At 39.3% G+C, this 246,976-nt stretch overlaps 3 protein-coding genes across 5 annotated transcripts; all 3 read left to right on the top strand.

Annotated features, from left to right (window-relative positions):
* The first annotated feature begins 4,208 nt into the window (after positions 1-4,208).
* sh3bgrl3 (SH3 domain binding glutamate-rich protein like 3) lies at positions 4,209-11,266 on the top strand. Its single transcript, XM_054605968.1, has 3 exons — positions 4,209-4,324; positions 7,441-7,608; positions 8,248-11,266. Exons 1-3 carry the CDS (start codon positions 4,280-4,282, stop codon positions 8,311-8,313), a joined length of 279 nt encoding a protein of 92 aa, XP_054461943.1. The 5' UTR covers positions 4,209-4,279; the 3' UTR covers positions 8,314-11,266.
* A 1,181-nt stretch (positions 11,267-12,447) lies between these two features.
* Positions 12,448-191,855, top strand: trappc9 (trafficking protein particle complex subunit 9). 3 transcript variants are annotated; one of them, XM_054605756.1, is made up of 24 exons: positions 12,458-12,496; positions 14,167-14,217; positions 14,326-14,921; positions 16,766-16,911; positions 17,689-17,814; positions 18,780-18,806; positions 20,120-20,241; positions 22,987-23,112; positions 24,332-24,548; positions 31,934-32,077; positions 40,544-40,670; positions 42,708-42,853; positions 50,562-50,647; positions 55,331-55,457; positions 55,630-55,762; positions 59,513-59,676; positions 70,681-70,833; positions 80,099-80,217; positions 101,711-101,853; positions 110,821-110,931; positions 127,365-127,518; positions 133,749-133,839; positions 189,027-189,250; positions 190,398-191,855. In XM_054605756.1, the coding sequence occupies exons 2-24, from the start codon at positions 14,212-14,214 to the stop codon at positions 190,575-190,577; spliced, it is 3,468 nt and encodes a 1,155-aa protein (XP_054461731.1). In that variant the 5' UTR covers positions 12,458-12,496; positions 14,167-14,211; the 3' UTR covers positions 190,578-191,855. The 3 variants fall into 3 exon arrangements, with proteins under 3 accessions (XP_054461732.1, XP_054461731.1, XP_054461733.1); XM_054605757.1 differs by lacking the exon at positions 14,167-14,217 and having other exon boundaries at positions 12,448-12,496; XM_054605758.1 differs by lacking the exon at positions 18,780-18,806.
* Positions 191,856-200,283: 8,428 nt separating this feature from the next.
* On the top strand, positions 200,284-235,051 carry LOC129097617 (potassium channel subfamily K member 9-like). The gene is given in 3 exon segments (XM_054606518.1): positions 200,284-200,490; positions 200,493-200,910; positions 234,168-235,051. Coding segments are annotated over 3 exon segments (1,509 nt in total).
* The last annotated feature ends 11,925 nt before the right edge of the window (positions 235,052-246,976 follow it).

Genomic DNA, 246,976 nt, shown 5'->3' with positions numbered 1-246,976 from the left:
CCAGAACACTACACACGCTGGTGTTATTACTATGCAAGTGGATTATTGTAATTATTGTGTCAACTCTCCTCTTTTTTTTTTTTTTTTTTTTTCTTTCTTCAAAAATGACAAACACTGCTTGTTGGACCGGAGTAACGTTACTGACTGTCAAGACTTCCAAGCCAACTCATGTGAACTACAAGTCCATCCACTGACCCCCTTGTGTTTGTATGAAGGTCATGTTATGATTCAAAGTCTAGTTTTCTACGTCTGTCAGTCAAATGTAAGGAACGTGGGAGGAGATGTTAATGTCAGTGGTTTGGGTCTGGGTCTGTGTAGTGTGTGACATTGGTGAAACGTGTGTGAGAAAGTATCGAGACTCATGACTCCCCACTACAGGTTTTTAATCAGACGCCCCGGCGGTTCAGGAGACAGTGCACCCAAGAGAGCGACTTGCACTCTGCAGGGTGAACTTGAGAAAGGCGGGCCAGAGGGTCCACCAACCATTCTTTTAAGTTTTACAGAGCCTCTGTTCAGTACTGTTACACTATTTGTGTTTTCCTTTTAAACCATGGCAACTCTGATCCCACAGTCAAAACTGCACCTGGCATCAATTCATTCTCAGATGAACGGTTTTCTGTTTTTGACCGACGGCTCGGAAGCAGATCATGAGCCAATCATTCATGTCCAGCTACAGAATTTCTTTTAAAGTTTCATGATTTGACTGAAGTAAAAAAAAAAAAAAAAAAAAAAAACCATTATGCACCCATAAACCCCACGTCTGTGCATGAAATGCTCAGTTACATGCGATCCTAGCCTGATTCATAAATTGGATAACAAGAATGTAGTTTCATGCTGCATCCCTGACAGCCACGTCTGCTTTTAGCGATAAGAACCAGCATTGATCAGACGCTGGAAAAAAAATAAAATGGAATGGACAGTTGTTGACTGGGTTAGAGTTGCAAAAAAAAAAAAAAAAAAAAAAAAAAAAGACTTGACATGCAGTATCCTACGAAGTCTGTATGGATTCAAATCTCAGCGGTTCACTGTGCTCACTCTCTGTGTTCACATTGCGTTCACTTCTCCAGATGTGGTGTAAATGGTGGAGAATAAGGAAAGAGACAGAGAGCGGCCATGACCGCTGAGATTCTGTTGACACATGTACATGTAGATGCAATGTAATCCCCCCCCCCCCCCTCCCATTGCGATACAATGAGGGATTTTAAACTGGCGGCTGCTGTTCAGAGAGAAGCAGCAGCAGCAGCCCCTCTCTTTGTCCTGGCTGATTCATGTGAGCAGTGGCTCTCTAAATGGACACGGAGCTACCGGTATCCAGAGGGAACCACTGCCCAGCTTGTGGTTGTTGTTGTTTTTTTTGACATTTTTATGTAAATATATTTTTTTCTATTTTATTTTTTAATAAACATTTTAAAACTGCCAGTCAGAGTGTGTTTTTTTTTTTTTTTTTTTTTCTTGGTGTTGACAGATCACATGGGCATTTAATGCTGCATTAATACATTTTTGAACACACAGACGTATTATCATCGCACAAAGTTCTTATGGTGAAAATATTAGCAAACAGTTGTTTAATATATGCACTTAAAGCATTATTAACATTATTTTGGAGACATGATTTGTCCACTTGGCAGACATAAGCTCTGTATTGGTCTCCACTATGTTGTCCAGCTGCAGCCCTTATCTTTTTCTCTCTGTTATTTGGTGCCTTGCAGGTATAATAGAGTGGGTTTACCAGAGCAAAACAGTAAAGGGGCGGGACATAAAACCAAACGTAATGAGCGAAACAAATGTCTTAACCACTATAGAGCTCAATCAAATTGATACTTTCTGTAGGTTTGTTATTTCTAGTGACCTCTTCACATTATCATAGTAATTTGACCAATTTTTCCTATAAATATGTATCAATTAGAGCAGCTTTAACTCCTTGAAAGTAACCTTTTTGTCTCAAACAGGTCTGAACTGTTCTGGTTTAGTTCCCACTGTGTCTATGAGGCTCTGATATCCTGCTCAGTCAACATGTGGTTCTTCTCATCAACACTGGGTGGTGCTCATGGACTGCTGTTGGTGTCTCAATTAGAACAACCTCTTAAACACAAGGTTGCTGAGCTCTCTGGTTTCTTCACTACCCTTACATCCCCTAAACCAAACATAGAGACTTGGTCCACAAGCTTCACATTCAGTCACAGCCGCCTTTCAGTGAATGTCAGTGTTTGCATGTGTATAGAAAAAGAAACGGTACAGCCAACTCTGCACAGGCATGTTCATGATCATCCTGGTCCACTAGTATTAACCTTGCTGGTATGACAGATTTGGCCTGAAGCTTTGGTTGAAGATGAAGATGAAAAGTGAGCATTGAATTATGAGCCATATGGATTAGTGTTCAGAACAAGTGACGTTGAAGAAAATAGAGAGGGACAACAGGAAAGATATAAGAATCAAAGGTTTCCCAGAGGAGACAAACTTCAATAAAACAGAGTGTCTCTTTAATGCTGTCAACTTATTGAATCTATCTGTAAGTCAAGAATCATAAATATAAAGCAGAAACGCTAGAAAATATGTGAAATATATCTTTCGAACAAAATTGTACAGTGTTTATGCAAATGTGATGAAATGGACAAAATGGTTTTCTTTTAAATATTTAACCCAACATTTGGGTTGTATAGGAGCAGAAACAACAAAATGAGATGCAAAAAGGGGGCTCATGTCTAACGAGGAGAAGTGTGAGTGGAAGAAAGAGGAGATGAAGGACAAGAGGCATAATAAGTATAAGTGAATGCACCCTATGAACCCTAACCCTAACAGTAATTACTATAAATATAAAGGATTATCTTATTACAGTTTAATCTAGGATTATAGTTAAGTATGATTTAAAAAACAGGCAAACAAAAATATGAATAAAGTTCGGCACTGTCTCTTTAAAGTGAGCAGCCAGTAGTAATCCTCAGTCTGAAGGGAGAGGAGAGTCAAGTTTACCAGAACACAACAAATCATTTCCTGTCAATGTTTCCAATAATAAAACACATCAGGAGAGGATGAGTGAAGTCTAAACTGATAAACTGATGAGATAAATTATTTTCCTTATAGATTAACCTTCCATTTGAATTCTTTTTTTGGTATATAAAATGTCAGAAAAATGTGTCTGACAACATTTCCAAAACCCCCAAAATATTTGATTGGCTGTCTCATATTACAAGATATACAGTACCAGTCAAAAGTTTGGACACACCTTCTCATTCAACTACTTTGAAGAATGTAAAATATAAAACATATTCTGGTTTGTTGAGCATTTGTTTGTTTACCACATAATTCCATATGTGTTCCTTCATAGTTTGGATGTCTTCAATATTAATCTACAATGTAGAAAAAAATAAAAATAAAGAAAAAACATTGAATGAGAAGGTGTGTCCAAACTTTTGACTGGTACTGTATAAAATAGTATTAATTAAAAGATGTTTGCAAAATATTTTGTATGACAACAGGACATATTTTAGATGCAGTATACAAATGGGGCAATAACAAAAGAGCCAGGTTTATATCACATTAGTCACAATAGTATTACATTTACATTCAAGCCTTTTTGTTTGTAGAATAAGAATAGTATATATATTAGTATTATATATCATATATATATATATCAATAAATTACACTATATGTATGACAACATATGGAATTATGTGGAATGAGAATGTGTCCAAACTTTTGACTGGTACTGTATATATATATATATATAAATTCTTCAAAGTATTGAATGAGAAGGTGTGTAAACGTTTACTGACTATATATATATATATATAAAATAAAAATATATATAAAATAAAAATAAAAATAAAGAAAAAACATTGAATGAGAAGGTGTGTCCAAACTTTTGACTGGTACTGTACATATATAAAATAAAAATAAAATAAAATAAAAATAAAAATAAAGAAAAAACATTGAATGAGAAGGTGTGTCCAAACTTTTGACTGGTACTGTATATATATATATATATATATATATATAAATATATATATATAATATATAATAATAAATATATAAAATAAAAACAAAAATAAAGAAAAAACATTGAATGAGAAGGTGTGTCCAAACTTTTGACTGGTACTGTACATGTAGGCATGTGATTGTATTTAAACACACTTGAAACCCCCTTATTGTGAAAATCCACGTCTTTTATTTTGAAATCAAGCTTCCACAGCCTGTAATAGATAACTGTGCAACTTGACTCAGGCGAGAGAGACGGAGAGAGACATCTACTCACACCAGGAGAGCTCTGTACCTGCAGCCATGGGCATCAAACTCTACTACACCACCGTGACTGCCTCCCGCACGGTGAGTCCAGTGGCCGGGGATTGTGTGTGGAGGTCCGGGTGCAGCAGCTCTGAATCCTCGGTCCTGCAGACACACCTATCAGCTGGTCTGCTTCCTCCTCACTGAGTGTGCAGAGGGCCTGTGCAAGTCAGCCTCCATTTCTATCATTACTGTCACGTCAGCATTATGTGCATGCATGCTTCATTATGATAAAAAAGTTATCACCTGTTAAAAGACTTGCACAGGTGAGCAGGTTTGGTTCTTTTGCAGAAATATGAACTTTAATGCATGTTAAATAATAACACCATCATGATGTCATTTTGGTACATAAGGCTACAAGTGTAGACTGCATGTAAAAAATCTGTCAATTTAAGGTTTTCTTGATTATTGCAAATTAAATGATAAAGGTAAGTAATTTTACCACCAATATGTGGCAGAATACATTAAATTCACTTGCTTTTGAGAATTTAATATTCTATATATTCTAAGTTTGGACATATCTTCTCATTCAATGTTTTTTCTTTATTTTTATTTTTATTTTATTTTTTTTATTTTATATATATTTATTATATTTATATATATACAGTACCAGTCAAAAGTTTGGACACACCTTCACATTCAATGTTTTTTTATTTTATTTTTATTTTTATTTTTATATATATATATATATTTATATATTTATATATATATATATATATATATATATATATATATACAGTACCAGTCAAAAGTTTGGACACACCTTCACATTAAATGGTTTTTCTTTATTTTTATTTTTATTTTTTTTTCTACATTGTAGATTAATATTGACGACATCCAAACTATGAAGGAACACATATGGAATTATGTGGTAAACAAACAAATGCTCAACAAACCAGAATATGTTTTATATTTTACATTCTTCAAAGTAGTTGAATGAGAAGGTGTGTCCAAACTTTTGACTGGTACTGTATATATATTTTTTATATATATTTTACTTTACAACAACAGTGGTAAAAAAAATGATTTACTTAAGGAAGTTAAAAAAATTGCAAGTAAAAGTCCTGCATTCCAGATTAAAAAATAATATCAGAAGTATTTGCTACAAATCTTAGTAAAAGTAGCCTATCAAAAGTAATAAATAATCATAATGCAGAGTGGCTATTGTCAGTGTTATACCATTGGATCATTGTTAATCGTGTATTTATACAGTAGCAGTCCAAAGTTTGGACACACCTTCTCATTCAATGTTTTTCTTTTTATTTTTATTGTTTTCTACATTGTAGATTAATATTGAAGACATCCAAACTATGAAGGAACACATATGGAATTATGTGGTAAACAAACAAATGCTCAACAAACCAGAATATGTTTTATATTTTACATTCTTCAAAGTAGTTGAATGAGAAGGTGTGTCCAAACTTTGACTGGTACTGAAGGTATATCCAAAATATTATATAAAATAAAAATATATATAAAATAAAAATAAAAATAAAGAAGAAACATTGAATGAGAAGGTGTGTCCAAACTTTTGACTGGTACTGTATGTAGGTCATTTTCTTAATTTCTTTGTTCTAGTTACTGTAGTTTATTGGTAAGTGATCATTAAAACCATGACTCAAATGTGAAAAGTAACTCAAGTAAGAGCTGCATGGTAGTTTATGTGTGAGCCGAATTGATCAGTGGACCCTTTTAAATTAGGAAGAGTCAATAATTGTTTGTATTTGTTAGTTTTAAGCAGGATATTCTTAAATAGTTTGACTTTGTAATGAAGTTTTGTTACAGTATTCCATAGAATACATCAGGAGGAATCGATTCTAACCGGTTGACATCCAGAACAGTCTGCGGACTTTGATAAACTGACAACATCTTGTAGGAATAATTTGTTGCAACAGTATGAACAGTGTATGGCAAAGCACAGGGCTGAACATCTGGAACCTATTAGACGTGAGGAATTCATCATGTTGTGGAAAAAGTCCAGTGACGTGCACTAAGTGTTTAACCTCTCGTGTGCTGCTGGGTAACCTGCTGATTTTCTGGTTTGCTGTTGAAGCCAGAGGAAGATTGTGTTTTTGGTTACAAAGCCAATGACAACAAGTATCTCTGATGGCTTCATCACCAGCTGCACGGCCACATTATTCTGTCTATTTATTTTATTTTATCCTATCAAAGCATTCTGTCTCTTTTTTCCTATGTTTAAAAAAAACAAAAAAAACAGAGCCAGAGCAGATTCACGAAGGAAAATCTATTTAATTTGTTTATTTAGACTAATGGAAGACCATCCCTCCTCCTCCAAAAAGAAAAACATTCTCATGTACAAATCCCTTTTTATACTCACTCACTTTTTAAATAGTTTAATTAAGTTTAAAATGTGTTCCCTCTCTTTATGCATCTTACGGATTGTTCTGCAACAGTATCACATATCAGAAAGTTAAATAAATAATATACATGCAGCACTGCAAGAAGGTTTTCCACTCACTTGGCTCAGACATATCTTACCTGGATGTCATATAACAAATGTAATTGCTCGCTTTTAAACATGTTGTGTTCAGTTTAAGATACTTTCTTAACTGCTATAACTTTGTACTTCACACGATACAGAGAAGCTTTCTACAAATAATTCCCCTTTTTAGTTTCAGGAAATGGCCAACTAAACGCCAGCTTGTCTGTTTTCAGTTCTTTAGGTGTGGTCACTTTACAAAACCCCCTCCCAACTTCCTCATTCGCCCACACAGATAGCATCGTGTTCCCCCGAGGTCTATTAATCATCACCCAGGATCCAGATAAAGCCACTGTTTTTTAAAGGCACAGCCTCAAAAATGATTATCATTATATGTTTTTTACAGCACTGTGCTTTGAAAGTTTTTTGTAAATGTCCCTGCCTTTGAGGAAGCATGATATTTCAACAGTTTGAACAGTTTGAAGGCCTCCGTCTGCTCTTGACTAACCCCATGACATAACAGATAATAAATACACATATTATACAATAAAATAAAAAATATTAGTCGTTTGCTGCACTCAGTTTACAGAAATGCACTAAATGAAAGTAGGATTTGAGTTGTAAGGGCAGCTGTCACCATATGAAATGCTCAGGGTTGTTGACTGGTTCTGATTGGTTATGCTGAGCTTGAGTACATTCTTTTTTTTTATTTCTTTAGGTAAAGTCCCAACAGGCAGAAGTGATGCGAATCCTTGACAGTAAAAGCATCCAGTACGAGCTCATCGACATCTCTGTGGGCAGGGATGTGTGTGACGAAATGAGAAGCAAAGCAGGAAACCCCGCCGCCGTTCCTCCACAGCTTTTCAACGAGGACCAGTACTGTGGGGTGAGGGAAGCACGCGTACACATACTCTGCAGCAGTCTAGTCAGAAAAGTCGCCGGTACTGTATCGGAATCAGAATCAGCAGAAATAATGGCAGATAACCATCGAGAAATTGAGTATTGAAATGCCAAAGATATGAAATGAGAGTACAGAAGCTCTTAAAACCTGTGTACACTATCAGTCCGCAGATGGAAAAGGTTAGCTGCTGAATACAGAGCATTTATCGGCCAAACAGGAGCTGGTTGAGACCAAAATCAGAGCTAAACGAGAGTGAACACTGAATTGAAAATCATCAGATGGTCAGAAACGCAACTCTAAATGATAAATAATGTTGCTCCAGATGTGTAAATAAGCAGCTGTTTTCCAACAAGTTCACATTTCCTAATAAAAAAGTGATAATTTCTGTGTTTTGTGCCCCCAACTAGCCAAAAACTGTACTTACAGGTTTAGATCATAATAATAATAATAGTCATCTTGTGCCCAGAAATGTTATTAACACTGTAAATTGATTTACATACATGAACTCTTATGTTTTCAGTGAAGAAATTGTCCTTCTGGAACACTGACTGACCCTTTGCAACCCCATGCAGCTGTCATATCAGAGTATCTCTGTTTGCTGATTGAGCCTCTTCCTCTCCACAGGACTACGAGATGTTTTCCGATGCGGTGGAGGCGGATACAGTGGACCAATTTCTGAAGCAGGCGTGAGGAAAGGCATGAGTGTGATTTTCGGTCTTAACCCCATTTCCCCCCCCCAACCACACCCTGTGCCCTAAAGGAGGCCCTGTATCCAGTCTCTCTCTGCACCACCGGCAGTATCCACTCACTTTCAATGCCATAAAGAAGAATGCCAAATATCTAACTAATCAGAAGACACACATTCCCCTTACTGCACCATTAGACTAACTCTTAATCTGTTTCTTTTTCTTGTTTGATTTCTTTCTGACCTTTTTTCCGCCTGTTCTGGCAGACTAGTGTTACTAAGTGCTCCTAGTCCACTAGGAATCAGCGGGGCGTCTAAATGTGCGGTAATTAGGTTGACTAATTTTGGCCGCGGCCACATGATCGCTGGAGATTAAACTAATCCACTGGATGACAACGTTCAACCCAGAAACTTTCTGATCCTCTGCAGACCAAACGCACACAATCATCACTCAGTCTTAAACTACTTTTCTCGTCTTTTTTTGGTTCGGTAGCCTTCGAGTTCCCATGTTTGTACATGACCGCACACATTATTTTTTACTTCACGTGGATGCAAATGCACTGGGAAGTAGCAAGGACTGTAACGTCCTTAAACCTAATTAATCGTGAGACTTATGGCTGCTGAAAAAAAACTGTTTTTGCGTAGACAGCTTTTTGTAATTTTGGTCCATTGGTCACTTCATGCAATATTTGAGAAAAGGTTTGGTTCTGAAGTGGGAACCCTTGACGTTTTTGTACCCATCTGATCTGTTTCGAGGGGCGTAAATGCCAACACAACTCAAAACATTTTTTGACAAATATTAAAAGTACAAATTACTTAAATTGAGCCACAAGCTAGTGCTGTTACACATTAAAGGTATGCTCTATTTTTTTTGTTGTAAACACACATTCAAGCATCTTGGGTACATTTTCCTTCCTTACATTTGCAAAGCTGATTTAAAAAATACATTTAAAAAACGTGTATTGTTTACATCCATTTTTCTTCTTCCTCTCTGACTTTTTGAACACACTGTTACTCTCACTGTTACTCTTCTTTGCTCGTTACCGCCATCAACTGTCACTCTGTGTAGGCTGGCAGGACTGTGTATCGCCTGTGTGAACAAAATGAACAAAGCGAACAAAGCAAGGACCTATTTGTAAAACCTTCTGTCAGTAGCGCTACTAGTGATCAAAAAATCCAAAGGGTGCCTTTAAGCTAAGTGGTGTTAATGTCTAACAAAGAAAAATCAAAAAAAGGCACATAATCTACAAACTTCTTAAGAATATATTGGCAATATTCACCTGTAAACAGTAGTTTAGTAAGGTATCAGTGTACTTTACCATCAGCCAATAATATATTCCCTAATAATATACATAAAATATCAGATTGCAGCCAACTGAAACTTCTCCCTTGTGTTAAACATTTAGGTGGCTGATACGAAAAACGCAAATGGCGATCTCTAGAGTCAGTGTTTGGTTTGTCCGCTCTAGGCTACTGTAGAAACACGGCGTCTGGCTCTGTGAAGAGGACCTGTTAGATACAAACAGCTTATTCTATGGTAATGAAACCACAAAGTGATTATACACTCTAGAAAACCTACCTATTAATAATATATTCCATTTCCGCCAATATATTCCCCTAAATGGTACACAGTTTCTTTAAGTAATCATTTGTGAACGGTTGTAGTACAATAAGGTTGTTCCCCATGTATTGTATGAGGTATTATTAACATACTGCAGTTGAAATAAACACATTCCATTCATCTATTTATGTACATTTTACTGCATAGGCAACAAAAAACGGATTCAGTATTCCCCAAGCAGCATATTGTTCAGTGTGGAAACATTATATCTTAATGAGAGGAAATCTGATTTACAGGAAACATAATTGAACAGGTCAAATAATAGTTATATGAATAGAATATGAAAAATCCAAATAAGGAGACAGTTGTCTCTCTTTAGATTTGTGACGATGGTCACCAATGGACCAAAGTTATTAAACGCTTGGTATTCAGTGGTTGAACATTTCAGTAGTTAGCTGCTTAATTTCAGCACCCAGTGGAGCAGGACGGACACATTCCTTTCACGTTCGGTGCCAACATATATATCTGTAATGGTGGATTTTCACTGTGGTATTAGCACTTACCTGCCATCTTCTACGTTTTCCATAATCTGCATAATTTAGAAGCTTTGTTTGAGGACTGACTGACGGCAAACACTTCATTCCACATGGATTGTAACTGATAAGACTGAAGCTATGTGAGTCTTCTAGCGTTCCACCTCGTAGCCTGTCATTCCTCCTGTTTATTCAATGTTTCCGTTTGGCTGACTGTCCTTGGGCATGAAGATGCAGTAATGTGACTATGCACTGAAAACCTGCCTCATTCTGAACACGGACATAAAGGTTGAAGCTGTTGTGTTTAAAAGTAACCCTAACCACATGGGAAAAATGAAGGCTTCACTTATTTGCAGTCACTTATATGTATGTGTATTCGTTCAGTTATATATAATGTTCATGTTTTGGGTTACTTTTGTTTTTTTTAATCGAGAACAACATGGTTTCCTTCTCTTACTCGTTACTTCTGTCAACCCCCCTGCTTTAAAAATGTGTTGCAGTTTGGGTAAAGCCTTCGCACACAATGTTTGTGCACTGTTTTTTGTAAGGTGATGGTTGTAGATGTTTGCCTGTTATTGATGTTTATTCATTATGAATCATGTTTTAGACATTCCATGTCTCTCTCTTGAGCTCCTGCTTTGCTTTTGGACCAATTACCTTTGGCCAAAAAAAAAAAAGAACAAAAAAAATAAAATAGGGAATAAAATGCTGTTGTCTTCCAAGAAGATTGTGAAAAAATGATTTATGGGTGAACAAAAATGAATAAAATGGAGTTGAATCTACATGTCTGGATGTTTATTTATTTTTTTATTCATCCATGGGACCTAACCAGAAAAAAAAGTATGTTTAAATCAACTCTGGCATCTTGAATGTATAATCCAATATAAAATAAAAAAATTGCTTAGTTAAAATGTATTATTTTTTCTATGTTCATCGTCGCTGTTTTAATGGAGAATTTACCAACATAGTGCGGGGACATTTGCACACCCAAAAGAGAGTCATTTCTAATTTGCAAGTCACATTAGGACATATTCCACACTCTGGATCTGCAGTGTCAGTACATTTATAGCAATGCTGCATGTATGCCTCACGTTTTTCTTTAACTAAAGGACACAGACTTTATCATTAATGTGTTCTGTATATGATAAAATATGACAGCAGGTTTGTACAAACAGATCTAAGTTGTAGGTTTAAACTTAAATGCATAAAAAGTACTACCCTGAGCCTTCCACTTAGCACTTATTGTATTCATATTAGTCTGTTGCACTTATTGTATTCGTATTAGTCTGTTTCACTTATTGTATTCTTTTGCTGTTTCTGTACTTTTGCTCTGGTTTATGCTCTTAGATGCTTGTTTAAGAAAAGGAGATGCACTTATGACTTCTGGTGACTAGTAGTATTTATTCAAATTCACATTAATCAGTAATTCATTAATCAGTACATTTGAAGAGCAAAGTGTATCAATGTTTGCTCAGTTGCAGTACCTCATTTGTCATGCACAGACTTTATCATTAATGTATTCTGTATATGATAAAATATGACAGCAGGTTTGTACAAACAGATCTAAATTGTAGGTTTAAACTTAAATGCATAAAAACTAGTTTAATAAGATTGTCTAATATGAGGACATTCATATTCAATATTTATTCAAATTCACATTAATCAGTAATTAATTAATCAGTACATTTGAAGAGCAAAGTGTATCAATGTTTGCTCAGTTGCAGTACCACATTTGTCCTGTAGGTGGCGCGAATGTAACACATTAGACTACTTCTTTTGCAGAAGAAGAAGAAGAACGTCGAGTTACCGAGCTACAACCGGAAACAACGATCCTGATTTCAAACTAAAAGCAAAACATCGGGCTTTATTTGAATATTGTGTGCTTCTATGAACAATATACAAAAAAAATATATTGTAGTGACTCAGACAGAGGTATTCATTCAGTTAAACAAACAAAATATCTCATAACCTCAATTGTTCTTCTGCGCTGTAGCATCACACACTTTTACTTTGAAAACAGCCACCGGATGTGACGTCGTGGTGTTGCAGGACTAAGGAAGTTGTTCTTTCTGACAGCTTTACTGCCAAGAGAAGGTGAGTAAATGATGCATATTAAAGACTGTGGAGTGAAAGACAGAAGCAAACGACCTGATCTGATATTTGCAATCATTACTTTATTATTTAATTCTGCTTTGTGGCTGTGTGGCTGTCATTAGCATCCAATACATGGGCCAGCTAGCTAAGCTAAGCTAGCTGACTGATGTTTTCAGACGACATTATGTCTTAACATGTTTCTGTTTGATATATTATGATCACAGGGGTTTATGTTGTCATGGTGGTGTTTATGCAGCAGAGGCAGCAGCAGGAGGTGTTTGTTATGAAGGAGGAGCTGGGCTCCAAGAAGCACTTCTTCATTCACACGTCAGAGGATGTTTTGAAGACAAACACAAACACACTGCACACAAACACTACACACTACACACTGCACACACACATAAAAACACACTGCACACAAACATAAACACAAACACTACACACTACACACTGCACACACACATAAAAACACACTGCACACAAACATAAACACACTGCACACAAACATAAACACAAACATAAACACACTGCACACAAACATAAACACACTGCACACAAACATAAACACAAACACTACACACTGCAAACAAACATAAACACACTGCACACAAACATAAACACACTGCACACAAACACTGCACACAAACATAACCACACTGCACACACACATAAACACACTGCACACTAAACACTGCACACACACACACACACACACACATAAACACACTGCACACAAACATAAACACACTGCACACAAACATAAACACACTGCACACAAACACTGCACACAAACATAAACACTAAACACTAAACACAAACACTGCACACAAACATAAACACACTGCACACAAACATAAACACTGCACACAAACACAGCACACTGCACACAAACACTGCACACAAACATAAACACACTGCACACAAACATAAACACAAACACTACACACTGCACACTGCACACTGCACACAAACCCTAAACACTGCACACAAACATAAACACACTGTACACAAACATAAACACACTGCACACTAAACACTGCACACAAACATAAACACACTGCACACAAACACTACACACAAACACAAACACTGCACACAAACACTGCACACTGCACACAAACACTGCACACAAACACTACACACACAAAACACTGCACACTGCACACAGCTAATGTTTGTTAGTGTGGATTCAGAGGGAGTATATATGAACTAAACATGGTTTGTGGTTTAATTATAAATATAATCTGAGGACAAGGTGCACTTTTGTTTTACTGTTCTATCTACGAGGACATAAGTGATATATTCTTTAGTAAAATGACTTCCATTCATGTTGATTTATTTTGGCTTGATGACTATGAAAAACTTGAGTTGTGCTTCAGGAAAGGATTTATTTGCCAGGCCTTTAAGAGAAGCCAGAATGTCTTGTTTAATATTGAGTGGTGAGGTAACCTGTCATTTTGTAATTGAAGGAACATGATTGAAATGTTTGTCCACTGCAGCTGCATTTTTGGTGTCTTTATAAAACCATGAGGGTCTGTCTGTCTGTCTGTCTGTCTGTCTGTTAAATAAGTATATTATTTTGAATCGTATGTGCCACAAAGAAAACATTTTTTTTCTCAGCCACTCTCATTAGACTCCATGCTGATAGTTTTATTATTTCATGTGCCTAGGTTTTAAAATATTTACCCCTAAACGTCTTCCTACAACACCACACAATGGAGGTGAGAGAAATGTACATTTGAATACAGCAGTATCTGTATCAGTTTGCTCTGGAGAATTTGCCAATATGATCAGTTCTGTTCATGTTTCTGTTTTTCTGCCCCATGAAGCCACATGTGAAGATGAGCGTGCCAGACTACATGCAGTGTGCCGAGGACCACCAGACGGTTCTAGTGGTGGTCCAGCCGGTGGGCATCGTCCCCGAGGACCAGTTCTTCAAGATCTACAAACGCATCGCCAGCGTGAGCCAGGTGAGCATCAGGGACTCGCAGCGCCTCCTCTACATCCGCTACCGCCACCACTACCTGCCGGAAAACAACGAGTGGGGAGACTTCCAGACGCACCGCAAGGTGGTGGGCCTCATCTCCATCACCACCTGCGCCTCGGCCAAAGAGTGGCCCCAGACCTCGGAGCGCTTCCACGGCCAGAAGGAGGTGTACAGCTCCACGCTGTACGATTCCCGTTTGCTGGTGTTCGGGCTGCAGGGAGACATTGCAGAGCAGCAGCGGACGGACGTGGCCTTCTACCCGAGCTTCGAAGACTGCCCTGATGTGGAGAAGAGAGTGGACGACTTTGTGGAGTCCATATTTATTGTTCTGGAGTCCAAGAGGCTTGACCGGGCCACAGACAAGTCAGGCGACAAGATACCGCTGCTCTGTGTGCCCTTTGAGAAGAAGGACTTTGTGGGTTTGGACACGGATAGCAGGTGAGTTGTTGTGTTCTCTCCACCAAAATCCACACATGCTTGAATGATCTCTGCAGCCAGTTAATGTGATGTGATGCATTATTGTGTGTGTTTGTTTCTGAGTCAAATTGCTCGTTACATATCAGCCTTGCCTGCTCAAAAATTCTCCTCTCAAAAATCTGTCTTTTTGATTTTTGCTGCGTTCATTTCCGTTTGTTCACCTTGGTTTATGTGTCTTTATTCTGTTTTCTTTTTTTTTTTCTTCTCTCATACTGTCCTGTGAGTTTATTGTTGGGTGTGAAAAGGTGAGATGTTAGACTCATAAGTTTAGTTAACCCATACCTTTCCCACCAGCTTCAGCTGTGCCCCTGACAGATAAATGCCAGACCTCTGTGCTGTTGTGCATTTGCTCATGACTCCAAGCCAAACTCATCGCTCCTCCGCAGGTTTCAATATACACACAGAATGAATGCTTGAATTGCATAAAATGAATATAGACTCATCACAACCATCCATTTCATAAGAGGCTTGAAGTTAAACAATATACATTCAAATGTAATTATATGATTTTAAATATATAATATAAAATAAATAATGAAGATAAAACAAGAAGAGTGTTTCGCAATAAAAGGAAACATGCAAACCAGTATTTGTTTGTGTTTTGATAGAGGGAACGGTAAACTTGTAACGCATTGTTTCATTGGTCCTTAATTTCGCAATCATTTCCTTGGAAGTTTCCTGGAAAGAAGTACGGAATTTTGTACCAATTATAGGGGAAAATATGAATTTACTTAAAAGAAAAGCTCCAATTTAAAAACCTACATTTATTTATAATTAATAAGGGGAAAAACTTTTTTCCAGGAATCTTCTTGGAAATAATTGTGAGATTACGAACTGTAAAATAAAGTTAAATAAAGTGTTGACGATAATCGATACATTATAAAATCCACAGTATTTGCATTTCAAATTAACTCATATTTATGTGCTGAAACATTAAAACACACTGTTATGGTCCTTTTTTAACGGAGGAGCTGATAGTTTGGACACACTGAACACAGCAGCTTCAGGAGAACATTTGGATTGAGACGGTGCAGATTTTGGCTGCAGATGCTGGAGCGACACGGCAGCCATGGGTCATGGATCTTTATTCATGAGACGATACGTTACCTTCCAGCTTGGCACAGCACTGCAGCCACTTATAAAAAACATGAATTTGATAGTGGCATCCATGTCCAAAGATCCAGTTTAATTGCTGTGGTTATTTTTTCATGACTCCCTTAAGAGCAGCCTCCTTTTCGTTTTCGTTTTACTCCTGTAAGTAGCCTTTATTATTTATCTGCCAAATGTATTTTATAGATTTCCCAGATTAGAGTTTTTTTTTTTCTCTGCTTCTGCACAGCTGAGAAAAATGTTGTCCATGTCTTACTGTCTTCACAAGACCTTCCCAGTCTCTTAGAATTCGCAAATATCTTGCAAAATAGAGTTTGCAATTTCCCCTGAAACCGTTACATTTCCTCTGTATCCTGGTGAAGTTGTTCCTTTCCTAGTCCCCGTGTCATTGTGCAGAGTTGTAGGTCGACTCGTGCTCTCTCCTTGTTTGGTTGCTTCCCCTTTGCTTGTGCTTTCCCACTCCATACATCCCCTTCTGTAGCTGACTGATAAGATTCACTCTAGTTTGCTCTCCTGGCTCCCTGCTGACATAAGAAATGACAATAGCAGCAAGTCAGAGCTGTTTTTGTACAAAAAAAATAGACGAAAAAGGAAAGTCGCCAATATGAATCAACCAAAATCAATTTAAAATCCTAAAATCACCCTGCTGTTATCTTAACATGTTCTGCTCCCCTTTCCCCGCTGCTCTCTCTCAGGCATTATAAAAAGCGTTGCCAGGGGCGGATGAGGAAGCATGTCGGGGACTTGTGTCTCCAGGCAGGCATGCTGCAGGACGCCCTGGTCCACTACCACATGTCCGTGGAGCTGCTCAGGGGCGTCAATGACTTCCTCTGGCTGGGTGGTAAGTCGGGAAAATATTGGTTTATTTCTGTAAAATAGGACTTGCAAGGCTAGAATTAGTTTAGTGTTGTTCTTTCACATAATGTATCAGCGTCTGGCCGATACTGGACTTTTATGGTCAACAATACCAGTATCAATGTTTCATAGTTTGTTTTTTCCAAACACATACAGTACCAGTCAAAAGTTTGGACACACCTTCTCATTCAACTACTTTGAAGAATGTAAAATATAAAACATATTCTGGTTTGTTGAGCATTTGTTTGTTTACCACATAATTCCATATGTGTTCCTTCATAGTTTGGATGTCTTCAATATTAATCTACAATGTAGAAAAAAATAAAAATAAAAATAAAGAAAAACCATTGAATGAGAAGGTGTGTCCAAACTTTTGACTGGTACTGTACAACACAAAAACATCCCAAAAAATGTGGATATTCAAGACTTTTGACAAACGTGTACCAAGAATTTATAGATGAAAAATAAACTTGTCAGTGCTCTCAGGTTTAATAACTATGTAATTACATCAAACATATCTTTGGTATTTCAATGCTGCAATTTCTTGTTATTTATTGGTGGATATATACACTACTTTATATCTTTGATAAGCCAATAATATTCACCTTGTCAAATATATAGTTTATTAGAAGTGTCAGGCTTTAGAACTTTTATGATCCAGCGAGCTTCAGAGGCTTTTACAAAGATCTATAAAAGAACAACAAATAAGCGCTACGTAGAGATAGAATGAATACAATGTCTTCTTTCATGTGTTCCCTTCTAGCTGCGTTGGAGGGTTTGTGTTCAGCCTCCGTTATATTCCACTACCCCGGAGGCACAGCGGGGAAGAAGGCAGGACGAAAGCCGAGCATCTCCCAGCCGGCAGACGCAGGGAAACGCCACAGACCAGGTGAGCACATCGGCCTGTTAGCGGACTGATTGACACAGTTGTTGTTGGATGAGATAACAACCACCGACGGTCTGTGGTCTGTGAGTGAGCTGTGACGGAGTGAGAGTGTCGCTGCTGACTGGCGACTCAAACACCGCTAAGCTTCGCTCAGCTAAACGGCTTCCTCTGTGTGCAGAGTGCAAGATGTCGGCTTCCTGATTGTGTTTAAACTAAACATAAATGAATCTTTCCTCTCTGTTATTAACATGCTTTTAACACGGTGTTATATTAACAATGCCTTGTATGCAACTACACAACGCTGTACCGCTTTCAATATAATCAATGATAAAGAGCTGCTTTTAGGATTCTTGGATGTTATCTGAGGGCCGCATACTTTAGGGTTGCAAGTGATGATTTATAAACTGATTGATTTATGTGCTAGAGATCATTATTGTTTAATTGTAAAGCTTCTACATCTGGCTAATTAATCGTGGCAGCGGTAGTACAGCAAATCCCGTGTTCTGCTTTGTAAAATTCCTGTTTTTGACAATGGAGTCTGGTGGCTTTAGAGCAAAAAATAAATGAATACAACTGCTTCAGTTGCAAGAAAGGGCTCTCTGATGGTAAGGTAAAATGGTGAAAATGTTCTAACATTTAAACTGATATTTATTTTGTTCTTTTAGATAAAATCGATTTTGCTTTGGCCCCGTTCACAGACGTATACGGCTTTGCTCCTGTTCCCGTTCACTAGCTAACACTCTTCTTCTTTGCTTTTGTGTGCATTTAAAACTGGATCCACTAGATGTCAAATACTTTCCATTTATTTTGGTGAAGTCAATTGCATGCCAAACGTTTATCCTGACTCTTGATTAGTATATGTTGTAGGAGAACTGCTGCAGCCATGAAGCACTTTGTTGGGGACTAACACTGCTAACATTGCGCCTTGCGTCATGGAGTGAATCTGCATTCTTTCTCTCTGTCTATAGGAGCTCAGGAGGTTCTCATTGACCCAGGTATAGTATGTCTAACCAACATAGCTTCTTGTAGAACAGTCTGCCCGTTTGCTTGTGGTCCAGTCTGTGTTTGATGTTATTTTTTCATCCTACATTATCAGCCTCCTGATTGTTCTGGTTTATTTTATCCTTTGAGAAGTGATTGATGTTTTTTCCCCCTCTTATGGCAGGTAGTGTTCTCTCCTCTGTTGGTTTACAGTCACCTTTTGTTTTTATTGTTTTTTTCCCCTAACGTACCTGCTCTGTCTCACAGCCACACTTTTGCTGATCAGTATCACATGCCTTTTAAATGGTCACCCTTAAGAGCTTCTATTCCTTATTTATCGAAGCCCCCATGATGTTCTAACAACTCACATTTTACTCTTGATTTTTTTACATACAAATTAACCGGATTAAAAGTATTAAAAATGTTTTCCTAGCATATTTGGAAAAATTGAACACAACGTTGCATTTCTGTCGGTGCACCAGCAGGTGGCAGCTCATCACTAGTGGTGCATACTTTAAATTCCTGCTTAGTTGAACGCTCACTATTCCTTAACCTCTCACTTTCATAACCAAAGAAAAGAAAGTGTATTTTTCTGTACTTTAATCACCTCAGTAATTGGACTTTATTTACCTCTTTGTCATGTCGCGTGTGTAAATTAGCCTAAGAAACTAGTGCAATGCAGCATCTCGTTTGTCACATGTTTGTCATAGTGACGGCACCACAGTGTTGCTATGGACACAGCCCCGTTGCTAGGCGATGCGCTCTCAATTTGTATTGGTATTCTAATCAGATTTGGCCCAGAGATGCACCTTTCGCAATTGCTTTTGAAACATTTCAGGTGCGAGATTAACTCTAAGCCTGGGACGTTTGCCATGAACACCGTCTTAATCACATTTTAGAGGACTCAGAATGATCATTATAACACTTACTACTGGTGTTAGGGAGAGCGGGACCATTTGGTGTAGCGGTGTTTAAGATTTACATTTAGTTTTTAGTGGGATCATCAGGAGAGCTAGGATTAAAACGCATATTTCACAGAGTTTCATTCAACATCATCTGTATTTTTTAACAGTCTTGTTCTGTGAACATCTTGAACACTGTAAATCTGTGTCTTATTTCATACTTGTATATACATATATATTAAGTGCATGTGGCGGTGGTAGCCAGGGCGGTACCTTTTTAAAGAGTTTTTGGTGGATTTAAGTTTCCCCTCCTTCCTGTTGTCACTCCTGTTGTTTCCTTTCCTTTTTGTGCTGGAACAGACTGAAGGACGCTCACCCTGCTGTCTTTCTCAAACTAATCCTAAACCGTCTTCTCTTGAGTGTAGGAGCCCTCACAGCCAACGGCATTAGTGCAGACACCAGCACTGAGATCGGAAGAGCAAAGAACTGCCTGAGTCCTGAGGACATCATCGAGAAATACAAAGAGGCCATCTCCTACTATGGAAAGGTAACCGCAAACTACACAACTCCTTCATCAAAAGTCAACCAATATTGTTTTTGGATTAAAGGTACTAATGGGTAATATTAGGGTTCCCTCCAGATCTTAAATATAAAAGCAATTTTTCGAACCATCATTCAGTACATGAGACAATAAAACTCACAACAATTATGCATTTGTGCATACTATCAGCCAAAATGTAGAATAATGATACATACACAATAAGGGATTGCAACATGTCCATCTTATCAAACTAGCAAATATTATATATGTGTAATAGAAGGCTAGTATTGGCTTTATGTATCAGTCAAACTCTAAATGACTGTTAATAATATATATATCACATAATGAAGAAAAAAATTCTTTATATGAAAGTTAGAGGCTCACAAACAACATAAAACATACACTCACGAAAAATCACATTAGAACATAAACAATTCCATCAGGAAAAAGAGCTAGTGTGTAAAGATGCATTCAAAAGAAGTCTTCAAAATGGATATTATAGTGGGAATAACAGATTTTACAAGTTATTTTATTAGTCTGTATTAAGTAAATTCATGGAGCATTTTTCAGTAAGTATTTCACAATAAATGACAAAAGCACAATTTTAGAGCAGTAAATAAACTAAAACAAAGAAAGCAATTAGTTTGTCTTGAGCTGCCTTTTTAAAGTTAAATGTCTTTTATCTTCAAAGGTAAGTCTGATTTATATTCTTTTTCTTTTTCTTATTGTCAACAAGACTTAATCCAACAATGAATTCTCTCCTGATATGTTTTACTCCTTTGTATCATAGAGCTCCTTTGTTGTCCTAAAACTCTTATAAGCACATCACTGAGACGGGGTATTAGAGAGTATTAGAAGTTAATTTGCAAAAGTCAGACTTTTTTTATTTAATTCTTGCCTGCCATAGGCAATAATTTAAGTTATATAATGGAGTTTAAAAGTTTTTTGTGGATTTGCAGGAGGCAACATCAGACTTCTCGTTATATTAGCACTGGAAACGTGTTGTCTCTCTCTGGGCTTGTGCCAATTTTAGCTAAAAAAACTCAATTAAATTAAATTATTTAATAACTTTAAGTGATTGATTAACCTATTCATTTATCCTGCTGTCATTTTTCATCCTACATTATCAGCTTCCTGATTGCTATGATTTATTTTATCCTTTGAGAATTGATTGATGTTTTCTTCCCCCTTATGGCAGGTAGTGTTCTCTCCTCTCGGTTTACCGTCACCATCCAAGTCCCATTAATTGATTTAATTAGAATTTATTGTTATATACTGCTCGGGATCTCTGAAAGAAAAAAAAAAATATATATAAAAATAACAATATTAAGATAATAATTAATTATTGTCTATAAGTTCCCGTTTGATCTTGAATCATACTTTCACATTTTGGCCAGTACGACTCTGAAACAAGTATTAAATTGCATTAAATGTTGAATTAAACTGGTCATAAAAAGTCTTACATTTAACTTTATGAACCCAGCAGAACATTTTATTATAGAAAATTGTTGAGCCTTTAAAATATTTATATAATTGGTTTATATTCATGACCTGTTTTGAGTTATTTACATCTTCATTAGAAATAAATGGGCTGTGATGCCACAGACGGTGTAGAGAAGTCAGAAGCTCCTGACTGGACAAAAAGTGTTTTAAGGCATTTTTCTCTTTATTTTAGTTAAGATAAACATAAGAGATAAAGACACCATAGTGCCTGACACTCCAGAACTTTTAAAGTGAATAAATAAATGATCATACTGCACATGATGATAGAGTTTGCATTCAGATTGCTCTCTAAACAAAACCACCACTGGTTGGCAGAGATGGAGCTACAGGTGATGTGTGTAATATGTATCCATGTCACCAGGGGGCAGTGTTTGATTAGGTTTGAGTGACAAACACTATGTTTGAGTAGTATCAGACCACTACATGCTGACAGCAGCTGTTTATTTCCTGAACGCTACATGGAGACTTACGAACAAGCATAAGAGCTTGTGTAATCTCTGGAAATAAAATAACCTTACTAGTCAGTGAAAACCTTCATAAAAAGCAGTATTTGACAGACAAAACCATATGAATAATGTATCAGTGTGTGGCATGGTATATTTGTACTCTCCCTTTGACCACTGTACTTGTACAAAGTCACAAAGAATAGTATTAAAGTATCCTTAATGCTTAAGGAAAGCTGAATGGGCTCATTATGCTACAAAAACTCTTCTGAAGCAACCCCGTGCTTTATCTTCATTATTATAATTGCCTTTTTTGCTCTGACCTCCCTCAGCCCTTTTACCTGTAACCAGCTCATTCAGAATTAAATTACATCTCAACACATAGCCATTCAGATATTAATTGAATTTTAATAAGGACACAATGAGGGGTGGAAGTGGAGGGAGGTTGAGGGACGGCAAGATTATTATTTTTTTTTTATATAAAATACGAATGCACACACTTGCTCGCAGCGTGAAGCCCCGGCAGAAGAAGATCAGGTTTTTTTTTTTAATGGAAGCATAAATGGAGTTGAGGCCTGAAATCCCTGAAAAAGGAGCAACAGGGGATCGGAGTTATCACACTTGTCTGTCATCCCACATTGGCAGTGACTGATGAAGGTGCTCACATGTTAATGAAAACGCATCCCCTCTGATTATGAGGTGGTTTGCAGAAGTCAAGGCGACCCTCATCGACTGTTCGTTTTTCATTAACCAAGGTGTTCTCCCCCCCCTCGCCTCCCCTTGCTCCTCCTCTTATCTCCCGCAGTATAAGAACGCTGGCGTGATCGAGCTGGAGGCCTGTGTGAAAGCGGTCCGAGTGCTGGCCATTCAGAAGAGGGCCAGGGAGGCCTCCGAGTTCCTGCAGAACGCTGTTTACATCAACCTGGGACAGGTACGCTCTCTGAACATCCTCCATAAACACAGGGGGATTCATATGAGTAGTAGAGAATGTAGGAAAAAAGCTTAATAAAACATAATTCACCTTACATCCTAGTTCAATGATGAACTTGTTATCATTAAAACATTACCTTTCTCCTTTAGCACAAGAGCTTTGTCCTCTTAAGTCTTCTCGTTTCCTCATGTGACCTCTGCAGCCAGTGACATTTCCTCCAGGCTTCCCCGCTGAGTTCAGTGATTCAGACTCTCTCTGTGTCTGCTTTTAAATCTGGATACACCTGAAATAACATTATCATTTAATAATTAGTGCCTTAGGGCTCATGCCAGTTTTTTTTTTTTTTTTTTTTTTTTTTTTTTACCTGTGCAACTGTAAGTGTAGAGCAATCAAGTGAAAGAGTTCTTTATAGTCCTTCAAGCACTTCGCATGATGTCACAATCAAATGTGAGAACTAATATTTAGTATTGAATGGTTAAAGATCGCCTCCAGATATGTTTGGATATCAATGAAAATACTCTGCTTTGAATAATAATTTGTGTCTGATGTGTTTTTTTTCCACAAAAAAAGTTCAAACAAGTTAAAAATTACTTCTCTTTCTCACTAAGTTCCAGAATCTATGAATATGCAGATATTGTTTAAGACATGGGATAATAATAACAATAATAATAATAATTGCAATGCTGATACTACTACTACTACTACTACTACTACTAATTACTACTATACTATAATAATACTACTACTACTACTACTACTACTACTACTACTAATAACAATAATAATAATAATTGCAATGCTGATACTACTACTACTACTACTACTACTACTATTATTACTACTACTAATAATAATACTACTACTACTACTACTACTACTACTACTACTACTAATAATAATAATTGTTATTGTATATTTATATAGCACCCCTAAACACACTGAAAAGGCCTTTGGTATTCCTTTTCATTATCCAATTTAATCTGTAGTCCAACATGTATCACATTTTAAATTGGCTTTATTGTAGCATATATGCAGTGTATGAATTGTGATTTAAGGTGAGCGCGGAGAAACTTTCCCCCTTCAGCACATAAATGTAAACACAAGCTCAGCTCTTCACATCTGTCTGCCCAGTGAAGCTCAAATATCCAAGTGAAGCAACTGTAAACAAAACCCATTTTTTCAGTGGAAGTTGACTTTAATGTTGTCTCCATAACTGCAGCTGTCAGAGGAGGAGAAGATCCAACGCTACAGCATCCTGTCCGAGCTCTACGAACTGATCGGCTTCCATCGCAAGTCTGCATTTTTCAAGCGCGTGGCAGCCATGCAGTGTGTGGCCCCCACCATCCCGGAGCCCGGCTGGAGGGCCTGCTACAAGCTGCTGCTGGAGACGTTGCCTGGATACAGCCTGTCGCTTGATCCCAAGGACTTCAGCAAAGGTAAACTCGCACACTTGGAGGTAGAAGATGTTTTGGGCTGAGGGAAAATTATCTTTTTTTCTCAACACTACAGGCCTTTTTCACATCAGCCAGTTTGACATGTAATTTCAGGGTACATACCGGTATAATTAATAACATAATTATGGCCCTGTTCCATTTAGGTTGGCCAGTGCCCTGGTATTGTGCATGCTGGCTCACTGTGACACACTAAATAGAATGGGACCATAATTGATTTTTATGACATGGCAAAATGGCTGCTGTGAAAAGAGCCTATTCATCTCACATTTTGTTTCAGGCCTGCAACTAACAATTACTTTCATTAATCAATTCCTATTTTTTTCGATTAACAGATGTATTCTTTCATTTATAAAACTTAATAAAATGGTGAAAAACAGCCGTCACAATTTCCCTCTGACTATAGTGATGTCTTTATTTTGCTCGTTTTAACCGACCAGCAGTCTGAAACCCAAAGATATCCAATTAACAACAATCCTATTCAAATTTGAGAAGCTGGACCCAGATGAATATTTGGTATTCTTGCTTGACAATTGACTAAAACAAGGAATTAATTAACAACATTTCTTCCAAATAATTTTTTTGTCTGTCAACTAATTGAATTAACAACGAATTGATTTAGCTCTAGTGTGATTTAAGGTACAGTATTAAGCACGTGGTGAACAATATATGCACCATTAATAGATATATAAAAGAGAAGATTGTGAACCTGAAAATATCCTGTCAGGAAAGTTTCAACCTGACAAGATCAATATATTAGACGAGAATAAGGAGAAGACGCCGACAGAACCTTGCAGTTCAATTACTGAAGTCATTTGCATGTTCATTTGTTATTTCTTATTCAAACTTTATCATTCATTTTACATCAAAAGTCATTCAACAAAGAACATCATTGTCCATGATAAAAGTAAAGACTTTAAAATGAACAACAAACAAAGCATGTCGTTTTTTTTTTATCCCTCCTGCAGGTTTGGATTGGAGGCGTTAATCGTTAATCTGCCGTCATTTTGTCTTCAGTTATGATGCTTTTGGGAAACACCTCTAGAGCTCCTACAAAAATAATAATCATATATGACCCACTAGAAGTGTGTGGCAGTGTCCTCTCTGCCTGTATTTACTCCTTTCCTATTCATTTGTTAGTTTAGGTTTTTTCATTTTGCTGTGTTGGGGACCTTTCTGGGCGTTTCTCTGCCCCTCTCCAGCTGTCACACCTCAGCCTCGTCTCTCTCGGGGCTCTGCTCTTCTCTGGCTGATGCTGTAATCTGTGTCGTCAGAGCTGGAAGCTCCGCTAAATTCTCCTGTCTGTACACAAATACTACACCTGTTAGGTCACTGGTTCACAACCTGGATGGTCCGACCCCCACTAGTGGTCCCCAAAGCTTACTGGAGGTTGTAAGGCCTTGGGTGTAAACTTTAAAAAGAAAACTGTGAAAAAACTAGATGAAATTGTTTATTTTAAAAGTTTGGATTATTAATTAGGATATAAACTTTAACAGATCAATCTCCCAGGGAAAGGACACAGCCTTGCTAAACAGCCTTGTCCTGCATTAGAACAATATGCAGTTTACCCAATTCAAGAGCTAATAGAACAATGGACAAGGGAGAAGAAAATACTTAATTTTAAAAAGCCTATTAACTTTACTAAAGGTTCCTAAAAATAACAGGAAACTGCTGAAAATCTGCTCAAAATGTATCCAAATTGCAAAAAAGTCCTGCAGTTATTGCATTCCTACTTGTGCAGTTCATCAGTTATATTCCACTGGTATTGATATGCATTCAATACCATTCTATTGGACATGAAATCAGGCTTCTCAATGATAGAAAATGCTTCCCTTAAATAAAAAGATTAGGAACCATAACATTAGCTAGCATGCAGGAGAAACGGCACGTCGACCAAATTACAGCCTTTACCGTAAAACAATTCAACATCAAGTTATTGTTAATCAAAATCAAAAGACATGACATGAGCATAAACATACAACATGATGTTTTCTCCCAACAGGTGTGTCGCGCTCATACTCACTGTATAATTCGTACGTTGTGTTAAGCAGCAAATGGACCATGCTAGCATGTTTTGGGAATTGGATCTTTTATAAAACGATGGCAGTATGTGGAATAGAAATCATTGCTGTAATAAGAGCTAGACTTATCTATTTATTTTAAGGGTCACGAGTCAAGCATGGCTGATTTTATATCCGTGAAAAGGAGTAAATGTCACTAAATTAATCTTTTTTTCAAACACTTAAAGCAGCACGCTCTTGCATGCTCCAGATTATGTGAGTGGCGGCAGAGTAAAGGCATATTTAATAGATATGGAATGAATCACATTGCTTCATTCCAACTCAAGCTCTGCTGTCTTTTTCAAGTGTTTCTCTTCCACTGTGTGTTCTGCATTCAAGCCAGCACTTTTCTCAAAGAGAGCCACAGTTTAGACGTGACCCGGGTTTTTTATACACTCTTTGGTAAGGTCCTCATGATAAGCCCTTTTTGGTTCTTCAGACTGTTGAACCTTTTACTTGTTGCAGTGCTTCTCAATGGCAACACAAAAGACAGAGCTCACAGTGAACAGCTCAGGGACGTTATGTCTTCTGACCCTTATTCAAGAGATACTCGTTGGAGGATTTTTCTCAGATGGGCTTTTAATGTCTCGCTTAGTTTCTTTTATAAACTGTGAATAAAAAAAAAAACAAGCTGCAGATTGTTTGAGGTTAAATGTTTGCACTTCAAATATGAAAGGGTTGTTTTGTATGATACTTCCCACCAATGCTATTAATACCCTGGGCCTTGACCAGGGTTTACTACTCCTTTATACATATTTCTCTCCATCTATTTCATAACATTTATTTTCTCAGTTTCCAAATGGCTGATGCGTTTCTGTCTGTTTCTCTCTGCACAGTTACATCTCAACTTCTACCATCAATAGATTACTCCTCATGATATGGCATCATTACATGGGTCATTTTTTTATCATATGTAAATATAAAACTTCCAAATATTGTGTCTGATCTGCAGAAAATGCTTTCAGTCTGTGCTTTGGTGCTGAATTTCTTAGTTGTGGAATTATGGCAGACCTAAATTGATTAGTTTGATTGATTCCACAGCACTTTGTTCATTTAAGGGACATTGAATGAACTAAATCATTTATTTCTCTAGCAGCCCTGCGTTTGTCATCTTTCAATACAAATGACTCTACTACACTCGAAAATGATAAAATAACTAGTAATAAAATGATGTCTTATGATCTCAACTGAAAAAAAAGAAGAGAAGAATATGTATAAAGAACAGCATTCTTTTTTATGATCGAATGTATGTATGCTTTCTTACTAGAAAGCAAACTGAAGAACTTTGGGATTATTAGACATCAGTCCTGTAGACTAAGAGATATTACTCAGTATTTATTTTGTCATTAAAATGTTTTGCTTCTCAAACATCCTGCACATTACACTACAAAACAGCTTTCTATTACTTATTGCTATCTAATAATCCCCTCCATTAATAAAGCTACCCCACATTCAGTGAATTTCGACTTTTTCAGTTTTTGCAAACATGAGCCTGTAATCGTCATGAATTGGATCCAGTCCTTTATAACAAGGTGTGCATCTATTTTCCGGTCCCTTTAGTATGATCCTGGTTGCCTTGAGGAAGCTTGTAAGAGCCAACCATGGAAACTGTGCCTTTGTAACTCCAGATGGTTCAACAGAAGGCAAAACTGTGGCGTGCTTGGCAGAGGGCTGATCAGACCACCCCTTAATTTCCCCAACCTCTCGGACAGAGCTCTAAATTGAGGACATCCCGTTATCCCGTCGGGGTCAACAAAAACTAGCACCTGGCACTCAAGGATACAGTGTCTGGAACAGCAGAAAAACTTAGCAAATGAAATTATTAAATTGTCAGGTGGGACCAACTGGTTTGACCCTCTTGCTCATATATTCGCTGCACAGAGGATTGTTGGTCATAATAATCACACGGGAGAAGTTTTCCTTGAGGGCTTTCTGCCAGAAAAGCTTTATTTGAACCCAAAACATGATCTTTTCTTAAGGCAAACCTCTCTCTTGTTCTCAGAGTAGCCAGAAAAGCATTCTGCAAAATGTTACCAGATGCAGTAGGACATCCTGGTATTTTTCCGCACAATGCCTTTTTGTAAATGTAAAAAAGAAATGTATATATTTTCTGGCATACAAGATAGTATGGTAGTATTATCATTGGAACGCACAAGTAGGAAGTCAGACGCAAATCGTGATAAGCGCCTTAGCACGCTAGCAATATTAGCACCAATTTCAATGTAGTAGCAGCTAATACTGCGTGTTTCTAGAATGTGGTAACGTTTTAATGTTTAATGCAAACTTTGCATTAGAAGTAGAGGAACTTTTGGAGAAAACTGACAACTGTCATGCACACTAGAGAGGGAGAAACAGGAAACACTCCTGGGTCTCTGTAGAAGAGTAGAAGAAGAGCTGATGTTAGCGCGACCATTACACACGATATGATTCTCCCAGAGCTTTTGTTCTAGCTCAGTGTAATATTACTGAGTATTAAGTATTTGGTCCATCCATCCATCCTCCCATCCCCTCCCATCCATGTATAATGGATATGCTCTCTGATATGTCCATGAACAGTAATTCAATTCCCTAAAAGATTACTTGTTTGATTCTACAGGTTCATTCTTTTTGCAGTTGGCAGACCTTAAAAGTATTAATCTTTTTTTGGGCTTCTTAGCAAATCATCATTCAAAAGTAAAACATAAGAGAAAAAGGAGTTGAGGTTCCAGATAAATTGGATAACACAAAGAAAAAGATCTATGAATGCAAGTTCACACTTTGTTATAACACGGGACAGGAACTGGAAACGTTTCCTTTGAGTCAAATAATTCCATACTCAATTTTTGCCAGTTCTTTAAATTGATATTCCAGACCATGGACCCTTCTTTAGACACTCTTTATAGATGAAAAGGGAAAGCATTAATCCAGGGAGCTTGTGAGCTCGAATAACTCTTGAAGGTGCTGAATCATAAGTGATCCATACTGATTTATCAGCTCAAGTTCCAGCTGAGGTTCTCGGCATATCCACTCTTGAGTCCCCACAGGGACGGGGATGGCAGAAGATATCAGATGGGAGTTTATCAATAAGCTGGAGAGGCGCGTTCAAGTGAGAAAGAAAATGGGCATCAATGGTGCTCTCCAATAAGGATGCTGCTCCCTGATGTACAATGGAACAAATGGCTTTATTAAGTGGCTTGCAGGCCCTTTTTCTTCCACATCCACCCTCTGCTACATCTTCTTCTCCATGGTGTCCTGCCGCCATAGACATTTTGCAAGTTTCTTTTAATAATTTACTTGTTTATTATGGAGGAGAATAATAGTACAGTATGTGGCATCTCATCACCCTGCACTTTAGGAAAAACACTCCCCTAGTTTCATCAGAGGCGGCCCAGATGTAAAGAGCCTTCTTGAGCCTGGTTTTGCATGACAGTGCGACTTGCTCGTCCGCGGCTCCACGCTCATTATCTCGCCGCTGTTGTTAAATAGATTGCCAGACACCTCCAGTTCAGGCCTGAAAATACCCCAAATGAAAATATATATATATATATATATATATATTTTTTTTTTTTTTTTCGTGTGCGAGAGACATTCTCTGAGAATCCAGAGTGCCCTTTTGGATTACTGTTCTCCAGATAAGCGCTGGTTTTTGGCAGACAGGTGGAAGTCAGCTATTTTTAGACTGCTTAGTGGGTGCAGTTTCACGACGTGGGGGAAAAAAAAAAATAGCTTATGAAGGAATTGCATTTACAGTTTTGTTCACATGGCAGAAGAAGTCAGGATGAACAATGACCATTGTAAGAAAAAAATGCTGATTAGACAAAAGCAGGCCTGGTTTGACGTTATTGGAAGTGGTATTTAAGCTGAGGTAACATCAGAGTGTTTACCAAATATCCTCCCGTCCTCCCTCTGGCCCCCGCGGCCTCCTCAGCGCATCTTTCCTCTAGTTTTCTTTCCCACTTAGTGAGTCAACAGTCGACAGCTGGGAGTGGAGCAGGGGATCTGGTTCGGGGCTGAGGGTCTTATGTAACAGTTGGTGTCAGGCTAGAATGCTATTAAGATGTCTTGTGGAGCTCCGCAGAGCAAAAAAAAAAAAACACTGGCCAAGTTTGCAGCACGCTGGAAAACATGTGACAGGCAACGGGAGGGTGCTTCAGTTTTTTCAGAGATGGCTGCAATGAAAAGACTCGAATTAGATCTAATTACGTGTGGCCTTTTGGGTGTGAAGCGTGCCAAATACAGACTTAGGAAAGTTTGTCACGCACTTGTTGCTGCTTCTCAAGCGTTAATGTTCACCGTCGCTGAACACATTCGAGAGTAATTATCAGGAGCCAGTGTGCAGGTGTGCTGACATTAAGGCAGGGAAATAAAATGATTATCACTTAATTATTTATAATGTTTTTTTACAATATCAGTATAATAAATATGCAAATTTGGTCAAATTTATGTTGAGTGAATTTATTTGTTTCCCTTTATTATTCACAGCATCAGATAAAATGTTAAACCCTAACTTCGATAACCTCATTTGTTTTTTCGAATACAGGAGTAAAACGAGGATGATTTTGCTAAAAGTTCACAGTTTATTCTGTCAATTTTTAATAAGTAAAGTGCATGCAAAGCTGCTTTTGAAAATGAGAGGATGACAGAAAACCTCATGAGGTAAATACTGTTGAATAATGTCATCAAATTGCTCGTTTTGTCAACATCCTACACATATTTCATTTACGTTCATATAAGACAAAGAAAAGCAGAAAATCCTCTCAATTGAGCAGCTATATTTATCCTGAACTGAACTTTACTTGTTTGAAAAATGATGACTAAAAATGTATGAAAATAATTGCAGATTGTGCTCTGACAGACAAATTATTAACTTGAATAATCACTTCAGCTCTAATAAGTTTTAACAAAGCTTTATTGATAAAAAAAGGTAAATCATGACTTTTGTATGATTAAATACAAATAATGTTCAACAATGAAACTTAAAGTTTTGTTTAAAAGTGTCGACCAAAGATCTCAAACAGCTTATTTTGTTAGTTATTTCAGAAAACCTTTGCAGACAAAAACAGCTTTTCTAGAAAGAGTTGAAAGTATGTTAAAGGATTTGGATTGTCATTGTAAAACAACAATACTGAACTGGTGGAGCAACATAGATTGCTTTCTCACACATATCAGAAAACATTTACTATGGGGATACAACGTCTTTGTATGATCGGTATCACACATGTAGAATATTCTCCTACAGATGCATCTCTACTGATCTGATGTGGAACTTTAGATGTCAACAATGAGCCTCCTCATCTAATTCTGAGTTCCTCCCTGTCTCCTCTCCCTCAGGAACCCACCGCGGCTGGGCTGCTGTTCAGATGCGCCTCCTTCATGAGCTGGTGTACGCCTCCCGTCGAATGGGCAACCCGGGCCTGTCTGTGCGCCACCTGTCCTTCCTGCTGCAGACCATGCTGGACTTCCTGTCTGATCAAGGTCAGCTCACAATAACGCTTGAAAGAATAAGCAATATCACACTTTTCTTTTTTCATCGTAGAATTTAAACCGTGTGAGGTGCTACCAGACTTCAGGAAAAAAATAATCTAGAAACAGCCACCCTGTCCCCTTGGTGATTGCGGCATTACACCTTGTGCTTAATAGTATGCGATGCACAACAAAGCCAGCCTTTTCTTGGCAGGAGTGCAACATGTGCTCTGACCAGAAATCCTGTGCAGCCAGGAGATAGGATTTTTACTGAAGCCGTGTGAGCCAGACGGTCCACTGGCCACACAATAGAGGCCAGCGTAATCCTTGGTTGGCTACGAAGCATGAGGAGGGAGGGAGGGAGGGAGAAGAAGGGGACGAGGTATGAACAAGATGAAGCAAGCTTTCCTTTTAAATATTAAAGTGGCCCTATTATGCTTTTCCACTTTTTCCCTCTTCTTTAGTGTGTTATATATATTTTTGTACATGTAAAAGGTCCGTAGAGTGTAAAACCTGAAGTCCACGCCTAAAAGGAGTTACCCTCCCCCTCAGAAGCTCCTGAGCTCCTGAAACGGCTCCATTGAATTCTCTCCTTCACTTCTGTAACTTTATGAGGTCACAATGTTACAGATGTGACGTAAAACTCCTTCTGGCTAGTTTGGCCCTCAAACAACAAAAGAGAGAGACTGAGCTGAAGCTCTGGAGGAAGAGTTTTTTGAAATGTGAAACATTGACCAATCACAACAGAGCGGGCTAGCTGACCAATCAGAGCAGACTTTGCTTTCTGGAGGGAGGAGCAAGCGCTACAACGGAGCGTTTCAGAGAGAGGGTGAGAAGAGGTGCTGCAGGACAGCCAGGATGAGAAAAACAAGGAGGATTATGGGCATTAACGCATGTAAACATGTTGTAACTGTAACTTGAGATAAAAATATGCACCCGGAAAATAGCATAATAGGGCCTGTTTAACATCAGCAGACTGAGTGTTTAGCGTGCTGCTTATACATGTGTCATTAGAAACAGTCCTGCTGGAATGATATTCCTCTCTACATCCTAACATACATCAGGGGCTAGAAAAAACGCTGACAAACGAGTGTTTTCTCACTGTAACTGAAACTGACCTTGCAAGTCGAGTTCTAAAGATTTTTTTTTTTGCTAGAATAAAAATACTCTTCATATTTACTCAGTGTAACTTTTGGAGCTTAGGAGGCTGTTCACTGTAGTTTGGGTGCCCTCCTTTGATTGCCTCTACTCCCGTCTGCAATTTTGATATTATTTGATATGATACAAATGTCAGAAAGGTTATTGTAGGTTGCTCAAGTGGAATAGTTCTCTTTTGATGTGTCTGTATATGTCAAGCATAGAATAGAGTTGGGCAGGAAAGGACATTTATGACTCTGCTGTAAAAGTCTCACAGCTATTGAAGTAAAGGAAAAAAAACACTTTTAGACATTTTCATAGTTTAAGTGGTCAAATGTTTACCATCAAATAACACATACAACACATTACAAAGAAAAGGTAAATAGGATTAAAGGAACACTTTACACACAATATGACCATTTGTATATCAGTCACTCACCCTGTGTTTGAATTCTTGAAGAAAAAAAAATCTGCAAAGATGCACGAATGTGAGAAAAACAACGTTTTTCTTCAAAAATTGGAAAAATGGAAAATGAAAATAAAGAAACCATTACCAATAGCAGATTATTTTGGCCAATGGGGTATTTGCACTCGAGATATTGTCTCTCTGATAACATCACTTTAGTGTTGGTTGCTAAAGTCTTGTTCATTTTGGCAAATCGTGATCACACCCCCTTAGTTTGTATTGAAAATATTGATATGTTGATATATGCCATTCTTCTCTGTTTTTTTATGAACTATTTACGTCTACTTACAACCTCTCTTGTTTCCTCCTCTCAGACAGTCTGTAGTTTAATTCATTTATGGCTTATCAGTTGCGTCAAGGAGCACAGAATACATTTCTTTTTTTTTACAGGAGATTTAAATGAAAAATCACTATTTCAAGCTTAGATTTTTTTTTTTTTCCTGACTGAAGCTTTCATCAAACAAGATTCATCCACAAATTTTAAAATCTGACCTTAAGATCTGTATTTACAGTTTCTGGTTATGATTAAATATGTATTTTGTGCGATTAAAGAAAAAGAAAACATGCCCTTTAAACCCAGCGGCATGTTCGGGGGTTCAGACGGTTAACTGCTTTCCCTCTGGGTCATGACAAGGTGGCAGAGTTAATTACAGCTGATTCTAGGACTGCATGAAAAAGGGTGGCATCATCATGTGATAAGGCAGAGTGAGATTAAAAACACAACAATGAGGGGGAAAAGAAAAGAGCAGCAGAGTGAATGAGGAGAAGTCACGTTTCCACTGGACATGACTGACCCTCACCATCTATAGAAACACAACTCTTTACATTTTAAATCGAGATTCTGGCTGTAAAGTGTGAGGGAAGTCAAATATACTTTTGGTTCATTAAGAGTAAGTGCTCTTCATTTAATGCTTTAGAATGTGCAACTTGAATAGAAACAGTATGGACTGATGTCTTTAGTTATAGATAAACATTCTGGGCTGGGAACTAAGATAACAAATCTTGATAAATTGAAACTTTTTTTTGCGAGTGGGACATTTTTCACTCAGAAAAAATAACTTTTATAACTACAGCAAGGCATCATATTCTATAAGATCATCATAGTTTGTGATGTTCTCTCTCTTTGAGAAACACATTTAATCAAAAAGTCAACTTTTAATGATCTCAGAAAAACTGCCCTGTTTTCAGCTTTGTGAGGATGCATTTTCCAGCTGATCCAAGAAGAGTTTTAAATGTGTTTTTTTTAGCTTAAGATGAAGAGGATTTTCTCAACACATAAAGGAACATCTCATCTTTCAGTTCATCACAAACATTATGAAATCAACACATCCAAAAATATGTGATTTTCACTGGACAGGAAAAGTTTGAAGAGTTGTAATCCGAAAAGAAACTTAAGGTGACAAATGTAGTGATGTAAAAAGGTATAATATTCACCTCTGAGATGTAGTGGCGTAAAAATATAAAGTAAGATAAAAAGGGAATACTCAAGTAAAGTAAAAGTACCTTGAATTACTACTTGCATACACTATTTGAGTAAATGTGCGTAGTTACATTCCTCCACTGAACGTAACCAAAGTCAGTTTCAAACTGGATGACCACAAAGGAAGTTACACAATCAAATTCATACTAATACAACTTTGAAACCTGAATGAAAAAACCTCGAAAACGACCTAAAACCAAACATCACGTATTTTCTGAGAAAACGAGTGATGTTTTCACTGAGCAGTTGCAATAAACACTGAAATTGTTGCATCATTCGGCGAAAATGACTCCCTTCACCTCTTCAAGTAGTAAAGACGTATGTTTGTTTGGGAGTTTGCAGAAATCCAATAATAATACCAAATGCTGATGTCTGTTATGTTTTTTTAAATTGACATTTTATGAGATATGAATGTCTGATCCTCATGTTTTTCCTGGGTAATGATAGACATTGTTATACTTTTTATTTAAAAAGACAGGTATACCTCCAGTAATCACATGTGCAGTAACAGTTACCATAGTAGTTTAGCAGTTTTCAGACGTAGTGTTTGAAATGTTTTTATTTTTATAAGGAAAATAGTTTACTTCAGTTCCCAGCACCACTGGGCGTATAATCTTTGTCACCTTTTTCACCCCTGATGAGTTTGCAGGTCTGAATTTTAGCAGATTTGGAATGTAAAAAAACAAAACAACATTTTGCTGCTTTTATTTAATTGGAGTAGTTCAGATGCCTAATTAATGCCAGTCTTGCCAAAGTTGTAAGTGGAGGTTGTTTACATGGCCGCACACACTTTCAAATAATAATTCTGTTTACACAACTCTCTATATAGTTTTATGAAAATATGCTCTCCCAAGACAAATTGTTTTTTTTAACTCACCACTGTCACATTAACCAAAACAACTACTGTTATGATTCTACTGTTGTTCACTGCAGCCAGGGACAAATCTCTGTTGCAGTTCAAAAGGCGCTGGGTGTGCAGATAAATTGGCAATAATTAAAAAATGGAGTCATGTAGTTTGAAATACACAAACATTTACCAGGCAGTCTGGGTCAAACAAAAATAGAATATGGAAATGCATCATGAGAAGTGTAGGATCCAGCCTTTTGGCAACTTAGAATTCAATAACGTCATTAAACTAAACTGCAGTAATGACAGTCTTAAAATAATAATAATAATAATAATAATCAATCCTTTATTAGTCCCAAATGGGGAAATTATTTCTCTGCATTTAACCCATCCCGGAGGAGCAGTGGGCTGCAATGAAAGCAACTTGGGGTTAGTGTTCAAAAGGTGCATTGTATTAAAAACTCCACACATGTTTACAAAGAATAAATAAGGGAGAAGCACAAAGCTGCTGTGTCTGTTCACGCCGCCATCAGGGACTAAAAGATAGTGACCTCTGAACTCCTGTGAACACCCAAGCTTTATAGAAACACTAAAGTACATTATTGCCATAAATCCCATAATACATGCTGTAGATTTGCTGCATTCATTTCATTGCAGTAGATAGTTAAATCAGTAAATCAACACTTTATTTGCATTGTGCCTCGGATGTGTACTTTCACAACAATGGTAACTACTTCATTTTTAAACTTTTAAACTCACAAAAACAGCGATGGATATGATTGATGCTGCTTACTTCTTGATGGCGAAATTCATACCAGAATGATTATTGCCACTCTTTCAGTTGCTCAGCTTCTACTCTACAAGCAGTACTTTTATTATTATTATTTATTATTTTTGCTGCCGGCTCTTTCCTTTTAAAAGCCAGAGAAATCTAAATTATTCATAAAAGTATTGAAATGTTTTGTGGTTTGTCGGTAGTTTTCATTTCACAATATAACGTGATAAATGTCTTTTTAAAAATGTTCCCCAGGTCTCGGGACTCACCTCCTCCTAGTTGTGTCTATAAAATAGTGTCTAAGAATGATAAGTCTCCAAGCAGAGCAAATATAGAAGTCTCTGGGGGGGCCTTAACTGTAGTGCTGAGGTTTTATTAATATCATCAAATTGTGAGAAGCATCAGGAGAATGATAGAGGAGTCACTTCACGATCCGCTCATAACATTTCAGTGATTAATGCCTGATTTGCCATTTGGTTACTACGCCATTCTTCAGTCTGCCATCAGCTTCTTGTTTGCCATTTTCTACCAAACCTAAAATGGCCCATTATTATTATGCCTGATTTATTTGACTGATTCATTCAGGTAACTTTCTGTTTATCATGTCAATTTAAGCAAGATGTAATTTGTAACTTATTGATCTTATCATTAGTTAAAATAGTTTTTTTCTGTCTGTAAATATTATATTTCAGTTATTGTGTTTTTCTACTGTTTTTATTGCTTATTTATAATACTTTTTTATTTTTTTTTTTTTAATTTTAAATTTTAAATTTTTTATCTTGTCTTTCTTTACTATGTCTCTTGTGTGCACTTTACTCTATGCTGCTGTAAGCCTGAAATTTCCCCGCTGACTAATAAAGGATTATCTTATCTTATCTTATCTTATCTTATCTTGATTTTGAAAAAAAACTAAATAAAAATAATGGAATTAATACTCATCAAAGAGGAAACAAAACAAAGAACACTAAACACAAAGAATAACTGCATACACAAAACACATCAGCAAGCAGTAAAAGTAAAAAAATAAATAAATGAATAAGTAGATATGTACAATCAACAGAAGCATCTTGCCATAAGGTTCAAGATGAAATGAGAAATGTCTTTAACTGTGTCACAAAGCTGGTAAGGGCGATGGTGATTTCAGCATCACATTCAGTGAATTCCATAACTGTGGTCCCCTAAATATATATATTTTTTGTAATAACTATAATTAATGGCAAGGTGTCCGACAACATTTTTTTTGAATCACCGTGCCAAAAAATAATACCAACCGCGTTCAAATCAATGTAAACTGTCAGTGTAAAAAAAAAACTAAATGTTATCCTATCCTTTGTTTTTTTTTGTCATCTATAGTAGTTATTTGCAAAAAAAAACATTCAATTCAAATTATTAGGATCTGAAAGATTGTATTTCTGTTTAAATACTTGCTTTGATAAAAAAAAAATCAAAAAACATCCTTCTTGTTTGATGCCAACAACGAAACAACTCATCATGATTGCGTTATAACTTACCTTTGTCCATTGCTTATATTTAATGAATAGAGCTTGAATGCATCATAATACACTGCGTTAACTCTGAGCAGCATGATGGTTAGGAAATACAGCGTAATAAGTGTCTGATTAAGTTAGTTGTTTGTATTGTTTTTAATGTTGTTCCTCTGATTTGTCATCCTTCGAGTACGATTTGTTTTTGTTGAAAGTGACCTTGATGCTACTTTTTTAAATATTAAGAGTAAGCCTTTTCAGCTGAAACCATTTTGAAGTTTCATTTCATGGAGCTTAAGCTTGCGAAAATAGTTTCCAAACAACCTCAATTGACACCTGCTGCTTTTCAAATCATGCTCCATACCGACACATTGGGCGGCATTAATGTGTCTAAGTAAAAAAAAAAAAAAAAAAAAAAAAGACGTCTGCCAGAATATACCTGAGCCCTCTCATTACTGTCACACTCATTTCTATGGCACGAGCATTATTTCACAATTGTTTTGAGAAGTGAATATTCGGACAGGTGGAGTTGTTGAAAGTCCACGAATAATGGCGTGGTTGCTGACAAAGATAAGCAGTAAACAAACTTGTTAGACAGATGGCTGATTTTAACCCCCCCCCCCCTTCTGTCATTCAACAAGGTGACAACTCAGTTTTCAGAGAACCCTTGTTGCCTTTCATCCTGCCTTCAATTGTTACCCATCCCCTTGACGGTTGACACTTTGAGATGAGATCCTTTCATTTTTGGGGAGCCATATGAAGTGTTAAGAGCTGCACCTTCTCTCCCCTCTTTTCATTAAGTGTAAAAATATAAATATATATATAATATGATATATAATATTTCTTTCCTTATCTGGACAGTGTGTTCCAGCTGTCAGCCTAATAATGTGCTGTGTTTCTTGTTTGTCTGGGCGGCGAGCTCGGTGGAAAGCAGAGTAGGAACAAATCAGAAAATAGTTTTTTTTCCCTCTAGTGGGTCTGATTATCTAAGAGCCCTGACATATGAAGCCACTACTGGCAAAGAACAACTAAACAAACAACTTTTGGTTGAAACATTGCAATGGAACACACCACAAACACTATAGCCAATACCAAGCTCACCACGGACATGCATGTATCATCTGCATAAGGGGAAACAACCAGTCAGTAGTCACAGTTTTGTCATCCTTAAAGTATTGCAAAAAGACAAACCAAACAAACTACCCTTCCACTTTTAAACCGCTGTGAATCTATTTCGATGGTGCTCTGGTTTCATTGGTCCCTGAAGTTTTGCGGTTATATAGAAAAGAGATCACACTATACAGTTCACAGAAACAACCACCGTTCTCAGCTTCCTGTTGGGTTGTTGGGACCACTCAGACATGTCAAACAAGGAAACAATGGATGAATACGCCATAAATCATGAAAGCTTTGAGCCAGGAATACAACTGAGCTATCACACATTCATCTCTTGCTATTTTATTCATTCTTCCCTTCCCTTTACCCTTTTCCTCTTTCTAGCCAGTCCTTCACACCACACTCCTCTAACCGTATTTCTGATCTACTGGTCTCTGGCTCCCAGTCTGTATTAACAAGGTTGTAGTTTGTTCAGATATTTCATGTGGACAGTTTTTCTCGGAATGTATTTACTGTTGCTAGGAGACATGAACACCCTTGGACTCAAACTTTTGACTTCTTAGTACAAGCATCTCCTCTCACATAGACAGCATATATCTTTTGAGTTTCGACTATGCAATAAGGATTTAATCTATATCCCAGCATTTTTAGTTTAATGCTCAATGCCGTGGAGAAACACACAAAATGTTATATATATATATACATAAGTGTCGCAATCATAAGGCAATCCCATGGAGGATTATATATCTGTACAAAATCATTGCAGCCTTTCTAAATGTCCTTCTCCCCTTTTGATCAACACTCCTGGAAAAACTTGCAAAGCCAAAGCAAATTCTTTGGCTGGGTGAGCAGTAATTGGTCCCTCAAAAGGTATTGATGGTACAATAAAACTTACGATTTCACTTGACGGCTGGGACTGTTATTGCAGAGAGGAGACCGAGACACCTCACAGGTCATTAATGTCTGGTAAATTATATCACAGTCACAAAGATGAACTCTCTACAGTGGAGACAGTCCTCAGATTATTCGAGTGTGGGGGACTTTAAAGGGAATTGTGTCATAGTTGTTGCTGCCTGATCTTTGGATAATTGTGTATATACATATACGTCTTAATGGAGTACTTTGCCATGTGCTCATTTATTTTCCTACTGTTATGTACTCCTATCTTTATAGAGAAGAAAGAGGTGACCCAGAGTCTGGAGAACTACACGTCCAAGTGTCCGGGTGGAATGGAGGTCATCACGCTTCCTGATGGCCTGAAGCTCCCTCCGGTGCCGTTTACGAAGCTCCCCATCGTCCGGTAAGACGGGAGTGTGACTGGTTGTTACTTTCATTTTAAATGTTAGCTCAATTTTTGACGTGTTAATATATCATCCAAATGATGGAGTAATTATACCATTGGCACATACAAATTTGTCAGTAGTTAGTCATTACTTCTAAATGATTGGATGGAAAAAGTAAGAATTCATAATTGGTGCTTTTTATGTCATTTTGGAAATAAGGCTTTTTCATGGAGTTGAAAAACATCCAATTATTTGAATTAATTCAAAGTTAATTAGATTTTGTCAACAAATCCCATTACAAGACCAAAACAAACAATGTTGGTCTCACAATACAATATATTCAAATTCTCTACCTGGTATGAGGCGGTCATAAATATGTTCTTTGAATTCCATAAACACTAAATAATTTTCTACAACAGCTGGTCAGTGTAGTTTCTGGAGAACTTACTTCAAACAGGGTTAAATACTTTGTCTGTTGGGTACTATTTTTAGCTGTGGATGTGGTGCTTTTTTTATCTTTTACACCAGCAGGATGGTGCATGTGTTTTATTGACTGAAAATAAACTGCAGTGTTAATGAAGGAACATGTAAACCAGTGTGGCTCATTAATGGGTTTTAAAAGAGATGTTCCAATGAAGTTTTTAGGATATTGGGTGCAATATTTGTCCGATCGGATACTTATATTCACCTAAATGTCGATTAAATATGTATCTGACTCACTGAAATAAAGGCTGTAGCTACGAAATCTAAAACACTATATTTTTCACAAGCTATATTATCCTAATATTGCATATCCTAATTTAAAACTACGTAAGAGTAGTCACCCTTTCTGACGGGGAACTGATCTGAAAGTGAATTTTATCAATGTTCTTTAAAGACATGAGACTCAAAACAAATGTTTTTTATTGATACAGTACTGATATAGATTTTTTTTAGGTTGGCCTTACTTTTAGGTGTCTGAAATACATTTTGCTGCTGCCCACGTACACAGCAGTAAATTGCTTGTTGAGTATGGATAAGAAGCTCCTTCAACCCTCTCACAGAACACCTGAACAACCCTTATAAGAGATATTCATAGTTAATACTGAATTATTATATAATCATTATTTTATTTCAAAGTTAACTCGCACCGATTCAAATGGCGTCATTTAATTAAACACATAAAAAAGTAGTTTGAAAGGTGAGGATGCTTGTTTCATGATTTAAACTTTCAGAACTTATCTAACAGAAAAGTTCACCACGAAGCAAAACAATTAGACCCCACAGACAACAGCTTTGGAATTGTCTGCATTGAAAACCTGTGTTTCAAATACATTTTTGTAATTTCTAAAATAATGTCTAATTTTCTTCCACCAGAGCTTTTTTTTAGACTGCTCATAGCTTTCTGAGATGAAAATAATTAAGTATTTATGTTGTTGTTTTTTTTTTTGCACATACTGCAGTTAGTAGGTTACTGCAGATTCAGATGTGCTGGAGAGCTGGAAACAGACCAAGAGAAACCAGGCACTGCCAATTAGGTTGTTAAAAGAATTATAACTTCCTCTCAAGTTCTCATTTAACCTTCGAACTTTTGATCGTAGAAGTCATTGTCGCCTAAACATAAAGACTTTGGCGTATTAATGTGCAAAAGTAACTTTCCTACAGAACTGAGGGGTTCCTAGCAGGAGGCTTTATCTGCTAGATTACATTGACGATATGTCTGTGAATGAATTCATAGCTCTTGGTCCCTGAATTTGAGGAGCACTCACTTTCTTCAAGTGTCTGTATATCTGCTTTTATTGGTTTGCTGTCCTTGTAACGGTGTTATAAGCCTCTTGCAGTTTACTGTGATATTCATCGCAAACGCATGGATTATACTGCACAAGATGATGCAACTCTAAAGATGCACCAACTAATTTACCATGCAAAGTACACAAACAGCAGTTTTCTCTTGAAATGAGGATGAGAGGATTGTTTTTGCTGTGAAATGGTCCTTAAAGGTGTGTGGGGATATTAGACTTACTCATGTCCTTGTTGTGTTTTTTTTTTTCCCTGTGATGCCGACACCACACCAGATCAGTGAAGCTCCTCAATCTGCCCGTCAGTCTGCGTCCTCACAAAGTGAAAGGCCTGCTGGGACAGAATATGTCCACCGCCAGCCCTTTCATCTACTCGCCAATCATCATGCACAACAGAGGAGAGGAGCGTTGTAAGAAGATCGGTAAGCCCGTCGTCCTCTCTGTTGTGTCCATGCACATGTCGACCTGCTGCACTGAACGTTCTCACACACAAACAAGAACCAGACATTTGGGTTTGTTGGTTAAAGGTGTATCCTGACAGCCATACGTTTCTACAAAACCCATGTGTAAGTTCATTAGAAACACACTTATGTTATGTTCTATTCTGATTAAAGCACTTTATGAGTAAAGTTATAAGGGCTCATACATATTCAAATTTCTTTATCAAATTCTTAAGACATTATTAAGCATTGTATTATGACTTATAAGTTCAAGTATCGTAATGCTTCATAATTGCTGGATGCTCACTGCCATAGTTGTAATGCCCTTTTATAATGCATTAGACTTCATAATAAGTTACTCTTATTGGTCACGGTTCACTGTAAGAAAAGTCCAAAAATAATTTGACAACGTTCTTCATAGATTTATTGCTATTTTCTTTTCACTTTACTTAAAGCTTATAGTCACATTATAATGCATTATAACAGTGATACAATTCATTATAAAAAAGGATTATAATAATACAAAAAAATCAGTTAGTGACCAGCAATTATGAAGCATTATGATACTTGACCTTATAAGTTGTTATAAAACTCTTTATAATGTGTCATGAATGTTATAAAGCATTATGGCTAGTTATGAGTGCTTATAATAGTTATTATACATTTCTATAAGCAGACTTAAACCTATTATAAGAATGTATATAATGCATTACAGACATGCTTCATAAAAAAATGATACCCTGACTTTAAACTTTAATTTGAGTATGTTTACATCTAAGTCAGATAAAACATTCAGTAGTTATTTCACATTTAGTTGAAAAACGGTCATGTATATAATTAGTAAAAAACAATATTTAGGCTTTGTAATAATGGGGTACTAAGAGAAAAACAGTGAAGAGGATTCAATACTTTTTGAATGCTTTGTGTGAAATAGTAATCCCAGTCTTCGTTGTGAATCATGTGGAGGTTTCCAGCGCCGATCTATAAGTGTTTGAGTCATCATCAAGCAACAGTGTGGTCCGCTGGGTGTGTTGTCAGTTGTAAGATATCGCAGACCCCTTTCATCTAGATTGCATTCATGCATTCATCCTGGGCGTTCCTAAACAGAAGGCAGAAAGCAGCCTAATGTTTCCTGCTGGACAGTGCAACTTGAATGTAGTCAATAGTTCATTGTGTAGCTTGAAAGGAGGCCAAAAGCAGGAGCACTTCTTGGGGACTTCGTGAAGAAGCTTTTGGCAACACTGTGCCTTCTTCAGAACTTCTTTATCAAACTCTGACAAAGGCCAAGAGTCGCAGAGCCATTAGCTAATGGAAAACACAGTCAATCTTAAAGGGGAATTCCACCAATTTACACAAATTGGATTCTTTTTTCAGGTGTGTGGGAGGACCTGCATGCTGCGATCAATAAATACTAGCTGTTAGTGTCACGTGTGAAACTAAAAGTAAACTTTGCCTTACTTCGTTACGTGATATGTCAGTTCTCAGTCAGTCAAGTTAATGTCTGCCACTAAGTTGTCCTAACCCTAGATCTCCTTTAGAGACTAAAAAGTTTACCTTTTTTTTTTGCTACTGTCACATTTTACTCACTTTGGCCTCGTTTTTCAGCCTGCAACTCTGTGGAGTAGAGAACTCAGAAAAAAGTAAAGAAAAAACAGACAAAATGCAGTTCAGTCGAAGTTTCAATCAATGTTTGTCATGTGACTGGTCATTTCAGCTGGGCCAATCATGGGGTCCCATTTGCCAGGATCTGGTTAGTGCAAATGGTTTATTTTTGAGGAAAATTTAAATGAAGCATATAGAATAAATACATTTTTTTTTTTTCATTAGTTGTAATTTTATTAAATTTTTGTCCATGCTGAATGAATCATTTCCAATATTTCCAACATTTCTGGTAAACGAGATTAACAGGTGCTCTTGTTTGATCCTTTGTGGAGAAACTCAGTTTTACAGATCTGTCAATCAAATCTGCTTATGGGTTTTAGGGTTCAGTATTTATTTGTTCTATTTCGGGACTGTACATTTTGAAAGAACTGGACTTTATTTCTGAAGTAACCCTGCTAATGCACCTGACTATAACTTGATACTTTGCCATTATTTGAATACTAGCTTTAATTTCAAAATTTTCACTAATCATAACTTCAACACTGCTCTAGCATGGGTTTCATAATCATTTCTTGCAAGCTGCTGGACCAATAATATAGACCACGAGAAGCAGAAGAAAATCCGCATTAGGAACCTGAATATCTGTTCTGTTTAACTGCCTTACAATCACTTTACATACATACATAAACGTCTAATACCCATACTCTTGAGCCTCGGTATTCCTCTAGTGCAGAATGGTGTTACGAGGCTTTGGAGATTAATTCAAACATTCCTTTTCCTCTTAGTCCATCTGCCTCTGGAGAGCTAATTGCCAGCTAAGATAAAATTCTCTTTTAACTCCTTCAAGGTATCTCCCAGCACGCAGGAACTATAGAAAAAATGAATGAAGGGTTTTAACTGTGAATATGCACATCTTGGCCACAGGTAGGCAAGTCCTCTCATACAGAACTCAGTACGAAATTATCTCTTTTTAATGTCCTAACACAGCTGGGAACTTTCAGCCTGAAAAATACATTTTTGTTCTTTGGTCTGGTGTTTACTGCCATCAGTGAAATGCTCACTATGGGGATATTCTAGAGGACTTCATTATGCCCTTATGTGTGCCACAGCTGTAAACGTTTACAGCTGTAGAGTGACGAGTTCCCACTCATTCATTTTACAGACGGTCAACCAAAGTCTCGTATTCTTTGCAATTCTCTAGCAATTAAGGTGTGTGGACACTGAGAGAGTGTGTGTGTGTGTGTGTGTGTGTGTGTGTGTGTGTGTGTGTGTGTGTGTGTGTGTGCTCTTCAAACCACACGCTATGAATCAGGTTGACGTTCAGCCATAAAAGAGGGGGGTCCTCTAATGGGAGATTGTTTTCCCCTATAATTGCTCTGAGACACGTTTTAAGAACTGTGTAGTCCACAGCTATCCATTCACTTTGACACGGGCTATTTATTACAGTGGTATAAGGGCATACAGGGAGGAGAACTTTACTCCATCCAGTCCTCGTAGGGGAGGCAGGGACTCACTGCGGTCAGTAAGTGTTTGGACAGAGACGCGTTTTTCTATTCTGTCACATTGGATTTGAAATAAAACAATAAACTTCCAGCTTTAAAGGTGCATGAGAGATCTGGCCAGAATTTTAATTAAACAATGAACCAACATGATCAACACAATGCAAAGAGGTTATAGTGTAGACATTCAGAAGACCCGGGGGCTTGTCAAGTTTAAGTATAGGGTTGGTGTGCTTTGCTTATTTGATGAAATCCAAAGTGGCAAAAAGGGAGAACAACTGGTATCATTGTTTCATCCTCGACACCAACAGGAGACCACTTTTCTGGGAGGAACACGGGCAGCAGCTCTGAGAGATGGGCTTTTATTTTTTAGCCTTAGCATTTAGCATTCTACCAGCACCGGGTGTCATAGCGGGTTGTAGCCAGTGATGGCGTTGGGTCTAACCTGTGGAGAGGGTGCAACAGAAAGTTTGCTGATCGGGCTGTGGAGTCGGGGCCGTTCCCCTTGGATCAGACCAACTGGATTAGATCAGATAAACAAAATATCAAAACATACAGAGGTTTTACAGCCTCCGGGTGGTGGCAGAGTTAAGACATTATAGGCTGACGTTGGACGTGAAGATCAGAAGGTAGCAGTGCCGTTTTGACGGACTCTCAGAGTTTCAGCAGTTTGGTTGAATTTTGAGTATTCATGCTATGCTGTTAGAGATGCTGCACCATGTTTCTTTGGAGCATGAGGCTACATCTTAAATATTGATATTTTTTTTTAAGGGTGCTCCGAGGGCGTTAACATCCACAGTAAGTGAGCCGTGTAGGAACCATTGCCCCTTTTTATACTCCTGACCTCAGTCCAGCAGAGCATGTTATACCTGCTGAAAACCAGACTGAAGGCAAAAAGATAAATCAATGTCTTCTTCCGGACAGCACTCTGAAAAATCATTTTTCTTGCAGACCACCATTATGAAAGAAACCTCTATAAAACCGTAGACATGACATCTCCAACGGCAAAGAAGATGAATTATTAAGCTCGATATTATACGTTTTTTTTTCATTTTTGAGTTTTGGGCGGCTTTGGCTCAGGGTAAAGAGCGGGTTGTGCTTTCATCGCAAGGTTGGCAGTTCGATCCCAGGCTGCTACTGTCTGCATATCGAAGTGTCCTTCAGCGAGACACCGAACCCCAAGTTGCTCCTCAGCCCACTGCTCCTAAATGCTTAAGATGGGTTAAGTACCGAGGTCATGTGTGTTTACTATGTATGTGAAAATTAGAATAAAGTTAAAGTTTTAAGTTTAAGATTTCCCAGAGCCTAAAAGTTTTTGGGGGCCAAGGGAAACTGAGCAGGCAGTAAAAACTAATGGGCATGTCCAGTGGGCCGCACTACGTGGAAGAAAACCAGAGAGCGAGAAAAAGTTTTGGGGTATGTGTTCGCCATCTTGGAGTCTTGTATAGTGGTACCCAGCTCTTGCAATACATCCATGGTTGGCAAGAAGGTCAGTGAAAACATATATGGCCATTTAGTTTGCTGCATTCCAGCCCAGTATCATGGAAGCTCATTAAAAAGTCAGGAAATTCTATTGGTTTTGATTTCTTCTTTTCCTGTTTGAATGGTTCACAATTTGACCACAAGTTCCTATTTCCGACAGTTGTTCTATTTAAAGTAATAACTAAATGTTCCCTGGTCACTATCTGAGCTGCTAAAGATTCGTTATTTGAAAACAAACTTAAAAACTCTGCTTTAGTTACGTTGGATTGCATTCCCTCCTGCTTTGGGTTCGCTTCATTTGACATGCATGACTTTTACTCCAATGCCCAGCAGTAGTTCGTATGTATTATTCAGTATGAAAGATTGACGTTGCTGATAGTTTAACAGAATGTCTGTTGCAGTAACATGAGTAAATATCTTCAGCCTTTTGCTCTGATCAATAAATGATCACTTTTACAGCCCATGAGAGAAACTGTGACAAAATGATTCACTCTTTAAAGTACCAATGTGTTTGGCCAGAATTAGAAAAGATTAGAGCTTGTAAATCACGTTGAAGATACAGAGTCTGTGTACGTGTTGATCGCTTCTTTATTGGATTAAATCCAAAGAAAGCAACTTGTATTTTCGTTCCGTCCGCCCAACTACAAAAATCAGTAAACACACAGATGGCATAAACCAAAGGCCGACACGACTCGTGAAGATTCTAAGAAAACGGTGTTATTTTTACATTCGCTCAGAGTTTTAGCAATTAGTTTGAGTTTTCCGCACTCTTGCCCTATTTACTCGTTTAAATGATTAAATAACTGATGACTGTACATTTGTATTGTATGGACTCAGTAGGAGAGGTGAAATGCTGACCCCTATTAGTTTGCAGCATGTGTTCAAATCTTGCACATTGTACCTTTTTTTTTTTTATAAGGAACCAAACACAGGCCAAGTTTAACCAGCCATGCGTCGGCTCAAAACATTCATTATTGCTGTGCACGGTGAGGTTTCAACTTGCTGAAGCCTTTTGGAGATCCCTGCAGAATCTCAACGGCCACTTGAGGAGTTAGGACTGAGGCAACACAAATAAGAAAGCAGCAATCCACTCTCTATTTTCTGAGGTGTATTTCACACTTAATTGGCTGGCATGCCTATGAGCCAGACCTGAGGTTATGTAGGGGGTTTTCAGACATTTATATCATAGATATCTTATTTTTGACCGACTTAATTTCCCAAGGTGCATAGCTTGATCTTGCCCTCCAGAAATATATTTTCCTCCCAGGGTCGAGGTAGGATTTGGAGGCCCTCTTTTGCAGGTCTATATACAACAATGCACTCTCCGGTTGAACCGTAGAATATGTTACGTTTCAAAATGGAGATGGGTACAGCTACAGTGGGAATAAAGTAGCTTCTCAATCTAATGGACTTTTTCAACATCTCATTCAGGAATGATGGGCACTGCAGTTCAGGGCTGTAATCTCTTATCTTTTCGAAAAGTAAGCCGTTTCCTAAATCAAAGTTTTTCCTCTAAGGCTGTTTAAACCTGATAAAAATCTGCTTGAATACAGCCCCCATAATGCAGTGCTCACCTACCTGTTACAGTTCACATTCTCTGGAGTCCCTTTAATTAGCTCCAAACCTAATTTGATCTCATTACCCCTTCTGTTAGCTCATCACAACAACAGCTCAATAACTGTCATCTCTGAACTAACAATGACCCAATTGAAAAGCTCCTATCACTTTATCATATTATAAATATATTCTAAATATGATTTTTTTTTCAGTATATAAACTGTATATACACTACATTGCCTAAAGTATGTGTACATCAGTACATTGGACCCATATGTGATTACTGATATTCATTAATATGCCCTTATAAAGGCCTCCTCTCTTCTCAGAAGGCTGTTTGCTTGGTTTGGAACTTGGCTGCAGGGATTTGTTGTCTTTCTGCCACAAGAGCATTAGCCCTGTGAGACAAAAACAACCAACTTGGCTAAACATTTGTTGTTGTATTGCAACGTCATCCATATGTTGGTGCACATAGCACACATACTCCATTAGGAAACTGTAAAAATGGCAATGATTGCCATGGTGATAACTGTAGTATAGTATCCCAAACCACTGTGCAGTGTTCTGGCACTGTGCAATCTGTACAGAAGTGTTAAAACAACAGGTTGTGGTTCTACGTGAAGTTATTTGCCAGCTTGCTTCTTGGCAGTGCGTGGTCATTTCCTGGAGTCTCAGCTGGTTGGCGGAGAGCAACGGCAGGACTCCAGGAAGTTACTGCTCTGGGCCAAGAAATAGTCTTGTTTAGGGATTAAGACGCTGACCATCAACCGCAATGTCATTGATTCCAATCTGTCATAAAATGCCTTCAAAAATAAAAACAAGTAGTCTCCCACACAACCCTCTGAAAAAAATAAATTGCGGATTAAACAAAGGAGATAAAGAATGTTTAATACTTAGCATTCGAGTTTCTGGTAGGTTGGATTTTTCTTAACCAGTGTTTCCAGTCTCATGAGTTCCCAGTAAGACATTTTTTAAATATGACATTTGGGAAATCTGCTTAATCGCTTTCTTGCTGAGAGTCTAGCGAGGGAAAATAAATACTGCTGTTATGTCTAATGTCTGTACCGTAATTATGAAGCTGGAATCAGCAGGTTATTTACTTGGCAACCTGAACAATTGTTCATTTAATATTTTGGTTTGCGTATGAATGAAACAAACAAGATATAACCTTTTTCGTTAAATTTAGGGTTGATAGTAGGCAGGTTATTTTCTTTTTCTTACTTTGAACAGAGCTTGGTTAGCTGCTCATCCCTGCCTCCGGTCTTTATGCTAAGCTAAGCTAAGCTAAGCTAACGGGCAACTGGCTGTAGCTTTCTATTGAATGGACAGAAGTGAAAGTGGTATAGATCTTCACATCTAAAACAACACATCTAAAAATGTATCATGAAAATAGTGATAATAATAATGAATGTCATCATCTATCACTGACTGTTGCTTTTGATCTGTTATAGCTATGTCACCTAATGGTGTATTTTCTTCAGCTCATTAATTACGAATAGGTTTTATACCACCAACATCTAATGAATTCATGTCTTTTCTTCTTTTTCTAGACTTCCAGTGGGTTCAAGGAGATGTTTGTGAAGTGCAGCTCATGGTCTACAACCCAATGCCTTACGAACTTCGTGTGGAGAACATGGTCAGTGGAATCCATTACACCTAACCTTGAAATATACTGTAATAACTTGCTTTAAAGGAGAATTTCAATAATTGATAACTTAGAATCTGGGAATTTCAAACCACAGCTTTGTGAAAACAGGAGGTTGCTGACCTTGTGTTCATAATACAAACAGTCCCTCTGCACACACCTAAGAATTGCAACAAGGCAGGTGATAATGCTTTGTGGTCATCCTTGATTGCCTAATTAAGTTCCCTTAAAAGCTTTTTTGACAGTTTAATACCGTAATGATTGTACAAGATGGTGAGAACAAACTCTTCTCGCTCCTGACAATAAGAAAACATCACTCGGGATGAGGAACAACCCCTTTGGTGCTATTACGTTTATGGTTTCACACACCATCCTGTCAGACCAGATAGGTTCTATATTGAGGTGAGCATGAGGCCATTCGCTCTCCTTTTCTGAGCAAAATATAGTTTGAAGAGAGCCATCAGACATCAGGCAGTTCAATTTAATTGTATCGTCTAAAAGCTGCTTGGTGAATTCACTTTTTGAGAACAGAACATTTCCTTCCACTGTAGTACAGACATTCATACTGCAACACCCATTTCTAATTTATTGACTTAGTCACTCCTTAACCGCTCCTTTCTAAACACACACCAGTTGAGCCACTTTATCAAGTCCAGCTGTTGTTCCCGCTCACTGCCCAGTCTCTTTATGAATGCAGCGATGTGGGACATCCTTGAAATGCAAAGCAATCATCAGGCTCAATAATAGTCCAGCAGGAAGAGGCCTCCTTTCAGATAGCAGCGGCCCACGCACAGCATCTCGCGCACTGTGCTACCTGTCAAAAGGGATGTTGCCTTTAATTATTTGGAAAGTCGAGAACAAATTGCCGTGAAAGTTTAATTGCAGAGTGTAAACGGAGACAGGGGCCTCTTAATTGTGGCGGCTGTCTCGGAGTTGATGCCAAATAGACTTGGACAGGTCTTGCTTGTTGGTTTCGCCGCCCTGCATCGTCGGATAACGGCACATGCTGTTACAGTCGCGGTAAACTCAGGTGACCTCCAGTTTGGAACATCTGGAAAGTGTTTGAACTGGACGAGTAAATGCTGACCGATTGTCTTTGTGCATGCATTTATGTTGATTAGCTTAAATGGATTTATCCCTTCAAATATATAATAGTTGACCTTTACAATTGAAAAATAGTGAAATTTAGGAATATTTTTTGGGCTCTAAAGTGTTTTTTGGGAGTAGTTGCCCATAGTGGTCAGAAATGCATGTCATGTGACACACTCCAAAAAGACTCCCCACATTACAAAAGACACTAAAACTTAGTTTCACAAAAACAAATCAAATGACTTTGTATTACCAAAATGAGCATTACAAATATTTCAAAGAGCCTTGTCTAGTTTCCATGGCCTTCATGTGTTTTGAGGAACTCAGCGGGAATTCATCCGGCTCAGCAAGAGAAAGACTCTAATGAGAATTCTCCATCCGGCCAAAATTTCAAAAAGCCTGAAGAACCTTCTTGCCGTATTCACTACAATACAGTGCCACCTGAAGTTCACCCTGTTACAGTACTTCCCACAATGTATGAGCTAGAGAGTTACTGCAAGGTGAAACAATCAAACAGACAAGGTCAAACAGCGACAAGGATGTCATTAACTCCTCCCACCTACAGGTCAATTGATCAGGTCGCAGATGGAGGTTGAAGCTCCATGGCAGCTGGTCACCTCGGGTGGTGTTGTAGAGTCACGCAGGTAGAGACAGACCGGGTGACGCAAGCTGCCAAGAGCTCCTCTGTAACCCAGACAAAGTGACTGCCATTAGACTGGAGCAACCATCTATCCGCCGTACATGAACCAGCTCTCTGAAACACACACACACACACACACACACACACACACACACACACACACACACACACACACACACACACACACACACACACACACACACACACACACACACACACACACACACACAAAAGGTCACTTTTCCTTCTTCCGTCACCAAGGTGACCCTGTAGTTTGGCAAGACAGGCGCTCTTTCTCAGTCACCACTCAACTTCAGCACTAATACCCAGCTTTGTTTTGTGCTTTATTGATTTTCTATTAAAGCGGTGCTTTTTTATCACAATCCCCATCCCCACCCTTTTTTATTCTCAGAGGGGTCACCGTCCAATACTTCTGTCTCCCCACAAACAAGTGTGGAATATTTATTTGCTTTTTCTCAAAATGACAAATCACACTTTTAGTTTTGTCCCTCGTTTACAAATCTTACATCGGCTGAATTTTTTTTCAGTAAAGATAAAGCAAGAACATACTATATATCAATATATTGTATGATTGAGAAACTGCAAGAAATTGGTGTTTTTCTTTATTGTGTAGTGATGCAATTTGAGCCAAATTAATACTAAGAGAAATTTCCGTCTTGAGAATCTGTGTTTTCTTATTTTGTCTGGCTTTCTCAGCACAACTTTTTTTTAATTGCTATCAGATGTGCAGTAATGTGCCATAACAAATAAATAATGGTAATCATGAATAATAATCATACCATTATCATAGCATTCGTTAAAGCCAAATTAAAGGTTAACTGCACACTGTCAGTGTGGTACAATGAAGCCAACGATACAGTGCACATGCTCCAATCGTTATTGTTAGTGAAACAGGCTAATTAACCTTTTCAAAGCTGAATGCAAATTAACTTTTTTTTCCAATAGGTTAATATGGGTACTTCTGCGATCCAATAAAGGCAAATAATGTCCCGAAGTGATCGCAAGGAGAGTTTAAATCACAGCTGCGGCACCTAAGGCACAGCTCCTCGGCAGCCTTCCCTCTAGTGAGGTAGTGTCTGCTGTTAGGGATTGATGCAGTCATTACGTCACCTCAGTCTGCCTCGTGCAACCAGGCAGTGCGTACTGGGAATGTAAATAAAGGTAATCTGAGGGGGTGCATGGGGGCACATTCAAAGACAATTTTAAAGCCACACAGAGGGCTTTTCTGACTACAAATGAGGCTTAGGTGACACGGCCTGTTTTTTTGTCACTGCAACCAATTTAACTTAACTATACACTGTCTTTCAGTTGTATCGCATGAATAAAATATTTTTGATCATAGTCTATTGAGATCCTGCTTTTGAAGTCACAGCCTGTAAGAACCCACCACACTATTGTCGGATTGCTGATGTAGCTAGTTTCACATGTCTTATCAAATGTAATTTCCATGTAAAAAGAACTCCACAAATGGGAGAAGTACAAAGGTGAGAAGTTAAATGTTTCACTCCTTCCAAATAACAGAGAAGTGAATGGCTATGGGCAAGTAAAACTGATGTGTTGGGGGAGAAAACTATAGTAGTAGAGACCATTGATGTGGTTTGGATTGGAGCTGAGAGTTCACAGGACTTGGCAGTGATTGTTCTAAATGGTGCATCGATACCAGCGTGGCTCGAGGGAAGACCATGTTGCTAGGTCACATGGTTGAGCCACCAGTTTGGTATTGACGGAAATATCTCAAGCACTGGATGTATTTCAGTGAACTTTTCAACAAATATTCAGAACCCTAGGTGATAAATGAAATGTCTTCATCTAGTACCATTTATATGGTCTTTTTTTTTTTACCAGGTCTATGATTCCCATCCAGTGCAGCGTGACATTGGGTTGTGTTTCTCCAAAAGTGGGTTTTCTTTCCACTTTTTGTCGGACCGAAAACCAATCTATCGGTTTATAAGAAGCCAAAATACGGCAAAGTGGTTCATGATACTCAAACAGAATTTTACAACTCTGGAAAGTTATTGCAGCAACAATTTCTTTAGCATTTTTCCGTGACAAGTAGAGTTAAACAGTAGATATACGCTATTCACATTACAAAGTGATCCTCCCGGGATATGGGCTTCAAGGAATTATAACACCGCTTGATGACATTATTTTTGTGCTTAAATCTTTTTTGGCAGACGACCCTGCTTTTTTTTGGTGCCAGTACCCTCTTTATGGCACCCCTGCTGTGTCATTGGACTTTAAATTAATAAATGAGCAAGCTGCGTTTTGGCTTTGAAGCCAATTTTTGGAATAACAACTTTGGGGTATGTCAAGTAAAAGGTCCAAAAATACTTTTTCCCATTGACTGACATTGATAAAGAGATGTCTGTAAATCATCTTTTTAGAGTATATGTAGGTCTTAAAAGTTGTAAACTACAATAATACTTGAATCAAGCATTATTTTCGGGGTGCTTTTCATGTGAAATTTATATTTTCGAAATATTGGAAAAAGATTTGGGTCATTTTCTCACTCGGCAGTCCATCTATTTTTGCTTCATGCCCCACTAACTTCCATGGATATGAACCTCCAACAGTCCATCCAGTGCTCTATATACAGTGATGCTTTCTTACGTAGAATGGTTTGAAAGTTGGTTTACATGAGGTTTCAGTCCTTTTAAGTGATTTTTTTTTTTTTCAGAAACGGCATTTGGATTTGTTTAACAAAGCACAAACAGTCTAATAAGAACTGACTAACTTTTTTATTGGTTTTGAAACAGTGTTTTATTTCTGGCTTTTTGAAAATATCGGATATTGGTACATACATTGTTGAAACACATTGTTGTTCTTTGTGATATAGTCTTTTTTCCCCCACTTTTCTCATCATTGTATTTATATTCATGGCACTTATGATAATCATACCCCATTTTATCTAATCTTGTTTCCAGGGTTTGCTGACATCTGGTGTGGAGTTTGAATCCCTGCCTGCTGCGCTGTCCCTGCCTGCGGAGTCTGGCCTGTACCCCGTCACTCTGGTTGGCGCCCCACGAACAGCTGGCAACATCACTGTCAACGGTGAGTCCGACTGAAAAGTTACTCCAATGCTCTGATGTTGCACATAAAAAATATGCTGGTTAACTATGACTTCTGTTGCTCATACTGCTGTATCATAATCTTAATGCCTTTCTTTTCTTAAAAACATCATCCAGTCACGCTTAACATTTCTTTATCCTACATTTGAACCCAGGTTACCACACGTCAGTGTTTGGGGTGACCAGTGATTGCCTGTTGGAGGGCCTGTCTAGTGTGAAGACTAGTGGCACTTTGGTGGAGGTCATTCCGTCCCTACCTCGTCTCCAGCTCAGCACATCAGTACCACGGTCAGGAACTCTCTCAATCTGTGTATTTTCACGGTTATAATTACTCACTAAAGCTATTAGTATGAGTTAGGGCTGCCCCTTCTTCGTCGATTAGTTGACTAATTGGTCATTTTGGTCTTAGTTGAAGATTGTCTTTAATCAATGACTTGCTTTTTGATGCTTTTTCATGCTGAATTACTTTTTATCTGGTAAATAATCACTTTAAAGTGGTGCTATTATGTGTTTCTTTGTGTAGAAACTCAGTTTTACTGTATATTAAATCAACAAATTAATATGCCAACAAAATTGTAAGAGCATTTAGTTTACTAGGAATTTCTTTTGTCGAGGAGAAACCTAGTATGAGTTTAACTAAATACTAACACAATAGATGACAGTCAGATGATATTGCAAGCTCTCTACTGATTGCACATTAGTTATACAAATTAGACAAATAAGATAAAAGATTCTCAAAACTCAACAGCATTATCTCTTTCCAGAAATAATGACCCTGTCACTCAAGATAATCCACACACGGGGAACTGTTTGGCAAATGTTGATTGGTAAAAGAAAATAGTTCCTTCATGAAACTGCCCACAACAAAGTCTGTCGATCTTCTTGAGTAACCGGAACATGATTTATGGAAACAAGCATTGCTTTTGAGTCTTTCAAATGTATTTTGTTGGTTCTTTGAGCACCGCAAGTAGTTAGAAGTAGCTCCATTTTATTCAAGAGAACCCAGACATCTCTGCAGTCGATATCTCCAACACTCAGCAACTCACACCAATACTCCAATCAATGTAGATTGATAAATAGCCCTACAGGTAAGAGGAAAATACAGTATGTACTTTTTTACTTCAGGATGAACAGTCCCTTTGAAATATTAGAAATATTAAATTTAGTTTTTCAATGCAAAACCTTTGCAGCCACTGGCTCCTGATGGGACCTTTTGGCCTCATTTTGGTCTTCAGTAAGTGAAACAAAAGCTCAATTGTAAAGGGGTCAGGTGACTGGCAGTGCAGACAAGAACATTGCACCGTTTGGCCGTAAAAATATAAAAGGACAACGAGTCCTACACTGTTCACACACAATTGATGTGAAAACCCCTCAGACCCTGTTATAGCTGAAAGTCAGCCCTTTACCCTCACAGTTATTGTTTCATTTCACATCCATTGTGCTGGAGTGCAGAGCCAAAACAATGAAAAGGGTGTCACTGTCCTACTCCTCACAGATTTGGATAGTGTTGATACTCAGTTTTATAACAGGTAACAAAAGATAAACGTTCAGCAGTGTTACTGGCCTATTGAACCTGTTTTCACACAGAAAAGGAAACGGAAAAAGGATAATCAACAGACTTAAAACCCTCATTTGCTCAAATAAAGACCAGGTATTAACCCTTGACCAAAAGTCTGTTTCATTTCAAACTATACAGACTTGTATTTGTTACAAGGATCTGTGTGTGCAACTATAGTTGTGCTCCTGGATTGTAAGTTTCAATGCCATCAACATGGTTAGTGCAGTGTTTGTCATGTTTCTTGTAAATGATTTGGTCACCTTGAATGGAATTTTGATGCATTGACTCACATTCAAATATCGTTTTGATCATAAAGAGATGCCTATATGGGTTATATCTGAGTTAAAATGAGAAGGCTATAGCTTAAAAGTCAAAAGTTATTTTTCTATAGAATCCTAGTTGTAATCGTATAGCAGTATTGAAACTCATTTCTTCATTCCAAGAATGCATTCATACAAGCTAGCAGTGTCACAGTTAAAGGTCAAGTGTGTAGGATTTAGGGGGATCTATTACCAGAAATGGTATACAGCATTCTTACCTATGCTTTTTGGAGTCCGCCATTTTGCCCCGCCATGTTTCTACACTAGCCCATAACGGACAAACCAAACACTGGCTCTAGAGAGCGCCTTTTGTGGTTTTGCGTTACCTCGAGGCCACCATAGTTCTCTGACACACTGGAAAGGGGGCAGTGAGCGTAGGGGTGTTCGATTTGTTTCAATCCAGAACCACACTGCTAAATGCCACTAGATCCTACAGACTGGACCTTTAAAACTCAGGTCAGGACCAGGTTCAGACCAGATCCTAACCTTGCAAGCTTTCTTAAAATTTAGTTTAGCATTACTGTTCTACACATAATTAGAGTTTAAATGGTGGTTTAAGAATACATATTGCACATTCAACTCAAACACTGCCCAGGCTCTCGTGCATTGAAACACTTAAAATACATGATGAACCAAACCTGGGCTGGATGAATTGTAACAAAACTGATGCCATTGGTAACAGAGCATTTTTCCTATGGCAGAAATAACTGCAGTCGTTTTTCAAATCAAACATCAGAGTAGCAGGTTAATTTGTTTTCATGTACATCCTGTCAGGTGAAATGACATTTTCAATGCGGCAAAAGTAGGAAACATAAGAGGAGAAAGCATGGGTTAAATTACTACCAGTAAAGCGCCCCGTTGGAGTGTTGTAAATCATTCTGACAGCCGAGCTGCAGAAAAATCCACTATTTAGGTCATGCCTGTAAGTACAGCACTTCAGCAGCTTTTGATGTGGAAAATCTTTTTATTCTCGAGTGTTGGAAGAGTATACATGGATACATGAAGCAAATAGAATATAAATGTGAAACATTATGCGGTCTCTCCGGCACTCTCACTTGCTCCACAAGTAGACCTTTAGCTCAGACCTCAGTTGAAGAGGTGCCTCATTGACTTTTCCGATATCTTTTTCCCTGCAGCACAAAGCTGTTTCTCTTTTTTCACTTTACTAACATCAGCGTTAAAATATGAGGTTTTAATTATTTCTAACATTTTTAAAGAGCATAGGTCTTCCGTAATATAACTGTATTATAATTTCCAAAATGCATTGGAAATGTCAGTAACATTCTGTGGAGTTATTTATGTGTTGACCCTACTGTCAAGGTCAGAAAAAACTCATAAGCAGTAGCCGATGACTCACATGGTTATTCTAGCCTCAGGCAGGGTTTTTGTTGGATTTAAAGTTATGCACATGTGCTTGTATAATGAAGTATGCTGAAGTTGTAGGAATTACCTGCATTGATCTTTCATAATCTTGCACATCCCCTTGTGCTCTAGTATTTGCATTGCTTTTCAAAACCGGATCCCAACAGCTTTTTCAAACGTGAAGCATCAGCTTTTGCTTTTGACAGCTGATGGAAATACTTTGCTATGATGTCACTGACTGTAATTCAGCCAGTAATACACAAATCACACATTTATGAAAAGTGGATGAGCAGCTTTATGTGATTCAGTGTGGATTTGCTTTTTTAAGTTATTAAATTAGGCTTATGAGGGACATCTTTTCATACATCTCCGATAAGAACTGGTTATCCATTAATTGCCATATACATGTTAAATATTTTAACTATAACCCAAATGGGGTTTAATGCCAAAACCCACAAATCACATGACTCCCCACTGCTAAAAAAAATAAAAAGCCAGGGAGCATTTATCATTTTCATTAAAATGTGAGAGAGAGCATGTAAAGCAGGATCAGTCTTCACACATCTGTAGTTGATTTATGTCTTAAGAATTGTTCTACAAAATATGATAGAAGTATAATGGAACTGTTTGCACCATGTCAAGCCACATCAAAATTGCCTGTTCCATTTTAGGACTAATATCTCTTGAGTTGTTTTCTTAATTCATATTGACTCCTTAAGGTAATAAGACGAAGAAAATGAGCATATTTTACATTGAATCATCACTGAAAAGTTCTCTCTCCTCCACAAACCTAAACAGGTCAGCCCACTCGTCTCAGCCAACGTCTAAAGAGGAACTGTCCAGCACTGTGTCTGTCCAGCTTTTTAATGGAGAGACCCAGCTGCTGACCATCACCTTGGAGAACATTGGCTCTGAGGACATCGAGACTCTGGAGCTCACCTCTAAGATTGTCAGCACCAAAGGTTAGTGCACTATCTCATAACTAGAGCCTTATCTGTCAACCCTAGAAGCTTTGGATCCAGTCTGTTTATGAAGCTAGCACTGATGCCTGTGAGAAGCGAGTTGCAATAATCAAGACATTAGGAAATGGTGGTGTGGATCACTGTTTCAGCACCAGTAGGTGTGAGAGAGGACTTGATCTTAACAATATTGCAAAAGTGATAGAAGGAATATATGACAATTTGGCAGGTATGGGGGTAAGGAAGAGGTTGATGATCACAACAAGGATCACAACATGGTTGCGTGGCTGGGAGGAAGGGCAAACAAGTGGGAGAGTGCTTAGGTATATCTGGGTGTCGTCTGCATAGCAGTGGAAGTCCAGGCTGAAACGGTGGATAATCTGACCAAGAGGGCGTATTTAGATGTTTAAGAGGGCCGAGTACGGAGCCTTGGGGCACACCTTGTGTGACTGTGGATGTGACAGAATAGTATTTGCGTAGGGAGATGAAGTAAGATCTGTTGATGAGGTGGGACGAGAGCCAGCTGAGTGCAGTGCCTTTGAGACAGAGGCCTTCAAGTCTGGCGAGCAGGATAAAGGCTGCAATGGTCACGGAAGTTGAGGATGTTGATGGCTACCGTGTCAACAGAAATCAGGACGTCATTGAAAACATGCAAAACAAAGGATGTTTTGAAATCATTGATATGGGTACATGTAGTATGTGTTATCAGTTCTGCTTTGGTCAAGACAGTTTTTGATGTACTTCACCCGCTGAGTTTTTGCTCGATCCTTTTGCAGTCCCCACATTGCTCGTGCCCCTGTGGCTTTTCACTCTGTGTTCCATCTCTTTGTTCAGCACCTGCTCAGGTCCTCAGATCTCTCCACCCCCACTCACTCTGACGGGCTGTCTCTGTCTCGCTCTCTTCCTTTTTTGTCTTTGTCACACTCTGAAAAAAGCAGCTGTGCTACTAAAATAGGCAGCAACATTTCCAAAACATTGCACTGTATTATATTTTATTGATAATGACATAAATGAGAAATCATGCTTTGAAAGTTCCTGGCCCAGTGCTACCTTTGGTCAGCAGTCCAGCCAGGTGATAAACAGTAATTACAAAATCAGATCTAAAATTTATACAATGATTTTTAAAACCTCTGTGACTGAATTCCAATAGATGTCATGTCGTTCAGCATTATAATAGTGTTGACGTTGTATACTACCTCTTTACTTTGCGCTTAGTGATTCATTTGTTCAGTAATATGTATACTTGTATGTATATGTATACTTCCTTTGGTCCAAAGACAGTTCTAAACACTGAGATTTTATTCATTTTTATACTTTGTTTCCATATTTGTGAATCTAAAGATTTATGAAAAACCCAACTCTGCATATGGTTGATCTCTGCTACCAACTGTTATCACTATGGAGAGAAGAGCATGAATCATACTAAGTTATTAACATCAGATAACAATCCGATAACAAGCAATCAGCATTTTAAATTGTATTTTGTTTTAACTTATTTCTAAGGTTGACCAATATATGTACAAATTTACAGTTAAAAAAAAAATCAACTTCTCAGTGTGTTCTGGCCTCTGTACATATCAGGTGGTAAAGGGAAAGATTGCAGAGTAGTTCAGCTAGTTTGAAAAAAACAAACATATATATACATTATGTTATAATATTAAGTGTCACAATATTAAACAACTAATTTACTTTCAAATAAATACATTTGAAACACGATGGGTGGTGTCAATTAAGGGGTACTTGGGATTATGTAATCGTGCTGTTGGGGGAAGTCAGAGGTAAAGATGTTGGGAGCCACTGGCTTACTGTATCGGAGGATACATACGCCAATACCATGCAGTGAAAAGCTAAAAGCAGCTGATAATATGTCCCATACTGATGTAAAGTATTGGTAAGGCACCATTTGAGGGTTACGTTATTGGAATGTAATACTATTTTCAAAAGGTTTTTTTTTTAATCTAATTGAGAATCAACGAGTTTGGACATTCCACTTAAATTGTCCACTTCAGTCAGTATTTCTAATTTATGTTATTACATGGTAAATACAACAGAATCAAAAAAGATGTTTGACTATAAAAGTACACCTGTCTTTAAACACAGTTATTTTTATACATACCCTACCCATGAAGCCTGTATATGTATCATTGTATGCACTTTGTCAGAAATCATTTTACCAGAGGTTTTTGACCTGCTAATCTGTATTTCCACCTTTTGAACGCAGTACATTCAGAATAACCAAGATAAATCATTTTGTTTTTTTCAACCACTTTCTAACCATACCTTTGCTCTCAGCGGCAGTTCGATCACACAGAGATGAGCAGAGGAGGAGTGGCTGGAGGCCAGTATGGAATTGATCTGACATTTCCAAAATAGCCCAAGGGTTCTGTGTTTAATTGAAGACAGGCTACACTAACATATCCTCCGTCCAAGGGTTATCATAGATCCTGTCTTACGTGGCAGCTTCTGTCAGGCTTACACTCCTCTGTTGTGTATGTTTTTCTCACATTTCATGCATTTCTCTCACAAGCATGTCAAGAACTCTCTCTATCATGTAGAGATCGGGGAAATCTTTGCTGATTTAATGACCCAATGACAGCATTGTTATAGAATTACTGTGTCTTGCCTGTGTTGCCTTGAAACTTCTGTACAAAAGCCCCATCAAGTCCTCGCTCAAAGTGAATAAGAATGAGCCTGTCAGTGCTAACTAATACAGAAGTCTATTTCCAATAGCCTTGGATTTGACACTCATCCAGTGACTAACTGTCTACCTCTCAGAGCCACCCTGCCTCTAGCACCCCCCCGCTCCCTGCTGGCCGGACAAGGTACATTTTCTAGTCTCTCCAGTTAACAACAGTTCTCTTTGAAATGGAACATTTGTTGTGGTGGTTGGAAATGATTCAGGCCCCAAACACAGCTTTGGCAAGGCAATGCTATTTTTTTGGAGTTGGATGAACAAGCGAAAATAACTGACTTCTCTAGACCTGAAATCGAAACACACACCATCTCTACTTTCCCTCAAAGACATTTTGCAAACACCTTAACATTGAATGAATGTCCTTCAATCATTTACTTCAGAAAATATAATAGATAATATTAGACATAACTCTACTTTTACTATATACTTTAATTAATTACTACGAACACAGGCAGGCATGAAGCCAATTCAATTGAAGGTACAACATTTATAAAACAAAGTAAATAAGTAAATGCTCAGTAAATGCTCCAAATCAGTGGCTCAGGGATTTCAGAAATGTAGATATGTTAATACAGTTCAAAAGGTTGGTTGGATACGTTAAAATTCAACAACCAAAATGTGTTCACTAAAAGTAATTCATTGTTAAAACCCAATAATAAATGGATATTTTTTTATTTTTCGTCTGCTCTTAATTTTTTTCTCGTTGCCGCAGTTTAAGTCACACTATTCATGTATACCACGACTTACTCGCCAAGCCTGTTTTGTTCGTCCCATTATCTTATTTACATATTTCAGAGCAGATATCAATTAACCAAATGATGTTGTCTTTTATTACCAAGGTACACATGCCAAAACAGTGCTTATTAATACCTAACTTTGAGAAATAAAAACAGGTCCTTCTACAAAACGCTTTTTTCCTTTTCCAGTCTCAGATAAAGGTTTAGCCAAATATTATTCAATCAAACAAATACCAGCTTTTTGTACTTTGCAGTCTTGAATTCTCACTGCTATGGGACATTTTACTTAGAAATGGATATGATACCCTGCTCTAATTAATAAACAACTTGGACAGCTTCATCCTATCCTATAACTTAATAGTACAGGTACAAAGTGAAAGAACTGACTCTTATGTATAAAGACTCAGGTGCAATACAATTCAGTGACCCCATTAAAATGATCACCATTAGACTATGACATTAGCAGTTTAGTATATTAATTATATATATGTATTGATACAACAAAATAGCCCCAAAAACTTAAACAAAAAAGTGGTATTTTATCTCTTGTTTCTCTTTGCCGATGTCCTTGAGGAAACTTAGCAGCAGTGTCTGGAAGCTACGATAATGTTATCATCAGTATTGGAGCTATCTCTACCTTTGCGGTCAGTATTGTTCTGGATGTGTTGGATCTCTGATACACATACAGTCTGAAAAGTAGTAAAATGCAATTGTTATGAATGTATACCTAGCTTCATTATTATAATTTTACAAATTAGAATATGAAGAGGATACATCAGTGATTGTTATAAAGTATAAACATCATCATTCATAATGCCTACATCTTGTATTGTAATGTTGGATGCATTCAGCAACTTTTAAGCACATACTGTACCCAACAAAATGTGGTATTTCATTTAATTGTTGCATAGTGACCACAGTCCAGACTCCCTCCTTAGCAACACTGCCATTTCCTTAGTCGTGCGCTTTGCAGTAGGCTTCATTACGTTACAAAGAAAGAATCCCTGTAAGCAATTAAGTACACCACATCTGAGCTGGGAGACCTTTGAAGGCCATTTTAATGTCAGACCAGCTTCCGTCTGGAGTGTGTCACAGGAGTCATGTTTTAAATTTAATCTGGGTTTCACATTGTTCCTAAAGGATGTCTGTGATAGTGTTTGATGCTTAAGTGGTTGTATTTAGTGACAACATATCCAGGATGCACTCTAACCACAAAGGTTATTTAAGAAATTAAGAAATGTCTCCACCCTACCATGGGGCCCCCGCTGTCACTAACTGCACTCCCTGATTAGATATAATCATATTTTTGGAGGAACAAAAAATTGGTTTCAGAGAGAAGCAGATAGAAGGGTCTACATTTTGTGTTTGAAGGATATTTTCCAGGTTGTCAAACATAGAAGCTAAAGCTACAGATCACAGTGTAAAAGTGAACCACCACAACACCTGGCAGGATGTGTATGCATTCATTATACCTTCAGTAGCTAGCGTAGCATAGAAATGCTAGTTTTAGTTAATGAGGCGCTAACCTACTCTGCTAATGTTAGCCCCAAGGTTTTTATGTAAAAGAAACATAACATTTTGGAAACGTATATCCGCTTCCAACCTCTCCTGGGTAACAAGTATCACTATGACACAGCGTTGAACAATGACTAGCTTCAAATCCACATTACCAGCCTGAAAATAAAATAAATCTGAATTGATTGCACAAGATTCTCCGGAGCCTGAATCTTGTGTCGGAGCCTGGTCGGAGCTGGCCGACGCTACGCTACGATTGGCCAGTCTGTGTTCCGCGGCGGGACTTAACGAAGGGTCAATTGAGAATTGCATTTGTTTGAACAGATGGCTTAGCTAGTGTTGACTTTGGGGTGGCTGTAGCTCAGTGGGTCAATATAACTCAATATATTGCAACCAGTTTTAAAGTCTCACTTCTACCCTCAGTTATTTTCACTTTTCCCAAAGTTTTACTCCTGTTATTTATACCAGACTGGAGCAGTCCAAAATTAATATCCAGCGCAAGCATGTGTAGTGGAGCTCAACCTGCCAGCTCCTGTCATACAAACACAGACAAAGCCCTCCAGCTACTGAGATGTATAGGAGCATTGTTGATATTTCCCCAAAGACCTTTTTTTTTCTTCTTTCAATTCAATTTATTTTGTGTAGCACAAATCTGCATCAGAGGGCTTTACAATCTGTACATCCTCCGTCTGGGGTCTCTCGCATCGGAAAAGGAAAAACTCCCCCCAGAAAACCCTTTGATGGTGGGAAAAAAGGAAGAAACCATAGTAATAAATTAAAAAAGATGTTGATATTATTTTTAACTGCAGAAAGGAATGGCTAAATGTGATTTCAGTAGTAAACGGTTGGTAATCTAGAAGGTTACATCCACTATGTACCACCCAAAGGCAAGACAACAATGAGGAGGAAGAATGTGTGTATTTGGGAAGATTTTGAATTGGGTAGGAGGATAAGAGAAAGAAAAGCTTGTTAAAAGCTTTGCTATTTTACTTGTAGTCAGCATAGAAACAGTGTTGATGGCAGAGTGCCTCCTGTTAAAGCTAACCACAGTGACCTGTAGAAAGCTGCTGTAGATGAGCTTCCTTTTGAAATAACCAGTATTTGCATGGTGTTGTTCCCAGTTTCCTCTGGAGGCTGATCTTATTATCATATTGGACTGTACTTTCTTCTGCACTGCAGCCATATCGCAGCTTATGTTTCTGTTACGCAGAGCAAAACAATTGCTGTGTTTTAGGTTTTTCCATCATGGTGAATAACAAGAACTGTTAGTGTCTCAATGTTACTTGATGGAATCTTTTGTAAATGCTTTTAAGTGTGAACAAAAGTTCTGCCAAAGCTCACTTATTGCCTCAGAGGAAGAGCAGTGTGGTTGGCTCCGTTATGCAACACAACCTGCTAATTGCATTGCAGTACAATTGATCATACACTTTTTTTTGCCGTAACTTCTGAAACAATTCCGGTTTCAAGAAATGTGCCTTAAATATGCCCAGTCCTTGAAGAAATGCCCACATTTTAACGAACATGTATTTTTAATCTGGTCGATCTAATTTTGACTGGTGTTTTGCCACCTTATTCCATTAATGATGAGGAATCATCCACTTCAAATTGTACTATTTAAAGGTGGTTTCCGGGTGGATACAGCTCTGTGAATGTTGGCAGATAGAACTGAGTTAACTCCAGTTATCTTTTTTACTTTTATCTGTGTGCCATTCTTAAGATATTAACACCTAAACCTTTAACTGTTTATTAATAATAATCTCAATCAATGTGAAACTGGGTCTATATCCACAAGCTTGAGTCAACTCTCATATTTAGCCACACATAGACAAAGTCATGCCCTTCATGGTCCGTTTCCATATCCATACTGGTGCCTGCTGGCAAAGTACCTTGATTTTACAAATTTCTATTCATTTCTTCTACAGTTCCAGAGCAGCCGCCATTATGTGCACCATCATAAACCATCGTAAACCATCATCATTGGTGGTTTCTCTAATGGTTTAACCTCAGAAATATAATAAATAACCCTTTTCCCATATCCATAGTCCCACCCAGAGATCACTCTAGAAAACAATGTCTACACCTAGTCTGTGTAGTATTTTTAGTTAAGTTAAGGTCAGTTTGAATAAGGGGAAGGACATCAAACCACACACAACTAAAATGTCAAGTCCTCGATGTAAAGATAGCAAAAGTGTAGGATTCCAGGTGACTTGGTGTTATCATACGACTAACAACACAACTAATACCTATATTATCATCAAATTAAATGGAAAAAAAGGAAAGGAAAACAAAATACATAATATATTTGATATACGATACAATATTGTAATCATATAAAAACTATATAACGAGCGGAAATTGACAAGTGTAACTGTCTTTCTAAGGAAAAAGACATCATGCCAACCGTTGTATGAGGAGACCTTAGGAACTAAAATGCTAAGGTACAGCAGTTCATTCCAATTTCTGGCACCACAGGACCTAAAAGAACAGATACCTATGTTGGTTCAAATCGAGTCAACAACAGTGATTTATCCATCCATCCATTTTCCGTAACCTGCTTATCCAGTTAAGGGTCGCAGGGGTGCTGGAGCCGATCTCAGCTGTCAATGGGCGAAGGCAGGGTTCACCCTGGACAGGTCGCCAGCCTATCACAGGGCTCACATCCACACCTACGGGCAATTAAGAGTCTTCAATGCACCTAAGCTGCATGTCTTTGGACTGTGGGAGGAAGCCGGAGAACCCGGAGAGAACCCACGCTGACACGGGGAGAACATGCAAACTCCACACAGAAGGTTGTCCAGCCCGGGAATGTGCAAATTCACTTCAAGCATTCTGATACTAGTTACTAATACCAGTTTGTAAGTAGGAAATGAAACAGTTAACAGATCAACTATGATCCGACCATATATATATATATATATATATATATATATATATATATATATATATATATATATCTCAAGTCTATAGCCTGCAGTCTTTTTCACATGGATTTTCTTCCAAACATTATTCATGATGCATTTGTTTCATTCTCCCTTCTTGTAATTGTCTCCACATGGTAGCATTCATACCACAGGTGCCTCGGTCATGTATATAGTGTTTGTTGTGATTCTGTGCTTTCTCTGAGTTCCTAAGCAGTAGGTCATTGGTGCAGTAGGCCTAATGACCGAGTCTGTGGTGTCAAACTGCAGCCCCGTGGTGACAGGAGGAACCGTCCCTGGTCATCATATTACCTCGTTCCCACCTGCCTGAGACTGCTGAGTTGGTGGCTTTAGACAGGCCACAGTTGAGAGGGCCTCTCTGAAGCCCTCATGCATTTTCTGTGGGAAGAGAATGAATAAAAGATGAAGAGTCACAATAGGATGACATCTGCGGCAAAACAAACAATCATTAATCTTTCTGGTACAGCACAGCCCCAGCCATCATGGCATGAGATAGGAGATCAGTTTCTCAAAAACAAAAACAAAAATATTCATAAAAAACTGTATAGATGACAAAACACACTGTTAATACAGTAATCCATTGTATAGTATTTACATAAGTGGAGATGTCTCTGAATAGCAGAAAATAAGCTGCCATCAGACCTTTTGTTCATCACTGCCTACCGCATTGCTCCTCTGTGGATATAAACATCAACTCGGCTCAATTGTTCTCCTCAACACTTATGTGCATTCATATGAAATGTCTGGGTAAGGACAAAACACGTTCCACTGTGCAGCCCATCCAAAACAGGAAGAGAGGGGATTAATGCTGCTTCACTGATTTTGTTACCATGAGCAGATCTGGCTGTCGGCTGCCTCTTCGGCCCGTCTTTCTCATTTGACAACATTCGTTTTTCTTGTTATTTGGGATGTTAACAATCAAATGTTTAACCGTTAACCAACAGAACACATTTTGACATAATAATTCTACAAGTTAAAAGAAATAGCCACAATGTATTCAGAGGAGCAGCTTGTCATTTCACCCATCTTAAAGACGAGCTTGGGTTGTTGTTTTTCGATAGCTTTTGGGGCTATCACCCTTCATTTTAATCAGAAGGTGGCCAGCAAGACATGGGAACACACACATGCACACACACTGCACTGCTACAATCACAGCTGAAATATTACTGCTAATGTCTTACTCATTTTCACATATGTTCTCTCGTTTGACCGGAGAGAGATTTAGAATTCCTCTTGATCGAGACTATTCAACCCAGCAACCCTCAGGTTTTGGTGGTGAATAACGGTGTCGTCTGACTTTCATGCAAATCATGAGACCAGTGTCTGTGTCCCATCATGGACCCTGCAATTAACATTTAATCTCTTTATTAACTATAACCACAGTCAATCCTTCACTGTACCTTGGTTCCAATGTGCAGATGTTGAAGACAGCAAGGGTTTTGGGTACATTGGCATTTCATATAAAAATAGAATTGAGTAAACTGTTTGATCAGTAGTGTTAAAGACATTTCTCAATGCCAAATGTTTTCTCCAGAGATTCTCTTTTTTCTTTTTTGTATTCGGGAACATCAACCCAACGCCTGGTGATAACCTCAGAGTCCGCAGCCGGCTTGTCATCGGACTGTTGTCTGGTCTCCCCACCTCTGATGATTAGATCATCCGTGTTTGACAGTGAAGTTATTGGATGTTTCTCTTTTATTTTGAGTCTGCTTTTAACTGTTAACACTATTGATTGCTTTAATTGGACACACACAGAACCCTTTGTACCCTAATTAGTTTTTGGCTTGATGAGAAATTGGATTTTTTTTTTCGGTGTCTACCAGATCTTCAAACTGAGTATTTATTTGTACAATTGTGGTGATTCCAAGTTAAACCCTACTGAAATGTCTCTGATTGGTCCTGATTTATCCTGACTGATGCCTGTTATTTATTTACTACATACCTTATAGCTCTCCTGCAAAGCCTCTGCTCTTTATTCCCCAACAGGTGGATTATGGTGATAGAAAGAAAAGCAGACTAGTCACGCCCTGAAAGGATGAACATCTTAAAAACCCAACCTAAGTGCTCCCGACAGACAGTGTTTGAAACAGAGGTTGTTTTTTATCTGCCCTGAATAAGCACCGACGTGATCCCCATATTGTATTTTCAAGAGTAAGAATGTCTCTGGCTAATGTTTTAAATAATGCATGAAAGATATCTCCACCGTCATTTATTGTGACTCATAGTTTAGTCGTGTGATGATAATTATGTGTCATCCACAATCCCCGCCGTCTACCTGTTGAACTACAAGGCCTGGTGTTGCATTTTTAAGTGAATGTTTTTATTTTTTCTTCCCAATCCTATTTCTTTTAAAGCATTTCCCCAATGCCTCACTCTCCTTTCTCTCTCTCTCTTAATTCACTGCATGGAGCTGTGGAGTTTATGAATATTTAAAGCCCAGCGTTATTCACAAAATCTTTATTTAATGCTGCCTACATTCACATCCTCTAAGAGGATTTTAGAGGCTTTGGTTATGAATCAAGCGGGGACGTGTAAACTGTTGTTCCTACTGTGAACCTGCATCTCCCCTTCTGTTGAAACCAGCCCGCTCGCTGTTCCTGCAATCCCTGAGAGCAGGGAATGGCTCACCTGCATAGGCAGAACACATGCTTTATTCAGGTGATGTATCATTCATTTCATGCTGCCGGCTGAAGTGGATGCAGCTGAGTCATTTGTCTCAGGTAGAAAGGTGTTGGAGGCATACATTTGCCAGGCAGGTTCTATAGTGACAAGCCAAAGGACTCGCAGCCAATCAGCAGCTTTGTTGCTCTGGGAAGCGTATTGCAAAGGAAACATCATAGTGGTACGGCTTCCTTAGTGATGTGTAACCCGCAGCAAGCTAACTGTTCATGTGTGCAAATTGCCTTTAGGTGGCTACAAGCACAGTAGTGTTGTTTTGTTTTCCTTGTCCAAAACTATTCACATCCAGAAATGTTAACACAAGCTTGGCAAGTCTTGGTCTTTTTTTTTAACCCAGCAGGTATCATCACACCCAGACAATGCTTTGTCATTTATTTTTCAAAATCTGTTTAATTTCATTTGTTTGTTTTTAATTTGCCGTTATCTCCCTTTGTGTGTGCAGAGAAAGTCTTTGGGGAGTTTCTGAGCTGGGAGCTGGAGGACGCTTTGTCTCACCTGCCTCTAAAGTCTGGCCAGTCCGTGACACTGACTGTCAGCATCAAAGTCAATCTGGACTTCTCCGGTCAGGAGAACCTGCTGCAGGACCTCAATGATGGTGAGTGGACGCAGACGGCCATTTGTAAGTGTGGTGAGGGTATTCAATGTAGCAATTATACATCTAAATAGATCCAAATTACAACTCGAGTGTGAAAAGCTCACAGTTTACTTTAGAGGTGAAAGATCATTTCAGCTATGCTAGCAGTGTGGTGTCAGTTGGTCCACCACTTTGTACCACACTGAATTATCTTAGCAACTATTGGATAGATTGCCATTATATGTGTTTAGCACCTCCTGCAGTTTGACATTGCTGGAACAGAGTGAAATGTTTTCTCAATTAGTTCATCCATTTTGGTTCAGAAGGATAGACATGTCCCCATCAGGATGATCTAGAAACTATTTTTGTCCACATCTTCCGACCAAATATCTGCTTAATAAAAACATCCCCATCAGCTTTAGCTGTACATTGTGTTTTGTGCTAATTAGCAAATATTAGAGCACTACTCTGCAGTAGAACAGTCTCACACAGTCACTGGAGAATAATCTCTTGTTGACTGATGATGTAATAGTCTGAGTTTACATATAAGTCGATTTTAGTTTAAAATTATTTATTCAAAAGTTTCACCTTTTACTGAGTCGTACGTTTAGTTTTTTCAGCTGCATTACGTCAAAACTGATAACCTTCTCACATCTCTCTCATATTGAAAAAAATATCAATTATCATTTGCTACAAAGCCAAACAGAAATATCATAAAACACCATAAATACATCCACATCGATATATGTTTACCTCTATGGCAATTTGTATAAATAATAATGTATTGGAATTGTATTGCAATAGAATTTACCTGCACCACAAACTATAGTCTTCAAAAAGACTACCAAGCTGAGTCAATACTCTGAAACACAAATGACGATGCCTTCATGCAGGTATGATTAATTGCAGGGCTGTTGTATTAGACTTCATTGATTTAGTAAGTTGTTTCTATTGAACTGGCATTTAAGTGTGTCGTCCCAATGAAGGCGAATGTTTTTCCTTCTTTTGTCTCAGAGTGAAGTGCAGTAGAATTGTTATGCCATCATTATTTTTCCACTGTGCAGCTGTAACTATGCACATTTTGGATGTAGATATATACGTGTTAATGCGCCGCTGCACATGGAGCACTCTACATTACGGGGATTTGAGCTTCCTTTTTTTTTTTACGATTCAGCAGTAATAGGAGAGAGGTCTCAAGGTCTCTACACCTCCATTTCTCTCCTAGCTCCCGGCTTCCTCACTTCAACTAACGGATTTCGTCTCTTCTAATTCTTCTGCCTCGCTCCCAGCTTCTATACCTCCTTCTTCAAACTGTGGAACCTCTCCACCACCGAGTGTATGGGCTGATAAATATTAATGATTTTGGAACTGCTCCTGTGCCACAGAGGCTTTACTTTGTGTGTGTTTGTGTATGTGGATTCAGATGACTGAGAGAGTAAATACATACAATGCTGCGTGTTTATCTCTCCTCATGAGGTCATTTAAGCGATACTGTTTCAATGTTTTAATTAGCCGAGCAATAATGTGGGGGGGGGCTGAATTAAGGAGATAAGCCATGGTCCAAACAGCGGCTCTGAATTCAGTTGTTATGGTGACACTATGGGATGCAGTTTTTGCTTAGCACATTTGATGTTATCTACCACTCTAATACATTAAGAAAATTACAATAATAATGTTGTGTTAATGTGCTCATGAACCTTTTTGCATAAAGACAGTTGCTGTGTTGGAAGATTACCAAGTTCTGCCATCTTTGATAATCAAAACGTCTTGATTAGGCTCAACTGATGCTGTTCAATTGTATTGCATAGTCATCACACATAGTCACATGTACATTTAATGTTGCCGTATATTACCATTAGTAAATCACATTGTTAGAGGCAACAACATAACATTGTTTGTTTACTTTGTACGTATCAGAAATGTAAAAAAGACTGATATGGTTTCCAAAACCCGAAATTAAACGGCTTAATTATCGACCATATTATCGATGAGCTCCGATGTTTTGGGTTCTTTTCAAATCCGTTCTTTTTAACATTTTGATCTTATTCATTATCACCCTGAAGCATCTCCTCTGTTCTCTGTGTCTGGGCTGAGCTCCTCTAACTAAGTTCATCACTGTAAGTGCAGTAAAACCTTCCACAATAAAAAGCCAATATTTAAACAGCACAACTGTTCAACAAGTATAAAAGCATAGAAAAGTACATTTTCAATCTGCTCGGACCTACCGGTGCAATGTTTTACACAAGCACAGTGCGCTAGCTTGTTTAATAGTGAATTGTTACAAAAAAAAGAAAAAAGATGTCTGCAGACAAAAAAAAAGCCTATTTCGAACTGTTCTTTAACTTTTTTTTACGATACAGAATATTTTTGCAACCTTAAGTATTCTAAAACATTTTGAGACCTCTACAGTCACACAAAATAAACATTAATGTTTTTGCAGGAATTCAGAATTATGCAGACATATATGCAGTCTTTTATCAGTGTAGATATGAAAAAGTAATTAATTCAGCACAGGCCAAGTTATACCGAAAATTAATTAAACTGTAACCAGATTTTTGTTTGTCGTTTAAACATTGTTCCATTTTAGGGGTAAATTAGTGAACATAGTGTCTGAGTACTGACTCTACTTCCAATGCAGTGATATCAGGGGTGGGACTATTGATTGTACCAGTTTTGTTTTTGAATACCCATGATAATATTTTGATGAACCTTGGTAGAAGGATGTACCTTGCTGCTCTGTTGTGCAGCTGAAGCTATGCATAATTAGTGTATTTAAAGAAAAGAAAATACTAATTGGTTGTCTTCATAAAAGGCAAAGCACTGATCTTAAATGCACAAAAACAAATATTGAAGTATGTTGTTAATTTATGCCATTTTCTGCACTGAAAATGGCAACACAATATGTTTGTATGGCAGTCTTCATTCTTAACGGATTAATGCATTATTTTCATGTGTACCCACCTTCTGGAGACGGTTAATGAACTAAACCGTCACCAACAAATTGGTTGTCTCTTCTAAATTTTGCATTTCGTGCCACTTGGTTCAATTTGATGGATTTCTTCACAGTCCCAAGGAATGGGTTAACTGAATTAATATAGTGCTTTTATTAGAATTACTTTACAATCCGTCTCTCATTCAACCGTTCACACACACCAGACCTCGTAGCAATGGCACTGAGCTGTGAAGCATTCACCGGGTCTGTCCATTGGGAGACATTTTTGGGTTTCTTTATCTTGCCCAAGAACACTTTAACACAGGAGGTGCTGCCAACCCAGCTATTAGTGAAACAACTCTCACAACCTCCTGAGCCACAGGCACCTGTAGAAAATGTATTTCTAATTCAGCAATTATTTTCCCTAAATGTTAAGAATGGAAGCTGTGAAACAAAAAAAAAACAAGCAAACTTCATCTTAAGGGAAAAGGGCCAGGGAAAGGGACAAATAGAATCAATCTTTTTGCAAAATATGAATTATAAAAAGTACATTTTTAGAAATTTGCTAATTTGCTTTCTTGTGAAAAGTTAGATCAGGTGTTTATACGCTAAATATGAAGCTAGAACAAGCAGGTGTTTAGCTTGGTTTAGAACATAACTCTAGGTAAAACTACTAATGGTAATTATTACATTTCTGTTTATGTATGAATAAAAAAAGTGTTGATATGTGATAAATCAACACATTATCACTCCTAAATTGTCAAATACCGCCACTTGGTCAGTGACCCTACGATTTAATATTTGACGCTCTTTTCCCCCAGTTGGAAGTGTCATGGACAGTTTCCATTCGTAACATGCATAACGTCTTTTCAAAATAAACTACCAACCTAGGTTTACTTAGCTTTTTAGTTTACTTGTGCAACAAAACTAAGCAACACTTGCAATAAGTACTACATTTGTTATGTAACTGACTTTAATACGGTGGTCGACGTTGATTTGCTTTCGTACGGGACACAAACACCGATCTCCTGGGTGAAAGTCATGTTTGTTTGACCTGTCCACTGTCTGATCCCGCCCGCCCTTCATGGACTGTCTTGCTCTTCATACGTCAGTTGCTCATGCGTCATGGAGTGACAATGATTGTGATATGAATATGAATTTGAATGCATGTGAAATGAAGTTTGCCTTCGGTTTGCCTAGGTGAAAAGATGTACATACACAATTTGTTTTTTTTCCCCCCTTCTCTCTGTTCCTCTTTCACACCTTCTATTTTTCCAGCTCCACAGCCTGAGGATGGATGATGGCTCACAGCTTGTGTAGTGTGTGCCGGAGTTTCTCTGATGTGTTTGCTGCGGGTACATTGTGTTACATCAGCGCCTCTCTATATTTAATACAACTGTAAGCACAGATGTCTAGCAGCCATCATATGACCAAGGTTCAGATATGACTGTTGTGCTGCACTGAAGGTGGGAATTAGAGTGTGCCTGATTCATACATGTCATAAGGTTGAGTGATATTGCATATAACTAATGGAATTTCACTAATTATACGCTATGTTTCGATCAACCTGTATTTATATGCACGTTGTGGAGCAGGTCAATCCATCGGCCTTAACTGTAATGCTGCCTGGCAGTTCTGCACTCGATGTCCTTTGTGTTCCAGCTGAGGCAGAAGGGGCAAAGCAGACAAAGCCACAGGAAACAGTGCATTCAAAACAGGCCGAGCCTCATTGATTTATCCTCAGAAGAGTTTGTCCCTCACTTTGGGTCCGGCTCGAGAGCGCGACACCATAACTTTGGATCCCATGGGAGTGATGTCATCACTCAAGACTAATGAGCCTTGACTTGGAGAGCTTTATCGTATTAAATGGTGTGAGCATTGTACCCTAATGACAGCGCTACCGCCTACTTTAATGTTGTCTTTAAAGACAATGCCTTGTACCACAGTAAATGTCTGCATCTAAAACGAAGTAAAGAGAACACAAGCTACACACTGTGCCAACTAACAACATGATTAAAGGACTCGGACAGAGAAGGAGATGCATTCAAGACCCTTTTAATTTAAGCAGACAGGGAGGTGCTTTTTTTTAATTTTCTCATTGTTTGTCCTCAGTCAACATTTGTGAGACGATCCACTGCTGTGCTACTTGTGAATATTGTTTTAAATGACTTAACTTGCTACACCAAAACCACCATTTAGCCCCCAAGAACACTTTTTTAAAAGTAATAACTCTCCGTTGTATTTCAACCTGTAGTCGCTTCATGGAGGGTAAAAGGCCGCCTATCGAACCCCAGTAGTTTACTGGTACTGACCAAAATGTGTCCATGGTACTTGGTATTAAAAACTTCCAAGAAATGAAAGCCGACATTGATGGTTTGGTTCGATTTGTAGTTTTTTTTTTTTTTTTTTTAAATCAAAGACCCTATTCACACTCCCCTTGTTATATAGATAGATGGAAAGATTAACATTATTGTCATTCATACTATTCAAAGCAAAAGTGCACAGCAGGATGAAATCACGTCGCATCTGGCTGATAAGTGTAATAAAAAAAAAAAAAAAAGTAATGAGTTAATTATGTAAACATTATGCGTTTTTGGCGGACTGAAAAGCTATGTTCATATGAGACCAAGAGGCTTTCAATACAGATTTAAAAAGGTCCAACCACCTCGTAGGGTGATCAACTTGCAAGCCACCTGACTTGAGGGGCTTGAATGATAGATGATGAAGATGAGAAAACCTTTGTTTTGCTCGTGGTCCATCCATTGGAGTCATCCATGAGTTTGTGCTATGGATAGTTGTTATCTGGTTAGCCAAACTGTTATTGTTTTAACTAAACTATTAAAGTGCACAAATTATTATTCTGGTTTTTTTCGGGTGTTACCGAGCAGCTCCAGCTCTATTTTACAACCCCCCTCTGGTGCAACTGGATTTTATCTATTCATCTGTTCATTTTATTATTTCTTCACGCTAGATATCACAACATATACTGCATTGTTTGCAATAGTTATTTTAAAAACACTCCCTGCTTTATTTGCAAAGTATGTGGTGTTTTTCCACTTCCGGGTTTCCAGTTTGTTGGAAATAGATAGAAGGATAACAGATCAGTTATCATGAGCGCCGATAGCCACCATGGCTGCACAGACAAAGATAAGAGTGCAACCTACAGAAACCTAATTAACAGAAAATCAAAGGAGAAAAAAAGAAACACAGTACCGGACACACCGTTTGACAGGTGATCTCTCAGCAGGACAGCTCACAAACAGCACAACAGTGACCAATTATCACAATAATAGCTTTTGTATCGTTGTCTCAAGTCAAATTCCACGTGAAGCTCTGCATGCCAGCCATTCGTTAGTGATGAACGAAGCAGCTGTTTGTAGATGACTTTAATGGAGCGTCCAGACAGACTGGAATGGCTTTCTGGAATGGCGGTAATCATTTGTTCAGATCTTTGTATATTAGCTACCAGATTCCTGCTCATCACGTAGACCCATTCCTCTCCCTCGCTTTGTGAGACTGATAGAAGCGTAATGATGCTCTCAGTCTCTGCATAACAGTCTGGTTGTCGAAAGAGACGCTGTACGTTTTGCGCTGTAATATCTTGATTTTTAAAAAATTGGATTAATGTTGTATTTTGTGTACAGAAATAACCCAAAGCTACAGTATGTGTCAAAGTGGTTTTACTCACATTGTAAAACACGTAATTGTCCATCTTTAGTGGATATATTACATGTTCCATTCAGCTCAGGACAAGCAGTGAATGGTATTTTATATGTATGTTCAAGCCTCATGATTGTCTTCCTTTAACAGGATATTGAACAGGGTGTTAATGTTTACACTGTAACAGGTCATAATTCCATATCTACTATATTTGTCTACTATATTTATATTATATCTTCCAGGAAAAAGACTCGTAAATATGACGGAACTGACACATATGAACCTACAGACCTGTGATAATCAGTGTTTGGGGGTAAATAACATCATGTAATTAAACTTGTAGTGTTACTGCATTTTGCAGTAGCTTGCTGGTAGTTCACCTACCATAACTGCACAGTGATTTAAGTCATTTAATTACTTTTTTTGCAATTTTTTTCTGTAGCTAACTTCTTTGATTAGAAAGCAATTTACGCCGTGAAAGGAAAGTAATTATTCTTTATTTTTTTTATTTTACCATTGCTTCCCTACTGCAGTTGAAGCCCTTGACCTTTCACCTTTGTGTGGTGCCTGCATTTGTAGAGAGGGGGCGTGGCTACAGCACCGCTACAGCGTCATCATGGGTACAACTACTTAAATCTCAGCCTGAGGAAGAATCCTCTTGGCCATACCATCAGGTTCTTTATTATCATCGGGTTTAAATGCCCCAAATTGAGTATTTTTATGACATGAAGGGGGGCACTGATTGGCAAAAATTAACAAAATTGGTTTCATTTCTATGTTTAAGAAATAAAGATGAAGCAAGAATTGCAGCGAGGTGGCCCCTGATAGAAACCTTGACTCCACCTTTATTCTCCCCGAGACGGTTGGACAGAGAACTAGACAGACACTGATTGGAAGGAGGGCATGAAGGAGGGGGATGATTGTGACTTGTGAGCGATGCCATCGTTAATCCCAGCACCCATTACTCACACGGCCTCTGGTGCCACAGGACACAACAAGTCATGTGTACCTTTCTGAAACAGGCTGCGTACCATAATGAAGGATTCAGTTCATAAAGTCTGAAAGCGTGGTGTGGGTTTTTGGGGGGGATCTCTCCCTTTCTGCCACTCTGAGTCTATGTCTAGATGCATATCTAATCCGTTTAGCAGCAGGATATAGAGAATGAGGCAATAACAAGAGAGGAGCGTTGTCACCGGGGCAGTGACGGCGAAGTTCTCACACAGTCAAACCTTTACAATGTTCGGGTTTTTTTTTTGGGCTGTCCCAACAGACGAAAACTGACAATCGTGAGTGAAACATTGTGAAATCCAATCAAACACAGTGGCTCTAGATCATACTGTGAGAAATGTTTTCCAAGGCAGGTTTAAAGCTGTGCGGACCGAAGATGGGCCATATTAAATCAGACTGCTGTTATTCATCAAATAGAATACAAAAAGATGGAGAAATTCTGTGTACGCTCTATTTACATATGACTTCCTGTGGCTTTGTTCCTGGCTGATAACACCCTAAAGAAATAGCTTGGACCGTATATAAGGGAACAAATAGAGCCTATACCTTTCTTTATTGTGCCTATTATCGGAGACACCTCCTTTATTTCCAATCTCCACTCTTTTATGTTTTTAATATTTCACTTACAAGTCTCCCTGTGTTCTGATCTGCTCTGCAGTTTGCTGTATTCATTTGCTGTCACGGCTGTTTGCTGTTAAGACAATCTCAACACTTCCTCTTCCTTGTTTACCTGATGTCAGGGTACATTTAGCATAATCCACATTTTGACAGCATTAATTCCATCAGTACAACAACACACACACACACACACACACACACACACACACACACACACACACACACACACACACACACACACACACACACACACACACACACACACACACCAGTCTGTTGCTCTGTCTTTTTTTTCCTTTTTCACATAAATGCTCCTCCAGTTGGTGTTCTATTTTACCAATCTGGCATGCGGTTGTTAGAGTTTGATAGTCTGTGTCTACGTCTGTCTGTCTTCTGTGAAGCCAATCGCCTGAGCTGCTACATGGGCCAGTAAGGGCTCTCGCATTCCACTGACGTCAGGGAGCGATATGATTCCTTTGACGTCAGAGTGTGGGCTCTGGGTGTCATTTTTGAGTATTGTCTGAGTGGGTTGAAAGCAGCAGCCCCTGTGGTGGTGCCTTATGCAGCTGCTGATAGTGCAGCTGCTACTGTGTCCGCACTGCTTCTCTCAAGGTCACGAATATATCAAATCATTTGGGTTTTTTTTCTTCACATGCTGATAGTAGCAACTTGAACCACAGAAATATTTGAAAAACTAAACTTTATGGAGTCAAGTATGCTATTAGCAATCTTACAAGACAAAGTGACTACAACATATTGAGATAATAATAACAGTACTATTGATAATACTAATAATGAAAATAATATTCCTTGGGGTTCTTGAAGTAATTGCGAGGAAGATGGCACTTCTGGGAAATGCAGTTAAATCACCAACTAATAAGAGATAGATGAGGGAAAGTGAGCACATTAAAAAGAAGTAATTAAAATAATGCATCACAATAAACTAGCTCCTGTTGATGTCTAACACTGTGAAACCCTTTCGCGCTCTGCTGGCTGCTGTTTAGCGATACCCTCGTCTCTTTGCTCTTTACCAACTGTGTGACGCCATTACGTCTTTTTTTTTTTCAGATGGGATCAGTGTGACAGGCCTGCCAATCTCCAGTCCGCTGCGACAAGTCCTCAAACCCAGAGCCGAGACAAAGGCTGTCAGCAGCGAGTCCGGCAAGGCTGAGTACAGCCATATCAAGGTGAATGAAAAATAACCTTTAAAGTGCATGTAGTCCCTTTTGTTTTGCAGAATCTTTTTTCTCAAGATGCAAGCAGTTGTTTTCTTTTTTTTTTCTAGCTTGTAGCATAGGGATAATTCATTTTCACCCTGGTGCAGTCTCTCTGCACCGAGTCTGCAGATAATGAATATCTCAGTTTGGGATTTTTAACCCCCTTGCTCTCGCTGCTGTGCTCCCTCTTCATCCCAAGAACGCTCTGTACAGTGTGTGTGCAAGTCTTTTGCAAAAAGTTTAGGTGAAACTGCAGCATTATTTTCAACAAATTGCTGCTTTTGCTATAAAAGGTACACAGAGTTTTTTTGGGCTGCTGTCTCACCTCTTTGAATGAGGACTGAGAGCTCCAACTTAGGCATAGAATTGAAAAAAAGAAAACAGTTTACAGGCTTTTTGTGTGGATCTGCAAAAGGTGCAGAGGGAAAGAATAGATAGTGGGACAGGGAAGGAAACAAAGGCGAGATGAAGACAGGTGCAGTAGATCGAGATGATCAGCGGGGAGGAAGGTTTTCTGGAGGACTTTTGGATGTCGGAAGGGTAGAAATGGGCGGACTGAGAGTCTGCCTGCTGTGGGTCATCTGTGGCTCAACAGTCACAAAACCCGCCAGTGAGGTGGCTGCATTGTCTTTCCTCCTTTCTCTCCTCTGTGAATCATCCAGAGAGGAAAAAAAACCAACATTGTTGGCTAATGTTAAGGTGTGCTTCCAAACAAAGTAAACTTTTCTGACTTTTTAAAGAAAAGGTTGACAGGATGATGACTAATGGTGTAGAGAATACAGGAGGATGCTACTTGCTCATAGTAAAAGAAGAGCAAACATTTGTTAGAATAATCATATATTTTCACTAAACATATATAGTTGTACTGTACATACAGTGGTTAGTCGTGTGCATCGCAAGTGATAAATGGGCAAGGATGTGCAAACACACAGATTTTTCATTGCAAAACATAGGCACACACAGATATGACTACTATCTGTAACAGTTTATGTCACAAAAATATCTGTATTTGGATTTAAGCCTGGAGCGAGCAGCGCTTGTACAGGACATTTTTTAGGAATCTAGATTTGAAGAAGGCCTGTATTAAAATACAACTTATCTTTGAAAAAAAAAAAAACTATTAAAGCTTTTGCTCACTGGTTCATACTGGAAGGAGGCCTTTATGAAAATAAAGTTGATTTAAGTTCTCAAGTTCACTACACTACATCTACTGTAAAAGCTTGTAAGGTGCCAAACTTTAGTTCAAGTTTCAAGGTAGGATTTTTGTGCACTGTACGGACGAAATTCATCTGGATTTATGTTGATACAGAAGAGAAACTGATCTGGGGTTTTGCCTTCTTTTCTGTAAGATTTATGTACGTTAATCCTTGATGGATATCAGAGATTCTGACCATTCGAAGAGCAAATTCAGCTTCTGGTATTAGTGTGTGATGTATGTATGGGATAAAGTATTATTTTACATTCCTACTGTACCGACAAATCCTCCTCATGCTGAACAGCAGCACGGCAGGTAGAGAAAAGCACAATCCTCTCCCCTTTGGATTATTTGCATAACCTGTTATACATCCACTACCTTTGCAGCAAGGCTGAGAAAAAAAAGAAGCAGCCATTGTTAAAGGCAAGCTCTGCATTTTAATCAGTGGTTAGGCTTATTAGAGCCTAACTCTGACTTTCATAGGAGAATTCAGGTGTTGGAACCACGGTTAAAGCAAAGCCAATTACACAAAGACTCTCGTCCAGCGAGCGCTCTGCTTAAAGGCAGGTTTCGATGACGTGCGCTCTTTCTCCTTTTCATTTTGTTGATGTGCTGTTGGACATGGAGTCGACACCAGGGGTGATTCATCTCACTGTGTGCTCAACAAAAGCCTCTGCTCCCATTTGTCTGCATACTGCTGTAAAGGTATTCGTGGTTTCCAGGTGTATGACTCATAGTTGTTATGGGCTGTATTTGTTTTCAGCAGTTTGACTACAAACCCGCGGGGTGCAACACTGTCCGATGCTCATTCAAGCAACGTTTTGCAATGCAATAAGTTTGATCTTTGGGTTCTCTGGAATACATGAAAACATTTGAATTGATATCAGACAGATTCGCCAGTCGATTTCCTGTTTCGGTGAGAGTTTGTCGTGGAATTTGAGTCCTTCAAGCTAAAGACCAAATCTGCATCCCTCCATAGACTTTCAATTAGCAACCGATGCTAATTCAAGCAAAGTTTTCCAATGCAATACGTTTGTGGCCTCTAGAATAAATGAAAACATTTTAATTGATATCAAAAAGATTCGCCAGTCAGTTGCCATAAAATGATACATCTTTAAACCCAGACTAAAACTATGAGGCAACAATGTATCATCTGTTTTTTGATGTCTGTGAAAGCCCCCTAAAGGCATGAATGTTGGGAGTTTGGTAGGGACATTTTGTTTGGGGCATTTGAGATGGTCACGCCTTTTTTTATTTACCCTAACCATTACTCGGTCCACCTTAAACAATCAGTGCACCTGGAAGTTTTCGCTACCTTTCCGGGCTAACCCCGATCAATTTTTATCAGCAGGTGGCAAGCAAAACACAGAAAATGAGTTTGCAACTTATCTAACACCTTTTTTCACATATGTTTCTTGTACAAAACATCTTAAAAATACATTGAAAAAAATTCCCCCTGATGCTTTGGCCCGGCGGGGGAGTCAACTTAGGCCAGACGGGTCGCCGGTCTTGCAATACATTGGCGAGAAAAACCATGCCATACCAGCTGTCATGCACCGATGTTGAAAGCAGTAATTCCCCAAAAAACTCTGGCACTGGATGTAAACCATGTTGTCGCTGAACGCAATCTGTGTTTTTTTTTTTGCACAATCGTCCAATATCAACACTCTTGTCTCCCGGCCGGTTGTTCCTGGAAGGCTGATTAGTCAGTGCCAGCAAAGCTTTTCTTCAATATTTCTTCGTTATCTCACCTGTCTGTGTCTTCTCCTCCTGTGTTGAGGGATCCACATTTACGGGCAAAAAAAAACCAGTTTTCTAACAAGCTGATCTTCCTGATTCAATTTGCGGGAGGAAGAGCTGATAGGTGGCTTGAAGACATCGGCAGTGAACTGCTCCAGCCCTCTTATTGCTGCATTTTGGAGCTGTGTCGCTGCATATGTTAGAGTCCTTCTTTTTTTTTTCATAGGCATACTACTAGTGTTATGTGGGTCTTGATTTGTTAGTGTGTGTGTGTGTGTGTGCATGATGGGATGAGAGAGAATGTATATTAGCTGCTAATAACAGATTCTGGCCAGAAGGATAGATGGACAGATGCATAGGAAATTGAAAACCTTCTTGCCAAACTGGCTGGCAGTAAAAACAAGGTGTTCCCTGCATATCTAAATCGCGGTCCATTAAAATGTGAATCTGGCCATTTTTTTTTTTTTTTTTTAGCACCTAAACCAAATTTGTTCATTATTAATGATCTGGCTTCAATTTTGACTTTCTTTATATATTCCCCCATATGTTGTGATCTGTGAGTATCTACGCTCTATTTTGGCACTTGCATTCATTGGGATGAGTACTTGAGTAAGTGCAATCAATCACGACCGATCTGTAATCAGCACAGGAGGAGTCAACGTGTTTATCTCACTGACCTTTCATCGCTCAATCTTAGCACCCGTTTTTCAGTCCTCCCACCAAAATCGTGAACCGCCTGCGGCCTCGACAAATGCGTATGCTGTCGGGGTAGGATGGATCCACCGCAGGTGAGGAAAGGTCCGGTCGCTCAGACGTGTTGCTTTTGCCGATTATTTACACACTTTCCAATGACTCATCCCCTTGGAGAGTGAGGGCACTTTCACAACTTGGTTTCTTTGACACTGTGAATTGCTCCTCTCACCTCATCACTGAGGCTTTATGTCTCATTCCACCGGCCTGTCCTCAGAAGGGAGCACATCACCTCTTCAAGCTCAGTTATGGTTTGATTGTGTCGGGGAAGAGTTCTGCTCGCGATCCGCCCCCCCATTGGAGTATCTGTTCACGTGGCTGAACCAGCCGATGGGGGGGATTTGTGTGAGGGGTGACATGAGGTACAGGCTGGGAGTAAGAGAAAAGAAGGGGATACAGTAATCCCGAAGTTGTCATTACCCACAAGTCACTGTGATGCCGGATGACGTGCAGTCCTGCTTACTCATTTAGCCTGTCTCCACTGGACAGAAGTCATTGAGGGCATTTCAATACTGGAATATGGAATAGATTCCGATTTACTCAGTCTGAACTACAACTACGAATCTGATTTTTTTGCCGATTCCTATTTCCTATAATTATATGACTAAAATTGACTGCAAGATTTGTTTTGATTACCCTCTTGGAAGCACCCCGAAAACTATTTCAACTGTCCTGAAGGTTGTGTAAACCGTCAACAATTCTCATTGTTATCCTTGTACTTTATTATTGTCATCTATAGTGGCAATTTACATACAAACACACAATTCAAATCTTTAGGACATTTGATTGATTGTGTTTTTATTCAGATACTTGCTTTGATTAGAAAGAATCATGGCTTTAGTAGTTTTAATCATATATAATATACGCTGCTTAGAGCTAACGTTAGTGTTAGGATGTTTATCAGGTCAGTATTACCTCATTCATTTTTATTTTTTGCTGCTGTGAAAACATCTCCTTCAAACAACAGTATTTACTCAAGTGTCTCGCTAAAAACTTAATTTTCCAAGATTAAATTTGAACACCTCATGATAACGTAATAATTCACCTTCGCCCAAAACCCATTTTTACAAAAGAGAGCATGAACGCATCATAATGCAAATTGAGGTAACATTTGTCACTGCGATTACTGTGACCAGCATGAGAATGAGAATTACCATATAATACGTTTTTTATTTTATTTTTAAGGCTGTTTTTAAGATAAGACAAATGTTATGCTTTGTGTCTCACTAACACATGTTGTGCGTGTGCGGCTGTGACATTACTGTCTGTGTGCCAACTTGAAACTATGATGCATTGGCGGCACATGTGTGTAAATTTGACTTGCAAAAAATAATAAAATATAATGATAAATATAATATGAGCTGCCGACCAGCTGAAAACCGACTGGCCGATCAAACATCTATAATAGAGAGGCACCTCAGACACACACAGAGCGATTATCTTCAAAACTCCAAATGTCTAGAGTGCTGCAAAGCTCCATCCAGGGTTATTTTACTTCCCTCCTCATAATGCCGTGTTATTGCGATATAGAGATTGGTGTTAGGATGTAGATGAATTTGTTCCTCTGAGCCTGGAGAGCAAAATGAGAAAGATGAGGCTGTTACTGGGTTTCCTCCGTCCAGCATCAGTCTCTTTTTAGAGTGCACACTTTTCTATATGACGTGCACCTCTTAACCCAGCCAAATGTGAAATGAAATTGTCCCATTTCAGGTGGTCATTGGTGAGATATGACCGGAGTGGACACACTGCAGTAATATCTTTGACAGTGGCTCTCTAAATGGGTTTCAGAGACATCCAGTGGTCTTTCACTTGGTCATTTTCCCCTGGAAAATTGAGGGATGGGTACAAAGATCTTCTGCTTTTATGTGGCTTTATATAATTGTATTTTGAATATCTTTGGATTGAAGACTGTTGGCCGAACAAACCAAGCAATGTGAAAAGGTCACCTTAAAAGGGAAAGCGGCTCCGGTAAATTTGGACGAACATTTTTTTTTACTATTTAATGACATTTAATAGACTAAAGCCCCAGATAGACTAATTTGAGATTTGCAATATTGCACCTCCACATACATTTGCCAGCTCGTGTTACAGTATAAATTGATAAGTGACTTTTTAAACCATTTCACACATAATAAGGATCTGATGCCTTATGATTGCAAAAGTACACAAAAACTATTGATGGACAAAGAAGCAATCATTCATTTCTTTTTTTGGCATCTTCAGGCAGTGGAACAAACTCGTATGGGGCATTTTCACCTCATAATATTATAATGGTGACCTTTTTAGCCAGCGCTGGACCTGATTTTGAGTTTGATTTTGGATATGTCTTCGTCTTGATAAATGAAAGTCCAATATTCACTCTCTTTTTAGCTCTGTTTTGGTCTCCACCACCTTGTGAGAAATATGTTAAGGTAGCAGATAGAAATTCCCCTTTGTTTGTGCGGTTCTGTTGCTGGGCAGGTACAGGCACAGTTGGTTAACAGTATTAGAGCTTTTAATTAAAAACAGAAACTTAGTTTGATGATAAAACATTGTGAGTTTACATTGATCCACCGTTAATATGAAAAGTATTAAATAATCAATAATGAATCTTAAAAATGACTGACTTGAACAGTTCTTTGTTGGGAAAAACTCCCTAGGAATTATTCTGCTTTAATATTTAGTTTAAGTCAAAATTTGATTTTTTATTTTTTTTACCTTTTGTGTTTGATAAGACAACCCAAAGTTGCTGTGACTTCATTTGAACAAAATGTTATATGTTTTTAAGTTGACGCTAAACAACTCGGCGTATACGTGTCGGGATATTAACCTCAGACACGCTGGCGAGAAGATTAGATCACACTTCAGAGAAAGCCGATGTAAGCATTTTCTTAACAATGAAGAGTGGTCGTGTGCGGTGACAAAGAAACCTGGCCTGCAGACCAGACACACACACACACACACACACACACACACACACACACACACACACACACACACACACACGGAGTGTCAGGGTGGTGGGGGGGTTGTTGGGTTGTTGGGGGGGCATAGAGTTTCTTCAGGGCTAATCAAATCCAGTGGAGACAGAGACAGAGTCGGCTGCCTGCCAGCCTGCTTTCTATTTTTAGAAGCCCAGCCTCCCGATGGCGGTTCAGCGCTCTTCACAGATACAGATCCCGGCTCGTGATACGGATATTTATAACTGCCACAGCTGTCTGCCCAAGTGTGAAACTCCAGCTTAACATCCAAATGATTTTCTTTTTCCTGCCTCCAGATGAAAACCGCTCCTTCTTTTCACCCTCCTTTGGCTCGTTCACCTCCAGCTCTATGTCCAGTTTCATGTAGATTTCAATGATTATTGTTTTTTTTGAAAGCCGATCTTTAGAGATAAGCTGCTCATACATTGCCTATAGAAGCTCAAACTCGATTCTGGAAGATTCACGTACATTTCTCTTATAGTCTTTAGTTATTAAGGCTTGTGTTTTTGACACAATGGAACACACAGATTAACACATTTTCCCTCAGTTTTAGCAATTCCTGAGGGGAATATTTGGCTCTTTAGCTGCTAAATGCACCGCTATGTTCACCAGCTAGTCTCGTCTGTCTGCTGTTTGGTGCTGAACAGATGGTGTGCAGCGAGTTTTTAAAGCATTCTTGCTGAAAATGACACTTTGTGAGTGATGAGAAAGAACCAAAACTGTAAGGTTGTTGGCCGGACTGCTAAACAATGAGCTGAAACTACGCTGAGAGGAGCCGCATATTCAGGTGATAATTATTCTCTGTAGCTTCATCACCATAAGTGACCCCTTTCAAATTGTATTCACATCGTCATTTGATATATTCCTATAATAAAAATATAAATTACAGCCAGAATAAGGTTCCCTCACTCTATCACTATATTCTTCACCCTGTGTCTTGCAGTTTTCTGTCAATAATGTGAAAAATGCGGCTCTCTCAAAATGTCGACATCTGTGCAGATACTTAAAAAAAATGTGTTTTATATATACAGGTACAAGCACAACATTTGACTTCTGCATTTAAATCTAAACATTTTAGGAGCAGTGGGCAGCTGTAAAGCACCAAGGGAGCAACTCTGGGCTCAGACTCTAATTCAAGGTCACTCTAACATGCAGACAGTAGGAGCCGGGGATCGAACCGACAGCTTTGTGGATAAAGGACCACTCGCTCCACCCACAAAAAAAACAAAACAGATAAACCTTGTAGCATCTTTATTGAATGCTCCATTCAGCTTTATTGAACGGAGCATTCTTCTTGATTTGAATCATGACCCCAGAAATCAAATTTGAATTCATTTTTCTTCCCAAAGACTTCCCTTAAATACATAAAAATCTGATATTCCTTTTTTGGAATCTCATCTGCAAATATAAAGCTGCTAGTGATCTTAAAATCAAATTTAGCTACTCTTCATGTGCTTTTACAGTAAATGAATCACCTAGAAAATTCTAGCAATTAGTCTTTTGTTTCATCCAATGATCAGATAGTGGGTGAAAAACATGGAACAGCAACCTAGACGGTGTAGTTTTTGATTGTGAAAAGAAAACATGCTTGTCCATCCAGGTTTTGGTGTTCAGAGGGTTAAAGTGTTCCCAGACACTGGTGTATCCTGATGGGTGGTATCAGACACTTTGGGCTGAACTTCACTTCAATGCAACAGAGACATTACAGAAAATCTAACCCATTGAGCAGAAAACATTTCACCAAGGTCTTTGTGGACGGGCTGAAGCTCCATGAGTCCCCATCATTTCACGACACCATGCTGAAGGATCCAACTGTGTGGTAGGACCTTTTTCTACCACCTGTTGGGCTTTTACCCCAGACCTTACATAAAGGAAGAAAAACCTACCAAAAGTTTCAAAGCCTCACCAGGTCCATCACAGAACACTTCTCTGTCTCAGAGCTGCTTCTCTTCTCTGAAACCTCCTCCTTCTGGGAGTTTTGACAAGCAGCTCCCTGTGTGAAAGATTTGGCCTTATTTAAGATAACTGTCTCCACTGACACTGTAGTTGGTGGGTGGGGGGGGGACGACGACGACGACAAATGGACTTAATATTCCATCCGTCCTCTCGGGATGGAGAGCTCGGGGTATAGCATGCCACTATCCGTCAATGTCTATTTTAATATTTTGGCGTCAGATCTTGTGAAAGTTTTTCTAGCTCCGAGTCTTGCCTGGAGGTGGCTGTGTGGAGGAGGGATGGGGAATGGGAGATAATTAAGACTAATCAAAAGGCATAATCATCATCAGGAACACACACACACACACACACACACACACAAAATCAACACAACCCCGCGCTGCCACAGTCGCCGGCTGTTTGCCAACATTTTTTATTCCTACAAGCCGTTTTAGTCTCTGAGTGCTTAATTTACCTGGCCGCGATACACGACCCTCGCTGATTGGAGTTTGAAGCTACAGCTGCAAACCACAGCTGTGCACCGCCCGCCTTCACTTTACACTTCAGGCCAAGACAACACAAAGCGTATCCCTTGTGTCTCGGTGATAGATGACGGGGGGGGGGGAACATGAGTGACGAGAAATAAGAAGACGGATGGGTTGTGGGGGATGTGTTGCTGAGCAGTTGATTCTGGTATGGAAATCCACAGGGAGTTTTTTTTTTTTTTCCTTCTTTCTTTTTGCTGCTCATGTGTGAGTCACATGTGAGAAGATACTGGTTGCGACTCCGTCTCCACGGACACCGCATCTGCCTCCATCCCTCGTCCTATCAGAGATGCAGCAAGGCCAGCTGCTGGGCTTTTTCATGCCCGAGCTAGAAGTTCGATAAACCCCAGATGTAATTATGTGCTTCATTTTATTTTTTCTCAAGCACAGTTGTCATTACAATCAAGATAATACAGTGCATTATTCAGCTCACTGCCATCTGCAAAAAAAAAACTCATGCAAGTACCGATGTGATTTGCATGTGAGGCTTTTATTTTGCTTTTTTATTATTGGCCTTGCGATTTGCATTTCCTGGGGGGAAACTGGCTGCGTGATGAACATAAGCTACTCAAATCAAACCATCGCATGGCGATTGTTAATATTTGAGTAAATTGTGAAAGGGCGTGCTTGATTTCCTGTGAGAGTCGGCGAACCTGCAGGCCCGCCTTGCAGTTAACGTGTTGGCAGCAACTCAGCGTGCGGCTTTATAGCTAATTTTAGAATGTCGTTACAACAGGCAGGGGAGACCCATCCTGGCAGCCACACCATGCGTCCCCTTATTTAGCTTTTAGCTCTTGTATGTACGCATATTAAAGAGACGGAGAAGAAAAGCCAGCGCTGTATATCTTCTCCCTGATGACCTGTCGCTGCTCCGTCAGCGCTAACGCTTCGATGTGGCACCGCAGGCCTCCCGTCTCTAACTGATGGCCAAATGATCCGGTCCATTAGGACCCCTCACCCCAGGGATAACAGAGTTTTTTTGTATTTCGTCTTCCTAATTACTGTTCATGTAAAATATACAGCTCTGCCTCGGCTGCAAGGCAGATTTTTATGAGCTTTGGCGAGACAGGCCGATCGGGAGCGCTACAGTTGGTTTGGCTCGTGGCTCTTTAGACTTCAGTCAGATCTCTTCAGAGGGCCGGGCTGGTTCAAAGAAAGTACTGAGATATAAACTTGGGCTTTTTGAATTATCGTGAATAGAAAGTCATGACTATCCTGCCAGGAGATTATGTATTCGGTTGTGTGTGTGTGTTCGTTAGTGTGTGCATGCACGTTTGTGTGTGTGTGCATCTCTGTGTCTGTCCACAGCTAAACTCACATACAGATGGACCACTCAGCATAATATCTTTTGGGCTCATGTGAAATTATATACACTTTTTGAAAACACACTACTACACACTCTGAGTGCACCTTTCTAGTTGTATGTATTTTATCATCTCACACTAAAATGTATGATGAGGCTGATCTTTACAAAGAAATAAGTTATTCTAGTATGAGGAGGGTGAAACATTTCATCAAAAATACTGTACAAAATATGTAGAAATCAAAGTAGCCTCTGGCATGTTTCAGCCCTGTAGCTTTAATGTATATACGTTAAATTGAAAGTTCAGCAAATTTGGTAAACTACCTACATTATAAAAATAAGGAGCATTCCAAACACTTATGGATTACAATGTAGGGACACGGACAAACACTTTTACCAAAAGGCAACAGGCTATAAAACTGAAAAACTCTTGTGCTATGAAATTAAAATGACAAATTATAGGTTCCTTTTTCAAAGGTATTGTTTTTTTTGTGTTTTTTTTTCTTCTGAAACATGAAAACCCTGTTCTTTGAGGCTTAGGTCACAAGTCAAAATGCACTCTATAAATGGAAAGGATTTACTCTTGCACTGAATAAAGTTAGTTTGTACTCTCTCTGCTAAAAGACTAAACGTTCCAAAAATATCAAGAAACATTGACCTACAAAGATCGAAATAAATGAACTGTAGTCTGAAATTCAGTTCCGCCCCCAGAAGGTCGGGGGTAAAGTTCCGTTTGTTGGCTTCTGTATGTTTGTATGTATGTGTTTGTATATCTGGAATTGCTGGTGTATGCAAGCCCAGTGGGTGAAATTAATAGAGAATCAAGCATTTCATCATGCTTACTGGACTTGAATCCATGTGTGAAATCCAGCGAGCCGGGTGAAGTGTGGCTCCATATGCTGCCGCGCTCGATGGCTGAACCGCTGTCGATCAGATCACCTTCAGCCGCCACACAGTCACCCCGAGCAGGATGTTCATACGCCAGCACGCTTCACCATCCAGCACGCCTTCTTTTTCATTGGACAGGTCACTGTTTGTCTAGGTGCGTGTGTGTATATATAGTAAAACCAACGGTGTGATGGTTAGAAAAAAGTACATATTTATTTAAACCACAGTATAATTTTGGGGAAATATACAATTAATGCATTGCTTTTATTTTAGAAAAACTGTTAAAATTACATTTAAACTTAATGACATGTAACACGTCTGAAGTGGTGGAACGTGTTAAAGTGCCTTTGCGAACACGGGGCTTTTAAGATATTCTTACTTGTAAAATACACAGTTTATGTTTATATTTTTAATACATTTCTGTGTACACAAAGTTGGTACTGGGTTCCTTACTATAATTGTGCTATGGAACTCCTTATCCATGTTTTAGGGAGATAATGAGAGAACATTTTTTTTTATTTTTTATATATATATATATATATATATAATAAAGGGTGGTTTGTTTGCGTGAGTGTCTGCTCATGCATTGTCATGCAATTTTTCATTTTTTTCCAGGCTTCAGAGCTTCCAGCTCTCAGCTCTGCTAGTCCCATCTTTGACTCCATGGTTGACTGGCCGTTGATATACTTTTAAGAACAGCAGTGTGGGCCAAAGGGTGGTGTGTGCGGCTAGTCCCTGTTGTCGCTCCAGCTGGTAAATGGTGTGACACCTGCACAGGACCACAGGGTTACATAAAGGAGCAGCAGTTTTTCATGTGTGAGGCACCTGCAGGTCCTCTGTTTGCCTCCGATCGTGAACATGAACGGAGAAACCCACTTGTGTGTGTGTGTGTGTGTGTGTGTGTGTGTGTGTGTGTGTGTGTCTTCATCTCGGACAGATGCCACTCTCCTTTATGATAAAATGTAGTGCCTGTGTTCATCCACTTGCCTTCCCCTTCATGACTCACAACGTGTAATCAGATTTAACCACGTGTAAGTGAATTAGTTAACACTCAGAAAAGAAATCAAATCACTGTGGATGAAATGGTTCTTTTATTATGAGAGTTCGCAGGCACCTGGGTTTCCATTCTGTGTTACCGTCTCAACAACCAAACACTTTGAACACATTCACTGTATTTGCACATTTGGATTTGATGAATTTGAATCTCTGACAAGCTTTTCATTAAAACAAAACTCAGCTAGTCTACGGCAGGTGATGCTTTTTTACTAGTTTTTGTTAAGAGAAACGCTACGGCGAATACATTTCATTCGGAAACGATTAGTCACAATTAAGATTGTTGTCTTTTCGCTACAGTGCCATTGAGTGGTGCCATCTTTCTATCTTATATTTCCCCAGTCAGACATTGTGATCAGACCTGGTGGAAGTATTCTTGCTTAGTGACAGATGTGCTTATTGGGAAAAAAAGACTATGAAAAATGACCCATATTGAAGGTATCCTTAAATGCGTTTGTTTGATTTTTATTTTATTTTAGTCTGAGTAATGTTTCTGTGAGTATCCTTGAAGGATATGTTATTTTTTAGATAAAGTTTGGTTTGCTAAATTACCTTATTCAGTTTGATGCGACCGCGAATATTGTTTTATCGCATTTGAATTTCTTTTGCATTGATAACATCAGAATGATAAAGTTCTGCTTTGTCAAAACTAAAAAAAGAGGTGAGACAATAATTTAAGCTTCACCATATTTTCCCTTTTGTTGTACGGAGCTTTACTTAAGGGCAGTTGTTTTTATGTGCTTCTTAACTGATTGCTGCCATTACAATGCAGAATACGTAAAAGAAAGACTAAAGACTCCTTTTGCTGTGTTTGTTTGCCAAATAACCTACACACTCTTAAGGTAGTCTGTTGAGTTATGTTTAATACCATTAGATAGAGAAAGTATGGATCTGTTGTGGCAGGAATGCTTGGACATGATTTTGAAAGAATATCTCTTTATCTGCGTGTTGTTTTCCTTTTTTTTAACTCCGAACAGCACTAACCTAAAGTAGAGGTGATGAGCCCAAAATGTCTCTGTTCACTTTGCTCCTTCATGTCTGCTGTTAATGTGGTTGTATTCATTGAAATGTATGTTTTAGTGCTGCTCTGCTTCTTTGTGCAATAATACGCAGCAATAAAGGGGCACTTCAGCACATGGTTTTTAGTATTTTGTGGCTCTGGAGGAGCCATCCTAAGTCTGTAAAACGAATGAGATGTGGATCTTATAAAGTCAAGACATCTCAGTCTCTGTTGCTTTGATGTTGACCATTCATTTTATACCAATTTTTATTATTGCCCCTACTTTATAGAAGTGCATTACTACGTTTATCGCGTACCCCTTTAAGAATAGGCAGTGTTTGATCAACTGGTGTACGTATTTGAATTGGATCAGGCTGTTATCTATCTCTGTATAACTAATGTTATGTCTGTGGATACTCAAATAATGTGAATTTTGCTGCATATTGTTGTTTAAGATATTTTTGATCTATCAAATTGTTATTTTGAATTCATTAAGTGAGTATTCTTCATTACCATTTCTAGTTGAAAGTGTATGCAGAGGTTGCACATGGAGGCCATGATGTTGAGGGCTTTGTTGACCCTGGTGTTGTAACCAACCAGGGAGCTTTGGCTTTAAATATTTGCACAAGCCGAACGCAGCTGTTTCCCTGGTAACCTGATGTTGTTGGATGAGGATTGAGAATGGATTTGTGGGAACAGCAGTCCTGAAGGGTTTCAGGGAGAGAAAATTCTAATTGGCTTTTGATTTTTCATGAAACGGTGTGTCCCATTTGTTTACTAATAAGCAATCAAGTGAAACTGAAAAAAAGCAGGAGAAATAATAGGAAAATAAGGATTTATAACAGTCCTCCTTAGAAAATGTGTTTGTCTTTTGATTATATCAGTGGAGGGAGTGCTACATGTTATATTTGTAGGTCAATCATCAGGAATTACTCTCTTCAAGGAATTTCTTCTATCTCGCAGTCAAATTAGATTTTAATCTCCTGTCACACATGGAACAATGAATGCCATATTTTACGTCTGTAAGATGTGAAATGGCACAGATTGCACGCTGCAATTCACACACTGCTCATTTGACTCACTGCTTTGAGATGTTTCAAATTAAAAACACGTGTCCCTGTTGGCAAAATCTGTGACTGGCACTAATTTCTGCCTCTTTAGATTTCATTCTCTAATAGTTTATACCTTGTGCCATTTTGTCATCTTTTCAAATGCTATTTTAATGCCTGAAACTAAAAAAAAAATTAAAAAAAAAATGATTGGCTTTCTGCCAAAATAAGACTGGAAACTGAAAACTACAAAGATGGTGAAACATGTCCCGCTTGCATTTGTGGAATTGAAATGAGACACCATGGACGTTTAAATGCAGTATAAATATATATATAAACAATCAGCCTGTACCATTTCATCATTTCAGGAACAGGTGAAGCTGACTTTAAGATATTTTAATTCAAGCTTAATATTTCTTCCCCCTTTGGATACACCATTAGTAACATCACTGCGGCCTCACATTGCGTTCCACACTGACAGTCAGATTACCTGCCTGCTGCTGCTGCTGGAGGGAGTTTCTGCCGTGCGGCGCTCTTCACATTTCTTGGGAATATTCTCACTACCCTCCACCTCCTGTAATAATTTGAGCTTGACATCCCATATCCCCTGTTCGTCACAGTGTCCTCATAGCCGGGCAGGTCTGCTCACCCACTCTTTAAAATGTCTCCCATTCTAATTGCCACATCATAGGCAGACCCTAACTGTGAGTGGGTGCAGAGCGTGACATTCTAAACGCTGTGGGCAGAAATGTCAGGACCATCATTAAGAGGACCTGCTCGGGGCTCCCACAGATAGGCTTTTGGTTTTGGGGTGATTTTATACCATACTATGCAAACGTGTACGCTTCACTGGGTCCTCTCCCTTAAAATAATAATAATAATAATAATAATAATAATAATAATAATAAAATCCCTTTTCCCTGTCAGAAGTGTCAGCTATTTTGGTCTGCATGCAGCCTGGTTGTTACCGAGCAGTTTTTAGATGCTCTCAGCCGCATCAGCTGTCACATCAACACACAGCGCCCCTCGCTCCTCATCATCCAGCGATTATTGCTAACTCATTACGCCGTGGGACGGATACAGAACATATTCGCTCTCATCAGCCCTCCTGCCCTCTTCGCTCATCAATCATCAATCGGCAATGAGCACATAGCAGAAAGTTGATGCCAAGCTTTCACAAGGCAACAAACATTATGGGAGTGCCGCTCAGACGCTACAGACAGACGGAGCTTAAAGAAGGTTTATCTCAGACTTCGAGAAACTTCGTATAAAAAGGCATTGCAGTGGACTCGTTTTCTTCATTTTGTTGCAGGCGTGTTGCAACAGATTCAAACCATTTCATAACCAGACTCCAGTAATGAACAGGTGTACAGAAATAAGCGTTGTATTGCAGTTTCTGCCATTTATCTGTGGAGACGGAAGACAGATCTACTCCCACTCAATACTTCATTCGTATTTCACTTCCTCAGCGAGATGTAAAGCTATCTTCAGGATGCTGTTTAACTTCCCAACGTGTGCGGACCCTTGGGTTGCCCAATTGATTGGACTCAGTGATTGACAGCCGGTCGTACACACTAGAATCAGTCCCAGCAGCACTCCTAATGGACATGCTGCATCCGAATGCCCTCGAGTCACTCCTCAGTTTCCCCCGCGGAAGCCGAGGCCGCCTTAGCAGCTCCCCTGGCTGATGGCTCACTTTGCTGCCACTAGGCAGATGCAACCTAAGCAGGGGTCAAGCTTCATGTTAAGGACAATTAGGTACACAGACTTCCATTCCAGCACATCATCAGAGTACACTGGGACCTTCTGTCTACCCACCGATCAACCACCTGTCCCAGATATATGAGGGAAAACCTCTTGAAAATACAATTAAAAAACACACCTGGGATCCATGGCTGGATAATAAAAAAAAAAAAGAGAGAATGTGTTGCTAGTTGAACCTGTAATTCACCACATTTCTTTCCGAATTAAGGTGGAAAAAAAAAAAATGTTTTCTTAAAACAGACAGATGAATTTATGTTGTAAGTGTTGTCACCCATAAACGGCGGCTTTACTCCATTTCCAATTTGGCTGTCTGCAGGAAGATAATAGTGTTTCACACCAGTGCCTTTTACTGTGGCTTTTGCTGAGTCTGTGGAAGTGGCGTGGGGAATTTTATTTTTTATTTTTTTTGTGTGTGTCTTTGCAATTATTATTATTTCCATTAGCTGTGTGTTAGCTTCCTGACTCAATAGAAGCATTTGTTTGTCTTCATTAAAAGCTACATTAACCACTAAGTATTTGTATAGGGATATCCAGGTGTGTGTCCTAGGAGATTAAATAATAAAATGGGGCTAAAAAATACAGTGCTTTGGACAAAATTTATCAAAAACATGAAGTACGGACTGTCTCAGGAAGCATTAACTATGCTTATCGCGATGAGTCCCCTTCTGAGCGCCCTTGGAGAGGTCAATACACCCACCATCCAGTCAGGATGTAGTATCCCTACACTGGGAATAAGTAGTACATAAAGATCACTATTTGGGGTAGAATGAAGACAATAGTTGCTCTGTGGTGTTTTCCAAATGCGCCAATGGCCCTGATTTGAATCTAAGACGTGGTTTTATCCCAATCCCTCCTGGGTAGCTTTCAATGCACACTAAAAAAAGACTCTGCAGATGCTTCATGGGGTAGATAACGCATAATTGGGTATTCCTGTCCCTCAGGTGGACGTTACCTAAATCCTCCCAGTCGTTGTGCTTAGCTTATCTTTCAAGGAGCTGCCTCTCTATTATGCACTGATTTAAATTGATATGTATCTCATATAATTCTCAGTATGACAGCTTTAAAGTGATACGCCAAATAGTTTGGAAACACCTTAGCAAGTCATCGCCCCAAGTGAAGACAAAGGATAGTTACTAAACCCCCCCGTCAATGGGATGCTTTCAGGAGGCGTTTGTGTCCACGCCATAATCTCCTCAGCGAGACGTGTCAGGATCTTTATCTCAGCGCCAAAGCATTTAAAAAAAAAAAAAAGCTCAATCTTCCCTCTTCTCTTTCTCTCTGTGCTTATTGTTCGCCCGTCATGTGCGAGAGAGAGAAAAACTGCGTGTTTGACGTTCTGAAATCACCTCTATTGTCAAAACAAATGCTGCATCATTTGTATGGATGGGTATGATGGATAGTCCTCGGAGGCTTTGTTGTGACACCGCAAAGAAATATCGAGTGAAGGCATTTAAGGTAAAAGCCGGTCTAACGCTGCGAGTCTGCTATCCGTGTCGAGTCTGTGATTGTTAGCTCTGAGCGCAGATTGCATAAGAAGAGTCTTTAAAAGATGGAGCAAAGGCCAGTGGAGACTCCAGCAGATGCCGATAATACGCTCTGGGAGCCGTACAGTAGAGTCATATTCATACTGTGGTTACATCGCACCTTCAATACATGGCAATAATGTGAAATGTGAAACTGTTCAAGTGGAAACGACAAAGTGTGTGATCCAAGTCCAGTTTTAACCGGACATCCTGTAGCGATTCAAGTTTCCACATCTTTAGATATTTTTCAGCGAGACTATTCAACCTTTGAAGAAAATAAAATTCTCCCTCCTATAAATGAATAGTTGAATCCAAAAGTAAAACGCAATATTGCACAATTCAATAGACTTTATTGTGGTTGTAAAGCAGACATTACTGAGTCAACTTGCGAACTTTCTCAATATGCTACTTAACGGTATTGTTAGCTAATTGCTAAACAGCAGCATTGCGCGTTAACCTGTAAACGTCACTTGTAGCCAAAAGGTTACATAGTGTAGCTTAAAGGGAAACCAGCTGTCATGTTTCAACAATAGTACGTCATTTATCCAAATGACAGAATAAACTCCAATGCCACGTCCTTCAATTTTCTATTTTAATCTAGTTCCTGTTTGCTTGTTAGCTAGGCGCTAAGCATCAACTCAAACAGCTCATGCAGTCGGGTTACTGGTGGTGAACGGCTTAATCAAACCTTAATCTTGGCATTCTCACCGATCACGTCATTTCTCGTGCATGTGGAGGTAATGCACGTGCACGCTCAGGCTGTGTGTTGCTGCTGGCCCCGCTCCCAACTCTGTCAGCTCATTACAGCGGGGCCTATTTTTAGCCCGGTGTGATTGAAATAGGGTCCCGAGGGGGGCCGAGAGCAGAGCGGGAGGATTGTACAGAGGTGGGGGCTCCGGGTCGGCCTCGGACTGGAAAAAGGGAATTCGGGTGCACGGCCGCTGTTTGCTGGTGTCACTGACACAATCGCTGCTCCTCAAGAGGGTCATGTTGTGGCTGCTAGTACCACACATGCAGCTACGGGACCACAAAGCACTCGACTCGACTGCTGGAAAAGAAAATTGAGTTTTCATATTTCTTTCAAAAAATGCCCTCAGTATTGGAAATCCTCACCATTCATAAAATATTTAAATCAGAATAAATACATATACACACACTGGATGCGTTAATTGTCTCTTGTTTGCACTATCCTCTCTGCTGCTGTAATCCTGTAAATTTCCCCGCTGCGGGACTAATAAGGGATTATCTTATTTATATCTTATCTTATCTACAATGTTTTTTTAAATAATGTTTCGGACAAAAAAGTTCTGTGGCAATATCGAGTTTGGCAAAACAGATAATATTGTTAAAAGGATACACTCGTTGTTTTTTGTCTTTTCATGGGCTTTTGTTGATAATAATTAAAAGATAAAACACCAGCATATCCTTCAACAAACATGAGCAAGTGAAACAAACATTGTTAGAGGAAAAAAAACAAAACAGACTTTAATGGAAACGGCCTCCAACCCGTTTGATTGCTCAAGGAATCTGAGAGAGTTCAGTCAATCAATTCAAATGAGATTCATATCAACCTGCTGTTCCTTTCATTGTGTTGCCAGCGCAGCATGTGTCTGTCTCTTGGCTGCGTTGTGGAACTGCTGCTCTTCCTTCACTTCTAAAGCCGGCTGGCTCCACTGGGATGACGGATAGTTGGGGAAAATGGTGTTCAGGGAGGATATCAGGATTTTAATTAGCAGCCTTTGCATCAAGTGTGCTTTATGAAGTTCTCCATCAGACTTCCCCTTTTATAAATAAGCATGGTCTTTATACCATCAGATGACTTTCTGTCAACTGTGTTTACTGTAGAAAGCACTTTGTTAGTAACCTGTAGTACCTCTACTATACTATACAGTCAGCTTCAACATAACAGGCAAAGAGAAGTGTTCATGAGGGACATTTACTGTGTCTACAGCCATGCTAGTGGCTCTGGAAGGTTGTACTCACCCACAATAGTGCTTTGAGCTAAATGCTAACTTGATAACATGCTGATGTTTAGCAGGCATGTGTTTACCAGGTTCACCAACCTTATTTATCACGTAAACCTACTCACTTTTGTAGAATAAGTATGGCTGGGGATGGTGTGAATGTCTTTAGTTTTGCAAGTTTTCACTCACAAACCAGAGAATTGGGAAAAATACGACCTGATGAAGATATTTTAGATGGGTTTTAGGCATTTTCATGACTTTTTGAATAGCTAACTAGAGATAAAGAGTGACATGGACTCGGCCAGATGTGAACCGAGGACATGGAGTTTCGTTGTTCGTACCCTTATCCCTCCGCAAGGTGAAATGTCAGGCGATCACCTAAGTTATAGCACTTCAACCTTAGTGTTACATGGATGTCTGTACAAAATGTATTTGCAAAACCGCCAATTTAAACCTCACGGTGGCACAAGAGGGAAAGCCAGGGGATCACAAAAGTCAGTAAGATTCAGCGTCTGGATGTATTGTACAAAACTTTGTTACAATACATCCAGTAGATGTTGATATATTTGACAGCATAAATTAACATTTTGTCACACTGACAAGTCAGGATGATCACTAAAGTCATAAGGATTCATCCACTGGGAACCATGAATGTCTTTACCAAATTCCATTGCAATCCACCCAAAAGTTGTGCTGACATTTCACTAAAAGAACAGCTTGAGAATGATAATGTGTGGAGCCGGACCTTTCTTAAGGTTGACACAGCGCTGTTGAGAGATGTATGGCTATGTGAGACAAAGACAAAATAGATGACCAACCAACAGTGTCACCCATAGAGCCATGCTGCTAGAAAGAGTATCATTATCAAATATACTAGGAAAGGAACAATAACACCTTCATTTAGTTTGACATGAAAATATACCAAGCCTGTGGAAAAAAATATCCCATCCAGTCCCAAGATAAGTGACATTTTAGAATTAAAGTGGTTGGTCTACAATAACAATAATCCTCTCTAATGTTTCCATCTCTTCGCTCAGTGTTGCTGTGCTTCTGTCATTAGGGTTGTAATAGGCCAGACGTCTAGCCAGCAGGCTCCGAATCCTTCCACTTGGCACTCTGCACCCCCCCCCCCACAAGAGGGGATAAAGAGTGAAAATAATCAAAGGATCAGTGAAATTTGTTCTGGAAAGGCACAGCCAGCACCTCCATCAGCAATATATGTAGAGAGATGATATAGGCCGCATAGGAGGAGCAGCGGGACCTTGGATGCTCCCTCCGCCCGGCTTCAGCCCCGTCTCCTGAGTCAGCTTGTGCTCTCTCACCATAAACTGCCACTTTTAATTTCCCCCCATCCTTTGCCCACTTGGCTGCTGGTCCTGTGAGTTATTCTACGTGTCCACTTTCTTTCAGTCACCGTGGAACACCGCCAGCAAACCCCACCTCCTCCTCCTCCAACCACCGGCCCGCTCCTCTCTTCCCATTCTGTTTTTTAAGGATGAGAAACGTTGATTCAAAATTGTCTGTTTGGAGCCACCAATCATATCCCCCCTACACTTTCATTTCATTAAAGGGCACAATGGCTCTGCTGATGTGTGTTCATTATCTCGCCGTAATGACTTTTGATGCATCGATCTCAAAATCACACCAGTTTGGCTGATGGTTTTTTTGCAGGAAACAACATACTGGCCGTGACCTCTGACCCTAATCACACTCAAGGCTGAATCAGCCCTTTATTGTATAACACTGTCAAACCAGCTGGATCTACATTTCTAACCTTCTCTTGTCCTTTTGCAGACTTTGGAAGCAGTTCTGAACTTCAAGTACTCGGGGGGAGCGGGCAAAGTGGAGGGATACCACAGGGAGCTGTCTTTGGGAGTCCATGTGGACGTGGAGCCGTCTGTGTTCTTCACCAGAGTCAACACCCTCCCTGCAACCAGGTAACATACAAGTAACCCTTATTGTCTATGGAACAATGAAATTATTAGGGAAGTCTGTTTATTACTCATTGTGGCCTCATAACACATTCATGGCTGGAAGTAGAGAGAACTCAAACATGTCTTTTTTGCAGTAACAAAATTAGGGATGCACCGATCAGCAGTATCTGTCAAATGGTCAGTAGTTCTCCCTCAGTGTAAATGATCTGATGAGCATTTACACACGTCATTTTTGTGTGTATGGGCTTTTTATTTTTTAATTTTAAACCCAGCCGTTGTTAGATTACATAGAAATAATACTTAACCCTAATTGGAGTCCCATAAAAGTCAAGAAACATCTACCTCAGAGCCGCTCTTGTCCAGGTAATTAGGTGATACATCTCGATTCCAAAGTCTCCTTTTATCTCACACATCATACAAATGTCAGTATTTTTTTCTCTCTTTTGATTTGGTGAATACATATCGCCCTTTAACCACTGCGACAGTACTCATTATGACATCATTTCTATCAAAGCCAGGGGACTCAGAAATTTTGTATTCTGGCCAGATCGTGGCCGACATGAATGGATATTCAGTCTTTTTATTCATGTTCTCACATTCTTTCACTACATGCACATACGTAACTGCAGACACCGCCACACACACACACACACACACACACACACACACACACACACACACACACACACACACACACACACACACACACACACACACACACACACACACACACACATTTCCGGTGTCTCACTTCACTTCACAGCTCCCCAACTCCACTGAAAAAAAATTCCAAGCGAGGGAGACGGATTGTAGCCGAGTAATGACCACTTGAGGTGAATCATTAGCTGTGATAATATCTACAGTTTAAGCCATCCATCTTGGCTCAGAGCTGATATGTATGCATGGTTAGAGATGCTGCACGGGCTGCAATACCATCATCCCAACACTGCAACCTTACCTCTACCACACTCATAATACTTCCTGGCTCATCTCGATGACTCTAAGGGAAATCACATTTGAAATGTGTTGAATTTGAAGGTTTTGGGAAGGTTGAAGGAGATTATCTGTCTAATCAATATACAGGATTATGGGATAAATGTAAAGCTCAATATATATGTATAGATTTTTTTACATGCCCACATCAAGATAACTTGTCTAAAAACATTGAGAAGGCAAATACTCAGCACATAAGCGAAATTGAAGAAACCTCAAGAACATTTTTACACAATTATTCTCATTTGTCCGTACCAAATATGTGAATGCTTTGGTCAAATTTATCAAAAGAAATCTCTTAAACCCTGATAAATCTTACATTATTTCTCCACATCTTAATCATGATGATATTATGATAGATATTGTATTATTATTTATTTATTATTTATTATTTTGTACTATTTATATTTAATATTTTTGTTATTATTATTATTATTATTATTATTATAATATTATTATTATTATTATTACTACAAATAAATAACAATTGTAACAATAACATCAATACAAATAATAATAATAATAATATATTTTATTTTATAAATCACTTCTCTTGACCTAAAGGAATGTTTTAGAATTGAACCACAACCATCCGGTTTGTATTACTTCAGGCTTCGTACACACACATTCATACATTATTATAAGAATGTTTCCTCTGGATGCACATTAAAGTCCTGTAACACACTTTACTGGTTGAGATAGGTAATATTGAATTTCTCTCTGGCTACAAGTTAAAGGAGAATTTGAAAATGGTTATATGATATTGCTCAGTAATACAGCAACTCTTTTCTCTGTCAGTCAGTCCTTCCTTCTCTACCTATCCATCCTCCCATTCCTCTCTCTGTCTGTGTCTCTCTATTAAAAAACAAACACTTTCTTATTAACAGTCCTTTTAGTGTGCTTAAGCTGCTGTGTCCTCCTGCCTAAAACAGTAAAAACAACAGTAAAAGAGAGGAAGAAGAAAATTCTCTCTGTGATCCATGAGCATGTTTTCTCTTCCTCATCCATTCTTTTTCTTTTCCTTGCCTCATTATCTCGCTCCACATAGCATACATTTTCTGTGTCCTCCTCACCCTTTTTACTCGCTCTCTGTCTCTTTCATCCTGACTCTCTTTCTCTATTTCTGCTGATCTTTTCATTTGGTCTTCACCTCTCTTTCTCTCTATCCTCCATCCTCCACTCTTCTTGTTTCTCTCTGCTGCACCATTCTTTCAATATTTATGCCTTCCTTTCTCCAACTTTCCTACACTCTTATTTCCTTGCATAAACTTATAGTACTCTGTACACCACTCTGAATTATGTATTGCTACGTACAAAGCAGTTTCCTAATCCAAATAAGAATTATTTTGAGACATATTTGACTTTTTACATATCTGTTGATCAAACTAATTAAATGAACAGCTTGGGGCAAAGTCTATTTTAAAACCCACAAAGATAGTCACATAGCTTGTACCACAGTCAACACAACATTGCATGTTGACATCTACTGCAGTTGGAAATGAAACCGTTCATAAACATAAATATGAATATTGGAACAGGTGGTTTAAGTTTAGTTTGTTAGCCTTCGAGTCACTCTCTCAAACACTGTTGCTGATTTGTTTCCCCCCTTATATTGCATGGCTGTACAGAATATTCAAATATAAGCACCCAGTGTGATTTTCACAACAACACAGAAGTGAGTGTCGTCATTTAGCATTTGCCTGGTGCTGGTTATGTAAGATTTAATCAAAGTAACCGATGGATTTCATGTCTATAATTAAGGCTTTGACAATGTGCATCACTCCAATTAGCGAGTGTAGATGCAACACATACCAGACAAAAGGAGAGGCCTTCATCCATGCCAGCTGTTGTGGATGACAGATGTTGGTAGGATCTGATATTTATCTTGATTCTGCCCTCCTGGCATCGCCGCTATAATCAGAATAAAACAGTGCAGTTGGACGTGTCGTCTGGTTGAAGAATGTGTGGTGAAGCTGAAACAGTCAATAAAACATGAATCAAGTTTTCTGGGGGGTTTGGGGTGTGTGTGTGTGTGTGTGTGTGTGTGTGTGTGTGTGTGTGTGTGTGTGTGTGTGTGTGTGTGTGTGTGTGTGTGTGTGTGTGTGTGTGTGTGTGTGTGTGTGTGTGTGTGTGTGTGTGTGTGTGTGTGTGTTGTGTGTGTGTTTTGGCCTTCATAAATTAAAAAAAGACAAAAATAGGGGATAACTCGCATGCTGCTCTGAGAACACCGTCGACCGGCTCTGAGCTGGCAGCAGGCATAAAATGGGGTGAATCCTGGCACCAGAATTGCAGTGCACGGCTGGATTACAGATGACACTTCCTTTACCGTGCTTCTCCTCCAACTGTAGGGCATGACAAGACACTAAAATATCCAACAGTTGCAGGGAAAGAAAAATCCCACTGCAGAGAATACAGCTTCCTCGGCCCTGACCTCGGCCCTGACCTTACTTACCTTTACAACTGGGGAGCTAACCACAAACATGCTAGCTAGCTGGTAATATGTTAGCTTCAACCAGCCACAATAGCCCAACAAGCTAGCTGGCTTTCTAACTGCCAGCTAGCTTGCTCATAGCTAGTTGGCTCTTTTGGGGTGTCTTTCCTTCCCTCTTTCTCCTTTTTATTGCTTACATACATATATATTTTTTTAACTCCCTTGTATCCTTCTCCTTTACTTCCCTTTCTTATGTTCCATGTTCACCTCAATCTTACCGTCTCTACCTTCACATTAGCTCTTTACCTGACTCTGTTTTTACTTCTATAGCTCTCAACATCATGTCACCACCTTGTGTGTACAGTTTAGTATAGCTAAATATTAATTAAATCTATGCCTGGGCAACATTACAATTGTTTTAGTCTTTTATTGAAAGTTATATCTGCAGTACATATTTGAGCCACATGAGGAGGCCTTAATGTTTGTATTGTTCTGATAATGTGTAGCCTACTTATACCATTGATTCTAATATGAAAGGCTAGCTAACAGTCTATTTGTTATACTGATGAGAGTAAAAAAACGAGAGCCCGTTGACTTTGACTAAATGTAATTATTTGGTCTCATTTCTTTTTTGAATAAAACATGCATGAAACAAAGTTGTGATTTATCAAACGTGTATCTCAAACCACTTGTTTACTCAAGATAATATAAGGTGAATTGGAAATAGCTGTAAAAATGGTCAGGAACGTCCATTAACGCACACATTTGCTCTTCTCACGATTTATAGATAAGGCCTATTGTGAATTGGGTCGCGATGATTTGTCATTTTGAAAAAGTGAGTCCGAAGAAAAAGTTTGTACACAGAGGCTTCATTAGCTGCAAATATCCTGCAAGCATCAAACTGAATGACTCAACTGTCTTGCACCTGAAGTCTTATAAAATATGACGTTCCATTATTTAGTCTCCCTTTAGTGTAATGAAGGAAATATTTATTAAAAATGGGAATTGCCCGCAAAAAAATCCTTCAAAGATTCACGATTTTATTGTTTTGGCGATTCCGCCCAGCCCTAAAATCACCTTGCTGTATAATGCATCAGTACAATCCACTGCAACACCTCCAACCAAGGCCTTATAAAAGAAACGGATAGGATAGATTTCTTACAGCACTACTGGGATTGTATTAAATTATCATTAACCTCTCTCCCCCTGCACTCTCTCTCTCTCTCTCTCTGACTCTCGTGAAACATTTACTCTCTATTTTATTCCGATGCTCTCTCCTTTCTCTGTCTCGGTGTCTCTCAGGTCCGCTGTCCATTCTTTATCATCTCAATCTGTTTGTTCTCTTCCTCCTTTCCTTCTCACTGGGTCTCTGGCGACGTCTTTCATTACTTCCCCTCTCTTTTCCTCTCCCATTCCCCCGTTAGCTGCTCCCTTTACCTCGGTATACGTTTTAATGCCTCCTCTTGCCTTTGCTATCGCTTTCCCTGCCATATTCAGTGCAGACCTTCTACTACTCTCTCTCCTCTCCAGCCTTTTTCACGTTGAGCTATATGTAAGGTGACAGATCTGTTAGAGAAAGTGACAGAGAGCCGGGATGTGTGAAATACTCAGTGATCCATACTATACGGGGGACCTGTTAAAATCCCATTCGTTCAACATGGTGTTGCCCTGGAAAGAAATGCATTGCTCTGCAGGGGGAAGTGAACTGATGTGTTTTCATTAAAGGTCATCCTGTGTATCATCTTTGGCAGCGTGCAATTCTAAACACTTTGCAGCTGGTATATGAAGGAAACCCTCTGCGGTTCTGTGGCTTTTAGCTAACAGATGTCGCTGAAAACATTTTGGTATTGGAACTACTTTCTCTAGAAGAAAGATTATCTACAGCAGTCATTCCCCAAAGAGTAGGTCGTGACCCGCCAGTTGGTTGTAGGGAATTTTTATTTGGGTCGCCAAATAAATTTGCAGAATTTCCTACATAGTTTTTTATTTAATATTTATATCTGCAGTACATCTTTGGGCCACATGAGTGAGCCTGAATGTTCTTATTGCTTATAAGAAAGGCTAGTGTTTATTCTGTTTGATTAACTGATGAAAGACCATGAAACAATATATCTGTTGACTCCACCTAAATGCATTGGTTTGGTCTCATTTATAAAGTATTTGACATAAGGTATGTTTTCAATAACACATGGATAAAACAAAGTTGTGATTTATCAGAATATATATATATTTTTAAATGCATGGTATATTTATTCAAGATAACCCAAGCTGATGCGGAAATGATTCAGGAACGTTTAATTTGGCACAAATGTCTCTGATTTATACAACAGGCCTGTTCATTTTCAAAAAGTGGATCCCTAGAAAAATGCTTTAAGCAAAATAAATATAATTGAATTCACTTCTATTGTTTTGGGCCGACATCTCAGAAACAACTATCTTAAAACGGAAACAGATCTGAAGATATCAGCGTGGCTAAATGCTGTTTAATGAGAAACCAGGTTTTAGTTTTTCGCCTAACCCTGACCCTTTAGTTGCTGACTATTTCTGATTTGATTTCGTTTTTAGCTACCTCTCACTGGTTATTAAATCTTTAAAACGGGGACATTTAGCTCAGTCATCTGTCACTTATTGGCTCCTTTGGCTAAAGATAGCCCGTCATTGACAGAACTCTAAATCAGACCAGACTAATTAACACCGTTACATTTGGCGTCACGTTTGTTTTGTGCTGGAGGAAAATTCAGCACTTATTGATCACAGATTTGGCAGAATTGACTGAGGCGTTGGGCCCAGCTCCATTGATCTATTAGCTGCTCCTTCCCCCCCCACCGTTTGTGGCCATGTTTACCTCCCACTGCCTCGCAATAACAATGTCCCCAGTCCAAGTCAGTGCCGATTTGCTCTGTATTGTTGACCCAGGGACTAAGAAGATGGGACTCTGGTATTTGTCGGTTCTGTATTGACGTCTGCTTGTGTTCTCGGCGCTGGGATTAGGGACTAACTCTGCTGCAATGGGGCCCTTTTTTTCAAATCAATAATAGCCGAATGCTGACCTCATGGTTCATTTGTTAGTGTGCTAGTGTTCCCACAAATAGACAGTGGCATTCATTAACTGGCTATTTCTCCCTCTTTGTTACTCCACCAGCTGTACCTGAAATGATCCCCAGTAAAGGTCTTACTCTGTGTCCATGAGCGTCTCCTCATTTGCACTTCGTAATTTGCACGTCCTGGTCACAATAAATAATCCCTTCACTTTACAAACACACGCCGAACAGGAGCCAATGTTGTTTTGTGCTTCATTAAAATGCACATTGGGGCAGAGGTATTGATATTCCGTCGATGGATGATTTGTTTGTACATAGGAGCAGAGAAGCAGGTTTGATTTGTCCTCACTTTGGATATCTTTGCTCCCTCGCCATCTCCTGTCTTAAAGAGGAATTTTAAAAATTCACAGCCTGAAATGGAGACAAGTAGTTTGAAACCCTATTGGCGGTTTTTGAATTATTTATTTAGCCTCGATCCCCCCGCCCTGCGTAGTAGCTCAGCAGAATACTTATCAAAAATGATTCAGTGTTGTGATTCAGCTCCCTCTCGTTCAGAAGCATCAACTTCAGTGTTTTTGTAGCAGGTTCAGCGAAAGCTCTTGAACAAAGTTGACCACCTCTGTTCTTTTATAACTCGTATCAAAAGGTGTAACTCCACCTCGTCCGTGCCTTGTTCCCTCGGCTCTTTTCCTTCAGTTTATCTCAGGTACTTAGTGCATGAGCAATGAGCCTGTGTTTCTTAACTGGGTAGTCTGATTGATCACCTCGGCTAAACGGCCCGGCCCATAAATCAGTACCTCGCCCCACTCAGCACGTTAATCACGTCTGCCAACGAAGACAATTAAAGAAACACGGGTAGGCCCTAAAAAATATGCTCCTTTAATTGCCACAGCAGTTTATTAGGGACTCGGGCAAGCTCGACTTAAGCCTCCATTAACCCCGTGATTAAAGAGGCAAGACGCTGGCTGGAAGGATGGGGAGATAGGCAGAAGTTTTATTTATATCTGTTCTTTGCTTTTGCATTTTGATTCCAATTATTGTTAATGATGGCATTCTAAAAGTAACATATTAGCTCAAATATGAAATTATATTTTCTGGAATTTCCTTTTTTCAGGGTCGTATTATACTGAAGGACCAGGGCTGTCCTCGACAAGTTTCTTTCGACCGACATTCATATTATTTTGTGGACTAATCGATTTAATTTAATCGACAGTTTGGCTGCCCCATCGAAGTCGTTTTGGTCTGACTCGACTAAGATTTCTTTAGTTGATTAGTCATTTTTTTATGCTTTTTCATGCTGAATTACTTATTTTCAAGAAAATAATTTGCTGAACAGAGGCTTTAAAGTGGTGCTTGTGTGTGATTTGTTTGTGGAGAACTACATTTTACAGCTCTACCTATTAAATAAACTAATCAATTAGGAGTTGAGAGGTCATTGTCAATCGAAGCTGGTGACATGTATTCAGAAAATGAAGCCCAACACTTGTCACAGCATGTTAACGTTAGGATATACATAAGCTTTAAGTTTATTTACACTTTCCTTCATTTCCTTTTATTTATATGTATGTATCTATATATGTATTATTCATTATTCATTATTTATCATGTATCGCTCTTCGAATGTGTTAACTACACACAGATTGCTTAATTTATGCATGTATCCATGTTTGTGTTTTTGATATACGATCATTCAATATTTATTAATTGCCAACAAAATACACATAACACCAACAACACCACATCAATAGATGTAAATGAAGAGGAGATACTGTATCTGGTCTGTAGTGCTGGATTATGTTCTATTTTATCGCTGTGCATGGATGTACAGTATATCCTAACCCTGAAAAACTGTGTATATTATGTGTAAATTATATAATGTAGTTTAATACATATTATTATTGCCTCATTCCTCCTGTACACCTTCAGAAACTATTAATATAAAATCACACAGGCTGCATTGGACAGCCTGTTCTCTGTCTTGAGATATTAATTCTTTTCATCCATCATTAACGGGCGGAAAAAAAAGAAAAGACACCTACTTGGGGGGTTAAAATTAACTCTTTTGATAATCCAGTATCATGTCTCCTGTCTTGATCTAAATCACAAATTGGCCCTCTTATGATCTGCATGAGAAAGGCAGGCCTGGGATGATGTGGAGATGGTCTGCATCAGCCGGGCCTGTGGGCCTGATGAAAGCACCGCCACCTTTGATGTTATGACAAGGACCGATGAGCACTTCACACCGAGTCTTCTCTTGATCTCATGCATTTGCCGCGTGGGTGTATGTGGCCGCGTATTTTTAGAAAGTAATCATAACCTCATGCATAAAGTATCAACACACATACACATAAACAAGCCGTTATGCATAGGTTATATAGACAACAGAGTCGACCTACACCCGATTTGTGTACGATGTACAAAGAAGTCTTTGTCAGAAATGGTGCACAAACGCTGAAATGTAGTTTTTTTTTTCACCTCAATTCTTGTTTCTGCGTCTGTCCGCAGCACACGCCAGTGTCATCTCCTGCTCGACATCTTCAACCCAACAGAGCATGAGCTCACTGTCAGCGCCAAGAACAACCAGGACCTGGTTCTCCATGCCAGCGAGTGCCAGAGGTGAGTGGAAGGTTTCTCTTTCTAGAAACACATCAAAATAGCCTTGAAGATAAAGTCCCGTGTGGCTGTGACTCAGAGCAAAATGATGTCCAGGTTTCAAGTTCGTTGAGTTTATTCTCTCCTAGAATTATTAATTCTGTATTCTTAAAGCAAAAAGGATACTCCAAATAAATAAAGAAATTGTCAGACATTAAAGCAACAAACGGGTTATTAAATGTGTTCACCCATGACCTAGCAGATACTTATTACTACCAGTTATTTCTCGAAGTAAAGCTTAAAGTCTAGATAAAAATGAAAAATGCCCTTTAAACCATTTAAGATCTAATCCCCGGTCACATGCCTACACATCCTGGAAAACCTGGAAAACCTGGAAAACTGTCATAGAAAACACATGGAAAATTAGTCAAATATGCTGGGAAATTTCTTCAAGTTTTACTTCAACATTCTCCTTTTTTTCCTTTAGCTTAGACTGAACTACAAGGCTTCATATCAGAGCTCCCCAAAACAGATAACATTCCCACAATAAACAAAAGCATTTTGAATTGGCTGCTCTTGGTTATGATGTCAAGTCACATGGTTGCACTTGCAGGTTGGATGACCTTACAATTTAACCGGCTTAAACTCCCAATATTGTACGTTATATTATCCTTAAAATGAGATTATAGATATAATAAATAATACTAAGTGACACAATGCAACATATTATATGAAACCAGTAAAGCAAAGCTGTGATTATATATATATTTGCATCATATTTAAAGTTCTTTTTAATTTTAAGTTAGCCCTTCTTTAAGCCAAGAATGCAATGTGCAGCTCGATCATGTTATGAAATCTAAATATCACATCGGCCTGCGTATCATCTGATAATATTGAATATTAAATCTCTAAAATCAGGATGTGGGGCAAAAAAAAACATGATTATGACATCCCTAGAGTTTAGTACTATTTATATAAATCATCCCAGCACTGAAATATCAGATTTATAAGCATCATATTTAATACAAATTGAAGGCAAACTGATATGTTGGTTTAGCTATATGCAGCAAGTTGCAGATTGGATTAATTCCACCCCTACATCTTTCATGGTGTAGGGGTGTTTTCTACTTATTTTCCATCTTTAGGGGTTCCTTACTAATCTGTAAAGAGCTGCTAATTCACCTAACATGTTTTATTTAGGCTGGGTTTCGGTTTTAGTCTCTAAGAACTGAGGGTGAAAAAGGACAATGCAAGTTTTTAGCCCCCAAATTAGTTCATCCCTTCTGTGTCTCCCCTTTTTTGCATTTACCCCTTACACACAGATTATTCAACATTCACACACGTACAATTACAACATCAAACTTTGCGTGTCACTGGAAAATGGCAAATTAAGATTCCTGTCAGCACCGTCTCTCCAGTGCATCCTTCGCCATGAGTGGAGGTACACTGTTGGTGACTCACAGGCCTTTCTCCACAGGGGAGGAATGCTATTATTTGAGGGGAATTAGGGGGTGGGAAGGCAATCTTTTCAGACCGAGCCAAACATCACATCACTCGGCTCACTCCGAGTAATCGTCCCTGTGCAGAAGTGAGCTGTTAAGATAAGCTAACTAGCATTTTTTTTTAACCACAAAAAAAGGATCACTTCAGAACTCGGGGGAAAAAAGTTTCATTTATTTGTGAAATTTAAATCATAAACAATGAAAAAACACTTCATAACATCTTGCAAGAATTAGATGGAACCACGTTATATTTACTCAAAGTAAATATTAATTTAAAGTTCTTTCGATTTAGAATTTCTAGTTTTTACGCTCAGAATGTATGAGTTCAATACATGTTTCACAGTTTCAAATTAGCTTGCCCAACAACACTGGCTGTGTGTTGCTCTGAGATAATGTATTGTGTTTTTTTAAATGGCTGTATACATTGAACAGGTCAGGTTGTTCATTTAGTATAAGTGGTGTCACACCCACAGCGGAATCACTGTTTAATGATTGCTGGTTAGTTGGACCACACTCCTCTCATCTCATATTCAAGGCTGCTCTTTTTCAACTGTGCTGCTTCGACATACAGAATGAGTGTGAAGGATTATTTCTTGATTTTTGTTAGTTTTTCATTAAATAAAAAAATCACACCCGGAGAATGAAGAAAAAGCACTGCGGTTGCTCACATTTCCAGGTGCCTTTTGACAGAGATTTTGATCTCAAGGGAACACGCTGGTTATCCTTTTACCACCCGCTGCTCTGCCTGTGGAACACTTGCACGATGTTGAACTCTGACGGACTGTAACTACTACTATCAAAGTTACATGACTATGTATGAACATGGAGTATATGTAGTGATACATTAGACTCTGGTCTTTTTCTGTCACTGTGGTTATTTTTGAAAATAACAACAAAACAAACCCAGAGTCGTAAAAAGTAATCCAGGGCTATTAATGAAAAGTAACTCACTCAAGAATTGTACTTGAATCATAAACTGTTTATAAGAAGTGGAGGTAGATGTCGTGATGTCAACCATTGGTTTGTGGACTGCGGTTTTGAAGATTCAAGTTCAGCTTCTTTGTCAGCACCAGCTTGGTTTTTGGCCGTCGCCATCTTAGTTATTTTTTTTTAACCAGTGAGCAGAAATGACCATTTCTGGACTGCGGAGAAATGACGTGGAGACGGCGTATACGGCTCTGGTAGTGGTAGTGACCTGTCAATCACAAGGTAGCCCCGCCCTTAGGCATACCCTGCTTTATCTGCTAAGTAGAGTCATTTTCTCATAGACTTCTATACAACCAGACTTCTTTTTGCAACCAGAGGAGTCGCCCCCTGCTGGCCAGCATTGGCTTCACTTATCAGAACCCCAAGTTGCCGCCTGACTTGAAATCCCAGTTTTGAAGTACTTGTACTGTACTGTACTTTTTATACGGAGTATTTTCATGTTATGCAAATGTATACATCCATTCCACTGCATTTCGGACAATGTTGTACTTTTTATTCCACTACATGTATTTGATATATCATAGCTACTAGCTACTTTCAAGTAAAGACTGTACATAAAAGCTGATGAAATAATACAAATTGTTCAAGGACAAGTCAGCATTTGTTGTTTCCATTACATTACAGCATTTGTTGACTTGGTACCACTTACTGTGGATCAGGATTTGGTTTGGACTCCTTGTTACATTTCCAATATATCTGAGTTGCAAGCAGTTTCAATAAGAGACAATTCCCCTCTAAATAAATGACCCTTTAAATAACTGTTTGAGGCCCAAGGAAATGAAACCATGCATTATATCCTAAAAGCAAAGGCGAGGCAAAAGTCTGAAAATATGAGCTCAGATTTATCTTGTGTCCATTTTTATGGGACCCGACCTCTAGGCTAGGAACAACAGGACTAGCTAACTGTGCTGTATATAAAGTAGTTAAAACTTCTACTTCTCCACTTTCACCGGCTATAGCAGTAAAATGCTGCTCATGCATGTATTAATATTAACACTCTAACAATGTGATAAACAGTGTAATAGTACATAAGTCACAGAGGCGATTTTTCTGTAGAGCAAGTGTTTCTACTTTTAAGTACATTTTGCTGACAGTACCTTTACTACAGACTGATTATGAAGGCAGGTCATTTACTTGTAATGGAGTGTTTACACAGTGCTGGTACTTGTACTTAAGTTATTGATCTGATTAGTTATTCCACCACTGTCCAGACACAATGCACAGCGAGAGTACACCACTCAAGGGTTTGATGGAATGTAACAGTTCTTATGTAGAAGGTCATATTTGCTATAGTGCTGTCAGTATTAAGTTTTAATTGAATTATCATTTAGCCCTTTTAAGTCATGCTATCTGTTACTGTAATATAATCCCCACGATTGCAGACATTGACTTGGCCCTTCTCTCACTGATATCATCATGAAGTCAATGTTATACACAAGGACTTAAGAAGTGGTCTGAATGCATAATGCACCAGTTGTATAATTGATTTAAAAAAGAAGAAAAAAACCCAGAAAGGAATTGATAGAATATGACACAATGTGCCTCTGAGGCAAAACATGTCATGTCTGGTAACAACTGCAGTCGTATATATATATATAGACTTATATGTCTTTTTTACCCTTTTGACTGACATTCCCTGCAGACACAGCCGTCGGCTTTGACTCCACCAATCAGCGCTTCCATCCTATACAGATTTTTCTTGAGGCCTCACAGACGTATAAAAATCATTAATTGGAAGATAAATTCAGATCCAGAATATCGAGTCATTTCAAAGTGTTATTGTAGCTACTCCTACGATGCAGAGACAAGTGGATGCAACCTCACTCCTCCCTCTAGCTCAGTTTTCTTTTTTTTTTTAGCAACATGCTGATCATTTCCTTTGACACACAGATTATTCAGCGCGGGGTAGGACTTCGCATACAGAGAGAGCCAGGGCGACGGACTCATAGATCTCCGTCTGCTGAACCATATTATGCGTGTCTCTTCGACTCATCCTCTCTCGACATCACATGGCCCTGTCGTTTCATATTTCTTTCCTGTTCTATGATGAATGAGGTGTCAAGGCGCAAGATGTTTTCCGGATTCTTCACCCAGGACCGGTGAAGCTAAGGCGGACTCAAAAAAAATGACCCTGTCAATCATCCGCGCTTTCTTGCTGCAACAAACGCTTTTTAATTGTTTCCATTGAACTTTTACCGTGGTTACACAAATAGAAAAATAGAAAAGCCTTCATGCTTGGAGAGTAGATTTAATAGTTTCTGGACTTGTGACCCTATGAGGGGAGGATGAGGGCAATAGGAAGCTGTTGCCATCGTCTGGTAGATAGTGACAAGTTCTATCTTCCATTTACTGATTGCTGTTAAAAGATATTCTAGGCTGTGTTTGAGCAGTTGGTTTAGTTTTGTGGAGTGTGTATTCTCTCAGAGGGGTGAACAGGGTGAGTGACAGAGTGCTGCTTTCATCTTCTCATATCATTCACAGACATGTCTTTTACAAGGTCTTTATCCCCTTGATGATGTTCTCTAATGGCGAATGAAAAAAGTGAAGCACCTCAGAATGTGATCGGTCACTTTGATGTTTGGAAGCCCAACAGGGTTCCCAAAGACCAACGTGACAACACACCGTTATGCCCAGACTAGTTTTTTTCTCCCATCTTTACTTTGAACAAAGCCGAACAGAGAAGAAGAGGACATGTAGAGGATGTGTACCTTTCTCCTCCAGACTTTCCTGGCGTAGCATTATTCTTGGTTAAACAATATTTCACAGCAGGGGGGTTTTACAGGGTCACATTGAGAGAGGTCTGCTTCTGTGAAGTGGACCAAGGATAAGTAAGTTGGGTATTTGGGCAAACATTCTTTTTAGACGGTGCAAGAGTGCAATATACAGTGCAATATAGTACATTATATGCATTATATATAATACACCCTCCCCTGGATTTGCAAAAAATCTTATCTCTGACAAGAGGTAGAATGGGTCACTGGGAGGATCACGGCCTGTCACTTTATTTTGATTTACTGCGATCACAATTTTGCATTAATTTGTCTGATTGCTGTAGATATCAGTTTATCAAATGTTCCCATTGAGCAAGAAAGTAACAGTTGTAGCCAGACAGCTGTTTCCATAGCCACAGACATCATCTCGCCTGCTCAAGTCTCCTTCTTATCTTACTTACAAACTCAAACACTCATCTTGTCCTGAACCTGAGCTTGTTGAACGAGCGAACGAACAAACATCCACGAGGTAAAGTGCACTGTTATCGTCAATTTGCAGGCTAGATAGCTAATTAGCTGCTCAGCCGCAGTACATAAAACATGTAAACGTACCTGCAAATGTCACTTAAATCCGGTTAGATACTTACTCTTCAGTACCACTAAGAACACGCTGTGGGACATTGGGAACGGCACAAGTTCGTTTACTTTATCTCTCTGCCGGTGTTCAGTACTGGGGATCAGCCTAACAGCTGCTGCCAATCAGTCAGACAAGCCCCTCCAGCTGACTGAGACGAGGAGCATCTCTGATATTTGATTTTAAAGTGGCCCCATTATGCTTTTCCATTTTTTCCCTCTCCTTTAGTGTGTTATATATATTTTTGTACATGTAAAAGGTCCGTAGAGTGTAAAACCTGAAGTCCACCCCTAAAAGGAGTTACCCTCCCCTCAGAAGCTCCTGAACTCCTGAAACGGCTCCATTGAATTCTCTCCTTCACTTCCGTAACTTTATGAGGTCATAATGTAACTTTATGATGTCACAATGTAACTTTGAGGTCATAATGTTACGGAAATGACGTAAAACTCCTTCTGACTAGTTTGGCCCTCAAACAAACAAAAGAGAGAGACGGAGCTGAATCTCCAGAGGAAGAATTTTTTGAAATGTGAAACGTTGACCAATCACAACAGAGCGGGCTAGCTGACCAATCAGAGCAGACTTTGCTTTCTGGAGGGAGGAGCAAGCGCTACAACGGAGCGTTTCAGAGAGAGGGTGAGAAGAGGTGCTGCAGGACAGAATGATGAGAAAAACAAGGAGGATTATGAGCATTAACGCATGTAAACATGTTGTAACTGTAACTTCAGATAAAATATGCAACCGAAAAATAGCATAATAGGGCCTGTTTAAGACTTTTTTATAATAACAATAAAAAAAAGGAATACATAAAAAATGTGTGACTTTAAATGTCAAAAAAATGTTTGTCCTAACATTAGCACTGAAACTGTAGAGGTGATTTCTGCTGTTTGATGATCAGCTGTTAGCTGGTTCTGTTTATCCTGCTAGTTTGGAATTGTCATGAGCCTCTGGATAACTGATGATATTTTTACAGAAGCACCACCTAATGACACAAACAGGTACTACTTATTAACACTGGTTAACGTATAGTGGATTATTGATTGTCATTCCTCCTGAACTACAAGTAAAGATGTGTTTTAACACAAACGGAAAAGCAGAAGTCCTCAGTTAGATATCTCTGATGAAATTAAGACCACAACATTGTTGATAGCGATACTGTAGAACTGAACATTCATTCATCAGTATGCTTCACCACGCACATTCAGTCCGCAAGAAATGACTAATTCACCCTACAATTATTCCTCTGTGGCTTCTTTTTTTAAAACCACCTTGAGCTGAGAAGAATGATCAGGCTCTAATGGTCACTGCTCTGCATAAACAGCATGTCAATTAGCACCGCTCTCCTCACATACTTTCTATTCTTACATTTGAGGAAAAAAAGGCGTGAACCCGTGTATCATCAGACAGCCCTGACCATTTCTGCGGCTGAATCCTCGACCGAATGAGCAAGTTCTGATGAGACGGAGCAAATGAAAGTGTCCGTTATTAATATGAATCAAAAATAGCTGTTGTCCGGGATGTCAGGCTGGAAAGTAATTTCCATAAAATAAAATAAGTTCTTAGGCATCGTAATTAGGGGGGGGGTTTGACTGCAAGTCAGTCAAGTCCTTTAGTGTAGAATGGGTTTGATGCAAGTGTTTGAACAGTATCTAATTATCTGAATTGAAGAGCAGAGGTCCCGAGGCACTTGTCTCCATCAGCTGTATAAATATAACCAGTGGGAGATCTTCCTCGGTCACCTCCTTGATATACGATCCCTCTCACAATCTTCCAGAAGATTTGTCTCATTGCTCTTTTTGGGAGGCTCCAGTGGTTTCTGTTCTTTCTAGTCCTTTCTGCTAGTCACTTGGTAGAAATGTGCTACTCAGTGTTGTATTAGTCGTATCTGAAGTTCCACTTACTAGCCCCAAACACCATCTGACAGTTTCCCTCAGCAGATGGAGTTAGTTTGTTTGTCATTGTTATTGTTAATAGTATTACTTTTAATATTATTTTCATGGTATTTAAAATGTATTTTATTTTATTTTCCAACCACCCATCATATTTAACCGCTTATCCTGTTAAGGGTCGCAGGGGGGGCTGGAGCCGATTCAAGCTGACATTGTTCGAATGCATGTTACACCCTTTTTCTTTTATTGTTATGTTTTAATTGTATTATTGTTATTATTATTATTATTATTATTATAATAATAATAAATTAACTTTAGGGTTAAAATCCCATTTTCAGAAGATCATTTACAGAAAATGTAATGCAGTAAAACCTGTTGTGAGTGAAATAACAAATGTAAAAGAGCAATTATATTTGTGAGGATTACATTTCCTCTCAGGTGCTCATAAAATTGAAAAATTACACAAAAAACAAAACGACAAAACAGTGCAGTGTTTCTTACAGGGAACAGGGTTCCTGTTAATTTGCAATATTAATTATTTCTTCAGTAGAATGTACTTCATTTTCTGTACTGGAGCTCCACAGTAAGGTGCAGACATCTACAGTAACTGGGATATTGCTTCTGGAAAAAGATCACACAGAATTCAAATGACCTCATTTTATTTAGGTGGAGGCAAATATTTCTGAAGGAGACGTCTAAAAATGTGGGCAAATCTGTTTTACTAGATACCTCAAAACATATTTTCTACAGTAAGTGGGTATTTTCAAGCCCAGCATCATTTTTGAAAGCTCAATATTTTTCATTGCAACCAACACAAGATTCAGTGGATGTGCTTATCGTCATCCTGTGACCATTTCTTCGCCGGCAGCAGGTTGCTCTTAGACCTTGATCCCAATCCCCGCTCTGCATCAACACCACAGCCGTGTCTCCCGGGGGATCTAAACAGACCATTGGGGGTTTACATCTCATCACAGCATCAACCCCTAGGCTTTTAACTAGTTCCACCATCATCATCGCAGAGCCAGCTCAGTAAGAACCTTTGTAGTAGAGCGGCGATCTATCGCTCACTGCAGCAGTTCCTCATATTTGCCTCCTCTCCGTTCGCCTTTTGACTCTGCCGAATCGAGTGAGCACAAGGGCAGACACGCCTCATTGCATGAGCTTTTCAAACAAAGCTTGTTTCCATGGTGACCACCTTTCCCCCATCTTGTGCTACGTTTTATGGCATCAAAGCACATAGCGCGTTTGCAGTCGTATATATATATATATATATATATATATATATATACACCATCTTCAACAGTCACCAGCCTAGTGTTGAGTATTATCATTCAATTGTTTTATCGCAACCTGCAAATCAAATTGGCCTTTTTCTCAGTCTGTCAGTTTAGATCACACGCTCATTACATGAGCAATATCCAGTCTAATAAAAAAACAAACACTTGTATCCGCTGAGGATAGGGGCACCGGAGCGATGTTTTCCGACAGAGATGAGAGCTGACTGCTGAGATGTACATCTGCTGCAGCTCGACCTCTCCCTGGCATTAATCTCCACACAACTGTCAGGTTTTTTTTATTTTCTTTCCCAACCCCCCCTCTCACATTTTTCTTGAAATGTTATGTGTTCCCTGGAGGGGGGGGCATTTTATCCCTGTTGGCTGTCTGAAGATGGGCAAGTTAAGATGCTAGAACATAAAGATGTTTTTCCACTCACATGTCCTGTAAAACACCTGCTATAATCGCTCCATCTAGCTGCCTGAGACCTCTTGGTAGGCATTTGACACAGTCATGCTTACATATTCTTGGTATTCTGGAAATGTGCTTCACCTCCAACAAATCCATAAATTCATATGATGGACAGAGCAGATTTATCTGACTGTCTGTCATTTCCTTCCCCAGTCACCTGCAACTTTAATGACTTTATTGACCATTATATTTCAGCCCTGTGATGTGTTGGGATTATCCACTATCTACTCCTTACAGTTACACATATAGCGATGTATTATTATTTACAAACGCTGTTGCATGTCATTCCCTTCTATCTCCCCATGCCATGCATCCAACTGCTGTGCCGTTTAATAATGTCAAAAACGCCCCAAGGAAGAGCTTCTGGATTTCAGCAGCAGAGACAAAAATAGCTCACTCTGTCATCCCTAGTAATGGTCTACAAAGACTCAATTTTAATGCCAGCCAGCGCATTAGAAGATTGTCTGCACCGATGCATTCTTTCGATACCTATGCGCATACAGTAATTGGCAGTAAGGATGTGTGTTTTTTGCAGCTCATCATATTGAGCAAGATATGGATGGATGGAGCGCCGCTGCCTCTGCAGCCGCTGCATACAAAGGGTTACGCGGAGTCAGCCGCAGTCTAAAAATAGACTGTTGCTCTTGCCTGCCTCTGCACAAGCCTCTATGGATCTCCGCCCTTAAGCTCTTGCACGTGAGGTAAAAATAACCCTCTCTGTGAAAACACACACACACACACACACACACATTCGGTACGTTCTTCACTCTCAGCCTCTCCCCGGTGACATAACACAATCTCTGGCTGTTAAAAAAGATGCAAAAAGGCTCTGATAAAACATTGGCTGCACACGATTTGCTCCGTAGGGCATAATTCAGGCTGTGCATATTGCTTGCAGCAGGCTTGAAGTCACACGCTAGTGAACACCTTTCAAACGCTGCAGTAAAACAACAAAACAACAACAAGAAAAAAAATACTATCACATATATAAGTTAAATACCTTTACACTATCATTTAAGTAGTAGCTGTGATAACACATCATCAGTAGTTGACTAGAAGCCAGCATCTGCTATTTTGTGACCATGTCTGCGTTTACAGACCTCCAGATTGACAGATGATTTATGGCTTTGCAGTGGTCAGATGAAAGCGGCTCCATGCGCTTTAATGTGATTATCATGTACTTTTTGGTCCGAGGCAACACAGCATTTAATTAGGAAGGGGTCATTTCACTGTGACCGGCTCTTCCTAAACTGCTGTTATTACTGCCATTAAAAACTGACACAGCTTATTGCAGGATGGTGGTAATTAGGGATATGGTGTCAGAAGTCACAGCCGGTGGACGGGATGACATTTAGTGGTACGGGTTTGGTTTGCTTTTAGAGGTTTTTTTTTAGGCAGAAGAACAACATGAAACATGTCGAGCTTAGTAACCCCTTATACGCCCAAATGCACAAATACATAACTGTAGCTCTCTGCACGAAACGTACTGGTTTTGGTGTTCTGTTGAGTTTATTTTTTTTTTTTTCTTGCAATATCTTCCAAGGATCACTAAATTGCACTCTTCAAATAAGAAAAGTGCTAAAATGGCTGCAAATATATTCTTTGGTTTGATCAGTTATCTTATAACATGAAGGTACTTTTCTGTTTGTTCCTCCATGTCCGTATGGGTTTCATCCAAGGCAAGTCAAGAGAATTGCACTTTCATTATTGCTGATACTGTTATTATGAGTTGTACGTTTTCAAATCATGAACATTAAGATTTGAAATTAAATAAACACATTTCCTCTAAGATTGATTTTAAAAGGAAATAACATTTGAGCATGTATTTTGTGAGATACAGGGTTAATTGGGACAGTTATTTGTAATTTTACAGATCATTCATATACATAATATCATTTTTAGGTTGGATCTGTTTAAACGTGTGCGGCAGATCCATGACAAAACTTTCAACTTTGCCCTGAGCAAGCACAAATCTCTGTTCCACACCTCTGCTTTGCTGCAACCGTCATGGAGTCAAGCCCATTGTGAGTCATCAAAATACCAAATGGATACAGGCTACAAAACAAAAAACTGGCAACAAAGAAAAAACATTGTTTGCACCTGACAAACATTCCACTTGGCCAGCGCAAAGCCCTGCAGGCCGACACGCTGACAAGAAAATAGACTTCTCCATATCTCTATGCATGGACATGAATAACCGTGCTTATTTCTGAAGATTTGTCTTTCATCTGTGCATTTCTTTGTTGGATTTTATTTGATCTCTAACCAATTCACAGCCCACTCTTTTGAACAGATAGAAGTTTCGGTGAAATCGGTTCATCCATCCAATCTCCCATCTACCCTTGCCGCCTTTTCTCAGCCAGGGAAATAAAGGCCAAGCAGGCTGTTATCAGCAAGGCGGGTGGGCCGAGGCAGGGAGGTGAAATGGACTGGGAATTAGGCCTAGAGATGTCTCACAGTGGCTCCAAGCTCAGCACACAGGTTGTTATTAAAAGCCTTGTAATAGGCTAGATTAGTCTCCAGATATGGGTTAATCCTTAAAAGACTCCACAATCAAATCAATGGAAAGAGAAGATGGTGGGAGTGGTGGTGTGAGAGCTTGGCCTGTTGATGCTCTCTTGCCTTTCTAGAAAAAACACCTTCAGTGGTGCTTTGGGGTTTGATGTGGTCTTTGTTAGATTTACAACTACCGGTTTATGGACTTGCTTATGCTTTATATTGCTATTTCTTTATGTACACTGCTTCACTAGTACACTAATAGGTTTCATTATATAATAGGTAACTTTTTTAAATAGTGCTCCTCTAATTAAATTGGATTTCCATTAAGTTTCACTGCAGTAGAAGGTGGTAAACTTGTTTTCAAATCATGTTTGCCATTATGCTGCTATTAGCTTGAGAACCACAACTACCCTCGCCTTTTTTCTGCACTTAAGGCCTGGTCATTAGCAGCAAATAAAATTGTAACATTTATGGTTTCATGGGCCTCATGCTTTCTAAGTGGCTTATCCATAATGCAACTCAATCATTACTAGATTAATTGTTGCTATTCAGTTGTCTATATTATTATGAATTGGATATTTTGGGGTTTTGAAGTGTTGGTTTTACAAAATGTTTTGTTAGACCTTTGGCTGAGAAATTGTGGCCATTCATTTATTTTTCATGCATTTTACTTATTCAATTATTCCAAAGTTTGACAATCATGGTACTTGTTAGTTGAATATTGGCTTAAATGAGGAGCTATCTACAGCTTTTTCCTCTTCATAGAGTTATTCAAACCTATATATATTATCAAGTTCATGTAACTGAAGGGGAATTTTCTTTTGACTAGTAATACTTATTCATAGTACTGTTACCTTCTCTATCCATTGCAACTCTAGCCATTGTTCAGATAGTAAACTGGCATTCCATGAGCATATTCAAATACATGTATAACATTATTTTCAAGTACAAAACAACACAATTAGCCTTTTATTTGCAATGTAAAGATACTGCTATGTCCTAGCCATCCTTAGCCTCTTTATTAGCGAATACCTGATTACTTTCTATACTGATTTTGTGGAACATAGAAAACGTGTTAGGTGTTAGCAAACCCAAAATCAAATCCCACCAAATTAACAAAGTTAAGATGTATTCTTTATAAAACATTCCTTTCCATATTGCTCCTCATTTGAAGTGTTAATTTGAATTTCCTCCATCTGGCTCTCGGTAATTACCTGTCCAAAGGAAACCAGTCGCAGGCCTTGCCAGGCTCCGTCTTCCCATTTAGGATCCATTTGCATTGTTGCAACGTGGTATTTTTAGACTTAATGTGTGATGTGCGCTTTTGAAGATGACTGAATGAAAAGCAGCGCCCATTTGAAGATGGGACTTCAGTCAGTGACATAAGCCTCGTGCCACTAATCTTCAAAGGCGGGGGCGTATTTGAGTGCGTCGCAGCAAGAACAGTAGCTTTTTCCTTCGTCTTTGTTTTGAAGTCGTAATTGTTATTTAGTTTGTGCTCTGCTTTGTTGAAAAGGCTGTGTCATGATAATTGCATTACGTTTTTCTCCTCCACCTCGCTTTGATGTATGTGTGTCCTTGGACTCATCAAGAGATTTTATTTTTTTCTTGTAGTGTAATTTAATTTATGATTTGCAATATGGTATGTAAGACAGGTGAGGCAGCAGATGACCTGTTATGATACTCATGTGCTCACTGCTGTAACATAATGACTAGAGGTGTGCATCTTTCTCTCAATATAATATAATATAATACTAAATACTCAATTCGGATTGAATCGGCTTTTGACCTTTTGAGCGAATCCCCCTCATTTGTGAGTCTAATTCACAGTTTTGAAACGACCGTATATCTTTTTCGAGTATCAGTTAATCTTTAGACCCCTAATAATAACTAAAACCGGGCTAGGCAATATGGCTTATAAATAATATGTCAATATTTTTCAACTCTGACGCAATATACAATATATATATCTTGATACGTCTTCTCTAAAAAAAATAATTGATTTAACCCTTTAGCGCGATTATTCTAGTAAATCAATCGGAACATTCTGAGGTGTCGCAATGTAATATTGATGTCAAAAACGTCTTTGGAAATGGATTTGTATTAACTTTTATTATTTATTCACACTATTGAAATTCAGGTTTGCAGGTGGTATTTATTTTATAGCATTTATTTGACTCGTTATCTCATATTTATTCATTTTGTTTTATTTATTTATTTATTACTAACTGATTATTGAAGGAATATGAAACCACTTTTTTTTTTAAGGTCACTTTTATTTTGATTTCATTTCTTGCTAGCTTTTATTTTGCAGTCAGTCTTTTTTGTAAATGCAGGCTGGCATCTCCCATTACCATTTCCAACCTCAACATGTATAAACATGATTTGGTGCTTCACTTCTTTCCCTCTCTCCTAGCCCTTTTTTTGCTTCCATCCAGATACAAAAAACACACATACGCACATCCATGATTAAACGCCACACACACTCGCCCGGGTTGGTGTGTCTGTGAGAGAGAGAGAGAGATGCAAGAGAAGCGTAACATCAAAGCCTGTCTCATGCTGGTGGCTTAAAGGAATGACTTGACAAAAAATATTTGTAGGCTACTTAATGCTTGAGATAATGTCATTCAGCTCATCCCACGTTGAACAAGCAGCAATACATCAAATAAATACAATTGTCATGTCCATAAACTTCTATATCTTACATGTCGAGACATGTGATACAGACGTATATTGTAATCAGACTTTCTCTCTCAAATCATTCATATTGTATTATCATATTATTTATACTTCATTTGATTTCTCCATGATGATGGCTGTCGAGAGGAAACACAACAAAAGCATTTGTCAGTTCAGTGTCTCTGACTCTGCTCTGCACATGTTCCTCTCAGTGCACCAGATAATAACTCCTTCGGGAGCCGCTGTGTCCTCTGAACTGGAATCTAGTGACCAACCTACCGATCAATACATGGATGTGCTGTGTTTTTGGATTGGAGTGCTGAGGGCACGGAAAAATGGACCACAGCATTTTTTCCCGCTCTGTTTTTTCTGTGAAAAAGACTCAGATAAAGTCTGTTTCTCAGTTAAACACTTAAAGTGAAGCCTATCACTCAGAATGACACCAGGAAAAAAGCGTGAGACATTTCTTCTCTCCTGTGAAGGGCTGCTGTATAGGGCTTATGCTTCACTATGCAATATGTATCTCCAAGTTTGGTGATTTTTTTTTTTGAGCCTTCAGATAAGAGCACATGCTGCCAGGGAATCCCAACACTAACATATATAATCATATTATAAAGATGGTATGGCTTATATTTCAGCAAACATTCAGTCATAACCACATGACGCATCCTCAGCAATAATTGAGTCATATTTCTTTCAATCTGCAGGATGCAAATCAAATATTCCCATTTCCTTTGTCTCTGGTTTAGTCTCTGCCGGTTCCCTAGAAGAATATGTGGGTTTTACCGTAGTTGCTACAGTGGATGTTTAACTTTCTTATAACTGTGTCTGTATGATCTTAGACTCTATGTGGCATACTTCTTCTTCTTCTTCTTCTTCTTCTTCTTCTTCTTCTTCTTCTTCTTCTTCTTCTTCTTCTTCTTCTTCTTCTTCTTCTTCTTCTTCTTCTTCTTCTTCTTCTTCTTCTTCTTCTTCTTCTTCTTCTTCTTCTTCCTCTTCTTCTCCTCCTCTTCTTCTTCCTCTTCCTTTGGGGTCATTTTATAAGCACAGGTTTGGTCTCAGCTCAGTTTCGTACAACAAGACTACAATCCTGGATGTGACACTTGACGTAACCCTTGGCAACGTTAACCCTGGCTCTTATAAATATATAACATACCCACAACATAGAGGGGGGAGCTAGGACCTGAGGGTGTTTGTACAGACGAGATAAATCATTTAAAACTTGTAAAAAAACACACAAAGCAGCCCACATTTGTTGTCATAAGGCCTAAATGTGAGCAAGGTTTTCCTCGTAAATATTCTGTAGATGAAGATCAGCATAAACAGCTGTGCTCCATTACAGTAGAAATGTGCAAATGCATAAAAAAGGTGCTGCCCTTCTATCTGGGAAATTGTGATGGACAGCCATTTATCCACTTTAAATAACTTGAACTTCATAAATCTTATTCAAATACATTCAACCTTTATTAACTTACTCTTCAAGGTGCTTGATCCAGATTCAAAGTATATCCATGATTGATGGATTGCCTATGCATGATATGTACAGGGAAACAAAGTACAGGGAAGTTCTGATAACAGCTCACACAGAGGGAGAGCAACTTCATTCTCTGCACAGGACACCATTAATCTACTATGTATCTTTACATAGAAAATGTCATTTACTGCTATTTTGATGCTCTGACTTTCAAATGTAGCACTTTCAATGACAGTTATATAACTGTTATGTCATTCCCAGAGTCTTTCTTTTGGCCAATCGGAAATGATGTAAGCAGAAAGTTGTATCTGTAAGTGCTTCTCCCATCTCCTGTTGCAGGATGGCCATCCAGGTGGACAAGTTTGACTTTGAGAGTCTGCCACAGCCGGACCAGGAGACGGCTCGCTTCACTAACCCCAAACAGCTGGAGGAGGAGCGACAGCATGCTCAGGGCTCCCAGATCAACAGCAAGCTGGGCATCTGTTGGAGCATCATATCCTTCCTGTTGGTGCATGTGTGGTACAGTTATATCAGAGAAACCAGCCTGAGCTGAATTTCACCAGAAACACAATACATATATAGTGAAAGTTTACATTCCTAATTAAGTGTCCTTAGTCATACATTTCAATAAGTGGTCAAACTGAGTTATTCTGCACTGTGTTGGTTGAATGTTGCTGTTTGTTGACAGTCAGATTCAACGATACAGGACATCTGGAGGGCCTCTGGCCAGAAGGGAACTTGTTCGCCTGCACTGACAGATGGGAAAGCGTATGGCAAAGTACTTGCCACTGTGAAGTGATGTCTTGGTGTGTATCCGTGGTTGTGTAATTGTGTCGCATAGTCACATCAATATGATACAACGTTTTCCCATAGGTCCTTGTCTTTGGACAAGCTTTGTGGTCGGAACAAGGTAATCTTTGACAGCATTGTCAGCAAGCTGCTCTCTGCCATCTTCTTTTCCTCAGGTAGAAATCTCTTCCATCTATTTCTTTATATATTGTTATCTTCTGGCTTGTCTACACATGTTCACCATCAACACTTCCATTCGCCTCAGAATAACTAAAGGTTGTAACATTGATGCTGGGTTAGTATTTTTGTTCTGTGGGATTGTTGGCAGAGACTCCTGTGTCTTAAAACCTTTGTTTTCTTACACAATACCAGCATAAAAACGTAAAACAGAACAACTTGGAACCAATGGGTCCCGTAGTACAGTAGGTACCCTCGCCAACAGATCTAATGAGACATCCGATCCAATGCCAAGAATGTGTCTGAAGTATTATGTAGTGAAAACGTTGTAGCCATGGCACTTTCGATTAGAAATGAAAAGTCGGAGCTTCCATTGCCTTTCCACAGCCTACACGAGCACGTCTTTAAAGGTAGTGTTTGCCCCTCTTTCCCGATATGAAGACCGAGCCCTGTTGCAAACGATTGTGCTGATGAGTGACCTAAACTAGTCTCCAAGAAATGTTCATGCTAAAAGAAACAACCTCCTCTTCAGTGTGTTTAAACTTCTATTACTCAATGCTAGTAACACTTACAGTGATTCTGACTGTGATGTCTGAACAAAACTATACTTGTCCTGCAAATGGTTCAAGAACGGCTTTCAATTATTGTTTTGCATGCCTTCTATTGACGTTTTAGGCTAATTTTACAGGAATGGAAAAAAGTTTAAACATTTTTTTTCAATTATTAACACTTTTAACTACATATTACAGTTCTAATAAGCTGGTGAAGTTTGAGCAAGTCAATAACCTTAATTTGACCACCTGTGAGATCAAAGGCCAATTTCCACCTATGTGGACGACAATGTGCTATTCTGTTGGTGACATCAGTGTTTGCTTGCAATCCGATTGAAGGCTGTGTACTTTATGTGGCAGACTAAAGGGTTCACCTGACCGCTTAGTGACTTTCAACACTAAATCCCTGAACTATCTGGATGTACTGCCTCGGGAGCAGGGAATATGTAGGTTCCAGAAACGATTGTCAGTAAACCAAAACGTCAACCAGGTTTCTGCTGTCGAAATGCGGATAAAGTTCATGAGTTCCATAAAAGGTTCACGGTTTCCTGGAAAACTTTCTTCTGTTGAAAACAGCTACTAGTCATCATGCGTGCTGTGCCGTGTATCAGCCCATTTCTCATCAGCTTACAGTGTCCTTTGCACATATTTAGAGATTTAAGAACCGCCTGTCAGATTGTTGGTGAGCACGGTGTGCAATTAATGATGAATCCAATCTCTGCTCTACTGAAGTTGCCATTATATTTTTCCTTTTTATGAAGGCGAAAACACCCCCATCATTATGTGTATTGTTTTATCTGCAAGTAATTTGGCAGCGTGTAGGCAGGGATGAAGAAAGAAAATGACATACAACTACATTCCCAACAGCGAGTCTGATAGCACTCTTTTTACTGTTGCATAAATCAGCCTGAAATGGCCTGTTTGATCATTTTACCCAATTTTGAACATATGTTGTGAGTGCAATTTGTGAATATAAACAAGTTTCCCTTGGAACTCAGTGAAACAGCTAATTGTGTTTATTTCAGTTCATTTCGGACTAACAAAAAAACATTTAGGAAATGTGCAGCTCTAAATATATTACTTAAAATATATGCATATATATATGTAATAAAAAATAGGCACCACACTCTCTCAAGGCCGTCGTGGAAAATCGAACAAAAAGTGAAATTGTGACTTTTGAAGCCCCGCGTTAAAATAAAGGTAAATTGGATGGAATATCACAAACGCAACTTATGTTAACTCACTTATTCATTTAGTGTGAATGGACCAACACCAGATCTATCACATGATGTTATCAAGATGAGTCTGGATGCTTTCGTATCCGTGTGTGAGGATAGTGGCTCAACTATCTCACATCCTTGGAATAGCACAATGTAAATTCCGCTTCAGGGTGGATTTTCCCCCTTACAACATAAAACAACAAGAGGAATAAAAAAAGAAAAGATGATCACAGTGCGTGTCACACTCCAGAGCACTCACTTGGCCCTGAGCAAAGCAACAGTCACTTTAATTTGTAATTTATGAGTTCTCTGCTTTATTATTCCTGTTTGTTGATGGTGTTCAGTTATAGCGATTCTCTCATTGGAGAAGGCTTTACAGCACAGGCACTGAGAAAAATACAAGATATAATGGAAGAGAATGTGGTAATAGTGTCTTCCCTTTGTGGAGGTCATTGCCAAGTTCATGAATCATTTCTGGATGTACAGTGTGGAAGTTAAGTTGTGTCTCAGTGGGTCCCTTATTATCGCAATACCCTGTAAAAACATATTAAACTCATATCTGGATGTATATTGTGTCTTAAGATGTTACAGCCAGCCAGAAGCAACAGCATGTGACCAGCATAGCTTTCTTTAACAAATGACCTTAAAGGCATTGTTCTCAGCTGTAATCCTTCGGCAGAACTATTTGGGTCATTTCTCTCAACGTGGTCTAAGGGTCTTCATAGCTGTCAAGACGACTCTGCTCCTGGACCACCTGCCAACTTTTTATGTGTTTTACTCTCAGGCTATGGTTTTACTACAAGCATTTTTTTTTTTTTTTTGGCTTTTCTGGTTCAGTTTGTTAGTGAGAAAGACAGAGGACAGAGAAGGAATAACATGAAACAAATGACTTTACCACAATCATTTTGACTGAAGAGTTGCTTATATTGCTCACAAGCAAGTACAAAATAGGTGCTAATACCACAACTCAAATATTAATGTAAATGTAAGCATTTAGCTGGGGTAACATGTATGTTTATGTGGAAGTGTGTGACTATATGAACAGAGATAATAGTTAATAATACTAAACCAAATCCATCCTGCAAAGCTCGCCTGGAAAGCATCCAAACCCAACACATCCCCTCCTCCATTTATTTATTTTAATACTTCTCTCCTGCTCGCTTTTTCTTCCTACCTTCTCCTTCATCTTTTCCTTTCAAAAGAATTATTACTCATTTTTTCGATTTATTATTATTATTTTTCACATGCCATCCATTTTTACTGTCCTTTTATGTTTTGTACATAAACAACATCTGCTGTTGCTTTTGTATTTAGTAGTAAGTTAGTTGGGAAGTCCAAATTGTCTACATGTGTTTGCAGGAATTGGTGAATAAAGGGGAGATAAAGCACCAAATACATTAAAGCAAAAATACTTAAAGCTATTTATCAGCCCCACGCAGACACACACCAATTCTCAAAGCAACACTTTAGATGCATTTTAAATAACTGTGGAGAAGTTTTGAATTACTGTAAGCAATGACCTTTCCTTTTTCTTTTGTTAGGAAGAGCTGTTATAGAAGACATAATAGTATTCTGGGCAGAAAAGTGCCAAACTCAAAGTGATTGTTGACAGTAAGTTTAGTGAGTGGACATGCATGTGTATCGTTCACATATTGTTTTTATGATTGCTCAGCTCCGTAGCAATTTAAGGGAATGGAATTGTTGCTCATATGCCACTAAAATATATGATGCAGTGCAGCCAAAAGTGGATTTCACCCTTTATTGGAGTGCTTAATCTTAGACTATAATCTTGTTACACACACATCCACAGATAAGTGGATCCAGTGATGCTTACCAAGTTTATTTTTACAATCTGCCCGGTCAAATGTGCAGCTCACACAACCCATTACCCGACCCATGTTCTAATGCAGCCGCTTAAAATCTGACTAAAGACATAACAACTGTCATGCACACTAAATATTTGAAGTAAAAGTTTACAGGCCGTTATATACATTTAGACATGGCTGTGGAGAAAGAGGTTCAGGCTTCAGCCCAGTATCATAGCAGTTTGTGAAATAGTTACGGAATGCAATCCATTGGTTCGTGTACAAGGACACGAATTGTCTGTTTTTCTTTGTGTCTCTCTGGCCGAGGATAACGCCAGTGGAAAGTCAATTAGGAGCCTTGTTCTTGGTGGACACACAAATTTAAAATGCACTGACGTTACAAGGCAGAGGTCAGAAATGGATTAGGTTTTGTTTCCTGACATTTTTTTTTAAACCTAATTACGTGGTTTTGTTCTCTAAACCTAACTTTACGTAGTTATTGAAAGCTCAGCCATGAATTTCTTTTCATAACCTAACTTAGTGGTTATGTTGCCTAAACCTAAGTTTTGTTTTAAATGTAATGTCATCCCCATAGAAAAGTTGTTCATAGCGAAACGAAAAAGTGGATAATTGTAGTCCCTCTACACTAAACCAATAGGTTGCATTTTGTGGCTACTGCAGGGTTAACTTGCTTAGCCTGCTGCCTATGTGACCCATACCTGGATAAATGCCAGAAGATGGATGGATGCTGGAAGCGGCCATTTTTGGACCCTTAGTATAGCTGTATTTATACTGTACTCCTAAGACGGATGCTCCTTGTTCCTTATTTGGTTTAGAGAAACTTATCAGCGATTTATGTCAAGCCTGAATTGGATCAGGGTTGTTTCTTTCATCTGTATTCAACAGAGTACATGGTTCTAAGAATGTTAAGTTGCAGCACAGTTAAACAAACAAAAAAAGAAACGCCAATGCTAGCAGTTCTTTGAGGTGTGTACTTAGTCACAGTTGTGTTTTGAGCTGAATGCTAATATCGGCATGCCATCAGGCTTAACAAATCATTAGTTGTTAGCCCGATGATGGCGGATGTGAAAAGCTAACAGGGACCACCAAAATCATTAGAATTGATCTTCTAGGGACCGTGAATATACATGGGAAATTCCACAGTAATCCATCCAACAGTTGTCAAGGCCTAATATACACTATGGTGTATATTGATTTTTTTATTTTTGTTAGCATATCTATCTTATAAGAAATGCTCACCTCATGTTTTTAGTATGTAACGGTAACAATGATAAAACTTTAGCCACATACTATACAGGGCTACTCGCGTGCAGTGTATACATAATGAACATCTCCATATTGTGTAACACGGCCATTTCAAGGCGGACTTACATGAAGGTCCACTGAGGATCGTCAGATGCTGGTGCTACTGATCATCCAGCCTGAATCAGTGGAGACACACTGCAGCTGCTAGGTGCTCTCGTTCCCCAACGGGTCCACCGGAGCCTCACAGGAGGAATTCCACATTTCCAAGTGATCAAAGCCACGACAATGCTGTTGTTCGCCATTGTCCTTTCATATAAGATGCACGTGCATGGTGTAACGTGATTCATCATGAGTCAGAAGTTTGAAAGAGATCCAAGCGGCACAGTTGAAGAACTTTTATGCACGTTTTTCCGTAGATGCATTCTCTCTCTCTCTCTCTCTCTCCCTCCCTCTCTCTCTCCCTCTCCGTGCATACCGTACTCTCCTTCAAAGGTTAATAGACAGAGGTTTGTTGCCCTAAGCGCTGCTCATCTCACCCATTATTCCAAATGTCAGCTGTGTAAATGATCAGCTGTGTCCTTATCATCACATATTATCTGGGTAATGGCTCTCTGACAGCCGTGTTTGTTTGGATGCAGCATTCATGCATTGATAGCCTGCCCTGCCATCAGCCATCATTATAATCAGGTTACAGAAACATGCTCTACATGCACCTCTGACGTCTTCATAATAACTGCGTTGTGCCAAATATAGTCTTGAACATAATGAATTGAGGTTTGTTGCTGTTTTACAATCGCAACATACGATATTTTTTTTTTATAATGTTCCTAGTGTTATACGGTAGTGTTTTTGAATGTTTATTAGTTCTTGAAATGTACCAAGCATCTCCATCATGTTGTCCTTAACCTTACCCACCCTTCCCTGCGGCGCCGCGGAGAGGCCAGTGTGGAGGGAGTCCTCAACCAGCTGGTCCTGGAGCACCTTCAGCTCGCTCCTTTGCAGTGGGGTGAGTCACTTATGTGTGTGTGTGTGTCTGCAAGCGTGTGAGAATATGAGTTGCTGTCACACATTTGCACCAACTCTCTCAATGGAAGGTTTGTGAACTCCACAAATCACAAATTTGTTAAAAGCGGAAAATCCTCCTCGGGTCAAAATGTGCAATATGAGGTAAATGAAATGAGAGAGAGAAAGTTTTAATGTGTGAACTGTTGCGTGTTGATGCTGATTCATCAAATCATTAGATCTCCCATTATGTTTCCCATATGTTTTTCTGGATGCCAATCACAGTGTGCGGATCCATTACCTGTCAGTTAGTGCACACACCTCCAGAACTGGTCTCAAGCCATGTTTTTTTTATTTGCATGCATAATGGGCTACAGGCTATTCTGCAGAAGTGTAGACATCATCTTGGGAAATGTTTGAATCACCGGGGGACACATGAATTTGTAGGAGCGCTCTCCGGTCGCACCATCTGTGATCATCTTCTGAAATCACTTTTGATTTACTGCGGGTGTTTGTTTTCTGAGACTCTTTGGACACTGCCAGAATTTTGATTAGTCAGCTGGGGCTGTCCTGCTTTCGCAGAGAGAATGCAATCTGAAAAACACCACAGATCAAGCATGGAAATGTGAGAATCTGTCGTGACTGAAATAGGAGGAGGGGGGGGGATAATGGCAAATACTTCACTGGATTCACTGTTCTTCAGATATTCTGGCATTTGACAGAAACCTCCTCATTGAGGAAAGCTGATGTGAAGATGTGTGAGATTAAACTGATATTCCAGTGCAGACAGCTGCTATTTCCTCACTTCTTCATTTCTATAAAGGTAGTTTTGCAGGTCCAGTTCAGGTCTTGCTGATTATGAGCTGGATAATTTGCCTCATTCCATTAGGATGCTTCCATCACGGGTTGCCAAAGACTATCACAGGCTCAATTACGGGGATGGTTCAAGCATTTCCCCTGTGTCTACAATCGTTAACCCAATGGATGCTTTTAATGCCGTAATCTCGCTGTAAACCTCACTCTTACACATATACTGTAGATGAAAAGAAAATCGTGTAAGGCTTGTTAAAAAAATGTCAATCTAGTTGTGTTTAATTGCTGTAATGTTTGTCCATGCTAGTGATCCAGTACAGTCTTGTACAATTGTACTCATTTTTAACTTTGATAACATAGTTTAGACTGAAAATACTACTTTGTAACTGTTGAGTGTTCACTCCACTTTTTTCCCACCTCTTGCTGCTCAGACAATCAAAGGTTTTTCCCTCTCTTTTATTAGAAAGTAGACGCCGTTTCAATCTTTTGCAGATCCAATATCCCCCACATGCCTCATCTTTATACACTTTATCTCCTATTAGATTATTTAAACTCCTCGAGGAGGTGATAGATTCTATGTCCAAAAAATCTTCAATTAAACACTTTAGTAGAAATAAATTCCAGTCGTTTGCCCAAAGCCTTTAACTGAAAAGGTACTTCCATATCTACTCTGTTTCAGGCTCATAAAACAGAGAATCATAGCAACATTTTAATCCGTCTTTTGCATCCTATGAAACATCATAAACCTCTTTTTATCCTCCTTGCACACCAGACTTTAAAGTCATTGCAGAAAGTGATCTCTTTAACCAGTGTCATTTCCTCGTCCATTAGAAACAACAAACAACTGTGGAAGTCATAATAGGCTATTACGCTGATGATGTGTAATGGCAGGATGAGATTTGTGCTATTTGGAAAATGCTTTTTGCATCATAATAATCTCGAGGAGTGCATTAAAACCTATAAATGTCTTAAGCAAATGTAAATTGGGTCAGCTGTGCACTTTCTGGAGCACAAGTCAGCCAGGGGAGTCATTAGCCGTGACGGCACCGTGGCATTTTTCCATCAACAAGGATGAGGAGAATAATATTTTGAGCAGCATCTGTACAGTATGGTAACCTCGGATACTCGACTATGAACTAGGTGGCGTGGCATGAACATGTATGCAGGAGATAAATTATTAAAGGGCTCTGGGCTGCCTCACTGTGTGTGTGTGCGTCTGAAATCACACGTGGACTAAGTATCTTATCCACTCGCAGTAGTACATGTGGTCATGATGCACCTGTTTAGAGTGGTTTTGTATACAGTACAGGTCCACTTGTGTGATTCGCTGCATTAATGGTTCTTCAACTGATCCATGAACTGCTTCAATACCACTCCACCGTCGACATCAGGATGCCAAGTATACAGCAAATTTCTTAAGGACCAACGTTCTGTCACTTTTCATCCACTTTGGTGCTTTTCTACACGCATTCTATTAAGAAAATGTTGCTCTCAATCGGAGTACTTGAGCACGGTGCGTCCTCCTCGAGTTGTGGTCTAAGAAGCAGAACGTGAAACTGAGACATTACATTACATTACATTACAGTCATTTAGCAGACGCTTTTATCCAAAGCGACTTACAGTCAGTAGTATATTACATATCATTCACCCATTCACACACTGATGACAGGCTACCATGCAAGGTGCCACCATCAGACTCTAACTAACATTCATCATCCAGTCCACACCGATGGCAAGCCTTCAGGAGCAACTTGGGGTTAAGTGTCTTGCCCAAGGACACATCGACTGCCGAACCCGGGTATCGAACCACCAACCCTCTGATTGGAGAACTACCTTGCTCTCCACTACGAGACACAGCCGCCCTAAACGTAGGTCACGTGTCATCTGCACCTCTATCTGGGAGGACACTTGTATAGTTTTAGAAGGAAAAGTTTTCGTTTTTTAAATCACATCAAGTTTATATTGTATGTGATTTTCATACAATATAAAATGTGTGTTTTCCTAAAATGTTTAAAGGGACCCTATAACTTTATATTGTCTTCCACTTGAATGACAACCTACAATCTCATTACAGTTGCATCAAGATCGAGTGTATGTGGTTGGTGTAAGATTTAGAAATCTTGTTTAAAAAGTACCAAAAAAGGTAGAAATATGAGAAATAGACAATCATAAATTAATGCGTATTTAAATGGGTTGAAAGGTTCACATGTCCACCTTCAGCCATGCACATACATTTACTTGAATTTAAATATAAATGAGTGTTAAGTATGAAATACAATAGCTTAATTGCACAACACCATATATATATATATATATATATATATATACTGTGAGTATATTTATTTATAGCCACTGGGCCTCAGGCCACAGTTGTATAAGACGGCGCCTCTGACATCATTGCTCGAGCTCAGCCCATTATGTACAATAAAAACCTATGAATATTTGATCAGACAGGTTCCAGTAAATGGAGAACATGGAAAGTGCCAGAATCATTTATATTGTGTTGTGTTTGTATAAAAGCTAATTAATATTATTGTAAAGGGAGCAAACAGGCCATTAGTAAATGATTATTCCTCTGGGCAGAAACAGCCTCAGAGTGGAGCTGCAGTAATATAATGTGAGATCATATATGGTGAAAATCACCACGTAATTGCAAATGAATAATGCAAGTATTTTTTTTATTTTTTTTCTGTAATTAGTGGAACATTCTTTTGTTTCTGCTGTATTTCAATTTTGGGCTTCAGAGGACGGCTATAATCCACTGAGTGAGCTACAATGTGAAGCGGATTACTTTTATGTTTATGTGGTAAGCCTGTTTGAAAAAGCAAACAAACACAGACGAGAGGACTGCGTTTTCAAAAAAAAATGGCAGTTTAATGACGGTCTAGAATGTCTAGAATGTGTTAGAAACGTATTGTTATTTATAACAATAATCATAACACACTATAATATATCCTATATTGACTTATAGGGTCAATATAGAGTATCATATTGCTTCATCATTGCTGGTCACTCACAGACATCACAGTGTATTATTATTCTCATAGTTGAAATGCATTATAACCTCTTTTGGTTCATAAAAAAATCACTGTTGTAATGCATTATAATGTAATTATTCAAAGTATTTATTGGGTGCTTCCTGAGGTATAGGCATATACACAGTTATGTATTTTAAGCTGGTTGTAAGTCACTATTGGTGGTGTTTACTTACTTTAAACACCATTAAATCTATGCTGTCAGTGAGTGACCAGTAAATATTAAGTATTATGATATTTGACCTTAAAAGTCATTATAAATTGCTTTATTATGTGTTATGATTATTGTTATAAAGCATAAATATTTACAGGCGCGTATAAATATTATACAGTGCAATGTATAACAGCTAATAAGACATTATAATAATGTTTTTAATGGATTTTAGAAATGGGCGTCACAGAAAGTATTGCCTATTTTTCCATCTTTACCTCAAGCCGTCTAAAGTACTTTTCTCCTCTAATAATATTTCTGCCTTAATTTGCAAACTGCTTGAAGATTATTTTCTGCCTGTGTTTGTCTGATTTCACAGAATTATCCTTCAAATAACTGCTGTGCTGTGCTTTTTTCAACATAAATTACCTTAAATATAAACTCTGACTGCAATATACGAGGCAGATTTGCACCATAATCAATTTACGGCCTGTTTTTGTGGTCTATAAAACAAAATTGTGATAATGCCATAAACCCTGTAGTTGGCATAATATGCCTCTTTGCCAGTGTGAGTATGTACTGATTCCAAAAGTTTTCTACTGAGTTTTCTGTTCTTTTCGTCTGCATTTAATTTTCTACTCCAACAGTAAAAAGTATATCTGTCATTCTGTCACAGAGTCTGGAAAGGAAGTCCACTAAACTATACGTTGGACCATGGATTTCATAGCTCTGTTGAAAAGGGTAGACAGTTTTACAAACAATCTAAATGTCAGCAGAGCGGCCGTCTGGATTCTCAACTATTGGTTTTATTCCAGAAGGTTGCTGGATGATTGGTTTAATTATCTGTGACAAAATTGTATTGCACTCCAAAATGCTATAAGGGAGGGGTACTTGTCATCCTTAAAATTGGAGAACTCAGAGGGAAGAAGTTTGACGAGAGGCAGCGGGACGGAACTCACTAAATTAGGATGTTGATATCAGCTCTTGTTTTTTCACAGGAAATATTTTCCCCAGCTCCTAAAAAAAAGCATCGTTTCCCCTCATCCCCTGTCTAATACAATAAACAGTAGACACAACATTGTTTAAATTAAAAAGCAGGTTGACTGGTTCAGTGTTACCAAAGTGAACTAGATGCTCTTAGAAAGAGTCTTATGATTCAATGCTCAATTTATGACTTTAACAAACTGCCCAAACTTATTTAGTTTCACTATTCATCAAAGTTTAATGCAAATGTGAAATCAGTTCAGTATAGATATCTGTATTGTTTTCATTAATGTTTCCTAGCTTCGTCTTCTTTTCCTTATATTGGAGTATTATGTTTCTTTACAAATTACTGCCACAGGCTGTCAAGAAATGTGTATCATCATAGCCCCATTAGCACTAAAAGAGGTTCATTATTGTCTGTGATTATTACATTGATTCTACAAGAGACAATCCACAATATTCCAGCACTTTATATAACTTTATAAGATATTGTAGAACCTGTGATTTGTATGTCTGTTCAGAACAGTTACATTTAACTTGCAGATCAGTTGTTCTCAAACCTTTTCTTTTGCCGTTACAAAGGAGAACATTTTTCATTGAGCCCCTCTTAATTTTAACATTAAATAAGAAGACTACAAGTTGTACTCTTAGATGCCATCGGAACTATTTGTATTCCCAAACTTTTCAACCTAAATACTTCAGACCTGTTTTGTAGTGAAGAACTGAAACACATTTAATTTGAATCATGTTAAGATAAGATGAGATAATCCTTTATTAGTTGAACATTTGCATTGTTATTGAATGCCAATACCAGGTGATTTTATTCTAATTGCATTTGGACTAAACTTTCTCCACTTATAACCAACATTTTGAGTAATTGATCATTAAAGCTCTCAGAAAATGAAGAGAATCCAGATCTTTAAACTTTCTCATCTAAACCTGACTTTCAGTAAGTGCTTCAACCTTTAAAATAATGAAGTTATTGCCGTGTGTCACAATCAAATCAGAATTTCTATTGGCCAAATATTTCTGTGGGAGGCAGTAACGGACATTACATGTTTATTTCATTGGCTCGATTGTTCCCCATCTGTTGGTATGCACTTTTTAATCATACAGCACACTTTTGTAATTATAACAACCTATTTTGGGGACCTCTGACCTCTGGACCTTACTTTAAGGAACCACTGTTTAGGATTACTTTCAATGTACTGTGCATTGTCTCTGGTGACAGCGAAAAAATGTCCAGTTCCACTTTCAAGTCCAGTTCAAAATAATTTTGATAGCGCTTTCATATGTCCATTCCAGTGTTACCCAGTAACTAGAAGATTCCCACTTCCCTCGTTATAATGCCATGACAGGTGGTATCATTTGCTGTTCATGCATTATGTAAATAACCCCATTGATTATAGGTTCTTCTGCTGTCAATTTGATTAAAGGCAAAGTGGTGCACCTCGTGATAGGAGCCGCTGTGTCAACACAATGGAGTGTTGCTAAATAAACAGTCACCTGTCCAATCAGACGGAGATCTCTGAGGGCTTGACACCTTCATAGCAGGTTATGATGGCGTGTTAAAGTGGAGCACCAGTTCTGAGTCAGACAGGAAACGCGCCGACATTTTTAAGATAAGATTAAACATGATGACATCTTTAATGATACCTTTGGAGGATGGGGAGGAGTGATAACCTTCGTTTTACAGCAAGCATGAGTAGTTTACAGGAACGCAGATTTGACTGTGAGCACGAAATAAATATTATTTCATATTTAAAGAAACACTAAAATAAATTGGAACGAATACAGTAGAATATATTAAAACAAATGTTCAGGTTCACAGACAAATGTCATGCTAATGACGAATATTTTTAAATAACATTAAGTGATCAATACAAAGCGATATCAAGCACTCGCAACGAACTGCATCCATTAGAAGCTATTTTTAAGCAACTGTGGACCGGCTTTGATTTGTTTCAGTATTGCCTGCCTGTTGAGTGCTGTAACCAAGCAGTGAGATGGAAAACAGCGAGCCTGAATGCGGACTTTGCACCCGCTCCCCACACCCTCCCCCTCTCCCACCATCAGCCTGCCACCAGGAGCCCGTCTCAATGGAATACAAATTCACCCATGAATGGAAAGACAAATGTTTAGCCTGGGAGAGAGATGGAAAGAGGCGGGTGGGGGCCTTGCTGTAAAAGGCGGACAGATAATTTAATAAGACAGCGCTTCTGAACCGGCTCACATCGTCACTTTAGTTGTTTTTTTTCTCCCCCACTCGTCCTAACCCACACACACACACACACACACACACACACACACACACACACACACACACACACACACACACACACACACACACACACACACACACACACAGATGGACATTTGAAGCAGTCACAGCCGGTGGCTTTTCAACACACACAGGGGACGCCTCATGGAATAATATGCCTTTAAGCGTCTGTCAGGTGTCCAATTGCCACGAGTGCTGCAGGTTTGACAAATGGTGCTGCCAAGCAGCCCAGGTCCACCTCACACTGAAGTCCTGTTGGTGCTGATGATAAGACCCGCAGAAACTGAGAGCGAGAAAGAGAGAGACAGGATGGAAATGAATACATGCATGGCTGAAATGAAGGCGAAGTGTTCTGACTGCCCCTATGACTGATAATATGTCACATCCACAACGCCAGGCTCTGCTGCAGTCATCTGCTCAGCGGTGATACAGTGATAGGGCCTGTGGGAGACGGTGGGGGTGAGCCTTCCTAAAGCCCACCTCACTGTAGGGTGACATCAGTCCAGCCCGTCACCGAGCTCCGAGATAAGGCCGTCTCATCCATTGTCCGCTGTGCACACCTGTGTTTAAACAGTACAGTGTTTTAAGCCCTGTGATAGACTGGTGACCTCTGCAAGCTCACTTAATAAAGCAAACGATAATTTTCTGACATTAGGTCGGGGAGAGATACTGGAGTAATGTAATAACGTAACAGAGAATTTTTTATGCCATTAGTCAAAGACAGCCTGAAGCGAATCCTTCACGTCTTCACGACAGAAACTTACCTGAGCAAATATTTGATCAATTATAAGTGTTTTAAGACAAAAGCAATACAGTTAAACAAGGGCAAATACACGCAAAAAAAATGACAGTAAAATGACAGTGGATGCTTTTTATAGTGAATTAAAAAAATGTGACCATAAAGAATAATCATTTTTTTTTGGGGTAATCTGGTTACCTGTTCAGAGTGCACCCCACCTTTCGCCCACGTATGCATTACGTTTACATTACATTACAGTCATTTAGCAGACGCTTTTATCCAAAGCGACTTACAATAAGTGTATTCAACATAGGTATTCAAGAGAACTACTAGTCACCAGAAGTCATAAGTGCATCTCCTTTCTTATGCTATGTTTTACTTCATTAACAAGTTACACCGTTAAACAGTTTTCCTGAAAAAACAACAGCAATACAAATTATTTACAATTTGCATTGCAAGTTAATGTTTTGTGACTATAAAGTCATTTTAAAGTGATGTCTTGTGATTATATCAATTTATACAAAATGTTCTTAGATCTGGAGAAAATGAAGCTGTCGTTGGTGGGAAAATGTTTTTTTTTAAGTCAGTTAGTCAGTAGTTTTTTTTTAAGGTTGTCAACCTAATCATAGTATTTGAATGCAACAGTAAAGAAAGCAGTCGTACGTTTGATTTTATTTAACTCATTTTAGGGATAAAGTCCTGGAAATACTGTGTGCTGGGAAAGTAGGGACTTCTGATGTAGGAGATTGATTTTTTTCATTATGTTAATAGCTGCAAACATCACTCTTAAAGGCGTGTTTGTTTGTATTTCCCTCCCGTACACAAACACCCACATTACCAACCCCCACCCTACTTCACCACCCACCTATTGGAGTGCGGATTTGCTTAAATCCGTGCGGGTGCTGCCCATTTAGCTGACTGATGGGTGCTAGGAGGAGCGCTGGGTAGGCAGAGGCTGATTTATCTGCTTGTTTTTCAGCTCCGTCGCCCAGGCTCTGTCAGTCAGCCATCCTTAAGGTCTCCTATTCACGGCAGTAGAAAAGCCAGAGCGAGATGGGAGGTGGAGGACACTCACCTCACTCCGTCTCCTGGGCCATTGCGTGTGATTTACAGAGGCCGTGCTGACTCAGATTGACTTAGATGGGTGTTAAGATCCTCAAAACGGCTGATGAGAGCGTAATGACGAGGTAGCAGAAGTTCTCTCTGCTCAGGTAGTCCAGGCAGCTAATTAACTCATTATGAATGTGAGTAATGCTTTCTACACATGCAGGATTATCATAACACAAGGGTATTTAACAAATCATTGGTGATAATTTCCTTTTTTTTTAAAACCACATTAGGGGAGCAATCATGAAAGGATCATTTGTTCTACTTTGGCTGGAAGCACCATTTTATCCCATCACCCTGCTAGCTTTAATGTGGAAATGAGAGTAAAAGAGTGGCGCGGCCCACTCTATGATTGCGTCTAACCCTTTTTTATTCCTCATTGGCCATGCGTGGATCGCACATTTGGCAGGTTTGGAGCGTCGGTTTATGGGGCATTTATCATGGCCGCGGAATAATCCACGCTGTCAGCGCGTCAGGTTGGGTGTGCTGCGGAAATAAATCAAAACTCCTCCGTCCTGCCATAGTTAGCCCACCACACGCTCTCCCATTCACGTGGGATGGGAAAAGAGAAGAAAAGGAAGGAAACTTGAGTAAAGAGAGGTAGATGAGTTTACAGAAAATGAAGGAATTAAAGTAGTGGAGATTAGATTATGGAGGGATTCCCGGCTCTTTGATGAATGTGCAAAGAAAGCAAAAAAAACGTAGGACTATGTGCCAATGATTTATATCCTTCATATAACTTCTCACCTCCTTATTTACTCTCCTTTTAGTTTTTCTTTCCAGTGTGGTTACGTGCATCTGTTAAATCACCTTGTTCATCCTAAGGACGAATGTTTTTTTTTATTGTTTTTTTATTCCAACTATTTTCCAAATGTATTTTCATCTTAAACCCGTTTCTCTCACACTGCTTTCTATCAAATAAAACCACTTCCTTCATTGATTTCTTTAGAGGAAACACGAGTATCCCCAGCGGCTGCCTTTTCATCCTTGAAAGACAGATTACCTGACATTTCTAAATGCAACCAAGTCCTGCCTTTTTTTGGGGTTTCATTGTGAGAATGTCTAGAGCACCATGCCACGCTACTTCAAGTGCTTTTAAAAGAGGGGGAAATTGTGACACAGCTGTTTCACCTGCTGGAGTACAGAGAAATGAGCACGGCCTTGTTATTACCTGTGGCTCTGCACCATCAATCCTCCACAGCGAGGAACACAAACAGATCAGCAGTGTGCTCGGCGTGTTTAAGCTAGGACGACTGTGATCCGCCACATCAGTGGAAGCCTATTATGATTTGTTTAAAATATGCTAATCAAGAAGATTATGAAAACATGTTTTGACCTTCACAATGGATTTGAGATATCCCATTATGATCTGAGAGCTTGAAAACAGTAATACACCATTAAATACTTAAGCTTCTTGTTTGACAGAATTGGCGTTAAGCATTATTTACAGAGCGATACGTTGTCACACAACATTGGTATCAGTAGATTTTCTGGGAATGAACACAAAAACTAAATATAATGAGATGCTAGTGTTGTCGGTTTACTTTATTTGCCATATAAGATGTTCATTCAACCACTTTATCAGTGCATGGCTGCACCTTTTGTGCTTTTCGCTCACAAACTCAAACCAACTTGTTAAACTACCCAGTTTATGTGTAGTGTTTGTTTTACATACCTAGCAGTGCTTTGAGCATTTCTAACAAAGAAAAATGAACTTCCGGATATTAAGCAGGTCGCATTTGCCATCTTAGTTTCGGGTGTTTGCATGCTAATTGTTGCTAAGTAGCACTGAACACAAAGTACATTTTACGTTGATGGGAATTTCATGAGTGTCGCAGATATTTAGTCAAGTAATGTACAAGCTTTAATATTTGCATGGTGATAGTGCTAGATGAACAGTCAGAAGTTCACCAAAGTAATAACAAATAGCCCTGCAGTAAACATGAATGTCTGCAGCAAATACCATCGCAATCAATGGAATATTTGTTGAGACAATTAACTAAATTATCAATCTGGTGTTAGCGCTAGAAGTAAAGTCAATGGATCAACATGACTTTGTTATTCAGGATTGAAACCACCATTGTAACATATCAGGGTAAATAGTAAATAAAGAAGAGTAAAAGCATTGTTCAAGTGACAAGAACAACGTTTTGTCTTTTGAGTAAAGGGTTGAAAAAAATGTATTTTACCTGATTCATCAAAGTAATAATCGACGGATTAATGGATTATCAAAATATCAGTTTATATTCACCACAATGAAATCGTGGAACAAAAGAATAAAAAGTTCTGTTCCTTTATTTGAACATCCATCATAAGAAGTAGCTCACTGGGTTGCAAATACACTTGTTTTTGTCATTTTGTCAGAACAACCTGCTGCAGTTACAGGTCTGAATAGTTGTTAATTGTTGGCTTTCTTTATGATCAGATATCCTCACATGGGATTATTGCATTATAACATTATAACTTTGCCTGCCGTCGCTGAGTCTTTGCCATCCATCTCTCTGTGCGGCTGCTAAGGAGATGTAGCAGGTGATCGATCATGTTTGAATCAGATGTTGGCCAATTTAGGGATTCACAGAAACAGCAATCCGCTGACAGGCCGGTGTCAACCCTGTGGGTAACTGACACTTTTTTTAAGTCAATGGACTGATCCTGCGCACACTGCTGACAGGCTCTTGGCCCTGACACATACCCTCCATCGCTGTAGTAGGACACCTCCTGTGCTGAGAACCAGTGAGCGGACACTGTTGCCCTGTCATTCCCTCCTGCCCCGGAGTACGAGCTCGAGCAGTGTGTGCACAGGGCTTGCTGTTAGAATAATATGTGGCTGGATGACAGCGCGTTATGGGGCGACTTCGAGGGCCGTTGAGCATCATTGCAGCATCCTAGTGTCGCTGAAAAATACAGATGATGTATTTTGGGAAACACTTCGCCAAAATTCACTGTCACATTGTCACATTCTATTTTTCTCTTTTCCCTGTCTCTTTATTTTTCACTCTCTTGCTCTCTCTCTCATTCACACCCGCCCACACAGACAAAGTAATTCGACTCCGAGTTAAAAACCTGGCGTCATTGCCTCTCACGGTGGCGCTTGTTATGACCGGGGGTCAGTTAGAGTACGCTCACTAAGACCGGCGTTGTGATACGATAAAAGCTTTGCAGCACAGGAGATCAATTGAAATGGTTCTGGCACACAACATAATTAATCAATCAATCCGAGTGATTATCATGACTGCTGCCTTTCCTCATAACACTGACTGCTATCATTAGCTATTGGCCTAATTGTCACTCATTAGCAGCTCTCATAGCTGTCAGCAAGGGCGTATCAACAGAGTCGCAAAATAATATTTCCAAAATCGAAATGTCCCAGTAGGAAGAAGCTAAACTGATAGACTCAAACAGCGAAACAACTTAACCAAGGCAGAATGTTCTAAATGCAATATTCCAGTCTGATTGAGTCATACTTCCTGTAAGTCGCTTTGGATAAAAGCGTCTGCTAAATGACTGTAATGTAATGTAATACGCCTTTAATAATATGTTCTTTCAAGAGGATATTCTACTTCTATCTATCCATGTTTTAGATTTTTCAGTCGATGTTCCTTTCTAAGGTTGTGTATATATCCCTCTAAGACTATTCATATCTATACAATACATATATCTATATTCAAGGTCTGCTGTTCATAATATAGACAATATAGATGTCTGTTGTCTGTTGACAATAATGTACACTGTGATTCGAATCCAGATTCATTTCAAACCTCAAATTCTATTTAATGGTAGCACTACAGGCTGTAAATGCAATTGGCAACCCTTTGGCAAACAGTTGGCTACACATCCAGCAGACAATGCAATATTTATTTGTTGTTGGGTTTCTGGCCATTTAAGTCCTAAATCCACTAGTTTTTTAGCTCTGTTTTGGTCTCCAGCTATGCCGTAGAAAATATTTGTATTTAGCTGCTTAATCATCCATAATGTTCACCAGCTATTTTTTTCTGTGTCATACGACGGTCTTATTGCAAAAGAAATGGCAACCTGCTGCATTGTTAGGAAACCCAAAACAGTGAAGCTGCAAGACCAAAAGAATGAGTTGAAATCTATTGTTTTTGTCTTCTGATACATAACAGTTAAACAAAAAAAATAAAAAAAAAAATATATATATATATATATATATATATATATATATATATAGTGGAGTTTTTATGTGCTAATATTTTACCTAATTCTTAAGTTGATGGCAGTAATTTAGTTATATTACATTACATTACAGTCATTTAGCAGACGCTTTTATCCAAAGCGACTTACAGTCAGTAGTATGTTACATATCATTCACTCATTCACACACTGATGACAGGCTACCATGCAAGGTGCCACCATCAGACTCTAACTAACATTCATTCATCATCCAGTCCACACCGATGGCAAGCCTTCGGGAGCAACTTGGGGTTAAGTGTCTTGCCCAAGGACACATCGACTGCCGAAGCCGGGTATCGAACCACCGACCCTCTGATTGGAGAACTACCTTGCTCTCCACTACGCCACAGCCGTCACAGTTATATGTCAACCAAACAACCTCAGCCCATCTTTTGGCTTCCTGACTCATAACAGTGTCCATTGATCTATTACATGACCTTACGTTGAATATGAGGGATCACTGTGTGAACGGATGATTAAGATGAAGTCGCTGGGCAGAACTAGGAGAAATAATTGGTTTGTAGGCCTTTATGGATCGATCAGCAGGACTGATATCTATAGTTTGCTGAAGTCACACTCTGGAGCTTCTATCCCTCTTGCACCCCATTATGGAGTTGCAGTTGAACATAATGATGCTGCGTATTGACAGGTTTGTGCAGATTTTCTGCTTCATCCATTGCTGGCTCACAGGGACGGAGATGGGAAAATTATGGGGAAATGAGGCAACAAAAACATTTACACTGTCATTTTTATTATACAGACTTATGGAGTCGAAGACAAGTGCTTTCTGCAACTTAACTCATAGTTTTAGCCTGAGTACACACATCTTCATGAATTAAAAAAATGCATAGGAACCCCGTCACACACCACTGACATTCGACCCCCCCACCCCCATCCTACATTGTTCCTCCTGTTTTTCTTTATCTCCTCCCGTCTTAACGGATGCGTTTCAGCCCTTTTCAGACTATTTTATGCCTAGATAGCAACCAAGATTTTGTACAACCCTGGTTATATATTTAACTCTCGCTTAAACACAATACCATACGGCTCTTGTTTCACTCATACGCCTGAACCTCTTAAACCTAGCGATTGAGACCATAAGTCACGTTTACAGTGTTTTATTAGGTAATGAATCAAGTGAGAAGGAAAGCCATTTTCTCATCGACCTTTTTACAACCAGAGGAGTCGCCCCCTGCTGGCCATTAGACAGAATGCAAGTTCAAGGCACTTCCGCATTGGCTTTGATCAGACCCGGAGTTTGCTGCATGGGTATGTCATTGTTATTTCACAAATGTTTGGGCATCCACAGGACAGAGCAAGTGGATAAAAAAAAACAAAAAAAATACTTGTAATGAACACAGACAACCAGGATCAATTGAGAGCATAATAAAATGAATGTGTAATTTACCAACTCCAAAATATTGGAATTTAGTGTTTAGTTAGTCTTTAAAAAATGGAAGCTTTTCTCACATAGTAGCCTTATATTATAAATAGTATACATTTGAAGCATGAAGCTCCAAGAAACTATTGTCCCACAAGTAGCTACAGTGATTACTGATGTTGTAATCTGACGTTTGAGCCCAACACAGAATGTCTTTACTCTGTCAGTGGATAGGATAGTCTGACCACACGAACGCTACACATCACACACACCCATAACATGTTCTTAGTGGCATATTCACTTTATGTCCTCCTTTTATCAAACAGGGATGGCCTTTTGTTCTCCTCTTTTGTCTGGACCCGCCTTTGTTCCTACCCACCTGGTATTTAAAGACAATCATGGCACAGCTAGTTATTAGCTCCAGGGATCCCACTTGCTGGTCTATTTTCAATGCCAGCTTTGTCTGCAAACATAATACCGCAGTCTTGTTAGTCAGAGGCAGCGATCACAAGAGGAGGCAAAAACTTTTTGAAACAGGTGGCTGGTCTTTTATTGCAATAAAGACAAGACAGCAGGAGAGGTCTTCCGTTTGTTCTGCGGAATCACACAGTACCATTTTGACAGTTTTAGAGTTTCAGGCAAAGTTTCCAGCAAGTCTGCCAAATCCCTCGGAGCTTTGGTTTCCTTACTAATTCAAAAAAAACAACTATCTAACACAGTAACTCACACCTCAAAGAGTACTGAGCTCCAACACTTACAGCTCACTGACTGCCAACTGAAATACCTGCATCAGCTGAACTGCATTATGGGCATGGAGGAGAGTGACTGATGGACAGTTTTTGAGTTTCCCTTGAGTCTCACTGACCGTCTTCAATTGGTTTCTATTTTTTTAAAACATAAACTGCAGTTGTTTGTCTTCTGCAAAGGCACTTGGCAGTTGTAATGTGGATTTCCTCCAATGCAAGATAGAGTCCAACATTATGTATTGAGCAGACTTTGCTCACTTGGCACACAAGCATTGATGCGAGAACAGATCTTTTTTTTATTAGAGAAGAGATTTGTACTCCAGTCTTTTGCAGTGCGTGATAATTACATGCAAAGAAAACAGTCTTTTTTTAATTTCAGTGATCTGACTCCTTGCTTAATGTCAGTTTATATCTAAAGTTCCTTAATGACGCTGAAACTACAGTATGTTTAGCATTACTGATATCATACAGCCACGGTAACCGCTTGCCAACATTTGCTAATTAGCACTAAACATAAATTACAGCTGAGGCTTAGGGGAATGTTATTGGTTTTACAGTGATTTAGTCATAAACCATAGTATTGAAGAAATAAAAAAATGTACCTCATAATGGCGCTATAGCCTGCCGGGAACATGAACGTGTACCAAATTTCACCACAATCCAGTGGTTGTTGGAAAAAAAAAATCACTCAACCACAAATGTCAACCGCATGCTGCTGAGAGAGAAAACGTTAACCGAACAGGTTCAACTGATCGGCGATGACCATTGATAAGACATTTTCATATTTGCTCATTTTCACCGGTCACATTACCACACAGGCTGCGACATAGTTATATTGCATTTTCTCAGCAATATAAAACACATACTAGAAAGGGCATTATGACCTGTTTAACTTCCTAACAGTAGCTTTAAGCAGCTTATAATATATAATTAAAACTACATTCTTTTTTAATCAATACAATTATTTAAATAAAAATACAAGCATATATTGTTCCAATTATCGGAACTGTGTGCTTTTATGTAATTAACTGCTGAAGATGACAATAGGAGAGATCAAGAATTAAGAATTTACACTGACTTCTGGATGGTTGAAATTAATTTTCAGAGCAGTGGTAAACAAAAAAAAAAGTGAGTCTTGAGCCTTGCTTTCAATTATGGTTCTTAGAAAGAAAATCAGAATCAAGTCAGATTTAAACAAAATATGGAAAATTGCATTGGCATCTCTATATATATTTTTTTACATCTGGCCTTGTGTTTTATTTACTACTTACTTAACATGAACTTTACATTAAGCACTTATTGTTTAAGATTAAAAGCCTTTCTTAAATAGGTTTACTTTGATTTCTAACTTTGAATGAATCCCTCTCGAAACTGAGCAGCGGAGTGCAGTGTGTGTGTGTGTGTGTGTGTGTGTGTGTGTGTGTGTGTGTGTGTGTGTGTGTGTGTGTGTGTGTGTGTGTGTGTGTGTGTGTGTGTGTGTGTGTGTGTGTGTGTGTGTGTGTGTGTGTGTGTGTGTGTGTGTGTGTGTGTAGCCCCTTCCATTTATCCATTCCTCTCCCCCAAGGGGCCAGTGTTGTACTAAATAACGGCATATGCTCTCAAAGGTTAAGCTGTGAGTCAGAACCAGTGATGACAGGCTGACCAATGAGGCTCAGCCAAACTGCCACGACGCTACTTCACACGCACACACACACACACACACACACACACACACACACGCTGTCATTCTCGCAGCTCTCTGGACGTTATTGGATTTTTGTGCACTGTTTCTATACAAACTATAAATCTTTCCACTGCTCCGTCTCTAGCACACAGGCGTCGACTTTGAGGTATTAATGATCGCTTTACTCCTCTGTTATTTTGCTGACAGTGAGTTTATTTTATTTTAAATGTCTCTGTTGTCTTACTCTCCCTTAGATAGAGCACCTCGTAGGTTTGTCCACTGAACATTAGGACTATTATTTTTGCTGGGTTTTTTTCTGTGTCTTGAGGTATGCAGACCTGGTTGCATACGCACTCTTAATTAAAAGCATAAAATGAAATGTTATTGGACCCTTTACATTACATTATGTTTTTTCAAATATTGTAGAATTAAGAGTTGTTATTCCAAACGAAATCCTCATTCTTGATATAAGCAATATAAAATATTCATTTTAAAGGCCCCGAAAACCTGTTTTCTCAATTAACACACAACCTTGCTGCAAAAGCTTTTTATTAACTAGAAGGATTTTTAGTTTTTTGTTTCTTGCTTTACACACTAGTTCACAGTGTCGGTGTAAAAAAGTGATGTAGCATCTTCACATGTGGCACGAATTAAAAGGATTAAAAATAGCTAAATATAAATAATCCAATCCTCCCGTTGATGGTCTCCTTTACTTATGTAGGCCATATTCAAGCATCCATGTTAAATTGAGTTTCATAACCGGTTAAAAGTACCTCAAAGAGTGAAGATTTGGAGTCTTAAAATCTTAAAAAAAAAAGCTCTTTAGGATGTTTTTTTTCATACCTGAATGTTGTTTAATTATTCAGGAACATTTGTTAACCAACACTTCCCCCCTAAATAAGGGCTTTAATATAACTTAAATGTTTTGCCCTGCCTTAAAGTGCCTAAAACACATCTTTGTTCTGTGATGTACCTTAAGGTTCCCTGGACTAAATGTAAAAACCGATTTGGCCTCTGCATTTGTTTTGTAAGAAAATATTTCTCTCCCAATTCTTGCTGTAGAAATTGAGACTCAAACTGTTCTGCGGAGAGCTTTGGGGGCCTTTTCCAGAATGAATCTGGGTCTATTGTAGTCATGTTTGGGTGCCAGAGCTGATGGGGAGGAAAAGCCTCCTCAGCCAAAGCAGGAGCAGAGCTTTGTGACTGGACCTTTTATGCTTATGGATGGATTAGCCCAGCCAATTTTGCAACCTCCAAAAAGTTTATTTCAGAATTCTAGAGTCAAAAGGGAGGACTTTGAAATCTTGGTAACTTGTCTGCACTTGAAATTTAAAAAAATGAATGAAAGAAATTCAATTTAACAATATATTCTCAAGGTCAAGATTGAACTTTTACACTTAACAATTGCAATATTGTTGTAATAAGACCTTCATCAGTCTTTAATGTGTGAAATTGCAAGTCTTTTTATTAGCATTTGTTGGTAATGCTAATAACGGTTAATGCTAATAACGGTTAATGCTAATAACGGTATTTAACAGTTTTATTCAGATACTGTAACTGTTGATCTGTTGTAGAAAATCGGTCTCCCAGACAACGCACTGTGCTGTTAATATGTTTTCACTCTATTAAGCCTATTACATTCACAACAGTATGTAATTGTGTATGTTAAGATTTAATATTTGTTATATATATATATATATATATATATATATATATATATATATATATATATATATATAGTGCGGGTTGAACAGAGAAAAGAAGATTTATGGATTTCCTCACGCAACCCTCAGGAGCCTTTTATGTGAATAAATCTCTCTCTGCTTTCATTCTGTATATTTTTTTTGTTGCTGTTAAATTCCTTTACATGATGCTACTTTACTCCCTCAATAGCTCTTACAAAGGAAAACCTGAAACCTTGAATAAGTGCACTTTTTTCCTCTCTCTCTTGAAAAAGCAATTCCCCAGATTCAGGAGATATGAAATTGTAAGTCTGTACGAGACAAATGGTATGTGGCGCTGCTCTGAATTATAAATGAAAGCAGAAGGGCCTTAGTTGCGCCTTCTTGCCCGAGCGTGATTCAGACAGTCTGGCGTGAGCACGCCACGGTCGCATAGCAGGTGGGGAGACACACACAGACACAAATACTCAATCTGTGACTCTCACAAAGTCCAGCATATTAGAATCCGTGGCTCATTTACAGTTAGGCTGGTATATTGGTTTCCCGAAACCAGTACCAGCCTCAAATATTAATGCATGTATCCTCTCATGATTAAAATGGATTCGACAGATTTTATTCATGATTTGATCAAACTAAACTGAATTAATTCATTTTTCACATTTTGATATGATAATTAGGATTTGTTTTTGAGAGAATCTGTACGGCCAAGTGAATAGATTTGAGTTCCATGACGGGTTATAGGAGTGCAATGCTAAATGGATTAAGAACTTTCCTAAGAGACATTCATATCATCAATAATTATCTCGCATTTGTTGTCTTCCAACCCTTTCATCAGTTTGTTAAAATGCACAATACTTCAAAATCACTGATTATGTTCAATTATGTTTTTTAAGTCCAATGACATTCTTTTTTAATTCTCACTTATAAATCTGCACATGACAAGACACTATCTATTAAGTTATCATACGACAGGAAAGGAAAAGAAGAAAAATGTAATTTGAACTACACACCCATATTTTAGAGGAAAGATAAACCGATGATAACGACCGAGGAGCAACTTCTTATAAACTCTTCCGCTGCGTTTGTGTTTTAAAGCCAGGACGTACTGCACTGTGCTGTAAAAGTGACTCTGCAGCCTGTGCCTACATGAGGGCTCCCCTCTTGAGTGAACTGGTCAGTGAAAGACTTTTTAATGTCGTCCTGACCTGTGTGGCTGTTTACAGGATGCCCTCTACCCATCTGCCACTCCGAGTTAGTCTCTACTTTCACTGTACACTGCACATTGCACTGTGGACACATGCCACGCCAAGGTACATGCATTTTGTGGGGATATATCTTCAGTCCATGCAAATTAGAACAGTAAAAAATCAAGCTAAAAATCACATTTCATCTGCCCCGGCTGTCTAGCAGTCGGATACAATGCTCTCACTGGCAAACAGTGTCGTGCAATGCATGGTACTTTATTTATCTGAGTTAAAACAAGCCACAACTCAATGCTGAAAGCCATAAAACTAAGACAAAACCATACAACACCGCCCTGTAACATCAGTGTTAGATTGATGCACACATAATCATTCGTACATTTCTCTCCATCACATGTTGGTTAAATCATCCTGAGGTTGTGACTCAGCGGGGCCACTAATGGGTGTTCTCCTGCTTAATGCAACACTAAAATTTTAATGATGGGTTATATTTAGTTGGAACCATATTTTACCAATTTGCATAGTTTAGCAGCAACAGCTGTGGAATCTCTCACCTTCCTCGGGGCTTGCCGTAAGCATGTCTCATGTGAAGGTAAAAAAGAGGGTCATGGAATGATACAGCATCCTCAGTTACTCACACAGGATTTCCTGGAATGCATAAACACGTAGCATTGGGAAGACGTTCGTAATAACCTCTATTGTCTTTAGTTGTGTCATTAAATATAGCCCCCTGTGAAGACGAGGAAACGCTGAATCACTGTAGGGTTGGTGTAGAAAGATGTATTCATTAATTCCTGACTAGTTGAGTGAGTGTTGTATCAGAGGTTCTGTTACATCTGCTGCCTGAGAGGTGTTAATCTCTGAGATCAAAGTAGGATTCAAATCTACATTTAACACCCGAGCTACTGGCAGGCTTAAGCGATGCAACTGTCCTTACCAGTAAAAAATGTGTGTTATTTATTAGATTTATTGGCAGAATAGAATTGTGATCCCAAATCCACAGCATCATATGACTATGCTCCAATATCTTATCTGTTTTACAGCATTTAACTAATTGTTCAGTTCACATTTTCTAAACTGAATGTATCCTGCTTTTCCCTGCCCAAAACCGGTTTGTTAGCATTGTGATGGATTTATTTATTTTTTGCAGTAAAACGCTGTAATCCCTGCACTGATCCCCCCTCAAGGAGAGAAACACTATCTTTAGCATGAGCTGAACTTGGTATGTGCGTTAACCAGACTGCAACCTCCAGGTCTGAAATGTGAAGCAGATGCAGACGTGCTTAAACTTGCATTCCTTCTAATGGCCATCAGGGGGCGACTCCTCTGGTTGGAAAAAGAAGCGTTATTGTATAGAAGTCTATGAGAAAATTACCGGACTTTTCACTTGATTTATATCCTCAGTAAACACTGCAACCATGTTTCTCAATCGCTAATTTTAAGACTTCTTCGATACACTACGGTGTTCATTCAGTAAATGATGGTGTCATTTAGAGTTAAAAAGACAATGCAAACAATGGCGAAATTGCAGACAGAGTTAAGGATGTTTACATGAGGTAGAGAGGTCTAAAGAATAGAAAAAACACTATACAAATACAGTCCATATACCATAGCGATTAACAGTTGCCTACTTTACACACATTGCAGACAAAAAAAATGACGTGAATTATTCTCCACAGTTGTAAGTTCAAAGTCAGGTTATCTGTCAGGATTTTTTATGTTCGCCTGAATGGCCGCCTACGATTTTATGTGTAGATGTCGCTGAGAGCCGTGAGACTCAAACACAGGATATCTGCTAATCGCACTACCAGAACAATGTACTCAAAGCTGTGTGATCTTTTAAGCAAAATAACTCCCTAACCAGCCCAATGTACTGTAGTCTTAACTAAAATATTCATCACCATTTATTTATTTTTGCCAGACACTGCAGTTACATTAATATATTGTGACAGTGTTCAGACGGGCAAGTGCAACCACTTACACCCAAACACTCTCATGTACACAAGGACAAGTTCTCCACTCCTACCAAGTTTGACAGGCCCAATAACATCAGCTGAAGAGTTATGCAGATCTCTTCAGCTATCCTGATGGGCAATGGTGAGAGTGTTGAGAACAAATAGAGTGTTCGCTGGATTAGCATGCCACGCATGAATGAAATGCTAATGTCTGCAAGCTAATGAGTCCCACTGAAACGTCTCAAATGAGTCACGTGGTCCGAAACGGATGGTCTTTAAGTGATTTAAATAGAACCCAGTATGTCTAATGTGTTTCTTCTTAATATTAATATAGCATATTTAATCATTTGAATGAATTATTTGTTCACATGACCTTATGCTTTTTGAGTTACTTATGGGTCACTTTTCCATGGATGAGTTTTCATGAGTTTCCTAGGAGCCCAGCAACAGTATTGTTTGTTAAAAGGTATGCTTAGATGTTACCTAGCTGATTTTCTTGCTGTGCATTTTAAACCTCACATGGAAATATTCTCCCGTTTTTTTTTGTTTTTTTTTGTTAGAGTGCTTGGGAAAAACACATGAATAATGCAACTGCACTCAGTGGCAGTGGTGGGCCCTAATGAGATTTTTGGGTAGATTGTGCCCACCGAGTCATCCTGGGGCAAAAGGAGAGTCAGGGAAGTGATGAGTGAAGGTGAGCTCGAGAGAGTTTCAGGTATGTGCTTGGAGTGTCTTAGTTCTAATTCAAGTCGTGGCTTACTAAATGTAATTATGGAGCCTCAGAAGCAGGGAGCTGGGGCTGAAACATGGGCGGCCAGGTATTATCCTCTGAAAAGCTGAACGCTATGGCGCCATACTGATGCTCCTGTAGAGATGGACGAAAAATCTGATTTGCTGATTTGACACCATTATTTTATTATTATTATTATTTGTCAGATTACTATTACTATGACTGCAACTCATTTATTATCACTCTGTTGTAATCCATTTTCTATTATTTCTCCTATTTTCACTGCTACTTTTTCGCTGCACTCAAATTCATCATTTCTGTTAAACGGATTGACTATTTTTTTATTTGATTATGTTGCTCATTCTATACAAATGCCATTTATTGCACTTCTGTCCTTCCTGGGTTTTTTTTGTGGTTTTTTTCCATGTTAAATGGTAGTTTTTCATTACATACAATGCGAGCATCAGAGGACATGTACAGATTTTAAAACCCTCAGCTTTTTAAACCCTAAGACAAAATTGTGATATCGGGCTATACAAATGTAATTGATACAATTTGAATTGATTTGCCCAAACAACATATTGTCGGTTATTAAGCCCTCTTGCATTTCTGCAATAGCTCCAGCATGAAGGTACTTTAGCTGCAGCAGGGGTAGCAGGAGTAACATATTCCAAAGCAATTTGTTGAGAGGGTTTCAATTTTTGATTTGGCCGATACTGGGACTACACACCAAACAATACCGTTACAGGGCTGCAGAAAAGTACAAGTACTACATGTGTATCAGAGGCAGTGCCCATACGTCCTTACACAAGCCTGTTAGGATATCTAAATCCCAGATGTCAAACCCTTATCTTTGTGGAGATTATCATTATCATTATTTTTGTCACTCAAGTTGTTTTTGGACATCAAACTAAGAATACATGTTGAATAAGGATCAACTTAAACTTATATCAATTCAAAACAAAGAATATATTGTACTATTAAATATAGTTGCTTACACAGGGAGTTATTTATCTTTTTAATTATTTTGGACTAATGTACTTCTACTATTGTACAATTTCAAATGCAAGGCTTGTACGTGTAAAGGAGTATTTCTAGACTGAGGCATAGGTCTTTTTAAGTTAACCGTCTGAGTACTGTACTGTTACTACTTAACATTCTCTACCAGATCTTTCTCTTCATTGTAGCTGCAGGTTTGTGTGGTTACTTTACAACAACACAGTGTAGTTTTGTAGGATTTAATCCAGGTGACTTCATTAATCTGCCGTATGTATTCCCACTTGCTAAAGCTTGCGACTGCAGACGGAACCGGCACCTGCCAGCTGTAAAGAAAGATAATCACCTGAAAGCGAAGGCCTTCATAGATAGCAGTAAGAGGGAGAGATGCTTTAAGCATTATTCTGTCCTTTTCTTAACTATGTTGACATAACAGAATTAAAAATTGAAAGGTTTTTGTCAATGTGATTTGTTTTTGTGGAAGTAGCTTCCAGCAATATAGCACGTGGCCCTGGTGTGCCATGACAGTGTGCTTTTAACATGTCCAGAGCTGACAGGCAGCAGAAGGTGCAAAACATTGTCCGTTTGACACCAGAACGGCAGTGTGATAATGGGTCGCCAGTGATACTCACCCATGCGTCTCTTCTTCCAGTAAAGTTATTCTCAAGGGTCCATGTAAAGCTCTTCAGTTCTTTCAAAATGGAAAATTTTGAAATTGAATTCAATTTTTGTATTTTTCATTTGTCAATCATGTGCAATTAAGTTTTGGGATTTGTATTTTCTTTCAATGAAATGTTATATAGAACAAATAGAAAACTGAAAACATTGTATTCCTGCCTCCAAGCATTGTACGGACTGTGTATGCTTATGGAGCATATGTTGCTTTTTCCCATGTTGGCTAGAACTAAAAGCTAAAAAAAGCTAACCTGTTTTTGCACATTCATTTTGGGTCGTTTTATTTTTTATTTTGGTGCAAACTAATGTACCTGCAAGTGTTCATAAGGTTAGTGGTTACTGGGGATTACTAGTTTAAAAAAACCCCACTAATCTCAAACCAAGATCTCATGATACAGTACTTTCATGAGGGCAGAACTTGAATGTTAACTAAGATGATGAGCATGGTTAATAACTGCTGGTGAAATGGTTTCACTTTTATCTATAAAAAAAATCCAAATAAAAAAGAGAAAGATATAAGGTATTCTCAAGGACTGCTTATAATCATCTTTCACAAATATGCCTGAAATAACAATTTGTACAGCATACAAGACCCTCTATTCTTAGACCCTCGACAGTCACCAATAATATGACTCTCCCCTCCATCAATGGTCTTGTCTTTCTGGTATGTCACTCTCTCTATTGGTGATATGTGCCAATTATAATTGATGTCATTGTTGACTAATGGTATGGCACTTGAGGTGGGACTGACATTGTGCGTTCTTTTATTGGTATTCATGCATTGGGTTGCCTTAGAAAGGGAGATCTCAGGGCCCAACTCCACTTGACCCCAATTGGTCAGCAGGGCCACAAGTTTCGTCTATCATCACGCCTCCTTTTACGCTTTACATCTGGTCTCCTGACTGTCATAGTCACTTGCAAGGCCACTATTAGAGGTAAATCACTCTGGGATCTTTACTACTAATTAAACTTTTGGTCATTGAAACCAACTCATTAAAAGGACTGTGTGTGCTCGTGTCGTATATAGCTTAAGAGCTACATATTACTTTTCCCAAGTTGGCTAGAACGAATAAGCTAAATACTGAAGCTTAATTAGCTATCCTATTTTTGCCAGTGCATTTAGGGTTGTTTTCTCTTTGATTCTGGTACCGATGGCTGCACCTGCAGAGGTATCCATTTATCCATTCCAGAGTCATTTACATGCAGATACGAAATGCTGTGCACTATTGATGTCTGGGTCTTGGCTTGTCTTCATGTTTAGGTGTAATTAAAAAAATTTCACCTATCACTCTGGGCTAATAGCACTGGGATTGTGGGCCATCTCAAACATCCACCCTCAAATGTTGGGTGGCATACTATCAGTACTCCAGATTTTCATTGACTTAACAGGCCTTGGATGGATTTCTTATTACGCTGAGGCTTTCTTCTCAAATCCATCATCGATCTTGTTCGGTTTTCTTTTCCTTCTTTCCTGACTTGTTCATTCATTTTCTGGCATTGTAGAAAATGATGAGTAAAGAGTGTGTGTGTTGTTTTTTTTCTGCCAGCCGTTGATTTATTGGATCCATTAAGTAAAAATGTAATATAGGCTCTTTATTTTCAGTTCCTGGATTAATTCCCGGAGTTTAAACCCTAAAAGAGGAGGGATGCTGTTATTTTGGTTGTTATAAATATATCAAAGTTAAATAAAAAAGAGAAAGAAGTAAAAGTAGGCATTTTTTATAGAACTGTTTACTGCTTTACTGCCTGTCTGGTATTTAAATCACAATCTGCCTTTTGTTGATTGGTCAGTGTCAGATAAAAGCAATGGAAAGTTGAAACATTATCTTTTCCTTTGTTAGGTTGCGTTGTAAACCTTTGGGTTCATGTGAAAGTGCACCAGCATGAAATTCAATGCGATAAAGCATCTCATGTCACAGGGCCCTATGAATATCACCTCTTGATACTGTTTTATTGGAAATGAATAGATAAGAGTCAACATCACCTCCCATGAGTCAAGCTTATTATGCTTCTTTTTGCACTCCTGGTCCTGAACGCTTTACTGTATCCTCTTTTTGACATTATTCCTAAGAATTGCTTGGGATTAACGTTGTTATAAAACCAATGCCATAGGGAATATGTGGTCTATACATCAAATATCTAAGTATAGACATACAGGCGGCTGTGGCTCAGGAGATAGAGTGGGTCGCCCACTTACACGTTTGATCCCCCGGCTCCTCTATGTCAAAGTGTCCTTGGGCAAGATACTAAACCCCAAAGGTTTGTGCCATCGGGGTGACTGTGTCTGAATGATTAGGGTAGTATCTGATGAGCTTTGCCATCCGTGTCTGTGAATGTGTGTGTAAATGCATACATGTTGGCATCTAGTTAAAAGGGCTTTGAGTGGTCCAAAGACTAGAAATGCGCTACATACATGCACGTCACTATACCATACATATGTCATTTGTGGCACGGTATGTCATTGTTCATCACTTGTGTTTCACTGGCATACACCACCATCCGTCGCCATTTAACGATGATATGCTATTCTTGTGTTAGTTGTTAGTGATATATGGAAATTCATTATTACATTACATTACAGTCATTTAGCAGATGCTTTTATCCAAAGCGACTTACAATCAGTAGTATATTACATATCATTCACCCATTCACACACTGATGACAGGCTACCATGCAAGGTGCCACCATCAGACTCTAACTAACATTCATGCAACATCCAGTCCACACCGATGGCAAGCCTTCAGGAGCAACTTGGGGTTAAGTGTCTTGCCCAAGGACACATCGACTGCCGAAGCCGGGTATCGAACCACCAACCCTCTGATTGGAGAACTACCTTGCTCTCCACTACGCCACAGCCGCCCCATTATTAGGAATAACCCTTGAGATTCACCATGTCGTTTTCGAGGGGGTCCTTAACGACAATTATACAATACAAGCACAGTTAGACAAAACATTTAACAAAATAAAAACAAGATTGATAAACAACACAAAATATGACAAAAAATAAATAATAATAAATAAATAATAATAACAATAAGCCAATCAAAATCAGGCCAACTACCAGTAGAACACCAATGACATGCTGTTTTTACATGCTGTTTTTAGTGGAACATATCTCTAAGAATTGGCATATGCAACCAAACCAATAGTGCGATGCCATCAGCCGCTTTTTAATATCTATGTATCTGATTGTCAGCCCTGACAAATGTACCACATCTTGTTACCAATGCAAACCCTGTAAGTCATAGCCAGCGCTGACTAGCTCATGATTCATCTAGCTATATTCTTTCTTTTTACCACACCCCACCCTGGAGCAGTTCCACTGTTGCAATTATTTGCAGAGTTGTCTTCAACGCCACACTCCCGAAAATAGTCCCTGCCAACATGGTCATGTTTTTGAACAGGCAGCACTTTATTTATGGCATGGAAGCCGTCATGGAATTTTCTATCCAGCAAAAAAACACAGAACTGTTGAAGTCCAAGCCTACTTTGTGAAAGTGTTTACCGGGGACATGTTACACACATCGGTTTGAGAGGTGGCAGACGGAGGTTTTAAATTGGGAAATTAAAATGTTCACTGGCACAGCGAGTGCTATTCGGAAGTGACATTCTGACATAAGCAGCATTGCCTTCAGGGACCTTGCTGAGCAGTAAACATATTACTCTTGTAAGACAACTTAGAGTAGCTTTTGTTAGCATTCCAGCTCTGTAGTGATAAAGTCCATGACATTTAGGAGGCTCTGTGAAGATGAGGTATTACTCAGAGTAGAAGAAATACAGTCCTTCACGCCAGATGAGGTGGTAATCGTAAAAATATGGCAATAAAAGAAGTAACGAATATGTATTCAATATTAAACACATGGTTTTCTAAAGACTCAAATAAAAAAAATCTGACCCACATTCCCAATTGTTACTCTGGCCTCGCCAACTGCTTTTGCAATGAGCAATGTAAGCGTGACAAGCAGTGGCCTGGGAGCAGATGAATGATTGTGTCACAATCATCTCGTATGCTGATGACATAGGAGCAAAGTCCTCTATAGTCACCAAAGAGCAGATGAGCGATTGTCATTGGATAGTTGGCTGAACAGGATTTCCAATCTGGAGCGCCTTGTTGCGCCACACATGCCACATAACCCCAATGCCCGGGTTCCATTCCTGCCCTTGGACTTTTGTTCCATGGCTCTCTCTCTCGCCCCCATTTTTATATCGTCAGCTGTCAAATATTGGCGAAAATGCCCAAAAAATGTTATCCAAAAAAAATAAAAAACTATTTTAATTTATTGGATAATGGATCCAAGGGTGGGGGTTTCTATAGCCAATGTCCAAGTCCCAGTATACTACAATAACATTAGACACAAAACAACACAGAGAAATACTTAAAAGTTACAAAGTAATAAAAGTACAAGTACTGCATCCATCAAGTGTTATTAGAGGAGACATGACAGTCAGTTCTTAATTCAGGCCAAGAGAAACTATTAATAAGCAAGCTCACCACCTCTTGGAGAGGGTGACATATTTTGCATTTCCTAGAACCGTAATGACTCTGCAAAGCCACCGTTAGCCTGTACATAATGTCGAGCAATATCATAATCCATGTTGTGTGTGCAGATCTTTGTTCAGATATGCAAATCTTTAAATCTCTTTTAGTTTGTAGACATTTCAGCATGTAGACAACATGTGTGCTGCTGATGGACTTTAAAGGGTTTTATGGTGTATATCTATGGATTTGTAGTGGATTTTGTGTCTGATGAATTGGAATGTTGTGCACAGTGGCCACAGCTGAAAAAGTCTGAAGATTCATGAGACAGACAGGAGTCAGGTTAAGGTGTTTTTTTTTTAGTGTCACACTGAACCAGTCTTTCTCTTAGTGGAACACTGCCGGAATATTTTATTTCCACATTTCTGTATTCTGATAATGAAGTAGGTGATTGAAATGTTAATACAACGGATAGGATGTCAAGCCAAGGTTATTGACTCAGCCCAGAGTCTCACAGGTCTTTAGACTGTGTATAACAAACAAAACCGTCTATCCTTATACCCTTGGAAATAATTACAAATAAATAGAATAATGGCCAGGAATAATCAAAATAAATTGTTTGTTTGGGTGCTAGAGAAAGTTTGGTACAGCATTGATTATCAAAACACACTTTTCTAGACTTCATGACGTCATTGTTGGTGTGCAGTACTGTTGGAGCCTCACTGGGTCCTCATAGCCAGAAACTTTGGTTGAAACAAATATATAATTGGGACAAAGTGTCACAAACGCAGTGACAAGCTGTTATTTTTAGTCGTTTTTGCGAGCTGACTGTAGCTGCACCAGCTTATCAACACTTCGGGGTTTGTGGATCTTTACACAGATGCAGTTCTGACTTCTTTCTTACCCCAAGTTCTGCACCCATCTGAATACTACCCAATCTCCCATGATGCATCTGTATACCAGGTTCAAGGATGTGAACGAAACACGTTATCACATCTCCCACAGTCACACTGCGACTTGTGCTAAGTTGAGAATCACACCGCGAGGATGCTAATGATGATGGCGATCGCAGCCCGTTACCAGAGGCGAGAGCAGCTATTCTTAGAAGCAACACTTTTTATTTAGAAGGAGAGGAGCGTGTCGGCGTTGGCAGCGTTGAGCCAGCCTGCTTTTTTTCTTTTTCCCTCGCTTCATTAATTTGTTCATTTATTCAGCGGACTACTCCGAATCTCATCCCTGTCTCACTCATTCATCATACTGGGTTCGTTTTTTCTCCCTCAGTTTCTTTTCCGTGTCTCTGTGTCTGTCCCGGGTTCAACAGCAGTCTCAGATATGAGTCGTCACCACTGATGAAACAAATACCTCATCTGCCGTCCATGAATCTTACCAGTGTTTCTAGTCTCTAGCCTGAACCCGCCCCTTCACATGCCTGCAGTAGCAACAGATTTAGGGAAATGCTATTGGTTATTTTTCCGACACACTTCAGTCAGTTGCAAGCAAAAAAAATAAAAAATCTACTGCAGACTTTCCCCTTGGTGTTTATTTAAGACTCAGTTCCCTTCAGCAACAGGAGCAGCATCAAGGATTTTTTTTTTGTCGCTCATCTCTGCAGAATGGTAAACTTGGATTTTTGACCACAAGGTCAGCAGTTTAACCTCATGGATCTGAAAGAAAACTCACTAACAACAATGTTACAATGCCAAAATGGTTTTCACACACACACATAAAGTGAGGACCATACATGTGATACCATTTTGAAGAAGAATTGTTTCTATATAAAGCTTCTCAGTTCTTGCTATTCCAGGGTTAGTGATCACAGTTTGCACTCCGACATCAATTCTAGAATTTGTCGTAGAATCTCAGAATAATCATGACTCAAGCTTTTTTTGTTTTTTTCTTATTGGCTCCCACCCGTTGGTTGTGAGGGGCATTGAATGGTTCTTCAATCGAGTTAAGTTGATATCTCAACACATTTGCCCAAAAAATTGCTTATTTATACATTCAGCAGATTTGGAGCAACATTAGCATCATTTGGAGTCTTGTTCCAGGCCACCTGATCTGATTTAAGATCTGTTTTGTCATTACAAACTCTTCACAGTAATATTTGGCCCTCTATTTTCTATTTATTACGATACCGAGTAGTCGGGACTACGTTGGGCTTTTAGAGCTTTTTCACTGAAAACGGCTGCCTCTGCATCTGGAAATGATCCTGATGAGTGTTGGGACCGAGCCAAAACTTGCAGACTGTAAAACGAAAACAAAGAGTTATAATTATCTATTACACCTTCACGTACACATATAACTGATAGTTTTTAATACAGAAATATTGATTATAGCAGCTTTTACTGAAGATCAGACTACCCCGACTAAAATAGTTTTGCTTCAATGACCTCCGCTGTCCTCACATTTAAATTTCTTTACCTTCAGTTATAACATTTAAAGAGAAATATAATTAATTTGCTCTATTGTGCTACTGTTATACCTTTATTGTCCTTTTTTTTTTTTTTTGTGGTGCTTGTTTATCTCCCCAAATTTCTAAATGTTAATGTTTTGAATATCAAAACAGTATCACTGTGGATTGGGACGCCATTGTTGAGTTCTACGAAGAAGTTGAAGGTATATTTTTAACTTTGTGTTGTAGATTTAAACACTGAAGAAAATACAATGTGTCAACTGAAAAGAGGTGCGTCCTCTAGAGGATCTCCTGATATAACCGGATATTTGACCTTATCCAACTTTTTGAAATTGAGGTCTGAGAAAATCAGTGCTTTCAACAACCTTTGCTTCCCCTTGGTCCTAAGGTAGAAACAACATAGCCTCAATTTAAAGGGTCACTGTCCTGATACAAACTTCTTCCACACAACTTCAAGCTTCAGTTGTTTCAAGCACTGATAGCTGCAAGATGCTCAAACACAAAGATACAGAGTTATTGAGAGGCAATTGTTGCCTAGCAGTTGTAGTTTTTTGCGAGCATCATCTTTTCTGCTATTGATTCTTGCAGACAAACGTCACAAAGGTAAATTACATTACTTTCATCCCTAATTCTATTTGACTTGATCAACTATAAATAGAACGTACTGTAAAATTTGACTGAGCTGTCACTGCACGATGCATACCTATTGGTGTACATAGTTAGTTGAGAACTTTTTGTCCTGCTTGTGTGCATGTTTAAAACTGATGCACTTTGGGATCCAGACATGTGAGACTTCTCGGTACACGATCAGCACTCGGGTTGCTTGGGTGTTCTAGTATAATGAGAGCTAGAACGGCCAGCTTTCTCCGTCCTGGCACCGTGGCTGCTTTTCGACTGAACCCATACTTCCAGATAATTTGCTGTGTCAAGCCGAGGGGCACAAAGAGACACTGAACATCTTAAGCAATCCTTAAGGCCACATTGACAAATGTGGTCTGGGCTCCGCTGTCAGCTGTCAGAGAGAGTTGTGTCTTCCTCTTGTGCTTTTCTGTCATGCGTGTCTGCATGCCTTGGTGTAATGCTGCATGGGCAAGAGCATCCAGGCAGACCTTAATATGCATTGCCAGTCAAACTTCTCTCACACCACGCTGAAGAAAAGGGCAGTGGATCGGGATGATGGAGAAATATAAGGCAATGGAGATTTAAGGAGTGCCACCATTGTTTACTTTACTCCCATGTCATTAGTTGACATGCAAAAAGGGAGACCAGCTGAACTTAACTGGCCGGTGCATGATTCAATTCGGCAAAAAAAAGATCCAATTGATGGGACCATCCTCTGGTTCTTTCCTCCCACATCATGTAATGGGTTATTTACCTTTGTCCTTGTAATGGTTTTCAGATGTGGAGCACCTCTCAAGCACTGATTGTAAATCGCAAATTCACAACTCTTTCACATTCAGCAGGCTCCGGATTCTGCACAATTACAAGCTTTTAGCTGTCAAGTAGCTTTTCTATGCTTCCATTATTAGCAGTGACATTACTGTCAACCAGTAGCACGAATACCAACTATTAGCTCCTAAAATGCCTTTCTCTTGATAGGTATCTTTGATGTTGCCAAGTGTGTAAAAGAGCAACTGCTGCCAAAGTGGAAAATAAAAAGGTTAGACAAGCAAACTGTTTCAGCAGTTTGACGTGAGTCATCTGGGGATCGTAGCTCCTCTGGTTTGTTGACGTTTAATTCTGTGATTTAGGCTCAACTTTTAACACAGACAATCTATTTTTTAGCATTGTTATCATAGTACGTCATTCTACTGAATCTTCCATGACCAAGGAAGGCTACATTTTCCTTTTTTTGGCTATTACTGTATAATATAATGTATAGAAGCAAGAGTAAGAGCCATACCAGCATGCTAACATTCTTACAATGACAACACTATCATGCCAATGTTTAGCAGGTATAACAACCATGTTTATCTAAATTTAGCGTGTAAGCATGCTAAAACCACAAAGGTGAACATCATTATAATAATAACTTTATTTATATAGCACCTTTTAAAAACAAGGTTTACAAAGTGCTTTGACAGACCAGCCAGCAAGACAGTGCATAAGAAACAAAATGATATAACAAGTGACAATCAAATAAACAAACAAAATAAATAAAATAAATAAAATAAATAAAATAAATAAAATAAATAAAATAAATAAAATAAATAAAATAAATAAAATAATAAAATAAATAAAATCAAGTGATAATGGTAAAATATAGTAAACAAATATAAGATAAAATACCAAGACCAAATGAAAATGAACCAATAAAACGACGACATCACATAAAAGCCAATCTATAAAAAATGTGTTTTAAGAAGTGATTTAAAAGAGATTACTGATTCTGCAAGCCTTATCTCCTCCGATAGGTCATTCCAAAGCCGAGGGGCCCTTATGGCAAAAGCACAGCTTATGGCATTATGGCTTTAGAGATTAGGATTTTTTTCAAGGGGATCGTGAACAAACATCATGTTGTGACAACTCATGCAGTAGTGAAAGTGAACCATTTGACATGTTGGTGATGCTGGAGGAAAAGTCAGGAGGTCACTAAGCCATTAGGTTTCCTCCATGAATGTCGGTACAAAATCAAATGGCAATTGGACACTGACTGATGTTTTTGGCCTCCGTTATATCAATATGCATATCCTACAGCATATGTTTGTCCCAGTAGAGTTGAAAGGCTGTTTAGAGCTATGAAGATATCTCTTGTGACTATTTTCCAGAAAACATTTGTTTGGACACTTTTAGGTGCAAGATCCCAGATTTTCAACATGGTGAACGCAAACTTGCGGATCCTAGCTAACGTTTCTAACAGTGCAAACTATGGTGAAAATGCTGACAGAGCTAACAGCGTTTACCTGAGGGGGAACATGGGGCTGGGTGCTATGCTTCCTAAAAAAAAAAAAAAAAAAAAAAAGCTGTTGGTCGGGACACGTTATCAGCTGTAACCGCCATGTGAGTGCAGTGCAGTGCAGGTTTTGTGAGCTAACCAGTGTAAACAGAGCAAGGAGAAGCTCAGATAACAATGCACACAGAGGGAGAGCAGCTTCATTCTCTGCTGTGGTACACATTACTCATCTATATCTTCACATGGCAAATAGTTGTTTGCTACTATAATAATGTTCAAAATGTTAAATATATCTCCGTTAAGATGGGGCGTTTCTGTGGCTCCATCCAGACTCTCAAAATACGTCTGCCTGGGTTTATTATTACAGAAATCCATAAATCATTCAGTGGATTTTTGTAACTCGGTGCCCTCATTGGCTGTTTTTAGAAGTCTGAGCTATTTCAGAGCCAGCACTTACACAGCTTGTATTAAAATTGAATAATTCAGGGGAAGGAGTGATGAGCGAAAAAGGAAAATGGATTGAAGAATTTTTTTTAATGCGCAGTTCTTTCCCATGATATTAATGGGTCTCACTTCATCTCTGTCTTTCACCTAAATTAGAGTTTTTTTAGATTTTTATTTCTTAAGTTTGTATATTGGTATTTTTAGATTCTTATTTTTGTGAATGGTGATAAACATTTAATCAAGATTGAATCCATTTTGTCTTACTTTAACAGTGAAAATTAATCATTTGTTAATAAAAAACACTGCAGAGCAGACGCAGTCATTTATTGGAGACAACCCTGTAATGCAGTCAGGCTTGGGCCCTGTTCCTCATTACACAAGCCAGCATCTGCATGCGCACTGTAATATTTAGAGAACTTATTTTCTGCATCAAATTACCAAAATAAAATGCTGAAGTGTTTTGGATGACGGTACTTCACGAACAGGTTGTGCCTGATGCTCTGATCCTTGTCCTCATCAGTGACACAGCCGCTCCTCTACCTCTTAATTATATCAAACACAGACAAACCTGCTCTATGTAATTAGACCTTGGCTGAGAGGCACAGAGGTCTCTCTCAAACCTGTTGTATAATTGCATCTGATAGTCACTCCTTAACAAGATTTTGCTAACCTTCTATTGACATTTAGAGAATAAAGTCTCCTCCCGTCTGAAAGTTGTGACCGGAGGACGGGAGCAGCAGAGCTCCTTAACCTGTCTTTTCTGCAATACCAATGAACCTTATGCATTTATTCAGCAGCCATATTACCAATGTCAGGAATCATGGTAAAAAATAAAGTCGGCCTTTGATGATGTCCAGGACATCATATCATAGATTGTGGTAATATCATTCATGAGTCTGTCTCTCACTTCTTTTGATCAGTTTGATCAGAAGAAGAAATGAGAAGAAAGGATTGTTTGATTTTATTCAGTCATGGTTTTCAAGAGCAGCCGGTCACAACCACCTGCTGCACCAACCCTGTCTCCGAAAAATGACATTTATGTATGAGTAATTTCCAACGACTAATAGGTTTTCAAAGATTTGTTATACCGCCCAGATTGCATCAAGATAATGAAAAAGCATTCGCTAAAGTTTTCATACTAGCACTTCTGTTTCCCTCGTCTCAAAGTCAGTAGGTTTTTCTAAATGGGTTTTTGGTTTGATGCCTGGTATAAGACAAACAACAAAAGCTTAAGATAATTCAATGTTTTGTTTTAAGGCAAAACAGGTTGGCGTATACCCAACTCATGAATTTTGAAGCTTCGACACAACTAAACAACAGCACGCCGAACGTTGAAGTCTGGTTATTAGCCAGACCATTAGCCTAGCATTAGCTTTTTACTTCTGCCGTTGAATTTACGCTTCAAAATCATAAAAGTGGTTTCTGCACAAAACATGTAAGTATCATTATATTGTGTTTGCCACAGAGTTTATTTTCTGCAAGTGTATAAGTAAAGAAATCCCATTGGCTGTTTGTCCAAGGCAACGGTGCGATGCCAACTAATCCTTCCTGATTAAAATTTATATTGCAAGTGTAATCTAACACCAACACAAGAAGCTATATAAATGAGGTCTGAACAAACAAGTGAGCATTATAAGATTCACAACTGCTATTGCAGGGCTATTGCATTAGATTGCATTACATTGTACAGTAGCCGTAATAATCTCCCATTTGCTGCAACACCACTTCGGTCCATGCACAGATGGCAAGCAAATAGCCAGATGTTGCGTGGTATTTGGTCGAGTCAGAGATATTCAGCTTCTGTTTTTGTGTTTAAGCAGAACACCGTGAGAGTCGGGAGGATTGCATAATCGTATTGTTTTGCATTGGTTTTATCCATGACTATGATCTGGAAAACGGTTTGTTGAAGTTTTAACATCAAGGACATGATGGTTGACAGCACTACTGTATAATACATTTTGATATTAACCTTGGGATTTATTCATTGATCATCATTCTTTCATCCCTCAGCCAAGAGCAGCACAGGGACTTTTGATCAGATTTGGCTCCAGTTTAGCGGCTATTTATTGTTTAATAGCTGAAAACGTGACCCTCATTTATGCATTACATTACCATTGGTAGTGCTACTTATTTTGAAGATGTTGATTGAATGATTATATACATTTTGGAGTCTGTAAGTGCATTTTTTTCTCTTGGTAATCTCTCAGTTTTGATTGATTTGGTAACATGTGTCGTTACTGATAGTAACAGCCAGCTCCGTTTGATACTAGGAGATGTTTCGTTGCATTAGCAGTAACTTTATACAGCTCTGATACGACTGTAAATGGTAACACTGGATTATATGATGCATTGTTTCCTGTTGCCTGACCCCATCCGTAACAATGGAAACTTGTATACAGTGTAGCAATTACAAAATGTAAATATATGGAAATAAATTCAGACAAATGGTAAAAAAAAAAAAAAGTGGGTGTTTCTTTTTTTTTTGTGAAAATCTTTTTCTGACTCTTACTTTACCTCCCCAGTGTAAAATATGTTATAGTCTGACTCACTATTCACCCCATACCCATGAAGAGATAGTTCAGTCTATGCAAGACTATGGATGATATTGAGAGTTTTCCATTAGTTATTACTGAGAGCTGGATGAGAAGGTCTCTGTTCAATACAAGCTTAACATTATAATGTCTGCAGGGGTCAGTTAGGGTGTAGTGTGATTTTTACATTTCCCTGTTTATTTCCAGTTTGTTTCATAGACCTTGCTGCAAATTATAGAAATATGTTCTGTCTATTATCTGGATGTGTCCTGTAATGCATGAGGCGGATCACTGCCGTGGCTTATTCTGAAACTCTTATTAACCTTGAGACATTTATTACACCCCTGGCTCTCTCTTGATGACCTCCTCAATGGCCTGTAGAGCTATTTTACTTCACTTATCTACCATAGAGATAATTGATAGCCCCCAGCATTCATTATTTCTACAATATTACTATTCTCAAACTAAATTAAGAAGTTAATGGAAACACTTAACAACTATTATTGTATGCTTGTTTGTTTGATTTCCTTTTATTACTTATTGACATATAACATAATATGAAGTGAACCTGTCTATGGTCATAATCAGGTGTAGAGGAAGTTATGTGTTTACATTTTTCAGCAGCCACAGCGGGTTGTTTGGGATAATCACCCGAAAAAAAAGTGATTCTGAAGTTTAGCGCTCCATACAAATACAATCTGAGTTGCTCAGATGAGTGACAGAGTCATCTTTTCTTAAATTAGTGCTTTTAGTTCTCATTACTTTTTTTTCTGGATGTAAAAGCACTAATGACAGCTTGTAGAAATATCGCCACTGGAGCAGAAACTGAGCCACATTTAGAGGAGAGTATATGACTAATGGAAAGGGAAGATTGTAGCGATGGAGCTGGCAGTGCTAATGAAGGAACACTGAGGGGAAATGCTGAGATGGAGGAGGACAGAGAGGGGGTGAAAGGTTCAGGGATATAAAATAATGAAAAAGTGGTAGGAGAGAGGTAACATGTTGAAATGGATACCATCCAACAATGCTTAATGAGTGGGGAAAATAGAGTTGAGAAGTCACAGAGGGAGGAATGGAGGTGGAGTTTGGCTCGTGGGCAGGTTTGGAGGATGTGAAGAGTTCCACTTGCTGACTGTGATCTACTAGAGGTGGGAGAGAAAGAGGGTTAGGTGGAGCCCCGACTGATGGAGCAAGTGGGAAGCTGCTTCATGTGGGTGATAGATGGCAGACAGGTCAGAGTTGCAATGCTGTTCAGGGTGGATTAATTTAGACGCTAGGATTGCTTAACATAGGTTAATTCTCTTTGGCCTTTTTCAAGTTGTTAGAGAGGGTTCACATTCTTTCGCCATTAATCAAGTTGAGTAAACTCACATCAGCTGGATTAAGGCGACTCCACTGATAAAGGTGATGTTGTTGAGGATCACAGGATCAGTTTTTCCATCATGTGTTTGATCGCATTCTCTGTTACAGATGATTTTGGAACACTGAACCATACTGAAATGTATTGTTTTTGCTCAAAGGCCAACACGCTGATTCGTCAATAACCGATCGAGCTTTAGCTGCCCTGTTTATTGTAGCTGGATAGAAGTCCAGGATCGACCGACAGCTAATGCGACCAGATAGTAGACGATTGTCGGAATCCCTCAGTTTAAATGACATCACGTATATATGTAAGTCCCATTTATACTTTAAGAAGTTTAATCTAGACATTCATTTCTGAGCAGAGGCTTGTCCTGTCAGTATGTGAAAATGTAATGTTAGCCATGGCTAAATATAATGACACTTTTTAATTTAATTATTAGAGTAATGAAAGGTACATTTAAAATATATCAGTGGCACAATTTGTTACAAATCTAATACGACAGGTTGGTTTTTGATATTGATATCATTTTGCTGCACTCATCAGTTTGTTTGTTTTTGTGTTGTTTATAGCAGTGAAAAGCACTAATGGGCCCGTTGGACCCCGTCCCAGACAGACCTTTCTTAAACTCCGCACATACACATGCACATACAGTTAGAAGAGTACAAAGGTCTTTTTTTTTTTTTTTGGTTTGTATAAGATTTACATTCTCTTCAGCTTTAATCACACATGATGCTGATCCCCATTGTTTGTATTCTGGCTCACATCTGAAATTAAGTGCATTCATCTACAGTGTTGTGAGAAAGGTTGGTGATTAAAATGTGTTAAAATGCAACAGTGCAGTCATTAGAAAAACTGCAGTGAAGCATTACTAAAAGATCACAATAGAGACAAGAGCTGAATCTTGTAGTCTGATTTGCCTCTGGGCTTCACAGAGGATAACACACACACAAACACACACACACACACACACACACACACACACACACACACACACACACACACACACATATTCATTACCTTATTAAAAACCTTGGACGTCCAACCTTATCACACCTACTCAAGTTAATTTTATTAATCCAACACAAACAGCACTAAACCCTTTAGGTTGTATTTTTGTTCCCGTTAATGATTGTTTTGTTTACAAAAAAGATCTCTGCGTATCTGAGTTTATCTAAGTTTTTAATGACATTCCTTGCTTTGTACCCCATCAATCCTAGTTTGAATCCTTGATACACCTGCAGGTGACTGAAGTGACTTTTCGAAAGGCATTGATTCCCATTCGTTCTGTGGAGGGAATAATAACCCTCTTCCCCCAAGTGCAGTACTGACAGCTCATTACCTTAGTGCTCCTGCTTCACACTGATAATTCACCCAGAAAGTGGTGCGTATAATGCCATTTCTTTCCCCTTGAAAATGGTGCTTCGTCTATGAGGTAAAGTGTGATTCTTAAAAGCTAGCTAGCTTGCTAACAAGTAGCAATGGCGAACTAGGCGGGGGGGGCAATGGCCGGGGCTTTTATTCTGTGTCAGGATATTGGAGAGCATTATCGCACATACACCATGACCTCTCACTAAAATTATCCCATTTTTTATGTTTATTTTCTAGTCAAAGACCAAGCTTTATTGTTAATATTAAGAAACTACAGCATTAAATGGTCCCAATGATGACATCAGTTTAACATACCTTGTGTGTGAGACATATCAGCCTATACTAGCTAGAAATGCAAATATGTTGGACGATAAGTAACAAGAAACTCCTGTACATAAAGTTACGTTTGAGATTATTGAAGAACAGTGTTGCCATTACATTGTTTGTTCACTAGAGAGCATTGACAAGTTATTTATTTTCAACTGTCAAATATCCTTAGTGGTACCTTAGACTTCTAGTATCAGTCCATTAAAAAAAAAAATATATATATATGATCATTAAACCCAGCATTCCTTACTATCTCCCTCTCTCCAACTTCTCTCTTTCGCACTTCAAACACAACTCTTAGTGTGTTACATAAACTTCCTGTGCTGTAGGTTTTCCTTCCTAGACAATTTGCAGTCTAAGTAGACAGTTATAGACTCTACAAGTGTCCCAGGGTTAATTTGTCATGGACATAATTGCCACATTGAAAGTACTGTACCCCACAGTGTGTCTGTGTGTCGTATTATCTTCTCAAGACACACAATAAAAACAGCAACAGGGACGCCGTGCGGCAGCAGATTGTGTGTGGGTGAGAAGGCAGGGCTTTGTTGTGCGCCTCTTTTTTTACATAAGAAAATGACATTCCCTTTAGCAGCACCCCTTTTGGTTCATGCCTGGGAAATCCTCTTCTAGTCACTGCTGCATGTGCGTCATCAGGAGCATTTTTATTTTTTATTTTTACAGCTTTCAACCTCCCACATGATAGCCAGCTTGAAACACACAGACAAGGTGGAATGGGAAATTGCTTCCCCTGCCTTTCTTAAGACAGCTTATAGTCAGACAAATCATCGTTCTGAGAACAATTTGTAAATGTAAAAAACTTTGATCTTTAGCGGCTTGAAGTTTGTTTACACCAATGCAATTTGCACCTTTCCAATTTGCATTGCAAGCATGGTCCAGCCCTATATTAGATTTCCACCTTGTCTTGCTTCTAAACTGTTTTTTCCTCTCCCATTGCGAGCAGTTTACCGCATCAGTAGATGGAATGAGAATCTTACATAGTCACAAGGAATGTCTCTTTTTAAAGATCAATCTCATGAAAGCTAATCATGTCAGCGGAGGTTTTCGCCTCATTAAGCAAAGATCAATGTGGATGTCAGCAAAACAACAGCAGCACTAACCTTCAATTGGCTTCGAGGTTGGGACTCGGACAGGAATTCCACCACCGTGCCTGGAGGTATGCCTATACACATTGAAGAGTTTTAATGTGGAAGGTAAAGTGGATTTATTTGCATAATTAGGATTGGAACATATTAAGAGAAAAGGCACAGAGGCAGAGCGGAGTAATGAGGCAGGGAAATGGGAGTAAGTGTGCAGCGCGGCATATGACAGCAGCCATGTTTAGACCACACTATAGTAAATCTCTCAGGGGAGGCTTGCCAATGACTTGTGACTAATGATTTTTCTGGAGATGAGTCAAAGCAATCGCACCCGCCTCCTCCCACTCCCCCACTCTGAATCCGTCCTCCTCAAACAAGCACCTCCACCATCTGTTGATGTTGTTGTTCCAGTGTGGAGCGTGGAATCCACACGGCAGGCTTTTGTACGGGGGCCTTGTTTGGTGTTCCATTCTTGGGGATTATGTCAGAGGAGAATACGGGTGGATACTCTACAGGGCAGCGAGGCCCCTGCACTATCGAGTGCCGTACCATCCCAGTGAGCAAATATTTGACTGTTATACAGGATTTGTTCCCCATTGAAACCATTGTCAGGCTACGCACTGCTCAAGTGCGACATTTTACAACAGCGTGTTGTTGTGCTTCTCTTTGTGTTTGTTTCCAGAGCGCAGTCCATAACCACATTGTATATATTCCACCTAATTCACCAACTGAAAGAAATTTCTTCTGAAAACCCACACGGGCAGTTTTCCAAGATTCTGTCTTTAACCAATGGTTTCTTTGGGATTTGGTGTCACCTAGGAACAGAATGTTCACGAACCTAAGAGCACATTTTGTGCAAAATAATTGGTTATTGGGTTATTTCCAATTCTACAGTTCATAATATTATTTAAAATACATTCATATTAGTATCTTTTTTTATATCAATATTTTCTTGATTTTACAAAGCATCATGGTCCTTTAAAATAAATAAACACTTCAACACTAAACGAGTTATCAGCATCATGGACGCCGAACGTTAACACCCCTGTACCACATTACGAATGGGAGGAGATGCAACAAGCACACTCTGATGTTCACAGTTAACCTACTACCAAGAGAATATTACCACGGCCAAGTTTAAATGCGATCATCTTGTTTACATATTACCTCGTTGGTATACGAGTAGCGTATTGCGTCAGAGAGCGTCAGAGCAATGGGAGCACTCAGAGCAGATGAGCTGTTGGCGAATTCAACAGAGAATAAATTAGCTGGAGAGTTGTCTTGTGTTGTACACACACACACACACACGCACACACGCACACACCCCTTCTGAAATAATCAACTACATCACTTGCATGTATTTTGTCTTTTGTGTGATTTATTTTTTTATCCAATACTAATGCTACTGATTTTGTAGGCTTTTCCTCGGACCTTTCTAAAAATCAAAATTAAGAAGAATGAAGCACATTGTTCTTAAATTCTTACATTGCCAATGGACTCTTCCCATTACTATCCAATTCAACATACATTTTTTGTTTAAATTGAGCCTAGTTCATCCAATTATTTACGGAAATAATCAAACAATTTTGAGAGAAGGATGTAGGACTGTAAATTTGTGTCATTATTTTAATTAGCTTCAAGACAATTCTGTGTTGTAGTGCTCCCTGGGGACTGCTTGTCAGGCCAGTTGTAATATTTATCAAACCAAATGAGCCCCCAGATATCCCATGAATATCAGCTGTCTATCCCTACACCAGTGAGCAAGATAGCACCCAATTAATTATAATGATAAAAAATTTGCCATTCAAGAAAAAGAATCAGAAAAACATCAGATGTGTTACGCACAGAGACGTAATCACAGATTTCATTGAGAACCGCATTACTGAGAGAGTGTGATGTTCAGAAGTGTTTTACAAAATGAGAGGAAAGAAAAGAAGTGCTTGAAGGCATCCTCCGAGAGATGTTTCTCACAGTAGTCGGATAAGATACCGGATTAACATAATGAAGGATAGATTAACTTAGACTTGGTCATCATTAACCTTATATGTCTGTGAGATTATTACGTATTGCTTTCCCCAAACTGAGAAAATGTTAAAGAAAAAAATGGGCCATTTTTATGAAATATGCTCATTTGCTTTCTTGCACACAGTGAGATTAGAAGCTCGAAACCACTCTCATATTTTAACGGAAATATATGGGAATATTATCTTTTCATCTACCCCTCAGCAAGAGGGCAAATTATTAGATTCACCAAAATGTCTGAAATCTTCCTGTAAAGGTTTATAAATGACGATTTATGAATGAACAGTGACGACTATCTCCCCGAACTCCAAACCAACAAATCAATTAGGTCATTGCTTTAACAGCAGACTCGTCCTGGAGTAGCTGTAATGGCAATACACAGATGACTGACTTTATGTACTGTGACAATGGCCCGAGTCAATAAAAGCACAACTTGATTGTGGCCCTTCTCCCAATCACCTTGATATCGTTGCAGTCGGAGTGAATTTGAAACCGGACAATTGCGAAATCACTTTGGATAGTTGTTCAGTGTTTACATAGATAAAATAATGGAATTACAGAGGGAATCATCCCCCTTCTTCAACAGGATTATAATTACTGAAAATATATATTCTAAAAATAGACATTTCATATATAAAATGATTAGAGTCCATCCTGATAGTGTATGTGGTCACTGACCGTGAAAAGAGCGTTTCTGCTTGTGTTCAGATCAGCATACAGGATTATCAGATCACATTTATTGCAGCAGCTGTTTTTTCCTGCTTCAACACCCAGGCTATCGATGTCTGCCGGGGGAAGATAGCCCTAATTATTTTCCATCCATATGTGATTAACAGAGATTTCCCTATAAATGCTCAGTACGCGGGCCCACTGAACACTCATCTCCTGTTCGGCTTGGCTTCAGACACGGACCAGTAGCTTCAGAATCGCTCCATGAGCACGTGGCTGACTGTGCTGTGGGCCTCCATGGGAATATAGGAGTATGAAATTACATAAAGTCTCTTATCAACAGTGTTTTAGTTGAAACTTTTTTGCTTAAGATTCAGCAGAAATTGGAAATGTATTGTTGGGAAGGTCAAAGAAGCCACTAGTCGCTTTTGTACTATTTATCATGTAAGCTCCCTCTGTGGTAAGGGGAGCATATATCTTCTACTATATATTCATAACTGTCATTTAATTGTGGTCCCTCAAGCAGGCGAGCACATCTGTGTTCTTGATAAAAACATAATTAATGCAGATTTGTCTGACATTAATCCCAAAGTGAAGGCAGCAATCAAGAGTTTTTTAATTGCATTTGTGAAATAGAACAATTAGACCACTTGAGTTTAATGGTGTTTGGTTACAGGTGAATGTGTGGGTGGGAAAGCACATAAGAAGGATTGTCAAAGCCCATAGCTCATATTCTTCTGATGTGAAAGCATGTTTACTGTTGAGATATGCAGAGAAGGAATAATAATTCAAAAAGCCATAGCATTCCTGGAAAAATACATTCATCTTTTCTTTAATGTAAAAACATGCACATCTTGCTGGCTTTAGTTTCTAAGTGTAGCTGCATGAAGGAATACCTTACCTTCCGTCATTGGTTCTTCCAGACTGGAATATCTCAACAGATATTGGATGGGTTGCCATGACATTTTCTACATTCATTGTCCCCAGAGGACACATCATTTTGACCTTGCCTTGCATATTGTCTTTTCTTTCTAGTGCCAACATGTTTTTGTCCAAATACCTGCAAAACTAACAATATTCCCATCAGCCTCAGCTTTACTTTGTGTTTACTGCTGATTAGCAAATATCAGCATGATAACACAACACACTAATATGAAGAACATGGTTAACACTAAACCTGACAAATAACGGCACTTTAACATTCTCACTGTATATAGCCTTCCATTTAAAAAAAAAAATTTTTTGGATCAAAGGGCTGTTTTTAGTCCATGACATAATACTCTTGTACTGATAGCAGGCTACAAGTATTTCAAGTACTTAAAAGGCCCTGTAGTTGTCCATTTTCACACATAAGTAGTTCAGAGGAAATATTCTTCAATGCAATTGAACCATAAAAGAACCACAAAAACCATAGTAAGCGATATTTGTGAGTAAACACAATGATAATCCAAAACTCTGTCATCGACCCCTTTGGGATGTTATCTTAATCCAATCTATGTCATTTTTGATGGAATAGACATTGATTTTATCTTTTAGAAACACAGGAAGCAGCAGCGTATTAAAGGAATGCGGTTTTCTTTACATGCAACCAATACTACTAACTACGCATGTCTGTTCACCAACTATTAAGCCTATTTTGGGTTTGTGAATAAAAATGTAGTTCATCAGAATAATGGCAAGAATACTGTGAATGTGTGCAGTAGAATAATGGTTTGACATGATCTACAGTATATGAAATCGTAGGATGGGTTAGGTGTCTTAGCCTCAGTTGGGAATTCAGAGTTTTGCTGAAGGTATTTACTTGTACCTGTATATCACGTACAAAACGTAAAGTTTACATATACAGTATGAAAAAAGGGACATCACTTACAACCACAATTAAAAACATTTTTCCCATTGTGTCTGGTTGAGTGAATCAAGTGAGAGTTGCGTTGTGGGTAGTGTAGGCGCCAAGTTTAGACAAGGAAGAATAATAAATATATAACGAAAAAAAAGGTATTTCTGGTTCAGCTTCTTAAACTGCCCATTGTTAGTCTGACATAAAATGCGAATTTCTTCAAGTTCTCGTATTTCCTCTTTTAATGTACATTTTGGTATATGAACAATTGGAGAAAACTAATTTCACCTGGTCAAATGTACTTGATCATTTCTGAGTCAAAGTGACACAGACTACCTGGGGTCAGTCAATGAGGAGGCAACCTTTTCTTTAATAACCATTATTGCAATAAATAAGGATTTGACTTTTCACTATTTTAAGTGCTTTTAAAAAGCTTTTAGTGGCAAAACAGAATGGTTACTTATGTTTAGACTGCACAATGCACTTTGTGACATAGCATGACTGTTGTTCAGAATAGCTAGTAGATACACTGTACTTGGGAGGATTGACTGATCATTATTGGCTTTTGCATCAAAGGTCTATTGTTATCCGTAACTCTGCACCCTTGCCTCCATGCACTGTACTGTCAGGCTGCTGTGGAGTCCTCAGAGAGGATTCCAAAAACTGTTCAGGTCTCATTTCTGTTTTAACTTTGTGTTTGGATGTGCTGTGGAGGACACAAAACAGAGTTGTGGGTTGTCTCTACTTTCTGCTTTAGTTACAGTTAGATCTGGCAGCAGGTCAAGAACTAGATCTGGCAGCAGGTCAAGAAAAGTGAGAGGCAACTAGCAGTCAAAACACAATGTAAAAGCACAAAGTGTCTAAGCTGTTGTTAGCTCATCTTTTTAAAGGACGAGATGGGCTGAGAACAGGAACTACGGTTAGAGAAAATGAAACCTCAGTTGAAATGCACAAGAGCAGTACAGAATCATCAGCATTCATGTTCAAATCCGTGTCTTCTCATCTACTGTAGCTACTACTGAGGCCAGGTCAATTTAATCAGCTCATGCAAATTATGTTCAAGTGTAGATTTGAGTTTGAGCCTGGGAATGAATATAACAAACCCCATCCACAGATTGATTTTCAGACGACATAATAGGCATTCCTCAGCTCTGAAAAGAATATCGAAATGTAGGTATAGTTTGGAAAGAGAGTCAGATTGAAGAATTATATGACTGCACAGTGGGAAGCCCCAAGCCAAGACTGCAATCACAGTATGGGGCCATTAAAGTGTAATGGCATCCAGCCACTACACTTGTGCTCCCTCAGACTATTGATCTGTTCTATTTTGGGAAGTTGCTGTATAGCAAAGATACTAGGCCTGCAGTGTTATTTTTTCCCGATCAGCCACACTCACAGTTCAGTGCAAACAACATGCTTGAGGTAATGTCAAGGTTGCTATGTTTGCCACAGATGGGAACTATGTGCCTGCAACATGCTGCATTATATCATCCTCTTTTTCTCATCACACTCCTCCAGTCTTTCTTCACTGGAGGATGAAAATAGGGAAACAGTGCAGATTAAATCTCCTTAAGACATTTACAGGCAAAAAGTAAAATGGAAATGTAGACTAATTTGCCAATTTTTTTACACATAGCTGCAAATTAAACAGCATGATACACAACGTTATGTGCCTGCATGTTTAAAGCATATACATGTTTGTTGTGAAGGGCTTTACACATAATGCCCATTAAGGCCTCGGTGCGCTTGTAATGAAGTTGTTTGAGGTTCATAAGCCGTAGTAAGTCTGACACAGCACGTCATTGTGTCGTCTGCATAACGATGCACCTGCAGTCTCTCCTCAAAAGCGTTTATATTGTTGCGCTCATTTCTTTTTAAAAGTGATTAAAGTAGTGTGAAGCATAACAACATAAACTCTGAGAGAGAAGTTTAAACATTCTGCTTCCAACACATCCCTGAAACACCTCTTTATAGATATAAATTAGGTTTCACTTTCAAATAAGAGATATTTAGACAGTTCCCTCAAATTTTTGTCATTCTGTTAGCCCATATTTCTAGTCATTCATTATTTTCCTTTTCTCACTTATACAAGAGTCTCTTCAGGTCTGTTTTAGAGCACCACACAGTGCTCTTATTCCCACTTGTCGTAGTCTGACATGTAACAATAAATTGAATTGTTAAACGCCTCAATAAGTGTCTATAAGCATCTTAATCCCTGCATTCTCACAGTATTCCGCCTGCTTTTAAAAGCCTGGTTGAGTGCAGCTGGGAGTGAAGGATAGCGATGCTAAACAATGATAACCTTGGGCACCGCCATCCAAACAGTGAGCCAACAGAGCACACTCCTGTTCTTCAAGAGGAAAACAGAGAGGTAGAAGCAAAGGTGAAAAAAGGGAGAGAGAGAGAGAAGTGTTATATGAGTAAACAGTGGGGAATGAAAGCAATGTTGAATGTTTGGATGAGTAATGCTGCTGCTCCCGTGGTCATGATGCCCACAGAGCAGAGATGAATGTGTACACTGTGGCTGGAAGCAGCTCTGCTCAGTTAGGTGTCCTGTGTGGAGATGAGCCAATATTAGTCTACCGAGCTTATAAACTGTTGCTGCGACATAACCCCCAATCTTTCTGCCACAGGCTGCTGCTCACTACTGATTGAAATTATAGCACCCGAGCAGATCTGCTTGTTTAGGGTGAAGCTTCTTAAATATGTCCTGCTAACAGTGGAAATAATTAAACACAGTCAGTGTTGGATTTCAACGAGAGGCACAGATGTACTGCGATTACTCAGACCTTTTGGAAAGATGCTGCAATGGAAGAAGTTTCATCTGCAAATTTATGGTTGATTTAATATTGCCTTAACCAATTTAATATCTATTAGACTGCATATGTTGCCACAGAGCAGTCCAAAATCAAGAAGACTCTGGAGAGAATCCAAACATGTTCCTCACTTCTCTTTGTCAAAGCAGATCATACTTGATGGAAAAGACAACAGATATCAAGTGAGTGGTTGTGAGTGGCTAATTATAAAAGGGCAAGTTGGATTAGAGGCATATCAGAGGACGGCATGTTATTTTTAGACGTACTGCAGCACACCTCAACCTTTTAAAGCACATCCTCCGGCTCCATCCGAGCATTCATCAAGGACCCTGCCTCGATAGCGGCCGCTGGTCGTGATGAGCTGTTAAACCCTGATGACCTGGTCATCTGGGTCGGAGCACAACTCTTTGTTGATGTTCATCCTGAAGGTCACTGGAGACTGCTAACTTTGAGTTCTCAATGGAAACAATTCTATTTTTAAAGGTATATTTGAAGTTTAGACTAAAGTTTAGACTTAAGCATCTTTAGTATATTTGGAAATATTGGCCAGAATGAAATGTGGCCAATGAAATAAATCGCTATTTCATTCACTTTCTAATGTGCCAGAGTAAATTATACAACAGTATTTTTTGGCGCACTTCCATTTGTACAAAAACAACATGCCTTTCCAAGACCTTTCCACACACACACATACACACACTTCGAGGACTGCACTAAATAATATCATATTGGTGATGTAATCCGTTCTGCAGCAACAGAGTACCACCCCCTTTGTTTAATGAGCATTTCCTACACACGTTTCAGAAATGCCGTTCTACATGAGGTGCGATTGACGTGACATCTATATTTGTTTGTATGTCATTTGTCTGATTTCTCCTGGTTCTGCACATAATTTGTGAGTGAATCTTAATGAGCTGAATCGACACTCGGCATAATCTTGTAAACACTGACAAATCTCCGAGTGACAGTTGTCATCTTTATCTTCATGGGTGACAGCGATACGGAGAGGGGCGGAGAGGTTTAATCTCTGAGCCGTGGAGTGATCTGTTGCTTTCATACTCATACAGGAGGGAGGTGTTTGTCTCTCTTTCTCGCTCTGTTTCTCTCCTGGTTGCTGTGGCGACGTCAGCCGCAGCGCTTTGCCTCTGCATACTCCAGCAGCAGCATCTGGGCACAGCTGCACGTGTGCTAACGTGAAAGCCAAACCCAGCTACACGTGTTATGTAACATGTTGTAAGTGCTGGACCTGCACATTAGCTCAGGCAGGACATTAATACACAAATCAATTCCTTTCATTCCTTACAATTTACTAATGAACCTGTCACAACCAGCAAATCAATGCATTGAAAATGAGCTGACTGTAGTCCCAAGTCAGTTTAACGCTCACCCTGTGATGTACCTGTTGCTGGTAGAGGACTTGTTGGAGCAGCATTTTGTCGCAGTGATATTTCTTCCTCAAAGTCCTGCTGACCTTTACCCATACTGTATTTTCTGGCTTGTTTTATCTACAATTCTTCCAACGTGTCAAACTGCTCCTCTGCAGCTCAATTACCTCTTTACTATTCTCCTACTCCAGTTTTCCCTCCCTTTCATTCCTCCATCCAACTAGAAACTTCTCTAATACTTTCCATCATACATCCTCTTTGTAGTTGAAGGCAGTGCTCCTTTCAATAAAACGCAGCAAGGAGGGGAAACTTCTTATTTGACAAGATTTAATGACAACAAACGTCAAATTAACTCAGCTTTTGTTATTTAACGTTAGTGTTTTGTGTAGGAAAAAAAGATTTAAAAAAAAAAGGAGTGGGCTCTCTCCTTCGGATGTTCATAGAAGACAGAGAGGAGAGTATCTTACTACATATGGCCACTTCAGGTCAGATAGCTAGCAGGGAGCTAACAGGTAGCAAGGCAGTTGTTGACCTTAAATGACAGACAGCTGGTGGGCAGAATCATCGGAAACGCTCAGTTAAACTTTTAAGCACATCAAACTGTCTCATTGTTTTACATTCACTTTAAGATCTCTGCATTAAAACCTCCAGGATTCAGAGCTTGGAACTTCCATTACATAGCTGTCAACTGTACCATTAGAGGTCTTCAGTCTGTCCAAACATTGTCAGATAGACTTGCCAGCAGTTAGTCATTTGAATAACTGGATGTTCTAAGGAAATGTAATGCAACTTTTGAATGTCATGATTATATTTGAATTAATTAATTGTAATTTAAAAAGGTTCTCTATACGACATTCACAACATTAAAGGTGCTCATTTGAAATTCAAAGCATATCAAGTGCCTCCACACGGCTCTCAGCCGGCGGCTCGCACTGAATGATGCTAACAGTGAAAAAGCTGTTAGCAGACAGAGCTAACGGTGTTTAACCGAGGGGGAACCAGAGGGAGGCCATTAAGCTTCTGCAACGGCGTCGTCGGTCGGGAAGGCATTTACAACTGTTACCGCCATATGAGCGCCGTGAAAAGCGTCAGCCATGAGCTAGCCAGTGGGCTACGCTCTCGTGCACTAAAAGCGCCCGTGAACAGCCTGGCTAGGTCAACAAAGCACAGAGAAGTTCTGATTACAACACACAAAGATGGAGTATGACTTCAGCGCGCATATTAGTGCATTTGAGTCCCTGTTTGTGAGCCCAACTGGCTAGCTAATGGTTCCCACTTTGCACAGGGGTCACACTGGGGTTAGAGCTGATAACGAGGTTGCCCAAGCTTTACACTGTTCTCTCTGTCAGCTCTGTTGCTGTTGTTTGCACTTGTTAGCACCATTAGCTTCTAGCCTCACGCTAAGGCAATCCCTCTGTGCTGAATTCCATATAGACGATCTTCAAGTCATTTCAAGCATGGCACATTTATAATATTTGATTAAATGTGAAATACACTGGGGTTAGATAGAAAGCCAAGTTTACTTTTTTTCTAACTGTCTAGTTTGTAATACAAACAGAAATATATTATCTGTTTCCATTCTTGTAGAAACAAGATGTGATGTATGTTGTTTGATTCTTTGTGAACCAAAAATACAGGCTTGTAGTTTAAATAAAAGAATAAATTATTCCTACATTTCTTCACTTACTATTTCCCTCCACATGCCTGAGGTATGTAACCGATACCTGTTCAGCCTCTGGAGACGCTACATTCCTGGACATAGCTATTTACCAGAGGCACTGTTGAGTTAAGAGAGCCTCCATGCAGCAGCACTACAGCACTCAGCTCTGCACAAACGCAAACACACTAGATGCTTTTAAAAAAGCCCTGTTTTGTCATGACCTTTAGCTTCCTCTCTGGAGAGATGCAAAGACGTTTGCTGAGAGTCCAGAGAGAACCGCAGCCAATCAGAAACATTGATGTTTCCAATCTTCGTCGGTTTGTTTCGCTTGAGTGTTTTTCGTAATTGACGAGTTGTCTGAAACCTGAATATTAAGCAGTGTCATCCCCTCTCATCAGTGAAAATCTTTCTTTTCAAACTAAGTATTATTACACACAATTACATGTATTTATTTTTTTTTTTAAACAGTTGCAGTTTTCCTCATCAGAGTGGGCCACCGTTTCTTCCCTCTGCTTGTTTTTTCTGCGTTCATGTTTGTTATCTAAATCAGTTGATTGCCTCAGTGCTGATCCACAATCCAGGATAGCAGAGTAGAGAAACTCAGTGGCAAAATGTTCAGGCTGTGGGTGTGTGTGACTGAGGCTCGTGTGTGTGGGAGTTCATCAGCTCATTACAGACTAACCATTCTCTTTTGTTCGCTTTAATGTGAAAGAATTTATTTCCAGTTTTAGAACCAATGTAGGCTACCTATAATTTGCCCATCTCCTAGCAACAAGACTTTGAACAAACTAAATATAACTACTTGCTTAAGTGTCACTATAGGCTCAGTGCCACCGGCTATGAAAGGATTGTGTTTTATGTGCATGTATATAAATATCTGTGTTTGTGTATGTGCATGGGTGTCTCCATGTGCCATCACTAGAGGTCTTCCAGTAAAAGCAAAAATCCATACGTTTCCATGTGCAAAGAGGTAAATTACGTGATGTTTGGACTGCAATTAAAATGGCAAAACAACTACATTTGCACTTGATGAACATCATCTCCACACCAACAGTTCAGGCAACTCAAGTTATTTTTATGTAGCCAGGTGGCTAACCCAATGTAGTTTACCCTTTCATACAATGTGGGAAATAGTAGGTAAGACTTAATTGAGACAATGAAGTTATCAAGTTTTAGTACCAATATTATTCACATTATTCAATTGAATGCAGGTGTAAATGTATGCAGAATGCATTGGTATAGGAATGCAACAATGTCTGTAGGTGCTCCGGCTTGCATTGTGATTGGATCTCAGCCAGGTGTTAACACAATAACTTTGGCACAACAAGTTCCTGCTGTCAGCTCAGCAAAAAAGCAAATGAAAAATCCCCAGGCAAAGGAAAATGAATTGGAGCCCATGCTGCAAGAATGCTAACAATCAGCATATTCTATTAGCTTGTTTTTCACCTGTGCAAAAGAAACTGAATATTCTAAGGACTCTCATATTAATTATGGTCTTTGAGCAATTGGGTCTCTATCCCTTTTGTATTCTATTGCAGCCTTTTCTACATCTGGATTGTGTCTAAGCCAACAGGAAATCTCAATCAGACATTGAAAAAGTTGAAAGGTCTATCTGCTGCGAGCATTTTGCTATTGATTTTTTGATTAAACTACAAAAACGTTGAAAAATGCAACAACAATAGTCCAGTTAGAATTTAAAAATGAAATGTTTTCTAAACTTTGAATGGATGGAGATACACAACTCTCCACAATGATAAATAACGAATGTGCTATTTTGTTCACTTTACAGGTTTTTTATGGAAATTAAAAATAATCACTACTATTATTATTGCTATCACGTGTTACTTGATCATTTATGAATGGCGGTATATAGGAGCATGTATAAACTATATGGATGCTGTACAATAACCAATCACAGTATCTCATGGCTCGTGTATAATACATGGTATAATTTGAATTATTTTATGCTTGTATCAGTATAACGCCTTATCTTTGTTACCGACTTTAAAAGATTTAGCTATAGCTTACTTTGAGGATCATGAACACTAAATAAAAGAACTCAAACTTTAATGTGGGCTTACCACAAAAGAGCATATAAGGACAACAGGCCGATTTTATATCTTTGGAATCAGAAAATATCTTATCAAAGAATATGTAAACAAACCTGACCTGAGAGTCTTTAATATCCAATACTATGGAAACGTTTCAGTCCATAGCCGACTTTCATAAAAAAAATAAAAAAAAGAATAAATAATGTAACTCTTGATAAAAGGCCAGTGTCAGCAAACTGATACTTCATTCCAAATCTAGAGAGACATTTTTTTATTAAAAAAAAACAAACTCCCCTGAGCCCCTGGTGAGTGTTGCTGGTTTCCTGTGTTGAGTGAAGTGGGTTTATAATACAGACGTGGAGCTGAATGTCACCCTCCTGTAGCTCCAGCCTCCCCGGGGCTCTCTCTCTCTCTCTCTCTCTCTCTCTCTCTCTCTCTCTCTCTCTCTCTCTCTCTCTCTCTCTCTCTCTCTCTCTCTCTCTCTCTCTCTCTCTGACTATGACAGCATGGCCCCAACCACCCACACCCACCCTCCTCACCCCCACACTCCTCCCTTCTGCTGGATGGTCTGTCTATCTTCATACCACCACCCTCGACCCCCACCCTCTTGCTGTATGCAACAGATCGGCACACCGGCGGCGCCGAACGCAGCTCGGCTCTTTCATCAGGCTGTCACGCAGGCTCAGCCGCTCTGACTCACAGTGTTTATCACAGCTGCGGGCGTGACACTAGAAAGTGTATGACAAACCGACTTGCACGCGCGCGCCTGTTTGTATGTGTAGGCCGCCGTCATTCTCGGGGAAGTCATTACTCGGGTGATCTCTTTCGGGTGCACCCCCTGAATCCCCGATGTTTGAAGTCAGACCTTCGAGGAACGTTTGGGAGCTCAGATCACTGAGCTCGTTGTTCAAAAACAAATCTTCGTGTCTCCCTTTTGCACCTTAGCCAAATAGGGGCCACATCAGCGGTGACACATTAGCACAATTGAATTGAACTCACTCAGTGTTTCTTGGTTGGTTGAGACAGGAGAGAGGGAGGTACAGCTGTGGGAGAAGAGAGGAATGTACTTCAGGGTGAAGTGTGTGTGTGTGTGTGTGTGCGGCACGTTGGGATTGTTCCAACAACCTCGCCCGTCCTTTCTTACCAGAAATAAGTCATGCATGATGAGATTAACAGGAGGGAATCTAGTGTAATACCCACAGCTCCAACACTCTCCACTGATGTCAATAAAATGTATTTTAGGACAAACAAAGCCCATTGATCCTCCATCAGAAACCGCATGATAGGCCATTAATGGTCGGGTCGGGTTTTGATGAATACAAATGAAAGGGAGATTGGATGGGAGTCCTGTGAATGAGGGTGGAGATTTAAATGTTGGCTTGAAAAGGTCTTAATTCTTGCTTCTGACAAAGTCTTCAGAGTTCCATTTTTGCTCAGAAATGTTGGACAAAAGAGCCGTCCCCTCCGGTTCCTGCTAATCCCCTTCCCTTTTGTGGTCTGTTTCCAGATGTGCTGGTGAATGGGAAGCCATGTGACTGCGATGTCATTGCCGACTGTAAAGCGGGTGACGCTGTGACCCTGGAGGTACAGCTGACCAATCGGAGCAAGAACTCAGTGGGACCCCTGGCTCTGACTGTGGTGCCATATCAGGACTTCCAGAACGGAGTCCAGAACTACGATTTGGGGGACGCGGTCACCTTCATCGGCTCCAACACCTTCTACATTGACACGGTCAGTGGGGACTAGAGTACAATACAGATGTCATAGCGTCATTTTAACTGTTTATTTATGTTCAGCATTTGTCATCAATTATAACATGTTTTACATTATAACAAATGTGTTTGACGATATTATCATTCACTATAACTACATTATAGGATTAAATGTTTAAATACTCCTCAAAGATGCTAAATACTTAAAGTAAAGTGTTGCTGCAATATGGCCACCAGCAGTAAAAAGCAATAGAATGGCTTTACTTTTCACGCATAATGTTTTAAACAGAGCTTTAAAAGCACATTCAAGTGTCTTGCATAATTTAGTCCAAATAAACCAAACAATGAATATTTGATTCAACTGATGACCGGGCTCTCTGCATATTTAAGTATTTGGAACACCATGATCTCATGCATAACAACAACAAAAAATCCTTCTAAATGTGTAAATTAGTTGTTTGTTTTAACCTTTCTTTCGCATACTTGCTGAGTTTCATGGTTTCCTACAGTCTTGTAATTATGGCTGCTTTTATTTTATTCCAAATTAACATAGAATTGTGTTTTGTTGCAGTGCAGACTATAGCATACACAGTGAGGTACCTCTGCGAAGAGTACAGGCAGACATGGCTTTTGCTTTGTTGGATTACATAACTCAAGCATGTTTCAAGTCACTGTAAAATGTGACTTCAAAACTTGAAGTAAACTTGAAATAAATCCTTACTAGAGCATGCTAAGTAAAATAGGCTAAAGGTATGGTCCTTTAAAGGTCATGGCTGCAATCTTTAAATAAAAAGGCCCTAATCAGAGAGGGGATCCTGGAAGGGAGCCTTTCTCTGTAACACCTTCTTACTCCTGATGTTGAACAAGCTGGAAGCGATTAAAAGCGGCATGGCTGATGCCAAAACAAAAAGCTTACAGCCTTAAAAAGCAGATGAAAGCACAAATTCTATTCCTGAATGTCCAAAACAGCTTCATTTTGGGAGTTGTTCTCAAACGAAGGGGGAAACACTGCACTTTTCTGTACTTTTTTTTTATCAAAGCCACAGTGGGCTTCAAACCTTCTCCCCTGCTGGCTTCACTGGCTGACAGTGAGCCGGGTTCTTTACGGAACTACTGAAAGGTGACTTCTAGTGATTCTTACTGCTGTCTGTCTTTGCCGTCACCAGGTTAAACCCAAAGAAGTCTCTGTCTGTGTCGGGGCCCTGCTCTTCCTCTACACTGGAGATTTCTACCTTAATATAAAGTTCCAGGACGACAGTGCTGGACGAGAGCTTCCTTTAGCCTGGTTCACTCTGCCCAGTGTCCACATCCGAGCCCTGGACGCTCAGCTGCAGGCCGGGGCCTAAAGGGCTCATTTTAGCTCTGAGAAGTATGGGGGTGGGGAGTTCTGTTGATTTTGTTCTCTGTAAATACAATATTCTTGCAAATTGAATCACATGTAAATATCATTTTGTTAAAGGTTAAGGCATGTGTACAGTCTAGGGCAAGTGTACAAAGTCACACGGACACACCCCTGCACACGGCCGGTGCATATGTTGCTATCTAGCTAATGATACAGCTAACATCTGTACAGTTGGCTGTTTGGGGTGATTAGAAACCAGACGCTTTATTTTTCTTAATGGATACTTCTTAAAGGCTCGGACCTTAATCATTTCCTTTCAGTGGAATCAATGCAATCAGTTGACTCACTTGTGGAGAGGAAGTTAATTTGCCTTTTGCGTTGAGTTTGACAGATGAATTCTCACTACTGACAAATAGCAAACGGCATTGAAAACACTGAACTTTGAATATTTCTTTTCCTACAATGGCAAAAGCATGATCCAGCCTACTCTGCATTTGATTGGCTTACCCTTTTACCCTAACCAAGCTCTCTTCTCATGCTTAAAGCTACCAATTCAACCAACGAAGGGTACTAGCCAATCAGAGGCAGAGTAGGCGGGGTCATGCCTTTGCCAGAGTAGCATTAAACATTTTGCAGACGGAAAGTCCGAAATGCAAAAAAAAAAAATGAACATGGTGCAACTAGTTGTGTTGCACCATGTGACGGTCCGTGTTCTCCACACAAGAGTAGCAGTTCGGTTTGAAAGGTCAATGTGAGACAGGACAGATGCAACAATCGCGCTTACTTGAATTAATGTGTTTTTACGGTTTTGCACTGGTTTAGCTAGCTAGCTTGCTAACTGCTAGTTAGCTAAACGCTAGCTAGCTAGACTAGTCGCAACGAATGGTAGCCAGGGAATGAAATGCAAGTAGTCAGTATGTTACCAAGCTTCTAGCACCAACTTGATTGATATCATCGTCACACTCTTTAACATATTCTGCAGTTCGATTTTTGAATCACAATGCCATTTATTCAGGAGAGTATTTTGTTACCTTGTAATTTGAATTACAAAATATCTACTGAAGACTAAGAGATGTTAGTGTGCAGAAAACCACAAAGTCCCGATTGAAGAAGACGAGCTACAAACCAACACTGGAAATGTGATCAGCCAGAATCTATAGCTAGTGATGCACACATAAGATATATTTATTTGTGCCACCACACTGAATCACTGATGAACCTGACTGTCTTAGATTAGCCTTTCATTATGTGAGACATATAATTGTTGTAAATAAACGTTAAAAGAAGCAACATGTGTTTATTTTGTCCTTATTCCAACTCTTCTTATTTGTCCGTCCCAACTATTACAGCACTGTGTCCATCTTCCTTTTTCTGCCTGTTGAAATGACCTTTATCACATTTTGGGAAGCTCAAGTCTGACATTCACATACACCAAAATCCATAAACAGTGATTATCGGGGAAAACATTGCCGACTAATAATCATTTGTAACATTTATTTAGGGTGACCGAGCAACTCGCTGTGTTCCAGAGAAACCTCACCGTTCACCACCAACACGTATCGTTTTGCTCAAACATCAGTACAAATTCAAATACTCACCGTAGTCCATTATTATACTGTGCTGTCTTATACACTGGGAGTTAACCAGTAAACCCACACCTCTACTAATGTACTGATGGGAAAAGTGTCACTCATTATCCACCTGGGAACCTGAATCAGTCAGTAACAATCTTGCTTCTCCAACGTCTCCAACGTTAGGTTACCACAGGCTCCAGCAGTAGCTCATACAGTAGGAGTGTTGTAAACTGTCACTGCAGGCCCTTCCTCCACCCCCTCACTGGTGGACCAGATGTGACCTGGGTGATGAGGAGATGCTGGGGGAATATTAGCCTTGTCAGGGATAAAATGTCTTGGGGGGGGGGAGGTGCGGGAGGACCACAAACCTTACACCAGGAATGATTTTATATTAATGTGAATTCAATGTTACTCTGTATGCTACAAAAATAACTGAATTTCTGATTTGAGAGGCATCGCATCCTTCTAAAAACATGATAAATGACGAATATGTATTTCTCATAAGCAGTTCAGTGATATAACAGCGTTTCCACTCGTCATTAGTTTACATATGTGAATAATACATCATAGAATCCACAGAGTGATTGGTTATGCATACAACGTAAACAATTCCAAAGTCATGACCTCCACGCTTATTAATTTGTTTATCTATGTATTTATTTGATTAAGAATAGAGTGTGAATGTGTGTGTGTGTGAGCTGGCTTTGAAAAGTTATAAATTAAAGGCAGCTCTGAGCGCAGCGATAGAACTGGTTTGTGTTGATGTGAGCACAGTGCAGTCTGCATGAACTCGCTAGACGTATGCAAGTTCTATCCTCGGCATATTGTTTACTGACCCTTATAACTGTCTTCTTCGGTAAAGGTAACTCGAGTTCATAAGCCTAAATTACAAAGCAGGGCAGCAATTAAGAGAGTGCTTTTCTCACTCATCGAAGCATAGATTCACCTTGTACACATAATTAAATCCTGGGGTCTGGCATGGACAGCTGGAAGTATAAGAAACTAAACCATATACAGCAGCAGGTAAGAACTCAACATTTGACGTTTTTCCTTGCTTAGAGAATCATAGACTCACCGGTTGATAAAGATTACTGTACTTGACTATTTCCCTCAAACTACTTTTGCTCAACTAGATTATTTGATGGCTTGAGTCATTATTTATTTTGCAGATTATGAGTTTACGTTCAATATTTGGAACTAAATAGGTGTGACTGAAGACGCAAGTTTGAGATTTAAAAAATGGTGGGTTTTGTCCTCCCCCAATTCCCCAAAAAATGAGAAAAGCCCCCCAAAAAATGTGAATGGGACCCTAAATAGTACAGCAAAGTGAAAGGCAACAAAACAGAACAACTTCCATACAAAGTAAACTCAGTGACACAAAACACAATAACTGAGACAGCTACAAATAAACACTCACAGACAGTTTGCTAATGGCTAATTATAAACAATGATATTTATTTTATAGCCAGATAAGCTGCCAAAGTGCTCAACATGATCTCATCCCTTCTCGTCATATTTTGCTGCTTAGGAAGAAGCTTTAATGATGCTGTCGGGAAGCCTTTTGTGTCGTATCTTGAAGCAGGAAGTTAACATAACGTAATAATCACTCTCAACGGACACGAACGGCCGTACTCTGGGTGAAAGTCCTGCGTTTGTATTTCCTGATAACCCATTTCACCCCCCTGCCCTTTAAGGACTTTCTCGTGGTTAAATACAACATCTGTTGTTCCGTGTCTGATTATGACACGGATGTGTTTACATTGGAGTGAGTTCAAAGCCCTCGTACAAACACTGAAGGGTAACTTGTGCGTTGGAATCAAGACGCCAATGGCCACTCTCCAAATGCCAACGCCCTGGGGGTGAAATGCCGGTCCCTACATTTCCTATAGTGCAACTGACCTTCTCTGCATGGTAATGACATGGATGCATGGCACCATTTTAGAGTCAGCTATCCAGTTCCTTTAATGCTTGCATTGTTAAATGCTCTTGTCTTTTAAATTCCATGCTCAATGCTGGCTTTCAGTATTTGCCAAAAATGGAGCCAGATAACCCTGATGACATCAGCAGGGGATCATTTCTTCTCCACAGAAGAATGTAAACCAGTGAAATCCTCCTTCAACTGAAATTTAGAATGCAAGACTTGTATCTCAGTATTGTAAACTTAACTTTTGAGAACTTTTTATAAAACCTATTTTACCTTTAGAGCAGCTTTAATCTTGTGCATAAAGTTTTTATGTAAGACGTTCATGAGTAGAAAAACAGCGTCGTATAAAGAGCTGACCTCCCGAGAACGGAGGACATCTACAAGAGACTGAGCATCTTGTCTCAAGTTTAAATGAGGTTTCTTATCAGAAAATCACCAGCACATTATTAGCCACCAACCTTCATTACCTTGCAGCAAACCTGTAATTCTGATCGCAATCAGCCTAACAATCATCCATCAATCTGTGCTGATGCATTTCCTCCCCACCTGATATTAGGGTAGTTACAACAGTGGGGAAAAACGAGTTGTTTGAGAGCAAACGAGCCTTTCATTTAGTGGCGAGGCGATCTCCACGGATCGCAGCAGAAAGACATTACCGTGTGTCACTCTGCATGAAAACGTTCATGCAAATTAATCTGCAAGGAGCCAGAGTTCAATTAAATCCCTTTCGGTATTGAGTGGAAAGTCACGTCCAATCATATATATATCTGCAACCTTGATGTGTAAATGATCTCAGGAGTGGAGAGATGTAGGGGTTGTTGGGGGGGATTATGGTGTGTGCTGAAGAAAGGTGAGTTTTTTGACACCTGCACTGCTCTTTCATTGTCACGCCTGTAGCACTGGCAGAGAAACGCACAGCTACCCTCACCCGCTGCATGTTTACTGATCCACCGTGACGCTCTGACTTAATTACTACGCTATCTGCTGCGGCACATGAGCTTCTTAATATCAAATAAACCTAGCCTGAACTGAAAAAACGTGACTGCAGCTTACAGTATGCAAGAATTTTCTTCACAGTTAAAGTCCCCTTGAAATTAAAAAAAAAAATTTCACCTTGCTCACTTACTAAAATGAATCTTGCAATTCCATTTATGAGCTTTTTCTCGTGCTTTCAGTTGCATCTCATGGTCCTCATCCTCAGTTATCACATGAGCAAAGTTCCATAAGTTAATGATGTTGGGCTGTTTCAAATTGTCACAGCAATCATACTAGTGCAGAAAAAGCTAGATCTCTTTTTTTTAAAAATATTTTCCTCTTGCTTCAATTCTGCCTCTAGACACACACACGTGTGAAGAAGATTGGTCGACTAGTCGAGATGTTTATGTTTCCTTTAGCCACTTGTTAGCTACCGACCTTTTTAAAGTCCTGAAAAAGCCTCAAAATTCACAAATGGGTTATTGACTGACGCATTTTTATATCATAGATCAAAACGTAAAAATCTCTTAAGCTTGAGTTTACCATGGACCTTATTTCAGGCATTAAACCAACAACTCATTCAAAAAAACCTGTTGAATGTAAGACGTAGGAACCTGGAAGTGTAAAAATGCTAACTAATTCCTGGATTTTGGAACTGTGTGTCCAAAACTATTATTATTATTATTATTATTATTATTATTATTATTATTATTATTATTATTATTATTATTATTATTATTATTATTATTATGTGTGTCCAAAATCATAAGTGTTGCACACGATTTGGATCTCTGGGAAGTTAGAACCAAAAACTACCCGTGTGCAATTACCACTTATTGTGATGTTCAAGACTGTACCTTTAAAATCACAAAGGATCATTCAAGTTGCGATTACTGAATTCTGCATGTGTTGACTTTGCTGATTTCTATTGTTTGCTGTGAAGCCATACATCTTAGACACCGTGTTAGTGATGCTGGTATGGATGCGTGGATGATGTATGATGCCTTGCCACACAACACGCAGTGCAAATGAGTTGGAAGACAAGGATTTATCTCCAGGCTGTGGCTCCTATTTTCAGTTTGTGCTGGCACGACTTGAACAGAGAAGCACTCGGCTGTCAGTCACTTAATCCAGCTGGGCTGAAGCTCCAGCTTCCCTCATTCATCACTCCTAATTGTGCATGTCTGATGTCTCCGCTGTCATTTTAGATCATACGTAGAGAAGTTCTGCCGACATGCAGCCTTCTGAGGAGATGTATCTGTGTCTGTGCAGAGCTGTGTGATGAGCACAGAGATCGTACTGTAAGTTCTGTGTCATTACCATGGAGACTAATCCAAGCAGTTGCCATTATTAAACTTATCTCTCTGAGCTTCTCCAGAAATGCATTAGGAGTTCTGTAGGTGGGCTGAGCGGGCACTTGAGATGTGAGAAAGGGGAGCTAAATATAGAGCGAGTACATATCCAGACGCTGTTGATTGGTGGAGCTGTTTCGACTCTTAAATTGCTGCATAATGAAACACTGCGGTTGACGTTTCGACTGCTGCACGCACTCAACTTCTTACCGAGATCAGGCTTGTTTCTGTGTGTGTGTGTGTGTTTATTGTGTGTTTTCATGGAGAATACGGACGATTTGCAGGAGTTCGTTTGAAGACTAAAATGAATCTGACAGGAAAACAAGGAATCCCTGAAGTCGTTTGTGGGCGAACCTTTTTAAAGCTGACGGAAGCGGACATGACATCAGTGTGTATAAAACAAAACGCAGCACATTAGTGATTCACAAGTTGGTAAAAGCTTTTGCATTATGGTTTTCTTATCGCTCAGTTCTCTCAGGAGGAAGGTTTTGTTTCCTTCCATTCAAATTTTTGATCTGGAAAAAAAAAAGCAGTAAAAAAAAAAGCAGACCTCACTTAAATAACCCAAACAGATTCACTATCTTCTTTTTTCTCATAAAATGTCAACAATCCTCTCAATATCAGACTGGAGGACTATCAGTCTTTTTCTTGGTAAAAAGTAGCTACATAGTTTCAGCCTAGTCCAGGATATTATTTTATGGATTTATTCTCTAATTATCTACCAGTGGAAGTGAGAAAAGTAGCAGAGCATTTGCATTTGGTCAAAGGGGTCAAGGGCTGTGGAGACTGGTCACTGGCGTATAGTATTGTTCCAGAGCTGATGTTATTTCAAGTGTTCACTGGTACTTTATGTAAAGAGTATTGAATTCTCCCTTTCATCCGTGAATTATGAATGAGTCTTAGAGCTTTTCTCTACAACTATGAAGAAACTCAACCTCAGTCAAGAGAATCTTCATAGTTGTAGAGAATCTATTTGCATCAAATGTCGACCTCAAGGAAAGAAAAAAAAAGAGTACTCTTGTTTTTCATTCACATATGAATCATTTCAAGGATAGATTTTTTTATTATGATATAAGGAGTTTTGCTGCCTGATTATTATTATTAAAATGCCACAGTAATTTCAGATCACTAATTATTAATGATCAATTATACCAATGATACCACAGAGTCTTGGAATGATATCCAATCAACCCTTCAGTCCACAACATGAATCCACATCACTCACAGTCGAACCCAATTTAATCTTAACAACCAGTCGTGCACCTGTTATCGGGGAAACATTGAACGCTGTGTTAATCACAAGGAGGAACATGCATGAAATAAGTCTCCATCAGTATTTGGCTCCAGTGCATGCTGGGAGGTTAATTTCTGCCTTCCTTTTGAAGCTACTGGAATTTAAACTCATGCAAACTCTTCATTTCAGCTCTTGTTCAAATTTAGACTATTTCAATAAAAAGATTCTATTCAACAGGAGCAGCATTGCTGTACGTTTACTGTGTAACGTGGAGGGAATGAAGGCCTCAAAAAGGGCTTTTGGGGTCCTTATGGGGCCTCAGGACTAGATCACAATCAGGTGTGACCATAAGGCCCTTATTACTCCAGCTCAGGTTGTACAGACACTTTTGCATTGAAGTGAACCTGAAGCCTGTAGACCCCCTTCAGGGTCTGGGTGGTAATCCAGCCTTGTTTTCAGGGTGAGCTGTTTATATTCATTCCTCCCTGTTGCATGTATCTTCAAAGTGTGTGTACCATAACTCTGACAGCATTGTGTGCAGCCCTGCATCAGGAGCTTTGACTTCAGCACGTCGGACAGCGCAGCAGCCTGTGCAGCTGAGCACCAATGTGACCATCTGAGTCGAAGTAAACACTCTCTGTGTCCATATAATGAGGAGGAGGAGGAGTGGTCAATGTGGGAGGTCGTGCGCTATGGAGAAACAGTGTGTGTGTGTGTGTGTGTGTGTGTGTGTGTGTGTGTGTGTGTGTGTGTGTGTGTGTGTGTGTGTGTGTGTGTGTGTGTGTGTGTGTGTGTGTGTGTGTGTGTGTGTGTGTGTGTGTGTGTGGAGAAACAGTGTGTCAGTTTTCCAAGCCTGAGCAGATACTCCAGGGCCAGACATTTGGATGAATGGTGACAGTTGGAGAGAGAGAAGAGGAACCCAGAGACGGGCGGAGCGACGCCCACCGACCAGAGTCTGGAGCCAAATGTGGAGCCTTCAAAATGCAAGCAGTTCGTGACACTCACCGTTAACTCAGAGGTCCCCCCCCCACCACCCAAACATATATATTTTTTCCTTTCTCATTTTTAATTTTCTTTTAAATTTCAAAAGCAGATTAAACTCCTCAGCCAGCAGCAGGAGGTTTGGATGTGGGGAGAGGAGGAGATGTGAGGAGGTTTGGATGTGAGGAGGGTTTGGAGGTTTGGATGTGAGGAGGTTTGGATGTGAGGAGGGAGGTTTGGATGTGTTCAGAGGAGGTTTGGATGTGAGGAGAGGAGGTTTGGATGTGAGGAGGAGGGTTTGGATGTGGAGGAGGAGGTTTGGATGTGAGGAGAGGAGGTTTGGATGTGTTCAGAGAGGTTTGGATGTGAGGAGAGGAGGTTTGGATGTGAGGAGGTTTGGATGTGAGGAGAGGAGGTTTGGATGTGTTCAGAGGAGGTTTGGATGTGAGGAGAGGAGGTTTGGATGTGTTCAGAGGAGGTTTGGATGTGAGGAGAGGAGGAGAGGAGGTTTGGATGTGCGCAGAGGAGGTTTGGATGTGAGGAGAGGAGGTTTGGATGTGTTGAGAGGAGGTTTGGATGTGAGGAGAGGAGGTTTGGATGTGAGGAGGTTTGGATGTGAGGAGAGGAGGTTTGGATGTGAGGAGAGGAGGTGAGGAGGTTTGGATGTGTTCAGAGGAGGTTTGGATGTGAGGAGAGGAGGAGAGGAGGTTTGGATGTGAGGAGAGGAGGAGAGGAGGTTTGGATGTGCACAGAGGAGGTTTGGATGTGCAGAGAGGAGGGAGGTTTGGATGTGAGAGGGAGGTTTGGATGTGAGGAGAGGAGGTTTGGATGTGCACAGAGGAGGTTTGGATGTGCACAGAGGAGGTTTGGATGTGAGGAGAGGAGGTTTGGATGTGAGGAGAGGAGGTTTGGATGTGCGCAGAGGAGCATGTGTGCCGCTGCGGGCACGGAGCGCGCTCCAGCCTCTTATGAATCCTGCTTCTTCCAGCTCTAAAGTATTTCCAATTCTTTCTTATCTTCAACACAATTCAAGACATCAGTCTGGGGGAGGGACTCTTCTTTGCCATGGAACCTGTTGTCGACGATGATTTGTTGCGTGTTTTGGAATATTTCTTTTTTGTTTTATTCCTCTAACAAGTGATGAGTTGATGAAGGGATGAAGTGAAAAGGAGGGGAATGATTGATCTGTACGTGGAGAGAGGGACATTGCTCGGCTAGATGTTCCCCTGCGTTACTCTCTGTAACGTTACTCCTCGTCTCATCCACGACTCAGCACATTTCTGATGAGGATGTCCGCTGTTTGCGAGGAAGATTTAAGGATTTCACAGACACTGGATTTCTTTGGTGTATGGGGGGGGGGAATGGATGCTAAAAATAGCCCGCATGCTGATGAGGTTACAATGAACAGGTTGGTGTTGAGCTGAAACTTAAAAAAGAAAAAAAAGGCATGAGGGAAGATGTCTTGTTATAGGACATTTTAAAATCTCAGCAAAGACAAAGTGGAGCGTTAAAGAAGGGAAAAAAAGAGATCTGTAACCCGGTTGATTATTTGATTGGACGAATTTATTCACATCAGTATAGTTCACTTGAAGGGGGAACAAAAAAAAAAAAAAAAAAAAAAAAAAAAAAAAAAAAAGAGACCAACAGGCGATATTGGACGCTGCTTGTTGATGGCACTGCGCACCGGGAGGACTTGCTTTGGGCAGCTCTTGCGCAGGGTCTTTCGGCTGCAGGGCTCCTGGTCCAGGCGATCCAGCAGTCTCCTGTGTCTCTCCGCGAACCAGGAGCAGGATCTGGGAGTCTGTCAACGGGATCACTACAAGGTGGGGGCTTTCCACTCCTCCGGCATCCACCGACCCACCACCACCACCACCACCACCACCGCCACCGGAGGAGCGCACCTTTCTGCGCCTCCGCCTCCCGGCGCTGTCCGCACGGCTTCCCCGACGCCTGCTGCGCCTTCCCGGGGACTCCGAGGGGACATGAGCCCCTCGGTCGCCGGTTCCTGTTGGCCATGAAGCGGCAAAACGTGCGGACCTTGTCCCTGATCGTTTGCACGTTTACCTACCTGCTGGTCGGGGCCGCAGTCTTTGACGCCCTGGAGTCCGACTTCGAGATGCGAGAGAAGGAGCAGCTGGAGACGGAGGAGAAGCGTCTCCAGGGGAAATACAACATCAGCGAGGAGGATTACCGCAAACTGGAGAGCATCATCATGGAGGCAGAGCCGCACAGAGCCGGGGTGCAGTGGAAATTCGCAGGGTCATTTTACTTTGCCATCACGGTTATAACCACCATAGGTAAGTTTGGGGTGTTTTTTTCTCTCTCTTGTGGTGAGTCCCAGTCCTCTAAAAAGAAAACCAGTATAACCTGAGCAACCCATCACCAGTACAGAAGACCTTTTTTTTTTCTGCATTTGTTTATATACTATTGTTCTTATGAGGTGATGTGCGACTGATATCTTGCCACTCAAAAATGAAATAGTAATGTTGCTATAGTTAAAAAAAAAAACAATGATTGTATGAATAAAATATTTTATAAAAAGAAAAATGTATACAGAAACAGAAACAGAAACCCATGTGTCGGTGTATCACTGTTTACGTGGTTTATTATGAGGAATATATATATATATTTTCATCTAGAGAGCGGTGTCAACACACATCTCCACTGCAGCCACCAGTCTGGAGATAAAGTTTTAAAAAGCAACATGTTGCAATAGTCTCTCGGGAGTTGGATTTGGATGGATCTCTCAAACACACACACACAGAGGTTATTGGGATTAATGCTTTTCTGTGAACCACCTCTTGAGGATGACGTAGCAGACTGTTTAAACACACATATCATCTAAACATTCAACTTTGGACTGTGCGTCACCGAGATGCAGCTCCAAAAAAAGTGTGACAGAGAATATTAAGGAGTTCAGGGTGTTAGGGACGCAGTGATGTCTGACTTTGAGCCGGTGCAGAGAGGGGCACATGGAGCTTGTGCAGGGAGGATGACGAGGCTGTGTGAGCCGGACCGGGTGGTGCTTTCAGGTGGTGCTGAAGGGACAGCTCCTCTTCAGCTCCTCTTCAACTCGGAGGAGAGTTCAGCTCAAGTGTGAATCTGACAGCTCCTTTCAGCTGATCCTGGTTCACTGTAGTGACACTAAATGTGGTGTTTTGATCAAGATGGAGAGCTATGATGAAGAGAACTACAATACCTCTGTCAGGACGAATCAATCCAGCTTTCATGAATGCATTCATTTCTTATGATCCTCCCCTAAAAGGAGACATGTATTACATCAGTTTGACGCGACCAAGCATTTGCGTCACACAGATGTATTTCTAGCGGAGGGGTACACTGAGTTTATCTTTGTTTCATTTCCACAAGCAAAGCCACATTTTTTTCTGAATTTTAATCAACACAACACTGAATGAAGCTTTGGTCATTTAGGTTGGAGTTAATTGAATTAATTCAAAATGTGCACTACCTAAAAAACAAACAAAAAAACCAAGTTAACAGTCCACCTTTCAATCAGCAGGAGTTTAGATTAGGTGGCAGGACATTCAAAATGAACTTCCATTCCCACAGAGGTCACAGAGAAGCGCTTTCTCCATTATTGAAGTCAGATAGTGTTAGTCGAGATGAGGACTTCTCTCTGGGGGAAACTAATGCACCAGGACTGTCCTCCAGTTTGCCAAGCAACACTTAAAAGGGACGACTGCACAGAACAGAACAGGGAAGGCGGATCCGCTGTTGTTTCTAGGCTACAGCGATGAGCCATTGTAATATTCATGTTCTGTGAAGTGGTTACATTTACTGCAGGGGGACTGTGTCTGCTCTGTAGCAAACGTGGCGTTTTTTTTTATGCATCACCATACTCCTAACAGTAGTAAGACAGGTTCAGGGGACAGTCAGACTTCTCCTGCAAAAATGTGCAGGACTGAACCTGGTTTTCATCCACACCACGCTTGAATAATAAGGGAAGTAGAGTTGTTTACGTTGAAGCTGGATGAGACAGGTATTATTGTGTGACAGGTATTGCATTGATTTATTTGTAGAATGCAACAAAGAAAAGGGAAACAACTTTAGAAGGATAAAACATTTTTTTTTTTTCTGATTGCGAAATCCAAATTACAAAGTTGTGAAAATGAATTAGAGATAATATTGTTTATGAACTTTCTGTGGAACAGTGTCGTGATCATATGATCATATAGTGTTGTTATTTTACAACATTTTAGGTCTAAATTAATTAGTTAAGGCAAATTCTTTATAAAAGGCTCACAAAAGGAGTTTCTGGGGGGGTTATTGGACATGTTTGCAGACTTGTTGATCATGCAAAACAATAGCACAACACAGTTCATTTAATTGAATGTCAGTTTTTTTTATTTATATGCCATTTTGCATACATATGAGGTATTATTGTATGGATCAGAATTAGGAAGAAAAAGGGTTCTTTATCTGCCAATCAAGGTTATTCACAAAGGGCAATATACATGTATCATTATTCATAACTCTCCTCGATGCCGATACACACACATGCATTTGGGATGGGTCATAGTGCAGCGTTAGCCATAGTACCCGGCCCCTGGAGCAGTCTGGGGGTTCGGTGCTTTGCTCAAGGCGATCCTTCCGTTTCCAAGCAGAGTCCCCATGGACGGAGCTAATGCCTCCAGAAACACTGTTACTATTGTGATATTGACAAAACGTCCTCCAGTGAGGATCAAGAGAATCTCATGTAATCCTATTTTATCTTCAAGGACAAGTCTGGTGATATTATATACTTTTTTTTATTGGCACCAAGCTCCATGAAAAGACCATAAACCAACATTTAACTGATCCTGCTCACACATACTGTCTGTGTTTCCAAATCCTGATGCATCTTATTCCTCTGTGCCATTCAATTACCTTTATTGGCCAGGTATATGTGCACATAAAAATTATTTGAATCTTTTTTTTTTTTTTTTTTTTTTACATCTCCATTGTCGTTCAGAAACTAGGTGTTCATGCTACAATAACAGTAACAGTTTATTGTGACTCAATCCTACATTTACTCTCTGCTGCTGTAAATATTTAATGTAGAGCAAGAAATGTGTATCAATCCGCAGCTGGAAATAGTTCCCTGCAAATGCATTGCAAATTCTCAAGGAGTTTGATGTTTGCTAAAAACTACAGAACCCAGCTGGTTTAGAAAATCATTTAGTCTAATTTGAATATGAAACCATACATCCATAACCTGTTTTTAAAAGATTTACGTCTTCAGAAGGAACCGGTGGACTTAGGTCTGAGGGCAAAACACAGGATGGGGAAGAAGGGAAGTATTGACAGACAATATTACCAGGCTTAACCTTTAACCATATTTGCCTAGCTTTAGTTAAACGCCTACTTTATGAAAAGGTCACCACGTCATATTGGAATAAAGGCCAGCAGTATGTCTGAACTTCTTTTACTCTAAAAAGATATGTAACTTTCTATAGAACTCAGAGAGTTAGTTTCATTTACTGCTAAGTGTGAACAAAATGGTCAAAGCAACCAACATTTGAGGAAACTGCGAGCAGTCTTCTGGCCCTGTTCTTGTCGGTACAATATGTTCAGCACTCTAACTGAAATTACTGTAGCTTTGGAACAGATGGAATTTTTCTTGATGCCTCAGACCATGAAGTTAAGACAATCACAGGAAAGTGTCTTGATGTCAGTTTGATATCTTTTTCTGTGATTTGCCTGTCCATCCTGAGGCAGAGCCATTTCATCCTGCAGGTTAAATCCATAGCTAAAAATTATTTGCTTTGATTTGATGAGCTCACACAATGATTGGAAGAGCGTACTCAAATATACTGTTCGGCTGACAGCATGAGATTCATAACATTGTACTCTCACCTGTTAATGCCTTTGAAGGGACGTTTTCCTCTTAGAAATAATGAAACAAGATTGATTCTTCTGCACTCCGTCAATAGATTTTCAAATAATTACTTTGGCCGCTAAAAGTGAAAGAATTGAAAGCGACTTTGTTCAAAATGAAACTGCTGCAAAGATAAGGAAAACAATTTGGACTTTGTCAACTATGAGCTGTTTGTGGAAACTAATTAAATTTAGTGTCGTCATGTGGGACAGTAAAAATATGATACAAAGATGTCTATTTAGATATGTGATGCCACACGATTGTACACTCACTGCCGGATGTGAACATTTACAGCAGAATAAATCACAAGAAAGACCAAATGCCCCCGAGCAATGTAACAACACAGCACTCCACAGTGCACAGAAAGCCAGACACATTGATTATTTGTTCTCTAAAAATCAGAATCAAGATTCATTTTCAAACAAATATAGCATCCTCATCTACTTTTTCTCGGACTAAATAAAACTGTCCGAATGTGATAACATTTTAAGGGAGAGTTAATAATATAATGTGAAAGACTATGGATTTTATATGAAAGTCTATCAAGTTATGTTTCAGAATTGATCAAACGGCTGATATCAATTGGTGGATCAATCCCTTCAGGGATGTTGTAGTTGTTTAGTCAACAAAAGCCTCATTAGTTGCATAGGGATCATCAGTTGTAAATTCCCTTGTAGAAGTTGTACTACAAGTAATGGCAGAAGTAGTTATGGTATTTTTAACCTTAATAATAATAGTAGTGGTAGAAAGTGTAGCCATAGCGGGATATTTAGCAGTATAATCAGAAGTAATAGTGGTAGCTGTATCAGCAGCAGCAGCAGTAGAAGGAACAGTAGTAGAAATAACAGTAGTAGTAGTAGTTCTTAAGTAGCAGCAGTAGAAGTAGTAGGCTAATAGTAGTAGTATCAGCAGTGACAGAAGTAGTACTAGAAGCAGAAGTAGTAGAAGTAGCAGTAGTATTAATAGTAGCAGTGGTTTAAATAGTTGCATTAGTAGTAGTAGCAGTATTAGCAGTTTTACATTTTATATTTATTTAGTATAGTAGTAGTAGTACTATCAGTAGTAGAGACTGATAATAACAACACAAAGTCTGAAAATAAAGGAAACCAATGTGAATAGTTCTTACATTAATATTTTTAGACCTACAGGTCAAATCACCAATATAACATATATCGTTATAAAACTGGAAACATCAGGACAATTCTAACTAGATCGTCCAGTCTTTACACAAAGTTAACAAACTTTACCAAATCAAAATGGAAAATAAATCACATTTTTGACCATCTGATATTTCAGGGTTTTGTTGAGTCATTTCATAGAAAATTGAATCTCATAAATCATCCTGGTATGTACAGAAATAAAGAGACAAATGGGACTCACTTTCAACATTCCCTGAATCACACAGCTGGCACGGCCTGTTTTTACCGTAATAAACTGTATTTGTAAATGTATTTTCTTTGGATGTGTGGCCCTCACAGACAGTATAATCCCAGTGCCATGAAAATGTTATAGTAAATGGAATAGCAGCAGTAGTATTTACGGTAATAGTAGTAGCTGCATTACGACAAAGTTTAAAACTGAGAAGCCAAGACTATAAATATTTACCCATGGAGGGAAAAAAAAAACCTTAAATCCACAGTTTAAGGCCTCATCTGACTGCACTTAACCGATAATAGGCTAAACAAGGTAAAATGTTCAGTTTTAGGGGAACTTGTGGTAATCTGTTATCAGATGCTCATCATCAGTATCATCATGCCTCCGTAAACTACTCCAAAAGGAAAAGAAAATGGAAACTGGAGCCCAGCTGTGATACTGTTAGCACATGTCAGACCAGCTGTCTTGAGGGGCCCATCTCGGTCGCCATGATGAGGCTGTAAACGACCTCCCCCTCCATCCACATTGACCCCGCAAGTTGACTATATTTATACCTGTGACTAATTGCACCCAATGTGACACTTAGTGATGACAGCATGTGATGAGCGCCGTGTGTTCTCACCCAAACTCTGCTCGGAGGGAGAAAGGCAACGGCAGTGTGCAGTAGTGCGGATAAATACGTACCTTTCTCACAGTGTTGGGGCCCTTGTGTTGCCGGGAGACTAAAAACAGCTTAAAAGGTGAAAGTCATCTCTGCCAAATGTCTGGAAACATCAACATGTGTGTAGAGAGGCAGTTTAGGGTGTGACTGAGTCCAGTGATGCACTGAACAATAACTCAAATTGTACCAAAGCTCCAATAATTATCCTAATTTTAGCTCTGTTTTGGTCTCCACCAACGCTTCAGTAAAGTATTTGTCAGTTTAGCTTCCTAAAATCTCTTTTTTTTTTTACCAGCTTGTTGCCAACTCACAGGTAGCATACAGCCAGTTTATCAGTACCTGTTCACTGCTGAAAATAGCTGTCTGCTGCTTGAGAGGAGGTGGATGACAGCGGAAGGTTTGTGGGCTGGAACACCAAAAAAAAGGCTAGTTTAAATGCCAAAAAAAACACCTCTGCAGAGTTGGATTATTAGGAGACTTGTCACTATGAGTGAACCCTTTCAGATTACACATAGTAATTTGATACATTCATCGTATAAATAGAAATATTCATGAGTGCATCTTCAATGTAATACATAGCAATACATCACTCCATGACACTGTCCATTCAGAATAACAGATCCCCTGCTTAATACAAGACAACTATTTAGATACCATCCAAGATACATTATCCAAATGTCAAAGTTACTCTAATTTCACTCGAGGAAATAGTTTGAAAAGTACATGATTATTTTATTTACATAACAGTATATTTAAACGCTTCTACGTCGCAGTGCTTGACAAGTGGCAACCCTCACCCTCACAGATAAATGCATCACACGTCCTTTTTAATGAAAGCGCTTTGTGGATGTGAGTCAGATGCCCATGGACCTATTGTGCCAGTCACAGTTTCCATTACGCTACACAGCAAGTGCCACTTACAGGTTTCTGGACTTGCACTCACACATTATATACAGTTTATTTGCCAGTAGGACGAGCCCCCTAAAAGAGAGTGCATTATGAATCCACCCATTCAAAGAAACCATCATAGAATCTAAGGCTTTTTTATAAGTGATAGCTATCGTATGTTAACTAACTATAAATGACTTCCAGTTGGTTATAATAATACATCATATTGCTCCCAGCAGACCACATGACCACATGACAATAATAACATGACAATAAAAACCTGTGCAATACATTACACATTACACTGTGCAATAATAGTTAGAAAAGTTAAAATAGTTAAAATAGTTGTTTTTTTCTCTCTGTCTGTAAATATAATATTTCAGTTATTGTTGTTTTTTCTACTGTTTTTTTTATTGCTTATTTATAATACTTGTTTTATTTTATTTTTATTTTTTATTTTTTTTATTTTTTTATCTTGTCTTCTTCTATGTCTCGTGTGCACTTTACTCTACGCTGTTGTAAGCCTGCAAATTTCCCCGCTGCGGGACTAATAAAGGATTATCTTATCTTATCTTATCTTATCTTATTATACTAAAAACACCATGTTTTGTGTGTGTTCTCCTTTAAGCACAGGGAAATATTTTATATATGGTTTATGTACAACATAAGAAAGATGTTTGGCTGAAGGAAATGATACTGTTCCTATAAGGTTTGGGGGATTGAAATGTTTTCAAGGGACCATTTGCATACAATAGTCGTGCTGTGTAATCTGTCCGGTGCTCCACACAGGGCCACAGTGCTGAAAGCTGCACTCTGCTTACACTCAGCCGTCATCCTTTGGATGGTTATACACGCTGTTATCTTGATAGGCGGGGTCCTGCAGATGTGAAGCATGTACACCGATAGTCCTGTGTTCATGTATGTGTGAATATTACATTACATTACATTACAGTCATTTAGCGACTTACAATCAGTAGTATATTACATATCATTCACCCATTCACACACTGATGACAGGCTACCATGCAAGGTGCCACCATCAGACTCTAACTAACATTCATGCATCATCCAGTCCACACCGATGGCAAGCCTTCAGGAGCAACTTGGGGTTAAGTGTCTTGCCCAAGGACACATCGACTGCCGAAGCCGGGTATCGAACCACCGACCCTCTGATTGGAGAACTACCTTGCTCTCCACTATGCCACAGCCGAATATATGTTGCTTATTGATGAGGACTGATTGGAGAGCTGGATGTTCAAAGTCACTTTACATAGGGGGAACATTTTCCCTGTTGCTTTTTTCCTGACAGGCAGCTTTTATTCTCAAAGAGAACCTGTCGATGGTACTCTCATTCTAACATCAAAAAGCAGTACCACGAGGAGGATCAATAAACCTGCCTAGTCATATTAATTTTCTTGATGACACATGCGCTGTAATAACTTGGGTTTCCCATTACTTAGTATGGATTATGTAAACCTCCAATACATCAAGGGTGCAGGACTTTCAAGACTTTTTTTTTTCTCTAGCAGCAGTTAATTAAAATGATTGAACATATTTTAAATCCAGGTGATATGTTCATTAATTATACATGATGGAGATTAATAACAGTTGCATTTACAGTGATTAATGGCTTATGTCATGTTTTTATGGTGTTTTTTTATGGTGGAAGAAATCTTCAGAATATAGGGATGATAGGTAAATGTCCTAAATTCCTGTTTCTCTGATTTTATTTTGTTTGAGGCAATCCTTAGCCGTCATCTAAGCAAAACAAATTGAGCACAATTGAGAGAAAACACTCAGATTGTCATATGAATTGCAATGAATCAGACATTCAGTTTACTTTCCTTAAATCAAACAGCAACCTGTCTGGCTACAGTCTAGGCTTCTTTAATCTTCGGTCTTATTTTGGAGACATGTCTCGCTTTAAAGCATGTATGCAAACAAACATGGTTCTTCTTCCGAACACGAACTAGGACATTTTTAGGCGATCAAAGATGTTACAATTAACTTTCACGAACGGAAAACACACCATGAAAGGGTTAAAGTGGTAAGAAGAAAACATAGAAAACTACTAGACCGGACAAGTCAAATGAGAAGTAGGGGACATTTTCTCATAAACTTCTGTACGATCAGACTTCTCTTTGCAACCAGAGGCGGTGCCCCCTAATGGTCAGTAGAGAGAATGCGTGTTTAAGGCACATCCGCATAGGCTTCACTTTTCAGAACCGGAGGTTGCTGCTTTTTGTTTGCATGCTGATGTTAACATTTTGCTAAAATCTCTGCTGTATACAGCTTCACACTGCTGGCTCGGTAGACTCTTTTTGTTACCATACCATGAATGTGCAAATGAAATTCAGTCAAAGTACTAATATATGTTCAAGAAAATAAAATAAAAGAACTCATTGGGCCACGGAAACTCTAATTAATTTACATGTTTGCTCACAAGATCCCATCCACGTCACCACATAAAGACATTTGGTGTGAAATCATCACAATAGTTTAGATAGTATTATTACTGATATTACAATCAGCTGTGAATCATCAGTAGGTAAGCAGGACACCTAATTAATTATGTAATGCAAAAGTAATGTTGGAACATTGCCCTCTTTACTTTACTTTATATAAATATAAAGTGTAATATTCATTTCAATTTATTTAGTATTCATACCTCTGAGTGGTAGATGAATATAAACTGTATAAGTGTGTTCCAGTATTAAATGGCTTTATTTACACCAGTATTTGCATCTAGAATTTCAAATGGTGTTTTGCACTTTTTTATTTTTAGTTTGATTTAGTACTTGTAATGAAGGAACATTGATTAAAACAAAAATAGGTGAAGATTCTTCTGTTGTTATCCCCTCGACACCGTTGTTACATTACCTGGACGACGCATCCAGCTCGATCTATCAATGATTAATGAAGTGTTTAGTGGTTTTGTTCACTTGAGATTTTACTTACCCGTCCTCAATTTGTGAGATCAAATCTGTGCTGTAAATCAACACCCTGCTGCTCGGCGGGCCCGCTGCAATGCCCGAATTTGTACTCACCTTTCCTCTCGAAGCAAAGTTGTTAATAGTGTCTGACTGCTGCTTATTGAAAAATGATTCGAAGCTTTCACCCTAGTTGCACTTTGATGCCAGTAGATTATTTTCACTTTGCTGAAGTGTCCTGCCGGGAACTTGATGGAGGTCTCCACACAGATCGATGGGAATGTGTTCCTGTGGTGCTGATGCTCTCTGTGGGAGTCACTGGCTCTGGAGCCGGCTGGTCTGTTTAAACTGTACACTCAAGATCCCGCTGTACAACACAGTTTGTGCCCGCTGCTTTATCCTAAAGAAAAGAAACAACATAAGATATGAGTCTGAAACAGAGTTATAAAAGACTCCAGCTATGTCCAGATATTCCCGTCTTAAAGGGACGCTCTTTTAATTTTACACATCAAAGTTTAATCATCATAAGAAGTACTACTCTGGCAGTGAGGACAGTTGTATAATGTCTGTGGCTCTGAAGGAAGCCTTTCAAAGTCTGATGATGTTATTTAAGGTTACTTTGTGAGGACATTCTCCGCTGTGGCTTGTATGCAACATATTAATAACGCCTTTGTTACATTCTCTGCGCATGTATGATCTGGAGATGCTGTCATGGTGCACTATGGGGCATATAGGATCCAGATGTTTTGGAGTTCCCACTAGAGACTAAAAGTCAGGATATCTTGGCCTCTAATGCTTTGCTTTTGCAATTCTTTTTTGGTGGCATAGCTCTACTAACGACAATGGCAGTCGTTATTTGGTCAGTGGATTTATTTCCTTGTTTGATATTTAAATATCTCTTCACGTAGAATATTAATTGCCTTTCAATTTTGTACAGACTTTCATGGTTCCCAGAGGATAAATCATACTGACTTTAGTTCTTTGGTCTTTTTCTCTAGTGTGTTGACATTTTTGACTTTTAGTGAAATATCTAGACAGCTGTTGGATAGATTGCAATGAAATTAGGTACACATATTATTTTTCCCTTTACACCCTATACCCTCTTTTTTTTGTGTTTTGGCCATCACTTTTATAAACAATTACACATCAACTTGATTGCAACAATCTAGCAAAAAAGAAGTCTGATTGGATTTAATAGACCAAACTAATTTAAAAGAGAAAACAAGGCTGAATTGTAAAACAGTCTGCTGTAAACATCCATCACATTATCACACAATATTCCCCGTAGCTGTGCACACAGTTTTCCTCTACATTGAGGGATCTTCACAGATATTTCAGGTGCAGTTACTAGGTGCAGTTTCAAAATGTTTTATTTATTAAATGCAACAAACATAATAAATCATAAACATATGTAATCTAAGTATTATAAAGTTGAAGTGTACATTGGTCCAGTGTGTAGGTCTTTGCAATTATATTCTACAAAACTTTGCAAATAAGACAAAAGCTGTCAATCTAAAATACAATTTTACTTCAAACTTCGTACTAATGCTTGAGCCACAAGAAAGAGATCGGCTCTTCTTCTCCTAATACAAGTCAGGCACTGCATTAAGCTTGAATGGCATGAGAAAATTGTTGCAGCCAAGATAAGCCTCAAATCTTACCTGGAGACCGAACCCCTTAAAGCTACTGTATCTAACTCTTCACCTTTAGGCAGAGGGTGATTTGTAAATATAGCTGTACTCCTCTCCATCTAATCCCTGGCTCAACACTTGTCAGTCACCTCAAAGAGCTATCTACCTTAAAACAACAACTACCCTGAGGCAGAAGTACGCAGCATCCACAAGGGCTACAACAAGAGATGAAGCAAGAGATAGAAAATAAAGGTAATCTGAACGAAACAGGCTGAATAAATCATCTTTAGAATACTCAGCTTCTCTGGACTTTTTTTGTTCATAGTTTGCTTTATTGGCACTACTTCTCTGCGCTGTGTCACTGATTTCATCCATCAGGACAATGTCAGCGGCTCGTGGCCAGCGTTTGTTGAGTGTCTTTGTCATCTGTGCGAGTAGAGAAGCCTCTACCGTACACATAATTGCGTTGAAAAATGCCCACGGGACGCCAAGAGGCTTCCTCTCACCCTCTGAGTTCCTTAGAGGATTCAATTGGCGGCGACTGGCTGTTCCACTCCAGCACAGGGCGAAGCAGAGTACAGGGACAAGCACAGTGGGCTCATCCAGGCTCAAGTGGGCCAGTGTGAGTGGAGAGTGGGATTTGTGAGCTGTTGCTTGATGAACCGTAGTGCCTCTTTGTATTCGGGGGTGGGGAGAGGGGGGGCAGGTGGTGTTCTTCTTAAGCAGCTGTCAGAGAGGAGCCATGTTGGCTGAACAATGAGGAAGAAAATGGAGGTAGACTGAGAAGAGGATCGAGGGACGTTGTATATCTAGTTGCCAATAAATAAAAGAACAGCGTAGAATGTGTTGTTCAATGCACCTGCTTCACCAGCTCTCACATAATGTGCACAGTGAACTCCTGCACTCGGCAGTTAATAAAACAAACTCATCTTTCACCATCCCGGCACTATGCACAAGCACTGAATGAAAGTGTGGATGTAATATTTGATAGAGGCCGTCATCCAGGTAGAAAAGAGTCCGCACCAATGACCCAATGTATAGCTACTGCTTTTTATCACTGAGTCTAACCTTTATGTGCTACTTACTATTTTGAGCATGACCCTCATTACTTTTCATGAAAATAAAAATAACATGAAGGACAGCCGCTGCAAATGGGGTCTGCTTATTAATTATACAAAAATATAAATGTAGCTTTCCCTTTAAATATTGAAAGAAATCTTATTACATGCATGCTAAGTTATGTTTTGCTGTATATGAGACAAGATGGTATCAAAGTCGTGTTATTTAACTGAGATAATGCACTGTATCAAATATTGTCATACGAGTACATAGAAGGATATTTAAATTCATGTCTCAACTGTTGAATAATATATGAAGAAAGGAGCTAAATGGATCATTTTTGTTTATTACATTTTGCATTTTATGGCCTCATTTCAAAGGAAAAATTATGGCCTTAATGTCAGAATCAAGGCCATCATTTTTCCTTTGAAATGAGGCCCTAAAATGTTTATTATGATTGGTTATTATAACTTTGTATTTACCAGGTAAATTGACTTTCATCACGGGTAACACAAGGCATTATTATTTGTCAATCCCACATAATTATGCTGATGCTCATTAGTGAGAAGGTCGGTGTGGATGGATTGGTCAAACAAACACAGGACTTTCACCCAGGAGAAAACTGTTTGTGTCCCATGCGAAACCAAAAGGCAATAACATTACAAATGTACTTATATTAACCATCATATTTAACTAAATGTAGTTTTTTTGCCTGAACATGACATTTTGTTTAGTTTTACAAGGTCAATCAGGTGTTTAAAAATACAACCGAAATCCCGGTATATGATAGGATTCCCTCAAAACATAATTGGGTATGGAGTCAAGATGTATGGGATTGTAATTTTGTAGGAGACAGGGTTTGCTTTTGTGCCGAAGCCAGGATGTCATTAGCGTAGCTTACATCAGGGCTGGAAGAAGAGGGAAACAGTTAGCTCCTTGTCTGCTGGTTGCCAACAACAAGACCATCAAGGTGACATCGAGACGCCAGGAAGTCGTTGCGCTGCTGTTGTGAAATACATAAATCATTCCATCAAGTCCTGTAAAGCCTCTGTTCCAGAAGCTTCTGTTTATCTTTCTTGTTTTTAACAAAGTAAGACAAAGATAAGTTTGTGAACATACAAAAACCACAGCTCCCAGTAAAGCTTGGATTCATCCATAGTCCTAAGTAGCAACAAATGGCTTTGATTTAAAGCCTTAAAGACGAAGTAATGCACTGTTGCTCTCTGTCTTTCCATTTTTACAGTTGCTAAATATAGAATAACACCATCCTATCACTTTCACCCGAATCTAATAGATATTTCCCAGCAATAGGAATCAAGTGGACACTGCAACACAACTAACATTTACGTCATCCTTTGGCTGCTTGATGCTTTCTCATCCACTCCGGTCGCCTCTAGCTGTGAGTCAGCGTGACACAGTAACCAGCTGCTAAACCGCTGTGTGTTCCTCCTTGCAGCTCAGGCACGAGGAAGATTTGCATTTCATCTTGTTATTATGCTCATACACATATTCCTCTCATTTCCCTCTCTGCCATGCTCCCTTTAGAGAACCTGCACTTACAGTCAAACTCCAGGGTATTTTATGTAATTTGTCAGTGGGTACAGTGTTGGGTAGAGTGCCGATGACCAACGCTACTCCACCACTATAACCTGCTGTTAATTCTCTCCTGCTGGACCCTGACAATCATCTTCCCTCTGCAGCTCTGCTCTGTAATGCACTCCCACACGGTCTTATCACAACCACTTTATTCCATCTGTAGAAAAAGTGGGAATGTGTGCTCTCCTGTATGAGTTATTGCCACGGAACAGCAGCATGAAATCAGCGTCGGCGGCCTGTGCACAGTGTGTGGTCTGCTGGCATTTTTTGATACACGAGTAGTGTCTCTGATACTAAATGCGGTACCCCCAGAGGGTGGAAAGCAAATACAGTGTGATAGCACAGTGACAGTAGAATTACATAGGTTTAAAAAAACAAACAAACAAGCAAATAAAGCAGCCGGATTAGGGCTATAATTGTCACAGCGTTACCATCACTCTGCATGGCATTGCTCTGAATGCATGTTGACATAGGTTGCTACTAAATGTAAGTTTCTAATTCACGATAAATGAAACAAACATGATGTGCATCTGAGTTATTATCATGAAACTTGAGATGCAACATGCGCTTTTTGGGACTGCTCCCTTGTTTGATTGCTGCAACAGTATGCACGATAGGTGTTCATTTGGTGCAAAGTAATCATGATATGCACATGATGATTTATGTAAATACAAAGCTCAATTAGGTTCAAGTTACCGCACGTGTATAACGAATGCTGATCTTCTGCAGAATGAATCGGCATAAAAAAAGCAACGTGAAGTACGCTGAACAAAAGTGAAGTGGAAAACAGGAAAGCCAGTTTGTGGAGTCTGTTTGGCGGGCTTCAGTTCTGAGAGGCCAGACAAGCTGGAGTTCGGAGCCAAGAGGCAACTAGCTGACCATTAGCGAAGGCTGCCCGGCTGCTGTGGGTCAACATTATCACAGACCTGCCGGGACTAACATCCCATGTCTTTGTCTCACACAAAAAAAAAAAAAAAACTGGAGACATCCGTTTGACATGACCTTTTGACTACAGCAAAACATATCCCTGTTACAAGTCTGTCGGCAGCGGGGCACACCGGGCCAAGTGGTGTCAGTTTCTCTGTGGAGGTGATGAACAGCACGAGTGCCTGTTGCTTAGCAGCACTCGATGGCCATATTTCCAGAAGCTGGGCAATGAGCTTCATTAGGTGAGGCCTAACAGGGGATATAGAATGACACCTGGGACAGCTCAGAGTCCTGCCAGGAGCAGGCTGCAGGATGTGTATCCGACATGACTTTAAATGTCTGAAGAAATTGTGATGATTGCTCATCGGGAGGTTTGTGATGACCACACTGGGATACAGCTGCTGTAAGATTTGTTCAGTGTAATGATCTCTACAGAGGTTTAATTGACTTTTTAAAGAAAGCGCGAGGAAATTATGCTTTGAAATGAATGACAGTTATCAACAGCGAGCAGAGCTGATGCTCCAGGTTCCCCCTGGTTCTCTAGTTCATCTGGCAGAACATAATGCTACAATTAATCTGGCCTGGGGCAAATTTAGTGGGGTTTCTATGTCTTTTACCAGAGCTGGAAAGAAGAAAAAAACACTGGGGTAGAGAAATGTTATTGATTTTATTTTATTTTTAATTCATTTTATTTATGCAGCAGCATATAAACACTTAACAAATGTAAACAGATGTGGGACCAGAGGGCCTCCTCAGTGGACCTCCCAAAATAAAATAAAAAAATAGAAAATGGACATGAATGTATTAGAACAAAACAAAATAAGAGACACAAAATGAACATAGCAATGCCTACACTGTACATACAGAATTAATTTGAAAAAATGAACACTCAGTAGAGTGCAGCTCTCTAAAAGATGTGTCTACCTCCCCTGAATCCCACTGAATCGTCATTCCAGGCTCCCTTTCTGTCAAGATGGCGGCAGAGATAAATATTCACACCCTATCGTTCCTATAACTTTAGTGGATCATAATTGGGCGGCTGTGGCTCAGTGGAGAGCAGGGTCGTCCTCCAATCAGAGGATCGGCGGTTCGATCCCTGGCTCCGGCAGTCCATGTCGATGTGTCCTTGGGCAAGACACTTAACCCTGAGTTGCTTGCGAAGGCTGTGCCATGGGTGTATGAATGGGTGTGAATGATTAGAGAGACCCTGATGGGCAGGTGGCCCCTGTCATCAGTGTATGAATGGGTATGAAAGGGTGAATGATTAGTAATGTAAAAGCGCTTTGAGTGGTCGGAAGACTAGAAAAGCGCTATACAAGTACAGTCCATTTACCATTTACCATAATATATCGGGTGTGGAGTTAACCTGAAGATGCTCTGGTTTAAAATGAAACCAAACTTTTGCATTGATGTCAGTTTTTGAGCCACGACAAAGGTCAAAATGTGGCCTGCAACAGACTAGGAAAGGTGTGTTTTTAGCCTTTAACTACTGAAACAGCTGTTGATCACTTCTGGCAGGTTGAGAGGAGTGAAGAGTCAGCAGTTGACGACGGTATGAAACAGTCAATTTCATATCTATTTTTTTACAAAAATGGTGAATCACCGGAACCTCGAGAGGTCCTTGAGCATACAGGCATAAATGAGCACAGAAAAGGCTGATGGGTTCAGTGGTATGCGAGACTAGCAGTGGACAGAGAGCAGATACACACCCAATAACACACACACACAAGCTTTTGGTTTTCCATATTTGTGCACTGGACTGGAAATGTCTGTATCAACTTCATTTAGTTTCAAAGCAGCTACAATTAACAATTGTATAGCAATAATGGAACACATGACTACAAAAGTCTATACAAGGGCGCATTCTTTGTGACAAACGTACAGCCAATTATCACCTGACTACCAGATACCCTCTGTACTAAAGAGCATTTTAGCATCTTTCAGCTCTTTGAAATCAGTAAACAAGCTCTAAAACCCCACTTTACAGTTCTACATACCTGCCCAGCACAAAACAACAGACAGACCCATTTGGCAACTAGCAGGTGAACATAGTGGAGCATTTAGCAGCTAATGAGACACATATTTCCCTCAGGAGTTGGTGGAGAAAAGAGGGATTATTGGACTTCATTAGGTGGCCAGAAGAATCTCCAAATGACTGCTGATGTTGCTCCATATGTGCTGGATATGTACATTGCCGACTCTGCTCACAAGTTCAGCACATGCACTGCATATTTCATAATATTTCTAATGATAATATTAACAAATATATGTACATTCATTTCTGCATAATTCAACACTAATGAATAAAACATATACATTCCTGTTCCTTCTACCCAAAGCTTTGGATGAAAAACATTCTGTCCAGTAACATCTGATGAATGCCTATGTGAGGGCTGCCAGGTGTGCAGATATTCAGAATGGTTTCAGTGACAGAGAAATAACCACAGATTGAGTTTCCAGCTGTTGAAGTGCACACTGTGTGGTGCAACATGCTGTAGAACCTCGCTCTTCAGTGATGAAGCAGAAATCCATACGGCCGTGGCCCATAATTGCCAACTAAGAACAAGTAAGCCTCCACTGCACGGCACTAATTACTGGCATTTACGTTATTGACAGCTCATCGACATTTTACTTGACTGCGTATTGGTGAAATAACTTTAAAATCTGAGTAGCTGTTTCTGGAAATAGCTCTTTCTTTCGATCACTTTTGTCAGAGTAATCTAGCTGAATGTCTTTTAAGAAGCTGATATGTTTTGCTAAAAGGAGAGAAGCCACAGGGTCAGTGTGGCCGGTGTCAGTGGTCCACTGAAGTATGACTTCAGGAAAAATGTCCCTCTTTTTCATAGTTTTGACCCTCATTTCTATTATAGTCCGAATTGTCGAAGTAATGGACTGTTACTGGGATAAGTAACTAATGTAATTAATGAATTTAAAATTGTGATCCTCTCACTACTTGTTACTGAAAATGGATATTGCGGATTATTGCTTAACACTTTACTAAGTAATGCGTTACTACCCAATTCTGGTTATTATTACCAAAAGAGTTGATGGACAGAATGATGTATATAAAACACAAGTTGTAATAAACTGAAATGATCCTTTAAAGCTGCATTTGACAGCTTTGCAAGTTGTAAAGGCAGCACTGACTAACCCTTTGAAAGTCTGCACGCTCAGCTATCAGCTATCCTTTAAGCGGACATCAAAACGCATCACAGCACTTTTTATTTTACAAACCAGGCTGGGCTGTGATCATTTTTATACCAAAGTATACATTTTTTAATAGCTTGATAAGACCAAGCTAAAATATTACCTAATGTAGCCTTTATTATCATGAGGATAAATGTGGAAAGAGATGCGACAAAACCTTTAGTCGATCTTTAAAAAGAACCCATACTGTCTTCCTTATGTAGGTTCAGCTCCCTGAGGGTTAATACAGGTTTCACTCATTAATTCACCATACATTTTTGATCTCACAAAACGATCCTTGGGTTCGGTCGCCTGCTTTGATGCTCGCGTGGTGTTCTGCAGCGTGCCGCTGACAGCTCAACATCTCGTAGTTAAGTCCTCCAGTCATGTTTACCACTTTAGTAGCTCGCTCACAGTCTGAGATCACTGGCACGGACAGAGGACATGACAAAACACTCTTCAGAGGGGAGACTTCAAAGACGGCTCACAGCATGCATTTAAAAAGGAGAAAAATTAGTCAAACATCCTTTCAAATGAAATATGGAATTATGATTTGCTGTGAAGGTTGCAGAAGCATGAGTCACCTTTGTTAATACTCATCTCCGTTGTGGTGTTTTATCACTGAAATTCTCCCAGACGGCGTTGGATCCAAAGTAAAAAACAGAAGACTGAGGAGCAGTGCTACAATGACTATCTGATAAGGTGTTGCTTAGTAGTTTTCTAGTAGGCCTCTAAGTCCTCTTTGTGAAAGAATGTGAAACATGTGATGAATAGAGAATTATAATGAATCTGAGTAAGCAGCACCACTGTCATTTTAAATCATTCCTATTTACCCTATTATATGTTATCACCATTGTCATCAAGACTAGAACTTTAAAAACAATCTGCTTCCCAAACTAGATGTATCATGTTATTCATACACAGAAGGACAATAATCTCCCTGATTTAGAATAAAAGATTAAATAAGAATCCCTTTTGTCCGGTGATCCTGAACTAATATCTCCTGATCCTGCAGCATACGTGTCCATTAAGTATGCTTAAAGTGGAATTTGCCGCAGAAGTAAGAAATACTACGCCACATACATTTTTCAAAACAGTTGTCAAGTTTTTTTTTTTTGCCTCTGCGACAGCTTGGCTGACTCATTACTGTATCAGCAGCGAGAACAACAAAACACAACAAAGCAAGGAACAATAAATAATTCAGCACATGATCACTGAAACTTGTTCTGAGGAAAAATCTTGGATGTCGTTTGAATCCAAAATTATGAAGCATTAGCAGCAGTTCATGCTGCAGGGAGAATGTAGCATGAGTATGTACCTCGAGCTCTTTGGTTGTCTGTGCTGTGTGTATCTGGTGTCTGCAGTATGAAGTGTTTCCCCTAGATTTACTGCTTTGGCCTTTCAGATGGGACTTGTTCAACTGACTTTAGCAGTTTAGATAACAGACACTCGGCTGTCCTGCTGTTTTTACAGACACTTGCTTCGCTCATGGACGGTGGTGCTCAGCTGCAGATTGAACATACTGGAAACACTGGAACAGATATTTTGCATTCTTTGCCATTAAAAAACTTGGGGATTCTGGTTGGCCTAAACAATTGTGGGGGGGGGGGGGGGGGGATGCTATAGTAAGTCCGGTTCCTCCAAATTCTCTCAAGAGAAGTTCAGTATTCATGTGAAATATGTACCTGCAAAGTAAGGTGGTGACAAAGCACATGTTTCTCTGAATTGTAGTGTTGCAAAAGTAAAAAGCCCGATCCGCCCACTGACTCTATCGTCAGACTGATCATCCTCTGTGGGCAAGGGACTATATTTACGGGGTTCTGGTGTAGCCAACGGACATACGGGCCAAGACTTCCTTTTCCGTGTCTGCTAATTGTCCACTTAGCAACAATTAGCAACCTGACATGCAAGACTGTACGTCCAGATTGTTCCACAAGTAGCCAGTTATCAAACAAGTTTTAAACTAATTAAAAACTAAATCATTGTCAGATGATAGCCGTTGGACTCCAATATTTTCCGCCTCTTTCACTTAGACTGTTTAAAAACATCCAACCAGAGCCTACTCTAAAGTGGTTAATATTACTAAGATTACAAACGTAAGCCAGAGCGCGTCTGATACCGAAATAAACATAATAAAATGTAACTTCTGAGTTCAATTTTGTCTCTACTGCATTTTAGTCTTTTTGTATATTTTTAATTTGCTGAAATCAATAATTTCCTTCATTTGAGAATAAACAAAACTAAGAGTCTACAGCCATGCCAGCGGCTCTGTGAGGCAAATGTGCTTATAGGCTCAGTGGTTTTTGCAAATTTGCATGCTAACATAGCACTAAACAAGACCTACAGCTGGTGGGAATGCCATAGCTTTGTAGGTATTTGGTCATAAACCAGATTCATACCGTTGGGGACATGCATGTACATACAAATTGTCATGGTAATGCATCTAGTTGGAGCATTTCACTCAAAACTACAAATGGGAATTACTAAAGGAAGATTTTCTTTTTACACATTTTACGGCAACCCATCAAATAGTTGTTGAGATATTTTATTCTGAAACCAAAGTGGACCAACATAGCCAGCCATAGACTTCCACTACTGTGACTAAAAAGAGCAGATATTCTACCTTAAATGGACGTAAAAAAATGCAATGACTGATGAGATCACCAGTTTATCAGTTTTACCCAGGATGCAACTGATGTCTGTTACGTCTAACTTCTTCTTTTGACTTTTGCCTACTATACACACTGCTCTCTGTGGCTGTTTTGACTGATTCTCCCTCTGCCATCCCAGCTCCTTTTCTTTTTTCTCGTTTCTCATTACCATACTTGGCCAAGGCATCTCTTTCCTTGTGCATACTGTGTGTCCCATATCTCAGTGATGTGTGTCTGTTGGCTTCTGTTCTTTATAGCCTTAGGGGGTTGTTTTGTTGCGCTCCCCGCTGAATCTTCCACTGCTGCTCGGATTCATCAGGGAACACAATCACGAGAAGAGCCTGTTTCACAATATAAGAATATAACCATTCACGGAATGGATGGATCTGCAGCCTCAGATTCAAGTGTCATTGAGAGAATTACAGGCAGGATAGACAGAACAGGACTGAGTCATGAGATGGATTACATACCTAGCATGCATTGGCTGTACCTCAAGATTTAAGGAATCTCGAATTCTCTGAAGAGCTCCAGCACCCGTCCTCCACAGGCGATACTGAGGATTACCGGCTTCTCTGTTCATGCTGCTCAGCTTCTAGCTCAGACTCCCTTGTGTACCGTCTACCTTGTCTCTCCAAGAAAATATTGAGCTCTCCAGAGCAAACAGACAACTGAGGGACGACATATTTGAGGCTGTGCTGTTCTTATTCTAAGTTGACTCTGCACACACACATTTCTTAATTCAGCTGGCTTCACATTTTCCGCTTGGCACACACAAAACTAAATGACCCCACACGTACAGAACTCCTTCCTGGTTATTTACTCATTTAATTGCTGGTACAAGCGGTCACACGCTTGCTTCTGCAGTGACCTTGAAACTTATTTAACTTCACTCCCCTACAAGAAATGTGTAAATAAGAATGCCAGCAATGTGAGCTTTTGATGTAGCACTTCGGCAGCAGCTTGTTAAATCCTCCAATTGCATTCTGTCTTATTATGCATATGGGGTCTGTGTTTTTTCTTGCATACCTAAACTGAGTAATTTATCAGCTTGCTCACGGGCATATGAAAGTGTTTTCAACCCTGGAAGGGGGTGTACAGCATAACATTATGTTTATTAGTAACTAGGGCCAGATAATAAAAAATAGAACAAACAAATGGGAAAGTCCAGGTGGAGTTTGAGGTGAAATGGAGACATTTACCGACAGACGTCCTCATTCAGTTGTTGTTGTCCTCTATAGCCTCGATAGCAAAGTAGCGTTGCATAAAGTACGAACTGCTATGCATTTTGGAGCATATAGCAGCTCGATCTTTCCTTTGCTAGCTGGTGGAGACCAAAACAGAGTTATAATTAGAGTAAATATTGAACTTTACATTCCAACAGCTGGATAGAATCCTGACTTCAAATGAATGCAAATGTTGCTACATGGCTGCTGAGTGTGTAAAGAGGCAACTGGTTGCTAAAATGTTAGCCACAACAACTTTATGAAGTGGAAATTTGTGTGATATTATGGCAAGAAAAGTCTACTTTAACTGTGTTTTTCAATCCATGGCATCAATCATTTCTTAACCGAGGTCTTTTAGTAAGATAATCCTTTATTAGTCCCGCAGCGGGGACATTTGCAGGCTTACAGCAGCGTAGAGTAAAGTGCACACAAGAGACATAGTAGAAGAAGACAAGATAAAATAAAAAATGAAAAATAAAAAAAAACAAGTATTATAAATAAGCAATAAAAAACAGTAGAAAAACAACAATAACTGAAATATAATATTTACAGACCGAAAAAACTATTTTAACTATTATTGCACAGTGTAATGTATTGCACAGGTTTTTATTGTCATGTTATTATTGTCATGTTATTATTGTCATGTGGTCTGCTGGGAGCAGAGCTGGTTGTGCAGCCTGACAGCAGCAGGAAGGAAGGACCTGCGGTACCTCTCCTTCACACACCGGGGGTGAAGCAGCCGGTGGCTGAAGGAGCTGCACAGAGCTGCCAGGGTGTCCTGCATGGGGTGAGAGGTGTTGTTCATCAGGGATGACAGCTTGGCCATCATCCTCCTGTCTCCCACCACCTCCACCGATCAACACCCCAGCACACTGCTGGCCTTCCTGACAAGCTTGTTCTCTCTTCTTGTCGGCTGCTGAGATGCTGCTGCTCCAGCAGACCACTGCATAAAAAATGGCTGATGCCACCACAGAGTTGAAAAAGGTCCTCAGGAGTGCTCCCTGCACTCCAAAGGACCTCAGTCTCCTCAGCAGATACAGTCTGCTCTGACCCTTTTTATACAGTGAATTTGTATGATTAGTCCAGTCCAGTTTATTGTTCAAGTGAACACCCAGGTACTTATAAGATTGCACAATCTCAATGTCCTGTCCCTGGATGTTCACTGGTTCCGGAGGACAGTGTTTACCCCGGCGGAAGTCCACCACCAGCTCTTTGGTTTTACCAGAGTTGATCTGGAGGCGGTTCCGCCGGCACCATCCTGTGAAGTCCTGGTTCAGTTCTCTGTATTCCCTCTCATCGCCGGCGGAGATGAGGCCGACGATTGCAGAGTCGTCAGAGAACTTTTGCAGGTGGCAGGTAGCAGAGTTGTATGTGAAGTAAGATTACTTTAAACCTTAGGTAATGCTGCTATAAATCATTTCTGTAATTTGAATGCAACTTATTTCGTTGTGAAGATATGAGGAGTTGTTGTAAATGTGTAGCCCATGACAGAGTGTGGATGATCTGTCCTTATCCTTTTTTAACCCTAATGATATAAATACCGTAAGTATTTTTTAACTAGCACCAAGACACCCATGGAATCTGGAGACCTAAACTACTTGTGTAAAAATAGCTTTAACTTGAAAAAAGTGTGTCCTTTTGCTTCCAGCAGCTAGTAGCCATTGGCAGCGCAGCGTCTTCTGCTGCACAGCACTTGTGCGGTCAGCATGCTGTCCAAAACTACACTAGGATTCAGAGACATTAAAGTGGTCATTATTGATTAAGTTGGTTTCTGTCTGTACAATATGTGGCACTCTTACTGTGTGTTCCAAATAAAGTGAGAACATTAAAAAAAAGATCATCCCGAAGCCAGAGGATTTGACTCATGTTTGTGTTAAATAAGTTTGTCATTGAGAGCGAAAAACAAACAAACACTCATTTATGAAATTATGTTAGATGATGACTTTAAGATGAATCTGCTTTTTGCATGTACTTCCTATGTTAATCCATGTTATCCTGCACTTGTTGTACGTATCTGGATAAGAGCATCCGAAGGAAACACTTAAAATGTAAATGTGATCTTTCTAAGCTGCTGGAAGGCATTTCTAATATCGCTGGAATGTAATGTTTGACATTTTTTCCCTTAACAATAGAATTAAGTCGTCCAGCAGCCGAAGGAACATGACCATTATGGTACCATAACAAAGTGGAATTGTGGACAGGCTCGGTGTCTCAAAAAGCACTGATAGCGAAAGGTTCCCTGCCTGTAGTAGGTAACCATGGTGTTCCCACTTCTCAGACACATTAAGCTCTTGTCGGTGACGTAGTGGAGACACAGGCAGAGAGCTGAACAAGGTGTTCTCACCTCTGTGCTCCCTGCTCCTTTTGACCTTCATTAAAATGCCATGGCCTGTGAGCAATTAATGCCACCAGGGCACCTGAAGTAATACGAGTGCGATTAACCCGCGGATCAAACAAGCAGAGAGTGTTGTTTTAAGCAACTGCTCGACACTTGTGGAGTAACTACCGGGGCAGTGTGTGGGTACTAATGAGTGACTACCTTGATAGTGTGATGAATAATGGATGCTTTAAATTATACAACTGGCTTTGTGTGAAAATAAATGAAAACCAAAGGGAGGTAGCCTTTCCTTTACCGTGCACTCTGACAAATTGATATTTTAAGAAGATCAAATGTTAAACAACTCTGTTTCTACTTCAAAAAATATTTTATATTGGATTCCACCTGACTTATTCCTACCCTTATTCCAATGATTTTTTTTTTCTTTTCCAGGGAAGAAGCACTTCAGCCAAAACTCATGGGTTTAGTTATTCTATAAGTGTAGTTGTAGCATATAAAAGCAAATGGCATTTTATTTTTTTCTGTTATGAATAGATTAAATGTGTAACTTGAAAGGTGTCACTGGTAATGACGAACCTACAAAGAATATCACTAACTGCAGTACCTCTCAGCTCTACTCAGCTTTTAAGTGTCTTTCAGCTCATAGATTTGGTTTAATGGCTACAACTTTACTGTTTTGGTAAATCAACATTGTTTCCAACCACAGCAGGAAGATGTTTTAAGCGAAAAAGCTCAGACAAATCGACTGTAAGCCACCTGCCGAGCACTGAATGGCAGTCACTTAAAGTTAGCAACTAGTTGGTAGCATTACGCAGATATGGAGACAAATATTTATGTCAGTGGTATGTGTGCAGAGCTTTAGGCGCTTGGATATTAAAGCTATGTACATTTACCAAGTGAACAAAGGGGACTCAAAATGAATGTTGCTTTGTGTCTGTAAGATTTTTTCCAATCTGCTTTTTATTAGTAGTATGGCCTCCTACATTAAAGGGATAGTTCTGGTGTTATGAAGTGGAGTTGTATGAGATACTTATCCATAAATAGTGTATTACCTACAGTAGATGGAGGACGTCACGCAGCAGCAGCAAAACATATTTTAGCCACCAAAAAAAAAGAAAAAAGGATGACCTAAAAAACATCAATATCACTACAAGTGTTTAGAATATGTTCAGAAAGGGAACTAACCTTTTAGTGAAACTTATCTACTGATTTAATTAACAAAGTTAATCTTTGAAGAGAGCATTTCGCTTTCAGTTCAGTTCCCCATCAGAAAGGGCTGTCTGTCGGTGAGGTAAAGAACTGAAAATGTTTTAAATATAGCGTACACTTAAAGGCAAGATTGGTCAATGTTCTAAAAACGTTTTTGATATTTTTACTGAAAATCTCTTTATATCCTGACAGCAATAAATGAATCAAATGATCTAACAAAAAAGAAGAAAAAATCTGGTATCTCTGTCTGCGTCAGGACTCTAATAAGCATGTCTTATTTTTTCTCCTTCGGCCTGAATGTAATGATTGGACAGGCTGCCTGTCCACCTTCCTGCCTGCCTGCTTGTATTCTGCTCTTGCTGGCTACTAGCTTGACAGTACTAACAATAGCCATGTTCGTTGTTTACATTCATTATGATAATTTTGGGAGAGTGGCTTTTGGAGGGAGACCTGAATGGACAGACTGTCAGTGTTGCCAACTTGTTACGACTTTCTCGATAGATTGAGCAGCTTTTGGAATAATTTACATTGGAAAAGGGTTGGAAACACTGGACTTGTTTTTCGGTTGGATTTTTTATTTTTTATTTGGTGTACTCTTGCTAGTTTCTCAAGATTACTGACCCTACTTTTCAACTGATACTGATTTTCTTAAGGTTGGCCTTTCTTTATGGCTGGCTCCCACCATATACTGTAGGTAAAACCCGGATTATGGATAAGTACCTCATACAACCCAACTTCAGATAACCAAACTATCCCTTTAACATATTATTGTCAACCAAAATTAGAAATGTTTTGGCTATTTAACACGAGAGGTTTTTCTAGATCAGTTTTTGTCTCTGCCTTTCTCATTGATTTGAAATGGGTGGGGCCCCGCTGGAAAAAGCTGATGTCACAGATTGCTGTGCACCAATCAGGATCAAGCAACTACAATATAAATGTTTCTTTCTAAATAACACTCAATGATGCTTTAATTTTGATTATCTCTTATTTAGTCATGAGTATTTATTTTTGCAGGGAAATAAATAATGGATTTCAGTTGCTTGAAGGATTACTGTTGAGTCACGAGGCGGCAGATGAGTAGCAGCTGGAATTTAGCGTCTGAACTCGTGGTGCAGGCTGATGGTTAATTCATTAAGCCATTACATGACCGTGACATGTTCTTTTTTTTTATAGTACAGGATAAATTAAGTATTTGTGATATAATAATATAATAATTGGTTTCCGGCTGCCAGCTGTTTGAGCAACAGTGACTCATTCACACAGACCTGTAGAGCTCAAATTGTGGGTGTGGGCAGACATTCAAAATAAGTCATAGTAAAGTGGATTGGAGCCAAACAAAGGTTGAGTCATGCAGTTTATGATGAGAGCTGCCTTGGTATATTCATAAATGTGTCAAACATTGGATGCACTTTTGGTTATAACTGGGCAGAGCCAAAGGGGGTGTGATACAGTTATAGATTTAATGTTGTTACGGCTAAAAAAAGACTACATTTAGTTTGAAAGGGGTCATGTTTCGCTGTTTGTTTGGCTTGATGTAGTGATATACATCTAGATGCATAATTGTATCTGTCAAATATTCTGCTCTGTGATGGTTATGATCATAATTCCATGCTACAGATATTTCCATACCCAGAGGATAAATTCACAATCATTGTGGTGACACCGTTCTTCTATCGGTGGATATTTTTTAATTAACTATTAACAATGAGCTATTGGATGGAATTGCTTTTACATGGTACAGACATTTTTTTTTTATCAAATACAATTACTTGATGTATTAATTTGGAAGAAGCTTTTCTCCAAAGTGACACACAATGAGTTACAATCCAAGCCACAGCAGCTCACGGAGAAGCCTTTGAGAATACGTGCCTCAACACTTTATTCCTAGGTGGAACTGAGCTGAGCAAATTACTTTTTTTGTGGGGGAGAAAGAGCTAGATTAAGATGAAGATATATTTATATAGAGAGAAAAAAGGGCAATTTTTGAAGACAGAAAGGGATTCTGCAAACCAAATGGAGTCTGGTAACTCGTTCCACCAACGAAAGGACCACACTGGAGAAGAGTTTGGATCGAGATCCCGCCTCGCATTAATAGTATGGACGAGTTGTTGTGTATGTGCAGTGAATTCATACAACTGAATGAGGAGATTTAGGTAGGTGGGTATGTAGGTGAACATTAAGGACTTGAGCTTGATGCGAGCAGCAACAGGGAGCAGCTGGAGAGTGATGAGCAGTGGAGTGACAGGAGCTGTTTTTGGCTGGTTGAAGACCAGATGTGCTGCTGCAGTTTGGACAATTTGCAGAGGTTTTAAGGTGTCTGATTGCAGCCATGCCATAAGGGCGTTACAACAATCAAGGCCAGAGATTTCACAATCCTGATGACTTTGATTGGTAAACTTTTCATCTAGCCCCAACGGCAGGTCAAAGTTTTCACTTATCCTGTAAAATGAATATTTTATCACAACGTTTGGATGGACTGGCATAACATTTTGCACAGACTTTTATGGTTCCCTGACAATGTATATTAATGACTTTTGTGATCCTTTGACTTTTCCTCTAGCGCCACCATGAGGTTTAAATTTGTAGATTTGAATGACATTTTCTTGACTATTGGATTGATTGCCATTGCATTTATTAGTTCATTCATGTTTTCATCTTGGGCAATCATGATGTTAAAAAAATAAGTTTGTCCAGTACTTTGGTTTACGACCTGCAAAACTAATAATTTCCATCAACCTCAGCTGCACTTGATCAGATTTAGTCAGCAAATGTTACTACGTTAACATGCTAAACTAAGATGGAGAACATGGTAAACATACCTGCCACATTAGCACTGTCTTTGTGAGCAAATTAGCACTCTAAGGTCTAAGAACAGCCTCACAGAGCTGACCGTGGACTTTCTTGTTTGTCTTCTTTATTGTAGCTTGGGGTTGTAGAAAAAGATTGTAACACTGAAGTGTGTCTCACTCTGGTTTGTTCAAACATGTAAAAAACGAGTCAGCAGATGTGCAGTGAAACAGAAAATGTTCAAATGAAATTGTCCTGAGAGAGACACTGCTCGACTGAACTGACCGAAAATTCTGTTATTTTAAAGGAGACATATTATGTTATTTTTTTAGGTTCAGACTTGTATTTTGTGTTTCTACTAGAACATGTTTTCATGTTTTAATGTTCAAAAAACACATTATTTCTCTCATACTGTCTGTCTGAATATACCCGTATTCACCATTCGTGTGAAACGCTCTGTTTTAGCGCCTGTCACTTTAAGTATCCCTCTGGAAAAAGCACAGTCTTTTCTGATTGGTCAGCGTTTAGGATCTTCTGCATTCACTTTCACACTCTTCACAGCTTCACGGCAACCAGGGACTCACTGTGTTTGTCAACTACACTGAGTTTAGGGGCACTTCTACAGACGACTGTATAGTTGAGTCATCACAACCTTACAGAAGCTCTTGAGACTTGTTTAAAGGCACAGTTTCTGAGCATAGAGGCGATGTGCATTTCTCTGCAGACTGAGTGTATTGATACTTTCCCCGTATCTATATAGCGCTTGGACCTGCTTTATAATCAAAAAGACACGGACATCTCAAAACGGGACCTTAAAACCTACACTGAGGTATACAGAAAATCTCCCTTTTATCATATCTTTTGCTGTTTATTTATTAGCAGATAGCCAGCAGATGTATTATTAATCCCACCTTTGAATGCCAGGCTTATGGAGGCATTAAATTAGTTTTAGTTGCAGTTGTTTTTACAAAATATGTTATTTTATTAAGGCAATCAATTGTCACATTTTTATACTATAATCCAACCTACTTAAATATTAAGATGCACTTAAGGAGGCCAAGAAAGATTTCTGTTGAAGCGAAAATCTGTTTAGGAGACACTTTTAAGAAAGATTTCCTGTGAGCTTCCCCAAAGCAGATTTACATCTTGGCAAATTCACAGCATCTCAATGTGAGGATTGTGGAGTGCTTCTCTGTTTCAAACATACTTTGTGTTTCTGGCTGATAAGTTTGGTGTGGTTTTTTAAAACAAATCTTGTCTGCTGCAGCTGGCAGGAGAATATAGATTGAAAACATGTCACGTGTTCTTCTCCTTCAGGACGCCGGCATTGGATGTGCCAAACACAACCCTCCAGTTCCTCCATATTATGTAATATTTGAGTGACCGGGCCTATCTCCCGCTTTTGTCATTCATTAAGGAGTGTGATTCTCTTTCCGCTGCACTGCACACTGGGCTGTACACATGCGTTCACCTGTGCACACACAAGCACAAAAGCACCTGTGCATGGCACGGCTCTGTGTGGCAGAGCAAATATGTCTGTTCCCAAGACAACAGCAGATAATAGAGTCATTATAACAGGACAAACAGATTACATAGTGCAGCGCTGCTGCAGAAAACCAAACATCCCATCAACGACACCAGAGAAATACTTTAAGTGGAGACTGAATCAGAATTTTTTTTTGTTATAATCCAAGATCCTCTTTTACTTATTTAGGCCTAAGCAATATTTTTTTTGTGTGTGTGAGTTCCCAGACAGAAAAACAAACTGAACAACTCTCATGAACTTCCTGCCTCATTGTCTTTAATAAATCCATGATGGACTTTATTTGATATGAAAATGTCACAGATGATTACAAGATTAGGTACAAGTTAATATGTGCCTCTGTAGGTCTGCAGGTCGACTCACTGAGCCCTTTAAATCCCTGTTAATCATCTTGTATATATTGCCTAAGGAATATAAGGACACTAATGAATGTTGGAGCTAAAGCTGAAACATGCGGGCTCAAGCTGATTTGACATCTTTGTGGGGGCGTGACTTTATTGGTTGTTTTTATCCTTTTAATATACTGCTTTCATGACTTACTGTGTTAGCGTTATCACTTAAAGATCCAGACTTTAGGCATCACAATGATATCAACCATCACTCAGGTGCTCATCTGTCCAGTTTTAAATTTAAATAGAGGACGGCTAATCTAATAGAAAATACATACGAGTGTGGCGACCCTCAAGTTGGCAGCTGTTGAATCAATACCTAATACACTCCAGTCTGATTGCAGCAGGGAGAGAGGCTGTTGAGTGCGATAGTCGCACACAAACCCACACAAACAGACAGTCTTTAGTTGGTATAATGTCTTTGCGTGTAAAACATGATGTTGAAGGATTATCTACGGACAAGATTTGTGGTTATCTGCTCGCACAGACGAGTCGTAGCGCAAATCAAATGAAAGTTGTCATTTCTTCACAGCTGCCACTGTAAATCATTATGTCCCTAATTACTGCGCAAGAACAAATTTAAGCAATCAGAATCAATATCAATTAATTTTCTAATTTTGAGCAAGGAGGGAAGAAGACAGATGCCTGGGTAGAAAAACAGATCTGTCCTTAGTTGTAATTAGAATTGACTAACACTTTTGGGATGCCACGGTTATGTTTAGCTGTATTTTGCACATTATGTTTACTTTGAACCAATGGATTTTTCACAAGCAGTATGTGGAGCTTCTGAAATATTGTTTTCTTCTGCATGAAATAAAGAAAAGTCTGAAAGAACAATGAACAGGCAAATTCTATGATTTACACACATCTGCTATCACGATACACCATTAGTTACAGATTTGCATCGTATTTGGCTTATTTTTCTCAGTTCTGCAAAGTGCAATACACTGTCTGTGCTGTACAAGAGAGCAGTGAAGATTGTGAGTTTTAGATATTTTTAAGAAGCTTGTTCATGTTGTTGAGGACTATGTGTGTATGTGGAAATAATGTGCTCATTGTTTTGTATCAGCTCATCTGTAGTCAGCAAACACCAGTGACAGTGAGCTGCTGCTGACCTGCAGCTGATCTTTCAGCTTCCTGCACAGACCTCAATCTTCAAGGCCCCGACCAGTGATTCTGCATGTTTTTAATACATTTAAATATACTTAACTTACTATTTTGCATGCGCGAACACAAACAACAAGACCATACTTATTTAAGATTTCCAGTACAAAATTGATATATTAACCTTTGGTTTCATACCAAATGATGCACACTTGGGGAAATGCTATTTTTCAAAAGGGAGTTAGCTTGTTTCACTTTAACTTAAACTTATGTACTATCCCATTGCCTCACTGCAGACAGAGATTTTAAAATGACTGAAAGCATCAGGTATTGTTTTCTATAAGCAATCATATATTTCAATGGTTTCACCATGCATCAAGCCAAACTATTGTTGCCAATATTAGCATGTGCATGCAACAGTATTTTTAAGTTTTTATTCTGGCAGCTCACTGGGTGAGACTGAAACTTGACATATTGCACATAGTCCAAAACATGACCCTAGTTTGAAACTTCTGTTACGTGTTGGGCGATAAAACGATCTGGTAAATGACAATCAATACTAAGTAGTCGCTTTCTCCATTGATCATTTTGCTCACTTAAAGCAATAGATACCTTCTTTAGATCATCACATCCCCTGCAAAATGACTGTGTTCACTATCAGTATTTGATACATTTGGTCCAATAACATTGAAGTCTAGGAGTGCAGCACAATTTAATTATTTTATCCCGATTCAAGTGAGCATATAGGGCTAACTGGAAGTAAGCTGGCTCTCTAACATTTACTCTCCTTTTTGCTTTGTTTTTGGTCTCCACCAAGTGGTGAGGGAAGTGTCTGTCTCTTTAGCTGCTAAATGCTCCACTATGCTCACTAGCAGGTCACTAACTTGTCAGCCATGCTGAACAGAAAGTATGCAGAAGGTTTATCACAGCTTGTTTGGTGAAAACAGCTGACTTGGACAAGAAGTTGATGAGTGACGAGTTTGCAGGTGAGAAAACCAAAGCAAAGAGCTAAAAGAAACTAAAAAGGTTTGTAGATCAGTTGGGAATTGAAGACCTTGAGACTTGAGTAATAAATGACCCCTTTCATGTCATTTGAACCATTCTTAATAAGAAAAATACTGATTGTGCAGCTTTAACTTCATTTTGAACTAAGATAAACTGATACAATTTAGGTAGATCTAAACAATGTTTAGATCTAAACAATGTTTAGATCTACCTTTCAAACCTTGATAATTAATTAGAAAGTTTCTTTAAATTATCCTGTTAAAACCTCAGGCTGGTAACACAGACACATTTAAGTACCCTGGTTACTAGTACAAATAACATTGCTACAGTCCTTTTTTTTAACAGCGCATAACTAAACACATGCTCGAGTGGGTGGAGAGCCATATGGGAAAACACAGAATCAATATTTGAGAGTGCAAAACTCAGAACTTGCTCAGGACATATCTAGAATAAATAAATAAATAAAACATGACATACACCAAAAATATTATGTCTCCATTTGGAAGGCAGTTGTTGAAGCGATACACATGCCATCTGATGGTGGGTGTTTCTTGGCCATGATTTTGATGTTTAATACTCACAGTTATGGGCTGAGGTAGAGGAGCGATAATCAATATGACACTCTTTTTTTCAGCCCTGCATATTCAAGAGCAGTTGGCTTCATTCAAACTGTAATCTCCTGCAAAGCACATAAAATCGTTTATATTGCATTTCTAAATTAAATCCAATGTTTGAATCCTATTGTTAGCCCCAAAGGTTGGTTTTCAAAAGTCTGTTTGTCTGTGAGTCAGCAGTTTGTGATCTAAAGATAAAGTTTAATTAAGCTAAAAGCTTCATTGGCTCCCCCATGACTCCTTTCCAATCCTTCCTCCAAACTCTTCTACCTAACCGGAAACTTCTGACTAATTGGACGCCCCACCCGCCGTAATCTTTGAGCTCAAATTAGATTAATGAGCGGACACTCTTCTATGGCATGCACCCATTCAATACCCCTTTTGGCAGCGCTTGAAGACTCTTAGGGAGATTTCTTGCTTGGTCATGTTTGTAAACAAAAGCTGATCTGGGGCTTTTGAGAGTAGCGGGTAGTGCTTGTGACGCCACTGCCGCTTCACAAGCACTTTAGCAAAAATCTTCCTGCATCACTAATCTTTGCTGTCTCTCTGCTCTCTTCTCAGGCTATGGGCATGCAGCGCCGGGGACCGAAGCAGGGAAGGCCTTTTGCATGTTTTATGCCGTCCTGGGAATCCCTTTGACTCTTGTCATGTTCCAAAGTCTGGGCGAGAGGATGAACACTTTTGTCAAGTACCTCCTGAAGCGAATCAAGAAGTGCTGCGGCATGAACATCACCGACGTGTCCATGGAGAACATGGTGACCGTAGGATTCTTCTCCTGCATCGGCACGCTGTGCATCGGAGCCGCTGCCTTTTCCCATTACGAGGATTGGAGCTTCTTCCAGTCTTATTATTACTGCTTCATCACATTAACAACTATAGGCTTTGGGGACTTTGTGGCCCTTCAAAAGAACCGGGCCCTCCAGAAGAAGCCCCTGTATGTGGCCTTTAGCTTCATGTATATCCTGGTGGGCCTGACGGTTATCGGGGCCTTCCTCAACCTGGTGGTGCTCCGCTTCCTGACTATGAACAGTGAGGACGAGCGGCGGGACGCAGAGGAACGGGCCTCGCTAGCCGGTAACCGGAACAGCATGATCATCCACATCCAGGACGAATCGCTGCAGCGGGGCCGGCGGCGGCGCGAGCAGTACCAACCGGAGGTGACTGATTTGCAGTCAGTCTGCTCCTGTATGCACTACCACTCGCATGACTTCGGCAGCTCTGGGGGAGGGATGGGAGGCCTCGGCTGTGCCTTCTCCCAACAGAACTCATTCAGCTCGCAGCTGAATCCCAATCAGTACTTTCACTCGGTTTCCTACAGGATCGAGGAGATCTCGCCCCGCACCTTGAAAAACAGCTTCTTCCCCTCGCCCATCAGCTCGGTGTCTCCGGGCCTTCACAGCTTCACAGACAATCACCAGCTAATGAGGAGAAGGAAATCCATCTAAACCCCTAACACACACAGGACAAATGAGGTTCCATGTTTTATACACAAGGTCAAACATCTCCAATGCTGCTCCTTACCAAATCTTATTTCAGCACTTTTTTTTTTCCCTCTTTGGTTGTGTGTAATAGAAAAAGTATTCCTGGGGAACGGATGATGGACACTGCAGAACAGCGTGGACAAAATGGGATGCAGAGCATGAAGCATGGATGTCTATTTTTTCAAGAGATTGCTCCATTTTCAAACACAAACAACAAGACCTTACTTATTTAAGATTTCCAGTACAAAATTGATATATTAACTTTGGTTTCATACCAAATGATGCACACTTGGGGAAATGCTATTTTTCAAAAGGGAGTTAGCTTGTTTCACTTTAACTTAAACTTATGTACTATCCCATTGCCTCACTGCAGACAGAGATTTTAAAATGACTTAAAGCATCAGGTATTGTTTTCTATAAGCAATCATATATTTCAATGGTTTCACCATGCATCAAGCCAAAATATTGTTGCCAATATTAGCATGTGCATTATATGTCATTTACTGAGTGTGCCATGGTTTTGTGACATTCATTAGTCTGTCTATAGAGCAGCCAAATGAAGGTGTCTGTTTGTCTTGAATTCAAAGGATCATGCTGCTGTTATTAATATGTGCCCTCATCAGGAATCAGATCTGGCTACAGAAGCTTTAATTTCACCTACGGCCTTTTTTCGTAATTAGATGTCAAACTGACCTGAAGGAAAATCCACCATCCCCACTCCACTTTTAAACAGATTTGCATTTCAGTCCATTCTATTCATATTGAATATCAATTCTATATAAAGTGCACTCCTCACTGCATTGATCATTTTGCAACAAAGTTCAGCATACATAAGGGATAACTCTATTGTAAAAGAGGCAGAGAGAACAGTTTCTTCATTTACAGTCAGTCTGTTAATAGACCAGAGTGCAATGCGGCTAAAGATATATAACAAAATGGTCCTTCAGCGATGTAGTGTTCCAAAAGGTTGAGGACACAAGAGACAGATTTATTAAACAGAAGGAAGCAGTGAAGGCTGAGATATTTGGACTTTCAGTCACCTGTATGATAAAGCTGTAGAAACATTGGATCGTACATTGAAACTCAATGGCATTTCTCATTCAACTCACTGTCTCCTAAATACAAACCACACACCTCCAGTTTGCAATGCAGGCCTTTCATTGTATTATTTAAAGTTTCAAGCTCAGGGTGAGATAAACCTGATGACATCACCATGACATCATCAGGGTTATTGTTTCAAATCTTGTAAAGCTCCCTTCAGAGGCACACACTCAAGATATTTTGAGAAGCATTATGGGATCTGGTTGAGGAAAGTGAATTTGCAGGTTTTTGGAAAATGACCAAATGACTCAAATTTAATGAAGTGATGATGTAAGAAGATCAGAAGGTTTTAACCTGCAGTTACCAAAGTGCAATTAAGTAACTCCAGCTGAATTTTTAAGTCAAAGGACATGCATGATTATGCTCCAAAGTCCTGCATAGTGCACAATGCATGCCTGTAGCAGCTGACCCTGGGTCTGCTGATGAAGCCTGCTCAGATCTAACCCTGCAGCACTAAGACGCAGAACTGTTCACAGTGACGGAAAAGCATGCAGATGTAAACTGACAGCTCTTGAGGTTTTGATGCACTTTGGAGCAATTAGGAAAACACAACCTGATAAACACATGAATACGGACACAAGCAGAAACAGTGAGGATGAGTTAATGTGAGGGGACAGCTGAAGATCACAGACAACAAAAAGACTTAATAACATCAGTATGATCCTTTCATTGTCTGTAAAATATCAGAAGAAGGAAAAGGGATAAGGAATATATTTTATGTTTGAAAGATCCGATACGTGCATGAACTTTATATGATGAATGGGGAAATTATTTCATAATAACTTGTAAAGTATCTTAATGACAAATAGTCTTGAGAATGATTTACAATACAAGCTGTTTCTTTTTGCCAAAGTCCAGCAGTTCTTAAAGGGATACACTTTATTTACCTAATTCATATTTCATTCAAACAAACTGTACAATAATGTTTGTTCTCAGGTTTGAATGAATCACCCTGTTTTTTTGGTTTGCTCCTATAACAAATCCCAGAAGTGCAAGTGCAACGGCCAAATAATACAATGTACACATCAAATCCTCGTTTCCAAATAGTTGGAATTTTCCTGAGAAATGCGACTGAGATGCATCATCTCACTGAGGCATGTGTAGACCAGAAGTCAATTTGCATAAAAAGGCATACTTTGTGACAAGGCTGGGAAAATATTTGGGCCATTCTTGTTATTTCTTTTGATTATAGGACTTTTTTGAAGCCCAATGTTTCTTTTCTGTCACAATTTATGCTAGCTGTCAAAGACGAAATAGTCACTATAACTGAGCTCTTAAGTTAGGCAGGATTAAAGCGCTACACGTGATTTCTAAAGGCCTTTTAAGCTGTAAATGTATATTTAAATATAAATTATTGTAAGTACTGGAGTATAGGGGAGCTTTTTTTTTTTTAAAGTGACACAGGGCTGGGAGCTGTTCCCCCAGCAAGTTCTGTCCCTCAAAATCAACCAATATTTCTGGAAAGTCACCAAACAACACCAAACACCAAATTTCTGGACCTTGACTTTCAAGAAGCGTTGCCATCAGTATTCTTTGCTGCCTTGTGTTTAACAGGCTTATATTAATTTCCTGTGTAGCTGAGCATGCCTCACAAGGTGAATGCCATTCTGTTTGGGTAAATGGTAAAATGCCATAGATACTATTCAGTCCTGACAAACATAACCAGGCATGAAGTCCGAGATAAGCCCTTAAAGCATTGTTTCATTAATGGAACTATACCGGCTTATCTAAATATCCTGTACAATATGTTTATAACAACCTTTGGAATAAAAAGGCCTTTTCATGGCTGAGATGCATATGTATTTTTACACATTAGCATACGTGCCTTGAAGAAACAGCAGTCAGTGTTTCTGTTGAAGTGGGCACATTTAAATATGGTGGATCTGTTTGTGCTTTAGCAAACCTAATGGAAGATAATCGAGGTCTGAAGCGCAGATGTGGTTAATGTATAGACAGATCTAACTTCTGACAAACAAGTTCATATGCGGAGATGAAAATCGACATCTAATCCTACCAACTCGTCCTCACTCCCAACACGTCAACTATGTCAATGGTGTGTGTGTGTGTGTGTGAGTCATACAAGCACTGGACTTTCACCCAGGAGACCGCTGTTTGTGTCCCGTATGAAACCAAAATTGCTGACTTATTCTAACTTACTGAATGTACTTAACTTAACTTAAGTCTTAACTGTCATACATAATTAACCCAAACCATGATGATTTTGTAACCTTACTAAGTAGTTCTGTTTGAATTCATAACATTAACCTGTGTGTTGAAGTCTGTCGGACTACCCTGCTCATTAACAAATAGCGTTAAAGGGGTACCGATTCCGCCAAGGTGGTCCTGACCAAGAGTCCCTATGTGACGAGTTGGGAGTGAGCACTTGTTTGAATCTAACACCTACCTTCTGTAACCACGTACACAACCATTGCCAAAGCAGACTGAATCACTCTTTACTTTTAAAAGACATATTCATCTTTTAGCAGCTAAAAAGATAATTCCAGTATATTGCAACCTGTTGTTCTTTTCATAGTTTGGGAGAACGCTCCTATCAGTAATAGTAATATTTTACTAAAAGAGGGAACGCCACAACATTGCTAAAAAGAAGCCAGATAAGGGAAGAGACCCAAGCGGGCAGATGATTAGACAGGTTTAAAGTGCAATATTCCCTCAGAATATCCCCCACAATTTGAATTGATCTCACATACATAATTCTGCCGCTGTTAAAAGTTGCAAGAGAACCACATGAGTTTTACACCTGACTGAAGATTGTCTCACTGAAATGCTCTTTTTTTCTCCTGTTTGAGCCACATTTGGTAAACAACTTTGTGCCCAGCATTTTAAGGAAATTACTTTGCCCAGCTACCTGCTTTTTAAGCTGTATTGATTATTTATTTTGACCATTTGGGGACAGCAAATCAAGCTGATAACACATAGTTGACATAATATCACCTGATAGAGTTTACATTGACATTTTATTAGGAGTAATATATCCGGAAACCTGTTACTTGTAAGCCCATAATTCATTTTCCTTTTAGCGTTGTTTTGGTCTCCTCCATTTCCCCCCAAAACAGGGCTCATTAGCACGATAGCTGCTTTGCAAAGTTCACCAGCTAGTTGCTAACTATATCTGCCTGCTGTTTAGCATTGTGGTGGCATACAGTGAGTTTATCTGATCTCTACCTCAACCTAAACTTTTATCTTGTAAACATCTGTTTGATGGTGTGGCTGTTCATTTCTTGCCTCACTGGACTTTGTTGTAGTGATGTTGCAGTTGTTCCCAGATCTCAGCTTTTACTTAAATGAATATAATGTTATCATAACCACTACTAATGATGGCAAATGTGCAAAAAGAAGTGCCAAATTGTAATAAACTGGATTTATCCTTTAAACATTTCCAATACTGATAGGGTTGAACAAATATCTACCTATGATAAGTGTCACTGGCAGTGATCAGTGTTGTCTACTTTCTATTCAGTTCACAGCCAAACTTTTCCATGCAGCATTTTGGGGAATGTATCAGCCATAATGGATCTTTTTTCTGAATGGAAGCGGCAAACAAATGAACTCATTTGCTTTTCATGAGCTGCAAGTCAGATCGTTTTTCATACCCCTCCCAAACGCGCGCATATTACTCAGATTTGTCTGCCATCATGCCACATGTCATATTGATGGTCCTCGACTGAATGTTACTCTATAACACAGATGGCACGGAGAAAGAGCCACACACGACATCTCTCTGAAGTGCAACGTTTTGATTTCTCCAGCGTTTCCCTGCAACATGGCAAACAACATAAAGGTGAATTGATTCCTGAAGGTTATAGTTTTTTTTTTTTTTTTTTTTTTCGGCATCTCGTAGTAGCTGTGCTTAGCTTCCAGGCGTCATTTACTGCATGTGGCAGTATGTGCAGGCCATTTTTCTGTCAACAGTGCCATGTTTTTCCGACAGGGACAAAGAGACACAAATTGCACTACTATCTGTGTAATACAATATATAAGAAAGGCTGTGTTCCATAACTTCTATTTGTGAAATATCCTTTGCAATAGGTTCTTCTGTAGGTCTGATGAACAAATAATACCATGTACCATATTCCTTCCAGGAGATTATATCCCATCCATGTGGTTTTTGCGGTCATGTTGAACAGACCGGCGTCTTCTGTCACAATTTTGAAACTGATGTCTGTACAGTACACTCCAGTATGGGTCGGCTCTCTTTTCAACCACACAGAGAAGAGATTGTGGAGAATTGTGCAGAGTGAAATGAACATTTTACATAACATTTTACATTTGTATGTTTTCCTTTTTCTTTTCTTTTTTTTTTGGTGCGTGTGTGCATGATTTGGTGTGGATGACTCACTCGGTTACACAGCCTGAGTGAAGCCATAACGCACTTGAATAAAAATGATGAGCCTCCTTCTGAAACCCTCTGTCTTGTTCAAACTGCCTAACATCTCCAGTTGCTGGGCTGAGAAGTTTAATTCGCACATGTGTTTTTATAGTGTTCAAAAAACTCGGGCTTGGAGTTATACCATTACATATTTATTAAATCAACAGTTTTCAGTGATTTGTAAATATGCCTTGGGCCAGTTTCTCCCAGTTTAAACTTTCTACTTGCTCGTACTTTAAGGATTGATTTTAAGTACTTCTTGGGTTTATTTCATTTACAAAGCTAAAACTAATATTATTCTCAAGATCACACCTTTCTAGAGTTAAGGTCTACAGAAGCCTTCTAGCATTTTAAATGAAAGGAGCCTGGCCTCCAAGAGGCTCTGCTTATAAATACAAAGAAACACTGGGAGCTAAACTCAATAGTCTCAATCTCAAATATTCAGACTTTCAGACAATGATCAGATGAGAGTACAAAATATGAGCTGCAAGAGAAAAAATAGATAATCCTTGATTAATTCTATGAACCCAATCACAATGCCTCTGTTTTTCTTATTTCATTTTTTTGTCTCAAAGTAAAAAGAATCATTTGACATTTTGGGAAATATACTTATTGAATTGAGACCACACAAGTCTGTACGTTAGATATGAAGCAACTCCCAGTAGTCGGTTAGCCTAGCTTAGCATAAAGACTGGAACCAGGGGGAAACAGCTAGCATGGCTCCATCCAAAGTTAACAAGATCCGCTTACCAAAACCTTTAAAGTTCGCTTAATAACACATTTGTAAAAATCTGTATAGAAATCGAAATGTACAACAATGACGTTAATAAATAGGAATTATTAAGTGAGCTTCAGAGGTAACCTTTGTTTCCTGTTTTCAGTGTTAGCAGAATGCTAAGCTAACCTGCTGATCATTCCCGGGCATTTAACAACCACTGGACATTAAATTTAATTGGGTATTTATGTTACATTAAATAATTATGCTGTTATGTAACTGGCATTAGCTAAGTACAGAAGTTACGTAACAAAACAAAGGTAAAATCAGTTGACTTGGTTTCACACAGGACATAAACAGCAGCCTCCTATGTGAAAGTGTTGTGGTTTATTACTCTTTATACTACATCAGTTGCTCTGCCTGTCTAATAACGAGATTGGAGTTAGTTGAAAGCCTGGGCAAAACCCCATGTCAGAGCAACAGCCTGGCATGGAAATGTTTCATCTCATGAATTCTGGCAAAATTTGACTGATAAAGGACCTCTCTGCTGTCCAGTCGTCGCCGCCTTCTTCTCACCAAGTGGCTCGTTTAGTGCAGCTGGATGTTCAGTAGGTGGGAGAATGAGCAGGCAACATCCCTTTTTATCTCTTCCCACACCGCAGTAATTATATGTCAGCCGTGAACGTCAGGCAACGCAGAGGGCGACACAATAAGAACATTGCAGAGGGGCATAAAGGCCATCTCTTGGCGTAAAGCCTGTAATTTTGCATCTTAAATGATCATGTAAGCGTAGCCAAGTTGTTCTGCAGCGGGACCATCTCCACCATACCAATGATATGATGTAGCTTTGCAATAAACAGGTGCTGACATGCTTTTTTTTCCCTCCTCTCTTGCCCGAGGCTAGAGAATGAGACAACGGAGAAGAGGAGATTCTCAACGATGATTGAGTCTGTCTGCCTGATGAAAAATGGATCTACTGTAGGAGGCACAACTCCCCGCTAATACGAGTCTCATCCATCGCAGGAAAACTCTGCGACAGTCTGTCTCTGAATATATAAAATGAGGCTGACGTGGGAGCGATGGAGCCAAATTTTAAAATAAGCTGCTGTCTTGAAGTGATTAAGATCTGCAGATATTCCTGCAGGCAAAAAACACCAAATCATTGTCTTATCTAGTCTGTCTGAAGATGTCTATGCTGAAAACTATCAACTATGGTCTAGCTTGGAAGAGAATTCAATCAAAGTTTAACTCCAGTGGATGCTGACAATATTAAAGACATCTCTCTCATATTGAGTTGCAGCATCTTTATCCCTTCAGTCTCTCCAAAGGTTACAAATCAACTGGTTTTGATTTAATAGGGGAAGCCAATAAATAATAAATGTTTTAAATTGGAGATGTCAAAGCAGGTGATTTGCTGCCAAGAGCTCAAACCTGGGATGTGTAACACCAATCAGTGGTTTATTAACTTTTTGTCTTGTTGTGTTTTGTTGTGACCCCTCATAACTGGTTATGGCTTTAGTGCATGGAAATGAATTGTGAGAAGTTCAGCCAAATGGATTTTCCCTCCTGCAATATGAAGGATTTGTATAGGCTTGAGGAAGTGAGTGTATTTTCTTATAAATATTTCATTAGAAGGGTGTGTTCTGCTGATGTCCGCCAGCTCCTTGACAGCTGGCCGTGTTCTACACATAATGATGATGAAGCCACTAAACTCCACTGTTGATGCTAATATGCAAAGGAGGTCTGTGGCACCATCTAGTGGGGGTGAAATGCAGAAATATCTGCTACATTTTATTTCTTCATAATTACCTGAGCAGCAACTTTTAATTTTAATGTCATCATAAAGTTGCACTGCGGATGATGAAAACAAACCTGCCTTGCCACGAGTGTGAACACTGGCTGCCACAAAGCTGGAGATAATTAGCGATCACTGTGCTGCACTGTGACCCTAATCTGCTTAATTACATTAAGGCAGCTAAAACCTTTTCCAACTGCGGTGTCACTGCCTTTTGCTCAGGCGGCACCAACCAAACAAACACACGGACAGCAACAACATCTTTCACCTGCGCTGCAAGATTCAAGTCTTCAAAAAAATCCAAGCGGGAGATGTCTGCCAAACCTGTGAGTATATTGTAGCACCTTATCAACACGTGGTGCTCTTGTCTGAAATGGTTTGTCACTGCCAATGGACACAGCTGATGTAAGTTTGAGTGACATGTAGTGAAAGTGAGGGGGAGTGCTTGTTATATAATGTGCATACAGCAACCTCATCAACTGTATTATGGGACAATACTAACAAAATATGCCTTGTGTTTGCTCTTAGTATTTCACTTCTGTATTTATCTAGTGGTAAATAGGAATTACTGGTATGTTAGGTGCTGGTCACATTATACAATTGGAGAATATGTAAACTTTAGTTTGGCATTAAAAGAAGTCAAAGTACTTAAAATGTGTAAATCTAAATGCCATATTCAGTATTTTCTGTCTCAAAAAAAGGTTTGGTATCACTTTCTAACAAGGATTACTTTAAGGGTTTATGAGTTGTAACTAATGGCTTTAGTAATGGTTAATACATCCTTTACAACTTTGTTTTAAACACTGATTGCAAATGCAACTTGCTCTCTTTAGCTTGTTTTGTCGTTTCAGCTAGCTCTTAACAAGCAGCACTCCAATGGGCTGTTTAACCACTTGTGTACCTTCAAGAACATTGGTTCCCAAACTGCTTTGCCTGTTACCCTTTTATATGAAGTAAAGTAATATCTCCTTCCGACCCCTCGTAACAGGTTGCACGTCTTAAGTTGTGCACAGAATAATCTTTGGTTAAATTCCTTTAGTTTGAATTTGTATTAGGCCTGAAGTGGTACAACCACTGTAGAAGAAAAAAAATGTGTAGGTTGGATCAAAATTTTGATTTTGTTTTTTGTCTAGCTGGGCAAACAACTCATGAGCCACCAGATTCATCTCGTGACCATTTGTAGGGGTCGCAAGCCCCAGGTTGGGAACCACTGTTCAAAAAATATTTTTTTTAGCATTTTATTACCAGTTAGATCGGAAAACTTGATGGCTGTTTGTAGAGAAATAACCATTTAATGATAACATAATTATGGTAAATATAACTGCAAAGTAAGAAACCTATGACTTATATATTTGATTTGTTTATTTATTTGTATTTCCTTTTATATTAATCAGTTTTGTATATTGACTATGGCTATGCTCTGCAGTTATTCAAAAAAAGGAGCTATTAAGCTATTAAAAAACAAAGCAGCTAAAGGGATTTTTCAGTCGCTGGCACTGTAACTCTTAGAATATGCCTTGTCAGGAAGTGGTACTGAAATGATTCATCATACTAAGAGTGCTGCACTTACTTACATTAAATAAGTACTATTATTCTATACGATATTGTGGTAAACAAAGATTTCTGCGTAGAAACAGAGACCGCATTATGGTTCCAGTGATATTGATATGATGTCTCTTTTGTTCAGGGGGCTCCCCAGCGAGAAGAAATGTTGACCATCCAAGTTAAAAATACCATGTTGCATCTGAACGGTCAAAACCTCAGACTGGCAGCTAAAAATGGCCGCAATTCCAAAACACCTGGTCTCCATCTGTCAGCAACACATGGGAAGGACGCAGTGGGTCAGCTTACGGCCTGCTCGCCAACCCAGGAGGGCACGGCACAGTTGGACTTGTTGCTGCTCAAGTCACCCAGGCCTGACTCAGAGAGGGAGGCCGGGGGCCAGCCACTCAGACGCCCTCCGAAGCTCGCCCCACTGGAGCTGCCAGAGGAGGTGAGGGAGGCTCAGAGGCAAAAGCTTAAGTTTATCCAGCAAGAGGCCAAACCTGCTTCATGTAAGCTGGATGTGATGGTGAACGAGCCATGCACTAGGAAAGTCAAATCCTGCGTAAAACAGAGAGTGGTAAAAGCTGCAGGTTGCCCTACTGCTTCCAAGGAGCCTCTCAAAGTCCAACACCATCACACATCTTCAAGGCCCCAGCTGACACGCTCCGTCCCTATAGAGCAGAATGCAGACAAGCATCTGGAGGATGTGGTGTGTCGAGGTACCCCAGCTCCTCTGCGCAGTAAGCCTACCCCTCCTTTGCTTTCCCAAAAAAAAGCTCAAGCCGCACGTGGCGCAGAGGTGGCAAGCGAAAACCCCAGCGCCCCGCGGCAGGAGGAGGGGAGGCGGCAGCTGAGGCTGAGGAGAGCACAATGCCTAGAAGAGGATCAGTGCAATTCAAACACGTCAACAGGGGGATTATCTGCAGATAAAGGCAAGCTGGCCCAAGGTGTCCAAGGCAAAGGACGGAGAGCGGAGAGGGCTCCGAGAGTCCAGCCCCATGCTGGAAAAGGCATCAAAGAGCCTCCTGCAGCCCTCTGGGAGCATGGAAGTGTCAGGAAAAGCCATCAAGAGGATTGCAGTCAGCAATCTGCAAGATGCACTCTGAGTCGACAGACGGCCGAAGGTGGAAGCGGTGAACACCCGCTCGACGCTGAGAAGCCGAGTGCCTCTAACGGGAGATTAAAGAGGAAAAAACCCTTGATCACAAAGCACAGTGCAGTCCCTCTGGAACGCCTCCAACTGTAATTCAATTGGATCTTTCACTTTTTGCAGCTCGGGACTTTATGAAATGATGTCATGCTTAGAGATGACCCACCAGAAACAGGCTTATGTCCCGGTTTGGTAGCTGATATATAGTCTATTAATTTACTCTGCAGATGAAAAAACACATGTAGGTATCAGGAAATGCTGTATAAAGCTGTGCCATTATAAGCTGCTGTAGACACAGGACAACATGAGCAAAAAAGGATCGATTTTTCAACATTTAGTCTGTAATCTTAAGAAAAATCGATCCGAAATGGCCGATACAGGGTATTGTCATGAAATCTCAGAGGACAAAACAGCAGCGTAGCAGAGCTGTGCTTTGCTAACATATCGCTGGCACAAAGCCAGATCGATCTCAAGTTCATTAATGGTCCGGCTGACTTTCCCTTGTGTTCCCAAACATGTCATAACATTTCATAAAAGTCTATGCAAGGCAGCTCTAAGCTATGGATTTTACAATTTCAAAAAGCTATTCCCCAGATCAGAGTGTGCACTGATTCAATCAGACGGAGGCTCCTGGCACATCACAGACATAGTTTAATCATTATATGATCCAAGATAATGAAACAGCACAGATGCTCCTCAGAGAAAATAAGTTGGTATGATCAGTTAAATAACAGCTCTCAATTACTGTCCTTACTTTTCTTTTTTTTTTTAATCTGATGATGTATATATGTACATTTGCACATACAACCCTTCAATAATAAAAGAGTTTATGCAACCATTCACTTCTATTAAGGTATCTATATATAGTGTTTCTGATTGTCATGTTCAAAATATGATATACATCAGCAGTGGTCGCTGAATATCTTGCTTGTAAAAGAGCAGGGGCAGCCATGTTGTTTGATGTCCCACAATGCTCTGCACTCAGGAAGATTTGGCTAATGCTCACAGTCTCCCTTGACCGATGCTTGATCGGCCCTTTGGTCACTAGCCAGGTGATGTTAACAACATAACTCAGCCTTACGTAGGTGACACTGTTTTTGTCATTAAACACTGCCTGGTTCATTCATCAATTTATCTTGTCAAACGTTTGCTTGAAACAAGACTAACACATGTTTGAGAACTTGCATTGGACCACA

The sequence above is a fragment of the Anoplopoma fimbria genome, chromosome 10, assembly GCF_027596085.1.
Source record: "Anoplopoma fimbria isolate UVic2021 breed Golden Eagle Sablefish chromosome 10, Afim_UVic_2022, whole genome shotgun sequence".
Lineage (NCBI taxonomy): Eukaryota > Metazoa > Chordata > Actinopteri > Perciformes > Anoplopomatidae > Anoplopoma > Anoplopoma fimbria.
This window is presented reverse-complemented; position numbering and strand designations above follow the sequence as displayed.

Excerpts from the sequence above, each read along its gene's own strand:
- sh3bgrl3 (XM_054605968.1), top strand. The coding sequence starts at position 4,280 with ATGGGCATCAAACTCTACTACACCACCGTGACTGCCTCCCGCACG. Across the intron at positions 4,325-7,440 it reads CCGTGACTGCCTCCCGCACG|GTAAAGTCCCAACAGGCAGA; the intron begins GTGAGTCCAGTG and ends TTATTTCTTTAG. Across the intron at positions 7,609-8,247 it reads ACGAGGACCAGTACTGTGGG|GACTACGAGATGTTTTCCGA; the intron begins GTGAGGGAAGCA and ends TCCTCTCCACAG.
- trappc9 (XM_054605756.1), top strand. Across the intron at positions 17,815-18,779 it reads AGGGAAACGCCACAGACCAG|GAGCTCAGGAGGTTCTCATT; the intron begins GTGAGCACATCG and ends CTCTGTCTATAG. Across the intron at positions 32,078-40,543 it reads GGACTTCCTGTCTGATCAAG|AGAAGAAAGAGGTGACCCAG; the intron begins GTCAGCTCACAA and ends CTATCTTTATAG.